Consider the following 285,359-nt stretch of genomic DNA (forward strand, 5'->3'; position numbering starts at 1 on the left):
TTTTCCTTCGATACAAGTGGCCAGTGACGCAATTTGGCATGTTGAGTTTTTTGAGTTGCGGATTGGTGTAGCAGGTTTGGCGATTTGAGTCACAGGCCTGTCCTTCGCCGAATCCATATCCTGTGAGGTAACAAAATATTTTTTATTAATTTTGGTCTCTTAAAATACTATATCAGTTCACCAAATACAATTTATTTCGTACACCATTAAGATGATTCTTTTTTGTCTGTAATTAGTACAAATAAAATTATATCAAAGAGATTCTTGATATCTATTGAGTCCTTTTATGAAATTAAATAGTGAAAGATCTTATTATCTTGTGTTATACAAATATATTTTTATTAAACAAAAATAATTATTTAGTCCCCCTATACTCATATTCTAGTTCCGCCTCTGGAAGGAAAAACGATACGTGGGCCTCCTGATGAGATTTGAGTGTTGTGTGAGTGTGGGACTGGCCCAATTCTAAAAGCTAGCTAAGAAGAAGTGTTTAGGGGCGAAACCAAGGGGGTGAGAGGGGGGGGCCAGGCACCCCCCATAAAATCAGGATGTTACTTATATATATAGTCTAAGCGCACATTTTCATATGATTTTTTACAGATGCATACCGATTGATACCCCCCAAATTCAAATCCTAAGTTGTTCTTTCGTCTTTCGGCGGCTCGCCCCCCCCCCCCCCCCCCCCCCCCCCCCCCAAATTCAAATCTTGGTTCCGCCCCTGGAAGTGTTAATAGGCGGAATGAAGAGGTGAGTATACGCCAGTGTAAAGATAGATAAGGATAAAGATTTTTTTTTCGTTATCATAACAGGTATGGATATGAAAATATCTCTATTTGATCCGTAGCATGCCACCCCTAACTCCAACTTAGCCAGCAAAGCAGAGCTCGCAATTAGAGAGAATCAATGCCAAGTCACAAGCCAAGTACGAGATTAGAAAATGGATTTTTAATCGTTGATAGTCCAAGAGAGAATCTATTATAATTATCTCTAGTGCTTTTTTTATATCTTTTATTAAATTCAATCATGCATTTCTTCGTAAATTGATGCTACTGTACGTAAATAAAGCAATGTGATACACACGGAAATAAATCTGTTGTGATCCCAATGAAATAACAGGTCTTGTTATTTCAATCTCAACCATTTAAAGTTTTTCGTACACAAATCTCAACAAAAAAACTTTTCATACACAAATCTCAACAAAACTAAATGGTTGGGACCAGAATAACAGGACCCTGTTATTCCATTGGAATCATAGCAGATTTATTTCCTGATACACACAATAGCCGTTACTTGTACCGAAACAATAAATTTTCAACCGAAAATAACTGATTTTGGCAAAATGCATATTATTTTTTAGTAGGGTAATTATAACTAACTTTTTATTTTAACTATAAATACTATTTCTAACAACCTTTATTTTTTTTCTCTTTCTATCTTCCTCTTCCACCTCTATCTTCCTTTTCCACCTCCATCTTCTTCTCCCACCTCCCTCTTCCACCTCCACCTCCGCCTCCCTCTCCCACCTCCACCTCCGCCTCCCTCTCCCACTTATGCCTCCGCCTTTCTCTCCCACGTCTGCCTCCGCCTCTACCTCCCCCTCCCACCTCTACCTCCGCCTCTGTTTTTCCATCGATAAGCTCTCTCTCTCTCTCTCTCCCACCTCCCACCCTCTTCCACCTCAAAATAGTAAATACGATAAGCTTCCTCCCTCTCATACCTCCACCTCCGCCTCCGCCTCCATTTTTTCCATCTATGCCGACAGCTCCCGCTCCAACGGACGTTCTGCCGGAGATCATCTGTCACTCCATCCCTATCAAACACGCCTCTGCCGGGTTTGAATACTTCAACATGTATGAATGAATACTTCAACGTGTATGAATGGATACTTGAGCACGTCTCTGTCGGGTCAGATCCACCACTGTCGGCCGTATCAAAATATTTTTGTATCTGTGGATGCAATTAATCTCTTTCATGTCTATGTTCTCTTTCCTCATAAAGTAGAGAGTTATTTGCAAAGAACAAAGCTTTATTAATGATGAATTAAGCCACTGTGTACTAAGAAATGATATATATATATTTTTTTTGAAAAAATAGAGGTATACGAATGAATACTTGATGTCTTAGAATGAATACTTCAATGTGTATGAATGAATACTTAATATCTTAGGTATGAATATTTGCGTAACAAGATATGAATACTTGTGCAACGAATAACTCGAAGGTATGTCATCATGTATCTCATTTGAAAGATAAAATTGTGTAGAAAACATTCGTGATTTTAGATTTGCAAAATTTATCACAAATTGTCAGAAATAAATTGAATAGAGAAGAAAAAATCATTTCTAAAAACGTGTAAAAAATGGATGAGTGATGTGTCCAGTTTTTGTATTTACACTTGCACGACGAGGATGAATACTTTCACGATGAGAGATGAATATTTGCGTGATGAGATATGAATACTTGTGCAATGGACAACTCGAAAGTATGTCATCATGGATCTCATTTGAAAGATAAAATTGTGTAAAAAACATTCGTGATTTTAAATTTGTAAAATTTATCACAGATCGTCAAAAAATTGGTTACATTGAACGGAGAAAAAAAAATCACCTCTAAAAACGTGTAAAATATGGATGAGTGATGTGTTAAGTTTTTATATTTGCACTTGCATAATTATGATGAATGCTTTCTCGATGAAGATGAATACTTATGCAACGGATAACTCGAAAGTATGTCATCATAGATCTCATTTGAAAGATAAAATTATGTAGAAAACATTCGTGGTTTTAGATTTGCAAAATTACTCACCGATCGTTAGAAATATTGAATACATTGAACGGAGAAAAAAAAACCACTTCTAAAAACGTGTCCATTTTTTTTTTTAAATACTTGATATCTTATGTATGAATACTTGATGTGTTATAGATGAATACTTAATGTGTTATAGATGAATACTTGCGCGCGCCAGTTGTAAAATCTTTCAAATATTATATGGTCCTCAAATAGTAAGTGGTTCCTCTAGATAGTTAGTAATTATTCAAGTAGTTAATGACTGAAGAATAAATAGAGAATTGTTAGGAGGGAATAGCTAAGTTCTCTCTTTTTAGTATCAGGGGTTATCCTCTTGCGGCACCTTATCCGTATATTTCAAATGGATTCTTTATTCAAATCAACTTGTTGCCTCCCTCCCGGCTTTGTCATAAAGGATTTTGCTAGGTTACTGGGTCGGGTTATGAAGTTATCGGGTCGGACTTGTATTAAAAATCAAGGCCCAATAGAAAAATATCCTCAACAGCCTGGTGCTTTTTTGGATAAAGCAGTTTTTGTCTTCTTTGTTGAGTTTCAAAACCAGAAAATATCAACGCTTTTCCGAGCAAGTCGAAAATATCTTCTCCAGTGCGTTATTTCGTCGTTTTCTAATGATCTAATCTACGCATACCGCGTATAATCTAATACTATATTGCGTACCTGTTTGTATCCGTTTAATTTATATTACCGTTAAATTATATGAATTTTGAATTTTTAAATGACTACCTAGCTCATTGCTGTTAAGCTCAGCGTCAAGATTTTCTACTATAACAACACACAAAACTTGACACTTATCTACTAAATATTTAATATAGAATTCTTCTGTACATAATACATTATATCCTCTGTTAATTATACTTATTTAAGCTGCTATATGCTAAGCATCTACGTTCCAGCAACTCAAATGAATTTCTAAATAACTGTTAACTACTTTTAAAAATTAAGGTCTTTAAAATTTCTAACTTTTACATCTCTAAAATTAATTTTAGAATTTTTATTAAACCACGTCAGTAATAAATTACGAATGAGAAATAATTTGAGCCAATTATTTGGCCAGTGTGGAGTTTATAAATAACTTATTAATTATTATAGAAACTTTCCTGCATAGTTTTTAAATAAGAAACGCTCTCACATTTCTGAAACTGAATTAAAAACTCTCATAGTGAGAAATGTAGATGCTCTAAACATTCCTTGAAAAAAATATATCTTCCCTCTTTGAAGCTTACAATGTGCAGAGAATTCAATTGAGCGAAGGGCTCGACCAAGAAAGAAAATCCATAATTGTACATGGGAATTAATTGCATATTGTATATTGAAATAGTTGAACATTTAAATTACACTTTTTTTTTTGTAAATTAACAACTTGACTAATCAAACTTGTAGTTCTGCTAAAATTCTTTAAAACCACCTTTCAAAAAAATAAAATTCTTTAAAACCACCGGTAACTAGTGTCTAGTTCTCTTTCTGTTGTTCCTGATGCTTAATTTTTTTGTTATTTTTTTAGTTCCTACAATTTTGTAGTGTCACAAGCTGTCATAATTTTTTTGTGCATGATAATACTAATTCAAAATTAAACTGACAGATTCTATTCTTGATATTAGATAAAATTAATTATTCTGAAAAAAAAAATCAAGACCAGCATGTGAAAATGAAAACTCAAACTTATTTATTTTCAAAAAAGTTTAAATATCATAATTTTTTTGTGCATGATAATACCAATTCAAAATTAAACTGACAGATTCTATTCTTGATATTAGATAAAATTAATTATTCTGAAAAAAAAATCAAGACCACCATGTGAAAATTAAAATTCAAACTTACTTATTTTCAAAAAAGTTTAAATATCATAATTTTTTGTGCATGATAATACTAATTCAAAATTAAACTGACAGATTCTACTCTTGATATTAGCGGCCATTTTTATTAATACCCCTCAAAAAAAGGAAATTTTAAAATTGCCCCCGTGTTTGGTTTTTTTTCAAAACTGCCTCTACCGCTGGGCCCACGGGCGGCCCAAAACACCAAGCAGACAGCCCCCTACAGGGGCGGGCCACACCCCTACCAGACCGCCCCCTGCATTGGCGGGCCACACCTCTAGCAGACCGCCCGGGCCAGTAGCAGTCCACTAGGGACCAGACCGCCTGTGGTCCGGGCGGTCCTCTTTTTTTTTTTTTTTTTTTTAGAGATTAATATTTTGAATTAAATAACTTTATGAAGAAAAAATTTCCTTGTTTAGAGTGTATGCCAAAAAATAAGACATTTGATAAAAAAAATACATATATATATTTTATGCAGTGATGTCGTAACTCTTTATAACTTTGATTTGGTTTGTCAGTTGACTATCACAAGTTTAAAGATAACACTAATTAAAAATTTGGCCTTGATTCAAAAATTTTCAAGCTCTGACAGCTTGTTCATCTTCTTCTCTTTATTTCTCGTACTAAAACAGTAGTTTAGAGCTATTAAAATATGAACAAACCTCAAATTAGATTTTTGTCCAGGCACAATGCACCATAAACTGAAATCTGGTATGGTACCAAGTCCAAACTCAGCAGCCAAGCACTAAACAAAAGCCACTAATATAGTGCAATGCACTAAAAACATCAAATTTGACATCTTCTGGTAAATCAGCAAGTCTGGACTGATACAAAAATCAAACTGCAAAAGTGATTATACCAGCATGTAGAGCATTAAAAAATACACAGAATTGACACAAATTTCAATTTATTTGGATTTTTCTACAATTAGTTATGAATTTCCAAAGTTCTACTTTTGAAAAAAATTTAAACAGCCATAACTTTGGTTAGGAAAGTCGGATTTGCGCGTATTACCACTTTTCGAAAAGGGGGGGACAAGATGGATCTGAATATCGCCCGGGAGGCCACCGCCGGACATCCGAAGCATCATAATTTAAAAAAAAAACGTAGTTTAGTGCCTCAAAAATTAAGTTTAAGTTTTTGTTCGACGGTAGGCATACAACGATCGGTATTTTGTTTAGTCAAAAGCCAAAGATTATTCAAGAATTATTCATATAATTATTTTAAAATATATTTACTATTTATTGTGTTCGTTTGCCTATCTCCGAGCAAATGGTATATGTTGACAATAATCAAATAATCCAATTATTCTCTAAAAAAAAGAAGAAGTTGACATCATTAAGACAATCTAACTATATTTCCTTATGAATATTTGAATAAAATAAATTATTAAGAATCAATTCATTAATAAATGTTATCTTTAGACTTGTGATATCCAACTGACAAACCAAATCAAAGTTATAAAGAGTTACGACATCACTGCATAAATATACCAAATGTCTTATTTTTTGGCATACACTCTAAACAAAGAAATTTTTTCTTCATAAAATTATTTAAATCAAAATATTAAGATCTCTCTTAAAAAAAAAAAAAAGGACTGCCTGGACCACAGGTGGTCTGGTCCCTAGTGGACCGCCACTGGCCCGGGCGATCTGCTAGAGGTGTGGCCCGCCCCTGCAGGGGGGCGGTCTGGTAGGGGTGTGGCCCGCCCCTGTAGGGGGGCAGTCTGCTTGGCTTTTTGGGCCGCCCGTGGGCTCAGCGGTCGGGGCAGTTCTGAAAAAAAAAAAAAACACAGAGACAATTTTAAAATTTCCTTTTTGGGGTATTAATAAAAATGGCTGTGATATTAGATAAAATTAATTATTCTGAAAATAAATGAAGACCAACATGTGAAAATGAAAATTCAAACTTATTTCTTTTCAAAAAAGTTTAAATATCATAATTTTTTTGTGCATGATAATTCTAATTCAAAATTAAACTGACAGATTCTATTCTTGATATTAGATCAAATTAATTATTCTGAAAAAAAAATTAAGACCAACATGTGAAAATGAAAATTCAAACTTATTTATTTTCAAAAAAACCAGAAATTAACCAACAAAAAGTGCTCATCTTAAGGCCACGTCTACTGCTTATTAACCTCAATGTGAAATTTGTTTTCCTTCTACCATATCAATTTTGCATTTTGATTCTGCAAATTGGAGGACCACTTTGGAGAAGATATTTCTTTCAAATAGAAAGCTCAAGTGGATACGGATTATCAAACCAAACCCGCCACAAGCGAAAAAGGTCTCTTCAGTCTATTTATCTTTCATTCCTCTCTCTCTCTTTCTCCATTGCATGCTTCTCCAACTCATTCATTTATCTATCTCATTATCTCTCCACCTCCTCTTTCATCTTCTCAATTTCCTTTCTCTTAAACGCTATGGAGTGGCATAAGAAAGAGGAGATGGAAATGGAGATGCTGCTCCAAGAGATTTCCTGTGGCCATTGCCATGGGTACGACCACGATGCTGGCATTTCTGACGGGTGGTCCTCGTTGTCTTCTGGTTCTATTTCTCCTTCCGATGGCAGTACAAGTGCAACTACACTAAGCTCCCCTGATTCATCTCAGAGCTTCTCGAGCTCTGATGGTGTCGCTTTGACAAACGCTCTCAGTGGCATGTGGGTCTCGGATGAACCCGAACCCGATTTTGAGAGAGACCCGTTAACAGAATTCAAAAATGAATTTGGTATGGGTGAATACTCTGCTTTCCCTCTTGAAGTTAACAACTCTCAATTTGATGCCTCAATTTCACAATTTAATCCATCGTGCAATACAAACACATTTGAACAATTTTCCAGGGAAAATTATGATGTACCAGTTTCAGTAAGTTACTACTGGAAACAAACAGAGGCTGTCAAGTGCAAGAGCATTGACACGAGAAATTATTATTTGAATTCTGAAAAGTTACAGGGTTTTAAAAGTAAAAAGCTGAATGAAAGATTAATTGCTGTAAAAGGTAATGTGTACTTATTTGCAAACGATCAAAATGGGTGTCGTTTTCTGCAAAAGAAACTTGAAGAGGGAAAGGAGTCTATTGACTTGATATTTAATGGGATACTAAGCCATATAATAGAGCTATCCGTTAACCCGTTTGGGAATTACTTGATGCAAAAGATGATTCAAAGGTGCAATGAGGAACAGAGGATGCATATTGTGGCTTTTCTGACTGGGGATCCAAGTGAACTTGTCAGAGTTTCTCTTAACATTCATGGGTAATTTTGCTATCAATTTTTATTTTTTTTTAGTTATTTTTTACTAGATACTCCTGCAAATTGACATGCAAAATACTTGATTCCTCTCAAATATTCATGGGCAAATTGAGAATTTATTTATAACAAAACTTTGGTGGGGTAAAGGCAATCTGCTAGTTGTATGTTTGGTTGCAAAATAAGAATAGTTAGAATAGCTAAATCAAGAATAGCTATTGTTTGTCTTATTAGAATAGTCAAATTTCAATTCTCTTAGGAATAGTCTATTCTAATAAGACAAAAAGTTTGAATTCCCTATTTTAGTTATTCTAATCCAACCAAACACATAATAGGCTATTCCGAATAGCCTAACTCCAAGAATAGCCTATTCTCAACCCAACCAAACATAGGATATTCACAGCTTGCATTTGAAAACATCAAGTTAAATTTAATGCTTTTCTTCAGGACTAGAACAGTACAAAAATTGGTCGAAACTATTAAAACAAAGGAAGAGATCAGTTTAGTCATCTCGGCACTTCAGGCTGGATTTTTGGATATTGTAAAGGATCTTAACGGAAATCATGTTATACAGCGGTGCCTGCAATCTTTCGATGGGGACGATAATAAGGTTAAAATTAATTATTCATGTTTCAAATCAGCATCTATACATATCAATTTGATATTGGTATCTTTATCCAACCAACTATCACACTGTTGTAAAAAACTATGAGGGTCAGTACTATGAGATACTGGTAGGCACCAGCTACAATTCATTTGGTCTTGTTGATCATTTTTTGAGAACAAAACAGAACATCCTAATTTGGATTTGAACCTTTTTGCATTGGTAACTTGATATTGATTATAACCACTCACAATTCAATCCATATAAGCATGATTTAGATAATGCAGTGTGTAACATTTCTGGTAAGCTCTGGAAATTTACCCTGAACTTTATCCAGCTGCTAATTACTGTGCCTATATAAAAGTACCATTGTGGAGATTTTGGATAAATTTGCAACCAGCCTCTCTAGTAATTTATAGCTCAAGTTCCTTTGTCTGTGAAGCAGTTCAAAGCTCAGGGTCAAAATAGCCAAATAGTCAAATATTTTATTGAAATATAATTAATTTGGATTTTTGTTAATTTTTTAAACCAATTTCTCTTTAGTTAATCTTTGATGCTGCCATTGAACACTGTGTCGAGATATCAACCCACCAACATGGCTGTTGCGTCATGCAGAAGTGCATCGCGCATTCTTCTGAGAAACAGCGAGAAAGATTGATTGATGTTATCTGTGCAAATGGCCTAGATCTTGCTAAAGATTCTTTTGGGTATATTTCAAGAACTTTTTTTTATCTATATAGTGTGGGTATAGGTACACATTCTGTTAACTTTGCACAAATATCAGTGCAAGCATTATTTATCTGACATGATAAAGGGTATGCCAATTGGATAATATATATATATATAGCTGTGTGAAACATAGTATATTTGATAGTGTATAGGTTCCCATACTTGACCTGGCAAGGACTAGCAAAGATGACCAGAAACATTACAGAACAGGCTGATTCTATGTACCAGTACTGATATTCATATGGGTACCAGTACCACACAAGACCAGCATAATTACTTGACCAGTACAACAACTAGCCAGCACGGTATTGCATAGAAGTACTGAAGTATGGAGCCAAAATGTTTGATATATGGTGTCAGGTGATCAATTTTGATAATAAAATTAAAAATATTTCAATTTGGGAAACTTGATTATTCTCTTCTTATGACGTCTCTCATGGGTCTTGTTTCTCAGGAACTATGTCGTGCAATATCTCCTAGAATCAAAACATTCTTCGGCACTAACGAAATTAGCGAACCAGTTTGAAGGGCGGTATCAACAGTTGTCAGCGCAAAAGTTCAGTAGCAACGTGGTAGAGAAGTGCCTGAAGGTTTTTACTGAGTCTGAGAAGGCTAAAATAATATTTGAGTTGTTGGCTGTACCTCAGTTTGAGCTCATGCTTCAGCATCCATATTCCAACTATGTTATTCAAGCTGCTCTTCAATATTCCAAGGTACAAATGTTAACTTTTTTTCCTCGTAAAGAATAATAAATTGGATAACAAGATAATTTATCATTGAAGTATTAATTAAGAAAATTACGCGTCGGAATTGGATTTTGTCCAAAGAGCTTTGGACAGAATCTCATCCAAAGCCGAGCCTTACCGTTTGATTTGCTTTAAGATTCGTACCAACATATTCTTTAAATGGCTATGTAAATCTAAACCATTCGTGTAAATTTTAACACAGTGTCGGATGGTTTACAATTGACTTTGGATGAGATTTATGTGTTAAAATTTCTATAATAAAACATAATTAAGAAAAGCTATTCAATAAACTTATGGGCAGTATGTATTTCCTTCCAGTTTTACCCCTCATGGATTCCCTTGCCAAACCTAATTTATTTTACATTTTAAGTGACAAATTTTATCTTCATTGCAGGGTTCTTCGAATGAGGCACTTGTGATTGCAATCAAACCACATGCTACAGCTCTTCGAACAAATACCTATTGTAAGAGAATCTTTAGACGAGCTCTGCTGAAGAAGTAAAGTTTTCGGTTCTGTTGTTAATTATTTTTGGTTTTGGTTTTTGATGTGTTGCCAGAGAGTAAATTAAGGCGTATATAATTGGAAAAAGAAGAAGCATCTTATTTGATTTTTTTTTTAAAAAAAAAAAAATCCTGTAACCTATGTATTTTTTTTCTTTTGTACACTATCTTGGACTCAAAGTTAGATGGTCAAAATTTGTTAGCAAATAATAATGTAAATTTAAGTTTCAAAAAAATTATTTTGCTAATTAATCACTTTAACAAAGTAAAGTACTGGGCTAGTCAAATGAAGATTTAATGGTGCCAATAAAGTCTAATCTAATGGTTCAATGGATTCGGTGGCAGATCTAGAAAGTAGGGGTGTTAATGATACCCTTTTATCCGTTTACCCGATTTGTATCGTATCCGAAAAAATAAATATGAGTAAGGATAATGATTTTTTTTGTTATCTTACCCGTTATCTTATAAGATAATTTTTAAAAATAAAATTATATATATAGATATATATTTGTACGAAGATAATACATAATACAATAAAGTTTTGTATTTTACTTAATTTCCTTAATACAAATTAGTTGTATTCATTATTTTTTTTATTTTTTTCTTGTTTTAAATAATATTTTATCAAAAGTACGAATTGAAATGTCAATGACACTTTTTTATCTGTTTACTTGATCCGTATAGTATTTGAAAAAACGAATAAAAGTAAAAAAAAAAAAAATTATTATCATATTAGATACAGATATAAAAATGTCTTTACCTGATTCATACAATACTTGTTAACACCCGGAAAGGCCACTTTTTTTTTATATATATATAAAAAAGGTTGCTTATCAAGAGTGCAATTGTGATGCTTTATTTCTTTATTCTCCGACAGTTCAGGGCCGTTTTTTCTTATTGGGCCCTTATTAAATCCATTAATACTCTTGAAAGAATGAGTGTGCTCCCACTTGTTATACACTGGTACGCGACAAAATGCAAAGGGAAAATATTAGGGGTGTAAACGGATCGGATATTATCCGATTTTGTCCGGATCCGAATTCAAAAAATGACTTAAATTCCGAGCTGTATTCATATTAAAAAATTATAACGGATAAAAATATAATAAGACTTTTTAACTATTTATATCCGACCATTTATATTTTTAAACCACAATAAATGTGCTATATGTTCTTAAATTGATTTATTAAATTACATATTGTACCAATAATTTATTGAATTGCATATATATATATTTTATGAACAATATAACACTATAACATAATTAATGTCTAATATTTTAATAATATAATAGATGTTTATTAAACCAACAAACTAATTATGAAAAATATCCGTATCCGTCCGATATCCAATCCGTATTTGTAACATTTAATATATCTGTATCCAAAAAATTATAACGGATACGGTAAGACCACTATCCGATCCGTCTGATCCATATCCGACCGTTTACCTGGATCCAAAGAGAAATATTTTTCGCTCAGAAGCCTACCGTGGGGTCCCACCGACAGACCCGTACACATACCTCACGCTGTCCCCAAATTTTTCTCTTCGGATTTATCAAGCGACCCCATTCCCCTTTTATGCCTTTGCTTTCGGACAAATTGAATCGGAAAACAAGAAGAAGCCAAATCTGAAGAATCATTCAGTCGAGAAGGAAGGGAGAATCGGCGTGACTCGGCCAGACGGTAAGTCTCTTCCGATTCAAGGGTTTTTCCGCTCAAAACGCCTTTGACCAGTCAGGTTTTGGAAATTGGCCGGATCGGATCGCTGGCTACCGATAGGTAGATTTTGCGAACAATGGGTTGAATATTGCTTGTTGTGGTAGGAAATTCCTAAGTAATGGTTACCATTTGAAGTTATCAAGCTCAAAGATTCAGATCTACTCCTCAGTGCTCTCTCTATAAAGAACATTAGGCATATATGAACAATTATTGTCTTCTTTTTTTCAGCTATAAACTAAGTTCTTTTATCAAATTAACCAAATTTGTTTTCAGTTAAGTTGATTTTATAATTACATAGAATCCTGCATTCGAAATGATAGAGAACTCTGCATATACTGACCTCAAATTAAGTTTCTGCGGAAAGGAACTTCCTTATAGATGAAGGTTTTGTATGCTGAAAATTACTCCAGAAGACAACAATCTTTGTCTCTGCTTCCATAAAAATATTCTTTGGGACTGGGGGTTATATTAATGTTCTTCGCAATTTTATATTCCTCTGGTTCTCTGGGTCTCCTCCTGAGTTGGTCAGAAAAGGAAAGAGAAGGGAAGGGAAGAAAATGAGGGAGAGGATTTAAGTCTGTTACCTTTCAAATTGGGAGGGAACAGATTTTTGAAGAACTGAATAGAGTGTCTCCCATATTCATCCACTCAGCTCCATTTTTTTCCGAAATTAAAACTCAGGAGCATTATCAACATGTTTTTTCTCCCCTCTAACCCTCCCTCCCCTTCCCTTTCTTCCAATTCACCTTGTTTTACAATCTCAGAACAGCTTCATTATGTGCCCTGATTAGAACCAAGTCCAAATCATTCAGAAGTTTCCGTTGCAAAATTCAATTTCCTTAATCTCAACCCAATTGCTAATTTTTTTTAAAATATGGCACTAACCCAATTGCTAAATCAAGCCTTAAAGCTCCCAATTTACCTTTGTTGCAGAATTAAGTACCAAATATTCAAATAGATAAAATGCCTCAAGTTCAGAAGATTACTATATTTGCCTTACAAGGTTTTGAATTACTCATTGGTTCTGATAGAAATTCTTATGTTTCCACTTTGCTTTTCCTACAACCAAACTCCTGAAAGAGCATAAAACAGACTCTCTGTATGTCTTAACTGGGACATAATTGCATCAATTCATGAAATAAATTTAGTATGATTGTTCGCACGATTATGGTCATTTAATGCTACTTTGGTCTAAATTTAACTGTGTTTTAATGACATCTAAGCGAGTGCGTACTCTGATTATATTTCATCACAAGCTAGTAATCCTCTTCAACTTCTCTCACTTCTACATTTTATATCACAGCTGCTGCTGCTGCTGCTGCCAAAACTTGACCAAAACCCAATAAACAAAATGGCGATGGTAGATGAACCACTATATCCAATTGCAGTGCTGATAGACGAGCTGAAGAATGAGGATATCCAACTGCGCCTCAACTCAATCCGCCGCCTCTCTACCATTGCACGTGCACTTGGTGAGGAGCGCACCCGCAAGGAGCTCATACCGTTCCTCAGTGAAAATAATGATGACGAGGATGAGGTGCTTCTCGCCATGGCTGAGGAGCTTGGAGTCTTCATCCCTTATGTTGGGGGTGTTGATCATATACACGTGTTGTTGCCCCCGCTCGAGACCCTGTGCACTGTTGAGGAGACATGCGTAAGGGACAAGGCGGTGGAATCACTTTGTCGGATAGGTGCACAAATGAAGGAGAGCGACATTGTTGATTGGTTCATACCTGTTGTCAAGGTGAGATTTTTTTTTTTTTTTAATAACTCTTGATTTGTAATTGTTTGGTTATATGATGTTAAAAGTTTGAGTGTGACATTTATTAAGTGTACAACTTGATGTCTGTTGTTTAGCAATTCCATCAAAAGACTCACAGAAAAATAGAACAGATAAAGATTCTTATTAGTTAAGTAAATCTATTTAGCATTTCTAACTATACTTGCAGTTAAAGACCTGTGCTTTGAGCATTTTTATTTGCTCCTGTTCGTATGATCTGTTACTCTGCAATAACTCGATAGACTAAATAGGAAGCGTTTTTCAATTATTGCTTGAGGGAAATATTTTTATTGTTTGCCTCAATTTGTTCAAATTCCTTTATGAAACCCAGTGCATGTTCAGGAAAAAAATAATGAAAGAAATTTTAAAGTTCTGGCAGTGTTTCAAAATATGTCCAATGACCTGCTTCCTTAAACACAAATAGGCTGAAGTTATATTATTTCATTTTTCATCTTTATTTTGCAGAGGCTAGCAGCCGGGGAATGGTTTACAGCGAGGGTCTCATCATGTGGCGTTTTCCACATAGCTTATCCAAGTGCTCCAGAGCAATTGAAGGCTGAGCTTAGAACCATCTATGGCCAACTTTGCCAAGATGATATGCCTATGGTCAGGAGGGCTGCAGCATCAAACCTTGGCAAATTTGCAGCCACGGTTGAGCCAACTTATCTTAAGACTGAAATTATGTCCATTTTTGATGATCTCACCCAGGATGGTACGTAGTTTGAAATCACATTCTTCTGTTCTGTTCCTTCTTTCTGTTAAGCAGTGATGCGATACCAACTCTTTATTTGTTGAATATCAAATTTCTAGCATATGAACAACCAGATCCATCAAAGTTCTATTTCTTATGCAGAATAGTCAAAATTTGGTTTCTTATGTGAGAAGGTCTATTAGAAAGCTTTGCTGTGGTCCTCTTTGGCCACTAATGAAGCCCCAAGTAATATTGCATAACGTCAATAGATCATCTACTGTTCAACCAGGCAAAACACGTTGTCCTTGCCAATTGCAAACTTTTTCTTGCTTCATTCCTATTGAGTTTTTGTAGGCTTTGAATTTTAGGTTTTATTTTTTTGGAAGAAAAATAAGTGATTAACACCATTGCTGCTGTTATACTATCTTTATGTGTGTAGACCAAGATTCGGTACGGTTGTTGGCTGTAGAGGGATGTGCAGCTCTTGGGAAGATACTTGAGCCGCAGGATTGTGTGGCCCACATTCTTCCTGTCATTGTCAGTTTTGCTCAGGTTAGAAAAAGAGCTTTGTCAATAGTACTCTCCGGCTTTTAAAATCCATGCTAGGCAGTATTGTTTTAAAGTAACACAGTGTAGCATGTACGTGGAATTATCTGAACATGGTGCTAAACTGGTGATGACTGATTGACAGGATAAATCATGGCGTGTGCGATACATGGTTGCAAACCAACTCTATGAGCTTTGTGAGGCTGTGGGACCTGAGGCTACCAGGTAGTTCTTGTAATTTACTTCAAGAAGTGCCTATGATCAATGATTAGGAAACCATCTACCACTGTCACCCATATTCTGAGTTGTACTTCGAACTTAATATTGTAATGCAAAAGCCAAGCCAAACAGTCACCATTGATTTTTCTTGTCTGGAATGTTGAATCTTTTGTTTGTTTTTTGAAGGAATGAACTTGTACCTGCTTATGTGCGCCTTCTCCGTGATAATGAGGCAGAGGTCCGCATTGCTGCTGCAGGGAAGGTTACTAAGTTCTGTCGCATTCTCAGTCCGGAACTTGCCATCCAACATATCCTTCCCTGTGTCAAGGTACCTTTCTGATCAATGGCTCCTTTGTGAATATTTTATTGTTAAATCTTGGCATTCAGAATCTTGTGTTTGTTGATAGCAGTATTTTCTGATTAACTGCTAATACCAGCTAGCTTCCTGGTTGGGTACATTGCAGGGTTCTCTTGTAAATAACTTGTTGAAGAACATTATGAATTTTCAACCTAGAGTAATAGATGAGCAATCATACTTTGCTTTGTTAGAATAAAATTATTGCATTTGGCATTTGGCATCAAGTAGGATAAAATTATTGCTAACTTTTTGTTGATTTGACTGTGGATTAATGGGAATCACAGGAGCTTTCCACTGATTCTTCCCAGCACGTTCGTTCAGCCTTAGCTTCTGTTATAATGGGAATGGCCCCTGTCTTAGGCAAGGTACAAGAAAAAAAGTTGCAAGATCTATTTTTTTTTTTTTTTAATGTCTGTCTTAAGTGATGACTACTAAATCTTTCTGAATATTTCTTTTGTTCTAGGATGCTACTATCGAGCAACTTCTTCCTATATTCCTCTCTTTGTTGAAGGATGAGTTTCCTGATGTTCGCCTCAATATTATAAGCAAGCTCGATCAAGTCAATCAGGTCTTTTTCATATCATGAAATGCAGCAATATTTGCTTGTACTAGAATACCTTTTCAACTATGTCTGTTGTTTCGTGTTAATAAAACTATTGCCATGTTCTCACCTTTTGAACTATTGCTTCAGGTAATTGGGATAGATTTATTGTCTCAATCTCTTCTCCCAGCAATTGTGGAGCTGGCAGAAGACAGGCACTGGAGGGTGCGTTTGGCCATCATAGAGTACATCCCACTCTTGGCTAGCCAGCTTGGCGTTGGCTTTTTTGATGACAAGTTGGGGGCTCTTTGCATGCAGTGGCTTGAAGATAAGGTAATGTATCTGTTTCCCATTGACAACCTTTTTAAATCATTTCAACTCCAAATTCCAAATTAAGTGGTAACTCTAAGAAGGATATGTTTTAAGGCCTCTACAGTTCTCAGTGCCTTGTGGATTGCAATACAAGAATTTAAAATTGCTCCAGTAGTACTTAAATCTTGGGGTTGGGGCAGGGTTGAGGACTTGTTTCTTACCTTGAGTTTAATTTTTCACATACCTACAGCATATGTAATCTTTTTTGGTTCCCTGTTTTTCTTTATATTTGTTTGCTTGGCTTCTGTGTAAGAAGTGGTAATGTTATTTGCTAGGACTGTATCATTGCAGACTCAACAATTTTCAAGAGCAATACGAGAAATACATACAGTTTATTTAGCCTTGTTTCTTTTTATTACCAGGTCTACTCAATTAGAGATGCAGCGGCAAACAACTTGAAGCGTCTTGCTGAAGAGTTTGGTCCTGAGTGGGCAATGCAGCATATTGTTCCTCAGGTACTTGCTCAATTTCATTTCATTGTTCTTTAGATTTAAATTTGTAGAATTCCATTGTTATGCAAAACTGAACATGCCCAGTATAGAAGTATTTACTACAGAAGTAACTAACCCGTTATCCAGTAGTTAAGTTAATGAAGTTGCTATAAGTTTTGTAAATTTATTAAATTGTAGTAACTAAACACAATAAGAAATAATGTGCTGTCCTTTTCTTTCTGAATTGCCAAGCAATTTAAATATTTACTTCTTGCAGGTGTTGGAGAAGATAAGCAATCCCCACTACTTGTACCGCATGACCATACTTCAAGCAATTTCCCTCCTTGCCCCTGTAATGGGTGCTGAAATCACTTCCCAGAAGCTACTCCCAGTTGTCATCACCTCTTCCAAGGACAGGTCAGAATTTACACTTGTTTGTATGCTTCCAGACATGGTTTGGTTCACTTTTGCAAGTGTACAACTTGGCCCCAATTCAGCCTTAACAAAACCTTGGTGTGTAATCAGACCTCAACATGATAAAGTACATGCACTTAATGTTGGTCCTTGTAATTTTACCTAGATTTTTCTTCCACAATTAAACAAAAGAAAGGCAAAATAATATAGAAACAATAGCCAAACTGGCTATGGGGCTTGAGTGCTACATGCTGTTTGACACCAGTATTATACATCAGTTTTATTATAAGGGCAAACAATGTCGATTGTAATTCTGCCATGCCAGCCACTGCATGCTTCTAAAGATAGTTACTATAAATGTCGCATTGATATCTAATAGCAAGTCCTGCAATGTTTTTCTTTTCTCTATTTGGCGTAAAAAATTATGTTTTGCTCATTTTAATGTGATTATTTATCATAATGTTATCAGGGTGCCTAACATAAAGTTCAACGTAGCAAAGGTTTTACAAGCTGTGATTCCCGTACTTGACAACTCGGTAAGCAAAGAGGCTCTTTTACAATCAGAGCAAACTTAACTCCATTGAACTTCCATTAGGGAGATAACATGTTAAATTTTACAATACAGGAGGCAGAGAAATTAGTTAAGCCATGCCTAGTGGAGCTGAGCGAGGACCCAGATGTCGATGTACGGTACTATGCTATTCAAGCCCTTCAGTCTTGTGATCAAGTCATGATGGCTAGTTAATCAATTATGAATTGAAACTTTTAACTTTTGGAGACTGGATTTAGATTTCTTTGATTTTACATCATTTTTGCTTGGCTGATGGATGTGCTGTACTACTGTACTGCTTTATTCATAGCTTTATTGAACATCAAGGCAAACTCTTGTTATTCTAATATCTAGGGTTTTGTTTTCTGTTCTTGTGCTGTTCCTGTTTATAGGTTTTGATGATGTTAATTAACGTTCATTTCATGCTTGTGGTTGTTTTAAGCGGAAATCATTTATTTTTATGTATCTAGGATTTTTGTATAGGGGAACTTCTCCTGTGCTTCTGCATTCTATGGTATATTGGTATTGGTTTTACAACTTTCCGCGTGGGAGTTATTAGGTTCAAAATATGAATGGATGTTCTTTAATCGGGGGCGGGCCCAGCATGTAACCGGGGTAGCCGCTCCTCCTGGATTTTGAGTTTTACCGGTGATCTATCGGTACTGATTTAAGATCGACTGTCTTTTTTGGAAATTTGTTTGTCCCCCTCTTGATATTTGATTTGTAATTTAGATTAAATTTAGTGTTAAAATCGAAATAAATTTCTTGAATTATGATTGATAATTAGAATTATAAGTTAAAGCATCAATATTGAAAAATATAAATCAAAGTATTGTTTTTTTTTATTTACCCAATTAGTTAATGCGTTTAAATTTAATTAGTTATTTAAATCTGATTTGATATTTTTTTTGTTCTCTATTGAAAATCCTGGATCCGTCTGTCTTTAATAGACAATTAAACATTAAAGCAATCGATCACCTACCTATTTTTTCTTCAGAGAGCTGGCATATTTTGATGCATGAAAAAAATGAATTCTTTCCAGTATTTTTATTTAATTAAAGGGTGAATCGGATACTATGAGATAAATTTTCTCCTTGACATCAGAGACTCAATATTAATGTTATGTCAGATACGATTAGCAACCATTAGCTAATTCAGTGTGTCAAACGGCTAGCTTTTGTAATTAATGCTAATGATTTTTAGAATTACTCAAAATTTGATGTATTAAGCTTATAAATATCCTTTCTACTTGATGGTTAGATAAATATAAGTAAATAATTGTTAAATTTTTATATTAGTCTTGCTGAATCTTTAATAATTTCTCTTATTTGTATTTTAAGAACAAGGTCCTAAATCTACACATTCATAAAGAAAATCCAGGCTAATTTCGGTCTAATATTTCAAATCCAAGGACAATTGATTAATCTCACGTATTCTTGATTGTAGGTGTTAACTAAGCTTTCGTTGATTTTTTCACTCGAATTGCCTTTTTTTTTTCTTTGGACAATGATTTTTAATACTTGGAACAATATTAATTTTAAATAAATTTTAAATAAAATATTGGAAATACGGCCAATGGATAATTCCGCCTTTCCTAAAACCTCTCTCTGGGTATCTGTCCAATTCGAGTTCGATCTCCTAAAGTAACTCAATTTTTGAGTTTAGATCCGGACCGTCAGATTAAAGAAATCCTGCGCTCTCTATCTGGACCGGATTGACCCAGATTCGAATCGGACAGTCCAGATCTAAACTCAAAATTTGGATTACTTTAGGGGATTCAGACCCGTCGAATTCTCTTCTCATTCGCCGCAATGAACTATTTTCACTCTCACTCTGGGGTTTTAGTCACCTAGATTAGAGATTAGAAGCCCAGGGAGTGGACTCACTGTCACTGACATCCCAATCTCTCTCTACAATGGTTAACGCCACTATGCGGACTTTGCAAATTTCTCCCTTCCCCTTCACCTCTTCCCATGGCGATTTCCTTACCTGTTTTCCTTCCCTTCGGGTAAAGACTACCTTAACACACAAGGTCCTCAAGCACGCTTCTCCGTCCAGGCCTCCACTCTGTAATAACTACTACCTATTTTCTGTTTTTCCATATGCCAAGGTTTAGGTAGGGTTTTTTTCGATAGGCTTTGAATATACAAAGTTCTCTGTCTTCTCTCAATTACTAAAGATAATGAGCTTTTTTTTCGGGTTACCTTGTCAGAATGCAATTTTTCCATAAATTGAAACTTTGATCCTATCTAATCGCAGAATTAATGTTAGTTTTGAAACTAGGAGAAAATTGATGTTAATTGATATTAAATTGTCTTCAAATAGGCATAATTGCAAAATTTAAGGTTCTAATAGGTTTCAATTGGTGAAGAAGTTCTTAACAAAAATGATATTTCTTACAGGCTGCTTGAATGCCAATGGCAGTGTTGCCAGTGCAGAGGCGGTCACTGAGCCCGAGGTTGCCAGAGGGTACACCATGACCGAACTGTGTGACAAGATGATAGACTTCTTTATGAACACAAAACCCAAGACCAAAGACTGGAGAAATCTTTTGTCACATAGAGATGACTGGAAGAAGTATAAAGACAACTTTTACAACAGATGCCGGGTTAGAATAGATACTGAAAATGACGCTTCATTCAAGCAAAAGCTGGTTTTGCTTGCACGAAAAGTCAAGAAGGTATAAAGATGAAACTTCATCTGAATACTTATTATACCAAGCCTGATCAGATATGGCAAGCTGGTCGAGCTCAAGTGCACATGTAGTGTTTTTACCCAATTTTATTTCAGTTATTCCTCAATCGTGCAATTCTTGTAAAACTGAATTGCACAATACAGCCCCACATTAAGCCAATTTTGCATATCTTACACTGGATTCTGCTATAGAGTTATAAGATGACTCAGTTGACCACTTTTAAGTTTTAACATTAAAAAATAAAAATGAGCATCAACTTATTTATATCATGCAATTGCAGTTAAGCCTCAATTTAACTCAAATTGGCCACAATGAACACCTCAATAGCACATAAGACTCATTTTAACGTTCTTATTAGCCTATTGCATTTGAATTAAATATTTTAGTTGATAACCAATTAACCATCAATTATGCAATTAAGCCTTAGTGTACCATCAGATTTTTCAATCAAACACCAAAGCATGAAAGGACCAAAATTGCCTGTATGGAGAGCCTTGGCTTTAAGTTGGTCAAACAAGTACCATTCCAAGCCTCTTCAGCACAGAACATTTGATACCTGCCTAAATCAGTACTGGATCCAGTTTGTTAACCTACAAGGCAGTGAGTGTGACTTTTTTTTATACCAAACTATTTGTTTAGATTGATGATGAGGTAGAAAAACACATGGATTTATTCAAAGAGGTGCAAGAAAACCCCCTTGACATAGATGCTGTTGTTGCAAGAAGAAGAAAGGATTTCACTGGTGATTTTTTCCAACATTTGAACATGCTTGCCGATACCCACCGCAGCCTTGAAAAACAAGATGGTGAAAGTTTATTCTGTAACTATTTGTTAATTATTTCTAGGTTCCCTCAGACTTCCTTATTGTTCCTTCAGTATTGTGAGATGTTGTGTGTGCTTGAAAAGGGTTACCATACACTAGTGGTTTTTTTAACCATTCTAGTAGCATCTAGTAGCAGAGAGATACACACGTGTGTTGAGATTATGTAGCTGAGAGACACAATTGAGTCCTCGATTGTTGTCCAAATTGGCCTGTCAATGATCTATAATATGTTTTGGTGACTGTATTGATGCTGTGTGTATGCCTCTGATGTCATCACTCCGAACACCTACTGGCACAATCTTAGGCATACACAATAAATATACATGAAAATAGTCTGTTCTTTATCTGTGTATAATGAAATTCCTTGTCTTACATAAATACTAACCTCCAAACCCAGCTTTCAAAATTTAGAAACTCTAAAAGTTATCTTGTCCAATCTGGTAAATGTGTCAGTCTTCTATTTCAAATGTAAAATCAATGTTACGATGTGATAGAAATATTCTCTCTGCGGGTGAAAATTTTGTCACATGTAAAAATACTCATATTTGAGTTGACAGTTTTTGGGATATGTAGAGGTTATCTATTCATCTTGCTTGATACATTTCTTTCAGTTCTATAATTGTTAAATTGTTGTTCTTATTAGTTTTCTTGTATCTTCCTTAAAAAGCAATAATCAGGCTAGGAGCCAAGTGCCTATCAGCTGTTCGAGCAGACGACTGTACACTGGAAAATCTTGACTCAATGGAGACAGCTCAGTCGAAATTTGACAGCATATTAAATTCAGCATCATTGGAGGAGGCTTGCTCGAAGATAACTAGTCTGGCAAAGTCAAAGGACCTCGACTCATCACTAATTCTCCTCATAAATCATGCTTGGGCTGCTGCCAAGGAATCTACTACCATGAAAAATGAGGTTTGTGTAAACATTACATACCTGTAAAACTGTTATGTTACATGGCTCTTGTACTGTATGGGGTAGCATCCTGACTCTAGGTTGGTCATATCTGGTGTGCGACTGTTCAACAATGTGTTATTTTAGCTTTCTGATTGAAATAGAAATCCTTGCTTGTACCCAAGGGTACTGGTAGTTCTTGTCTCGTCTAATAGTCACTTGAAACCATATTTTTTTACAATTATATTTCCATTCAATTGTCAGTTGTGATAAGCACCTGACCAAAACAGGGACCAACTTATAAAAGGTGACATGGATTTTTGCTGTCAGGTGAAGGAAATAATGTACCAGATATACAAGGCAACACAGAAGAGCCTGGGGATCATCTCTCCACCTGAGATACGGCTCCTCAAGCACTTGTTGAATATTGAGGACCCTGATGAACGTTTTGCTGCTCTAGCTAATTCTTTCACTCTAGAAGATGATGCCGAGCCTTCAAAAGACCCTTCAAAAGACACTGATGCCTTGTGCACGTAAGTTAGCTTAGGTGCTTGTTCCATGTTTAATCAGATGTTTCAGTAAGGGTTTTTGAACTGTGAGTTATACTTTGGTCCAAATAAATAACTTATTTGTCCTCCTTGTCCAATTATACACCAAGTGCCAAACAAATCAACAAACACAGTCAACACAGGCTAGTTTGGATCACAGACTGGTTACAGCCGTGAAATCCGTTATGTGGGCCTTCTGGTTATCATATACAAATTGAGTAATGTTTTTTCTTTTTTTCTTTTCAGGACACCGGAAAAGCTCCACAAATGGGTAAAGATAATGCTCGATGCTTACCATCTTAACAAAGAGGAGACAGACCTAATAGAGGCCCGAAAATTGGGTGATCCAATGATTATCCAGAGACTAATTATTCTCAAACAAACCCTAGAGGAAGACTACTTGAAAAGGCACGTAGACGAGGAGGGAGAAAAAGCAAACGAGGGAGAAGATGCAGAGGAGGGAGAAGAAACAGAGGAGTTATAATTTTTATGGCTTATTTGATGAAAATTACAAGAAAAGGGGTGCTTCAGTATTTTTTTCTTATAGTTGGAAATATGAGGGGAGAAGCCAGATAGTATTGTAGTACATTGTGGCGGTACCGGCATGGAGTAGCATGGCTAGGCGTTTGTATTAACTGCTTGTTCCTTTATTTTTGCCATTGCAGAAAGTTTCTATGAAGTACCTGTCTGTTTGTTGGTACTAGACTGCTTAGAACTACACAATAACAGTGGCATTAGGTATCCATAATTCCATATCATACATGGCAATATTACACTGTAACAAAGAGAAAGAAAAAGAAAGTGAAATACGCCAAAAGTTTGGAAGATAGATCCAAACAAATACAGATGATAACTTAAAGAAGTATAGAGAAGAAATAAGCTGACATAAGGTTAGGAATTTAGGAACAGCTAGAACAGACTATCACACACAAGTACACAACACATGCCTATCGATGCTGCAGTACTGCACGCTGCATGCACATTTACTGTTCGATATAGTACAGAAATGAATTAATTAGCATTGCTCCATCTCACAAAGAAACTTGAATGAAAATTATATAATTAAGATGTAATGTTGGACATTTATATTATTTCACTAAAATATTTTTTATTTCCATCCATTCACCTCATATTAAAAGAAAAAATGATTTTATTAATTATAATTATGCAAAGTTAAATCTTTCTTCTTTTATAATTTTATCAATCAAACACGATTTCATTGGAAAAAAAAAAATTCTTTTATTTTCATTCTCTCCGTTCCTCCACTCTTCATCCAAACAAGATGTAAAGGAACAGATTGGAGCTTTGTGTCACGTTTGAGGGTTGACACACAAAAAGATGTACTGCTCTAATTTTCGTTTTTAATTTGGTGGACCAAAAAAAATTGGTGAACCGGAAGTCCTGAATCCCTCTCTATCATATATAATGTAATTGACACTTAACAGGCAGACAAAGCAACTCTCTCAATGGTGGCACACTGGCATGCATATATAAAAGTTCGGTTTATTTGGTTATTTTAGTTATGAAAATTTCAAACTGAAATAGCAAACCAAATCGAACCATTAAATCGAAAAAATCGAATCATTTAGTCCAAATTAATTCGCTTTGGTTCAAAATCAATTAAACCGGACCCAATGAACACCTCTAGACATACATATGATAAATAAGTAAGCTTTTGTAGAGACTAGAGAGGAGTGAGAGGACTGGAATACATGAAGAAGCCTTTGTATCATTCCATTCCATGCTTTATTTAGTTGAAAGCCAATGGCGTTATTTCGTCGCTTTCCCTCCCAACCTCTCCTCCCTTCCCTCCTCTCTCTCTCTTCACTTACCACCACCACCACCACCATTCCACCTCTGCACTCTCCGAAACATCAATCCCCTCCAGTCCCCAATCCCTCTCCTCTCTCCATTTCCCCCAACCCCAACCCCCAATCCATGACAATCTCGTCCCTCTGCTCTCTCATCTCCTCCTCCTATTTAGACGGAGACCGGGTCCTCCACTACCTTCAAGTAAACATCACACCACAAGACGCCGTTTCTATCGTAGCTCTTCTCGCTGAGACCGAGGGATCCATGGTTGCATTGGCCTTCTTCTATTGGGCTGTTAATTCGCCTGAAATTAGACACTTTATGTTGTTTTATGTCACGGCAGCTAGCTCTTTGCTTGGTCGGGGAAGCTTCGAGAAGGCTCAGGAGGTCATGAGGTGTTTGATTGAATGCTTTGCTGAGGTTGATCGGTTGAAAGAAGCCGTGCATATGGTCTTTCAGATGAGAAATCAAGGGTTGGATCTGAGTGTGCATACCATGAATTGTGCTTTGAGGATGGCTGTGGAGTCAGGTGATTTGGGTTATGCAGAGAAATTGTTCGATGAAATGTCAATCAATCGTATTTGCCCTGATGCTGTTACCTTCAAAACATTGATTGTTGGTTTTTGTAGAGATGACCGAGTGGGAGCAGTAGAGAAAGTCTTGAGTGTCATGAAGGAGAGAGATTTGTGTCTTGACAATGTAACTTGCACTTTAATGGTACGTGTTTTTTGCAAAAGTGGGCGTTTTAAGTTTGTGTTTGATCTCTTCAAACTAATGCATGAAATTGGGTCACCTCCAAATGTTATAAATTACACTGCTTTGATTGATGGTTTATGCAAAAGAGGTAGTGTAAAACAAGCATTTCAGTTGTTAGAGGAAATGGCCAAAAGAGGTATAAAGCCAAATGTGTACACGCATACATGCTTGATATACGGCCTTTGTAAAATTGGCTGGACAGAAAGAGCCTTTCGTCTTTTTCTCAAGCTCATAAGAAGCAACTCATACAAACCAAATGTTCAGACCTACACTGTCATGATATGTGGGTATTGTAAAGAGGGGAAGCTTGGCCGAGCTGAGATGCTTCTAACGAGAATGCATGAACAAGATCTTGTACCGAATACCAAGACTTACACCACTCTCATAGATGGCTATTGCAAGTACGGAAATCTCAGTCAGGCTTTTAATATGTTGGAAACTATGAAAAGGGAAGGTTTTCCGCCTAATATTTACACCTACAATGCATTTATTGATAAACTATGCAAGAGAGGAAGTGTCGATGAGGCTTATAGGTTGCTTCAAATGGCCTTAAGAGATGGTGTGAAGCCTGATAAGGTGACCTATTCTATATTTATGAGTGAGAGTTGCAAAAGAGGTGACTTAAATTACGCCCAAGAGTTGTTTGATAAAATGATTAATGCTGGATTTGACCCAGATATTGAGATATATACCACATTGATTGCTGCACTTTGCAAGCAAGGTAAGTTGGAAGATGCCGAGGTAATCTTTGAGAAATGCCTTAATTTGGGGTTGATTCCCACAAAACAAACCTACACATCTCTGATAGGAGGCTATTGCAATATCAGGAAATCAAGCTCAGCGTTGAGAATTTTTGAAAAGATGGTTCGAAGTGGGTGCTTACCTGATTCAGTAACCTATGGTGCTCTAATAAGTGGTCTATGTAAAGAGTCGAGGTTAGAAGAGGCACGCAGTTTATACGAGGGAATGCTTGACAAAGGCTTGGTTCCATGTGAAGTTACAAGTATAGCCTTGGCATTTGAGTTGTGCAAGAGAGAAAAGAGCGGTGATGCCATGTCGTTGTTAGGGAGGCTAGAGAAGAAGCATTTGGCCCGCACTGTAAATATACTTGTCAGGAAACTTAGCTGCATAGGAAATATAGATGCAGCAAGTCTGTTTTTGAACAAGTTATTGGATGGAAGTTTTCTTGTTGATCGAGTAACCTATATTGGATTCATCAATGCATGTTACGAAAATAACAGAGACTATCTTGCTTCGAAATTGTCCCAAAGGATTTCAAAGGGAATTGGAATCTCAAATTCTGAAGAAAGCGATGTCGTCGCCTAATATTAGCTGGTATTCCTGAGACTTTATATGTAAACAGTCAAATCGGTTATGATCTTTGTTGTAATTTATTGAAACCTACTTCAGATAGATTTTAGGGCTGAAGAACTTGCTAGCATTAACAACCAACAGATTGCAATTACTAGGATTGCCAATGACCCTACACATGCAAAAATTAGTGGGGCGGGTAAATTATATATAAAAAGTTTGGAGTAGAACTCCTAAGTTCACCAAGTCTCATTGTGAACTTAATTCTAAAACCTACCGGATTGACTTTGAATGAAGAATCCGAACCATTAAAGCCCGTCTACCTTACGAGTGATGCATCTATATGCAAAAAAAATTAACTTTCGAATTAATTTGATATAGAGTCAAGTGGTCAAAAAACATTCAAAATATGAATATATTAAAATTAATTTGTAAACCTTCTAATTTTGGCCTTGACTTTATACTAAATTAATTTGAAAGTTTAAATTTTTTGCATGTAGACGCATCACTTGTAAGATAGACGAGTTTCAACGGTTCGGATTCATCATTTAAAGTTAATTTGATAGATTTTAAAATTGAGTTAACAATGAGGCTTGGTGAATAGTTATACTCTAAAAAGTTTTTCTTTTTTTAAGAGAGACGGAAGTGATTTTTAAAATTTTCCGAATTAGATAGACACAATACCTGGATTATAATTTATATCAGTAAAAATCAAATAATTTTATGTAGATACTTTATGGTAAATTTGCCCGTAGTTTTAAGTATTTAAGCACCAAATAAGCAGCTAAACAGAAGTTAACAAGTAAAAAAATGAAAATAATTAAATTGCGGTCAATTGTTTGCTTCAAACAGTACAGGAAAACAAAAAAATATATGTGCACCACTTTCTTGTGCTGTTCTTCGATCAGATAATATCAATAAAATAAGCTAAAAGACAATAGTTGGATAGTGTTCGACAAAGTGTGATTTACACGTTAAAGTTACATTGCTATTTTCATGCCCTCTAATGTTCTCCTCATAATTTGTCTATCAGAACTCAGCTAGAGGGAAAAAAAATAAAATGTTGCATAACCTACACAAAGATTGAATCTAGGAAAGTCTATCTTCCACCAGATAACTCCGTAGCACTTACAATATTGATAGATCCTTCTCCAAAATCTAACCTCCTTTGCATGATGTCATACTGTGTCCGCTTTGAGATCTCAGCATTTTGCCACTCCTGCCACCTCTGACCTAAGGCCTCCCCTTCTAACATCCGTACCACCTCTGACATAGCAGGACGTTCTTCTGGTGCCTGTTGCGTGCAGAGAAGCGCTATTTTTATTATCTTCTCCACCTCTTGGATGTCGTACTCATCTTTCAGGTTTGGATCCACAATGGCATCATATCGTCTTTCATTTAGCAGCTTCTTGACCTGTAAACACATTATTGGCAAGATTTAAATTCCAGTAAACTGTACAGAATTTTTCAGGCTTTTACTGTTTGTTAAACCAGGTACTGCTATATATCAACCGGCCTAATTATTAGTACTTGGTTGGTACAAACACAGCAATTTCACGATTTTAATTCCAAAATATTGAGTCCAATTCTCAAACAAAACACCCAAAACTGAAACTATTTAAACCCCAAGTGTATTAACAGCCCCTAGATACTTCATCTATTATCTTATAATAAAGTGCCAGCTACTCAGCCACACCCTAATGTTCACTTAAAATGGAGGACTTAACCCTAGTTTAGCAATTAATCAACCAATTAAGTAGTAATAATCCTTGTCAAGTACAAAATAAACTGACATGATCAAGCAACAAAACATCATCTTCCTCCTCCAGACGAAAATAACTAATGGCACGCTGTCCCGTGATGAGCTCAAGCAACATAATACCATAGCCAAACACATCCGTCTTTTCTGATGACCTTCCAGTTGACAAGTACTCAGGTGCAATGTGCCCCATTGTGCCTCTTACCTGTTACTAAGATGAAACTATAAGCCTGAGTCTTCTATTGGATGGGGCATCTTTTAAGCTAACTGGAACTTTAAACATAACTCGGGGGAATCCTTGGATACCTACTTTTTTTTTCTGGGTTTCCGCAAATTATGAATAAAATTATATTTGCTAGTAAAACATCCGTCTCTGCTGTGTAAGAAGTGAAGTAAAATTGAAATCACATATTTCTAGACCAGTTTACCCTGCCAAACAGGAGTGGAGTGAGGTGCTCCAATGTGGCCTTTAATTTGCTTCAATAAAGTTAAAGCAGTTCGATAGGTGCCTAAACATTTAGCACCAAATATCTAACTTTCAGACCAGTTTACCCTCACTAATTTACCTTTGTAACATAACACATTCAGGTATTTGGTATCCCAACACCATATTGCCAAACACTAAACACTATATGACCAACTTACACCTTCCTTATCAAGTTCAACTCAACCAAATCATTTTTTACTAGTTCATATAAACATGAAAGCCAACAAAAAAGTTTAATTGGCTTGATTTATGTGACGGGTTTATGCTCCTGAGCAAAATGAGGTTCATTAGGTGGAAGCTGTCAAAATTTGATATCTTCCCCTCTACTGTATGTGTTTGTCAGTAAACTTTTTTTTTTTTTTTTTTTTTTTTTGTGTGTACAGTTCAACATTAAGAAATGTTGGGTATATTTGCAATCTTGGAAAGTTACGAGGCTAATTTTTATTCCATCGATTTAGTCCTTGCGAGTGATTAGACGCCGAGAATTGAAACTAACAAAACCTATTATCAAGTCTTAGAGCAATTGGTCGATTAATATCACCTTGGTGGTGACCGAGGTCTTGTTCACATCGACCAATTTTGCAAGACCAAAATCCCCAACAACTGCCTCGAGATCCGCATTGAGAAGAACATTTGCAGCCTTGACATCTCGATGGATGATCTTTGGATTACAGTGCTCGTGCATGTATTCAATACCACGTGCTGTGCCTAGTGCCACTTGATGACGAGTAGGCCAATCTAGAGTCGTCTCATGTGACTTGAACTCTGCAATATCCAATAATAATGTAACAGATATAACTTTTCTTAGTACACTGAATCAGTTAGTTACCGGTAGCGTACCTCGTAATCTGTATGCAACACTGAGGTTCTCCATAAAGGGATAGACCAAAAGCCTCTCAGTGGAAGTCATACAAAAACCAATCAATTTCAGCAAATTTCTGTGTACTGCTACACTTATCAGGTCAACCTCTCGCAAGAAGGCTTCCTCTCCTCCTGGACCAAAATCAGTCAACCGCTTCACAGCTATTTTTGTGTTGTCAGGAAGAACCCCTTTGTATACTTTTCCAAAGCCTCCCTCGCCTAAAATATTTTTCTCACTGAAGTCGTCAGTTGCAAGCTGAAGCTCACGCCATGCAAACCGCTTCAGCTGCCCAAACCTGACCGTTCGGTCATATTCACCTGTTTAATTACAATTATATTATTTATTTTATAGATAGGGTTAGTGTAGAGTTAAGGTTGGTATCGATGTATTGAAAATCAGAAGAGGGTAAATTCAGATTGCCTCGACCTTCGGAATATCATTTTGACATATCTAATTACTAATATTGCCAACAAAGGACATCAATGAAGTAAGAAATCATGAACTAGACTTTTCATTACGTGCGATCCCATCATTATTATACTAAAGAAATTGATAGTTCATATTGTATCATGCCAGTTATAACAATGATTCTATGCCGGTAAACTCCTCAGCAATGTTTCTAATATGTTACCCTTGTAAGGACAAACTTTAAAAAAAAAAATAACCTTGAACATCATAAAAAGTTTCTCGGACGCGACGATTTCTTCTCCATAGAAGAAATAAAACTACAAATGCTGCAAAACTTACACCTCCAATTACAGCTCCAACTATAGCCCCGATTTTAGATTTGCTAACCCCTCCTGTTAAGGAGAATAAATTAAGTAAAATAGTAAAATTAGCCATTTCTTCAAATAGTATTTCATTTCATAATTTCTACATGTATGGCCAATACTGCTATGCATTGTCTTGTCCCTTTTTGTAACAAAAACAAAAAAACAGGAAACTTTTTTTTTGCTTCGTTTAGTTTCATTACTGAGGCAACCTTAAGCACCAAATTATAACCAAAAAAGAGAAAACTATAACTACTATATCTCTGTACTATTGTACATATTAGAGCAATTATCTAGTTAAAATATTAAATCAATGCTGGTACTTACCATGACCAGATGAACTTGATTCACAAGACTGCGAAAAATTACCACCGCAGTTTAGATTGTTATCTGAAAAACTGCACAAAAAGAAAGAAAAGGAGGAAATGCATTGTTAAATGTTCATGGATCACATGACTTCAATCTCCGATAGAAAAAGCTCACTTGTATTTGGTAACTTCATATAGCTTAGTTGGTACTTCCCCAGTAAGGTTGTTCGATGCTAGATTTCTGTAGATTCAAATTTTGGTAAGAATAGAAAGAAAAACATTATAAGATACATGAATTGATACACATTTATGCTCTTCAATAAATCTGCAAAAGATGGGAAATACACAAAACAACCTGTATGCAAATGAAACATCTTGCATAACCTATAGTGGAAATGTTTATACAGCAAGAAAAGCATTCTTAATTTACCTTGTTATATCTTACTATACAGGCACGTAAAAGATGTTTGATGCTTTAAAGGGTTTAATAATAACTTCTGCTTATTATTAAGAAAACAGTGTAGTTTCTAATAAGAAAACTTACATATCAGTTAGGCTTGAAAGGTCTGAAAAGGAATTAGGGATACTTCCGCTAAGGTTATTTTGGCTCAAATCCCTGCTCGCGTGTTACATCATAAGTTTAAACAGAAGGCATGTTGATAATTTCAATCTCAGTAAGATGATACCAAAATAGCCATTTAACTTACAAGATTTGGAGTTTCAAAAGATCGCCAAGTTTGTCAGGAATCTCTCCTGTTAATCGGTTATCTTTCAGATTTAAGCTTGTCAGATTTGACAGATTTCCAAATTGCGGTGGAATTGATCCATGTATATAGTTATCTTGCAATGACCTTAATAAAGGAATTAAATGAAAATCTATTTGCAGCAGTACCTACAGCTTTATCATATATTTTATTTCCCTAAATGAACTTACAGTTCTTGGAGATACTTGAGCTCTCCAATTCTTGGTGACAAGGTACCATTACATCCAAGAGATGGCAATTGTCTGTAATTTGAGAACCTTAATTAAAAAACCTACCCACATTTTTCAAATAGAAGATATAAAAAAGCTATCCATGACTCCCTTGTTGTCACAGTGCTATTTTGTTTTCTGTCTACTATTAAAGTTCCTGTTCAACTTCTGCTTGCATATTTTTCAGCCTTTTACGTTTGGTTTAACCATTCGGCCTTGTGAATATTAGATACGGCTACCAGGGGCGAAGCTAGACCTTTGAACTATGGGAGTCAAACACACAATGGGAGTTATTCATATAAAATTTTCATGCTAAAAATGGTGGTCAATTTTACAATATCATGATATTTTACTCTAAATTATATAGAAAATCACATATCACTACAAAATATATTTTAAAAGATGGGGCCAATTGACCCCATTCAATATGAATGAATCCGCTATTGACAGCTACCAGCTCTAACCAATACACTAAAAACTACGACTACAGCTTCCTCTTTCTTTTTTCTTTGGCGATAAAAGTTAAAGCCAAAAAATACACTGAAAAATACCAAACTACCATAGCAGAAAGTAGTCATTACTCATTACCAACATGATAACCACAGCCATAGGCCTGGCCTCTCTATAAATAAAATCAGGTTCAAAATCCCGCAAGAGGCATATAATAAAGCAATGAATGCCCAGGCCCTTATTTAAAGAAAAATTATAACCAGATATATATCCCAGCAAAGTGAGAACTATATCATGTCTCTTCCAGACACCCTTCTAAAACATTCATAGCATATCCCTTCAGTCAATGGATTATTAAAGGTACCAAAATATGCCTGATCTTCAATTCATTTGTATAGTGATAGGTAGCAAAGAAGGGAGGGGTACTTCGGTCACCTTTTGAAGTAGAAGGTTTATTTTAATGCCTTTTAGGGCATACTTGATAATGTGAGTACGATCTAGAGTTATAAATGGAATTTCTACTTGATAATGTGAGTACGATCTAGAGTCATACACTGAGACAACGTTATTGCCTTGACATGAGACACCATAGAATTGGCATGCGCTGACTTGATTCGCGCCCCAGTTTGATAGCTGATTTCCAGATGCATTCAGTTGCACCTTCATGTCATACAATGCTTCAACTGCTCCCAGCGAGTATTACATTTTCGAGCATAAGTTTATTGTTAGATGTGAGTTATTGGAGCTACAGAATGTGAGTTATTGGTGCTACAGACAAAAAATGCCGCACTTCTAGTACAGAAGCAAATGATATTTTACCAGGCTGGTTCATTACAAAACCGAGAATGTGTTCCAGTGCTTCTTTTAATTCTGGTTGAAATCCACAATTATGTTGAGAGGATGACAAGGTCAAGGGTATTTGGGTAATCCTCACCAAAGATTTTAGGAAATCTCTAATGGACTTAGCGTAAAATGCAAAATCTGGTACCAAGCTAATTAAGTGCAGCAATAGCCGACAGTGGAATTATCAATTAAAAATGTTCTATGGAAACATTCTTTTCCAGTCCTGACATACTGGTCTTGCCAGTTTGACATTTTTTTTTAACTTAGGCTAGTATGGTACCGGCAGCATAGTGGCCCTGAACCTGGTTGGTATCATATGCAAATCCAAGACTAATGTCATATGGCACAGAGGAAACTTATCTTGGGAAAACACTTACCCTGATAATCAGCAAAACCAAAAATCATTGATGGTGCCCAAATTAGAAGCACAAAAGCAATTATCAGCTTTTTTCGACAGTATTTATCTATCATAGCTGATATGCCAAGAAAGAGATAAATAAGCTTGAAACTGCAAAATTTATCACAAAAAAAGTAAGTTGGAAACCACGAATAACGAGGGAGTTCCGAAGCATCATTTCACGAACCCATTAATTAGTCACTAAACTTCGACCCGATTGCTACTCATCCATCACTTAATTGCCATACTGGTCCCTGAATTTTTAATTCCGTTAAGTCTAACTGTCATTTGTTGTCAGACAACATACATTGGTCTGAGGAACTGTCGTAATTTGTAATTTACAAAGTTTCAAGCAATGAAACTATCTTGTCTTTTTAGTGAAGATTCGGTAACTGAAACCTGAAATCTTCATCAAAATTTCATATCAAGCTTGCAACTTAAAGCAACCACAAGTTATTTGAACCAGGTTAAAGGCTCCCTTTACCAAACACTGAGAACTGGGCGTATAGCTTTGGTGCACTGTTGAGATAAACTAGGAAATTATATATTGCAAGTGTATAATTTGCACAGCTCGTAATTGAATTGAAACAAATAAAAGAAAAAAAAAAAAACAATTCCAACAGAAGAGGAATAAGTTCTCTGGAAGAGAGAAAACACACAACATAGTGAAAACTGAAAACCAACCTTTGAGCTGGTGAACGAAGAAAGATGAAGTTAATTATACATGAAAACGCTTCGATCGTCGCTTCATTTTCGGACAATTCCGGAATCGAAGCGAGCTGGAGCTCTGTTCTTTCTCACTTAACGGAATTTATCATTCTAGAAGGATTCTACAAACGATTCCAGAGGAACAAGGTCCAATGGGAGCGCGGCGGTCCAAATTGACTGCTTAAACTCTTCAACTTTTCCGTCAACGCCAATCAGATAAGAGAATTCACATCCCCTCAGGTTACCTGACTGAGGACAATTACAATCGGACGGTTGTCTTAGCCTGAAACCAATCTCAAAAAAGATCCTACGAACCGGATTGAGTTTGATCCGGATGGAATTAATCTGATCCGTCAGTTTTAATTTGTATGAGTCAGGTACCTTGGAGGATACGGATCCGAAGATAAGATGGTGGGCCAAAAGTGAAGAGCAACCAATCGTCAAACCCGTGTACTGAGACTGCGAATCCTCTGAGATACCTCATATTTTGCGTGACCAACGTGTCCGGTGCCTATTCGGTGTTAGCGCAGGGGCCAGTGTTATTTGTGCTTTGGGATTCGTGCAGAACATATTTAAACGGTTGAGATTTTCCATAAAACACGCAAAATATTAGATATCTCAGGAGATCTGAATTCGTTTACCGGTGGAATTCGGGTAACTCAAGTTTGACCTCAGATCCAAGAGTCCGCATCGTCTGCATTGACTCAAAAGAGCACCTTTTGAGTTAATACATTTGGATCGATCCTAACCGGATCTCATCTGGCTCCTGTCGGATCTAATTTGTATGAATTTTGAAGTTGATTGAACGGTCCAGATGCATTAACTCAAAAGATTATTTTTTATAATGCAGAGGATACGAATTCCAGATCCAAACTTCAGATCTATTTGAAGCCGTACATTTCATTTCGAAACGGATTGATTTGAGATCTGATCGGACGATTCGAATCTAAAATCAAAATTTGAGTTATAACTTGCAATTAATTTTATAATTATTTTTTATTATACGATGTGTATACAGTATATATTATATTTTATTTGTCAATAATCCCTTATCAATAAATTTATATTCCTAAAAACGTTAGCTAATAACAAACAACATGTGTTGCCTGACAGCTGGAAATAATTATCGATGCGCTATTCTTTAATGTGGTTTTGGAATATTGTTAACCACCAACAATTTTATGATGCTGATGTTAGCCTCAAAGAATACCAAGACATCTCATGCATCCAGAAGCCGATGGGTATTCATGGTCAAAGGTATTAATTTAATGCAAATGAATCAATTAGTTGATTTTATTTAGAAAATGGAAGAACCAAATCACTGCAATGAAATCTATCATGCTTGCATTTCGTCACGAACCAAATCATTTGCTTGGAGTAGAACAAGACAGCGCACTTTTCAGCCCGTCTTAGTCTCCACGGACCTTAGTCGTCTGATTAATATCAGACGGTTCACAATATACCCAAGTCATACATCCAGTTGAACAGTTCGAATATATTTCAGCCCGCATAGAAGCCTACGGGCCGCTCGGCCCGGCCCACTTTCTCCTCTTGTCGGCGTTGTCGTGGACACAGTAACCATACATACACTGATCACAACACAACACACTCCCACAGTCACACTTCCATCCTTCCGAACTTGCATTCGCACCTGTTCTCTTCTCTTCCCTTCCAATGGCGATCTCCTCTTCCTTTCCAATCCTTCTCCTCCTCCTCTCCATGTCTCTCCTTCTCTCTCCCATCTCCTCCCAAGCACCATCCACATCTCCCAAACCCTCTCCCAAACCGTCTCCACCAGTTCCTACCCCGATCTCGCAACATCCTGCCATCTCTCCAAGCACCTCTCCACCCCCATTCTTCCCTTCGCCTACAACCTCTCCTCCAGCTCCTCCCAGCTCCGATCTCGCTCCTTCATTCTCTCCCTCCGGAACCCTGGTACCTCCTTCTACCATATCCTCGCCACCTTCGGAGAGCCCCACTCCACCTCCCACTCCCGCCGGAGGAAATGGCGCCGCCATTATGTCCATCTCCGCCGCTGGATGCGCCGCTGCCATTGTGGTCACTGCTATCGCTTTTGGTTTCTAGGAGTTGCTTGGTCGGAGGATGACTGTTGTTTTAACTTGTGTTTTTGCGGTTATGCCCTCTGAAATGCTAGATTTCTATTATATTTGTACCTCTGAGGTCATTGTATGTTATTTGGGGTTTTCAAAGGTCACTTTTGAAAAATGGACCATTTAGATTCGTAGAATGTTTAATTTAGTTTCTCTCTTTTTTTTTTACTTTGTTTTGTTGTCATGTGGCTACTGGTTTCCTCAGTTTCGGTTTCAGGTTCGGTCTGAGTTTAGAACGCTGTAACATTGTTGTGCTGTTTTGTCTGAGTACTTTTTGCATTAATTTATTTACAGTTTTACCCTGAGAACTGAAACGACTTTTTTACTTTATGCTAAGGGTAGTATAGGGAGAAGGACGCGTGTAATTACGCGCGAGGAAACCGGAATTCGCATCCTCTGAGATATCTCAAAATTTGCGTGATTTTTTAGACAATCTCAACCGTTCAAATACTTCTGCACGAATCTCAAAGCTCAAATAATACTGGCCCTGCGCTATCCCCGAATAGGCACCGGACACGTCGGTCACGCAAAATACGAGATATCTCAGAGGACACGCACTCAGGAAACCGCGGGAATGCATGTGCTGGGCACTGTGTACTGTTATTAGTCGGGGGCCGCCTGTTCCTCCTTTTCTCGAACTTCTTTTTCTTTTTACTGGTTTTAGTGGTTACCGTACACTCAGTCACTCATGGTTTCTTTAAGGGAAGGCTCTGGAACTGTAAATCTGTAACTTTTGCATGGTTTCTTTCGGCTCAGTAAGAATGTTACTGAATCAGTAAAATCAGGGTACTCTTATCATTCCTCTTGTTTTCTAATGTTGAAAGCCTTATGGGCTGCTCAAACTCGGGTGTAAGTTAACTGTTTCAATGAAACGGGCTTCGGCCTTTTTAATTAAAAAGGCCTTATGGGCTCACTCACCGGTTCTTAAATTGATAGGTGTGGTTTATAAATGGGCCGTGTCTGAAAGGTTATTCCAATTTGTCTTTGGGGCCAGCATAAATTGTGGTTGTGTTTTTTCTGCTTTGGGTCTTGTAGGCACGAGGAACAACAAGAGAAGAGCTAATGTTCGAGGAAAACAAAAGCCGCAGCGTGTCGCCAGCCGCCAGGCCGTTCGTTAGTTGATACCATAATCACACAAGATTCGCGAATTATCTACAAATTAAATTCGAATGATTCATTTTTTTGATGATGTTGAACCAAACGCTAAATTATTCGGTTAACTTAACTTTGATCGAATTTGCTCTTGACATGCCTCTTGTTCCCACTGTTCCAGTGGTACCAATCCTTGTGGTCCCTTGATGCTATTGACATGATTTTTTATTGGCATGCATTCTGGAATTTGTAATAAATGGGTTATATCCCTCAGTTTTGTTGGTACTCTGTGTTAAGGTTTTTAATTTCAGATGCTTGTAGTAGGGAACTTTACTGGCATGCTCTTTCTGTTTTGCCGGCATGCTTATATTTGTTGGATATGAATATTAGGTTGGGTGTAATTGGATTTTGCCTAGGATCAAGGATGTAAGATTGACATGGCTAAAACCTTAATACTGCTCCTTCTAGAGTTCAGTATTTAGTTCAGGATGCCACCTGTGCTACTGAGGCCTCAGAAAGGCACTGGCTTTATCTTTTTAGTAGCTTTCCATTTTTCATTCTATTTTTTCATTTGGAACATTTGTATTTGACATTTTATATCTCAATGGAAGGGCTCTGTCTATTTTCCAAAAAAAAAAAATGATCGAATTAAATCAGAATAATTCGTGAATTTTACGAATTTTTTCCAAATTTTTTGTGAATTTTTCCCGAATTTTTTCTAAAACATTTTTATTTTTTTATATTTTTTTGCTCTCTTATAGGACTGAGATCTCTAATTCAGATAATTTCTGAATTATACCCGAATTATTTCCGAATCACGAATTATTTAATTCGCCAAGCCGAACCGGACACGAATAATTCATTTATCACTATGGTTGATACTGGATTTGAGGGAACACGTATTCTCTTAGGTGTGTAAGGTGTAACCCACTATTTGTGTCTTGAGATTTGTGCAAAGTTAAAAGAACGATTCGGATCCACTAATTTTAAAAGATTTCCTTTTATTACGGTACTGGGAGATGAATTCGATTGGAGGTAAGAGCATTCAAGTTCACCACAGCATCATGTCAAAAGTATCAAATGTACCATGCGAAACAAAGCAAATGATCTTTCGATAATTTAACAGGAGTAAACATAAGAAATATCAATTGAAGCCTACGAATAGAAAAATCATGTCTTTACAAAGTTAATCCCTTCCATACAATATGATAAGAAACCAAGCCAATAGAGACTATAGAGTGCATGTTCAACATGATAGCAAGTTGCTTCATTCAAATCAAATTCTTCAAAAGTCAAAACAGAATGGTTTCAATTCTTCAGCAAAATGCTTCTAAAATTGAATTCTCCAAAACAGAACCTCAGTCAGATAAGCCGTCATATTCAAAACAGGTCTACTAACACCAAATAATTTATTCATCAACACTAATTTATGTTACTAACACTTGCCACTAGAGACTAGACCAATAAGCAAGTCAAGTCACTGTATGTTGGTGTGAATAAAGATTAACTTTGCTCATCTAGTACCAAATCACCATCAGTCTCTTTTCAAACCTACTCATTTGGCTTCATCGTTAAGCTTCAGTTTCCCTCAATAAGAACAAAAACTTCATACAAGTTTTATATACTTGGATGGTAATTGTTCAGTAACTTTTTATGTATTTTTATATTCATTTTAAGTAATTGATGGTACCTTGCTTGATTTTTCATGTATATGTTTCCTCTACCCATTCAAAATGCCTCCTGAACCAGATACCGATATCTCAACCCATACTTGGATGGTAGTAAAATCTATCGATTCCGACTGACTTTGTCATTTTCTTAATTTTTTTTTTTTTTTTGCTCCTCTCTGAATTTTCGGTTTGTAATTCAGATTAAATTTAGATTTAAAATTAAAATAAATTTCTTGAATTATGATTAAAAGTTAGAATGATAAGTTAGAGCATCATAAATTATAAGTTAGAGTATTAAAATGTAGAAGTTAAAGCGTTATTTTTTTTATCGAGTATTCAATTAGCTTTTTTAAATCCAATTTGCTATTTTTTTGCTCCCCCTCCAACCAAAATTCTGGATCGAGTATGGTTTGATTTGGTTTATTCGAATTTTGGCCATAATACATTAGCTAGAAACTCAAGTTATAAAAGTTGTCCATAACAAGGTTGGCTGATATGTTGAGGATGCCATTTTATACGAACTTTCCGGCCATGATACATTCCGTTTCTGAAAAATTTAGAACTTCAAAGTTGTAATTTTTTTCGTGTACTTTATATGGAATTTTTATTTATGTCAATCGAAGTTAACACCAAAAAGTTATGGTAAAAAAACTGACATGAGCAGAACTGTCGTTGTCGAGCATGCATTCTAACTTCTGAGCGGGGAAATAAATCTACTGCAATCCTCCGTAAGTGAACAGTAATTCTAAAATCCTTGCTTTTCCGAATCTAGCTGTCAAATTTTTTTCAATAATGAATCTCAAAGCAACTCTTTTCAAGAATTTTTCTATACATGCATCTCGAAACATTTTAACAATTGGATTTAGAATAGTAGGGATTTTAGGGTTACTGTTGACTCACTAGGATCACAGCAAATTTGTATCCTCTGAGCGGAGCTGATGTCATCATAGTGTGGCCCCTGAGCAGAGTTGGCACCGTTAACACGAGACGTCTGAGCAGGACTAGCACCATCACGGTGTTGCGCTTGAGTGAGGTTGTAGACTACATGATATAAGCTAGAGCGAAGTAGTGGCCAACATGACGTGCACCAAAGCGAAATGACGACTGACGTAACGTGCACTAGAGCAGGACGAAGGCCGACATGGCTTGCACTAGAGTGGGACAACGACCGACATGATGTGCGCTAGAGCTGTGCGGCATTGCATCATGAACAAGCACCGGAATGGACAAAGAAAGCAAATGAGGGAGGACCATTAAATCTCGCTTAGGTCTAAAATAAAATTTGGAGGATCGTTGATCCAGAACCAGAATCTTTCGTTAAATTTAAATCTCAATCAAACTAAGAATCTGAAGTATGAGTTAATACTGACATATAAATATTAATGCAGTATATAAATATTAATATTCATTGGATCTAACTTTGGAAAAAATATACCAGTAATGGTATTGCCTGGCTTTACTACTGTACAGTAATTTTGATTCCGAATAGAAAATAAAATAAATGACAGTAAATTTAAGTCCAGTTCTCTTGCAAAAGACCCAACATAAATTATGTTCTTCTAGATTCCTTGTACCAGATACAAATTGGCTTAAGACCGCCGACATTCAGGGATCCGTATCCTCCTAGGTACCTGATTCAACACAATTGAAAAAGACGGCGCAGATTTAATTTCATCCGATTCTTGCTCGGAATGACTGAGGGGGCGGTATTATTTGTGCTTTAAGATTTGTGCCAAGATAAAAAGAACAATTTTGGACCATCCGATTCAATTGTATTCGGACCAACCTGAGAGGATGTGAATTGGACATTCAGTCCATCAGCTAGCATCCGGCCGATTAATTTGGAAAAAAAAAATATATTTACTGCAAACATTTTCCTCTAGCATCTGTTAACTTAATTGAGACAAGTATCTTTGAGTAGCAACTACTTATTAGAAAGCGCTATCAAACTAACTTGAAGTATCAACTGCCAACTGGTACAAAACTTCCCTAGTTTTTGGCTACTTAATTAGTAACAGAAGGTAGCTGAGGCCTAATCGCAGTGTTAAAAAAATAAAAACTCTTATGTAATATTGGGATTGTCATCCTTGAACGAAATATTCGACCTTAAATATCAATTATGTAATTGACATTAACATAAGTTGCATAATCGCTGCATCTTTGCAGAAGTTGAACAACTGTTCAGTTAAATGGCAACTGATCCAAACTGTTAACCAAAGCTCTGTTAAAAACTTAAAATGTAAGTATATTATGTATGCCATTGGAAGAACAAAGAGCAAAAGTATAAATTTCTTTAAGCTTTAATATTTACAGTTGTGATCATTTCCAAATTCAATCTCAATTATACTGATCTCTCTATAGTCTATACCAAAACTATCTACACCTTCATTAGGCATAATACTGAACTACATATACATTCAACAAAAAGAGAGAGAAAACAACAACAACAATAACAACATAGACAGAGACAATGAAAAGCTCATCAATATACCTTCTCATATGTATATGCGCGGGTTCCTCCCCCCAGTAGATGAATTGCAAATTTAACCCCGTCCATGCCTCGATAGAAAAAACCTATTTCCGCCACATGACCATGACCTAACCAATTCCACTTCAAAACCAAAACAAACCTTCAATTCTTTGCTATTTGATGCTGATCCTTCTTCAAAGTTATCTCCTTTACAAGCTAATGAGCCCATTGAGGCACTTCGTCGAACAGGTTGAGTGCATGAAGGTGATTCACCGTTTCCCCGTGCCCTGCCTTCTCCCAAATTCAATATCTCACTATCTGATGAATCACCCTCGGTATCAGAAGGTGAAGGAGACATGGAAAACCCACTTGGAGATGGGGCCACAACTGCCGCACGGCAAAGCGGACAGCTGGCATGGGCCCGGAGCCATGTGTCAATACATGACACGTGGAAGGCATGACCACACTTTGGTAGCAACCTAAGCAACTCACCTTCATTAAATTCCCCAAGACAAACAGTACATCCTGCCATGGTGGCCCCACTGCCGCCATCACCGGACTTGTAAGACCGAGCAGAGATGGCATGGATTGCAGAGTCATCCAATCCAACAGTACGTATATACCACACATAGTGCTGATCAGAATCTGGGGTGATATCAGGCGGATTGATATGAAACGGAAGAGGTGCCGGAGCAGTGATGAGAACACGACGGCGACGGCGGCAGTAAGCGAAGAAGAGACAAAGGAAGAGGAAGAGAAAGGAAAGGAAGACGAGAATAGCAGAGGGGACGAGGAGGGCGAGAAGGAGACGAGAGAAGTGGTGGAGGTGGATTGGCGTGGAGGGAGGCGGAGGGGGTAGGGGGGGAAGGGGAGGGAAGGGGGGGCAGAGGCTGTAGAAGAGGCAAGCAGGGGAGCAGGAGGTGAGGCATTCGGTTGTGTTGGATGGAAGAGGGTAGAGGAGTCTGGGATGGCCTGGGCGTGGTTGTGGTGGCATGGTGGAAAGGGGAAGGAGAAAGAGACTAGAGGGGAGAGGAGGGAAGTATCTGTGACTGTCTCTCTTCCGAGGAGAAGCAACGCGGGTATAGATCATTGGACGGGATGGGTTATTTTTTTTTTTTTTTTCATCTTTCCAGGAATCCCCTTGAAAATTTTATAATTTTAGATATTACAACCGGTTTTGGAGTCACTATATAATTTTCTGAGCAAAGCTGGAGTATGAGAGTTTGGTGAGCACAACTTCAAAAATTCATCAGATCGATTTTAAATGTCGAATTCAAACCGTTAAAATCCATGTACTTCATAAGTGATGTATGTACATGCAAAATTTTTAAAGTTTTGAGTTTATTTGCTACACAGTCAAGCGGTTAAACTCTCTTGATGAGCACATCACCCGATATATATTTCTTTGTAATATTATCTTGACGTATTAAGTAGTTCTTGTCTACTCGCTAATAACTAATAACTAATAAGTAAATATTATCTTGACTTATTAAATAGTTCTTGAATATGTAATATTATCTTGACAGTACATTAAAAAGACCTTAAACAGGGCCTACGGTAGAAGAAAGATTGGAAAGAAGTAGGGCTGTAAATGAGCTGAGTTTGAGCGAATTACTTTCAACTCATGCTCAGCTCATTTAGTAAATGAGCGAGTCAACTCTAGTCGGGATATCAATAATAAGCTGTAAAGCCAACTCGAGTTCAACTCATTACCATCTCGAGTTGGCTCACAACTCATTTATAATTCGTTTGACCAGTCAATTTTCTTAATTATAATTATATATATACTAGTAAGAGTTTATTTAAGCACAGACAATTTAAATGATTTAATAAGAATTTATCTAGACACAAACAATTCAAACATAAATAATAAGACAACTAACAAAATAAAAATTCAAACAACAACTTATGAGTCATTTAAAAGGACATGGGATTTATTGCTACGGATTTTGTGTAACTCGAGTTGTTAATGAGCGAGTTGGGGTATCCTCAAACTCAACTCATTTATTAAATGAGTCAGCCAACTCGAGTTGTAAATGAACGAATTAAAACGAGCAATTAGTGAGTGAGTTATGAGTGAATTACCAGTTTGAGCGATTTTCTATAGCCCTATCTTGACTTATTTAATAAGTCTTGAATATGTTTACTAGCTAATAAGTAATATTACCTCGACTTATTAAATAGTATCATTGCTTACTCACTAATAAGTTTATACTATTATCGTGCTCGTGCGTTACAATAATAAGAATATGTTATAAGAAAACAAAAAATATTCAAATAAAATAATATATTTTCATAAAAAATGATAAAAATATATTCTATAAATAACATATTAAATAACATCTAAATAAATAATATTTCTTAAATAGCATATTAAATAATACTTTTTTTATCTTTTTGACATATTTTCATAAAATAATCTCACGTAAATTAACATATTAAATGACAAATAATATTTTTTAAATGATATAAAAAATAAAAAGAAATAATGGTATGACCAATCAATATAAAATTCTTAAAATAGAGATAAATCATGACCAATAAAAAAAAATATATTTTTTTTTTATGTAACGAGCATGTGTCTAAATAAATTTAGACTTCAATCTAAAATTTCATCTTTTAATCAAAATTATTGGTAGATCATGACATCATCTACATGTTTAATATAAAAACGGAAATAACAATAACAAAAAATTTGTTGATGTTATTTGAAAGTTTTTGTAAGACTATGTACTCAGTAGTAAGTAATTTTATTTTGACTTGTTTAATAGTCTATGAATGCTAATTATTAAATGATAATAACAACCTTTTGTTGATGTTATTTGAAAGTTTCAAGTCATCTTTAGATATATTTTAACAAAGTGTAATATAATGGGCATACAAAAAATGGTGACATTAGTGTTCTTGTTTAACAAAAAAATTATGTCTTAATGAAAGTTTTGAACTAAGTCACCTATTGATTATATCTATTATGTATGTGAAGTTATTTGCCGTGAAGTTATTTGCTAGTGAATTAAAATTGATTGTCATTTATTGTAAAATTATATCAATATTGTTGTTGAGAGGAAATGAGAGAAAAAATAAAACTAGATTAGTTATACAGATAAAAATCACGCAATTTGTCTAATATGCTAATTATTTTTTAGAAGATATATTCAAAGCATATGATATGTTATAATGTTAGTATATAAATGCAAGTTAATTATAATGTTTCAAAATATTTCCACTTCGTACAAGGCAGAACACAGTGATGGATAACCACCCCCATAAATATAAATTTTATAGTTTGATCTATTAAATTTTATAGATATTAATACCTTTCGGCCTCTGTTATAAAATAAAATTACATTATATTTGATTTTTCAGCCTTTGACTTTGTATACATCAACGGCTTTGAATCTTGACATGTACATTGAGAAATTTTCATTTTTATTGAAAGTAGAGTTCAAAAAGAAAATTTTCTAATGTCTTTATTTTTTGTTTTTATAATACCTTTATTTTTCAACTTTTAATAATAATTTTTTTAAAATTTAAATGTCAAAATAAAACTGCTAAATGTGATATATATTATTTTATCTATATACACACAAAAAGTATTACTTTTCAAGTTTTACTTTATGTGAATCAATAAGTTAATAATTCAACGTCTAAAATTTATCTGCATCGGTGTATTTTTGCAAACTCTTGATACGAATTAAAATACATAATCTTTCAAATGTGCATAAAGAAAATAATATAGATCATGTCTAACGGTTTTATTTTGAATTTTAAGTTTTAATTTATTGTAATTTAAAAAAACAGAGATATAATATCGACACAAAAGTTAAAAATATTTCTTTTTAATGGTAAGGTGGCAATTGCCATCCTACTATTTTGCATTGATAAAAACTATTTACACAAAAGTTAAAGATATTTGAACTCTTCTTTTGGATTTTCAAACTAAAACACTAAAATTATTTTGGATTCGATCAGTGCATGCAGAAGAGAAGGCGGAGGCACATCAAGAAAATGGGGATCAATTGATTCTCATTTATTTTCAAAAAAATTGTATTTGTATACGATTTTGTATATAATTCAGAGTAAAATGCTATGAATACTGTAAATTGATCCCATTTCACATCACAAACAATTTATATAATTGATCTTCATTCATATCTGATCCCATAGTTTGAAAGTCTGACTCCGCCTCTGAGTACAAGTGATGTCCAAGTATACAAGTGATTTTTGACGATCGTACCTTAGCATTCGATCACCGTTATTTGTCAACTCTGCAAATAACTTTTTTTGGGAGGGGCTATTTGATAAAATCTGAAACTTTCACTTTGGGTCAATGAGGTAAACAAAGAGAGTGAGAGATTGATGTAGACGAGCTACTTAATTAAGTGACATTAATCCGTGCGTGCTACTGATACTACCTAAAGTTTACTAAAAATTAACTCGGTGTTTTCATTGGCTTGGAATAAATCCGAAGCTTGATGATCACCGACGTAAGTGGATGCCGTAAGTTCTCTAAGTGCGAATTTATTTTGGCAGGAATGCGGTTGGAAATCGCGACTGCTCACCCGAGGGAGAGAGAGAAGGACCTGTGGTGTCTTTCTCCATGACTTTATGTCATCCAAGGTTTGTTGAAACACAACAAATGTAGCCATCCATGTTGCTATTCTCTGTTAGATGAGTTTACTAACCAGATATTTAACCTGAAAAGCTAAGTGGAGAGCGACCGATTAAGATTTATTATTATCTTTTTAATTTGTTGTCGGCATCTTTACAGTAAGTATTTCCTTATTGTCTATGGTTAAAGTTGCTTGTTAGGTTGTGAGAGTTCTTAAGTTCAAATTTCATTTCTTACATTATATATTTTTATATTTTATTTTTCAATTATTTTTATCTAAATTTTCTAGTTTTGCCTCCGATTGTCAGCTCAATATGTCAGGTCTATTTAGCTTTGATGGGTCGTGATTCTAGGTCATATCCTACGAGGTACCGTAATATTTTGTTTAGATGAAGACCATTCCATTAGAATTCTGATCAATTATGTTCGAAGTGGAACGTACAGGGTCCTCTATTTGTACAGATTCTGATCAAATGGACCGGATCAAAATAGAAATATATTTTCCTCGGTTGTAATGAATTCTGATGGGTCGAGTCATGTCTGATATAATAAATAATTGAATATGGTTGTTTTAAATGATATTATGTAAAGTAGGATGAGTTTCGGATATATATTTCTTCTTTTTAATAAAAGTTATATTTTTACCAAACTATTTGATATTCATTAAAAAATAGAATCCTGGTAACAATCCCCGCAGCTTTATCTCCGCAAAAAATCCCGCACAAATTGTCAAAAAAATCATGGGGATCGCTCAATCATTAATAAGTTATTAGTAAAGTGTTAGTGTTTAATTTGAATAATTAAAATATTTATGTTGAATTTGCAAATATTAATCCCGATATAACGATCTCTATTTATGAAATAATAAATCAATCTATAAGTTATTCTCGCACATTTTTTTTACGTCACCGCACAACTGAAGACCATTAAATAAACAATTCCCTCACCCAATGATAAAAAACTTGACAGTTATCCCTGCACAATTTTTTTTTTGTATTATCCCCACACAACTGGAGACCATTAAATAAACAATCCTCTCATCTAATGATAAATACTTCTCAAACATAATGATAAATTTTTATGTTACATGGATAAATACTTTTCAGACATAACTACAACTTTCAGTAAAACATCAATGATAAATATTTTATGTTACATGGATAAATACTTCTCATACATAATTGCAACTTTCAGGAAAACATCTGTGACTTAATTAGATTAGATGAATATTTTATGTTACATGGATAAATACTCGACGATACAAAAATAAATACTTTGTTTTTGAACTTGTCAATAAGTAATATTTAATCAAATCAATGTATCATCATGTCAGTAACAATGATAAATACTTCTCAGGCATGATGATAAATACTTGTCATAAATAATTATAAATATTTTTTTGAACTTTATTTTTGGACTTATCAATAAGTAATGTTTAATCAAATAAATGTATCATCATGTCAGAGACAATGATAAATACTTCTCAAAAGCAATAATAAATACTTATCAGAAACAATGATAAATGTTTTCTTGAACTTTATTCTTGAACTTGTCAATAAGTAATGTTTAATCAAATCAAAGTATCATCATTCAGACACAATGATAAATACTTCTCAGACATTATGATAAATACTTGTCATGAACAATGATAAATATTTTCTTGAACATCAATAAATAGATAAACATTTATTAACAGGAAAGTATAATTAATGCGGAGATTGTTATTAAAAGACAACATAATTAATGCGGAGATGGTTATTAAAGGACAATATAATTTAATGCAGGGATAATGAAAATTATTAGCGGAATAAATGACTGTTAAGAAAATTAATATTGAGAGAGAGAGAGTGCGGGAATAAATGGGGGGCAGGAGTGAGGGAATTTCTATAATTATCTAAAAAATATTATTCAGACCTTAAATATGTTTTCACATAGAGAGTATTGTATTTGTTATTAAATTAAAAATTAATTATCAATTTATAATCTTTAAAATTATATTTTTTTTATCTTGAAAACTATATTTGACTATTAGCTATCTTAATTGGACCTGTCTAATATTATTAACATGTTAATTAAGTCGCTTAATTGTTGAATAATTTTGTCTTAAAACTCTTGTTCTTCATCTTGGAGAGGTGACAGGATTTGCCGAATTTTTAATATATCCTCAATTAAAAAATAATAAATAGAAAGTCATAAATGTGTGAGAATTCAAAACTCACCTGGACCACAATGTGAAATGACACCCCCATAAAGAATGAAGCCGCCATTTACCGTTGCGGCCCAAAAAAACGTAATTTTTACGCCTGTGAGGTTAATTTTAATATTTTTTAAAAATAGAAATAACAACTAATGATCTGAATATATTAAAAAGAACATCAAACAAAATAGATAAAACAATTTATAACTTAGATGTACTAGAAGGACTCCAAAATATTTTTCTGGCAGAATTTGTTCCAGTTGTAAAGAAATTAAACTATATCTTGGTGTGTCACTGAAAAAAAAAAATGTCTTGGAGTTTTTTTTCCAAAATAAATGGAGTATCTTACAATTTGAATGTACTACAAGGATCATGATAATTTATTTATTTACTATAAATAACTTTTGATCCTGGATCAGTAATTTAGATTCAAAATATTTTTATTTTTTTCCAGTAACATGCTAAGAAATAGTTTTTTTTTTTTACAGAGAAAAATTATGCTTGAAAAATTATGCTTGAAAAATTATAAGATATTTTATCTATTTTGTTTAATATTTTTCTAACATATTCAAATTATTAATTGTTCTTTCTATTTCTGAAAAATATTAAACAATTATATAAAATTTCAATGGATTGGTCAAACTTTGGTTTTCAAATGGGACCGCAACATGAAATGGTAGTCCCCAAAGAATGAGACTATTATTTCACGTTGCGCCCCGAGTAAATTTGAGATTCTCCCAAATCTATAATTTTTTAAAAAGAATTTATAAGGATATAATTTTAAAATTTCGGCAGAATTTGACATGACTTAGAAATTCTTTATACATCTCGATCAGTTCCTTAACTTTATATTTTGATTCATTTTCCAAAGACAGTAATTGTTCGTCTCCAATGGTAATACAATAATAATTTTTTTGAATTCGACAGATGAAAAGGACAACAAATATGATCGTTGAAATTTTCCACAAACTTGAGTCTCACTTCTAAATTTATGGCTGTAATTTTAAGTACGATTATACGTATGTGATAAGACTTTACCAAATTTCTTATTAGTCAGTTCAAAAGAATAAACTAAATGTTTGTGTTTCGAATAAATGGTGAATAGTGAAGATATGTTTTTTTTTTTTTTTTTTTTTTTTTTTTCTGTGTTTGAATTTCGTTTTCATTAATTGTATGAATGAATTCAGAGTGATACTATGCAGTGTTGTAAAAAACGTCCGTATAGGCTGATTAATCGGCATTGGCGGTTACTAAACTGTCATGAATTTTTCTGACTAATCGGCCGATTATTTTCAATTATGGCTAATTATGTTAGTGTAATAATCTAGAAGTCAATAATACGATAATTTATCATAAAGCTTTGTTCATGAATTGAATGATTAATATCATTTTGTTGCCTTGAGTATTATTGCATTTATGGATCATTTCGAGTTCATGACTGAAATTGTGAAACTCCATAATATAGATGATATATACTCTTAAAAGGTCACTGACCAAGGTAATTAGCAGGAACACTAATTACCGCTGTAAGGTTAGTATGTGGATTAAATGATGGCCAAGTTTTGATATATACTCTTAAAAGGTCACTGACCAAGGTAATTAGCAGGAACACTAATTACCGCTGTAAGGTTAGTATGTGGATTAAATGATGGTCAAGTTTTACAGACCATAGACAAGGAGTTGTCATTTTAATCACATAGATATATGTTCCAGGAACATGATATCTGACAGACCCCGAATGAAACATTATACGGAATTGTGTTCGTGTCATTAATGCTTTCATTCAGTGTTAAGTTCTAAAGTATGAGGTATTCATCTTTCCTACTAAGAAATGTATATGTGTGATTGTTATCAAACGCTGTCGGTAAAATGCAGTTATAACGGTAGCTCTTCGGTATACATGGCTTAGCTGAGGTAGTGATGGTTTACCAAAAGTACTATTGTCCCTCGTATCTCTATACGAGCTATAGCATCACTGGGCCCCTTGATAGAGTAAAATTATCAGCGCGCGGTATGATTACAAGAGTAATCATATTTGATAATCTACTCAAGATCAAGAAAAGATTAAGTTTACAAGGATGACACACTCCTACCTTGAAACTAATCTGATAGCTATGTGACAAAAGAACTGACACAAGTAAATTGTTTACTGGATCGTGATATTGTACTGTACAGCATCATCTGTGTAATTGGATGGTCATGATGTGTTGCCAGATGCCGCTCATGATTATAGAAGTTAAAACAGTTTTAACTCTATTTACCAACATAACACAGATCCTATTGGGTCACACCATATAGGAGTTAATCGGAGAATCTTATTGTGATTGATTATAAATTGGTTATGATCAATAGTAAGATGGTTATAATTAATTATACGTGTTATAATTAAATTATAAATGTTATGTAAAAATAACAAGCAAAAACATTGGTTAATTTATAAACGTGTGTGACACGTTGTATAAAAGTTAACCGGTTAATTTATAAATGTGCAGGACACGTTGTATAAATTACCGAAACAACAACTGCAAGAAAATATATATATAATTGTTCAGAATAATTATATGAATATTATTTGTATTCGGGCCGAGGGCATTCGGGTCTTTTCAGATTCGTCCTTATACGCATGACATGTCATCGATCCTATCCAGATGACACGTCATCGATACCGAAACAAACAACCACAGAAAAATATATATAATTGTTCAGAATAATTATATGAACATTATTTGTGTTCGGGCCGAGGGCATTCGGGTCTTTTCAGATTCGTGCTTATCCGCATGACGTGTCATCGATCCTATCCAGATGAGACGTCATCGATCTTATCCACATGTCATCATCCTTATCCATTCGATGACATATCTTGTAAATAGGCTGAACTTGGAGGGCATTTTGGTCTTTTGGCAACCGACCCTAAACCCTATAAATAGGGGTGGAGGGGTAGAGAGAAAAATCACTAATTCACTTGTATCGTTTCGTGCAGAATCGAATCAGTATTTTCTCTCTTTCTCGGTTTCTCTCCCAAATAGTGTTTCGGTTGAGAAAAGAAAGTTATACGTAGTTGGCGTATAATCTTGCGGGTTGTTGTGGAGAATATTTACGGGATCGATGAATAGTGTTTTACCGAATTTCGCGGTATGTTAGTTTTGCTCATTTGATGAAACTGAGTAACCGAAAATTCGTGTTTACGGGTTTTCATCTTTTTCCCTGTGAATAGTGTTTTTGCAGAATTTCGCGGTTTATAGTATTTCTGGCAAAAGAAATAAACCGCTCTCTGGTTAGTCCTGGTGGATAACCGATAGAGGTATCACACGTGTGATACTCCGAGTCAATTCATCACAAACTTGATCCAAAATTAACAAGTTTGAGCTAGACCTAACTCGCTTGCAAGCTAGCGAGCCAGCTCGGTACAAGTATGAATTTGTGTGAATTTAGTATGCATGAATTTATTTTATGAACTATGTTTATATGAATTTGGAGATTTAGTATATTAATATGTATAAATTTAGTTACAAACTTAACTCATGGTAGTTGACTTTATAACACATTATTTAATACATTTGGGTGTTTGGCACACGAGTTTTCTTGAGCTGACTTGGTTTGTTTGTTGTCAAAACAAGTGAGTCACGAGCTCACTTTTTTCAGCTGAGATCCGAATGTTGTCTCGTTCATGACTCGCCCGTTGATTTGGGTGCTACGATCGGACCGTTGCAGTAAGTTGTACAGAGCTTCATGAGATGCGTGATGTACAGTACATCCATCGATCAAACTCCCCCGCAAATCCAACGGTCGAAAGAGCGCTCAGCGAGGGGCAGCGCTGTAGACAATTCCGTATCACCCGATGGTGCGTCTCTGACCTTTCCGAAATCGCATCCTCTGAGATATCTCATATTTCGCGTGACTTACTAAAACATCTCAACCGTTCAAATACGCTATGCACGAATCTTAAATCTCATAATACTGCTGCCCCTGCACTGTCCCGGAATAGAGTTGGTATACAATCTTCTGCATTAATTCAAAAATGAATCTTTTGAGTTAATGCATCCGGACTGTCTGATGAGCTTCAATAAACGTGTAAATTAGATCCGCACTAATATTAAAGCCTCCCTATGTTTTAGGCGGGGGCCGGATGGGCTACTTTTACAATCGGACGGTCAATACGTATTAACTCAAAAGATGCTCTTTTGAGTTAATGCAGACGATGTGAAATCCCCATAATAGGCACCGACACGGCGTGCGTATCCTTTGAGATATCTCAACTTTTGCGTGACCGACGTGTCCGGTGCCTATTCGGGTGATGTAGGGGATCAGTATTATGTGTGCTTTGAGATTCGTGTAGAGCGTATTTAAACGGTTGGAATTTTTCATAAAGTCACGCAAAGTTTGAGATATCTCGGAGGATACGAATTCCCGGACACGTCGGTCACGCAAAATATGAGATATCTCAGAGGATACGCACTCGACCTTTTCCGATAAGCCCTCCATCCTCTCTAATCCCTGCACTTCACCGCCGCCGTTCTCCTCCACTCAACCACCTCCGCCGCATATCCCATCTCCAACCACAATGCTCACTCGAACTTGCCTCGGCGGAGGCGCCGCCGCTGCCTTATTATCGTTATCCCCGTCCATTCACCGCTCCTCCTTTATCTTCCGTTCCACCCAAACCCTAACTCTTCCTTTCTCTCGCCGATTCTTATCCTACAGAAGCTCTTCGTCTCTACGTCATTTCTCAGCTGCTGCGGCTGTGGCAACAGAAGAAGAGCAGAAAGGTACCTATGCTCCTCCTTTAATTGACCCTTTTCGGTTATTTAGTAGATAATATTATATCGTAGGGAATTTCTTATGACAAAGGTTTGCAAAGGGTATTAAAGCTCCTTTTTGTAGTTCAATTAAGTGCTGGCTTGATGCCGGGAAGCATTAGTTGTTTGTTAGACTGTCTTTACTTCCAATTGATTGTTCACAAGCTCAGATAAGCACTAACAATTCAGAAATAAATTCACAGATGGAAAGACAGCATTATAATGAACACCTTTCTTTTATTGATCAGTTATACTGCATAACATTGAAATCTGTGTTTTTCGGTTGTTCTGCTTTTTTCTCTTGAGAGTCTGTTTCCTTTTTGTAGCTGCATTTGCAGTAAAACCACCCCAGTGGAAAGCTGCCATAGATTTCAAATGGATAAGGGATAACAAAGACATGGTTGCGGCTAATATCAAAAACAGGAATTCTAATGCCAATCTGGAACTTGTCCTAGAGCTTTATGAGAAATTTCTCAATCTTAAAAAGGTCAGATCTTTGATCGTTTACATATTGTTTCAACTCATAATTAGTGTGCTTTTTTTGTTTCTGAATTAATTACACCATTTTGTATTTACATTACTTCTGATGGGTTTTAGTAGGTCTATCTCTTGTGAATATCAAGAGAACATGTGTTGATTAATCGTAGGATTCTCTGTCCTTAAGGTGTACCAGAATTAGTTTCACTTGTTCATTGTGACACTGTTACAAGAGAAATGAGATACAATAGGTTTTTGGTTCATCAATAGCAAAGTATGTAGAATGCCTTTAATATATTTCGATGTAAATATATCCTGAATGGCGAAAGTGCTACTTGTTTGAAGAAGATACGTACTTAAATTCTATGATTTGTTGATAATTTAACCTGATCCCCCAGTGAAGCACAGTAATAAGAAGAGTACAACAATGTCTAATTGTGTACAGATGGCAGGAGGTTGATCGGCTTCGAGCTGAAAGGAATGCTGTTGCTAACAAGATGAAAGGCAAACTTGAACCATCTGTTCGCCAAGCTCTTGTTGAAGAAGGTTATTCCTTCTTCTTTTCCTCCTCCATTCTGCACATTACCAAGGATTACTGTACTATATACCAAAAAAGCACTGTGAGCTCCAGTACAGGATAAAACCAGCTGGATACTGATTGATCCATTTTTTTTTTTTGCAGAAAAGGCAGTGTTAGACCCTACAATTGCTACAATAGAATATGAACTTATTACTGTACTGTCCTTTATTATGGTATCATTATGTACTGGTACTAGGCAGTATTGTTATCCCTTAGCTACCATTCATTTTCTGAAGAGCCTTTTACTTTTATAGCTTTCTCACCTTTTATTTTTCTTCCTTTCTCTACGGAAGAACTTTATGGTATGATATGTATAGATCATCCGTAAGATAACATTCATCTTTTGAAGAGCCTTTCACTTTTCTAGCTCTTACCTTTATTTTCCTTATTTCTCTAGGGAAGAACTTGAAAGAAGGACTTCTAACCCTAGAAGACGATTTATTACAACTGTCAGATCAGCTCCAGCTGGAAGCACAGTGCATACCCAATAGCACGCATCCAGACGTACCCCTTGGAGGCGAGGAGAGTTCAGTAGTGAGAAAGACGGTACTGTGCTTCTATATTATCTCCTTTTCCTACTCTTTCCTTTTTCTTTTTTATAATTTAGTTGATTTATCATGTTTATACTATTTTTCTGTTTGGAAATTGCTTAGGTAGGCAGTCCTAAGGAGTTTAGTTTTGCTGTAAAAGATCATCTCCAACTGGGGAAAGATCTTGATTTGTTTGATTTTGATGCTGCAGCTGAGGTAATTCTCTGACTGTATAAGCCTATTTATTTGTTTTGGTCTTGCGTGTGTTCAGTTGCACTGTTGAGGGTAAATCTAGCATAAATTGAGTCTGAGCTAGAGCATAAAAACTGGATTTAGTGTGTGCTGGATGTTTTTAGTTTCGGTTCTACTACAACTTTTTATCAAAATCATAGGTGATTGGACCTCAGGGGGTGCAGAAATATTGGATTAATTCAGGCTAATTATATTTCTTAGTGTCTTCATAATTGCAAGGCTTAGGTTAAGTAAGGTACAACTGGATGAAGTGAATCTCAATTCCACAGGTGAGATGTAATTGAGAAACTAACTGGACTAGTGGGTTTAATCCAGCTTAAAAGCAAAAGGCTGTAAACTGTTTTGTAAGAGCCGGATGAATTTGCAATTCTTCAGACCAACCCCACCAAGCTTCTTTTTTTATTTTATTTTTTGCGCCACTGTACTAAGACAACAAATGCCTTTTACCAGGTCAGTGGATCAAAGTTCTATTATTTGAAAAATGAAGCTGTGTTGTTGGAGATGGCGCTTGTCAACTGGGCTATTGCTCAAGTCTCAAAAAGGGGCTTCACGCCTCTTATTACACCAGAGATTGTCAGATCGTCGATTGTTGACAAATGTGGATTTCAACCTCGTGGCCAAACTACTCAGGTTAGGTTTCTAGCATCTCTTTTTTTTTCTCTTGTCTTTTTTTCTATTGTGATACTTAACTGAGATTTCAGCTAGAGGTGATTCAGAAAAGGAAAAGAGAAGAAACAAAAAAAAAAATTGGACAGGGATGAAGATCTTTTTTCAGGCTTAAATAATAGATGTAGTTGCAAAGGCAGCAAAAAATACAGAGCAATCTGTAAGGCACCATCTTGGCACGATGGTGATGGTGTTTATATCTGGAACTGGTAGCTCTTCCATCACCTTAATTGGTGTTAAAAAAATTCTTTTTTTTTTTTTTATAAAAGTTTGCTTTGCATAGATACTCCTTTTCTTGGAACAGTAAAACAAGTTTACATCTATAGGCCATGTTTGGTTGTGGAGTAAGAGGTGGAGTAAACCCCTTACTCTACGCTTAAGGAGCCAACGAGGAGTAACATAGGCGGTTTAAGATGGAGTAAGATTTGAGCTAAACCGGAGTAACTTACACCACCTAGAGAGGTGGTTTAGCTTACTCCACCAAACATGATTAACTTACTCCGGTTTAGCTTGGAGTAAGAAATTTAATCCGGTTTAACTTTACTCCACAACCAAACATGACCATAATTTGGAAACATGCTCATAAATTTTTTGATCAACTACAGATATATTCAATTGAAGGCAGTGACCAGTGCCTTATAGGAACAGCCGAGATACCTGTCGGTGGCATTCACATGGATTCAATTCTCTCTGAATCTGTTTTGCCTCTGAAATATGTTGCCTATTCTCATTGTTTCCGCACAGAAGCTGGTGCTGCTGGCACAGCTACACGGTGTGTGCCTCCTCTTGTTCTCTTTTGTATCGAGGAAAGATAAAAGAAAATATAGGAGATATTCTAATGGAATAGACAATTTTGTCTGCTCTACGGAACACAGATGATATCAGATCTAACCATGACAAGTTTGAGAACATCTTCTCTCCTTTCAAATTTAACTTAAATGATGTTAGCGGATTCCCGACATATATTTTCTCTCTCACTTTTTTGTACATAAATAATGAAGAAAGAGGAGTCCTTTTTTTGTGGGGTGATGAGGTATTCACATAGAAGATTGGATACTGAATAGAAAGGGTACAAAAAAATGAGTGGTATTTACCATGATATAGAGCAATAGGGGGCGTGGAGAACATTTGTGCTGGCTTGCATATGTGGAATTTGTCATTGCCCTTTATGTTTATGTAAGCAAAATTGCAATTTGTATGATCAGGGGCTTGTATCGAGTGCATCAATTTAGCAAGGTGGAGATGTTCGTCTTTTGCCGGCCAGAGGATAGTGATTCCTACCATGAAGAACTTATTGCGATTGAAGAGGAGCTATTTACCTCTCTGGGGCTTCATTTCAAGTACATATTGTTACTTAAGTTTATTACTAGTTAAGTTCTTTGAAAAGTTCGACTATAGGGCACCAATTTCTATTAATTCAACAGTCATGTAAGTTTATTTAAGGAGTTTTGGGTTTAGCCGCAAAAATCTGATACCCTCATATCACTGTGAAATAAGAAATATTTGATGATTGAATTGCTTGCTGTTTTCCAAAATGTTCCATTAGTCCCTTCTTTCTCAATGATTCACGGATGGTGGACATGAAGGAGGGTTAATTTGACCATTTTCAAGGATAGAGGCGAAGAAATGGGATGACAGATAATGCCCTTTTTGTAGGATTAAGCAGCACAAAAAAAGAAAAGCAAATACTTTGTTTCAAGCATTGATCATTCCGTATTGTTAAATATAACTGCCATTTTTGCCCCATTTTCATTATGTAGGACACTGGATATGGCAACAGGAGACTTGGGTGCACCAGCTTATAGGAAATTTGATGTGGAGGCTTGGATGCCTGGCTTAGGCCGGTATGGTGAGGTATGCTCTGTTGAACCAAGTACATGGAAAAAAAATTCTGAAGTAAAACTGCTTGTTGTCCTTTCATATGGATGTGGCAACAATTAGCTCATACTTCTCTATTATTTTGAAGTTTTTTGCTGTCTTGTTAAAATTGAAATGAAGATTTATACACACAAGTTGTTTGCAAGAAATATCATATACCCTGAACTTGACTGGTGTCAATGTTCATGTTTGTTGAGAACTGCCATATCAACTCATACATTCACTATCTGACCCAAGTGACATGGACATGGTACTATTAATGGTTTTGTGCTTTCATACCTGGAGACTGAATATATTAACTTACATTAAGGCCTTCCTCTGTACCAAAGTCGTAATCACACACACACACACACACAAATGAGGTCTGTCTAAATTTCAAAGTTTATGATGTCAGATTTCGAGCGCATCAAACTGCACCGACTATCAGAGCAGGAGGCTCGGTATTCGCTTCCGCCCCTCTTCACCTGAGGGTGTACCTAATTCAAAAAAGGGAAAAGGCGCTAGCTCCCCTCCAACCCGGTTTGTCCACACTCTCAATGCAACTGCTTGTGCAGTTCCACGAATGATGGTTTGTCTTTTAGAAAATTTTCAACAAGAGGATGGTTCAGTTGTTATACCAGAGCCTCTCAGGCCATACATGGGTGGCTTAGATATTATCTCACCAAAATAGAATTGACAGAACATATGGTGGCCGCACTATTAAATCAGCACTGCAGATAAAGTCTCCGAAAATTCAAAGCATGACAGTATTAAATCAGGAAAGTGCAACACTTCACTTCATGATACGCTTGAAGCAGTTTAATTTAAGTTTTTTTTTTATTTTTATTTTTTAAATAACGGTAGTTGCGAAATTTTCTTTTGATTTGATTCATCGGACTTCTATGGAAATAATTTTATTCTTAATTTTCTTGTTTGTTCTGGAACATGATCTGAAATATCGTTGATTATTTAGCTCGCCTAATAAGTCCTTTTTTATTATAAAAAAGAAAGTAGGATGCGTAAAAACCATGTACTCTGAAAAGAGAAGTCTACCTGACTATACTTAGAAGGCCCGTATGAATGTTCGTGGACTCGTAAAATGCATCTTATGGGCTAGTAAAGGTCATGTATGTTATTGACTCGTTTGAATTGATTAAATCACCCAAATTAGCTTTTATAATCCAAATGTAACCTATATCAAGTATATTTGAAAAGTATAAATATAAATTTACGCGTATAACCTCTAAATTAATTACGCGTAATGAAAATTATCAGGTGGGCTTGGGCCTCCATCACGTGCTGATTTTCTCTATAGGTTTGCTGCGTCGTGTCTTTGTACATTTCATCCACTACACGGTCTGTTACACAGTGACGCATGCTCAATAATCTGAGAGAAAATAAAACTAATTTGAACCACTGGATTGAGATTTGGCAAGATTAAAGACCGGTTCAGATCAATCCACGTCAATCGCCGCTCTTTCGCTTTAGCAAAAAAATTGGGGCATTCCGAGAATTGAACTCGGGACCTCTCGCACCCTAAGCGAGAATCATACCACTAGACCAAATGCCCTTGTTATGAAATTATTCTATTAAATTTAATTATATCCCTACTATAACAAAACAATATTGCTCTCCCCAAACCTCACCCGCTGAATATCTTTTACTTGCCTCCAAAACCTCACCCTGTCACCCATCAAAATAAACGAGAAAAAATGAAATTAGGTCACTTGCCTCACCCATCAAAATAAAACAAAAGGAATTTAATTGTTTTACTTTCTTAGCCATTTTTTGAAAAAAATAACTAATTCAATATGAATTTTAGAGTGATTCAAAGGAATTGAATTAGTTTTAAAATAGGTAATTTTTCATTTAGGGATACATGAATGAGGAATTCAAATCCAGTGCAATACTGACCAAATACAATATTTAGATATGAACCATCAATTTTAACTTGGCACGAATCTCAAAATGGACTCCTGTATTTACACAAACACCAAATTTCAATTGCTCCGTTGGAAGCTCATTGGAGCTCGTAAAAGTCCGGATTAAATGGTGCATTAGGAACTTTCTTCCTTTCCCTTTTATTTTATCTGTTTTTTTTTTTTTGTATCTACATCAATTTTTCCCGCCAAGAAACATTATTCATCGTAAAAAAAGTAATTTTGTTTGATTTGAGCTAATGAGACGCATTATTGCCAAATCCTCCTTTCACTTTTCCCTTTTTGAAATACACATTTATATTATCCCTTTTTGAAAAGCACATATCCTTTGACAATAGGATATGTGCCCCTATTTTTCTTTTTAGTCAAGCATCTCTTGTCAAGCAAAATATAGCTAATAATTTCATTTATGTTTACTTCCCAATCATGGGAAACAAAAAAACATAAATCATATCATGTATTTGCTTATTTTAGGGGGTATTTGATTGCAAGTCTATGATGGTTCCAACAAATTTCATGCAAAAAAAAAAAACATTCATATAGAGAGCTTTCCAATTCCATCTGCTACATCAACACTCAACAAACCGCGAATTTCATGCAAACAACTCTCTAGTCTATTTAAACTAGTGTATATACCATCTGCTGACCCACCTCCCGCTACAATCTCTATTTCTTTGCGTACCACACCAACTCCTTCAAACAAATTTTTCACATAGTCCTTCATTTGGGATGCATCTTGTGGAGGATAAGCACAAGCACCTAGGTCATTTATCCAATCTGAAATTTCTCTGCAACAAGAGAGTAATTTCTCCAATGAATCGACATTCTCCTCTCTGTTTTCTCTGGATCTAAGAAGACCAGTCAAAAATCTGATTATTTCCTTCAGGACTTCATATGTGTTTGATGCCACCGAAATAACTGATTTGGTAACAGCTTTCTGAAAAAAAAAGATAGGAAAAAGAATTAACGCAATGTTAGTGTGATTACGGTAAGCTGGTTTTGATAAATGATGCACCAAGTCACTACCAACATCCAAACATTATAATTACAGAAATTCAACTGAAGATTCTATATGTAACATATATTAAAATATGTTATAAAAAATTTGAAAAGATCGGTCTTAATAAAAAAAATAAAGAAGAATACATAAAGATACAATCTGAGATACGATTCAATCAATTTTTGAGTTTCATTTGAAAAAAAAATGAATAACTTGAAAAAAAGAAGAAGATAAATGTAGAACTCTCGATTATTTAATAATCAATGATAGAAAGACTGTTGAAAATCAATAATTAATTAATAAAATTATTTCTGACTAAATTAAACTAAAAAAAAATTAATACATGGAAAATAAATAATAATTATAGTAGGGAAATGGATAAAAATGAAAATTGCATTTTAGTCTTAAAAAAAGGAGAAACAAAAGGGGATATGGCGAAATTGGTATATGCTATGGACTTGCTAAGTGTTAACTTCAAAGGACCCACAACAATAAGATTTCCATTTTTGGTATTTCTAACAAAGCATTAGAGCTTCAGTCAGTATCGGTCCATGTCAAAGAACAGCCCGTGTCACAGGTAGCAGCACTGACCATCACAAGGAACCCAAATCAACAGAACTTAAAATACTGGACCCAAAATTCTCCAATAAAACATGCTCATATGCAATAATCCACAAAAAATAAACAAAATTCTCAAATTACAACCCCTGATTTGAATTTAGAACCATACCTCTTCAAGTGAGAGACCATCCTCATCATCACTAGCATCAGAAGGTGCTTCGTCGTCCTCCTCCTCCTCTTCCATCTCTCCTCCACCTTGATGAGCCAAGGGGTCACTTGATAGGAGCTCGTTCATTTCACGTATTATGTCTTTAATCATCACACCCAACTGGGTCATAGCACGGCCAATGGCGATGCAATTTGAGCTGGGGCACTTTTTCAGCGCTTCACATGCCTCCCAAATGGCTCCTGACAATTGCGGGATTGTTTCTTTTTTTCTGGCATCGCTAGTCTCTGTCAATACGAGAATAATCAAGTGTCAGCTTTTGTTGCTTCAAACGTAAACACATGAGTTCCTTTCCTCTTGGTAGAAACCCGTGATTTGGTATATGAATAAGTTAACTGCTTCTGATAAAAATTCAGGTACAGTGCATAATTTACCAAACAACAATTTCAGCCAACAAGTACCGACTTGTGAAGAGAAATGCTAATATCCATGACAGTTCTGTACCATAGAAGGAGATAGTTTCCTTGAACAGAGAGATGCTAGAATCCACAACTCGTTTTGAGGCACCATGGATTGACTTATGGAGAGTTGGACCCGCGCCAATAGTGCTACTATGGCAAAACAAAAGGAAGCCTTGAAGCACATTGAAGTATGCAGCAATGTTTTCCTTGAGTGCTTTCACGTCAGAAGTCTCCTCACACCAAAGCATTCCAGCTTTTCATCATATTAAAAATTACAAAAGTACAACAGTTACTTGTTAACGTCAGTCTATGTGCTGATATTGTACCAATAAGGTACCAAATAGAATTAAAGGCATCAACAGGAAGAAACAGAAGTTGAGTAAGTAGTAAACCAAACAGATTTAGAATTAGTCATGTTATTTTAAGATCTTTTCATCTTCTTTTTTTCTATATCCTGTTTTGTATTCAGTGACAATTCTTCATGAAAGAATCCGGACTTAACAGAGGCTAATGTATAGCCAAAATCCAAACCAGACCAATTGGGTACTGGATATATCTCAATTCTCTTCTTTTGGTCTCTTTGTATTGAAATAGTCTTTTGTGCAGGGATTGAGACTTAACTAAGAGTTTTGCATTGGACAAAACAGGGTTCATCTATCAGCTGTTGAATGATCGAATCTAAACACATCATTTTTGTTCCCCCCCCCCTTTTTTTTTCCTTTGTGGTTTATTTTTGTGTTTTTATGATATATGAGAGTTTGTATGGGGATGAGGTCTCGAGGCTACCGGCTAGCGAAAGGGTCAGGAACCAGTACAGTGCTGTACCAGTCAATGGCTGTTGGTTACAGAAGAGTTGTGAAAAATCGGCAACAAATGCCAAGAATTCACACTAATTACCTCCTCTACTAATTATACTCCTTTACTTACATTCCTGTCTGTTAATTTTAGTTCCTCAAGCCATATACTAGATCTCTGACCAATCGAGATCAACCATACTACTCCAACTGCACAAATTTGACAAAAAATTAATAATTGGAGATCACATGGAGAGATTAACACACCAACAGTTGCGAGTTTAGATATCTCCGCTCCATATTTTGACGCATCAGACCAATCTACCTTTGCTAGAGATGATGGTGCCGCCTTATCCAGAATCTACACATTGAAATAAGAGTTAGCCCTATAAAAAAAAAAAAAAAATGCTCAAAGTAAATATTTGCATCCTATAAAGCAACTCTACTAATATGTCATGCTCTATTTCCTAACTATTACATCAAATCTAGCTAAACTAAATATCACTACAAATTAGCAAAATTCTCTACAAATTTGTGAAAAAAAAACATCCAATTAGTATTTTGATTCAACATATGTCCATTTGAAGGATTTGACCCGCATACATGTAAATAAACAAAGACAAAGAGAAAGAGGGCTAAAATATATATACATCCGCATCAAATTACCTGAAAGGTATCCTTGATGCTTTGCACATAAGAATCTAGAAAGATCGATAGATCTTTCGCTTCTTTTCTTTTTTGTCGCGACATGTCGGAATTGGTTGATTTACAGGTTCAGTCTGGAATGGATAGGGGAGGAGGATAGAGAGAAGCTTAGATCCGAGTAGCTAGTAGCGAGCAAGGGAAAGGGAAAGTGCGGTGGGCTGATGTGGAGCTGGGTTTAGAACTCCGTCCGTTTAGGGTTTAGGTTGACTATAGACGTATGCGGTAGGGGATTTTTTTTTTTAAATAGCACTGAATTTCAGTATTTCAATGAAGCATTCACATTAGATTTAATATTTTTTGAAAAACAGCTCTTTGTATCGGTGAACGCACAAATATATTTGTTCCGCTAAACTTAGTGCATGTGTAGTAAATTGCCGGTGGAGCTTTTTAAAAAAAAAAAAAAAATCCAGCGTACTTATTTGATTGAAATATTTAAATTTGATTTTATTTAACAAAAAAATTACAATAGGGCTGCAAACGAATTAAACCAAATTGAACTCAACCTAGTTCTGAATTTGAGTTCGAACCAACTTCGAACTGAACTGGTTTGATTTGAATCTAGATTTCAAACTGGAAAGAAGATTTCAAGTTTGATTTTGATCAATTCAAACCAGTTTCGAACCGAACTGGTTTGAAATTGAAGCAGGGTTTTGAACTGAAAATAAGAATTTTGAATTAAACTTAACCCAGTTCGAGTTCGAATTCTAACTAATTTCAAACCGAACTGATTTGATTCGTTTTAGAACAAACTAATTTCGAACCGAATTAATTACAAACTTTTTTCGAATCGAACTCAAATCGAATTACGAAGTACAAACTTTTTCAGCCCTACATATGCCAATTAGATTTAGAACGGGTTAATTTATAATATTTTGATATTAATTATATAATTATTTCTAAAATTTAGATAATATTATGTGAAATTCTATTTGATGTTTTTAATATTATTTATGTTAATTTAAATTTAAAAAATACAAAATATTACTGTATATAATAAATAAAAATTGAGATATAGCATAAAATTGTGTGTGGTTTGTTGGTTTGTTTTGATAACTCTCATTCAAGAGAAATTCGTGAGGATTTTATTTTTATAAAAAGACTGCATTTTACATTGGCTCGTTATGCCTATCACAATTCTTATTTTTCTGGCTTGAAACAAGCTAAGTAAAAATTACACAGACGAAGTTATCAATTCAATTCATGGCAAAAACATTCTTCTTGTGCTCATAGAAGAAAACAATCAATTTAAAAACGTGCTATCAATCATAGTTACAAGACTCACGAGAAATTCACGTTTTATTCGGGTATTATTCATTTTTTTTAATTACCTAATCGAACTCCGAATTATACGCAAAAAAATAAGTATAATATGTTTTATTCGCGAATAAAACACAAGTAATGAATTATTCGCGAGAAAAATGCGAAAAAAAATGTCAAACTTTTTTTTTTTAAAAAAAATTTGGAGGGTTTTGGATTTTTTTTTTTTTGCTTCTTTATTGTACCGAATCATTCCCGAATTATATCCGAATCACAAATTTTTTACCCTGCTAAACTGAATCCGAACTATTTGTTTGTCACTATGCTATCAACCGAAATCAAACATTTTTTAGTGGTCAAATACTCTTTCATTCCACTGGAGACCATTTTATTACTGCTGGCATTGCCAGCGGTTCTTTCTCCGCTGATATTTTTTTAATTTTGAAAAAACGAGGGCACTTTGAAATTTCTTTGTTTAGGATATAAATAAAAATGGTTCAGTCGAAATTGTTTGATTGTGATTCGTTATGAGATTTGTGCAAAAATTTAAATTGGAATTTTTTTATAAATCTAAACAGACTGCGAATTCCGGTACAGAACTTGACATCGAGCTGCATGTATTATTGTTTATTGTTTTTCTATCTTTCTCTCTTCTTTGTAAAATTATTTTCTCTGTATTTTTTAACTGAAACTTACTATGCAAAAACTTACTCTCAATTGGCTGAAACCGAAGGCTACGAAAATATTCTGCAGCTTCCATTGTTTCACAATATTTTTGGGTAAATTCTTTAGCAAATTCAAGAGAAAATAATTTCACAAAGGTAAGCAAGAATGGCAGCAAAGAAGTCTGAGGCATCAAGCATCAAAACAGAAAGTTCTGTTCTGAAAATCCACATTACATTTGTAATGAACTGATGGAGATTCCCTGTTTGACTATTGATCCAAATACTCACGGCTAGTTTTGCAACTTGATAGCTAGCTTTCGAGCGAACATGTATGCAATTCAGAAGTTATGTTACAGCTTACATTATGGGCCTGTATGGCCGTATGAAGGGAACGGGAATGGAAAGTTTTGAATGGCCGAAATACTATGCGCGTGGGCTGATTTTCACAAAGTCTGAGTGAATTTTTTTTTCCCACGCGCACAGTAAACGACCGAACAGGCCCTACATTTATGTCATGTTGGTTAGCAACCCAAAATACATCTCAATACTTCCAAGAAAGGCATTATCTTGCACCAACAAAATAACGGTGCTGAGGTATCAGACCTTTTCAGGATGATCAGTTAATGCGTTGTCTCTGATTTCAACAGTGACTGTTACCTCAAGCATCTATGTAACAGGACCAAAGCACATTGCCGGAGCCGGAGACTAGTCTAAGGGAATTGGTTGGCTCTATCACTTTGAACATCTATGGTTGGACCCAGACAAATGAGTCCTCAGGTTTACTGACAATGTCTCAAGAATTACCCGTGTGATAAATTGTGGCAGGTTGGGCTCCATACTGTAAGAGAAGGCCTTGGATGCATACATCAAAGTGCTGAATGCTGTATACAGAGTTCATGAATAAATTGATTGGATTTTCACGAGCACAAATAAAACAGGGAGTTTCAAGCAGCATGTTTGTTGTAACTTTGATTGTTTTCATTTAAGATGCAGCATAGTGCTAATGCTATGCATCGAGTTCATATGTAACTTTTGGTTGGAATCTCATGAATAAATTGATTGTCTTTTTGTTTACAATGACAGTAAGTTTATTGTCAGACTAAGAGAAATAAGAAAAACTAAAACTAAAAACCAAAAAATAAGGGAAAAGAACAAAACAGAATGTCAACAGATCCCAATCCCTTGTAAAGCTCAAACCTGTTTCATACCCATTAGAATAACAAAAGCTCAAACCTCCTTTAATAACAAGTCATGTACTATATCTCCACAAAAATGTATCCCAAACTAAAGGGAAGCATGTATCACTTAGACCACATGCAGCTAATAAACCTAATATTAATCTAATTCTGGAAACAACCTTGCTACACATACAGTTGGATGAGCTCATCGCTGACAACAGATGGTGTCAGCACACCCAGATCAGTGAAAAGAAGAGTCAGATACTGAGGTGGAGTGTAGTCTCTGGCTGATGTTTCCACCTCAACACCAGAAGGTAATGGCACACCAAAATCAATTGGACGCAAAGCCGGTTCAAGGTCCTTTTGATCAAGTGGGTACAGTCGAGCAAACTGCCACAGTATGATAAAGTTTAAAAAAGAACATGGTTAAATTTCAACTAAGGCAAAAGAAAAACATTTTCATTTATTTCAAATGGAGCCATTTTTTTAATATTTTGTTTATTTCCCTCAAGATTGGCGCTTTTGAGCATCAGTCATGCAAGTATGACAATTGACGAGTAATTAAATTCAGTAAAGCTGTAATACTAAGGTACAGCAATTCTCAATTTGAAGCATGCGATCAATCAAGATACTCAAAAAGTATTACACTACAGAAATCAAAGATCTGTACAGAAGTATCATTGTGGTAAAACAACAGTTACCAGTAGGTAAAACTACTGATTACTCTACCATTAATCAACCAGAAATTCCTAAGATTAGCCATGTTTATTTATTGTAGAAGCACCAGTTTGAAGCAATTGACTTGTTGAAAATATGCTCAAGTTCCTTGATTGATCATACTATTTTTTATAATTATAACCTGAGACAATAAAAGTTCCTTGAGGAATATTACAAGTTGGAACCAATATCACAACACTCAATGGGATGGTACCTAATTAAATAATGTTCATATTGTACCTTATAGCTTTCTGCTGCGACATACAGCGGTTTATTCATGCTATGAGCCACCAAAGCAACCTGATAAGTCCCCATCATGTTAATTATTCCCCCACTTTCTACCACGCCATCAGCTCCAACAAAAACCATGTCGACGTCATCCATGGCATAGGCCACAGCTGAGTCAATTAAAAGCTTAACAGGTACACCCAGTGCAGCAAGTTCCTTTGAAACCCGCAGGCCCGTTCTATCTGGCCTTCCCTCTGAACATAACAAAAAGTTCATGTGCAAGAAGAAATTATTAATTAAATTTATCTTTCACTATTATGATCTTTAAGACTATTTGATCACTCAAGCCATGTGATATGGATGCTATAAGTGATCAAACAATATCATAAAATCAGAGTTAAAGAAGTTCACAGACAAACAACAAAGTAAATGTAATTTGCAAGTTTGCCAAAGTCTGCTATAGACAGATTGTAACAAAATATTGCGACAAACATGATACCTGTGCAAAGAACGCGGAAGAGCTTTCTATTAGAAGCTGCCATTTTCAGAACTTCTAGAACCACTCGCGAATAACCATGCACGAGAATGGTACAACCATCTGATATGAAGTCCTGGCTCAACATTGCAATTGTTTTACGTGCCTAAAACAATTGCACAGGGAAGTTTAATATGCATCTCAATATTACTTTCAGACATTTTCCTTTCAAACAGTTTTTTTTTAATTATACATAGCTAGTTACAATTATCAAAACTCCTTCATTAAGGAATCCTTTGGTTCAAGAAAAATTGCACTCTTGTACTGGTAATTGTTTGGTTTCCTATTTATGCGATGTCTTCTAGTTCAATTTTGCTTGTAACAGCCTATTCTACTCTTTCCTTGTATAATTCCATGGGGTTCTGGTACACATAAAGCTACATTAGCTGCGTGAAAGCTTTATTTTTGTCCAAACCGACCAGCATTTCCAACTCCCAATACCTAGAATGCTAATGAAGCACACAAACAATCTCTAAATATTCAAATATAAGGAAAACAAGAACCTTCAATGAGATCTCTCCAAACTTCTCGGCACGCTCGATGAGGCGGCGTTTCGCAGCATCGAAATCCTCGTACTCCAATGCAGAGGTTCGAGTTACATAGCGGATGAACAAGTCACAAGCAGCTGATAAAGATATGGAGGTCGTATCCCATGACTGACAATCACATTAGACACTCAGCAATTAGTTAGATTATATAAATAGGTTGAGTTGCCATAATCCCTTGCATAAATTGTGGACCTAACAGGGACTAGCCAAGGGTTTTTGGTACATCTTATTTAGTTTTACGGTGATTTCATTGTGAGTAAAGAAAAACCATAAGTATCTTAACTGATTTTTTTTTTATTGGCATACTCTTGGTTATGTCTGTGTGTACTTGGAGTTTTGGAGCTGAGCTGAAGCCCGATTTATTTATTGTTTGTGCAACAACCACTAAAGGTATTGGCTAATGCATACCAGCAAGTCTAGTAGTACCACTATTCATCCAGAAATTAAACAGACAGTTCAGAATTCAAGCATTGCTCATTCAGTTATCTCATGGCATGCGAAAATACGTATTAAGGAAACGGTATTGAAGTAAAGTAACATACCTTTAGAGTATTAGATGCCTTCTTGAGTTCTATATCAAGCTCAATCATGGTATTCGCCTCACTCGACTTAATCGCTGCACCCAGTGCCATTATTGCTGCCACAGCCTCTGCCAGGTCAGGCTTCTTCCTCCAGTAATTAAACTCCTCTATAACCCCCACTCCACGTACCTCCCCTTTGCTTCCTCCAGCGGTGCCTTCGCTCGAGACAGACACGTCTCCGGAGGCTGCCTCCGCGGCGGTCTGGGATTGCGCTAGCCAATCAGGCGTGACGACAGCATGGTGCTCGGCCCGGGTCTGGTAGTAGGCCGAGATGGGATTCGGATTCGCATTCGGATTCGGATTAGGGTTTATAGTTGCCATGGAAGCGGAGGTGTGATGGGATGGGGGGTCGTCCAGTGCGGAATGGAGGAGAGAGTAGGGTTTCGGGTTCGGGTTCGGGTTCGGATTCTGATTCTGTCTGTCGAGAATGAAAGAAGCTGATCTCCACCACATGGCGTTGCTTTTTGGGTTTTTCTTTGATGATGTTTTTGCTTTTTGAGACTTAGTTAGAGTTATTGACTTAATTATAAGCAAATTATAGGCAAACAAAGAAGTAAGAGTGACTCGGAATTTTTCATCAACAGACTCGTTTGGAAAATGATAGGAATGGTTATTGGATGAGTCATTCGAAAGAGTGAGTCATTGGTAATCAATATTATTTTATATTAGCATGATCAGTTATGGGTTATCTATGTGGTTGGGATTAGGGTGGCAACGAACTGACTTGTTATGAGCTGGATTCAGTTTGAACTCGTTACAAGTTGGTCCGTCTGAATTACGATTTAAAATCATCACGAGTTGATGAGCTGACTCACTGGGTCTGACTTGAAAATCTTGATATCAAAAGAGTGAGTCATTGGTAATTAATATTATTTATATCAGCATGATCAATTATGGGTTATTTATGTGGTTGGGATTAGGGTGGCAACAAGCTGGATTCAGCTTCAACTCGTTACGAGTTGGTTCGTCTAAATTACGATTTGAAATTATCACAAGCTGACGAACTGGTTCACTGGTTCTGATTTAAAAATCTTAATATCGAAAGAGTGAGTCATTGGTAATCAATATTATTTATATCAGCGTGATCAATTATGGGTTATCTATGTGGTTGGGAATATTATTCACTTGCATTGCATTTGAATATTTATACACTGTGGGTGAAAAAAAAAAATTTAATTGACGGAAAAAGTGAAATTATAAAATGATATAAGATGAGGGATCCACTTACATTCTTCTTTTTCTTTTTTTTTTTGTGACACCATAGTACATTCTATATTTTCAAAGTTCAAACAGTCGATTCAAATTGTTCAACACGATAGATAAATTAAAATGTGCTTGCAGATCAAATTTTACATTTTTTTTGAATATTTTTACTATTTATTAAGATAGGTACAAAAATTCAATGGTTTGAAAATAACGATTTTGTAAAATACTTAATAAATAGTAAAAAAATTAAAAAATATATAAAATTTGATATGCAAACACATTTTAATATATTCATCATGTTAAACGATTTAGATCGACTGTTTGGACTTTGAAAATTTTGAAAAATATAGAATGTAATCTGGTGTCACAAAAAAAAGTAAATGGATCCCTTCTCGTGATATAATTCTATCAATAAATTTGAAATGTAATGAATTTATAAATAAAATACTTATTTTTTCAAATTATTAAAAATATTGTGTAATGAAGAACTACACAGTTAACTATGCAAGGACTTCTACAAAATAAAGTATTGTATCGCTTTAAAATTATCATTATAAGTTGAGGAGGGTTCAAATGCCTCCATTTTTTGTGCCTCCACCATGCCTCCATTTTTTAAAACTTTAATAATTCAAAATTTAAAACTTAAAAATCAAAATAAAACCGTTGGATATGATCTACATCATTTTATCTATGCACATGTAAAAAATTATGACATTTCAATTTTATTTTGATTGTCATCAAGAGCTTGTAAAAAATGCACTAATTTGGATGATTTCTAGACGTTGATTTTTGGACTTGTTGATTCACATAAAAACAAAATTGAAATGTGATAATTTTTTACAAGCACGTAGAGAAAATAACATAGATCACATCTAACGGTTTTATTTTGACTTTTAAGTTTTAAATCTTGAGTTATTAAAGTTTTAAAAAATGGAGGCATGATGGAGGCACAAAAAATGGAGGCATTTGAACCCTCCTCTTATAAGTTAGTCACATGAGACTCACATCAAACTCACCATTAGATGAGGAAAGAAGTGAAAAACATGAGCCGTTCGATCGAATCAATAAATAAAAAATACAAATCGAATGGTTGACAGTAGAGCTGATATGACATACTAATAAGCTTTCAAATCCAATTATTATATATTATGAAGTATAGATTATCTATCAGACTTTACGTTATTATTTGTTGGCTAATTTCTTAGTTTTTTTCAACTAATTTTATTTATATGCATTATTAGGCGGATCCATGTAGTTCCGCGGGTAACTGCTCCTCCTGGATTTTGAGTTTTAGTGGAGACCGGGTCGTTTCGATTGATTTCGCTCTCCCTGAAATTTGTTTGCCCCTCTCTGGATATTTAATTTTTAATTTGGATTAAATTTAGAATTAAAATAATTTTTTTGAATTATAATTAGTAATTAGAATTATAAATTAGAAAATAAAAAATTACAAGTAAGAGTATTGGATATGTTATGTGTTACTCTTTATAATTAACATGCAAGTTCACATGAAGTACCTTTTTTATTGGATATAAATATTCTGTTATTTCAAAGGATTACAGAACCCTGTTATTTCTAATCCAACCGTTCAAAGTTTCTGATGTGTGAATCTCAAGAAAAAAAAAATTTGTGCCTGAATCTCAACAATGATTAACGGCTAGAATCGGAATAACAGAGTCAATTATGTGATCCCTTTGGAATAACAGCAGATTTATTTCGCTTTCTATTAGACAATAGTTATAAAATATTTCAAATACTCGCGCACAAAAAAAAAATGTATTGCTGAAACATGAGTTAAAAAATGCGCTGAAAAAACGTAAAACTTTGAACCCAATAGGTATAGAAAACCCGAAATTTTTATAAATACTCAAAAATAAAACAAAATTACGAAATCTACTCAATTTTTGGAAGAATCTTGAAAAATACCCAATCCGCTTTCTAAACAACCGGATTTTCAATTTCTTCCAGGTGACTCAATTCCTGGAAATGAGAAAAATGTCCGGTTACTTGGTAACCAAAAATACGGAGAGTGTTCGGTTATCCAATAACTGGACTCACTATTTTAATTGCAAAGCATATGCAATTTTTGAAAGCTGTGCCTGTGCCGGTTATTAAAAAGCTACAATTTTTGACGCGTTTTTTTTTTTTTTTTTACAAAACAGAAATTTTTTCAATTTTTTTATTTTTTGTATTGAAATATTAGAAATGTTGAATATATTTCTTTAAAAATAGATGGAATGCAATATAGTTTGATTTATTAGAAAGACTGCAACAAATAATCCGGATCAACATTTTTCAGGGCGGATTTTTTGCGGTTGTAAGAAAAATTAATATATTTCTTTATGTGTTATTGGAAAAAAAAATATGCTTTGAATGTGAGTTATTGATCCCGGTTCAAAAGTCATTTCTAAGGAAATACAGAAAATATTGTCATCCATCTAGTACATTTAATTTCTAAAAAAGTTGTATCTATTTTTTAAATTGTTTTTGAATAACAATCATTAAATAATTTTGAGTTTTTGTTTTCTTTTTCAAAAATAGATACAACTTTTTAGAAATTAAATGTACTAGAAGGATGACAATATTTTTTGTATTTACCTAGAAGTGACTTTTGAACCGGGATCAATAACTCACATTCAAAGCATATTTATTTTTTTGCCAATAACACGTAAAAAAATATATTAATTTTTTTTACAGCCGCAAAAAATCCGATTTGAAAAATGTTGATCCGAATTATTTGTTGCAGTCTTTCTAATAATCAAACTATATTGTATTCCATCTATTTTTAAAGAAATATATTAAACATTTCTAATATTCAATACAAAAATAAAAAAAATTAAATTTTTTCTGTTTTGTAAAAAAAAAATATGCGTCGAAAATTGCAGCTTTTTAATAACCGGCACAGGCGCAGCTTTCAAAAATTGCATATGCTTTGCAATTAAAATAGTGAGTCCGGCTGTTGGATAACCGGACACTCTCCATATTTCTGGTTACCAAGTAACCGGACATTTTTCTCATTTCCGGGAATTAGATCACTGGAAAGAAATTGAAAATCCAGTTGTTTAGTAAGCGGATTGGATATTTTTCGAGATTCTTTCAAAAATTGAGTAGATTTCGTAATTTTATTTTATTTTTGGGTATTTATAAAAATTTCGGATAGAAAACAGTATCGAATAAAATAAATAAATAAACTACTCCGATATTGAAATAGTAAGAATACAAAATATAAACAAATTAGGGAAAGATTCTTTGATCGAACAGCTAAATAAGAACTACACCGTATTCTTTCTAATAAAATATAAAAGATATTTGCTTGATACTTCCATGTTAAAATTAAAAGCATCTCTGGACAGGAGCGGAGTCAGACTTTTTGATTACGGGAGTCAGTCTTTAATGGAGTCATTTATATCAAGTTTTCATCCTGCGAATAGAGATCAATTTATAATAACAATAATATTTTACTTTAAATTATATAAAAAATTATATAAAAATATAACAATTTTGAAAAAAAAAAAATTAATTGACCCCATTCCTTCTTACTACCTCCGTCTCTGTCTCTGGAGCTATATATATAACATCACTTGAAAGTACTTCTTTTTGTTTGATGCTTCAAAGCATAATTTAAATTATCCATAGCTTTGCTTGCCAAGCGCATATCGAGTTCCTAATTTTTCTTTTCTAAAAAAAAAATAAAAAAATTCTAATTCCCATTCACCGAGGAAGCATCTGACTTCTGACAGCGAATAACCTTTCATCTGTTAAAAAGTTTGAAACCTCGATTTCTATGGAAATAAATATGCTGCGATTCTTTGAAATCGCAAGGACCCTGCCTTTTCAAATCAAATCATCAACTTTTTGGAATGTACAGATCTCAAAAACAGTTGGTTTTAAAAAAGAATCTCAAAACAAATAGATGATTTAATTTGGAAAAACAGGGTCCCTACGATTCCAAAGAATCACAACAGATTTATTTTTCGATTTCTATTCCTGTTAATATATTGATCACCATAAATTGACTAGAGAATTTTACGCCAATTCTCTGATTTTTCTAATTTTAAAAATCGCACCTTAATAATAGAAATGCACACAATGAAAGCAGCTATAACTAAAACAATTACAAATACAATCAGACAAAACTTATTGAAGGAGAGGTGGTGTTCGGGTTATTTGAAGGAGAGACGGGAGAGAAGAAGAGAGGTGAGGTGGGTGAAGGAGGCAGAAAAATCGGATTCAGGTTTGAGTGAGAGGAGGAAAACGGGTTTCGCTTTGAATCCAACTCCTACCATTAAATCCGACAAGTTATACGCAAAACGGTCATAACCTTTCAAAAGTTTAGAAAAATAGAAAACTTTTCTTGTTTTTATCTCAAGAACCTATTATAAATACGGGGGAATGAGTCCGCATCGTCTGCATTAACTCAAAAGATCATCTTTCGAGTTAACACTTTTCGATCGTCTGATTTTAAATGAAACTAATCCGGTCACAATCTATAATTCAGAGTTCTTTTAATATTAGTGTGGATCTAGTCTGCATAAATCTTAAAGCAAATTGAACGGTTCAAGTACATTAACTCAAAAGATTCTTTTTTGAGTTAATGCAGAGGACACGAATTCGGCATGAGGAGGCGAAAGAGATAACAAGTATATCTACTAAAAATAAAATAAAAAATAACTATGTATAAGTATAAAAACGGATCTACACCCCGAGTATATACCAACGAGCGATAATTCAAAAGCAATGAAGTTGAACTGTGACTGAAACGTGGACCCACCTTCTCTCGTGTATCAGGATTTTCAAGTTTGGGCTATGTTCTTAAATAGGTTCCTGTTGTGCAATACTGAAATGGAGCCCACCTCACGTCTCAAGTTATAAGGTCATATCTGACTACTGTCAGTGACTTGTTACACATTATTCTATACCATCATAATGAATCAGACCGCCAAATTTTTCGCGAGATATCTCATATTTTGCGTGACCGGCGTGTCCGGTTCCTATTCGGGGATGGGGCAGGGGCCAGTATTATTTGAGCTTTGAGATTCGTGCAGAATATATTTGAACGTTTGAGATTTTCCAGAAAGTCACGCAAAATATGAGATATCTCAGAGGATGCGAGTTCCCCCGAATCTGACAATAAAAAAAAGAAAGGGAATTCCAATTTTAAACGAAGGGGAAATAAATCCTTTCTCATCGCAGAACTATTTTCTTTTCTCACCATCTCTCTCATCAATGGTGCTCGCTAAACCAAATCGTAACCCTAAAACCCTTTTTTAAGTCTCCCTCGAGGCAATAAACAAGCGACCAACCTCTCAATTCTAACGGTGTTCCTAATCTAACCCTAACCCTAATGGAGAAAGCACCCTTAAAAAGGTCGCTGCTCAGGCCACGCCAACGCGTCACAGCGAAGCAGAGGGGACTGGTCGGTTTGAACGGTGGTGGGGCCCACAATGCTCTCAGGAAGCGGCGGAACCGGGAGTTGCTCCTTAACTCTGTGCGAAAGCTTTATTGCCGCGAACTTGGTGTGCGCACACGTGGCGCCCGTTGGTCTCCTTCTAGTGGGCCGGAGCGCTTTCGCAATATACAGCTGCAGGTATCCTCGCAAAATAGCGAAATGCAACTTTTATTTGGATTTCGGTATTATTCGGTATTAAGCGTGTAGATATGGCATCATATTATTATGTTTATTGTTTTCTTTCTGAGATCATATTGTCCCTGTATAGCATTCCCCATACCCCCCGAATCCGTATCACCCCAGGTACCTGAGGTGAAAGTGGTGAATCTGGACTGTTCATTCACTTGGCACGAATCTTAAAGCAGACCCCCTACAGCCTCAACAGCCACCGGATTGAGTTTGGCCTGAATAAAATTAATCTGGGCCGTCCATTTGTTTCAATTGCACCTCAGGTACCTGGGGGGACACGGACTCCATCACCCCCTCTCCCTTATTTTTAGTTTTAGCGGTTTTAAATTTAGACTTTTTTGTTTTTCACAATTTAAGTAGGCACTAATGCTAAACACTTTATACACAGGAGGAGTTTGATACATACGACCAAAACGTTCATCTCTTTTTGCAATTACAATTTCTGAGGAAACGATCAAAAATTATAGAGATTGTTGCAGCTAAGGATATCATATTTGCGCTTGCTCAGTCAGGCCTATGTGCTGCTTTTAGCCGGAGTAAGCATTTGATTTCTTCTTAGTTTTTCATTCCCAACAGACTAGATATTTTTCTTTTCTATGCTGGCAATTTGGTAATGATATACTCGTGATTTATCAGCTTACTTTAACTTGGTACACAATGCTATTAGCATCTAACAGACCGCACCCACAGTATGAACCGAGTTCTCCTTATTTTATTCTGGTTAGTTTAAAGCGTATGTGTTGAGTGCCAATAGTTTACCAAGCTCTGTCCCATATTTGCACGTCCTTTAGCAAATATTCCATATTTGGAATCCCTTTTATTGTCTCTGATGCTGGTTGCATTGACACATCATGTATCTTTGTATTCCAGCGACGAACCAGCGTCTATGTTTCTTGAATTTGAGCCCTGATGAGGTGATTAGAAGCCTTTTTTACAACAAAAACAATGATTCGCTCATCACCGTCTCTGTTTATGCATCGGACCACTTCAGCTCTTTGAAGTGCCGCACTACCTCCATAGAGTAATTTTTTTTATTATATTCCCAGTTTTGAATTAGAGGCTTTATAAAAATAAAATAAAATCTTCTGATTTTTAATATTGTTCTGTTAGATTGTCACAGTATGTACGGAACAGTGTTATTCCTGTGCTGTAGCTCAACTCCTGATTGCATGTCTATCCAAGCTCTTATTTATATACGTCTTTCAGATATATCAGAAGGAACAAGCTGGATGCGGGAATCCCTCTTTTTGAAACAGAGTCACTAAAATGGCCTGGATTTGTTGAATTTGATGATGTCAATGGAAAAGTGCTCACCTACTCTGCTCAGGATGGGTAAAGCCCTCTTAATTCTTATCACTTTTTATGATTTTGCACTTTACAGCTAAGATTTTACTGTTATTTCGAAGAGAGTGGTGCATCATAGTTGCAATTAACTGCTAACATCTTTGCAGCTTGTTTACTTGAGTAACCCCACCCTTGAAGTCAACATTAAGTTCATAGAAATTACCCAACTTTTCCTTGGCTTGTATTTTAGTTAGTCAAAAGTTGTATAAACGGTTATGATTGTTTAAAACATGTTGGATTTTGTTGAACGACTTTAGAAATTGCCCAACTTTTCTTTGGCTTTTCCATCTCACTGAACAAGTGTTGGATTTTATTTAGTGGAATATATCAATGGGTTTTGACTGTTTAAAACATGGAGAGTGTTGGGTAATATGTGCAATAGTGGTTTGTAATCTACAACAGTGCTATTCTAGTTTGTTTGCCAACCTTTGTGTCAATGATGACATGTCAAAACGGAAAACTCATTTGTAACAGTCTTGGTGCTTCAATGTGGGATGTACCAGACTAATTATGTTTCCGGTATATATTTTTGTTATTTTCTTATCTTCTATATGCCTGACTGGATGTTTCATGTAGGATTTAGGCTTTAATTTTGTGTTCAAGCTGCAATTGTTGTTCCTTGAGATTTGTTCTGATCACTCAATTTGATCAACAAGCTAAAAATTTCTTCTCTTTTTGGATGTTGGCAGCATATACAAGGTGTTTGATTTGAAGAATTACAACTTTTTGTATCAGATCTCTGACAAGAATGTCCAAGAGATCAAGATCAGGTTTACTTCCATTTCTTTTATTTTGTAATGCATTTGACTAGTTTAAAATCAATGTTTAGCAAAATTTGGAATTAGCTAGAGAACCAACCTCTGGGCTAGTGGCAAAATGCAATGCTGTCCATGTGGGATTAGCTTTATTTTTTGGCTATGCATTTTGGGGTCAAATGAAGAGCAGGGTTGTCACTTGAATATTTATTCTCTATAACTTCCAGTTGTTGCTTGTGTCAGTAATGTGTGTTTTTTCTTTTGCAAATGCCATCGCCCATCAATTGTGAGTACTATCAGAAAGTAATATTTCCTGGTTTTCCAGGGGTGGTGCCATCCTGTACATTACCTTGTCATTTGTGTTGTATTACTTAAAAACTCCAAGCTCAATTCTACATCTTCTCAGCATCTATTTTTTATTGGCTAAAAGATAGTGCCTATACAACAGTGTCATCCTAAATTTATGTTCTATTACATGCAGCCCGGGAATAATGTTGCTGATTTTTGAGCGAACGCCCAGCTATGTACCACTACAGATATTGTCGATAGAGGATGGCAATATACTGAAAACATTCAAGCACCTCCTGCACAAAAATAAGAAAGTTGACTTCATCGAGCAGTTCAATGAGAAGTTGTTGGTCAAGCAAGAGAATGAAAACCTTCAGATACTTGATGTAAGCATGCTATCTGACTATTTCTTACGTCCTTTTTTATTATGTTTATGATCCTTTTTAAATGTCTTAAGAGAGAATATGATCGCTGGAGTCCATAGTTTGAAGTGTTTGAACACTTGGTACTTAATTAACAACAGGCTAAGTATTTATTAGAGTTCTAGTGTGAATGGCACGGTTTCTCTTGTGGTATAGAAAGCACCTTCACTATAACAAAGTTTCTTACTGGAGCCTCTGAAATTTTTAAAGTTTGAAAGGGATCTGCAGGGCAGCTTAGTGTATTGTACACCATACCAAAAGTTTATGTTATTTACCTTTCAGAGGCAAGAGTTTGTGTGAGAACCCAGAGGATTCACTGCCACCAATGAACGCAAGGTTGGGGGATTGGGGGCAGGGGGGCAGTATAGAAACCTAGTTATCTCTTTTAGTGTTGTGAATAAGAGAGGTTAACTGGTTTGGTACTTTTGACTATAATGTTGACCAAAACTTCAAGTGATATGTGGTGTTTATTGAAGTAGTTTTATTTGGTGGAAGCAGACAAATAACCACACTGTTTATTTTAGTCCTTGGAAAAAGTTCACATTTCTGCACCTGTAAAGTTTTGGGTCCTATCTTTAGCATTCACTAAATGATGGATAAGCATGTTGAGGTGAGTGAAGAAGTTGATTTTATTTGATACGTGATGAAACATATCAGTACATAATATGATGGATGATGATGTCAGCACTATGTCATCTGCAATGCTTATGTAGTCGTTGACACTTGGACAGGGATGATGATGTCAGCACTATGTCATCTGCAATGCTTATGTAGTCGTTGACACTTGACAGGGATGATGTCAATACCACCTACTACATTGACATGAAACATTCACTAAAAGCACCCTTTAATATCTTACATGTAATTTTCAATCGGTATTAATAGGACCTTTATTTTTCCAAAGAAAGTTTGTAAAGACCAACAAGGGAAATGACTGATACAATTGTGAACCATTTATGCGTTCACTAAAACACCCATTTGTTAATTTAGTTTTGTTAACTTAACACAGGTCAGGAGCTCCGAGCTGACAGAGGTGAGCAGCACGGACTTTTTGACACCATCAGCATTTATATTTCTGTATGAGAACAACCTGTTCCTGACGTTTAGGAACAGGACAGTTGCGGTGTGGAACTTCAAAGGGGAGTTGGTGACATCGTTCGAGGACCACCTGCTGTGGCACCCCGACTGCAGCACCAACAACATCTACATTACCAGTGAGCAGGACCTCATTATCTCCTACTGCAAGGCTGATGAGCCCTCCCCCTCTCTTTCTGACGAGCCCCCTGGTGATGCTGCTGTTGGCTCCATCAACACGAGCAACATACTCACTGGTGATTCAACTGTTGGCTCCATCAACACTGGCAACATACTCACTGGTGATGCTACTGTTGGCTCCATCAACATGAGCAACATACTCACTGGTAAGTGCATTGCTAAGATATCGGCCAATGATCCTGAGCTTCGAATTTGCCCCGGCCGGAGAGGTGAGAATGGCCACTCCTCTATCAGGAGCACAGTTAGGGAAGCGCTTGAGGATGTCACGGCATTGTTCTATGATGAAGATAGGAATGAGATATACACCGGAAACAAGTATGGTCTGGTGCATGTGTGGTCCAACTAGAGTGCTGTTGCTTTTTGTAATATAATTTGCTTTCTAATTCTAAATAGTTAGGGTGCTGGATGTCAGATTTAGCTCTCCTATGTTAGGGCTTATATGTAAGATAAAGGTCTCTTTTGTCTAAACAGTAGCTATTGCTCTCATGTTTTATTTACGCTAGTTGAGCACTCATGCGCGCCTTAGTTACGACTTGCATTTCGGAATCGTTTTTTCTCACCCATGCCTCCGCAGCTCTGAAGCACCGCTGGGATTAATACACATTGGGGACTAGAAACAGCGTGAGAGGTTTGCCATCTTGGTTAAATTCAGTCAATCTTATCAGCAAGAACTTAGTACTGTTTGCTTAGCATATTGTTGAACAAAATATCAAAGCACACAACAGAGAAACAAGAAAACGAATGAAGGTGTGACACAGCAATCCTTGGGTCATCATTAGTACATTCATCAGATCACTACAAATCTTACTCAAAACATAGAAAGGTGCCGTACATCCCAAGTTAAATATGTAACAATGGTACTCTCAACAGAAGAAAAAAAATCTGAAAAGCAAGGAAAAAAAAGAAGAAAAAAAGATAAAAGACAGAAAACAGTCATCTCACAACTCCCAGTCTCCTAAAGTAATTCTATAATAGGAGGTATAGGGAGAGCAATCTCACAATGGAACCTTAAAAACTTATCAAACTTAGTAATACATAAGCTGCTGAGCCGCTGTGACATTCTGGAATCCACCGTCATAAATGGCCTGGCTGGCACCAGCACCCATGCCCATAGCAGCTTGCTTCAGAGCATGCTGTCCCATCAGGGCCTGGTTTGAGGCTTGCATCTTTGATATTGCCAGGGACCGCTCGTAGGCTAGGAGGTCAGTTGCAGAGAGGCCGCCAGCTGGGAATTGGGCTGCTGGGACTGGAGGTGGGAGTGGGGTTGAAGCTGTGCCAGGAGGTGTCGGCTTGCTTCCCCAGGAACACTGTTGAGATGAACAATATGTAAATATACATGTAATTCATGTGCACAGGCTAGTATCACACTTGACTTGGAATGTATGCATACTTCTAATTACGAACGTATACTAATCAAAAGTTTACTTTAAAGCAGTTCCGACATCATAGCCCCACTATCTTTGCAAGTTGTGATATAGCAATTTGTTTTGTTGTGAAAAAAGTACAATATCAAGAACTACAAAACAATTGTAATGATACTGCTTGGTAAAAGGTGTGAGTTCACCTTAATCGGCTTTCCACAAAGAATCTGGCCATTGCCCATTTGGATGGCAAGGGCAGCTTCAGCATGGCTACTGTACCTCACAAATCCAAATCCCTTATCACGCTGGGTACGCACATCTTCTATCACTCCAGCATTCAGTGTGTGAAATAGGCGGTGGAGATCTACTTGTGTGACCTGAGCACATTCAACAGGAGCTTATTAGAAACAACACACAAGCCATGCGCCTCTATATGAGAGAGATATGAAGGGTACCTCATGGGCGAGATTGCCCACATAAACAGTTGTGTACTGGGGATTGTTCTCTGGAGCTTCCTCATTGGTGGCCTCCTGAGTGCCTTCTGTTGAGGTCAAGTTTTAAATGTTCAAGTCAAACTAATCATACTTGGTTACATCACAGGAAATATAACTAAAAGAATGAGAATGACAATTTACACACCAAATCCAGGCTCATGCACACCTGATGTCCCGGCTGTCAGTTCAACAACGCTCTTTGAATCAGAGCTTTGTTTCTCGTCACCATTATTTGCACCCTTTGTTGCCCAGTTGCAACGGATCTGGCGGCTACCAAGCCACTTACCTGTTATTAAGTCCCAAATATTTAGTAATAGAAACCCCCTACGATGAAGAGATCAATATGTCTGCTTATCTCATGTTTGACTACTGTATCCTTGTACTCATCAGTTTCAGAACAGGTACATTATTAGCAGTTCAATGTCTTAATAAGAATAAAAATAAGAAAAACAAATTACCATTCAAGTCATTAATGGCGCTTTGAGCATCCTGCAAAAGAAGCAATTAATCAGATTGTATTATAATAAAAACAAATCTGGTAAAATTGTGATAGTGAAATGACATAAAATCAGATCTGCCTGTAATGCAGAAGTGAACAGACCTGTTGAGTCCTGAAGGAAACAAAACCAAATCCTCGAGAACGCCCAGTCTTCTGGTCCCACATAACTCTAGCATCCCTATATAGAAAAAAACAAATTCAAATGACAACTCACCAATATGAGCTTTTGTTCCCTTCTGTTTAGACAGCAATGTTTATATTCTTGTTAAGTTTTACAATGTATGCTACACATTAGGCAGTCGCTTTTATGCAGACTCGTAAAAACAAGGATAAGAAAGAAAAAAGAATAAAATTCAATACTTACGAGCAGCTGGTGTAAACCGAGAAGCATGCAAAAAGGGTGGCATCAGTGACCTCTGGGCTGAGATCGCCGACAAAAATATTGAAGTGTCCTGCTAAAGCAAAAAATAATCAAATCAGCTTCTAACTGATGCTGCATAACTAAACAACGAAATACAGATGAGAGACGCTACAACATAAAAGCAAAAGAAAAGGAACAGAAGAGTTAACCTGAGGTGTCTTCCCTCTGACCACTAGCGTAAGCCCAGTTAACCTTGATAGGTTGTCCAAACCTGCCAATACACCATACAGATTTATATGATACAGCTTTTGGAAACATATAGAACAGAATGAAAAAAAAGTAGATGTATCCAAGTAAAAGTGTAAACTTACAGCTGTCGGCCATTGAGAGTCACAATTGCAAGTGCAGCTGATCTACGATCATAATAGTCAACAAATCCAAATGACGACTGAAATAGCGAACTCAAACATTAGTAATAATATCGGAAATTGTTGTACAAAGACACTTTCATCATGCAAAAGAACTTGCAACTATATGCATCACCTAAAGAGATTATAAATTTACAACTGTGATTAAGATAACCTTTTCCTTCCTGATAAGTTTACATCCTTCGACAGGGCCAACACTCTGAAAGACCTCTTGCAATAGAGCTTCAGTTACTTGAAGATGAACATTCCCAACATACCTACGAAAACATAATCATCTCAAATAGGATTCCTGCTTTCTTATAGACCACAAGCTTTTGTTTAAAATGATTTTTCACAGGTATTCCTATGTCTTAATGAATTTGTTTTAATGAAAAAAGGTGAAGAAATGTAGACACCTGAGGTTTTAACCAAATATTTTAACAAAGATCTTTGCACCTCTCCCAGAACCAAAAATAAAAATAAAAAATAAAAAAATATTCCTAGCAACACTCACACACTGCGGCAAGTACTTGGATCAAAACCCGGAGGCAGATTTCCACTTAGTATTGGCTCTATCTGCAAAATAAAAGTGTAAAGAAACAAAAAAAAATAACAAAAAATAAACCCTAAAAAAACCCTAATAAAAATGGGTACTAACAAAATCACGCCCGATCTACACCTAGTCCAGACTTTTTACAATGCAACTTCAGGAAGAAACGGAAAGTTTACAAGAAATACAAACGATTTCAACATATTAATAACCAAACTGCAAATAACATGATACCACAGGAATCATCACCCATATGACTATGTCACCTTTTGAATCACAAGTATAAACTGCATTCAAGGAATAAAAGACAGATGGCGACAGAAAGATTATACTGAGCTGAGCAACCCTGATTTTAAAGCAAACTGAAACATGATCTCCCCCAATTATTCTGACACAAGACTAACAACACTTCACAGCAAGGAGAAATGAAACACAGATGAACTACCACAAACAAAGGCGTTGCTCGAAGCAAAATCCCTTAATTTCTTAAGGATAAAGCTATCACCCGAACTGAGCTTTAAAGTTCTTAGCATCAAACCCTCCCAAACAAAATTATTTACCGAGATAGAGACAAATCAACAAATCCAAACAAACTCTAACCAATAATGCTAGAAATCTAAAGACGAAACCCTAGTTCTGAGCAGATTGAGAACCTGAGGAGCGGCCAGGAGACCAGGGTGGTGAGGGTACAACGACTGTTGCTGTTGCTGAAGGAGCATAGCTTGTTGCATCAGGGCAGCGTTTTGTTGTTGCTTCAGCCTTTGTTGCTGTTGCATCGTCGCGCGAGCTAGGGTTAGGGTTAAGTTTTCCTCCGATCAGATCGGATGGAAAAAAGATAGACAGAGATTCAGAGAGAAGGAAGTTCAAAAAAAGGGCGAAAAAAGAAAATGAAAAAAAGAAATAAAAAACCCTCGAAATCGAGGGGAAAAAGGGGAAAAATGGTGACAGGGAAGAGGGAGAGAGAAGAAGGCGAAAGGAGAAAACGAAGGCTCTGGAGACACGATATTTGTTAGATTAATTGAGAGAGGGTTACCTTGTATATCAATTTGGCTAGACAAGGTGCATTATTCGTATACTGGTACACCACTCCAGTCCTCAAAACACCAAGCACGTATTCCTCAAATCAAGTAAACCGGTTTTATGTGAAACAGTAGAAATATGCAAACATCCCGCCGTTTTTTCGTTTTTTTTACAGCTTTATCTACAGTAACAAAATGATCGTAAAAAATTCATAAATAATAATAAAACAGCAGATTGAAATGCAAAATATTCTGAAGAAAAAATATTAGCTTATTAATTTTAAATGTTAGTTTTGCCTTAGATATTGTTTTCTCGTAGCAGAACTTTCGATGATCTATTTTTAGAACAAATGTGATTTTAAAAAACTGTGACCGAAGAAAAGTTGTCTTTATAGATAGAGATTAAAGATTATTTAAGAAAAAAGTTTGTTGCTAAAAAAAAAACGAAGTTGATCTAGGGGGAGGAACTGGAGAAGAGGTCAATAAAAGAATTCATTCGATGGACTTGGTGTGGTGAACCGTGAGGTGATGGTAAGAGTCAAAGTTGGGCGTTTGCTGGACCTTGTTGTACGGTCCAATAAAATCAGGGGATGGTGGATTAGATCGAATTAAATGTCTGATCTTGTGTGAAATAATAAATGTTGCTGAATATGTATCTCGTTAATCACATAATCTCTCCAATAGTAACATTGTTTGCGATATATTCGCAAATAATTCGCATTTTATTTGAATTTTTAATGTTTTCAAACCAAACATCAAATAAAATGTGAATTACAAATTATTTGTAAAACTGAACTCGAGCTATTCATTTGTCACTTTGATCTTTGCTGCTCCTTTGTTTAAGTAGTCTCAATATAGAAACCAAACGTTCAATGTCTTAACAGTTCTAAGATAGATTAAATCAATCTAATACTAAGCCGAGCTTCTGTTGCCAGAGTTCATATTTCAGAGGCCACCTGAAGTTTCGCTCTTCAAGCTCATGTTTAAAATATCCTCGATTAAATTCTAAACCAATTAAAATTCGGTTTAATTCACTATCGTGTAACATTTATGACAAGTAAGTTTTTGTGAGACAACATAACACGTTCGACGCTTTGGCCGAGTGGTTAAGGCGTGTGCCTGCTAAGTACATGGGGTTTCCCCGCGAGAGTTCGAATCTCTCAGGCGTCGATATTTTTTCCTCCTAATTTTATGCTGGAAAGAAATTCATATTATATATTTATATATATATATATATATTTTGTAAGAAGCAGGTTGAAATCCTGTCGATTCCATTTATTTACGAAAATCCAGAAATATAGTATTAAATATTATGATCCATAACAAATACTAAAAAAAATCATCAAGTTATACTAGTTTAAATTGACTCAGACCAACCTATCGTAACAACCCCATAACTCAATATACCAAAAATTAAAGCTCATGCCACTTTATACCAAAAAATATATAATAATAACCAGAATTGTGACTTGTTAGACCTCCCAAGCATCGGTTGTTCATCCTCAAGATATACCCAGTGCCAGTGTAATAAAATGCAGCATATGCTTATTCAGTTGTAATTCGTATAGAAATTTGTAAGCAGTCAATGTATGCGGTCCCGCATATTCAATCGCATATTTGGCTGGATATTACTACTGCATATTCAGCCGCATATTACCACACACTTGCTTGTATGATATCAAATATTATCGCATATCACCGTATACTATCGCATATTGCCGCATACTTGTTTATATATATATATATATATATATATAAATTCTCATTTTAAAATCCGCATATGCAGCTGTATACTGCACATGCGATATGTGATGGCCTTCCGCATACCGCATAGAAACCGCATTTAACAACATTGCCCAGTTCTGACAATAGAAATGCTCATCAGCTCGACATCACTTTTAGTACATGTCCACGCATATAAAATAGAATGCTAACATAAATTACTATCAGATGGACCGCCAACAGTCTGAATTTCTTTTATTTTAACAGTTTCAGCCTTTTAGGCAACCCAACAAACAACATATATCAATATTTGAACAAATAAACGATCCACAAAAGCAAGTGATAAATTGCTATTCCACATATCGTCAAATGAAAGATAATATAAGAGTGAAATCCTTAGTGTTGTAATTATTAAAAAAAATTCAAAAGAAAAAATATTTTGGGACAGAAAACCGATAGATGATCAAGAGATTCTACAGTTAACAATTTAACTGAACTTCCCAATCCTCTCCTTCGCATATTATTCCTAGCTTGATATTGATTCTATTTGTAAGTGCCGACCAAACAATTATCTTCGCTTTTAGAGCGAATGTATAATTTCCATACAGCTCAGAAAAAAAAAATTAGATTCATGTAAAGTATTTAAATACTGTCTCCTTGGTGAAAAATTCTCTCATATAAATATATTATTTCTAATTTATATAAGATTCTCCATTGTTTTTTTTATTATTTTATCCTCTTTTTCTTTGTCTTTCATTTGAATACCTAATAATAGAAATGAAAATACATTATTTATTATTTTTTAATACAGTACTTTCATCTTAAATATCACGCAGCTATTTCCTGAATTTGTATCCTCTGCATTAACTAAAAAAAATCTATTGAGTTAATGTATCTGAACCATTCGAATAGCTTTAAGATTCATGCAGATTAGATCCACACTGATATTAAAAACTATCTACATTAGAGGAGGATTCAAATGTCTTTATTTTTTGTGTCTCCATTATGCCTCCATTTTTAAAAACTTCAATAACTCAAAATTTAAATTATAAATATTAAAATAAAACCGTTAGATGTGATCTATGTTATTTTCTGTATATGCTCATAAAATATTATCACATTTCAATTTTATTTTTATGTGAATTAATAAGTTGAAAAATCAACATTTAGAAATTATCCACATTATTATATTTTTTTACAATCTCTTGATGACAATTAAAACAAAGTTGAAATGTTGTAATATTTTATATGTGCATAGATAGAATGATATAGATCATATCTAACGGTTTTATTTTAACTTTAAAATTTTAAATTTTGAGTTATTAAAGTTTTAAAAAATAGAGACATTTGAACCCTCCTCTCTATATTATAGACATATCTATAAGACAAATGGACTCTATTTATAATTAGACAACCGAGACGATGCGGACTCCTATTTCCCGTTCATGTGGAGAAATGCTCGAAATGATAAAATGTTAGTGCGCTCAGAATAAGATTCTAGAACCGCAGAAAAGAAAGAAAATTGATTCTCATACTTCCTTTCTTATGGAGATAAGATGATATATCAATATATAATATTATCTATACTACTATTACACAGATTAGAAAAAATGGATTTCATATTAGCTGCTTTTGCATTAAAAATGCTATCAAGCCGTTTAATTCCTGACTAAATCTGATGTAGTAAACAGGTGTACAGAGCCCACCCAAGCAGGAGCATCACAAGTTCACCCCAGGGGAATATCTAAGAAACAAATGCACTGGTCACTCGCTCTAACACTTTTTTTTTTTTTTTAATCGCTCCACTGAAAGTTTAGATCCGTTATAAATTCAAAGTGCAGAAGCAGAATTATAGAGGAGGAGAAGGAGGTGGTCCTTGATGACATCGAGAGGTATCGTGCAGTGGACGTGAAGGCCTAAGTAAGACGGAGCAGATGATCTATTGGTTACCGAAGCTTGTCAAGTTGTTTCTCGCTCTCTTTTATCGTGTGACTTGAATCGAGTGGAGACTCTGCACAGTTGGACCCAGCAAAAGTGTCTGACAAATCTTTGTAACTATTCAATTTTCTAAGGTAACTAAAAAATTGAGTTTAAATCCGAACTCGTCTGATATAAATTAGCATGGGTCTTAAAGGTGTTCATTTTTATCAAAATTGTCATGTAAAATTTTGAATCAAACCTGTTTTCTCTGTCCGACCCGATTTTGAGCAAACTAAAAACTTGAATTACCTTAAGAATCCGAACTCCAAGAATCGAGGGTTGGCCCCATGTTTCAACTCGGAAGAAATGGAATGTGGGTTTATGAAAAACACATCCAAAATCTCTGTTTGAATCAATCATACAACCACACGCCAAACTAGGTTCTGAAATTCTCTCACAATACCTTTGAAAACAACAACCAAATTTTATTCCATAAGACAGTAACCGGTACCACACACTTTATTACAGGTATTATACTTTACATAGGTTATAGTCCTCAGCTCATAACTGAAGAGAAAGACCAAAGCAAAAGCTTTGTTTTATTTAAAAATCCCACACTAGAAAAGAGTAAAACCTTTGCTTCCTTCAAGCAGTATTATCCTCCCTTGCACCAACATGATTACCACAGCCGCCACCACACCCTCCTCCACAGCCACCACAACCACCACCATCCCCACGACTTGAGGTTTTCACCGGTTCAGAATCACTCGCCATGAAACCATTACCGCACCCTCCCCCACAGCCTCCCCCGCAACCCCCTCCTGAGGTGTTTACAGGTACAGACTCACTTACTGTAAGTGCCATGCCACAACCTCCACCACAGCCACCACCACATCCACCACCACAGCCACCCCCTGCAGTTTTAAGAGGTACAGACTCACTCGGCACAACTACATTACCGCACCCACCACCACAGCCGCTGCCACAACCACCTCCTGAGGTTTTTACAGGTACAGACTCACTAGCTGTAAGTGCCATGCCACAACCTCCACCACAGCCACCACCACATCCACCACCACATCCACCACCTGCGGTTTTTACAGGTACAGACTCACTAGCTGTAAGTGCCATGCCACAACCTCCGCCACAGCCACCACCACATCCACCACCACAGCCACCCCCTGCGGTTTTAAGAGGTACAGACTTACTCGGCACAAGTACATTACCGCATCCACCACCACAGCCCCCACCACAACCACCCCCACAGCCGCCGCTTGAGGTTTTCACTGGCACAGTTTCTGATGCAATAAGGGGATTTGTCACTTTGTGTTCTGTAATTGATTCCTTCATGGTACCTTTCTCGAGTGACTGAGTGGAATTGATATCTTTTTCAAATATGTCCATGAATATGAATGATAAGGTTATCCATGGTAAAAGAAACCATTCTTCATTAACCTGATACAAATAAAGATATCAGAAAAACATTACAAAGAAATTTTGTTTAGACTGCTTAACAAATAGGTGTTAACTGGCAAAGGATGGCACTTTTTGGATAGAAATGGCTGATACCTCAATTGTTGCAATGCAGTATTAGTACAGGATCTAGATGATGTACTGGTCTAGTTTACTATTGGTGAGATTACTGTAATTGGCTATATACCAGATCTCAGATTTTCTTGTTCTTTTTACCCTTCTAATTAACTACTTTTTTATCCTTCTGGTAGCCTTTTAGTTTTGATGCTTTAGGCAGGGAGCTCATAGAGTTACTTGCAACCAAAACAGCTTACCTTTATCAGTATCAAGCTGGACTAGGTACCGTGTCTGTAGGTCTCATAGGTATATGCCAGTTCATATGTATTTCTAATAGACATAATATATAAAAACAAATGATTTGTCACAATCCTATGATTCCTATCAATATATTTGCACAGAAAAAGATTTTGATCTTGTCGAAAGACAACAGTACCTTAATAAGTTTAGATTTCATATCGAGTAGTGCAATTGCTTTTCCATAAGGGTACTCATTAGAGAATTCAACAGCCGTAATGAAGGCACCATACTCATTGTGACCTTTGCAACATTTCTGTTCAAAATCCAGTCTTTTTCCCCAATAAATTTTTATCTGCCCATTTAAAAAAATACCTGTAAGTATATAAAGGAAATGCAACTGTACATAATGCAAACCCTACTAAAAATTCTGGAGTTAGACACAAATACGAGCAAAATATTAGAGAAAACTATGGATTGTAACCCTGTAGCAACCTTCCAGAGACAAGAAAAAATAACGTTACTGGTGCCAGTACCTATTGACCAGGTCTCCTTCTCTTCCATTTTTAATCTGTTATCGTGTGTTTGTTTTGGTTGGTCAGATGTTAGTTTCTTAAAACAAGTTTGATTTGAAGTTTAGATATGTATTATGTGCTTACCATTTGGTCAGATTTTAGCTCACATATGTAGGTGCCATCTTGGCTTGTCTTAATTTCAGCTGTACCCGAGAAATTACAACTTTCACTAAATGACCATTTGTTATCAATGCCTTCTGCAAGCACAGTGGTTCGTCTAAATAGTTCTGTTACACCAACGACCTCCCTCTTTGAGTGCAGATTGTCCTTTTGGATATTATCTCTGCAAAATGAAAGAAAAAGAAGTCAAACAAAAGAGTATACATTCTAATTTTTTGGTTTTTTTTTTTGTTTCTATTTGTGTTTATAGCTTCTTATATTTGGATTAAGCCATGTATGGTAATTTTTCTGTCAGTGAAATCGGATGGGCACTCTATATAATTAACAATTCTTACAGATCTTTTATATCTTTCTCGCAACTGGCTTCCAAATTGTCATTTGGACTCTTTACTAATTGGAAAATACTGCTTGCTTTGAGGTCTAAATGAGGTTTAAATCATGGAGGTACTAAACTGCATCGTACAACAGCAGTCATGTCAGATACTTTACCTCATTTGAACCCGCACTGCTTCATTGCCATAACCATCGATAAAGTTTGTCCAGTAATTTGCATTTGCTTCCTTCCCATAAAGGGAGAGAAAAAATGAATGGACATACGACTCTTCTGACCTAACCATATTAAACACTCGTGGAGCCTCAAATGGCACAGAACATGAGGCAGCAACACGCAAGTAAACCGAAGTTGAGTTGACAATCCAATGTTTTGATTTCAATTGAAACCACCTCTCGATTGACAACTTTGACTTGGGATCTGTCAATTCATCAAGTGAAATTGAGGTCGTGCCCAGAACCCTCTCCAAATTTGAATTTGCCTTTGACTTGGCCGTTAGGATTAGAATAAGATCCCCACTGGGTTCGCATTCAAATCCGGCAACATTTTTATCTCCAGTTAGAGATAAAATACTCAATGTGCCGCATTCACTAAAAAACATATCAGGTTGTTTCTTGGTAAAAGATACATTTAAAGTTTCTGATTCATTGACCACTGCATCTTTTACATCAACAATTTCCAATAAGACCTGAAAATCAGAGTACATTAGTAAGGCTATCTGTTTGTAAATGCACCATTAACAACGAACTTATTTGCATAAATGCCCTTGCTTTAGATTCAATGCAAGGAATTGTACAAGTAAAACAAGGCAATGCGCAAACAATAGAGTGTTACATATTTAAGTACCTCTACAACTTTTGTAGAAGGAAGAGACAGCAAATCCTGACGATGTTTCGCAGAAATCCCTCTTTTTTCACTCCCAGAAAATGAAACTGGTACATCTGTCAATGGAGTTGGTATCTTTCCACGATACATGACTCCAGCTCTCCAATACCTCAACCCAAATGTGTCCTCAAACTGTTTAGTTGTATCCGTAAAACCCGTATCAAGTTTCTTCCCTTTAGATCTGTCAGAGTCAGTGTCATCATGTTCTAGTACCTTCCCAAGAAGTGACATTAGGTCATTGCAATATGAAACGGGAGAGAGCTGGTGTGAATGCCACATTATGTCTACATCATAAGTCGGTACGCAAAATCGTTTCAGTGATTTGTCTTGGTTGGTTTTTATCAGGTGGAGGAATCCCTTGTACCGTGCCAGGGCCTCAGTAAGGAAGAGAGGGTCCCGTGTGAAGGGCCTTGATACCTGTTTAGAGAAAGGACAGAGATCAGTCCACGCAGTATCCTAGCACCTAATTGCCCAAGAGATTTTTTGTTTAGACTCATTTTATTCGCTTTTAGAAATAGATCCTTAGCATGTTTATTTGCCTTGTTTTTATTCTATTGTATTCTTCTTCGGTAGGGCATAGTGTGGGGGAATAGGTCAAGTAGTCATCGCTCGAGCTTATGTTTGTAATTCCTACTAACATTAAAGAAACTAAAATAGATAAATTGAGTACCAGGTACAAAGCAATACAATTCAAGTCATTACCTGTTACTTCATACAGGGAGGTACCAGTGTTTAGGACTTCAAATATAAGTAACTCTTTATCTATTTATTTATATCTAGAATGTTATTGATGTCAGCTCAGCAATGTACTACTTAACTTACCTGGTAGTAAAATGTACACTGTCTATTAGCAGCAGAAACCAAATCATATGTGATATTTCCAGCAGCTCCAGCATTGACGTCTACAATTTTCTGAGATGACATTGTTCTACTATCAAGTTCAAAGGGCTCATCTGGATAAAACTGAGCCCACATTTCCTCTGATTTTCTTTGGGACTTGGCTCGAATTGATGACTCCACATTTTTGGAATCCAAGATTTTGCCATACACTCTCTCACAGTCATTTTTGTATTGCACCTGCCGTCCAATGACACAAATGAGTTAGTCAAGTGCAAACCTCAAAGTTTTTGAAAGAAAAAAGGTATTGTCATAATGCTTGCTAAGTCCGGGTTTCAATCCATAATATGTAGGCTGTGAGGTAAAAGGATGCCGGACAAGCAGAACTGGTTCACTCTAGTGTAAACTAATAAATTCTTGTTTACAGTACAAATTAATTTAGTACTGAAGTTAGTACCGGATTGAGACGGTGGCAGTGCCATATCCACTCACAATCAATAGGGACAACCAAAGGCTCTTGTAAATCTCCATTTTCAGTGTATTTGGCCAGAAGTGGAAGCCAGCATGCTTTGTACCTATGCAAAATGCATCCATTTACATTTATAAGTAAGCCAATACAGTTTGACTACAACGAAAGATCCCCGTGTTGCCATTCAACATTCAACAGTTATCAGATCTTGGGTGAATTTACAAATGCTTTTATTTGAAATTGATTTGTTTGAAATTCTCTTTTAGGTGGGCAGGCAATATCAGCCCCTTCACCTTCTAAAAACAGAAACATTCAGCTTTTTATCGGGACTTCCAGTAAAAGGAGAATATTTTTTACTAATTCAGAGGTACTATTTAACAGGTGAATTAAAGTATTATTAGACACACTTGTTTGGTAATATTAAAAACGATACAGTAAGGAACTTTTGGATTATTTAAATAGATATCTCGCGAACTTATAAAATTATTATCTTACTGATGAATTAGACTTGATCTTAGCCAAAAGGCTGAGAAAGATACTATATTGCTGAATTAGACACACTTGTTTTGTATTATCATAAAAGATAAAATAATCAAGATACATCTTCTGCTGTTAGGATGCATAATTCATAATTCAATTTAATCTGTGCGGGTTCCACTTTTCAGTTCTATCAAGGGGAACATGTAAAATTAAGTGTGTAGTATTTGTGAAAAGTGCAAAAGTAGAAAGGACCTTTCTGAAATTTATTATGTACTGAGGGTTCGTTTGCAACGATTCTAAAAAATCGCTATTTGATCGCTGAATCGGAGGGGAGATGAAGTGCTTTTGCGATTTTGCGAATTAGTTGATCAGATAATGACGAACAGTAACTAGAATACCTGTAAATGGCACGCTCCAGTCCGGGCGAATCGTACAGCCACCTCAGGCGATCCACTGCGGCCAGAAACTCCAGTTGCCTCTGTGCGGCTAAAACCAGATCTTCTCCTATTGAGATCCTTTGTGCCTCCAGCCATTGCGCTTCCTGTTTCTCGCTCATTTTATCTTCTTCCTATTTCAACAAGTGCTGAGACATAAAATCAAAAATAGAAAAAAGAAGGTAGGAAGGAAGGAAAAATAGTAGTTGAAAAGGCTCCTAAGATTAAACGGAGAATACGGAGCCTTGTTTGACTCGATTACTTCTCCAATCGCCTATATTATATCTTCAAAATTGACTTCAAATATAGATTTTTAAATTCAAACGATGCCTCAATTTTTAAAAAATCGTACTAATTAAACGTGGATCCTGAAAAATTAATTCTCAGTAGTCAGAACTGATCGTGAAGTAAAACGAAAACCTATTTAAAAAGCATGGAAGTTTTCCAGTATTTTGTTTATGAGTGAAAGAAATTTAGGAAGAGAAAGAGTGCAAGGAAGAGAAAGAAATTTTACCTGAAAGCGAAAGAGTGCAAGGAAGTGGAGAGATCGCAAAGCAGGTGGCTTTTATAGACCAGAAGAGAAGAAAGAAAACCCGCGCCCGAATCCGAATCCGTTGAAAAGTCAACGCGGAGTGATTGGATAAAATATTGTTGGGACTTCGCTCCAGAAATAAATTTACGTATTACGGAAAGAATTTAATTTTAGAATTTAGACAAATTGTTAGCAAATAGAATGCAATATCAAAAGAAAATAGAAATTTAAATATATGACCACACAAAAAAATTATTTATTTTGTACATTGATTGGGTATATTTTAGCGATATGATTAAAATTTAAAATAAATAATTAATGCTTGATTTAATAATTGAATATACTTGATGCCTTGTTTAAGAAGCCTTAAAGCTCAGCCAATAAAATAAAACTCAAGTTGTGTAGAATTTAATATACAACTAACTTATAAAACTAACCATATATATGAATATTTTCTATATTTTAATCTTTTAAATTTAATTTTTTAAAATACAATATTAAAAAAAATGATGTAATAACATTTTTTTAAGGTTAATAATAACACTTTTATATATATATATATTAAACAATCTTCTAAGCGAAACGAGAGAAGTGGATGTTTCATGTTTAGTCAATTCAAAATTTTCACAGTTCAAACAATTAATCCAAATCAATCAACATGATAAATATATTAAAATGTGCTGGCAGATCAAATTTTTATATTTTTTTTAATTTATTTACTATTTATTAAGTATTTTACAAAATCGTTGTTTACAGACCATTAAAATTTTTGTACCGATCTTAATAAATAGTGAAAAAATTCAAAAAAAAAATGTAAAATTTGATCTGCAAGCACATTTAAAATATCCATCATATTGAACGGTTTGGATTAACTGTTTGAAATTTGAAAATATCACAAAAAATAAATGTAAGTGGATCCCTTGTCTTTTAATTAAGTGTACTGAAACAGTATATCAAAATTATCAAAGATATCCCCAATCCCAACCCTTTTGTAAATCCAACACATAGCATTTGAAAACTGTACAGGCCACTCTTTGTCGGTTCTTAGTCTGATCTTATCACTTTTGTTTGTTATAACTTAAAAGGGGTTCTCCGCAAAAAAAAAACTTAAAAGGGTTAGATGATTGACAATGATTTTGTACTTCCTTGCAGTACAAAACTGTACAATATTTCCAACCAGAACAACACCAAAAACAAAGCCAGGGATCTTCTGTGGCAAGTCTTAATAATATGCAGTCATAGTCTCAAGATTCGCAAATTAAATCCGAATTAAATCCAAATAATTTGTTTTTTTGGTAATGCCGAACCGAATTCCGAATTATTCAGTTGACCAAACTTTGACCGAATTACACCTGAATAATTCGTGAATTTTTCCCGAATTTTTTCCATAATTTTTTTTTGCTCTATTATAGGACCGAGATCTTTGATCTGGATACTTCCGAATCATTCCCGAATTATTTCCGAATCACGAATTTTTGACATCGCTGCCGTAGCGAACCCAAATAATTCATTTGTCACTATGATATGCACCGATCACATAAGTTTTATATATTTAGGTACAAAAACCTTACTATAAGTTGTAATAGTTGCGTACAATATATCACGAACACGGTGATGAGGATGGAGTCAGATTGTTAAACTATGAAGGTTAGACGTGAATGAGATCAATCACATAAAAATTTTATGCTGAGAATAGAGATCAATTTTACAGTACTCATAACATTTTACTCTAATTTATATTAATAATTATGTATAATTACAAAATATTTTAAAAAATAATGGAGTCAATTGACCTCATTTACCGTGTATGCCTCCGCTTGCTCCTGATGGTGATAACATTAATATTAACACTTATTGGATTTTTACCATAATTTATTTTCATTATGACACTGAAATGATTATCATACATTTAATACGCCTATTAATATTAATAGTTCTATGCATTTTCTAAGAAAATACTCACCAACACATCAAATTTATCAAACTGTTAGACAATAAATTCTTACAAATGACTATTCATTTCTAAATGATTTTTAATATCTTTATAAAATATGTAGTCATACAAGGACGAAGGTAAGTTCAGAGAGTGGGGATTAATTAATCTTCATTTGATTTTTTTTTTTATTTATACCAGATTTTCTATACAGTTTAGAGTAAAATGCAATGAATATTGTAAAATTGATCACCATTTATAACATGAAAATTTTATATAATTGACTCGTATTCATATTTGACCTTCATAATATGAAAGTCTGGCTCCACTTCTGTGATCATTCATATTAAGTTTGCAAATTTAACAAAATATTAATGATTTTTTAGGTGTATATTTCCTGACTAAGACTATTATATTTCAAGAACAAAGCATTATTTTGTATAAAACGGACGCACTTAAGTCAATAAACAACAAGTATAATTTTACTAGAATGCAGTGATCATTATATAAAGAATATACTCGGTCTCAATTTCCTTTTAATGTGGTACATATCTCTATACACAGAGAATCCAGACATTGGAAAGTTAGTACGATTGCCTACAATACCGGTAGACAGTACTCACAGTAGTGCAGTTGACTGCAGTACCAAAAAAGAGGAACCTCTATTATCACCGAAATTATTAATTTTATTAATAGAAAATTAATTAAATAAATATCGGAGAATGAATCTGAGTTTTTTCGAGATATAGGAAAAACATGATAGATTATCACATCTGTTGGACGTTATAAACTATCACGGTCAGAATTAGCGATAAACTAATTATTGCACTTATTAATTTACTAAAAAGAAAATTAATGGAGGTGATTGTTAATCACGTTTAGCCACTACATGAACCTCGCTTCCAATAAATTTAAATGGAGCAATGCATGTCTGGACGTGATTAACAATCATGTCCAATAATTTATTTATTTATTTTTTGCTTTTTTAGTTAATTAGCGGAGAGTTACGGTTAATTCTAGTCGTGATAGTCTATAACGTCCAGTGGACGTGATAATCTATCACGTTTTCCTTACATCTCAAAAAAATTCAGATTCGTTCTCTATTATCGATATTTATTTAATTAATTTCCTATTAATAAAAATTTCGGCAATTATCATCGATAATGTTTTTTTTTTCTGTTTATCCAGCTTTCTTTAATGGAAGTTAATAATATCGATCTTCAAATTTTTGACAAACAAGAATAAGTTTCAACAGTCAATTTTGAACCGTTTAATATGAACTCCATATAAAAATATACCTGCAGACTAAATTATATATTTTTTTAAATATTTTTACATTTTTTTTAGATAGGGTCTAACTTTGAAATTAAATGTACTTTGTAGGAAACTCTAACTGAACTTTGATGGAAATAAAAGCCTTAAGAGCATGAAAGTTTGCATAAAAAAATACTACTTTTGAATACTCCAGAATTTTTATATCAAGTGATTAACCAATTTAGTAAAAATTGTAAAAAAAAGAATCTAAAAAATATAAAATTTGATCTACAAGCAGATGTGGATTTAGCTTGAAGATTTTTTTTTTTAAATTTGTATTATTTTCTATATAATTTAGAGTAAAATATTACGTTACGGTAAAATAAATCCCATTTTTTGCAAGAATATTTATATTATTGACTTTCATATGTGCTTGATCTTCACATTTCAAAAACTTTGTCTCTGTTTAAAAATTTGTATTATTTTCTATATAATTTAGAGTAAAATGTTACGGTACTGTAAACTAAATCTCATTTTTCGCAAGAATATTTATATTATTGACTTTCATATGTGCGTGATCTACATAGTTCAAAAGTCTGACTTTGTCTCTGTTTATAATTACATTTTCATATAAAAATTATGTTGAATGGTTTAAATTGATTGTTTAAACTTTAAAAATAAAAATATTGATTTATAGTACAGATCAATATGTGCTACGGCCAATCCCAAAAGAATGTTATATTGCTAGAGTTGGACTATCTAGCAAGGCATAAAAGTACAAAAAACAGAGTAAAATACTAATGAAACTATTTGAGGTATCTAATTGTAATTTATCAGCAATCCTCATAATTTAACATCGTTCTCTCTTGTCAGTACAAAAGAAAAATGGGGAGAAAGAAAAACAAAACAAATCAAACTCGAGAGAATTCTGTCCTTGCATACACAAATATTCATCTTATAGCCAATAAATTTAAAAGAGCATTTAGTTTCGGGATGAAGATTGAAAGATGAACAATGCAACCAGACCAATGACAAGTGCCGTCACAAAGAACGCCAGCGAATATTGTGGTGTTGCGAGCCCGATATTCTGAGCAAAGCATTATGATCAGTTACCAGTAAACTTATAAAACAAAATACATCCATCAAGTCAGGGCTCTTTTCCCATCTCTTAATTCCTTTATTTTTCAGAGTTTATCGGAGGCTACTTATACAAATTATGCTTAACTCGGGGCTTAAGTATTAAGTTCTGACCAGTCATGATATCATTAATCCTATTTGAGCAAAATAAATAAAAGGAAAAAAAGAGAGAGAGAAGACAAGAGTACCTCTAGGAGACCTTTACCAGTAGAGATTTCAATGGTAATGGCAGTTGCAAAACTGACCATGGCAAGGCGGCCAAGCCATACAATGGCTCCTTGGCTCTCATTTGCACTTTGCTCGCACCTTATGGTCAAGGACATTGTGCGGGGTCGAACCTTCCTTTTATGTGCATTAATATTGTATGCTGTAAATATTAGTTCATTTGTTTATTAGTACACTGTAGTATTATAATTAGGGTCAGAGTAACACTGAAAGCACACCACATAAAAAAAAAAAATTGAAAACACAATTTCATCGGTACAATTTTGAATAGTTCCAATAGTATTATTTTGAATTGAAGATTTGATGAAACTTAGTGTCAGGTTCTGAATACGCCAGCTCAGTGATACAATGATAAAAATTGATTGTAGGTAAAAATTTACTGATTTCAAACTTAATTAGTATACGTGTTCAGCACTTGAACACAATCTGACCTGCCTCCTGAACCCAGCCAGCCAGCAAAATCATCCAATTTTGATGAAAAATAATAATAATCTATTGCAATTCACAGTGAAATTCACTGGGATGAAAGCTCAAACTAAATTGACCAAACACCCGACCAAGCCCAAACTAAAAGACCTGAAATCCAAAATTACCATCACCTGACAATTGCACAACAACCTGATGCAAAAGTTGCCAAAACTTGAAATAAACACAGACGTTTCCCTATTGTAATCTTTCAGATTACATTTAGAAGTCAGAACAAAGTTGAGAATAGCTAACATACAAGGGAATTATTTAGTTCAGTTAGCCGATTACCATGGCAAGAACCTTGGGTAAAGGAAGAAGCAAGAGACAATGGGCGCTTGAGAACCCCAAATTTCCTCACTTTTGTACATCCAACAGAGCTATCTGAAATAATAGTCACAAAATTATATTAAATTTAAGAAACTATTCAAACTCTCTAGTATGTGCGCGCGCGTATGTTTGTGTGTGTTTGTTTAGAAGGAGAGAGGAGAAAGACTTAGTAGAGAAGCAGGCGCCAGAAGAGCTTGTGCCATGACAGAGTGTGTTTAGCCTCCTTCCCTCTCCTTTCTTCCTAATTTTCCCTTTTTTCCTTCCTTCTATATTTTTTCAGATGGTATCCGTCTTATATCCAAGCTATCTTATATTCTTATCTCTGTGTTCTCTCTCCCGTCCAGAGAAACGAGAACCGACCGATATACGTGGAACAGCAGAACTTCTAGCATTGTATATTTGTATTGGTATTTGGTAGGTGATGCAAAGAGTAAACTTTTGGGCCCATGCGTTACTGGGCTGAAGGGGCGGAAGAGTGAGTATTCTCTGAGATATCTCATATTTTGCGTGAACGACGTGTCCGGTTCCTATTCGGGGATACCGTAGGGGCCAGTATTATTTGAGCTTCGAGATTCGCGCAGAACGTATTTGAACGGTTGAGATTTTCCAAAAAATAACGCAAAATATGAGATATCTCAGAGGATGTGAATTCGGGGCTGAAGGGGTTTAGTAGAATGCACAGCGTCTCTAAAATTCGGCGTTTTATAGATCGGACGGTTAAGATCTGAGTTAACCTAGGTGATATGGATGATGCTGTCCGTCCGATCCGTTTTTTTTTTTCCACGAGAAAGTAGAAACAGTGAACGGAAACGAATCCGGAGACAACCGGACATGGACGCGGTACTATCCCGATAGAATTTCTCCACGTCAGCTGCTGCTTCTCTTTCTCTTCTCTATCTCTTCATTTCCCAATTCGGTTTACTGAGCCGGAGGCCTCAATCTCCACTCAGATCCGCTCCAACGCAGCGGTATTTCCATCAGCTCATCTCACGACAGATCCGACGTCGCGAGTACTGTCACTTTAGTGCCATTTCAGTCGTCTTCTCTTCTCACCCTGCTTCTCTCCTCTTCTTTCCGAGAAAAAGGTGAAACAAATTTAACCTTTTGATAGAAGTGGCGTGGATTTGTTTTGCGAGATTTTTGTGCGGTCTAGGTGTCCAAATAAAGTGAATAATAGGTTATGTTTGAGTGTCAGATTAATAGTTAGGGTTATTTAATTTAAATATTTTTTAAGTTCGGCTACTTTTCTACTCCTGTGGTAGTTTCCATGGTTCTTTTTTAAAGATTTCAGTTACTACATTTATAGCTCATTTTTTTTTTTACTGGTATCTGCTTTGTAGCTTGTCTTGACAATGTATAGCATTAATCTGCAGTTACCATCTAACATCTATAACTTAATCTGGATAAGTGTGTTTCTGAATTTGTTCTTTTTTTTTTAAAGGAGAAGGATACAATTGATTCATTCTTTCCTTTTATGACACTGTAAATCTTTCCTCCATCTGCACCCCCCCTTTGTCTATTTTCTCCTAGCTCAGGTAGGCTAAACTGGACTAATTGCTGTTTCTGTCTTCTTATTTATTTATTTTTTTTGTTGAGAAAAAGGCCTAAGCCCAGTTTCATTAAACGAAATAGTTAAATTATAACAAACTGTTCTTGTTGAGGTCATCATCTGTTAACACAAGGATAGTATTCAACTCTCACCCATCATATAATTGTCAAGTACCACATCACTCAGTTTGATTTTCCAAAAAAACAGCAACAAGCTGTTGACATTTACTACTACTAAACTATGCAAAAGACCTACATACTTCAGCCGTCACCTAAGCAACTATATACACTACTATAGTGATATAACTAATGTTGCTCCTGGTTAGCCACTTGTCCCTCCTTATACCCCTTGATAAAGCACTCTGTCTCTTGGGTCCCGCACTCTCAGTGGGATATCTTCTAGAGTTTCTGGCATCCATTTCTGAGTAGCCTCCTTGTTCTTTGCCTTGGTATTACCTGTCCAATATGTAACAAGGGAGATAGTTAGCAGTATAATTGATCTTGCAGTTGTAGGTTGAGTAGATTGAAAGCAAATATCATTTCTGTGCTTCCATATTGTCCAACAAATGGCACTAAACACTAATAGGAATACTGTTCTATTATATTTAGATAGTTGTATAGCAAATTGCAATATATTATCCATAGTGTACCATCTCTGAAAATATTCTTTTGACTCATTCCCATCCAGAACAAGACCTGTTGAGCAAGTGTGCAATTTAAAAACAAATGATTGATGGTTTTTGTTTGTTGACAGAATTGACATCTAGGTTTCCTACCCACCCTCTTTTCTGAAGGTCATCTTTTGTGAGAATTCTGTTTTTTTAGTACCAACCAAATGAATATTCTAACTTTGGGTGTGATAAGAAGTTTCCACCACATCAATGGTTTATTCTTTGTAATTCCTCTAAAATTAAGCACTTTATATAGAGATTTATCAGTAATAGAACCAGATCGTTCCCATCTCCAAGCTATCCTATCTTGTTGGTGAGTGAAGGAGACCTTACTGATAATATATAGTACTTCAGCCCAATCTGAACTAAGTGTCCCAAAAAGGTTTCTTCTAAATTTAATAACCCTCCCTTGTGTGAATATAACATCTGATATCAGGACCTCCTTACAAGTACAAATCTCAAACAAGTGAGGGTAATTATTTTTTGTTTGTAACTTGAGAGAGAATGAAATATAAGGGTAGAAACTAAAAAGAGATGGATACAAGGATGGAGATATAGGGCCTTTCCATGTTCTAGCAAATTTATGCTATTTCAGGCGCTTCGTACAACGTTCCTATACATTGAAATTGCAAAATAGCCCATAATGTGTAGAGTACTCTCTCATTTCACCGTAAAAAGTTGAAATCTACAAGTATTCTTAAGAGAGCAATGTTCTGAATCTGATGTTTGTTTCTCAATTCTCATGCATTGCAAGTATTAAATGTAGTTTTGTGATTTGTACTTTCTCATTGTCAGTATGATGTTAATTTACTTTCTTTTGGGATAGGGCTGCTTGAAAAAGTGGGGCTGCTGTCATTGCAATGGGGCGTTCATCTGAGGTGTTTTTTTTTTTATTCATGGCTATCATAATAATAATAATAATAATTTTGAAGGCTTAACAGAAGTATACTGTGTATTTCTTTAACTACAGAATGTTAATTTAGACAACTTTGAAGATTTTGGTGATGAGGTGTACCCCACTTTTGACTCGCCTTTAGGTGAATCCGATCAAAATGTTCAGAAGTTAGATAACAAACGTGCTCATGATGCAAGGTCTATATTTTATTTTAATTGATACATTATACTCTCTCTCTCTTTTTCTTTTTCTTTCTTCTTCTTTTTTTTTTTTTTGGTTGGGGGGGGATATCACTAGAGATAGCTCTGTTCTAAATTATTCACCAAGCTAAGTTGTCTCACAGTCTTACGATACACATTATGTTTTGCTGGTTCAAAAATATATCCCCCTATCAGTAACCCATCCAAAGAATAGATGGAAATCGTATGGGAATTACAGATTATTTATGTACTGAAATTGTATACACATGATGATATTTATGGGGAGTTAAATTTTTTTAGATGCTTCAGAACTCTGTTCCATACAAGTGCCTTCCCATGCTTCAAAACCCTATAGCCTGTTCCTAGAGACTGTTTCTTATAAACTACTTTGGATTGTGAGTTTAGTGTTGATTCTGTTGGGGAGAAGTAAATGCAAACAATTTTAAAGTACACATAATACAAAAACAGATTAGTAGGGATGAGCAGTAATAGCTGTTAGTTTGCATTTTGCTGTAGTTTTGCCCTATACAGTATTGATGTGTAATTGTGTTTTTCACATAATGTTATAATCCCTGTACTTCTATATATTTTTTTTTATGTATTTTGACAGCAAGTTTTTTTGAATTTCTGAAATGTATTGATTCTGATTGGTTTAGAGAGATGCTTTAGCAGAGAGGTTTTATTAGAAAGGAAAGGGGATGAGTGGGTCCTAGTTTTTTTTTTTTTTTTTTGCTTTGTTGTTCAATTTCGGCAAAAATTGAAGAGAAGTCCCCGAGTGAGTCTAGAATGAGAAAATGATACTCTACATAGGTCTTCTGTTGTTTATATTTGATCACAAACAGAAAATCTAGTTGACATCAGATTTCCGAATGTTCTTTCGATGGGAGACAAATGAGAAACTTAGTTGGACACAGTCAAAGTTTGCTTAGGTGGGAGAAACTGGAGTTGAGCATCCAAAAACAGTGGTTATCATTTATTGCCCTCTGTTGTAATCGGGGATATCTGTTATAGTTGGGATAATTGTTTGTTTATTTTATTACTGTTATCATTACCATCATTCTGGTCTCCATAGGCACTAATTAACCCTCAAATGTGCAAGTATGAAAACTTCCATCTAAGCACTGGGCTATCCAACATATAATGGGGCAATACTGAAATTGGGAGCTGGACTCCTGTTGTAGCTCTGTCTTATCTTGGTTTTTGTTTATGATTGATTAAATGACATGCTAATTATCTTGTTGAAACTAAGTTCTATATTCATTTAGTTTATCATTGCCAAATCTGTGGCCATGACTTGTAAGCTCAAATATATCTATGACTAGGTATCATCACACTAACGATGGAAGTGACCTTAGCGATGCTATATCCAAAGGTCGCGATTTTTATCTTTCTCTTTATATGTGGTTTGAGGCATCAGTATTTCTTTTATTTCAATCTTTTGTGCCCCTACAAAGTAAAATTCATGTGCTTACCTTCAGAATAAGAAATATCTCATAACCTGTCTGAAACATGGAAAGTGTTGTACTCTCCTAATTTCATATAAAATCCTCTTATTAATCAAAGAGGACCTTTTGGTCATCTTTTTGCTATTCTCGGTTGCATCTTTTATTTATGTTGGCTAGTTGTATTTTTTTGGTCCGTAATGGTTTTCTTTTTTATTTTCCAGAGTATAATTGCCTCTATTTAATTCTGTCATGTTCCATTAATTTTGGGTAGAAATTGTGGGGGAGAACTGTAAAGATGCAAGTGATCCAGAAGAAGAAAATAGAAAGGAGAGCAAAACAAGGACCAAGAGCGAAGAATATAAGAAGTCTAGCGAGTACGCTCTTCATTAAGATTTTTGTTCTGCCGTTTTCTGGAATTCTTTTAAAAAATACAAACATTCGGTACATGCAAATGAAGGATTACTGTACTGCTCCATACTCACCAGTATGCTATACTTGGTTGGATGATTTCTCTGTTTAGAAGACGAGACTAGTAGACAAAAGGATTACCTATACCGGCTAGTGTACTTGTACCAACTAATCTATTTAAGTACTGCTCTTAAATGGCCAACCTGTTTGTTAGCCAAAAAACATTGGAATCTCATGTATAGTTCTTTAAAAATCAATATATGCCACATATAACCCCCATAATACATGCAAAATGTTCCTCTTGATCCTCCTTTGTCAATATCATTGAAAATACCAAAACTGTCAGCCTTCACTCATCGTATATGGAAACTATATAGAAGTTTGGTTTTGAAGAACCTGAGAAGCGAGAATATGGAGAATAGTTTCATCCTAATTCCTATTTACCTTTTTCTTGGGCAATGCATGTTGTGTTTATCATTTTTTCTTCATTTACTATTTGTACACCATGATAAATTATGTCTGTCCTTTTTAGAAAATGTTCCTGAAAATATTTGCCTTTTGAATTTGCATAATTGTGATTGTGTAGCGGAGTCACCAAGTGTCCTTCAGCCATGTTCAACACGGATATACCAACTGAGTTGAGGTGTCTTTTGTGTAAGGAAATTTTTAAGGATGCAGTGATGATACCTTGTTGCCAGCACAGTTTTTGTGACAGATGTAAGTTCCCCTTCTTTTTTTCCTGTTCCATTATTATTTTGTTTTATTTATGTCAAACATGTATTATCTTATGGTCAATTGGAATTAGCGTCAAACTAGGGATTTCTCAATAAACTGAAATGTATGGTGGGCCTACTGGGCCTAATTATAACTCCAGGCCTATTGGCTCCATTTTGTTTATCTCAGTGTGCCAGTTCAATTCATTCTGTTCCATCCTTTCTTTCATCATTCTGATTGAAAGTATAATAATCATAGGCGATCGATCTATTCTTGTTTTCCGTTTAAGCAATAGGTCCGCTGTCTCTCTCTTGAAACCTTGGCAGAGGCTGCCATTTCTCTCTCTCACACACACGCACACGCGTGCACACGGGAAGCAGCAACAAGTTAAAAACCCGAAGCCCCTTTTTTTTCTTTTAGGGTTTGTTTACTGTTCTTGTTTGTTGCCTGCTTTGGCAGATAATTTATTGGGTAAAATTTAATTCTATTGTAGGTTTTTCTAATATTACTCTGTGGTATAGTTGCACACCAGAATTCTGCAAGATCGAACTGGTGTTTGTGTTTACACAATACCTAACCACAATCTTGTTCATAATGCCTTAGTTAAAGAAAGTTTAAGATGGTGTTGAAAGTCTCTTTGCTCTTATTTCACAAATCTCTTTGTTCATAACGGTCTAATTCGGTCGATAATTAAGATCCGAGCAGACTTCCATGTTTAGCAGAAGGCCCTCCAGAATATTTATCCTATTTTGATTTGTACATTTGAAAGGAGAAATATGAGAATTTTGTTTCTTGTGATCTTATTCCAAATATCAAGCTTTCAGTTTCACTGATGAAAAGCTTTTAATTCTTAGGTCTTGCATGGGTAGGAAGAATTCGTTGTAAGAGTATCACTGTTTTTTGTATTATTCTCTGTAGATTAGGAATTTCTTAATTGAACTAGTTTTCATATCTTGTGGGGACTACAGTTTTGGGAAGAAGGTTATTTAGAGAATCTTTATTGATCCATACCAAAAATGTTGACTACTGCCTGAGTCTTGGTGTCAGAAGAAGTTGCAGCTATGGTTGCTTTTGGGATATTATGCAAACTCAAGCTTACATTCATATAAGAAAACAAACAAATATGCTAGTTGGGTGCATGTGCTAAGTTTATTAATGTGAAAGGCAAATGTGTAATACTATTTTTGTAGGTATTCGTTCCACTCTTACTGAGACGAGAAGATGCCCCAAATGCTCCTCTGTTAAATGCGCAGTTGATGACTTGTTACCAAATCTCTCACTGAGGCAAGCGATTGAGCGATTTATTGAGGCACAAGCATCCATTGGCGGCATGGATAACTTGTTACCTAAAGATGCACCGGGTTAGGACCATTCTCTAAAATTAGTCAATAGAAATTCCTTAAGGAAATTTCTGGTGTTATGAAGAATTTGCATAGGAACCAACAGATCTATCCTCTTTAGTTTTATTATATATGACCATTTTTTCATGTATGGAGTAGATGTGCTGTGCAAGATTAGTGGTCAAGCTAATGTGTACTGGTACTGGTATTAGCTAGTCAGGCTAGGTAATATGACTGGTGCATTAACTGTACTTGAGCACACCATAATGTATTGATTTCTCATCCCATGCTTGCATTGCAGAACACATGAATGTATGCACTAGTTATTACCTAGTAATATATTTTGCACTTTGATTTTGCACCCTATTGCTTTTGGCACTCACTGAATATGATTACGCCATGTAAATCAAAGTTTGATTCTCAGCATTTAGTCTTAATAATAGTTTCTTAATTGTGCTCAATTTGGTTAATCTTAGATGGGGAATCAGGAATTCAAGCAATCGAACAATCATGTGCTGTCTCAATCCGTCAGCAGAATTTCAATTCTCCATCAGGAAACGGGAAGGGATCTAACATGGCCGCTTCAGAATCTGCAAGAGAGAATAAGAGGAATAGTGGAATAAAGATAAGGCTGGATGATAAGCCCCTGAAGGTGGCTGGTTCTACCCAGGTCAGCACTACTCCTACTAATGTTGGATCAGCGAGTCATGATAAAGCAGCTCTGTCTGAGGCAGCAAAACACAAGGGCGAGTTACATGTTGGTACTAGTGAGCCGAACTTGCATCGTAACCTACAAGAGAACACTGAAGGTACTCTCAAAAAAATGCCTGCTTGTACTATGTAACAACTAATCAAACTGAGTATGTGTTTTGTGTGTGTGGGGGGGGGGGGGGGGGGAGGAGGTATGGTTTGAATTGGGTTGACAAACAGTAAGGACTCTGATTTGGCATGATTTTCATTAATTTATCTTTTCTTGGTGCGGCATAACTAATTTGGAGTTGACTTCAGTTTTAGTTGAAGACTTCTCTGGCCATCTTAGATTGGGGTTGTGCCAGCTACAGGCTTCAAATCAGCCGGGATTTGAATTGATTTTACTTTTTCTTTTAATCCATTCAGTGGTTTTATTTCTGGTTTTGACCAGGTTAGATGTTGTTGCATGTCAGTTGGGTTTTGGGCTGGAGGTAGAAATTTTTGTTAGTGTTCAATTGAAAATTTCTGGCAGAGAAGTGTGATTTTCAGTCAATGCATACATGTTGTGACAAGTACTCCTACAATTCTCCGACCATTAATAACTGAGTGCGGTAATCCTTGGTTAGTAATAAGTGAAATCATGCAAATAAAAGGCTTTTTAATATTTTTTACATTAAAGAGAAAACAATTCTACAGTGGAGTTCTTAGTTTCTTGTCTTTAGCTTCACTTGTACAAGCCAAGGATTACCACACTCAATTAGCTTCAATTGAGTGCGGTAAATTCTACAGAGTACTGAAGCATTACTTTTTCATCAAATTACAAATGAAATACCATGTGTCACCCAATTTGGAACTCTACCCATTTTCTTATTTAACAAAAATATACATCGAACTCAAGTTTACCACATTGCATCTCAAACTAGAGCTTCAACTAATTGTGTTTCCATTCTAATATAAGGCGGAAATCACTACAACCATGCATTTGAATTTAATAAACTAGAGCTTCTACTAAGTGTGTTAAATTGACATCCACAGCAAACAATAAATAATTTAATAAATATGTATACAAATGACTACACTAGCAAGAGATTCTTCTTCTTGATTAGCTATAGGATTATGGGGTTCAGCACACTAGATAAAAATCTAGGTGTTCAATGTCGGACATCCTTTCTTATATAATAGCAACAAAATAACTTGTGTAGAATCTTCATATCTAACATCAGTTGAGCTGATAGTTAAAATCTGTCCTTGCTGCTGATTACCAGTTGATTTGTATTCCCGTCAGGTCAGGTTTAGGTTCAGGTTCAGATCATTGATTTCTCAAAGCCAATTAAATTATAATGATAAATTGATAGATATTAAAATAGGTACCCTACTGGTATGTGTAACTGCTGGCTGTATCAACTGGTATGGGCAACTCCTGGCTTCTGCCACTCAAAAAGTTGTTGAAACCTGATACCCCAATTTCTTTGTTTTTCGATATTTCATTCAAATATTTCACTTTTATTTTATTTTTTCACGTTAATCAGGTAACATGCCAATGCAGAGAAGAAATGACCTTGCTTTCAATAATCAAGGTACATCTAATTTGTGTGTTTATATTTTTAAAATGCAAATTATCCATTTTTTATTATTTATTTTAAGCTGATATTTTCTTATTTAATATATTTTGTTTTTGTTTATGCTTTTAGATGGACCTGGGTTTTATCCACAGCAGCAACACAAGTTTAACAGAAGGGTTTGTGAATATTTATCACAAGTATATCAAACAATTGAATGTAATTTAACTGTGTACAGAAGCTACAAATAATGATATATTTATATTGCAGGGAGATCGTACTTGTTACTTCTGCGGTTCTCCAAGTCATTTTATTAGAGATTGCCCAAACAAATTTTCTGGTAAGCTGTATGCATATTTTCACTACAAGTTTTTGTCTAATTCAGTGCTGATTATGTTTTTATTCTAGTTTCTACTAATTTAGTATATCTTTTGGATGCATTTCTTTCTTTTTAGTTAGAGTTTAACCAGCCATCCTTTGTACTTGGGATAACTTAATGATCATGGCTATTATTGCCTTGCCTGTAGATACGGTGGTACAGGACAACGGTATGTTTATTATATTGTACTTCCATTCTTACCAACGTATATTCCTTCTTTTGTTACTGAAGGAGATGCTGGATTTCAAGGCGGGCCATCTGGATATGGCCCACAAGTTGATTGGGCAGGACCTGCATTCAACCAATACCGACCTGCATTCAACATGTATGGAAACCCTGGGGCTGTTCCTTTTGATACCAGCGCTTATCCTGTTATGCCCTTTCAAATGCCTTCTTATGTTCCACCGTTCTACCCTGGGATGTCTGATCCCTAGTAAGTAATTTCTAAACTTTCAGATTTTGAGATCATCTCTCTTTTACCCTTATGATAAGGCATATCTCATTGTCCTAATAAATTTTAGTCTTTTAACATCGTGTTATATTTCATCGCACTCAAATAACTTGCTTAGCACTAATTTTGTTTTTGTAGATTTTATAAGCATTTGCTTCTGATAGATATATGAACGATACTAAAAACAAAATAAAAGAGCTGTTGGGTTCATTTGTGAAACTGTGGTAGCAGAAAACTGAAGAGAAATGAACTCTTCAAATACTCAAAATAGAATCCTAAAAGCTACAAGAAATAGGGGGAAATCATAATTCGTTTCAGTGTACCAATAATAGTCCTGGTTGGTGGAGAATTTAATTTGGCTCTCACATTGGTGCATCAAAGCATTCCATTATTTATTCTTGCTAGTTACCTACTTTACTGTAACATGTTTCTCTTTTATTCAAGGCGCTCTTTCTCTTACTGACATTCTACCACTATGCAATTTTGTAATTAATATAGTGGATATATGAGGATGGGAGGTATGGGCCCTACCATGCCTGCTGGTGTAGAGAGACCATTTGTTCGTCCTGACTATATGGATCCTCGTGCTGGTTGGTACAGAAACAAAAATTTTAGTGATCATCCTGAGAGGTAATGCCATCACGTTTTGAATAAACATAACAAACGATGCATTTGCAGATGTATATTAATAGAAATTATGTTGGATCTTTGTGCAATTTCAACTTATAGTGAGAAATGATTTTGATAAAGGCTAACAAAATATTGAATAACTGCCTGCCTACTTTCCGTCTATAGTATACCAGAGTTCACACGTTTTGTCTTACAATGTACTGTCATTTATATTTCCTTTGTTTCAATATTATATATTTCTGATATCAATATTATCCTGCATAATTTGTTTGTGTATAATTGCAACTTTTCAGAAATACAAGGACACTACAAAACATTTTTAAGTAATAGTAATGAACTAAGTCCTGTTCAGTTCATATGCTTTGTTTGCTGATATTGTTTTCTACCCTTACTGTTGGTTTTATTGTTTATTAACATGTTATTGTTCTTTCAGAGATGATTATGAGGATAGAACAGATGAGTATCGGTATACTGAAAACCCACGCAAGCCGCCACAGAGACGGGCTCACGAATCAGATTCAGATAGCCTTGAAGAACCCCGCTCAGGACACAAAAGGCAAAGTCGCGACAAGTACTACTCTTCAGATGAAGAGCCCCGCTTCAACAGGAAGCAACCCGAGAAGGTTTCGTACCCAGAAAGAGAGAAAGACAGGAGGTCGCATCACTCAGAGAAATCCATATCTGAGGCATCTTCAGACCGGTTCAGTGGCAGACCACACAAGGGGCATCAGCAACGTACCAGTAATAGTAGGCACCATGAAGAGTCTACATTGGAATCCCGGTCGGTAAGGGAGAGGCAAGGTGGAGGTAGCAAGGGTAAGGGGGTTAGTGAGAGGAAAGTGGGTTCTAGTTCGAGGGATCACGGGTCAGAGGCTGATAGGTGGGAGATGGGTGATGGGTCTGACAATGATTATAGGAGAGACAGAGAGAGGCACCCGCACCGCCAGAGAAGGCGGCGGGAGCATTGAGAGGTTTCTCTGGACTTGGCTCTTTGTGGACCAGTCGATGAATGTATATACTCAATGCCTAATAAATTATGCCTTTTTTTGTTTTAGGGATATTCTGATATTTTGGTACTGATGTTCTGTTTCTTAGAATGTAGGAGTCTTGTGCGGACTGCAACCAAGTGATTTGTATCTCTGTAATAAGGAGAGTTAAAATAAAAATCTTGTCTTATTATCAATCTTTTATTTCCAGTTTTGTGGGAGTATTATTCATTGTTTTAGCTAAACAAAGTAAAAAACTTTGCCAAGTTGTGCTTCCCAATTACAATGCAACCAAAAGAGGGGTTATATTTCTGAAGAATTGCATCTCTTTAGGTATCTTTACATTTGCGAGAAAATATAGTGGTTGATCCATCAATCATCTATTAAGTGTTACAGATAATACAAAAGATAATATTATCCATGCCAGGAAGAAGTAACCAACAAGCCTTGTTGGACCTACATCCTCAGGTTCCTGCACATTCCATCAAGCGCTCATGAATTACCAGTTTATGACAAATCCAATTCCAGACAATTCAACATGAGAAAAATGAAACTACCTCAGGTGGTGGTTCCTCTCGGCTTTGTGTCGAATCATCATCGACTTCAAATGGCCACACATATCTATCTGGCTGTGCACTTCTTGCCAAGCTCCAGTCGTATAATCTCCTCTCTTCTTTGGTCGAGAGTATAGTGTAAGATTCCTTTCATATCATATGACAATCAGGAAACACAAAATATCAGTACTTATAACAGTTCTGTTCTTAATTTGACAATTTGTGCAATTTTCATGGTTATTAGCAAATAACCTATAAAATATTTTATATATCCATGTAATTTGAGGAATGTATTTGAGACTGAAATAAACCCCTATAAATATTACATTTTCCTAACCTATCAGAAAACCTTTTCTAAGGTTGAGGAGGCACTCAAATCTTTAAAACAAACCTTAAGTAGGTCTAGCTCCTTTTTGACATCCTCTTCCTCCAAGCCTTCTTTGTTCTTTAGTTCTTCACACTTGCTTTGGTAGGCAAGTTGTATCTGATAATTAAGTCAATTTTCACATCTTTGTCATTCCAAGGTGAATTGCAATAATATTTAACCAAACTGTATTTCTACAGCAATTATCATACCAGTGAATTGTCATTCCATTTCTCAATTTCATTTTCTATTTTATGATTAAAAGTGTTGGAACTCATAATAACCCTTCTTCCAACTAAAAAAAGTGAGCATTAGCTATTTTACTGATACGACTAGCGGGTTGCGGATTATCGTAAATTAACCAATTCAGTCCGTGAGTTGTCCAAGATAGGCAACAACCCGATTATATAAATATGGTTGCCTACACCTAATAAAACAAAAGATAGACAGTTGCCTACACCTGGTAAAATCAGAGATAGCCCACGCCTGATAAAACAAATATATGAATTTTCTCTAATAAATATGGTAGTACAGTAGAATAACTCGTAATATATAAAAACTTGAATGGTAATAAGGTATTATAAGTGGGCAAGAAAGCATACTTGATCAGAAGATGCTGTCCTTGGGACACCGAGATTCCCATAGTGATCAACATCAGTTATTGCTGCCATCCCAGAACAAATTAAATTTTAATTAGACGGGAAAAGTAAGAGCTAGAGAAATATATCTAGAGGGATCTAATATCTCATGCTTTCCATACCTCATTATACCTCATATTTTATATCATCATTTTTAAAGTCCAAATTGTTGCGAACAGCTCAACATGATATTCAAACTAAAATATACTTGGGGATGAAATTTTATTATTTCTGAAATTTTTTTACTATTTTTTAAGATAGGTACAAAATGACTGTTTTTTGTACCGTTCATAAACAATGATTTTCTCCCTATCTAAAAAATAGTAAAAAATTTTCAAAAATTATAAAATTTTATCTCCAAGCATATTTTAGTGCAAATATCATGTTAAACGGTTCGGATCGACAATTTAGATTTTGAAAATAAAAATATAAAATATGAGCTATCATGAAGTATAAAAGGCATGAGGTATTAGAATCCTCGTCCATAAAAATATTCCCTTCTGCAAGGTAATTCACATTTTATTTTCTTAGCATACTGAAATTTCGCCTTAAATATTTGTCAAATTTTCATACTAATTCATGACATTTTGCTTATTTTATGTTTTTGTAATTCACATTTCTTCAACTAAATATCTCACCAAGGGGGAAAAAAAAAGTAAAATAAAAATAAAAATAACTAAAGAATGAGAATACTAACGAAGTCCACGGATAGCTTTCTGTACATTTGCCGTGGAAATAATCGATGGTCGGCCAAGGCTGCGATCGCCATCACCATCCGAAGAGGAGGTGGTGATCTCATCCGTGACAGGAACCGCCTCAGCAGAGCATTTGATGCGAAAGAGGAGTCTGCATTTGGAAGGAGAGGTGAAGAAGACAGAGCGGTGATGCGAAGCAGCAGCGAGCTTGATCGATGGTGAAGGAATCCCCACCACTGCCATGGAAAGTTAGATAGCAGATGTTTACTGGTTTGGAATTTTCTCTTTAATTCTGTGTTTTTTTTTTCAAGTTCAATTTTGTTAGAAGGTTGAGGTGAGTATTGTGTGGTTGATAAAGAGAGAAAATGATAAGGCGGGAATTTGCTCATGGGAGATGCTGTCAGAGAGTGTTTTTTTTTCCTTTTTCTTTTTGAAAATTACAACTGTTTCCTGAATTTTTTTTATAAACCATAATTAAAAAAAAAATTATGAAACCAACGTGATTACTTTTTTTTTTTTTTTACAAAAATTATAAGAATTGAAATGTCATTTTGGTCCCGAATTTTTTTTTTTTGGATCAAAATGGCATTTCGGTCCCATCTATTTTTACAATTTTTCACCTTATTTTTTGTCGAAATATGTGAAAACGGATGGGACTAAAATGGCAATTCGGTCCAAAAAAAAAAACGAACCGAAATGACATCTCGGTTCTTATGGTTTTTACAACAAAAAAAAGGAATCAAGTTGGTTTGATAAATTTTTTATTTTTATTTATGGTTTCTAAAAAAATTTCATGTCTCCTTGCATCTTCATCGTGATTTTTATTATCCCGTTCGCTACATTAATAAATAAAAATATTTACAAGAGTTATTCACAAGTTTTTTTGTTTTTGGCTCCAATGCTCCATGTATGCATTGTTGCTAGACTCCACTGAGGACCACTAATCCCTCATCTCTTGCGTTGGGAAAGACAATAAATGATACAAATTATTATGAATTAGCTTAGCATTTTTTATTTGGTGTTTGAATTTTATCTTATGCATCTATTTTCTTTGGGTGGACAAGGGATTTAATATCCCGCTTCCAGTTAATGTAATTCACAATTCTTATCCCGAATATTGTATTAATAAGATTAAAAAATAAAAATTACAGAAAATGACACTAGTTTTTGGGAAATTCCGGAAACAATATTTTCGTTGGATAATCTAGCGGAAATTGATTTTTTTATTTTTGATAAATTCATTTTTTTATATTATATTGTTTGATGTTTAAACATAAAAAAAAATCAAATAATCTAACATTTTCCGCTGAATTATCCAACGAAGTTGTGCCTATGTTCATTGGATTATCGAGCGGAAATAGGATTTCCATTTCCGTTGAATAGTCTAACAGAATTGGCCATACATTCCGCTGGATTATCCAACAAAAACGTTATTTCTGAAATTTCCAAGAAACTGATGTTATTTTCTGTAATTTTTTGTGTTTTTAATGTTACCTAATAAAAATTTCAGATTATTATCTACACACTGTAGTTCCATCTACTAATCCAATCTGCCCCTAAAAGAGCATGCCATTCTCAATTATTTGATTCTCCTTTCAAATTCTTATCCAGGGATAGATGACTCACCACACTCAATCTCGAGACCCAACGGATCCCTTTCTCAGTTCCTCTGCTCTGGATCCCCTAAAGTAACTATTAAGTTTGAATTTAGATTCAAACCGTTTGATCAGAATCCGGACAATCCGGGTAAAATTCAAGTGCGTATCCTCTGAGATATTGTGTGACCGACGCGCACGATGTCTATTCAGGGATAACGCAGGGGCAGTATTATTTGTGCTTTGAGATTCGTGTAGAACATATTTGAACGGTTGAGATTTTCCATAAAAACACTCAAATTTTGATATATCTCAGAGGAAGCGAGTTCGTAAAATTCATGGAGCCTCGTTAATACCGTGCAAATTCTGATCAAACAGTCCAGATTCAAACTCGAAACTTTTTTAGGGTATCCATTCCAGTCCCTCGCTCTTACAAACTGTAGAGCACCGTCTATATTCTTTTGATCAAGTGCTTTGGAGCACTAGAATGTAATTATTGTATATATTATTATGATGAAGAATCAATTGTTACAGCCTTCGGCATCACATTTAAACTTTAGTGGATCAAATATTTACGACACTGATCTTACATTTCCTGAAACAATTGCCAAATTGCACAATATGAAGCATTATAGAGTGTAAAATAACCATCAAACAAGCATTTTTAGAATCAAAATTATACAAATTGAACCTACCTGCCTGCCTGAAAATCAAGATCGGAGGTAATCAAGTCGGCTCAAATTGTAAATCCAGAACCATTTTCACAACAAATATTGTCCAATAACAACACCCATCAAAACCTAAAAATTGTACAAGGTGCTTGCTATTAAAAGATTGTGAACAAAATCATAATACGGAACTAAAACAATTCTGCCAGTGTGGTTTCTCTTATCAGCAACCCTATAACGCCGCCACATCATAAAGTTGTTCGGGCCACTTCGGATAGATCCTTTTGTATAGACTCATGCACACTGTGTCGTGCTGTTGTACTACACTGTTAAATACACATTTCATGGCCCCTACAAAAGAAAAAGAAATTTCAAGTCACAATTAAAACTAAATCGGAGATAAACCTAATGCAGAACAAATTCACCATTAAATTTGTTTAGCAAAGTTAGCCATTTGGTAAACCTACAATGGAAGTTGCACATGTTCACATCAATACAGTCACAATAAATTCAGTATGCCTAATGCAAAATGAACTGTCTTATTACATTTAATTAGGCTCATCTACTCTGAGCACTGGTTCTCAGCACTCTGGCAATAAGCGCAAAAGTTGAATTCAAATAAGAGTTATAAAATTCATATATATATACATATGTATTCATAGTGAAATATATAAAAATGGATAGGTTTCCTTTGGAAAAAAGAAAATAAAGAAGCTGACAGCAAAAGCCATTGGAATCGATATTTTCTATATTTATATATTAGAATAATCTGTTTTTTTATTTATTGACTCTAATCAATTCAAAATATCTTTTATCTATAAAGGACCCGAAATACCTTATAAATACATCAGTTAAGAAGAGGCAATACAAAAGTATTGTAAACTGTAGAAAAAAAGAGATTGGCTGACACTAGCACCTCTACTCTTCTTTATTTGGTTCAATCAAATCACGTATATATTGGACGCAAGAGCTTACCACACCAATTTCAAAAAAATTAAATGCAACCCTGAAAGAGTAGAATTGTGTATTTTGAATTTAAAAAGTTATACCATGAGTACCGACAGGTTCCTTGATACGGCCATGGCGACCATGCTTGGTCCATACATCCACCGGCTATATAAAATGATGAGAAAAGATTGTTAAGTTTGCACATCAAAATGAGTCATTCACATTATGGTACCAACCCGGTAGTAGATTTACCATGCCATCTTTAATTTCAAGAAGCCACGGGTTTTTTTCAAGTCAATCTTAACATATAATTTTTTTGTCTATAAAAAATGATTCAAAACATCTAAAGAAACAAAGGATTTCTGAACAAAAAATGAACAACAATTAACTTGCCTTGAACCATCTAACATCATCTGGACTGTGAAACATATATCTTACTGTGGCTTTAAGCTTAGATACTCTCTGAGGGTATCTGCAAATAAAACAAGGAATTGGATCAGATTATAAAATTTATATGAAAAGAACAAGTGCAGAAGTATATGAACTGGACTAAGGAAAACAAAGCAGTTCAACAATACCCTGTCAAAATTATTTTCTTAAGAATTATTCGATCAGGATCAACACTCTTTAGAGACCCAGTTGCTGCAACTACTGGTAGCTCTCCATCTCTCTTCTTCCAAACAATTAAGGGCAGGGGCGGGAAACATATAGGTGCATATACTGATGCCACTGAAAATCGACCTGGGTGCAAAAACCTCTCCAACTTGTGCTTGTCGGAGTTTATGTTGTCACCGGAAAACAATGGCCTGTACCCGCAAAAAGGAAAATGGTATAAATTATCAAGAATTCAGTCCTATTCATAATCACATAACCTAAAACCTAAATCATACATAAAAAAAAAACAACCAAGGTGATAGAGAAAAGCAAACTTGAACCCATAAAGCATTTATTAATGGGATACATTATAGTGACAGCAAACTTATTTGACAACCATGCAACTGATCAAATAATTATCAAAATTAAGAAAAAAAAAAAGTAAAATTAAAAATATGTTGTATATAGCTTTAAAAAGATTGTGTATCAAATTTGGTGCAGTTTAAATATCAACTGATCATCCATTGAACAAATTGAAAAACTAACATTCAGTTTTATCAGCACTTGATCAGTAACCAACAATTTCCAATTTATAACAAATTTGATACACGGTCTATCTAAACTACAGAGAACATTTTCAGAATTTAACTTTTCCAAATTAATTAATCATTCATTAGTTGCTGTGGTTGTCATGTAAATATTGTTGTCAATATATTTTTTTTCTTTATAACTAAAACTCAACAAATTGCTACATTAGGAAGAGATTAGGTGACATCTTACATATATGAGCATTCTTCATAGAGTTTCTTTGGAAAAAAATAAAAAATTAAAAAATTAAGCATAGAGGATTTCTATATATAGAGTCTGGTACGGCCTGATAAAAGCATACAACTACTGGGGCAGAGATAAAAAGGAAAAATAAACAAATAAACCAAATAAAATACAAGGGACAGTACCTTGCCACAAATTGCCGAAATCCAACATTAAATATCAAGGTCTCTTTAGATTTAATAGGCGCATCATACGAGTCATTCTTCTTTACACTGCAAGCCAAAATGAACACAAATCAGTACCAAACTACAAAATTTATACTTTTGGACTGCAGTGCTGAAGGACAAACCCAAACTGTTGATCAAGTTCAAAACCACAAGCAATGCATAACTGTTGAAACTATAAAATTTTCCGTTTCTTGATTAATCAAAACATGTGTTATAAACATCACTCTTTTCAATAAGAAGATGACCCAGAGATCAACAGCTTCACTGTAATTTAGCATGCATATTTTTTTTGGGTGATATCACACCAATGTAAACAAGTATACTAAAAATAGAACGGTAAGGCACTGACATCAGGACCTTACCACTACACTAATTAGGTATAAAATAGTTCAAACCAGCATCAAGTTTACCAGTGACAAACAGAAGGTCGCTATAAACTATGAAATAAAGAAACAGCATACCTGAAGTGGAGAACAGACATCTTGGATTCATGCTGGAGAAGCCCAGATGTCACCACAGGAATAGTTTTGGATGCCTGAGAAACCCTGGATGCAACATCAATAGGTACATTCTTTACATGAATCCTCACAAAAGAGCCGACTTGGGCACAAGTTGTTGAGCTTCCTTCATCCACCTCACGCAATGTTTTGAGAACATACTTTTGGGTTCGTGAGAAATTGTCAAACGCAAAAATTCGAGCATAGTCTGCCGGTAAAGATTCCTATAATTTGCCAAAAAAAAGAGAGAAATAATATATTACATAGAACTTCTATATGTGTATGCATACAGATATTTTGCTTAAATGTTTAGCTTTGTATGAGTGAATAACTTCCAAATCATAACTTGGTGGTGCAAGCTATTTCAAAATTATGTGAGGTTATGTAAGATGCAAAAATAATAATTTACCAGTGAAAATGCATCAAAAAAAAAAAAGTAGAACACCAACCTTGGGATCCCAAGGAGAAGTGCGAAATGACTTTACACTGCGGTATTTGGCGAATCTTTTCTTTGCAGGCACATCTAATGGCGTTTCCACTTCATCTGGGAATTCTGAAAAAATTTAGATATGCCCCGTTAAAAATCTTCATCAGACGAAAACAGAGACCAATTTGGGTTGTTTTCACAACCCAGAGTTAATGGGTCAACTCTTAGTTGCATAATTGGGCATTAATAAGTGTAGCTGGCGCACAAATATATACAAGGTATCAGAGGAGCCAGGTATACTATCAATCTGGCACAAGTGAAGGCCAGGTTCAGCAGTATGTAATATCCAAGATAGCGCTTTACACAAACCTTCATCTTCAGCATTTGCATCTTTAATCCTCTTTATATCAGCTTCTATTTGCTCTCTAGTCATGTGCTCATCATCCTGTAAATATAAACCAATTAAAAAATGACAATATCACCGGGAACTAAAAAATTCTGCTTTGTGTATCTTCAACCTTTTCATTTTATGTATCTACATTACGCAATTTACAATTTAACAAGAAAACCAATAGGGATTGACTGGATCTGAAGCATCAAATCCTATCTGACAAAAACCAACCCTAATATATTAATTATTTAATCAACCAGTATCATATAGACTAACAAGTTTAATTTTATGTAAATAATTAGAACTCAGTGTCAGATATGATTAATTTTTGTTTGCTAGGTCTTGCTGATTAAAAGCTTCTGCTCTCTAATTTCAATAGTAACTTATCAAATCACAAGGTAGCTATTTTGAAAAAAAAATAGTTACACATTCCTTGTGAAATGAAAGATGAAATTTAGCTTATTAGTTCTACTAGATGATCCCAGTAAACTATTTCACAATTCAAAAAAGAAGAGGGACTCACTTCCATTTCAGTATCAGCGCATGTTCCTTCTTCATCAAACTTTTCCGTGAAACGAGAGGTAGTATCTTCATCCTTTTCTGGATCATTATTATTTTCCAATTCTTCATCAAGAACCATACCGTTACCTTCCTCCTCTGATTCAATGTCTGAATTGTCATTCTCGGAATCTGTGCCCTCAACAATCCAGGCAGCCTGAATGTAAAGATGTGAGACTATGTAAAGATGTGAGACTATGTAAAGATGTGAGACTTGTGAATATGGTTCCACCAAACTTAGCAAAATTAGCACCTTTTCATACACTGCTAATATATCCTGAGGTCCTACACTTATATCATGCTAAAATCAAAACTTAAGCCCCACTGAGCACTTCAGTTTTGCAATTTGTCCACAATATGATCCAATTCTGGCTTTATTAACCCTTACAAGCTCTATCAGACACAAAAGAGAACATACTAAAATCATAACCTGACTCAATTAACCAACAATTCCTGCAAGCCACAATATAACACATTTCATGACAAAGCCACTAAAAATAATGCCATTGACACCTAAATTGGGTAGAATAAAAGAAACCAAGAGAGGCAATAAACAAAACTGGCCAAGAGAGGTAAGAAAAAAGGCCTCATCCACATGGTACACAAATCAATACCTGATAGTCTGAGGTGCCACGAGGAAGTTTTCTCTTTCTAATTTTTCTTTCTTTGTTGTTCATATCTGCTTCCGCCATTTCAGCCTCGGTAGGCCAAGTCTATATTAAATATATTGAACTTCAGAATTTCCCAGGAAACAAAAATATTCACAGACATTTCAATTTTGCATGCAAGGAATCATTGATCAAGCTGAATAAATCTCAAACATAAGAAACTACTGCCCCTTCTCTAACATTAAGAATTAAAAATTCACCCTAATGCCCATCGTTCTGTGTGATGTGATGGATTAGAAAAAAGGGGACAACATTTTAGGGGAAAAAATTTAGTACAAGGAAATTTTTTCCAAAAATTGCAGTGCCATCTGAACTATCCAACAAAATGTATAAAGATAACTATTTTAAGAAAAAAAATCTAGTCTTACGAGTATATCATTAACACAGAGAGTACAAAAAATAAAAACAAAGTACACAATCTATAAAATATTTAAAGAAAAAATTAAAATATCAAAGATAGAGAGAAAATGTTTTACCTGTTCCCCTGCAAGTGGATCCAGGGTATTCTCTACTAGCAAAGGCTCCTGAGCTGAGGTATCTGGAATTAATGTCTGACATATCTGCACTTAACAATAGCAGCAGTCAGAACCAAAGAAGTATAAACAATTTACAAACCAACAATAAATAGGCATGTACAAAAATTTACTTTGTTCAACTTCAACGCATGTATTCATATTAAAATGCATTTTCCGACAATCATATAGAAAACAGTGGAAAATAGGAATTTAATTGGGCACTTCCAAAGCAAATATGGGATCTTTTAAATTTTCAAGAGCTTATACAAAAGTTTGAGCTATGAGAATCTTCTACCTAAGAGAAAGGATGTAAGTAGCATTACCTGGGACGTATTATCCTCAGATTCCATCAAATTATGTCCTCTCCTTTCATTTAGAGGAAATGGATCTTTAAGAATATCAACCTTGCTTAACTGAAAATCCCCTGCACCTGTCACGTGGACCTGCAAAATGGGTTGAAATAAAAAATATGCTAATAAAAGAATTGTAGATTAAATTTTCAATATCACCCACATTCCTATTATTGTTGGGCAAGAACCATCAAAACATATTAAACACCTGAATATTATTGTGACAATAATGCAAAGAACATAACATTGAATTCAATATAATAAAAATGATAACTTGAATTTTGGCACAAAGATGATAACAAAAAATTATAACTGTAATAATAATGATATCTGTAGTTCAGGTTTTTCTTCTATCCATTCTCAAGTAGTAAGCACAAAAAATGAAACTCACAAGCTGATTTGGAGATAGATTGTGCGCTCGCAAATAGCCTGAGAGAACCAGAGTGCAAGTTCCTGAAATACTGTTCTCGGGTTCTATATGTACCTAACAAAAGGTTTTCAAATTCTGTCAAACTCGAGAGTACAATTCTTAACCTGCCATACAAAAATAACTTGAAGGAAGAACAAGACAAATAATGATTTAGATGTAACTAAGACAAACCTCATTAGACATAATATATGGTCTCTGGCTTCTCCAATGTGGAAATGACAGGTGTTGCTCCTTGAAGAGCCACATGAACTATAATACAAGAAAATCAGATCAACTACATTTTCTAATAAAACAAGAGAGGAATATCTTAACTATTCAAATTGCCAGGGGAATAAGTAAGAGAATGTGTTCTTTATTCATCAATGATGTATAACAAAGCTAATGATATCTTGTTAACGTACATACAATTTCGATCTCTTCAGGGCATAAGCACAAAACTAAATGAAGATTATCGTACCTTGTGCAGTTCCTCCTTGGTATCTGCAGCATAATACTTGCAATCCTCTGACATCTCAGAAGATAGAGAGGAGATACTTATCTTCTTGGCCTCACTCTTACTTTTTAGATCTTGAGGTAGATCCTATGAAAATCAATAACTCCTAGGTTAACTCCATGAGGAGATGCTTATGACTTTATTTTGTTCCCAAAAATTGTGATTGAGCACTTAGTTTAACCCAATAAACTCCTCAATAATGCATAACCAGCATAAACAAACCCTCTATTAAGCAACTCACAACCAATAAATATCAATCAAAAATAAAATATTTATTACGAGAATTTCTAAAGTTTAAACACAGCTGTTTTTACTGGATCAAGCCCGTACAGACCTCAGCATTTGCCCCGACCAGTATAACATCATTCCCTGAACTTGTCCATCTGATTGTTATTTAACTAAAGTAATCTCCAGTTGTGACATTAAGTGTCAATTGGACATAAATTTAATGTGCATAGCACAACTGGCACAAAATAACAGCAACTGTCTCCAATTTAAACCAAGCTGGAAAAATGTGATGCTCACCCTAATCAACACAGAAGTGCTTGATAAGCCGATGGCTCGCAAAAGAGAAAGACACTGAGCTCCAATTGGGTCGATAAGGCCGTCAGATCCATTATCATATAAAGAATTAGCTGATACTACAAAGGCTATAAGGTCGGCAACCTATGTAAAGGAAAAATTACCATCTCATAATGAAGAGTTAATATGCAAGAAGAGAAAATCTTAGCTAACAAAAGACAAATCTGTACCTTTGCCATTTCCATACATGCCACAAGATCACCATATGGAGCTTCAAGCACCTGTAGAGTATAATTTGGTCATGTTAGAACGTTCAGCAAGCATAATGGTGAAGCCTCATTACCAACAGTGAAACCATTACAACACTCTAAAACTAAACAAAAATAAATTAAAACCTACAACTTATCTGACTAGGATCTAGAACAAGCACCCATGGTACAACCCAAAATACTTGAACACATAATCAAGTATTGCAAACTTGTTAAAAACATTTCGACCATATTGAAAAGAATTATCTGTAACAAACTAATGGGCACATGAAACTAACAGTTGTTCGAAGTTTGTATGCTGAAGAAGCGATGGTGTCAGATGTGGGTTTCCCATCATCACCTGACAAGAGTTGTAACAGATCCTTTTTGACTGAGGTTGCATTTGCATGGGAAGAGAGACCAAAGAGTACCTGAAAAAAAACAAAAAAACTAATGTTTGTGGCCCAAATGCTCACTAGAGTCTTTCTGGAGTGGATTTTAGAGGTTATAATCTCGCAATTGTTAAATAAAACTAGTGACGGCAAATGCTGACTTCACCTGAACCAACCTGTATCCTAAACCAAACTGGTATAGTAATTTGCAAAAACAAAATTGACTCGAACTTAACCCCATCCGAACCCAAGACCAAGACGACTTGTAACCAAAAGAGACCCAATCCTGCCCCAAAACCCGGAAAAAGCCTGAACCCGAGATAACCCAAACCTCAGAGAACCTGAAAATGACCAAACGCAAATCAACTCAGCCTTCGCCCAATCTTGAATCGAACAGAACCTGATCCTTACTCAAGCATAAACCTAGTACTGACCCATATAATTGACAATAACTCGAACCAAATCAACCCGATCTCCAACCAATCATTACCGTATATATAAAACCAAACCGAACACATTGACCCAATAGGCTGAGAATCCTGGCAGATTATAAATTATTAAACCCAATTGGTTGACATTAATTGGTCCCATCAGCTGGAAATGTCAAAATAAAGGAACACAATTTTTTTTGATGAAAAAATCCATACAAACCAGTAATGTATTCGGTGGTAAAACATCTTGCAGTGAGTTGCTAAACTAAGATCAAGGAGACCAACTATATAATAGAAACAGAGTGACTTAATGAATACTTACAACTACACGAGGAGGAGCGCTGACAGAAGATCTCTTCTCCTTTAACAATGCAGCACGTTTGTGGTCTCGTATCTAAATCAAAATATCCACAATGGAATTACCATCGTGGCGAAAAAACCAAATTTAGCATATTTAAGAATCAGCCTACCATCAGTAATACCAGACTCAATTGAATTCGATTAGGCAGAATTCTGCGCACAATGGAAATTAGAGTAATGTCTCAAACAACAACAACAACAACAATAACAAAAGTTGGTGAAGAAATATTCATACCGCTTTGCTCTTTTGTACACGTGCAGCTCGGGAGCCCTTCCCTGCTGCACGATGCCCACCTTCTGACTTGCCAATCTTCGCCTTGGCTGAAGAACAAAACACCTCTGTAATTCGTACCAAAAAATATTCTCAAAAAAGAACCAGAAAAACAAATGAAATTTCCGATCACCTGAGAGAGAGGCGGTGCGGTGTGCGTGGCGTGACGACTTGGAAGCATAACGCGTCTTGTGAGACTTGTTCACCTGCGAGCGAGCACCCCCCGCCATGGTTGCAATCAATCTATGTTGAGGTTTAGGGTTTTTGAATGGGGCACGACTCAAGCGACGTTTGAGAGGTGCAGAGAGGTCAGCGCGCAGCGAGGAACAATGCGCCGCACTCGCGTCGGTTGAAGGAGGAAGAGAGCGCCGCACTCGCGTGTTGAGGGAGGGAGAAGCAAAGGCGCCGCACTCACGTGGGTTCAGATTTTCTGTCTAAAAAAAACGAAGGCTCAGGTCCTTGTTATTTTGAGTAGGGGACTAGGGGTGTCCAAATGGTTCGATTTATTTGGTTTCGAACCGAATCGGAGAATTTCGGTTCGAATGGTTGGCTTTGGTTTATTTTATGAAGTAATTCGGTTTAACTGGTTCAGTTCGGTTTCAATTTCTCAAAATTGAACAAACTGAACCGACTGATTATATAATAATTCAAGTATTATTTTGGTTCTTTTATTTATTTTGGACTTAAAAATCAAGAATAATATTAATCTGAAAATTTGGATATTTTAGAACATCAATATATTTGTATAAAATCGAACTATATGTGTAATGGTATCTTAATTTTCATTTCTATAAAATTATGAATGTATTGGCTTATGTATTGAGTTTTGATTTTGTGAGATTGAATTTCTCTATTCGGTTCAACCGAACAAACCGAAGTTTAGTTCGGTATAATCGGTCGGTTTTAGTTCGGTTTGACATTTTAATTCGGTCGGTTCGGTTGAGTTTTTAAAAACTGAAAAAAAAAATTGATTTGACAAATTTAGTTCGGTTTAAATCAGACAAACCGTTTGAACACCCCTAATTTGAATTAGGTCATGATTTATATTATTCAGAGCATAGAAAAATTTCCCTTTTAATGTGGATGGCCTTTTAATAAATACTTTCTAATCTTTGCTTCTAATTAAGTCCTTGCTATTAATAGAGAATGTCAATGAACCTAGTAACTCTATTATGCAATGTTATCAGAACCGAACCGGACATCGACCCGTTAAAGCTCCGGTTCAACGGTTCACTGGTCGCACCGGTGGGTCAACCGGTTCAATTGCTGGTCTTTTAAAACAATTACAACTTATAACCTGAAATTCCAGCAATGTCATTTACTTTTACATTAAAGTCCTTACAAGAATGAATGTCATATGTTACAAAATAACCATACTAAGTTCAGAACATTTGTATACAGGCTCTTATAATCACAATAGGATACCAGTACACGTCAGTAACATTGCCGAGAAAATTACTGGTTTTTAATGAGATACAACTAAAACTATTCTTATGCCTGAAACGTCAGATTTCTAATGAAACTATATGTTCAAAATTGAATCAATCAAAGTCCCTCATGTGTTGATTAATGAGAAGGTAGTTAATAGCTATAAAGAATGTCGACAAGTATTTTCTCAGTACAAAACTCCGGTAATTTTTTTTTCCATCCAATACGAAAAATCCATGACCCACCAAGAGCCTGCATTAACTCCTGTCTGACTATGCATTGTCTTTAGAAATTTAACAATTCCACTCCTGATTAGTTTGCTTTCTTTTTAATTTGTAAACATAGATTTCGGTAAACCTAACACCAAAGTATGAGAATTCAACTTTCGGCATGAACGCCCAACTGGTATAAGAATTTATACTTACAGAAAAACACTTTAGTTTGAGCATTTCATCAAACACCTTAAATGCATTGATTTATTCAATAAAATCAACTCAAATATTAAATTTTCAAGTGGTCTATCAATTTGATTACATGAGATTACTTACATTATTCGATCTTGATAGATTCTTTTGTGATTTCGATTCAAAATTATGCCTTGAGAACGTGCAGCCTTGAGGGGTTGAGGTTGAGCCCTGCAATGGCTGAGTGCAGTGGAGATTAGAGAATTGAGAAAAAATAGTAAGAAATCGAACCAATCTTGTTATATAATCCAGCACGATTCGTGTTGCTTCCACGTTGACGGTACCAGTGAAGAAAAGGAAAGATAGTCGAAGAAGGAAAGAGAAATGTACAATGAATATGCTTTGAACCGTTTTCTTGAACGGTCTGGTCTGTTGGGTTTTTATTAAAACCGGACCGGTTCAACCAATTTTGAGCGGTCCAAAAGCAGAAACGATCCTTTCAAAGAACCGAACCGGACAGATGACCGGGTCCGGTTTTTTCCGGTTAAACCATCGGTCCGGTCTGGTTCTGATAACACTGCTATGTAAGATGAGAAGAGTTCAAATACCTCCATTTTTTGTATCTCCATCATGCCTCTATTTTTAAAAACTTTAATAACTCGAAATTTAAAATTTAAAAGTCAAAATAAAACCGTTAGATGTAATCCATATTGTTTTCTCTATGTACTCATAAAAATTATCACATTTCAATTTTGTTTTTATGTGAATCAATAAGTTGAAAAATCAACATCTAAAAATTATCCACATTAGTATTTTTTTAGAAGCTCCTGGTGACAACTAAACCAAAATTGAAATGTCATTATTTTTTATACGTGCATAGATAAAATAATGCAGATCATATCCAACGGTTTTATTTTAACTTCTAAGTTTTAAATTTTGAGTTATTAAAGTTTAAAAAAATAAAGACATGGTGGAGACACTTGAACCCTATTTCACGTGTGCCCTTATTTACCTTTTTAAAAATATGAGAATTTTCCTACTTATATTTCAGATTTCCATTTTCCGTTTCTTCAGCAATAATTAATTTATTGAGGTTTACCTGTTAGTAAATTATAATAAGCATTCGGATTAAGAAATTAAAATTGACACATGTATATTTTAGTCAGAATCAAAATCCTCTAAGTAGCAAACAAACTAAGTGAATTAAAATCAGGGACGGACCTACATGGTCCCGGGGAGGGGGGAACCGCCCCCTCTTGATTTTGAATTTTAGTGGTGATTTATTGATCCCGATCGACTATTACAAACAAGCATTAATATATGCTTGTAGGGGACATATGTACTGGATTTTTCTCATGTGTGGTGATTCTGCTTTGAGATCATGATTTTGGCTCGTACCAATATTTATTAAATTGCACCCGGTATTTGATTAAACCAGTTAAATCCAGTTAAACCAGTTCGGGGACGGGCTCGGGTTTGGTGGCTCGGGGTACAGGAACATTTCTCATAGTTTTATTCAATTTTTTTTTTGTTTGTTTCCCAGAGGATTTAGATTTGGCTAATTTATACTTCCGTTCTGATTTATTAATCTAGATGGTTATTATGATTCAATAACAGAGAATTCAATAAATTAAAAATTGCTAAGAAACAAGAGAATGAAAAATTTGAGTGTGGACACACACAAAAAAAATCTCATATTTCTAAATAAGTAAATAAAGCAACATCTCAATTAATAACAATGATTTAATTAGAAACAAAAATAGGCATGTGTTTATTAAGAGCAAAACCAATATTAAAATAAAAGAATTGTTTTAGCGCTGAATATTTAAAATTACGATCTTAAAATAGCACGGCATGTTATAAATTACTATCTTAATATGGATTAAATTAAAAAATAACCGGATCTCTAATAGCCATAGATAATGATCAGATACCTATTTATTTTTATTTTTTTTAATATGAATTCGAAATATATACTGATTGACTATCAAACGAATACGAATGCAAATATATCAAAATAAAATTATTGCATATTGCAAACAAAATAGTGAAATACACACATTATATAATAATGTACATTCGTAGAAACTATTAACATAATATTTCTGTAACAAATTTGTTGCTTAATAAATTACATTTCAATTGATAAAATGGACAACATAATAATTTTTAAGAATATTTGTCAAAAACCAACCGACGATTTTATTGACAATTTTTCTTTTAAATATTACACTCGCTTTGGGAGATTAAATTAAAATACAACAAAAATATAGCCTCCCATCCAGACCAAATCAAGATAGACAAACCACAGTTTTATCTGGTTTTCAAAAATCAAACTACACCGAACAAATCGAAGTAAATCTCGGTTTGTTCAGTTTAATCAAAATAGGGTATTAATTATAAAAATAAATTTTATTTGTTAATTTTTTAATTTTTTTAATGATGAATTTTAAAAAATTATGGTTAAGTTTAATCAGTTTTTAAAACTAAATCAAACAATTTACATTATGTTGTATTTTTTTTAAATGTTTGGTTCGGATGGGAGTTGGGTTTAAAAAATTTGGTCGATTTGGTTTAATCAGTTTTAAAATTCTAAATCAAAATAAACTGAACTATTAGATATGTTTAACAAATAAACCAAATTAATTTATTTAACCGGAAAAATCGAACTGTTTAAACTCAACTCTTTTGATTCGGTTTAAAACCCCGATTAAATCATATCCGATGAACACCCCTACTCCCATCAATACGAGCAAGCGACGTAATGAATCTAGCATTCTAATAAATCCATCGTGGAGCAGATGCTTGTTTTGAGGGAAAATTATTGATGCTTCTATGGACATAAGGACCTATTTGTAAAATGAACATATTTTTATTTTCAAAGTTCAAACAGTCGATCCGAACCGTTCATCTTGTTCTCCATATTAATATGTGCTCGGAGACCAAATTTTATATTTTTCTGAATTTTTTACTATTTATTAAGATGGGTACAAAATTCAATGGTCTGAATTTGATATTTTTTGTACCCATCTTAATAAATAGTAAAAAAATTCAGAAAAATGTAAAATTTGGTCTCCGAGCACATATTAATATGGAGAACAAGATGAACGGTTCGGATCGACTGTTTGAACTTTGAAAATAAAAATATGTTCATTTTACAAATAGGTCCTTGTGTCCATAGAAACCTTTGCCTATTATATAAATTGTATTTCTTTATCTCTCCACAAACTTTTCAAATAAGAATACGTTGAAGGTATTAATGCTTTGCATGTATTATATCAATTGTATTTGTTTATATACACACTTGCATACAAATCTCATTAACGTAATCTCATATCACTTAAATTCAATTTTCAAATTACGAAATAATGTTTTTAATTATCAAAAATCATAATAATTTTTGCCATCGTATTACGAGCGAGGCTACGATACCTTGCAAACGTTAATTGGCTAGCATGTACTAAGAATTTGTATCTCTATTTTTAAAGTTGAAACAGTCAATCTGAACTCCTCAACATGATCTTCATATAAAATTAGTCGGAAACCAAAATATACTATTTTGTTAAAAAAATGTACTATTTTTTTTTTTAATGAAAATCACGTCGAACAATTCAAAATATCATTGCCTTACTCTTATTTTGATATCATTAATATAATCTACATGGATAACTAAGGAGGATAAAATTTCTTTTATCATAGTTATACAATTTAAATGTTATATCTTCCTAACTTTTATTATATACTAATTAACAAGTTTTAGATTATTAAAATTGATAAAATACATCAATAATTATTATTCAGAAAATATTATTGATAATACATATTTTTAAAAACTAAATACAATTGCTTGTAAGCATTTTGATAAATTATAATTTTTCACAACTATACCAAAAGTTCACTTACCATATATTTAGTTCACGGGTTCCAGTACCTCATACCTTTCATACCTCATCATATCTCATATTTTATATATTCGTTTTTAAAGTCCAAATTGTTGATCCAAACCGCTCAACATAATATTTATACTAAAATATGCATGGAGATGAAGTTTTATATTTTTTGTATTTTTTTTACTATTTTTTAAGATAGGTACAAAATCATTGTTTTTGGACTGTTAAAAAAACAGTGATTTTCTACCCATCTTAAAAAATAGTAAAAAAATTTCAAAAATTATAAAATTTCAACCCTGATCATATTTTAGAATGGATATCATATTGAATGGTTCGGATCGACAATTTAGACCTTGAAAACAAAGATATAAAATATGATGTATGATGAGATATGAAAAGCATGAGGTATTGAACCCTCCTCTTAGTTCACACAAAGGTGAAAATAAATGAGATGAATAGCAAGAATTTGATTCATCTTGTTTATCTCCATTACACTTCACTTCTAAAATTAACAAAATATAAATCATACAAAGTTAAAACAAATTAAAAAATCAACATTCATTTATCTCACTCTCTTATTAAACACCTAACTAAATAAGAATTAGTCGAGAACGGAGTAGGTCCCATGAACATTAGATCTACTTTTGAATCTGATGGGTTCAAGAACCGTCCACTTCGCTTTAAAAGTTGTGCACATAAAAATTAACACGAGTGTGCACGACTATTACAGTGAATGGATCTTACAAGCATAGAGCATCTCCAATCCAGCAATTGAAATTAATTGCTAAATTAGCAATTATGAAAATTTTAAAAATTAAGCAATTCACTCTTATATTGGTGCAATCAACCAAACAATTGAGAATTAAATATTTGGCCAACTCATCTTTAGAAAATGATTTCTTATTATTAAGCAATTCTTTTCAACAATTGCTAAATAAGCAATAGCCATACAACCCAGTAATTACAAAAATAATTGACACATCAGCATAAACAATTACGGTTGGAGATGCTCTTAGAAGATCCTGAAATTTATAAGACCTACTCCGTAGTCAATTAGTCACAAGATTTTCTTTTCCGAATCCGTATCAGCTCAGGTATCTGAGATCTGAGATGTCATTTATATAAACGAACGGTCCAGATTAATTCCAGCCGGGCCGAACTCATTCAGGTGCCTATAAAAAGTTAAAAACTATAGGGTGTCAGTTTTGAGATTCGTGCCAGGTTAAATAAACGGTCCAGATTTAAAAATTGCAGGGATCCGAATTCGTCTTTTCCTTCCTCTCCTCTCCTGCTCAGCTCTCCATCCAAACAAGCAAATTACACGGGACAAAATCTAGGGTTTTTCGAGTTAGTCGTTCCCGCTTAGCCAAAAACCCTACTCTCTTCTCCTCCTTCACGAAAGAACATGAGTCGGTCTGGGCAGCCGCCGGATCTAAAAAAGTGAGTTCTCCATTACTTCCCATATGCAACTTTTGATCATGATCCGAGTAACTGATTTGTTTTCTTTTTTGGTTTGTTCTCAGGTACATGGACAAGAAGCTCCAGAGTAAGTTATTTCCCATGAATACAGCAAATAATTTCACACATGAACCTTAATTGAACTTGTTACCAGCTTGAATTTCCTGTAATTGAAGTTGGACCAGTTGCAGAACCATTTCAATTAACAGTTTAAAATGATTCAGAATGGTTTGTGTCTAGTCTGTAGCAGTGCTTGTTGATTCATGCTGTGTACCTTGCGGTACATATTAAGACAAGATTTTACTACTTCATTGCCGGCTACCACATGCTATTCTCTCGTTAGTTATCCAATACCAGTATCAGATGGTTAATGCCTATTTGGTTTTAGTCAGTATTTGACTGGTACAGAGTTGCTATCAGGCTTGACTCGCACAGTGCTGCGATTGATTAGTCCATAAAGCTGTACTTTTCATGTCCAATATATTGTTAACTGCTCATTTTGTTCTTGATTGTCTGCTCTGAAGTTATAACATTTACCATTTTTATTTTCCAGTCAAGCTGAATGCAAATCGGGTTGTAGTTGGAACTCTACGTGGATTTGACCAATTTATGAACTTGGTGGTTGATAATACTGTTGAGGTTAATGGCAACGAAAAGAATGACATCGGCATGGTGGTACGTCTTATTAATTTAATTTTTTCTTTGAGCTCATTTACTTTTTCTGTTTACCCCTGTGAAATACTCACCTTTTTGCACACCAAAACAAGGTCAAATCCGAACTAAAATGAAGGGGATTTACTGGTCATTTACCTTTTTAATCTGTGCTTAAGGGTCAGCTTAAAAACTTTTATCTCTTGATTCTGGCAAAGTTTGTCTTAAAGTTTTCATGAAAATAACAAGTTCGAAAGTTCGGACTGCTTTCTAAGCAAAGGTTAAATGATGATGGTTGGAGTACTTGTTAACAAAGTAACTGTGTTAGTCCAAGGTGACAAGTAATAATTAATGCATAATATTGATAGTTATGATGACTATAATGGTTCAATGTAATTATCAATTTAGTGAAACTAGGGAATTTTGTTTTAACTGAAGTGATACAGGTGTGTTGTGTTTTGCTTGTAATTAATATGACAATATTATGGTTTCAATCATTATCGCAAGTTACTGCACTGATTTGATATAAATCTATATAACTTAATTCTTCACCAGGTGATCAGAGGAAACAGTGTGGTCATGATTGAAGCACTGGAACCGGTGAAGACGGCCTGAAGTCCAATTGTGCCCTTCATCTTTAATTGACTTTCCATATAGTGTTGTATTTCATATGCCTTTTCTAGTTTCAGTCAATGTACTTGTTTCTGTTTTGAGTACTTAAGATCTATGAAACGGTGAGTTCTGGTACGTTGGTGAGCATTTGTAATGGATGTTTAATGATTTGTAAACTGTCCCCCCCCCCCCAACTCTCTCTTGCACATCGAGACACTTCATAAAGAGCTCATGATGCTGGTTTCTTGGCTGGCAGCCTTAGTATGGCATTATTGTGTTTTTAGAATTTTTTTTTGCTGTTTACCTACCTACCAGAGCACAACTAAACAGGAGGATTACATCAATAAGTCGGATATTAGAGCTGAAAAAAAGAGAGCCTGATGTGTATTTGTATGATTGTATCCTTTTTTTTTTTTTTCTTTTTTGTTTGCAAGTTTAGTTATTCCAGTTTTGTTCTAATTAAGTACTAATAGGAGCGCCGTCATATTGAGAGATAGAAAACGAGCTTGACTAACGTCTTTCAGATGTAGCCTTATGGCCAGAGCTCATAATTGAACTTGTTTGCACGGTATAATTTTAATTGCTCAAAACTCCATCGGAATTGCAAACCAAGCAGTGCAACAATTAGTGCTGTTAAGAAAGTCAGCAACGACATGCGACGGCATCTGATTGGAATTGTTGTTTGCGGATATAATTACCACCATACAAATACAGCCCATTTGACACAATGACATTAACCTTGGCTAAGAATTCCATCAAATTCTTAGTGTGTACTTTCTATATAGCTCTCTTGCCAATGAAGAACTGTTAAGAACTATATTTTTGTTTCTTTTAGCAAGCAGCAACCCAGAACAATCTCTGTGATGCTGTAGTTGCCTCAACTTCAGATCAGCGGCAATAGGGAAACCAGGCTTCAGAGACTTACAGGTTCAGAACTTGTAGAAGACATGTACATACATACTATGGGATGGAAGAAAAAAAAGGTATACCGAGAATTAATTTGGAACTGGTACATGCGTATTTTTGAAAGAAAGACTTGAGTTTCTCACTGAAATTGGATGACAGTTGAAATAATAGCACAAGTTAGTTAAGGCCTTCCCCATCAAAAAGGAATTCGCATCCAGTGAGATATCTCATATTTTGCGTGACTTTTTGGAGAATCTCAACCGTTCAAATACATTCTGCACGAATCTCAAAGCTCAAATAATACTAGCCCCTGCGCTATCCCCGAATAGGCACCAGACACGTCGGTCACACAAAATATGAGATATCTCAGAGGATACGCACTCATCAGAAAGGAGGCCGTGCCATCGAAGCCGAGTATCAATTGGCTATAATTAATACTTCCAGACGCATGACAAATACTTATTATTTTTACCAGTATTACCTAAAACTAAAATTGTGATTAACTCGTGATCCTTCACTTGATTGTTTAATGTTAGTTTATCGATATTACCTCAAAATTTATCTCAGTAACCTAACCAGAAAAATGGTACACAAATGAGTCATACACAAATAATCCACGAGATGGCATTTCAATCAAGTTCAACAGCAATGCAAAAAAATATAAACTATACGTTCAAGTTACAGACTCATACAGATACAACTTAACAAACACAAATAACATCGACTTAGGTTCGCTTAACGGGGTCGAAGTTGGCAACAGCGATGACAGCACCGAAGATGACACCGAGCACAACACCTCCTGACACGATGCTGAGCAAGAAGTTTTTCAGTGATGGCGACAACCCGGATTGCGCTGCCTCTGCTACCTCTGGTACCATCATAGCTGCTGCTAGAGCTGCTGCCGTAGCCCCGGTCAAGGCCTTCTCCTTCAGGGAGGCTTTGACCACAACACGGGCTGCCCGTGCCTTCACGGGCCTAACGGGACCCACTAGTGGAGCGAAAGCACCGGTGCCGAGCCTTCTTTGGGCAACGGCAGGTGCGGCCAATGTAGGCGCGAAAGCTGAAGCACATGCCATGGTAGCTGTGAGATGGCTAGGTGCTTGATTTGTGGAGAGATGAGAGAGAGATGAAGTCTTGGGTGTTTGCTTATGATTAGATGCAGAAAGCCAGGTGAAAAAAGAGGGTGAGATAGAGGACGTAGGAAGAGGTGCCATGTCAGCAGCTTGGGGGCTGACGTGGAGGATTTGGGGATAATGGTTTGTGGGATTGTAGGATAAGGTTATCTTTATCTTGCGGATGAGAGAAACAGCAAACAGGTACGTAGGTGTGTAAAAATCTCTTGAAGTGATTGGTTGGGCCTATAATAGTCCAATCAAATTAAGTTTAATAATTCCGTATTAAATTTATGGACCGCATTAACTCGTCTCAATAAAAAGACAAGTAATTCACTAATTCCATCAGATATCATATAATTGAATTGAAGCCATTTCATAATACATTAATAACTAGCGTGATAACTGACACAACTAACTAACAGTGATTTACGGTTTTCTCACGATAACGGCTTACAATATAGGCCTTAAAAGAAGCCCAATTAACGATATTCAGGTTTTGTAGCCCGCTAAACAAAGCCCATTTATTTAACAAATGACCCTCTAATTTCGGCCTGTAATAAGCCCTCAAAATAACTTAAAATAATAATTACGCGGAATCCAAACCCAACCAACCCGACCATGTCCCCCGAGGTACAATTTATAATATTGGACGGTCCAGATTAATCTCAGCTAGATCAAACTTAATCCAGAGGCAGTTGGGACTGTGGGTATGCTTTGAGATTCGTTCCATATGAAAAGAACGGTTTAGATTTATAAATTGCCCCTCAGGTACCTGGGGTGAACGAATTCATCCAATCCAGCAACATTTTTGCCTGATTCGTCTCTTTCCTCCCCCCCACCTCCTCTCTCCTGAGTCCTGACAAGTGACAATGTCTCCCGCCATCGCCCCTCCATCTCGCGCTCTGTACTATGCTTTGCTCTCCCGCATTTTCCTCATGTCACTAATCGGTACGTGTCGCCTCCTCTTCCGACCGTACGACACCTCCGCCTCTCTCAACCCACCTTGCCTTTCTTCCTCCTCCAACCAATCACAGCCGTCAGATCAGATCCTCTGGCCTCGTGTTGCATCCGCGATCGAATCCAGCGTCGTATGGGACGGTGTGTACTTCGTTAGAATTGCTGAGTGTGGGTATGAGTATGAACAGACCTATGCATTTCTACCGCTACTTCCAGTTGCTATTTCTCTTCTCTCTCGATCTGGTGAGTGAAGCATGTTAAAATTCCTTCTTAGTGCACAATTTCCACCAATATGGAATTATTAAACTTGAAGTGCTTTTAATAGTTGCTTAATTGTAGTTTGGTATTTGTAGTTTTTGCTCCACTGGTTCCATTAATTGGGTACCGAGCAGTGCTGGCATTGTCTGGTTATATGCTGAGTAATACTGCTTTCGTACTTGCGACATTGTACTTGTACAGGTAATGCAACGGTTTTGTAACTTCACTTGTAAGGATTAGCATTAACTATGAACTTGTGTATGTTGGATGTATACTGGTACCAGATCCAAAAGGTACATTTGGTTTTGACCAGAAATATTTAAGCCTCAATTAAGTTTGTCTTCTTCCTAAATTTTAAGTTCAGGAGTAAATTAGGGTTGCATGATGTACCTGTTCTGGTTGGGATGTTTTGACCAACTGTGAGCTTGTTGGTTAGAATCTGATCTTTCAATTTTTGTTGTGAACAAAAATTATACGCTTCAGTGTTTCAGTTAAAGGGAAAATAATGTCAAACCAACAAAGTTTGCAATAAAGTAATGCTGAGCCAAGAGATCTATAGACCCAGTAATTCAGTCAGGTTCGTGTCAATAGTACTAGATGTTTTGGCGAGCCAGGTTGTATCTGTTCTAACTTTAATTAAAGGATACCAACAGGAAGTTGAACCCAACCATTATAAGATATGTTTACTTGGTTTGAGTGGCATGTGAAACCAGAGTGACAGCAAACCTTTTGTAACTTTTCGTACATCTCCTTGTAAACTTTTTTTAATTTTTGTTGGGTTAATTTTTATTCTAAATCATCTTCTGTGCCATTTCAGACTCTCAAATTTGATATTGAAGGACTCAGCAGCTGCCTTGCGATCTTCCGTCCTCTTCTGTTTAAACCCAGCTTCCATATTCTATTCATCTATGTACAAATCTCGTATATTTTTTTACCCATTTGAATACAAGTTTACGTGTAGTCCATATGCATATAGAAGGGGAATTTTTATAATTTCTGGCCTTTACCCTTTAAAGCTTGGCAATGTCTTGGATCCCCGCCCTATAAAAATTTGCCCAAGTTAGCCTACATTTAATGTGAAAATTAAGAAAGGTGCTGTGTAGTTTTTCTTTGAGGGAAATTCTATGAAAACTTTTAAGAAAATATTGATACACATATGTGCTTCTGCAAATTGAATAGTGCCATCCCTATCCATGCAAAACATTAAGTTATTCTTGCATTTGGGATTCAAAGTCGAAGAGAAGTATGTACTAAATCAAATTAAAGCTTTGCTGCTTAGTAGCAGTGATGTAAGCAGATGTAGTATTGATTAAAAAGCTCAAATTATCATTATGTACTATGTTACCAAGTAAAGTAGTAAGGGTAAAAGGTGTAAAAAGTTAGAGAGTTGGTGTTTGAGTTCAATGCACTTGTGAGACGCTTTATAATACTCGGCCTTAAATCACCTCCATTAAAGCCTTTTCAAACACTTAAAATTACCACTGCCTCACTTGCCAAATTCACATTAAGATATTTATCCATTGAGAACAAGAAAATTTTGGAACCTACTCCCCTTTCATTCTGAATATTATTGGAATTATATTCAACTACCTCTGCTCTCTCATTGTTATTCCAACTAAACAAACAAAGAACAGATGTCAATTTGGATGTTTATAGAAGTTAGGAGCGGACGGGCCTATGAAATTTCTATCAATGTTTGGAGGGAATATGAGAAACTTCTTTTGTAGGCTGCATTATAGTTCGCATTTTATAATATATCAATGACTTGTCCCTTTTCAAGCGTGATGAAAATACATTTTCCATTTCATTGCAGATATTCTGAGAGCCTATATGCTTTATTCTCATTTGGTGGCCTGTTCCACCTATTCTCAGGTTCTAGCACTTTGGCTATGATAATGCTTGCCTTATCTGGTTCGGCTAGATCAAATGGGGCAGTTAATGCTGGTTATTTCTGTTTTATGGCATCGATGCAAGCAATTAGTGCTGTTATACAGAAGAAGAGGCCATTTGTAAGCATTTTTCTTTTATTTCTGTTTTGAAGTGTGTAGTTAAGTACCGAATATTAGGGTACCATTCATTGTAACCATTGACCCGTGGCTGACTAGCTGGTGGAAATAGACCAAAACACCAAACTACCATGACCAATGACCCAGTTTTACCGCAGATACTAGAAATGAGAAAATGAACATGAAAAAAAGAAAAGGAAAGACACTCTTCTAAGAATCCTTTTCAAGAGATATTAATTAATTATCTGTGATTTGCAATTTTGCACTATTTATAAAGTTGGCAGTTGGTGCTCTGCTTGTTGGATTTTTGCGATCGGTGTTTATATTTGCACCTTTTCTTGCATTTCAAGTATATGCATATTTGAACATTTGCCAAAGTGGCAACTCTGAAAAACCAAGACCATGGTGCCGGGCAAAAGTTCCTCTGCTATATGGATTTATTCAAAACCATTACTGGTACATTTTCTCAGTGTTTCTTTGGACATTTTGATCAATAAAATTTATTTCTTTATTCTTACGCCACTCATAATTACATGATCGAGAAAGAGTTTAGACCTTTCCAGCCCCTCTCCATAGAGAGAGAAAGAGAGTAAGATTTTTTTTTTTAATAATGACATGAAAATAAAGTACAATAAGAAAAATGGGCTTGGGATTTGTGAGTGCCCTTTGTTCTCTCCCAAATGGTAACTCTAGCAGGCATATTTTATTGAAGAAAAGGTATGGAGACCAAAGATTGGGATACAATTTTTTTTTATTAGTAGATGAAAATTAATAATTTGTGTTAAATATATGGTATGGAGACCAAAGATTGGGATACGATTTTTCTTATATAAAAGACATATACTATTATTGAAAATTACTTTTCTGTCCTTTAAGAATTATTCTGGATGTACATATGCTAAGACACGATGATGTACACAAAAAATTGAATGCGTGCTAAAATGACCATTTTCAAACAAAGAAGAAAATAGAGGCTGAGAGGGATGGTTGTAAAGCTGAATAAATTCAATCCATTTTTCTCTATTTGTATGAAGATATTCAACATTTTATTTCTTTTTGAGTTAGGGGAGTTGGGTTCTTGAGATATTTCCAAATAAAGCAGCTGCCGAATTTTCTCCTAGCTTCCCCCACAATCTCTCTTGCCCTCGGCTCAATTATGTATTATACAAGACTTCTCCATGACAATCTCATACCGTCATCTCTGCTTAACTTCAAGGAAAGAAAGAGAAGTTCTCATTCCATTAGCACTTCAGACAGCACAGTTTCTTCTAAAGGTTACCTCCTTCTCGTGTGCCCTTACAACTTATTTGATCATGTTAGCAAGCATTGAATTATAATATGAATGGTGCTTCTTTATGAAAAATTGGAAGTATCTTTTTTTGCAAATCCAACCTTAATTATCTTAAAATCCCTTAATTTGGAAAAGCATTACCTTTGAAGCAAAACATCACAATTTTTACCCAAAACAACCGAAGTACCTTCTCTTTTCTTCCTCATTCATACGGTGATGAGAAACAAGGAGGGGCAATATGGGCACATTGTTGTTGGAGTATGTCTAACTTTTTTTTTTCCCCTTACGTTCTGGGATACATTCTAGTATAATGATATTTCCTAATTTTGTTAGAATGCATGGTGTTGTCACATCCAGCATCCATGCTGATCGAATTGCATCCTCTTTTTACTCGAATTGACTTATGGTACTAATTTAGGCCATTGCTATAATTAACTAGGGAACAAAATGCTCAGACAGAGGAGATCTGAAAGAGTATTAGAAGAATCTGAGCCCACAATGCAAATTTCCAATCAAAAGGAAGGATCTCACGAAAATGTCATACTGTTCCTTCCTTTTATTCTACACCTTGCATTTATGACATTCACCGCCTTTTTCGTCATGCATGTTCAGGTCAGACTTTTTAACTGTACCATATTACCCATAGTGATCTTGTACTGGAGCCAACTGCTATGTTGTTGTTTTGGTTTTTATAAGACCCTCGGTTGAATATAAAAGGCCAGAAAGGTGAAGAAGATCGTAAAGAAAGGTTCTGGTTAAAGCTAAGAGTGGAGTTTGACCCTGCACAGCATACATTTGGTGCTGTATTGATATTGGTACATATCTGGTACATTATGATATAGTCCGAGAACATCGTACAGTTGTACATATGAGACATCAGATCGGCAATGCATAAAATGGCAAAATGAGACATCTTTGTCATTCAAAGGCATGGTCAATGTCAACAGACTCTCTTCTATTACTTTCAAAAATAAAAAAAATAAAAAAAAACGTCTGTCTTTTTTTTTTCTTCCTTGTTTTTTCTAGAGATGGCAATGAGGATGAAGGGACATGTTGGGCATCTAGTTTATCCTATCATATATTTTTTTTAGTTGATATCCTATCATATATGAGTATATTATAGTTACTATGTTTCCTTTGCTTGAAGTATGTCCCATAATGATCTAACGATCTGCATGGCATTTATGTATTTGCCCGTTATTACTTCTGTCCAAATTAAAGTCTATGAGTTAGTTTCATACAGTGATAATTTTGGTTATGGTCTTACAGGTTTCAACACGATTTCTTTCTGCCAGCCCACCAATTTACTGGTTTGGATCACATGTACTTGCCTCTCAAAACAGTAGTTCCAGGAAATGGGGGTACTTGATCATGGTGTATTTTGTCATGTACATTCTTTTAGGCAGCTTGCTCTTCTCAAATTTCTACCCCTTCACATAACAAGACAAGTAAGACTATTTTCACAACCACTATTTGTTCTCCCTTTTCAGAGGTGAGCTTGTTGCTAAAGAAACAAAAGATCTAGGAATTTCAAAAGTTAAAAGGGGAACAATTTTTTTGTAACATTAGCGAATTGAATAGAATAGTTTGATGATGCAAGTTAGCCAAGTTTATGACATTTTCATCCTTTTACACAGTTCTCCACAACCAAAGTTGCACTAAAGCCATCTTGCCCCCCTAATGGATTTGAGTTCTTTGTAATTTTTCTTTTTCTTTTTTCTTGACAAAGGACCTTCTAGAGGCATCCTGATGTTGTATGATTTGGCATTCCTGGTACTATAGATGCAACTTTTTTATTGCAGAAATCTCAATACTAGCATTTGGGGGTTCAATGTTGATTTCCAAATTATTGTATATAGAGGAATCTTGGTGGTGTAACTTCAAACAAACAGAAAAGATTACTTGTAGTTTTTCGTCTTTCATTTCTATTACTTTGTGGGAGCCAATGAGTAATGAGCAGAGTACATCACACCAGCTGAGCAAATTCAAATTAACACTTCACTGGTTATAATATGAATGCAGCGCGAGGTATCTATAAATTCTTCTGTTTTTTTGGACTTTACTCCAAAAGAAGTCAATATGTTAGTTAGAACTACCAAATCAATCCTTGCATAATCATTTATTGTGGGAAATATGCGGAAGAAAAATCTACCAAGGATGATACATACTGACATATTCACTATTGCCCTGTATATATGTTGACATTAAAACTATAGTTGTTGTGACTTAGACGGTCAGATTTTACTTAGGTTAACACTGTATACTTAGGTTATCATTAATCTGTATAGTTTAATAATTAAAAAATAAATAAAAAATAGCTTATTAATTTAGGCTGCGTTGTCCTTTTTTATTTGTTTGGTGAATTGATTTTTTCACAGTTGGCTGTTAAGTTTGGGACCGTTCAATTTCAAATTGGGTTTAGTTGCTGAGATATAACATGTTGAATTATATTTTGCGTGTAGTTATTTGTCATTTACCTTCTACAGTGATCGAAATTGTTTCACAGCCCAACAAAACATCACAATTGGAACATTTAAAACAATACCATAACAGGTAAACAATCATCATCTCATTTGTTATACATCATTTTTCTGGGTTATATTATATACACAAATGACGTCTTTAGTACGCAACTATTTAAATGCTTAATATACAATACAAGGACAATACAACAATTAAGTACCGCAAATGATGCTAAGATATACATTTTATTGGGAATTATAATATTATATTGCGAAGATATAATTGATAATTCAGGAGCAAAGTCAAAATTTAGTACTTATTATTTTCCGAATGAATAGGTTTTGTGTTTAACCGTTATATAATTGTAAGAGGGTTTAAAATACTTGGCACTAGGGGTGGTAAAAAAGTTCATAGTTTGTGGTTGAATCGTGGCTCACATCTGACTCATTTGCACTGGGCGGAGTTGTTAACAAGCTAGCTCGCTACTAGTTCAGTCCAAAATTAACGAGTTCAAACTGGGCCTTACCAGCTCGCGAGCTAGCTCAGCTAGGCATCAATTTGTGAATTTGAATGAATGTGTGTGCATTTTATATTGTTCAGCTCGGTTCAGCTCGGTCTAGCTGGATCCAAAAAGTTTGCAGAACTTATTTTCTTCATAAAACAAGATCCAGCCAAATCCAGCGAGCCATCTCGTCAACTCGCGAGTTAGCTTGATCCAGCTTGTGACGATTTCAAACTGAGAATTCAGCTCACTTGTGACTCGGATGAGCCAACTCGTAACGAGTTCAAGCTGGACTGAGCTTGTGACGGGCAAGCTCGTTGCCACCCTTACTTGACACGCATCTCAAGTTGTAGAAAGCAATTCTAATCTATGTTGGGTTAGTTTTTGAAAAACGACGACTACATCGTTAAATCAGATTATCAAATCCCTCTTGTTCAAATTATATAAAATAAATGATATTTGGATGATTAACCAGACTAAGCGTTAAGAAAATAGCTTTATTTTTAAAAAGTTATTATTTATGATTTTTCAACGCCATTCATGATTAAATAGTACATTTCATGTCCGACATTTTTCTTATAAATGATTTCTACTACGTAAAATATATCGGTATCATATTTATGAATGTGCAGTTTTATTCTGCTTAATCGTTTAATCATAAAATGATAAACTCCGTCTATAAATGTCATTAAATATTTTTGAAAACTTGATTTTGAATAACTAGATTTATGATATAACAGTTGAAGTGTTGATATTAGTAATTGATTTATCCGTTAAAGTTTGACAATCAAGGAAAGTATTCAATATTTTTGTAGTGGAGAAAAATATAATTTCATAAAAATCAATTCAAGGCCAGCCTATTTAGTATTTTTTTTTTTAAATTATAATTCAAGACCATCCAGTTTATAAGAATTCGTATCCTCTGCATTAACTAAAAAAAAATATTTTGAGTTAATCCATCTGGATCGTCCGATCCGCTTTCAAATCCGTGTGGACTAGATCCACATTAATATTAAAGGGCCCCTGAATTATAGTCTGTTGTCTGATTTACTTTGTTTAAAATCAGACGGTTGAGATGAGTTAACTCAAGAAATGCTCTTTTGAGTTAATGCAGATGACGCGGACTCATTTATGATCTCCTAAAGTAATCCAAATTTTGGGTTTTGAATCTGGACTGTCCGATTCGAATTGTCGCAAGAAATCATCTCAGAATTCGAATTCGTTATTCGGAATGTGTGCACTTCACTTTGAATGGATTGCCGTGAATTCGAATCGGACAATCCCGATCTAAAACTCAAAAAATTGAGATACTTGACTGGATCTGAATTCCTCCGAATTCGTATCATCTAATTCGATCCTGACTTCGAGATGAGATGCATTAAACTCAAAAGGCCCCCGAGTGATATATCGTATGCAACTATTTCTTGCAAGAAACAACGGTGGCAATGAAATAGACAAATTAACCTAACCAGCTAATTTTTAATTGGATGAAGGGACAGGATGTCAAACAGTATTACGTTGTGCGCGTGGGATTGAAGGCGATACTTCAGGTTCAGTGTCAATTGTCAAAGAATAAATAAGATTCCGTGAGGGATATAAACATGGGACCCCCGTGTGGCGTACTACTAATAAACATCAGCCACAAGCATAGTAACAATATACGGGTATAATTCGCAAATAATTTGCGTTTTATTCATTTTTTACGTTTTCAAATCAAACTATGAATAAACGTATAATACGTTTTATTTGAGAATAAAATGCAAAAAGAACAGCAATTTTTTTATTTTAAAAAAGAAATTTGGAGGGGTTTTTTAGGTTTTTTTTTTTTTTGCTTCCTTGTTGTATCGAATCATTTCCGAATTATACCCAAATCACGAATTTTTAACCCCGCTGAACCAAACCAATACTATTCGTTTGTCACTATGCCCACAACTCCACAAGTAATATCTCAAAATACGAGTAGAACATGGGTGTTCTTAAGTTCATCAAGTCTCTTTGTGAACTCAATTCTAAAATCTATCGGATTAGCTTCAACTGATGAATTTGAACCATTGAAACCCGTCTACCTTATGAGTGATGCGTATACATGTGAAAATTTAAAATTTTTCGAATTAATTTTGTATAGAGTCAAGTGGTTGAAAATCGTTCAAAAAATAAATGCATTAAAATTAATTTATAAATCTTCTAATTTTAACTGCTTGACTTTATACTAAATAATTCCAAAGTTTTAAAAGTTTTACATGTAAACGCATCACTCGTAAGGTAGACAGATTTCAACTGTTCAAATTCATTATTTGAAGTCAATTTGATAAATTTTAGAGTTGAGCTCACAGAGAAATTTGATGAACTTAGGAACACCCTAGTTCTACTCCTCAAAATACATATTCTATTGAGCATATAGATGACATTGAGTACTGTTTATACAAAATACAGTCTGTATATATACACACACATGCATATATGCATGTGTGGATATATATAGAGAGATATACTACACAGAAAAAGCAGCTAAGGGGGCTCTAAGGAAGTAAATTCACTAAGAATGGGGTGAATTTCGACTTAATCATTTTTAATCCAGCTGAACATGTATTAGTAAGGAGAAGTTTAATCCAGTCAAAGAAACACATGTTCAACTGGATTAAAAATGATTAAGGCTAAAGAAAGACCAAGGAGGTAGTGCAAAACATGTATTAGTAAATTTCAATTTTGAAGGTTTTAAAAAAATTTCAACATAGAAAATTGTCAAATAATCCTCTTAAATAGTATTATTGTAAGTTGCATATTATCTTCGATGCAAGTGACTGACTGTATTTTAAAGACGAGTTTGTATCTGCTACTCTTTTAAAAGAAAAGTTAAGACTATTATTTCAATTTAGACCATGCAATTTAATTGTGATCTAATTTAAACAGGTGGTCAATTTTTAAGAGAATCTACTTTGTTTGATTTTTATCATATGATCTAGAAGGAAAAGTAAGTGACACCAACTATTTTAAAGACACCCACTCCAAGAATTAAGAGTTACTAAGTTTGCATGTCAATGGAAAGGGAAATTTTTTTTGGGTAGAAATTAATAAAAATGTAGAGAGAGAAACAGAAAGAGTACAAGGGTTTTAATATTAATAGAAAGACCGGTACAATTTCTATTGATTCTAAAATTCAAAAGAGTTTAAATAGACAAGAATTTCACCGGTCTTAGCATACATTTTTTCTATTTTATAAAAGATCATTGGATTTTAGAACGGTATAAATCTAAAGTATATTTATTTTTTTAGAGTTTAGATAGATAGAATTCTTATCTATCTAAACTTTTTTTATTGTTTAGATCGATAAAATTTGTACTGTTCTTTCTACCAATATTAAAATATCTATACTCTTTTTGTTTCTCTCTCTACCTTTTTATTAACTTTCTATCAAAAACAAAAACAAATCCAGTGAAAAGCCACACCAAGTGTCAGATAATACCTGCCACAGAGATTCTGCACCTCAGAAATTCACTCACCAACTCCTACACGTTATCTTCGCTCAGCATGGTAACGAAAGTTTGCACGCCTTGAAAAATGGCCTCTCTAGTAAAATATGTTTAGAGAAGAAACCTCTCAAAAGTTCGACTTGTGGCTTTAATTATGTGATTTGTTGACGGTGTCAGAGCGCTGTTGTATAAGACAGCTCATTCGTCTCATCACTCTGTCTTCCCTTTTCATACTTTTCTTTGTTTCAGTAACACTCCACAGGCAACAGCCATGGCAGAGAAGGTTAGATTTCTTTAGTCTTCCTATTTCAAATGATATATTTTTTCGATAGTTTCCAAGTCATGAGAAATTATTTTGAACTATATATTTCGGGTATATAGAATGCAGTTGGTACATGTAAAGCAAAAAAATATAGAACAGCATGCGTATCTTTTTTTAATACCGAAGGATATTCTTTATTGAAATTATTTTGTTAATTTTGTACAGTATACTCTTGAATATGAGCAAACTTTTATGATGAACTAAAAAAATATATTTTCCTTTTTAATTAGTTTGGTTTCAAAATTTTAAAATATTACTTTCCTGGTCTTTTTATACATTATGTCAATATGTATTTTATGCTGCAGCCTATTGATTTTTTACATGTCAGTAGGTAGGGGTGCAAACGGGGGTCGGATATTATCGGACCGTATCTGCACCCGTATCCGAAAATTAGATACGGATGTCCGATATCCGAAAATATATGTGAGGATACGGATACATATATTATTTTAAATTTTAATTATTCGTATTCAAATAATAAATATATGCCATATAGTTTACCATAAATTATGAAAATATTTATGTATATATCTACGAATATCTGATATCCGATCTGTATCTGTATGTATCCATCTAATATCCGATCTGTATCCGTATCCGAAAATTAAAAGCAGATACAGATATGATTTTATCACTGTCCGATCCGTTTGCACCCGTATCGGCAAGTGTCTACCATTACAAATTAGTGACTTATATATCACTAATTTTTTACTTTTGTAATTTTCCTGACACAGAATTCCACACTAATCCTAAAAGTTGACCTTGAGTGCAGCCGCTGTCGCAAAGAGATCGGCAGGGTTCTATTCAAGCTCCAAGGTACTTCAAATTTCCATTTTTTCAAACTTTTTTTTTTTTTTAGAATTGCTTTTGGATGCTAAAAAGAGACCACCAAGTTTCATCTTTTGCAATTTCTACAATTCAATTGTTTCAATTTATTTATTTTTTCCACATTTTATAGGTAAAGAAAACATCAAAACGACCTCCTATGACGAAAAGAACAACACTGTGACAATCTCAGGCCCGTTCGACCCTCAAAGGCTATCGACCAAGCTAACATGCCGAGCCGGAAGAGTGATAAAAGACATCAAAATCAAAGAACAAGAAAAACCCAAAGAAACCAAACCGACCCAATCCGCTCCAGCTGAAAAGGAAAAACCTAAAAAGGAAGAAAAACCGACCGAACAGCCCAAAAAGGAAGAAAAACCAGCCGAAAAGGAAAAGAAACCCGATAAACCTGCCGAGAAAAAACCTGAAAAAGAAGAAAAACCATCTAAGAGTGAACCGGTTCAAGCTCATCAACCTACATGTTGTCCTGCACCTTACTATGAAGGATCCTACGGTGGATGCCGATGTTGGATGTGCGGCCATGTATTTGATTACACGGTGGCACCGCCACGTGGGCCTTACTATGCACAACCATATGATGGGTACCGGGTTTACCATATATCGTCTGAAGAGGATCCATCAACATGTACCATCATGTGATTGTGACACAAGCGTACCTCAGCTGAATTTAGATCCAGTAAAGTAACATAATTGTTGGTTTTTAGATTGGGAATGTTCGATTCGAATCCGTGACAATCCATTCGAAGTGCACATATTCCGAACAACGAATCCGAATTCCAAAGCAATCTCGAACAATGGATTCGAATCGGATGGTCTCGATCTAAAACCCAAAAGTTGAGTTACTTTATGGGATCCGGACCCGTTTGTTAGTAGGCATTATTAAATTTCTATATAGGGCGAAACTTCATTTGATTCTCTTGGTTCCTTGGTTTTGTATATTTAAATACAGTATAATTGAATGAAATTTGCACCGTTCGGTGTATATTATTTTGGAGACTTCATGCGATGACAGAACGTGAAAATTTCATTTCACAATTTCTCACCTGAAATATCCTATTCAACTTCAAACAGCCAATATTTAAGCCAGTTATTAGAAAAATAAACATCATTTCTTTCAGCCAATATTTAAGCCAGTTATTAGAAAAATAAACATAATTTCTTTCTCTTTTCCGGGTATGTGGTAAGTGCACGTCAGTTGAGTTGAGATCCAGTGAAGTAATTCAACTTTTGGATTTTGAATTCAGACCGTCTGATTCTAATTCATGATAATCCATCCAAAGTGGAGCGCACACATTCCAAGTAACGAATCCGAATTCCAAAGTGATCACAATCAACGGATTCAAATCAGACAGTTCTGATCCAAAACCCAAAAGCTGGGTTACTTTAGGGATCCGGACCCCCCCTGGATCGGGAAAGACTTCTCATTCTTTATGATTTATTTGACGTTGTTTCTCACTCGAAATACAAAAAAGAAAAGAAAAAAAGAAGAAGAATTTCGTATTTCTAATTGTTTCCACTGACCGCAAGATAACAAAGTTAAACAATCCTAATGTAACGGTGAAAAAAATCATATAGCCCCACTAATTCACAAATACAGCAACGCTCCAATCCTTATTGCAGAACAAATATCTCAAGTAAAAAGAAATGAAGCTCTAAATGGAACGAAATGCTCATACTAACCTCCTGTAATACAAAAGCTATATTACAGTTGTATTGGAGAACCAACATTTGGTCTGATAGCAAAGATGCATGTCTCTTTATGTGAGAGGTTATGAGTTTGAAATCTAGATGAGCAAAAATCTTTGCAAAGGTTGAAACAAAGGGCGTTGGGTGGCTTGACCCCTACCACTCATTTCAAAAAACAGTTGTATTGCTTATGACATCAATCATGAATCCAAAAATAAGGTGGGAGGGGGGAAGAAAGATAACAAGGTGTTCTCCTGAAAAATGTAAATAAAAGTTAAAGATTCAACTGGAACTTCTCAATAATGAGAGCTGTACCGATGGGCCCTGCAAAGTCTCCAATTGTGCAACCTGCAAATTGAGTTCAAACCAGGCGTGAGTTTACAGGTATGACCTAATACTGTATCATAATTACCAACAAAATAAAATGCATATTTAAGCCTAAAAGAAGATGCATCTCTGGTTGCAACAGACATACTGGTAAGCAGTTGTACTTTGCCAATAGTCCAACATCATGTATTGAAATCCTTGAATTGAACAAAGGAATTGCCAATACTACCAGATAGATGCAGCAATATACGAGACAAGCCTGATGACAGTAATAATATGACCTGATACTTAATTTTTTTAAAACACCCCATTTATGATGAAATTAAGACTCAATGATCTAAGAGACTGCCCAATATTCAAATTAGTTATTTAATCTCCATTGCACAATTTTCTCACAGAGCAGCACTCAATTGTGCAAGTCCACAAAGGATTATGAAAACTAAAGGTAGAACCGTAGAAGAGTGGTTAAGCAGGTACAAGGACCAGAAAAACAGGTACAATCAGGTCCGTGAATTTGCAAAAGAGAGTACAAGCTGACCAACCAAAACACTTACCGGTAAAAAAAAATGATTCAGGTTCTAGCGGTACAGAATACTGTACCATATTGGCCTGTACATGCTGATGAGTTTGGCTAGTATAACATCAGTGTCATTTCAGCCTATATAACACTAACTCTAAAATCTATCAAATCGACTTCAAACGACTAATCCAAACCGATTTACATTATGAGTGATGCGTTTATATACAAATTTTTTATATTTTCGAGTTATTTTAGTATCAAATCAAGCGGTAAAAATATTGAAAAATTAATGTATTAAAATTAACTTAAAAACTCACACATTTGACCGCTTGACTTAGTACTAAATAAATTTGAAAAGTTATAAATTTTGCATATAAACGCACAACTAATGAAGTAGATCGGTTTGAACGGTTTGGATTCACCGTTTAAAGTCGATTTGATAGGTTTTAGAATTAGTGTTATATAGGTTGAAATGACACTGATGCTATACCAACCAAACTCCATGCTGATATGAGTATCAACAACAATAAAGCAGTCCAAATTTCTTTGAGTGCTACTGACACAATACAATGAATAAAACACAACTCAGCCAAAAAAATAATAAATAAATGAATAAAATAACTTACCAATCCACTGTCCGTGAGAAGGGTGGATAAGGGCACCCACTCCAGCTCCGACGGAAGCCAAAACCAAAGAGGCCCCACATTTCAGAGTTGTGGTGTGCATTTTCGTCCTGAACTGCCTAAACTTTTCTTTCAATTCCAACTCTTCAATTTCATCATCAGACTTACGGATGAAGCACCTGTAAACATCTATTATTGCCTGGACTACCCATGAAGCAGTCACCCCTAATAGTTGCACTGTTACAACACCAACATATGGATAGATACAAGTTAACAGTGGATACTTGGAAATACCAAAATCACCAGCCTTAAAGAATGTAAACCAAATGGTTACAAATTTAACAAAGAAAAGTCATAATTTCAAATTAAATAACTTTTTTCCATTAGTTCCATCCACGTGCGTGTATGTCCAAATATGGTTTGAAGAATTGAATATAAATTCAAATTTTATTGAAACTGCTACAGTTATGCACAAATAGAGACTATTTAAAATTTATCTGAGCACTCAAATTTCAAGCTTGGAAGGGAGAAAAAAAAATCAAAAGTTAAGTGTTTCAAATTATTTGACCACTCATTTAGATTGTGGGTAAAGAGAGAATTTTAGAATGTTCTAATGGAAAAATTCCTGTCAATACATTATTCTTCTAAAAGTTCACACAGCTTTTGTAATAACCCAATAACTTCTTCAAAAAAGAAATATCTAGGCTTTATGCAAAATGTAAGAAAACAAGAATGCTAACTAGAGGTTGCTTATAATGAAACATAACAAGTGTCACCATTGTAATATAAACACTTAAAACAAGTAATCAAGAATGTCTAGTATACACATAAGAGAAAAAAATGTTTTTGCATATATGTATAAAGAGTAGGAGAACTTTCACATATATGACATATACCTTTGATAGTTGTTTTGCCAACGCTGTAAACATACAAAATAGTTGGCATCCCCCTTGCAGCTTTTCGCCTGGCTGATCTAGAAGCGTCTGAAAAAAATTTAAGCAAATATGGTGAAATCATCAGAGAATTCAGATATTTGGGAAAAATTACAACAACAAAGTATAGTTGTACTAACTCCGCCTGTAGTTTCTATGCAGCCTGTCCCAAGCCAGAATTTGGGACAGGAAAAAGGAGGAGGGTTGTGATAAGGCGTGGCGAGCCAACGTAAAAAACCATAGCCTCTTTATGGAAATGAAACCCTACCGTAGACTCCGGTTGGGCTTCATTTCTAGCCTACCCAACTTTGGACTAAAGGCTTGGTTGTTGTTGTTTGTTGTTGAAGTATAGTGGGTACTACCAGAATCATTCTGGTAGGAATTTAGAAATCATAAAAAAAAAAAAATTGAGATCAACCGGTCCTGATATTACCTTTGAGAAGCTTCCATGCAGTTCTACGTGAAACATAATGAACGGCAACTCTTTCCAAAACTCGTCTAGTGGTCACAACAGCAGTCTATGAACATATTTTAAAAAAAAATGAAGTTGAAGTAGTTACTACACCCATTTTTACAATGATAAAAGATAAAATTTGATCTCATCAGCTACAGAAGTTCAGTGAATTTCTTTGGTTACAAACTGGTTGACTACCCTATACCATTGTTAGTTCATCATCTCTTCAACTGCACTGTTGAAGCATAATGGAGGACAGATTAGGTGAGTTGGAACATTGTTGCACTTTTTGCAGGTCAATTAATGAAAGACTATATTCAATTAAAGCTCAAGTGCAGAACTATAGCAAAATGTAGTCATTGTAAGAAAAGAAAAGAAAAGAAAAGAAAAACAAATCTGGGAATAATACCTGTTCAGCAATTAAAGAGTTTTTAAGATAGGCATATGTAGAAAACTCAGTATATCAATATGCCGTACAACAATATTGAAAAAAAGATATCAAAAAAAAAAAAAATGTAAATAGTTAACAGAACTAACTTCTCTCAAGATTTGTTTGATTGAATTTTGAAAAGGAGTCACCAAGTCAACTGGTCTCTCTGGCTCCGCTGGTGCTACATCATCCTCTTCCTCAGAAGGTGCACGAGGTTCCAAGAGAGGCAAATAAAACACTAGAAAAGACCTGAGAGAGGTCATGGCCAGGTTTTTCGGTTTAAAGGCTGAAAATAGAGGTTTCACATCCAAGATGTATTCCTTGGTAGTGACACCAAGGGAGTCTTTGTGGGTCGAAGATTGGAGACCATTAGTGCGGTCCCATACAGCTGTTGCACCCGCATCGCAATAAGCAACAGTGAAGCCCCCATCCCTGAATATAAGGGTGTGCAATTTCAGATAATTAAAAAACTGTAATAAACAAGCGATCTTCTCAACTAACAGAAACCGTGTTTAGTTTTTTGGAAACAATGGTAAGTTAGTTCATTTACTACTGTTGTTTCTGCAATAAGCATAGTTTCATGATACACTATGCTAATCATGAGATGAACGAAAAAGTTTGTCAAATGCATTATCAAATGTAGATTAATTAGATAACAGATACTTTCTTTCAGGTTAGAAGGAGCCTATTTCTCCAATGGAGCCTTAACATATAGTATTACGAAAGTGTGTCTTCAATTCATTTTCTGTTTTTGAGTTGTGGGTCAAGACTTTATTCATCCTAGCAGATTTTTTAACAAACTTATCAAATTATCAATAATTGTTCCAATGCTGTAAAAACTAATTCAAGTTTCTACTAATGATTTGTCTGCTGGATTCAATTGCAGAGTATACCAAATTTGTTAGTTCGATCATGGACAGATGATTTCTCAATCGGATTCAATTGCCCAGTGCATCAATGTGCAATCACGTTGAGTTTCGTCACATAACAAAAAGTTCAAGCGGAAAACTAACCCGAAGAGAAAACGGGAGGATAGGGGGAGACCGGCGGTGTAGGACACTGCCGCGGCGGACGCCGCGGCGGCGGCCGAGATGAGGGTGTGCGCATGGATAGACTTGGCTGAGGAAGAGAGACTAGGGTTTCTCTTGGCCAGATCCAATAGAAGTGCTATCCCCGCCATTGGTGCACCACTCTTTTCTCAAATTTAGAGAGATCCAAGGAGGATGCAAAATTTCGCAATTTCTCTCTCCTTGGTTGAATGAAAAAGAAGGCGCCTTATTAGCCCGTCGAAATTGCTTTCAGAATGGGTGCTGAGGGTTGTTTTTCCTCGACTAGAAAGTGTGACTTACTGTGTAGCGAGTGGAATTACACAGTTCTGAAAGTCTGTTACACTGAATCTCCATTAAGAGTGATTATGAGAAGATCACTAAACTTTGTTTCTTTCTGAGTGCGAGCGGAGCCTCTGTAACAAAATTGGAAGTACCTGGAGTAGGGAACGTTGTTACTAAAGCACCGTTGCCTTCAATTTGACAGGAAGAACTTTGAACACCGGTGCACGAGGCGAATTGTGCCTGGTGTAGTCGATTAAGTAGGATGCATCGTTCTTATCAAAGGAACTATAGTTGACTAGAGACGGTTTACAGACACCAGACAGCGCCTTTCTTTCTGGGTGAACAAACCTCAATGCGTTGATCCTGTGATCCTGTTTCATCCTATAAGAAAGAATCTAGCTGACTTGTGATCATATTATTTTTGTTAAATATTTCTATCGTCTTTAATTGTCAAAAATTGTGATCAAGGCCCAGCCTGTAACCGATTACCAAATGCAACCCTGAAATGTGCAGAGGTCAAGACATGGCCCAATGGCCTGCTCATATATAGGCCCGCTTTTCTACTCGGCCCAAGATTATATGTGAAAAATGTTGATTACAAATTCGCTAGTTACCGATCTACAATGGTATCATTGAAGTACCCATTAAATATTGGGAGAGGGGGGTTTCCGATGGGCATCGGACACAAATAGGGTTCGATGAGGGGTTTAAACCGTCGGATCTGCTTTAGGATTCGTGTGTACGGATTTTAAAGCAGACGCGAAATTGCGAGTGCGAATCTTAAAGCAGATCCGACGGTTTAAACCCCTCATCGAACCCTATTTGGTCCGATGCCCATCGGACACCCCCCTCACTCTTAAATATTAGGGAAAATTAGATTCATGCCACTCCAAAATGCTGAATTTAGAAAAATATCATTTCAAAATTTTGATTTTGTTAAATGACATCCCAAATCTCATTTATTAAGAAAAATGCCACCCTTACCATATTAATGTATAACTCTAAATTAATAATTTACATAAAAGGGGATATTACTTGAATAACCCTGATCCATTCTCCTTAGAAACACCCTGCTCCATTAACGTAGATGAACATAATTCCAAATTAACGCCAACCCTAAACACCCTACTCGTCTCCTCTCCGTTCGCCTCCAGCCCATCTCCTCTCTGCCTTCCTCTCCACTCCGCCTTACTAATATTGGGTGTGGATTCTGATTTCCTAATTACCTGCATCTATCTGAATTTGTATTTTTTTTTTTTTAGAGAAAAGGCTCTTATGCGTTATATTAATCAATATAGAGTAAAGATTACATACTGGAGCAACATTCTAATAAACTGAAATCTACTTATCTAATTAAAATCAAAAACCAGCATGGTAAACATTATACTGGTAAAAAACTGAAAATTCGCAATTTGCCTAATTTAAAGAACATTATACTGGTATATACTGGAATTGAGATTTAATCGAGGCATAATTACACACTTAAAGAATAGTTCCAGACTTGTTTAGTGCAGCTTTCCATCTCAATTTGCCCAATTTCAAACCAAAATTCGCAATACCCAAGAAATTGAGATTAGAACACGGTACCATTTTATTAGCCAAGCATTTGTAGAGACGGAAGAGAGGAGAGGCTCGACTGGGAAGAGAGGGTGGCTGCGACTGGGAATAGAGGAGACGGAAGAGAGGAGACGGGTGAGAAATGAAAGGATCGGACCCATTAAGGGTGTAGAAATGAAAGGGTGAGGGTATTTTTGGAATATACGAAAATACTACTCAAAATACAATATATTTTGTTTATTTTTTATTACAAATGTATAATAATTTGTTAAGGGTGACATTTTTCTTAATAAATGAGATTTGGGGTGGCATTTAACAAAATCAAAATTTTATGGTGGCATTTTGGAGTGGCATGGATCTAATTTCCCCTAAATATTAACTATTACCATTTACGAGTAAAATAAAATGCCTTATTTTAAGAAAATACTGAAAAGTTTCTTGACAAATTAAGATGTCAAACTAAGTTTTTGTCGATGAGTCTGGATCCACTGTTAATATCTTAATTTGTGTACATTTATCAAAGATAAAATAATAAATAATAAATTCAGACTTAAAATTCAGTAATAAAACGAAGAGATGTGTATATGAATTAAAATTGACAAATGATATATTCATAAGGAGCAGCAGTCAATTGAATGAAAGAAATTGGTAAAGGTCAAAAATAACAAAACAAAGGGGGGATTTCATGTATGCCCCTAAAACCTTTAAAATTACGTATTTTATCCACTAAAATTCATAATATCATATATATATATGGCAAAGGCTTCTATGGACCAAGGACCTATTTGTAAAATGAATATCCTTTTTATTTTCAAAGTTCAAAAAGTCGATCCGAACCGTTCATCTTGTTCTCCATATTAATATGTGCTTGGAGACCAAATTTTACATTTTTCTGAATTTTTTTACTATTTATTAAGATGGGTACAAAATTCAGACCATTGAATTTTGTACCCATCTTAATAAATAGTAAAAAAATTCAGAAAAATGTAAAATTTGGTCTCCAAGCACATATTAATATGGAGAACAAGATGAACGGTTCGGATCGACTTTTTGAGCTTTGGAAATAAAAAGGGTATTCATTTTACAAATAGGTCCTTGGTCCATAGAAGCATCACTCTATATATATATCCCTCCAAATTTCAAAAACCCGTAAATTTATCCAAATTACTGTTTTTTCTACTATAACTCATTTTAAATTAATAAAATACCAATTTTACTTTTGATTGAAAAAAAATTATGTAACATGTTTAACAAAATTGTTCAGTCTTTCTAATTTATTGAACTAAATTGGTAAACATGAAATCCCCCCTTTAAATTAGCCTTTCATTTTCAAATATGCAATAATTTAGAGAAGGGATTATACATGAAATTTCCCAAATAATTTAAACAAGAAAGAGTTGTGAAATGGCCTGAGAATATGAGATTGATGATTAGATCATCCATTTGGATGCAATCTCAGAAATAGCAAGAATAATGCTAATTTCAAATTAGCTATTGAATTGCAGAGTCTATGCCTCTGGCATACTGGTAACCACTACTAGATTCATAAAAAAAAAAAAAACCCTCTAGATTAGTTAATATCTATCGTTTGAACGGGTTATAAAAAACATTGCTAACTTCAAGAATAATTCTATTCTTTATCAATTCAAGCGTAGAATAGAGAAAAAGAATAATGCACTAATCTCAAATCAGTACTAACCTCATGCTATTCTTGACGATCCAAATGCACTGTTAACTAAAAGCTTTGTCACCTCATTGTAGAGAGATTTCCAGCATATGCGGCAATGGAGACACCAACACCACCACACCGGTGATGGGTCCGGATCCCCTAAAGTAACTTAATTTTTGGATTTTGGATCGATACTGTCTGATTCGAATCCATCGCTCGAGATCGCCTCAGAATTCGGATTCATTGCTCGAATGTGTGCAATCCACTTGAGATTGCATTTCATTTTCAAATATGCAATAGAAATATAGAATGGATACTTGTACATGGCACTTGTTCAATGGATAAAATTCATCTATACGGATCACTTATAATTTGTGATATTTTTACATGATGATACGTGTGACAATATTTATGCCTATTGCAACCGACGGTGTTGATGATTTTAATAAATTTTCTTTAATGCACTGTAAACGTTACAGTTTGCCTGATAACCGTTCATATTATCGTATAATTAATTAGGGATTGGGTTTTGTGGCTTTGAAGCTTAAATTTCCGATTTGTATTTGGAATCGTGCAAACATATTTAAAATTTAAATGGCTCATTGAATCTAAATATTTGTACGAATTTTGATGCAAATCAGACGGTTTAGGTCCGGCTTTGGGTGAGACTTTGTCCAAAACCGTTTGGACAAAATCCCATCCAATTAATTAACCACATAATGTTTCAGATTCACACGAGTAACTTGATTATCTAGTGCCAACTATTGTTGTAAAAAATGTCCGTTTACACCGATTAATCAGCCAATGAGCAGCCGATTAGTCATCGTCAGTGACCAAAATATTAAGGATTTTCCCGACTAATTAATAATATGATACTTTTAACAAAATTACTAAGATCACAACTTGCAAGTGATGGAGATGTCCTTAAATATTTTTTTTTCAGAAAGACTAAAACAATTTTTTTTTTTTTTTTTTTTTTTTTTTTGGGAAAAATCAACAACTGGTTGGTGACTTGGTGTCGACATGACAACGTCAACGCACTTCCAAACGGGCACACTAAAAAGTAATCATGATGCAGGGATTTTGGTGCATTTTTTCGCTGCTTGGCAGTTTCAATAATTTAATTATATATGTTAAGTTGGTGAACGAAAAACAAGGAAAATTTGTTTCCTTAATGGGAAACATTTGCATAATTACAACAAGTTGGTGGCTCTTCGCTCCATATCATCCACTGCCGTTGCATTGCCCTCAACCAAAGAAAACAAAAAATAGTTGTTCAAATTATCTTGGAACAAAATATATTTGGAAAATATAGAATTCAATAACCATAACTCGTTCTCATGTTTGGTAGCAATGAGAATAAGCTATTTTTGAGAACAAGCTATTCGGTGTTTGGTTGAGTTAGAATAGTTATGATAAAGAACAAGCTATTCTCACAACAAAGTTGAAACAAGTTATTCTAATAAGACAAATATCAATTTTGCTATTCTAGTTATTCTAATATTGCAACCAAATATACCCTAATAGCACAAATTCAGAAACTTTCACGAAAAAATATTAGATTTTATAAAATAATAATAAAATTCACGAATTATTCATTTCTTACACATTTTTTTCAGAAATTTTTATTTATAGCAAAAAAATAAAAATAAATCAAAACACCTAAGATTTGGGGATTTCCACAGTTACCCGGGCCGCAAAACCAATCTACAGCCCATATATGGGGGACTGCAGATTGACTTAGAAGTCCCCAAAAGCACAAAAAATGCACTGTCATATTGAATATATTTAAGTTTTGAGGGACCTTTAAGCCAATCTACGGCCCTCCATAAATGGATTGCATATTGGCTTTGCAGCCCAAATAAATGTAAAAATTCCTCAAATCTAGGTTTTTTTTAAAGGGTATTAATAAAAATTTCGGCATTTGTTCAGTAGATGAATTATTTGTGATTTCATGAGTAATTCGGATAATTTAGTCCCTGATTATTCATAGAATTTGTATTTTTTTTGAAAATTTAAGAATATTGATATATTTATACGCATTGTGAAAAATAAACTACATTCGTTTTATATCTATACTTTATTAAATTATTTCAAATTTCAGAACAATCAATGTGTTCATAGCCAGTTTGATTTGATCTATGTTACCCGATAATTCATATATGACTCCACATCCATATCTGATATACATCGGATACTGTATCGATATACGTGTCCATATAGCTGTATCGTATTGAAAATTTCCGTATCGTCGTATCTATATCGTACCCAATACAATACAACATAGAATTTGACTCTAGTTATAACTCACTGGACACCTCCATTGATGTTGACAATGGAGCGAAACGACGTACGTTGATCACGGAATCATTTCCCAACATTATAATGTGGTCCCTCCGTTCATGTCCTTTAATAAAAAAAAATATATATATATATATATATATATATATCCGCGCACAAACCACAACACTGATTTTAAGTCATTAATTAAATCACAAATAGATAAATATTATTGGAGCAAATTGTTTAGTTTTAAAAAAAATTAAAATTGATACTTTCTCATGTGACAACTCACATGACAAGAATGAATGCACATTTTACGAAATATATATAATACCATTGTATTCATCCAATTCTTACCAATAATTACATACTATGTAGTATGTACTAATAAGAGGATGCATGCCTAACCTTTTGGGTTTGTATTAATTTACTGTTCATAGCTTGTATTGGAAGCAATAAACATCATGTTTACATTTATATAAGTGTTGTAAAAACAGACTGATTAGTCGTTGGCAGTAGTTAAACCGTCACATATTTTTTTGATTTATCGGCCGATTATTTCAGATTATTCCTGATTAATCACTTGGTGGTACTCTGTCAGTCCAATAACCATATACCGTTATTTACAACAGTGATTTATATGCAACATAATTATAATTTTCCCGTTAAGTCAGTTATACTAATTGAAGCCGTCAGATGTTATCACATGTACCCAATTAAATTTAATGATAAATAACATAAACAAATTTTATAATTAGTTGCAAATTATATATCTAATTTTTTGAATATCTCTATTTTTGGAAAATAAAATATATAGATAGATAATTGTCACCGTCTTTAGCTGCTTTTAGAATCTAAAATCATACATACACTCGGTTACAGCGCACATTCATCTGTACTAAGAATTTATATCTTTATTTTTAAAGTTAAAATAGTTGATTTGAATTGCATGATCTTCGTATGAAATCGTATTTGACGATCAAACTTTATATTTTTTTGAAACTTTTTTACTATTTTTGTAAATAAGTAGAAAATCACAAAAAATTAAAAATTCTGAATCATTCAAGACTAACGATTTTCTTTCAACCTATCTAAAAAATAGTAAAAAAAAATCCAAAAAAAAAAAAACTAAAATTATGTCTCTAACTACATTTTCATGCAAAGATCATATTGAGTTGTTCGGATCGACTATTTATGAAGTACATAGATATAAATGCATAGTACGTGTCGATCTACACTTTACAAAGTATCATAGCTTCACGCCTTCACCTAATAAATAATATCTGATATGTATTAACTTACAGTAAGTTGATGATTACTGAAATAAATAGAAGGCATTGATGCCAATTTGAACAAGAGGAGGGTTCAAATGCCTCCATTTTTTGTGCCTCCATTATGCTTCTATTTTTTAAAATTTAAATAACTCAAAGTTTACAACTTAAACGTCGAAATAAAACCGTTAGATGTGATCTATGTTATTTTCTCTATGTGTCCATAAAAAATTATCACATTTTGATTTAGCTTTTATATGAATCAATAAGTTAAAAAATCAACGTCTAGAAATTATCCATATTTGTATACATTTTTACAAGCTCAAGATGACAATCAAAACAAAGTTGACATGCCATAATTTTTTATATGTGCATAGATAAAATGATATAGTTCATATCCAACGGTTTTTTATTTTATTTTAAGATTTAAATTTGAGTGAGTCTATGGTACTATGCATATTACGATTTGACACCGTGCTACGGCTCTATATTCAAGTTTTTCAAATCCTAAGGGTCGATCCGAACCATTCATCTTATTCTCCATATTAATATGTGTTTGGAGACCAAATTTTACATTTTTTTGAATTTTTTTTACTATTTTTTTAGATTTATTGAAAATCACTGTTTTTGGATGGTCCAGAATTTTCAGATCAAGTGATTTTCTAAATATCTAAAAAAATAGTAAAAAAATTTCAAAAAATGTAAAATTTGGTCTCCAAACACATATTAATATGGAGAACAAGATGAACGGTTCGGATCGACCGTTAGGATTTGAAAACTCAAATATAGAGCTGTAGCACGGTAACAACCCGTGATATGCATAGTACCATAGACTCACTCTTTAAATTTTGAGTTATTAAAATTTTTAAAAATAGAAGCATAATGAGATATAAAAAATGAAGGCATTTGAACCCTCCTCTGTGAACAAAGATGCTCCTCTTTACGAGAAAAACAATATACTATAAAAATAGATTGCATGAACAATGAGTTGCGGGATCCACAAAAGTAAAGCAAACAAGTGGAAGATAGAATCATAAAAGCAACCAGTTCATGCGCCAAATAATTGGATTGTATTTATTTCTTTCTTTCTAAAACGATCAAGGAACTTTTGTCTTAAATAGAATGTAATCATTAGAACTCGTACACCAAAAGAGATCAATTAATGATTTTTTTTTAAATTAAATAAAATTGTAAAAAAATAAAGTAAATAACAAGAGATGGAGAGAATAATGACAGAATTTCATTCTCTATTATTTGTGTGTCTTTTCTATATCTACAAAGCATTTATTTACCGACTAAAAATTATACATGAAGAGTTATTACAATAATAAATGAGAAAATGAATACTAATAGTAGTGAAGTTGTTGAATAGTGAATTGAGGATTAATATTAAGAGTTCATCTTTTCCTTGGATGTTCATCTTTCATTATACGCTATTAATATGATACTTCAGGATCAATATTAACATAATACTTCAGGACCATGTATACTGCCTCATTAGAAACCTTATCAAGAAAAATTCATTAGGATAAAAACTTGGTTAAGGGAAAAGAGTACAACACGTATAACGCTTCCTCTCATTTTGATATTATTAAATATTCTTCAATCGATGTTGATCTATCTTCTTTGTAATTTATTCAAAAACCCTTGTCGGTAAAGATTTTGTGTGACTTATTAGAAACATGAGATTTATTGCATCCACTACAGGTGAATACATTTCTTCATAATCGACTTCAGGTATTTGTGTAAAACCTTGCGCCACTAGCCTTACTTTATATCTCACAATCTCATTTTTTTTATTTCTTTTTATAACAAATATTCATTTGTAATCTACAAGTTAACATCTTTGGGTGTTTGGATTACATGTCCAAATACTTGCCATTTGTCTAGTGAACTTAATTATTCTTGTACGACTTTTTTTCCATTTAGGTCAATTATTTATGTATCTACTCTCTTCCATAGTTTTTGACACAATATCTTCTTTGTTTATAACATCGCTTGTTATAGCGAATGCAAAGATTTCATCAACCTCTTCTGGGATTTTATCGACTTCTTTAGGAGTTTTATCGTTAATCTCTTCTGGATTTTTATCGACTTTTTCAGTAGTTTTATCATTAACCTCTTTTGAGGTTGTACCAACTGCTTTATTTTGTTATTTCCCTTTACGTGGATTTACATTCTTAGAATCAAGTGGTCGTCCACGTTATCTATGCACATTATATTCATTGGACATTTTTGTAATGTCAATTCGAACATGTGCATTTATAGCTGGAATATGTGCTTTAGTAGCTATATTTGTATCTGTGAATGCATCAAGCAATTCATTTGCAATTCTTTGCAAATTTATAATCTTTTGAACTTTAGGTTCGCATTGACTACTTTGGGGATTAAGATAAGATAACGATGAATTATAAGTTACTTGGTTATCAAACTCTTGTTTTTCTTAGCATAAATTTGAGAATAATGATTCATTAAAATAACAATCAGTAATTCTTGCTATAAAAATATCTCATGTTAATGATTCTAAATATTTAATAATAAAAGAAGAGTTAAAACCAATATAAATTACCAACATTCTTTGAGGTTTTATTTTTTGTACATTGTGGATGAGAAATTGGGACATATATTGCATAATTAAGTACCTTTAGATGGGACAAATATGGTTCTCTTCTGGTGCCAATTGTAACGGGGAATACTTATAACCTGTAGTTGGTCTTAATCTAATTAGTGCAAAATCATGTAATATGTCATGTCCCCATGTATAAGACTGTAAACTAGACTTCATAAGTAATAGTTTAGTAATTAATTGTAACATTTTAATCAACGATTCTGCTAGATCGTTTTGTGTATGAAAATGAACCACTGGATGTTTTACCGTAATTTTAATAAACATGCAATAATCATTAAAAAGTTTGAAAAGTAAATTCTCATGCATTATCAAGCCGGATTTTTTTAATTTGATAATCCAGAAAATTGACTTTTAATTGGATAATTTGTGTTAATGATCTAGCAAATGCAACATTTCTTGTTACCAAGAAACTCACATTGGACCAAGGTGTTGATGCATTAATTAATACTATAAAATATCTAATTGGTCCACACAGAGGTGTAATAAATTCATATATGTCTCATTGAATTCTTTCTAAAAATGAATGAGCTTCAGATCCAACTTCATTTGAAGATGGCATAGTAATTAGTTTTCCAAGAGAGCATGTTTTGTATGTGATTTATGTTGATAATGGGATTTTCAAGTCTTTTAGGGAATGCCCATTTACATTTTTAATTATTCTTCTCATCATTATATTTTTTGGATGACTTAATATATCATGCCACAATGTGAATAATTTTGGATCAAATAACTTTTGGTTACTAACCATATTTGATTGTATTGTACTTATATAAGTACTATATAGTCCAGAAGACAATGCTTGCATCTTTTCCATTATTATTTTTCTGGCTATTTTTAATAGACGTGATATAAAGATATTCATAATTTCTCTCATTCACAATTTCAATACAATAATCATTCTTTCGAATATCTTTAAAGCTTAGTAGATTTTTTCTTGATCTACTCGAATATAATGCATCATGTATCATTAATTTTGTTCCTTCAAGTAACAAAATACAAGCTCTTTCAAAGTCTTCTATTAAATTACTTGTGCCATATATAGTATGGATATTAGTCTCGCTAAGATACAATTGTGAAAAATATTTTTTACTTTTCAATATGGTATTAGTTATTCCACTGTCTACTAGACATGAATCTTCTTTACTTATCATTGTGTGAGTCATTTTTCTTTTAAATAAAACAATACAAGACTTCTGATTGTTCATTAACTTTATTTGCATACAATTCATATTGAAATGTAAACTAAACTTTACATGAACATAAACTTTTATGTTTCATATCTATCATATGAATTCAGATTTAAAATGATCGGATTTTTTTAACTCAATTTCGCATCATGGTAAAAAAAAGTGATTCTAAAAAACATGGTATATATATCATCAATTAGTTAAACATGAACTAAATTTCCTTTTACAAGGGGTGTAAATGAAAACAACCAAAAAGTCAAGTCAAAATCTCTGGGTGCTTTTCAGTTTTTAATCAGATGGGATTTGGACAATAGCGGATTAGTGGAGACCAACAGACCGTGGAACTTGGTGTGTTTTTATTTTTTATTTTTTATTTTTTACTTCTTTTGGTTTTTTTTACTAGGGATTAGAAATTTAGAATTGATATAACAATACCGATAATACCGCAGGAAATTTACACACAGATAACAGATTCCGGTAATCAATGATTGATCCATATTTATGCATTTTAAGTAGGGGTGTCAACGGGTATGATACGAGTAGGATGGAGGCATTTTTATACGTGTACTTGTTATGATAACATAATTTTTTTTTATCTTTATTCGTATTTTCGAATACAGTACGGGTAGGATAAACAGATAAAAAAATGTCATTAACATCTTGATTTGTGTTCTCGATATAATATTTTTCAAAAAATAAAGAATAATTAATACAACTAATTTGTATTATAAACATTTAATAAAATATAAATTTTTATTGTATCATGTATCATCTTCATACAGATATATATCTATATATATTATTTTTTTTTGTAAAATTATCTTATATGATAACAGGTAAAATAACAAAAAAAAATCGTTATCCTTACCCATACCCGCTAATGATAAGAAAATTTTATCCTTATCCATATTTTCAGATACGATATGAGTCAGGTAAACGAATAAAAGAGTGCCATTGACACCCCTTATTTGAAGGGAACGAGTGTTTTTTTAGTTGATAGAACATTTTACTATTGCGCAACAAGCATAATAATATAGTTTTATTATTTATTATTGATTATATTTTGTGATTTTTTTTATTAAAAGGCTTCGATACACCTATGTATATTTTAGATAATTAGAAGTTATTTTTGAAAAATTGGACTTACGTACGTCTTCCAAAAAGAAACAAGGGCTCATACTACTGTATTAAGTCTGCAATTATTTTTATCATTGATTATAAATACGATTTTTGAAATAAAATAATTTATTGACTAATTTTTTTCTTAAACATGTATTATAATATTCTTTTTAGTATGTAATATTTGCCTTGTTTGTAGGTATGATTGGACATTTGGACAATATTTGTCATATCTCGCATATTTATCTCTATTTTGGAAGTTTAAATAGTTGATTCGAACAGCTCGATATAATTTCTTTATTCTATTTTGAAAGTTTAAATAGTTTATGCGAACAACTCAATATGATTTCTTTATTCTATTAAAATGTGTCTGAAGACCAAATTTTATTTTATTTTTGAATTTTTACACTTTTTTAGCGGTTTAAACTTTAAAAACATAAACAAGCATGTGATGCATTAATTGAGACACAGAAATAATAAAATATTTAATCCTACTTTTATTTTATTTGATCCCACGATATGAAAAATATTTTTCTCCTACGTACATCTTTGTCACAGTGAGCCACTTCTTGTTTGAATGATCTATTATTTCTTGTTGAATTATGGGTTTTAAAACACTGAATTAAAAGTAGAATAAATTAAATTCAACAAATAAAAAGAATAAGTAAGAAAAAGTTCCTTTGAAAAAAACAAGCAGAATTTTTTTTAGACGATGAAAGAGTTCTAGTAGTAAAATTCATTATTTATTTGAGATAGTGAAGTCTTCAAATGTCTCTATATCTTTCATGCTTCATTAGTATTTTATATTATTATTGTCGTTTTATAAATTTAAATAGTTGATATATATAAAATTTGGTTTCCAAGCATATTAATATGGAGATCATATTGAGTTCGGATTGATTATTAAGACTTTGAAAAGAAAATACAAATGTATAGCATAAAAAAAACAAAAACTAAATCACCTCAGTTTGGTCAAAATTCGGAAAATACCCAAGTCACACAGACGATCCGCAGATCAAAATACCAGAGTCCGCACAGACAATCTGCGGCTCCAAAATGGAGGCTGTAGATCACCTCTGACCTCTGTGGTCCCAATTTTTTTTTTTTTTTAAAGTAAATTAATTAATAAGAAACAAAAACATTGATTCGATTTCTGTGCTTTGGTTCGATTTCCGTGCATTGGTTCGTATATGGATTTAGATCGAATAAAAACCAATGTGCATTCGTATATGTTTTTGCACTGGTTCGATTTATGTGACACAAAAACATGAGTGAGTCTATCGTACTATGCATATTACGGTTTGTTACTGTGTTACGGTTTTATATTTGAGTTTTCAAATTCTAACGGTCGATTCGAACCGTTCATCTTGTTCTCCATATTAATATATGTTTGGAGATCAAATTTTACATTTTTTGAAATTTTTTTACTATTTTTTTAGATTTATTGAAAATCACTGTTTTTGGATGGTCCAGAATTTTCAGATCAAGTGATTTTCTAAATATCTAAAAAAATAGTAAAAAATTTTAAAAAATGTAAAATTTGGTATCCAAACACATATTAATATGGAGAACAATATGAACGGTTCGGATCGACCGTTAGGATTTGAAAACTCGAATATAGAGCCGTAGCACGGTAACAACCCGTCATATGCATAGTACCATAGACTCACTCCAAAAACATTGTATTTAAAAAAAAACAAAAAGAAAAGTTGGGGTGCAGATCATCTGTGCGAATTTCAGTATTTGAGTCCGTAGATTGTCTGTACGATTTGGATATTTTTCAATTTATTTCAAAACCAAAGTAATTTGGTTTATTTTTTTTAATGCTATAAATAAAAATTTCGGCATATGAGACATGAAAGACATGCATTTGAGCTCTCTTCTTTGAGAAATCAAAAGTAAAAGTAATTTGTCGAAATAAACCTTTAAATTTAAAAGGGTAGTTTTACAATACACAATTTTAATGGTAAATCTGCGATGTCTCAGAAGTTCAATAAAAACATAAAACAAAGTCCATGAAAAAAGTTGACGGCGCTGATTCAATTTTAACATAATAATATTCAAAATAATTTTTTTTATTGTTTGTAGGGGTTATAAACTTATAATAGAAGGAATAACTTTTCATCTGTGTTGTTATTTTTTTTATGACCTAGATTACACAAATATTGTTGCTTATTATTCTTCAATTGGCGAGTTATATATATTTAAGGTTCTAAACAGATATTATAGCGCTATAGCTTTTAAGTTCTGAAAAAGCTATAGCGCAGTCATAGCTAGCTATTTATAATCATTATATATATAAAAAAAAATGGTTAATAGCGTTATAGATTTTGAGGTTAAAAAAAGTTTTAATGCAGCTATTGCATAACTATAGTTAGCTAATATTTAGAATCTTAATCTGATTCGATAAAAAAAAAAATGAACAAGACTACTGATGTCTCTTATTCAGAATTTTTATAGACAAATTTGGAGAATATAAATGTAGACAAAAATAATTATAAAGTTACATGTCATCTAAAATAATTATAGCCTTAATTTTGTGTAGCCATGAGCCATTTGTTCAGAGTTCATTTTTCAAACTTTTTTTATGAGAAAAAAACAAAATTTCTCAGCGACCTCGAAATTGGTGAAAACTGACAGAAAATCATGCAAAAATGCAGGTGATCTGTTTTCAAAATGAAGAGGTGTATATATATATATATTTCCCTCTATTTTTCAAATGATTTGGGACCACAAATCATAATACACTTTGGTTAGTGCCATGTGGACTGTGGTTATGTTAACACTTTGCACATGTTACCTTCTGATTTCTGAACTATGGAGATTAAAATTTATAGTTTTATACAGTAAAAGCAAAAGTAGAGGTGATATCATCTGTGAATTTTTTTTTTTAAATATAATTTTTTTATAAAATAATAGAAGAAAAAAAATAAAAAGTATCTCAAAAGTTTCATGCATAGATAGATCAGAGATTTTTTTTCAGCTCCAAATTTTAGACCAGAAAAATGTCTTCCGATTCAAAAGTGTTAAAGTTTGTGCCAAAGAAGATCTAACAGAGGAAGTACAGCAATTAGAGGTGTTCATTGGGTCCGGTTTAGTCAGTTTTGAACCAAACCAAATTAGTTTGGATCAAACAATTTTGTTTTTCGGTTTAATGGTTCGGTTCGGTTTGTTTTTTAAAACCGAATTATAACTTCGATTCAGTTCAGATTGAAAATTTTTCAAAACCGAAATAATCGAACCGACCGAACTTATATATATTATGAATTTGATCCAGACCGCCCCGGTTTATTTCTTAATCAATTGCTTTAAATACTTCGGTTTATTTCTTAATATCTCAGTTTATTTCTTAATATAATTCGGTTGATTATAAATCAATTGCTTTAAATAAAAAATTAATATATTTCGGTTTGAACCGAACAAACCGAAATAAAACTTTGGTTCGGTTGCAATGCTAAATTGTTTCGGTTCGGTTCTATTTTTAAAACTGAATTATAAATTTGATTTGATTTCAACCAAACTGAACCGATGAACACCCCTAAAAGCAATTGGGTCAAAAAGATTGCAAGTGAAAAGTTTGATCCGTAAAGTTATTTCTGGTTCAAAGTTTGAATAAAAAAAAAAAAAAAACTTTACCTGACTATTTATAACATCTAAAATTTAAGGTTCTCCCTCTTTCTCTCTATTATTTTACAATATTTTATAACAATAAAAAGAAATGCTCACCATTCGTTGCTATTTTCTTTCTTTGCATCGGATACCAGAACTGGGAACTGGTCGTCGGTGTAATGTCCACTACAACATTACTGCATGTGAGGTTAAAATTTAATTGTTCAAACTTTAAGAAAATAAAAATTCAATGATAATTTTTTTTAAAAATATAGAGTAACTTAATGCTTCTAAACTAAGTGTAGATCCGTCTGTGTGTGTTAGAAGAATGTCTTGATTTGCTTCCAAGTAAGCTCAGATTTCGACCGCACCACAAATTAAAGTCTTGGCTTCAATGTCAAGAGGATTTGGTCTCCTGATGGAAGATCCCAATTAAGGAACTCATGATCCATTGGTTTCTGTAGATTACTATATATTGTGGATAACATGTGAACAAATTAAATTATTGCCAAAGCAACGGGGTCATGTTCAGCGACGAAGCTTAGAGTGTTGCAGCTTAAGAGTTCAAACTATGCTAAGGAGGAGATGTTCGGCTAACAATGGCTTAGAGTAATGAAGCTTAAAGTATATAAAGGTGCTAAGGAGGAGCTCTAAGGAGGCACTTTTCCCTAAGCCTGGGTTTTTGTTGGCTTAAGAATTTGCTATAAGAAAACTTAAAAAAGGTGCTCTAAGTTTGTCTAAGGAATTGTTGTTCGGCTAGCTTAAGCAACTAAGGAAACTAAAGCCACTCTAAGGAGGCTAAAGCCTTGTTGCCGAACATGACCTGAGAGATTAAGAGGATTTTTTTTTTTATAAACCATATTTAAAAAAACAAGATTTTTATGAAACCAACATGATTTTTTTTTTTTACAAAAATATAAGAACTAAAATGCTATTTTGGTCCAAATTTTTATTTTTTTGGAACCGGAATGACAATTCGGTCCGAGATATTTTCACAATTTTTTAACATATTTTTTTTCTCGCAATCTATGAAAATGGCTAGACTGAAATGGCAATTCGGTCAAAAAAAAAAAAAATAGAGACCGAAATGGTATATCGGTTCTTATGGTTTTTGTAAAAAAAACAAAGCAATCAAGTTAATTTGATAAAATCTATTTTTTTATTTATGGCTTCTAAAAAAATTCGATGAAGAACCAAAGAGGGCAGTGATCAAGAAATTTTTAGTGTTCGACAACAAAATAATATTAATATTCGTATTTGAGAATTACAATTTACAATTGGAAATTATAAAAAAAAAAATTTATTGAAAGTTTGATCACGAAGGAACGAATCAAATTTTCAATTGTAGCAGACAAAAATTGTTCAGCAATCTGTGTCGTCCATTTTAATCTGTATGAATCTTAAATATTTTGTGTATCTATGATTGGTCTGAAAAAATATTGCTCGGCTGAAAGCCTGAAATAGTGCAAGAATAGAACTAATTTAAAATTGAGAATAGTAGCTAACATAGTCACAAGATTTGCGAATTAAATCCGAATAATTAGTTTTTTGGTGATGCCGAACCGAACGTCGAATTATTTGGTTGACCAGAATTTGACCGAATTAAACCCGAATAATTCGCGAATTTCCCAAATTTTTCCTATAAATTCTTTTTGTTTTTTTTTTTCTCTTGCAGGACTGAGATCCATGATCCGAATAATTCTGAATTATTCCCGAATTATACCCGAATTATTTCCGAATCACAAATTTTTGACATTGCCGAACCGAATCCGAATAATTTATTTGTCACTGTGGTAGCTAACCCAATATTTTTATTGGATTAGTAAAATATTGAGAAAACCCAAAAAAAAACAAACAAATAATAATTCATATGTGCTAATTCAAACACACTCAAACAAAAAATAGTAGCTCAAAATAGTACCTGAGTCAGTGACTGTTCTTCACCCATCCAAAAAATATGTTTCCCAACAATGATAGGTGCCATATTTTCAAAGTTCACTCGATCTCTTCTTGACCGGACTTTTCAAATACGATCTTTCTTGCTTTCAAACTGTACTATCGAAAAACTTTACAATTAAAACTATTTTTACAAAATATTGTGTGATAAGTATTTTTCATATGATAATGAAATTGAAAATCGATATTGGCTTAAAAAATATATATTTTTCCATATGTTTCTACCTCAACTTACTGTTTAATATGAATATATCAAAATGAGGAGGAATCCAATTACACTTTTTTTTGGTGACATCGGATTACACCATATATTTTTAAAGTCCAAATAATTGATCTAAACCGTTCAACATGATGGATATATTAAAATGTGCTTCCAGATCAAATTTTACATTTTTTTGAATTTTTTTACTATTTATTAATATGAGTACAAAAATTCATTGGTCTGAATATAACGATTTTGTTAAATACTTAATAAATAGTAAAAAAATTCGAAAAAAATGTAAAATTTGATCTGCAAGCATATTTTATTATATCCATTATGTTGAACGGTTTGGATCGACTATTTGAACTTTAAAAACTTTGTAAATGAAGAGTGTAATTCAGTGTCACAAAAAAAGGATGTGATTGGATCCTCTAGAGTTCACTCAAAGAAAAATTCTACTTAAAAAGGTTAAATTTTTTAAAAGACTAAGACGGTTTAATGATAATTTTTCAAAATGCTAAAGACATTAAAAATAAATAATACCATTAATCATTGACAATGTATGCAGAAAAATAGAAAAAAAAAATATATTTCTTTAAAGTTACATTGCATCTTTGGTTAAAAATACATTTTTGTTTTAAATTGAGCCTACTACTAATTCATAAATTGCAATGTAGATCTACTTTGTAGTATCCCTAGGTCTGTTACTCTGTTCTGGTCAATTTGTTTAATCACTCTTTCCAAGTTGTTTTAGAATATTTAAAAAAATAAAATCCTTTATTAGCTCTCTGCCTTGAAAGTTAATCTTACTTATTATCTCTAACACTGCCTTTCTTGGAGGCTGGAGCAGATCCTTTTCAGATTCTCTTTCTTTCCCCCCATTCATTCCTCTACTGGTTAATTTGGAACAAGTGTAAAGGCAGAGAATCAACACTTTCTCCCTCCCTCTCTCTCTTTCTCTCTCTCTCACCTTGTGAAATATTCATTCCTCAAGCCATTTGATTGCCAAATGGGTCACTCTAGAGTGACCCTTGTACTCTCTGTCATATTCATTTTTTGTGGCTTTTACATTACTCTGTACTCTCTACCATTCCTTGGTTTCTTGGCCTTCCTTTTCTCCAGCTCATTTTCTTTCTTCCAGAAAAGCAGACACTCAATGGATTCTAAAGAGAATGTTTCTTTACACAATGAGATAGCAATGAAGAAAGAAGAAACCCAAGAAGAAAAGAGAGCGGAAGAGCGAGACACGATGTCGGATTGCTCGGCAGTGGAAAGTGACTTACCGCAAATTGAGTTACCGGAGTTCTCTTCTGAGTGCTCGACAGAGTCGATTTCAGATGATGAGAGCCTGATTGAGATCAATTTACCAGATGGGAACCATGTTGAAGATTATACAGAGCCTATTTTCCAGGAAGAATCGAAAGGAGAATTTCTTTGGGATTTTTTGCCCGAGTCGGTTTTCAAGCAAACGGGTCTAATGGAGCTTCTTTCAGAGATCAATGAAGAAGATAACATGATTGAGATAGATATTGCAAGGGGTTCTATAAAATGTTCAAGTTTAGGCATCATGGCATGACCAAGGTTGAACAATTAATTTTCCTTTTTTTTTTTTTTTTTTTTTTGGATTCCAAGATGACATGACCATTTGCTGGAGAAATAAAGTTGCTTTGTAAAATTTTAGAATTTTGTTCAACTTGATTCAAAATCTCAAATTAATTTTGGGCTCTTTTGGGACTTTTCCAAAAATAATTTGGTTAAAGAAGGATAGTAAATTGTTGGATGGGGTTGCTTTTGTAAAGGGAAAGGCTGCATAGAGCCTTTTAGGTTACATAAATTATTTGTTTAGTTTTACTGAGGACTTTCTCATAATTTTAAATTAGACTTTAGTGCCTCAAATTATGCACTGTTAACATTTCTTTGATCAACTAAACCTTAAGCACTAGTTTTATAAATTGAAAATTTCATGATGAGTGATTAAAAGTTTACCAGAAATAGAAATAATACCAATTTCAACCTTGCTACTATCGTAATTGTGCATGCATCAAGTCTTCTAATGGTATTTGAAAAGGAGTAGAACTAGGGTGCTCTTAAGCTCACGAAAGTTTTGGTGAGCTTAACTCTAAAACTCATCAAATCGATTTCAAATGACAAATCCGAACCGTTGAAGCCCGCCTACCTTACGTGTGATGCATCTACATGTGAAATTTTTAAATATTCGAATTAATTTAGTATAAAGTCAAGCAGTCAAAATTAAAAGGTTAATAAATTAATTTTAGTGCATTCATTTTTTGAACGTTTTTGACCACTTGATTTTATACTAAATTAATTTGAATGTTTAAAAATTTCACATTTACATGCATCACGCGTAAGGTAGACGGGTTTCAACGGTTCGGATTCGTCATTTGAAATTAATTTGATGAGTTTTAGAGTTAAGCTCACCAAAACTTTGGTAAGCTTAAGAGCACCCTAGTTCTACTCTTTGAAAAGATCCTGATATAGTTAATCTCAGTTTCTTTGATAAAATTGACTTTATAATAGAATGATAATGGAGCCGTCCAGTGAAGGCAACACTGGACCAAATTAGTGACTAGTTGAAACACTACATTAGTATTAGTTGAGAGGAGCAATTACTATAACAAACATTAGTTATGTTAGCACTAATATGTTGTAATAACCTTTCTGTTAGCCTTCTGTTATAGTGTGTACCACCAGTTGTTAGCATTAGGATTAGAGGTTAATCATACTCTATAAATAGGTAATTGTACATGTAATCCATATACAACAATCAATACAATACCATTTCTACTTTCTCTCTTCTATTATCAAAGTTAATACTTTAACTAGTATGATGCTGGATGCTAGGGATTTAATAGAACCAGCTGAGTACATACTGGTACCCCGCCCGTACCGGTAACGCAGGTGTAGCATCAACATGCACATATCAATGCTTACTGGTACAAATCAGACGAGAAAAACTATTGTTTGAGCTAAAATGAGAGCATGAGAAACAAACCAATACTAAATAACAAACAATCCATTCATAAAAATGGCATCTCATAAAGATTACCATTTACATAGATACAGTGAAAACCAAAATATAAGATACGAAATTACACAACCGTCTTCCTCGGATGAAAACTAAACAAGCCATTCCCACGCTTGACCCTAATTACGGGACCATCCCTCTCGAGATTTGTGCTGAGCATCCGCGGGCCCCGCCTGGCAGCTGCCCGGAAGCAACCGAAGGCGCATAGATACACGATCACCACCACAGGAATTGCAACAGAAAAGACGTCGGACAGAGAGGCCGAATTACCAAAAGAGAAGAGATTTTGCAACTGGTTGATTAGGTTTGAGTAGAGAGTCGAGAGGAGGTGGAGAAATTCCTTGAGTCTTTCCAGTACTATTTCCCACGGTATTAGATCCGGGTCACTCGGGTCGGAGAGGAGTAGCTTGTTCATAATTTAAGAGTAATGTATGTAGTAGAGAGCTCAAGAGAACTAGAGAAGATGGATTGGGGAAGAAGACGAGCTCAAGAGAACTAGAGAAGATGGATTGGGGAAGAAGACGAGCTCAGTTTGACAAAATTCGTATCCTCTGCATTAACTCAAAAGGAAATCTTTTGAGTTAATGAATTTTAACCATCCGATCTGTTTAAGGCTCGTGCGAACTAGATTCACACTAATATTAAAGGACCTCCTATGTTATAGGCAAGGACCGGATTGACTCCGTTTAAAATCAGACGGTTCATATTCATTAGTTCAAAAGGTTCCTTTTGAGTTAATGCAGAGGATACGTTTTTACATGACGTGTATTTTTATTTATTAATTTAAAAAAAATAATATTTAGTTTTGTCGTTTTGTCATCGTTGCCGACAAATTCGCATTCTCTGAGATATCTCAAACTTTGAGTGTTTCTTGGAATATCTCAATCGTTCAAATACGTACTACACGAATCTGGAAGCATAAATAATACTGGCCCCCGCATTTCCCCGATTAGGCACCGTACACGTGAGTCAGGCAAAAGTTGAGATATCTCAGAGTATACGCACTCGTGCCGACTAGTTTCTAGTTTCTAACCTTTGACTGTTATATTGGGCTGGAATAAGCCCAATGGGCTTGTCGGCCTAAAATATTTGGGCTAGTTTGGGTTGGAATCAGTACTTTTTTTAGCAGTTGAATGGGGAACTTACGTACACAAAGGGAAGGGAAAAAATAGGGCTATAATTTTATTTTTGTAAGAAACTTTGGAACTACAAAAAAGTGCAAGTCATAAAAACATGTTCATGTTGTGCTGTGTAACACAAACTGATGCGCTTCCTCTCCTTTATTCCATTATTCACAAAAAATCCAAACCAAAACCTATTAATAGAAACTAAATCTATAATCTCCACATCAAATAAATCAAATCAAAACCAATTAGAACGCATGCACAAAACTCATATATAAAATCTATATATTATACCACACATTTCTTTTAAGTTTCTTTTCCAAAATCAAGCCAAGAGCCAAAAATCCTTTAATCTTTTAGTAGTGATAAGATACCCGCCGCCTTGGTTGCTCTTCCTCCTTACCGCGAGAGCCATGCATGTCGCATTTTTCACGCAGTACTCTGCGGCATCACCTATCGACTTCCCACCAGCAGTCCATATCTTTAGTAACCTCAATGTGATCGATCGTTTCTTCTGGCCTATTACAAGAAGCGATATTCCATGCCTTTTTGCTGCCTCCACTATTGCCGGACCACGCTCTTTACCTTCTACTAAGGAAAGTTCAACATGAACCTATTCAAGTACAAAAGGTGCTTGCTGATATATTATTTGAGAATGAAAAATTATGTACATTTTAATAGTAAATTAGAGTACAGGTCACTTGATCAGAGCCAAGGTGTGTTGTGTATGTATGATCTTGAATAAAATGTCATGATGATCGCAAATTTAGCGCGCACATAAATTTCTTAATTAAACGATTAATTTCCTTATTACCAACTTCAAGAATTTTGATACTGGTACATTACCTCTGGTCTTTTTGCTTGGCAAATGCTCTTCATAGCATGTAGAAGCAGGTTTTCTTCAGTACCCCTGCTTTTTTCTGATATTTCACCTACAGTGATAAACCCCAAAAAACAGATTAATAACAAAGTCATATAAAATTCTGACTTTTGATTAGTACATACATAGACAGATAATTCAGAGGTAATGTGCCAGTAAAAATGTACAGCAAATGAGAAGTACCAATTGTTGAAGGCTTTACAACATCAAGAAGAACTACAGTATCGTCAGGTTGTACCGCATGTGAAAGTGCCCAGTGCAGCGCAGTCTTTGCCTCTTGACTCGAGTCGATTACAACCATCACCTTTCTTCTTGTTTCTTGTTTCTTGTTGGTTAATTCATAGCACGCTGTTACTTCAGTTTTATCAATCCTCCCGGTACGGATCCTAGGCAACTCCGGTTTGTTGAGTTTTCGGGATCTAAAGCGGATGCGGGTCCCAATCAGATTTGGGCAGAGGTTAATTGGCAACCTTGAAATGCCTCTGGCCATGGCCCTGGAGTGATCAGAAAGTTCTCTAAAGTAGTGATAAAGTGGTGCTGATTGTTGTTGGAGAGGGAGACATGAGAAAAGAAGGTTTAAAGTAGAGTGGCACAACTGGAATGTGGCTCCACACAAATGACCTTTGTTGTGACAACGGTTGTTTAGGCTTTGCTATGTTAGCCTCCATTTTGGTGTAAAATTTATAATTTATATGCAGACAGACAGCATATATATATACATGGTTCTGTAAAGTAACTTTCGTATGTTTTTAGTGTGTTTTGAAAGAGTAAAAGAAAGGTATACTAGATACGTGACCTGACTAATCACGCCGGTTGCGTATCGTGCCGTGATTAAATTCAGGAGACGATTATGACACATGAGTGATACGTGACCTGACTAATCACGCCGGTTGCGTATCGTGCCGTGATTAAATTCAGGAGACGATTATGACACATGAGTCACACTGTAATTAATCACGTTTGGTCGTCTTAAACTATTTTTTTAATACTATAAGTTGAGTAAAGCTAGCGTGTGACATGCTCACCAAGAAAGTTTGGTGAGTATAACTCCAAAAGTATATCGGATCGACGTTAAATGTCAAATCCAAACCGTTGAAATCCATGTACTTCATGAGTGATGCATATACATGCAAAATTTTGAAAGTTTCGAGTTTATTTGCTACACGGTCAAGTGGTCAAAGAAATAATAAAAATTGAATATATAAAATAACTTATAATAAAATGTTCATTTCTTTGACCACTTGACCCTGTAGCAAATAAACTCGAAACTTTCAAAATTTTGCATATATATGCATCACTCATGAAGTACATGGATTTCAACGGTTTGGATTTGGCATTTGACGTCGATCCAATATACTTTTGGAGTTATGCTCACCAAACTTTCTTAGTGAGCATGTCACACGCTAGCTTTACTCCTATAAGTTAGTTTATTCAAGATCTAAGGATACTAATCACGTGTGACTCGTGTGACCACTTAACGTGCTGTGATCAGATCTTTCTTGTGTTGTGTCATGTCAAGTTTTCAAAAGATAATTACGCCACGTGAATAATCACGACACAAAACACGTGAATCACGTATCTATGACTGTAACTTACCTTACCTTGACGTATCTATGACTGTAACTTTTTATGTCTCCATCAGCAAGGAGGGTGGGAAGAATTTATCTCAGAATATAAATACATACTAAAATGATAATGAACTTTTTTTAATTATTATGCATATTTTTAGTGGAGTAAAATAACCTCATTCAGTCTAAATATATAGCTCCATAATGTCAGGGGCGGATTCAGCATAGAACTAGGGGGCAGCCGCCCCTTTTTGGATTTCAAGTTTTAGTGGTGATTTATTGGTACCGATCGACTTTGCTCCTTCCTGTAAATATTTTTGCCCCCTTCTAGATGTTTGATTTGTAATTCGGGTTAAATTTAATGTTAAAACCAAAATAAATTTCTTGAATTATAAGTTAAAACATCAAAAATTATAAGTCAGGGCATTGAAAAATATAAGTCAAAGCGTTGATTTTCTATCGAGTACCCAATTAGTTAATGGGTTTAAATCCAATAAACTATTTAAACCTAATTCAAATTTTTTTGTTTCATGACGAAAATCCTGTGTCTGTCCCTGCATATCGCCATATGTCATAGAGAGTGGATAATATGTTGGACAAGACATGTAGCAATGTGAAAATGTGACATGATGGAGGTATTTAATTGAATATTGGTGGTAATTTGATAGTACTAATTTTAGTATGAAGGGTACGCACTTGAACTTCTCATCAAGGGTTGGTCTCCATTAGCTACAAAAATGGAGAAAGGCAAGAGAACTGGAGGGTTCTTTAGGTCAAGTTGCTCGTGACATGCTCTCACTTTTTTTTTTTTATTGGAGGGTCCACATGTATCTAATGCCCACGCATGGCCGGGAAAAAAGGGTTTTGGCTCCTCTCCAATTGCAAGGAATTTATTGGATAACTAGGCGGATCTAAACCGTTTGTTTTATATATTAATTGCTCCAAATTTTATTTAAACTAGATTTAATAACCATAGTCACAACATTCGCGAATTATTCATGGATTAAACCCGAATAATTTATTTTTTTGGTGATGCCGAACCAAATGCCGAATTATTCGGTTGACCGAACTTTGACCGAATTAAATCCGAATAATTCATGAATTTGATGATTTTTTCTCGAATTTTAAGAATTATTTCCGATTTTTTGCCGAATTGTTTCCATAACATTTTTTTTTTGCTCTCTTGCAGGACTGAGATCTCTGATCCAGATAATTCCGAATTATTCCCGAATCACGAATGTTTGACCTCGCCGAACCAAATCCGAATAATTCATTTGTCACTATGTTAATAACTAAGATAATGTTTGATGTATGGAAAATTGTAGGTTTCCAAACTTAAGTGTCACTATGTTAGTCATTTTGCTCAAAATAGAAATTTTGATTTAAACGAATAATTACGCAACAACTATTATAACATTGTTTAATTTTAATATATACTATCTATTTAAATTTGAAATAGACGACTCAAATCTAATGAATTCAGAGTCAGGATATATCGGATTTTAAGTTATAGCTATCATCCCCATAAATTAGAAATAAAAATTGTCTTTATGTTTCGTAATTTGTATAAGTGTTAGTACTTTTTAGTTATCTTCAGAAAAAGTCCATAAAATGAAATATAGAAGCTCACGTTTGACAACTAGTACATTATAAAACTTTTATTTAATTTGATGTTATCTGAACTAGGATGATTCTACAATTAAGTATGTTTTTTAGAAGCTTCTCGTGTCACATAAAGGATTCTCTTCTTTTTTTTGATAGAATCAATTTTAATTATTTTAATATCAGTGAGGGAGAATTTAAATTTTATTTAAAAAAATCTGAATTAGTTATTTCTACTTATTTCTCTCTCCACTAATTTTTAGATCGATGGAGATGTTTTTTTTTTTATAAAAATCAACTCTATAGTACTTGTTCTATTAAAATTATTAAAATTGATTCTACTTAAAAAAAATCCATATAAAGTAAAGCTCTTAATATCAATCAAAAAAACGTTTTCATGAAAAAAAATCACAATATTTTACAACTCTGAAAATCAATCAACAAAAAAAAAAATCAATATAACAAGTATCAAGAAACATATCTTTCTAGTACCTACTAGTGTTGTAAATAACGCTAAGCAATTAATCGGGAATAATCGAAAAAAATCGGCTGATCAATCGAAAAAATATGTAACGATTTGATTGTCATCAATAACTAATCGACCGATTAATCAACCTAAACAAACGTTTTTTACAACACTGGTACCTATACCAACCATTGGCAAGGAGCCAAGGCTTCTTTAAGCAATCAAACGGCCGAGATCAACGCACGGATGTCTCCATTTTTTCACAGGAAAAGAGACGTCCTTTTAGGCCAATCCAAAAGTGCAACAAGCTAGCCAACAACCAATTCCGCTTACTTTGCAAAATAAAAAAAATTAAAGAAAATAGATATATATTCCGCTTGGTCATTTTGATTTATTTTCTCAATCGGACAGGTCTAAATGGACTTCATGATTCTATTACATTAAATTAAATCTCTAGAAAAATAATAAATAAATATCGAGAATTGAAACGGACATAATTCAAAATCCCATTTTATAATCATTTTCTACTAGCAGCAAGCAAAAGGAAAACAAACGGAAACAATTTTCTGTTCCTAAATCTTGAATTTAGAAGGGTATGATGTATTCACCAAGATATTTTGATGAGCACACCTCCAAAAGACTATCGGATTGACTTCGAATTATGAATTCTAACCGTTGAAATTCAAGTATTTCGTAAGTGATGCATATACATGTAAAAATTTTAGAATTTCGAATTCATTTAGTACATGGTCAAGTGGTCAAAAAATGATAAAAAATTAATACATAAAATAATTAAAAAAATACCTTATAAAATGTTCATTATTTTGACTGCTTGACTATGTACTAAATAAATTCGAAGCTTTAAATTCTTTGCATGTACTTGCATCACTCACGAAGTACTTGAATTTCAACGGTTTGAATTCGTAGTTCAAAGTCAATCTGATAATTTTTTGAAAGTGTGCTCACCAAGGGAGAGGGGGGCGTCCGACGCCCATCGGACCACTTTTGTGTTCGATGGGTTCTCTTCACCGTCGGATTTGTTTTAGGATTCGCGTCCGCAATTTCGCATCTGCTTTAAAATCCGTACACACAAATCCTAAAGCAGATATGACAGTGAGAAAACCCATCGAACACAAAAGTGGTCCGATCGCCATCGGACAGTCCCCTCTTCCGCTCACCAAACCCTCTTAGTGAGCATATCACACCCCAATTTTACTCTCTTTTTTTTTTTCTTTTGTTTTCATAATGCAACATTTTAATTTTCTTGATGTCTCATTATCGAGGGAGCACGAGGTTACACTAGTACTTGAGGCTGGCCGACTACAAAGGACAGAGACATCCCACTAAACACACCGCCATTTTAGATAGTTCTATCTTTCTCTTTCTCTCTTTCTATAGACTTTATTTTTGTACACATACTAATACTATTCTATATTTTTATCATTAGTTTGTTAGTTGCATCAAATGTTTTCATTATTTCTTTCCCAACTATGTCATATTATAATAAATTTCAAACCTAAATTATTTCAGCAAAATTTAAACAAACCAAGTAAAATAGTAACAACCAATCAACTTAACGCAGATTCGTTGCAATCAAAAGGCTTGTTCGGCTGTCAAGCGAGAACGGAAATGGGTTTGAGTTCAAATTTAATTTGAATAGCCGAAATACTGTACGCGTGAAAAATTATTATTTTTTTTTTCCCATGAAAATAATTTCGTGCTGAAAAAGCCAAAAATATTGCTCTAAAATGGTAACAAAAATAAAATATGGTAACATCTCATGTAGCTGTGTCAGAGAAAAGGGTTAGGAATCGGAAAATATATGGGTGCCCATTTTTACAGCACCAATTCTTTGGTATACAGCACAATATAAATTTTGGGACGAAAATACCCCTGCACCAAGTCTTTGGTTTTTCGACAGGTCTGTGCTGTGAAAATAAGGTCCAGGGTATTTTCGTTCCAAAATTTATATTGTGCTGTATATCAAGGAATTGGTGCTGTAAAAATGGCCATCCCAAGCATATTCCCTTCTCTCTATGTCTATGTCTATGTCATGATGATATATATTTGTTACCATTTAATTATTTAATATTGAATTTAATTTTTTGTAAAATGTTGCGATGTCGGCTGTTCAGATTGATTTTGAACAAAACAGCACAATCCGACCCGCTATTTTTCCGGGTCGGGTAACATTTAACCATCCTAAAGTAGCGTGAATGCCAGAACGAGATTATCCAAAACCCATTCCAAACTCCAAAGAATATAATACTAAAGTGTTTAGTTGAAGATCTTTGTTTTTCTAGGTTGACGCTATGTTGCATTTGGTATTGTTTTGGATATAAAATTTCCAACCCAGTACGCGTAGGCTCTTACAATAAGTCTGACTCTGACATGTTGACGCGCTCAATCTAATATTATCTAATACGAGTCCTTATCCACTTCAACTATTTTCCTACCAGGCATTTCTTCAATCTAACCAATTTTGACCGTTCGATTACATCACGATTCATACTTACCCCCATCGTAAAGCAAATTAACGGACTGGATTCTTCTAGGAGACATCAGGCTCGTGAGAGGATCCAAGGTCGAACTAAAACCCATTACTCGGTCAGATACCGTCAATTGCTAATAAAACCAGTATCTGGTTTGAATCATTGATCACATCGGAGAATCTGGAAAGGAAGCAAAAGAAAGGAAAAAGACAGAGATTTTCGCTCAATCGTTCTAGAAAAGATTGTCGGACCGAGGTACGCTAGATCGAATCAAGTGCTTTCCCAAACCTGGCCATTGATTGTTTGAACTTCTCTCTTTCCTTGTCCTTTTTGTTTTCTATTGTGTTTTCGTGAGTAGCAAGCTGGTTTGTTTTAGTGGTCAATGGAAAGGATAAAAACGGGATTCTTCTTCTCGGGTTTTTGTTGGGATTCTCGTTGAAAAGGTCCCATTTGTTGTTTTATTTTGTTTTCTGGTCTGAATGAGGTTTTGGGAAATTTAATTTTAATCTTCCAAATTCCACTTTTCCTTGATATTTTGTTCAAGGTTTGTTATTTTGAACTCCGTTCGGATAACGCTGTTATTTAAAAATTCTCTACAAATTCGTTACATATTAGTTAATGAACGAATTTCTCTAGAAATATGGTTATATGAAATAAATGACTAAGTGCTTATTTAATTTGACATTGGGTTATTTTTGCATTTGTGTTTCATTTAAAAATTAGGGAGGCTATGGTAATAATTTTTTTTTTTCTAAAAATAGAAGTCTTGTTTTAGATTAGCTTAGGTTTGATCCTGGTGCACTGAACCGATTATGCCTTTTGAGAATTTGCGGAAAAGAACTTCTAATAGAATCTTATATATATGTCTTCATTGTATTTTTTTCAGATTTGAGGTAACTTAATTCCAGCCTCCATCGACTGGTACCATAGCCAAGCTTGTGTCTCTGTATAACAGTAATTTGTGCAAAGTGGGTTATTGGTTGAATCAATCAATTTGTTAAGGAATTGCTTTGTGCCATTGGAGAAGGCGTGATCAAAATTAAGCTATTACAAGTGCAGAATTTATCTAATTGAAGCTTGATTGGGTGCAGAATTTATCTAATTTGTTAAGGAATTGCTTTGTGCCTTGAAGTAATGGGGTTGGTTTCTTCATGCTTGCAGACAGATTGTTTGTATGGATACATACAATCTATCGATTCCATATGTGGACAATGTGTTTGTTTGAGATGCTTTACGCAACATTTGATTCAAGCGGTATATTTTTGTTCTTCTTCTAATTTTTGTTATTTTTAATTTATTTCTTTGTTGAATTTTTAGATGTACCTACAATTGAATTTCGCAGGAAAGAACATGTATAGACAAAATTAGAAATATTATGGAGATCTCATTCCTGACCTAGTACCAGTATATCAATTTCCTTATGTCTTGTTCTTAAAAAGAGGTAATAATAATTAATATTGCTGTTGTAAAATCCCAAATAAACAGGACTAGTACCAAAATATAATCAACTTTCACAGAAATAATTGAATCTATTCATGTAAGCAAATACAACTAATACTGCCTGTTTTACTGTAACCTGGTAACATCCAAAAGTTTCTGGTATTAAGATACTGGTAACTAGAATAACACATGCTTTCCAAAAAAAAAAGAGTAACACATGCTAAATTTACTTTTATATTTTTTCTTATATTTATATATATTTTTTCTTGTTTGTGTAGTACACCTTGATGTTCCAAAATGGGGGATTGCAAGCAATTCCACCACAACCAGTAGAAGAATCTACTGCAACTTCAATGGAAAGCCCCACATGCGATACCTACCGATCTCCCCCGAGACCATTGCCATACGATGACCCAAGATTTGCTGTCAGAATGAGGCGCGACAAGTCATCTAGCCATCTCAATGAAGAGTCGGAGCTGCTCAGAGAGAACGGGGAAACAACTGAATTGCCAAAATCTCTGGACAATTGGGGTCAATCTGTCTGTGATGGAAAGTCAAAGGGCTGTTTTACAGATTATCACTTGAATGCCAAACCAAAGGAGTTATCAAAGGCTTCGTACTGCTTTGGCTCGGCTGAAGACGAGGAAGTGTGCCCTACTTGTCTTGATGGTTCGTCAGATGACCCTCTTTTTCCTTTCTTTCACTAGTTAATCAGATATAGATTGACATAAACTTGCTCATTTGAATTTTGAGCACCAGTTGAACTGAACTGACAAAATCGAAATAGAAATTACCTGAACTTGAGCTGGACGAAGAATGTTCCAAATATACTCGATAATACTCATGAGCATACCCAACTGCCAATAGGCCTTGTTTCCAACTTTTGTACCAACTATTTGTCCGTTCCCTGCCCACTAGCTTAACTACTTGAAAGCTCTCCATTTTATTTAGGTATCGGAAACCTGTCCATTCCTATTCTCCATCCCCAAAATAAATGGACATGAGCTTATCTATTTCTTTGTGTATCTTTTTTGTTATGATACCGTTAAAATGATAATTATTATTATTTTGTGATGTAGAGTACTCGCCAGACAATCCAAAGATCATAATGCAATGCTCACATGATTTCCACCTTGGATGTATATATGAGTGGATGGAAAGAAGTGAAGCTTGTCCTGTTTGTGGAAAGGTAGGCATGCTGCCTAAATTTTTGTTACTTAAAAAACCAAAACCTGTTCTATCTATCGGCCTCTATTTGGTTATTTACTCTTGCTTTACAGGCATTATGCACATTGTAGCCTAGCTTAATTGTTACCCTAGATAAAGTACGGTTTGATTTAATTATTGAAATTTAGCATCTTGATTGTTTATGATTTATTTTTTTGTTGTAAACAGAAAATGGTATTTAGCGAAACAACATGACTGACGACGACTAACAAGCTTGGTGGATATATCCAGAAGGGTATACCGGTACTTTTCAAACCCTGTATATAATTCGGTGGAGCACTGAAACTACCATGTGCCACGTTCCGTTGTATGTGTATATATAAAGTAAAAAAGAAAGAGAAATTCAACTATTAAAGGGCATTGTACAACCAGTTATTTTTTTTCTGGCCCTAATTATACCCTGGCAAATCATCAAGCCTGAGGCAGTATGTTTGTTACAGATTTGATTGTGTAAAGTTTCGGGTTTCATGGTCTCATGGTGGATGTGCCACAAAAGGAAAAGAATACAAATTCACTATCAGCTGATTTCTTTTCTATTGGGTTTTCTGGTATAAACAATTTGACAGAGCACGCTTTTAATTCATGCGGCACACAAGTCATGAATTAACACTCGTTTTCTGGTTGCTTTTTATGGATCTTTTTTCTGGAACGAAAATTCTCTTTTATGTTCTTCGACTTTTAATTAGAATGAAGCTATAAAGGGAAAAAAAAACAGGAAATGTATCTTGTGGTCTAGGGTTGTAAATGAGCCGAGTTTGAACGAGTTACCTCTAACTCGTGCTCAGCTCATTTAGTAAATGAGCGAGTCAACTCGAGTTGGAATGTCAATAACAAGTTGTAAAGCCAACTCAAGTTTAACTCATTACTAATTCTAGTTGGCTCACAACTCATTTATAATTCGTTTAACAAGTCAATTTTCTTAGTTATAGTTGTATACTAAGAATTTATCTAAATACAAACAATTCAAATGATTTAGTAACAATTTGTCCAAGTACAAACAATTCAAACATAATTAACAAGAACTAACAAAATAGAAAAAATTCAAACAACAACTTAGAAGTCATTTAGAAGAACATGAGATTTATTGTAACGAATTTTGTATAATTCGAGTTGTTAATGAGTGAGTTGGGGTATGCTCAAACTCAGCTCATTTATTAAATGAGTCACCTAACTCAAGTTGTAAATGAGCAAATTAAAGCGAGCAATTATGACCGAGTTACGAGTTTGAGCGATTTTGTACAGCCCTACCTTGTGCATATTTCATAATAAAGAATGTTCATCTTAGCATTCAGACAAATAGTAACCCAAAAATAAAAGCAACAATACATAATTTGCACCTCAATCACATCATATCATTACACAGTACTTCATCCTTGTAGATTTACACATGGTGTCTGTTTTAACTTTTAAGTGGTGATAGCGTCAAACTAACAGAAATCACAATATGTTGAACACAAAGACACAAGTTCATAAGGCAAAGACACAATAACAAGGCACAAATACAGGACCTCCTGTGCTGGCCCTCCATGTCATCCACCATTATGACAGTGGGGTCCATACATATCAGTAGACTACTAGACTCCACTCGATACAGGTGGTGGGTGGCATATGGGGAGACAAAACAAGAGGCACTATATATATATATTTTTTTTTCCCAAATAGCTGAGGTCTCACTGCATACTTCCTCATCTTGCAAATTGTAATTAGGAAGAACCCTACTTATACATTGTACAGTTTGCTTTCAATTAGACCCTATTTAATTAGCCGGTTGCTGCTGGCATCATCCATGTAGGCATAGTAATGCTGTAAGTCTGTGTATGCTGTTCTTCGGCTTCTGGCTCTTCCATCACATTTCTCAAATTATATGCCACACTGTAAGAGGGAATTATAACATTAGTTGTTTTCTAAAGAAAGATCATGGACAATAAAAATGATATTGCTAGACAAACATGATTCAGATTCTCAACTTAGCCATGAATCAAGACATTTACATGTAGGGTCTTCAATAGTGTAAAATGAAATGGTTTAATCCTTAAATATGAAAAGTATTTACTATTTCAATAGTGTAAAATGAAAGGGTTCAAATGTCTCCATTTTTGGTGCCTCCATTATGCCTCCATTTTTATATAAAGATTAGAGTAGAACTAGGGTGTTCTTAAGTTTATCAAGCCCTTATGTAAACTCAACTCTAAAACCTATCGGATTGGCTTCAAATGATGAATTCAAACCATTGAAGTCCTTCTATCTTACGAGTTATGCGTCTACATGCGGAAATTTTAAAATTTTGAATTAATTTTGTATAGAGTCAAGTGGTCAAAATTAGAAAGTTTATAATTAATTTTAATGCATTCATTGTTTGGATGCCTTTTGACCCTCTATCAACTTTAAGCATTTGCTTTGGTGCTGTCAGTCCCTCTATCAACTTTTTAAGACGAAATAAAGGCAGAATGCACTAAAAATTAATTAAAGAAAAGAGTACCTGTTGTTTAGGTTAGGGAGAAAGAGGTGGGCTGAAGAGGAGTTGCTTAGAGATTGGCATGCAGCATCTTTTTTGTTATTTTCCTTCATTTCCACAAATTGCTGCAAATTATCAAGCAAAAATAGTTCAGTTACCTTACAAATTAACCTAATCCCATTTTTTTTTAAAACAAGTTTAAAACAAATGGGAGGAACTGAGTAAGAGGCACATGGAATGAATTCTACTAGGCTCTGATACATACTAAAATTATCCTAGATATTGAGCCTTTTTAATGTGGAGGATCTTTGAGAGAGATGAGAGTTCAAATTCACCAAACATCACAGAAAATAAATTTTTAAAGTTGGACTGTGGAGGTATATATCTTCCTTCATGTATTAAAAATTTTGACCGGTAAAATCCAATAAGATTTTTTTAAATTAAAAAGTTTATGACGTGATTAAAAAAAAGTGGTATTCTAATGTGCTAGGCTCATCGAGAGGGCTTGGTGAGGTTAACAAAATCTATCTGATTGACTTCAAAAAAAAGAATCCAAAATATTGAAATAGACCTACATCACGAATTATGTTCTAAAATTTTGAATTCATTTAGTAGAAAGCCACTTGGTCAACAAATGATAAAAATGAATGTATGTACTAAATGAATTTGAAATTTCAATATTTTACATGTATACACGCATATATAATTCGTTAAGTAGATTGGTTTCAATGGAATTTCAACCAAAATGAATGTTATTTTATTAGAGAGCCTCTTGGGCTTAGGGGTGTCAACGAGCTGGCTCGGTCCGAGCTAGGTCCTAGCTCAGCTCGTTAATTCTGAACCGAGCTACAGCTGAGCGAGTTGGACCTAGGGCATCCGAGCTAAAATCTCAGCTTAAACTCGTGACAAGCCAGCCCGAGCTAGCTCGCGAGCTGGATCTGGTTGAATTTTGTTTTAAGAAGAAACTAAATTCTACATACTTTTTGAATCGAGCTAAACCGAGCTAGACAGTATAAAATGCACACAAATTCATGCAAATTCACAAATTGATGCCTAGCCGAGCTAGCTCGCGAGTTGGCGAGCAAGCCAGGCCTATATTCTGCCTCACGACATCGCCACTACTGACTGCTTTTTGCTCTTTCATGAGACAAAATTGCCCCCTACAAACATACAATAACACGATGTGGACCTCCTATCATCAACACAACTCACCCAGTCAGAATCGCAATAGCCCTCAATGTCAACATGACCATTCTTTCAGAAAATCAATCCCTTTCCTGGTGCACTCTTCAGATACCTCAGAATCTGGTACACTGCGTCCATGTGGCCCTTCCTAGGGTCATGCATGTAGCAGCTCACCACGTTCACTGCAAATGATATGTCGGGACGAGTGTGACTCCTATATATCAACCTACCTACCAGTCTCTAGTATCTCTCACGATCAACTGGCTCTTCGTCCTTTGCACTCAACTTGAACTTCGGGTCAATTGGAGATACAGCAGGCTTGCATCCAACATCCCGGTTTCTATGAGAAGGCCTAGCACGTACTTCCTCTGGGATAGGACTATCCCCTCTGCTCCATGAGCTATCTCTATCCTAAGGAAGTATCGAAGCAAGCCTAGATCCTTCACCTCGAACTCTTTTCCCAACTTCTCTTCAATTGAGCAATCTCTTTTTCATCATCACCTGTAATGATCATGTCATCCACATACACAGCAAGCATCGTGATGTGACCTCCATGTCGCCTAAAGAACACTGTATGGTCTGCATTGATCTGCTGAGATCCCATGCCTACCATAGCTCTCCTGAACCTGTCAAACCAGGCCCAAGGAACCCATAAAGCGACTTCTTGAGCCTGCACACCTTACCCACTGTCTGGTTTGTGCCGAATCCCGGTGATACCTCCATGTACACCTCCTCCAATAAATCACCATGAAGAAAGACATTCTTTACGTCGAATTGATGTAACTACCACCCACCGTTCACTGCCAGGGAAACCAGCGTCCTCACTGTGCTCAATTTCGCCACGGGTGCAAAGGTGATCTTCCAAGTGCTGGTACATTTCACAGTACCCTTACAAGCCACAGGCTGGGCCGTACCATCGGCAGTCTGAATATTCTCTGTGACTGCTAGGTGAGTATAGGAAGAGAACTCTCCAGCAATACCAGTCACATGTCGAGATGCACCAGAATCGGCTATCCATTCTGATGATCTACTGGTGGGTATAGAGGCAAGAGCATGTGTGTCAGGAGTACCTATGGCTGAATGAGCGGATAAAACAAAGTTATCTTTGGATAAAGATGAGGTGGATGCATCATCTCTCACACCCTTCCCATTACTTGCTGGATTTTGCCGCCTCCTGAGTATTTGAGAATAGACCTTCAAATTGTTTGATCATCCTCCGTAAGATCCGCACACGTTTCTTCATCCTCCTCTGCAACCATTAGATTTGCTCGGTTGCCTCCTCTTCCATCTCTTTAGCCCCCCGACCATGTCCACTGTTCCCAGACTGCCCCTATCACCTGCATCTCTCTCCTTTGGTGACTTAGGGCAAGCCTTAATCAGATGACCTGTTTTCTCGCAGTTGTAGCACCTGCGAGTCTCCCCCTGGGCACCTGTCATACCTAAGTTCGGGGCGGTCAAAATTGATCGCGCACCTGGAGGTCCACACAGCTCAGCATGTAACCTAAGACACACTAGGGACTTATAACTCAAGACACAAATTATTCTAGTTTAGAACCAAATTATTCTAGTTTCTGCCAAGAATAACTCTAAGACACACTAGAAACTTATAACTTAGATTAAAAGTTTAAAAATGCCTTATTCAACCCCTTTTAAGTGCCTTTGGGACAAACACTCTCCTCCTGCATCATTGCAGCAATGACTTCATCCAATAAAGAGATCTTTGTCTGGGCTAAGAGAACTGATCTCCTCTGATCAAAGGTCGGGTTTAGATGAGCTAGAAACTACATAGTTCTCATATGTGCAAGAAGCTCCCCTTTCTTGCAGCTCAGATCACTACAGCTCGACACATGTGAGAAGTGATCAAGATCTGCCCACAGCCTCTCCAGATCTATGGAGTACTCCTAAATTGATCTATCACCTGCACCACAGCCTCTATCTCTCGCTAAATCTGAAACACCCTCATGTGGTTCTCAAAAGGATCCAAGTCTAGATCACACACGACTTCCTTCCCTTTCTAGATCCACTCCATTTTAATTCTCTTCTTCCCTTTTTCAATCCAATCTTGATCTATCTCATCAAGAATCAAGATCCAAATCCGATACAAACCTCCCTCGGGTATCGTGGGGTATAGGCCCCCCACGCCAGCCTAATCAACACACAAAAAACAACCTTAGTAGTGGTGGCCGGCCGAGAGAAAGAGAAAGGGCCGACCTAGAGAGAGAGAGAGAACCGACCAAGAGAGAGAAAGGGCCGACCTAGAGAGAGGAGGCTCAGCAGAGAAAGGGAGAGAGAGCGGCGGCTGGCTGGAATTACTGTAGCTGAGTTATTGTAGTGGCGACACTATATGTTATTTTATTAGAGAGCCTCTTGGGCTTATATAGAGCTTACAACTTATAACCAAGTCCCTAGACTTCTCTATAATGTCCTTTTATCACAAGGATCCTAACAAAGCTACTAATATGTAAACATACAAATACCAATAGTTTCAACAGTTCAAACTTGTCATTTGAAGTCAATAAGATAGATTTTGGAGTCATCTTTCTGGATTGTACAATTGAAACAACAAACAGCCAACAGGAGGAAAATGTACATGCAAGAATTTAAGCCAATTGGAAGTTAAAGTGGTATGCTCCATGTAGCAGTGCCACACAATTAGCAGACCAAGTTGTGACATTAGCAACGTACCCAGCAGCATGGCTTTAGGGTAAATTAGAAAAATCATACCAAAAAAAAAATACCTTCTCCAGTGTGCTGTTGTCCTCCATCAATGACTTCTTCTGCAAGGGAAAAAAACAACCAAGAGGAGGTAATTAGTCTCTCCACAAATTCATCTTCACATAATCTCTAATTGACCCCCCCTCCCTATAGGGAGGAATTTGTCAATTAAAGATCACATATGGTTCCATTCAACACAGGGCTTGACTAGCATGGAATCCAAGTTGGGAACCGAAATGAAATAGTAGGGTATACATTACTTGCCTTTGCTTGGAGCTCAGAAATTGTTTGAAGCATTGCTTCAAACTGCAGGAAAAAATCAAAATTAGAACAATAACACAAAAAATTAGAAAAACAGAACAAAATTAGAACAATGATGTGTGAAATTAAGGGTGTACAAAGTCCCTTATTGTTATATAATGAAGAATTCAAATCCAGATAACTGAATACTTTCTTCCTCGTTATTGATCAAAGATAATGTGTGAAATTAAGGGTGTACAAAGTCCCTTTAATTTTAAAGTCTGTCTATATATTAAGTGCATTTTTTTTCAGTGTTCATCCAGTATTTACTATTTAGAAAGTTGTGTGTGTAATTGTTCGTGTTGAAAATCTGATTAAGAAATTATATACGCCTCTCTGATTTCCTAAAAAACAGGAAAATTTCTATGATAAGTATACACAAACTTATTGTTTTTACAACATATAAATAATATATAAACTATCAACTTGGAAGAGTACACCACCTTTCGTGATCTTATACGCCGCAAGGAGTTGTCAAGTTGTTGTTCCAGTTGCTGAAGCTCTTTAAGAGGAAGAGACTCGAGTTGTTCCCCCATGAGATGCCTAACAAAAAAAAAAAATTCATGCAAGGATTCTCTGAGATTGTATAACAAATTAAAAAAATATTAACAGGATACAAGTTTCGCCATATGCTTGAGGTCCACCCAAAATCGGGCTGAACTTCTTATAATTAAGGTGTAGGCTGAAATTGAGACTAAAAAATGAGTGAGGCTATGGTAATATGCATATCACTGATCAACTCGTGCTATGGATCCATATCTCTAATTTCAAAGTTCAAATAGTCGATCCGAACCGTTAAACATGATTTCTATATGAAAATGTACTTGGAGATAAAAATTTACATTTTTTAGATTTCTTTTTACTATTTTTTCGATAGCTAGAAAATCAGGAAAGCATAGTCCACAATTTTTAGATTGAGTGATTTTCTACCTATCTAAAAAATAGTAAAATAATTCTAAAACATCTAAAATTTGATCTCCAAGTATATTTTCATATGGAGATCCTATTTAATAGTTCGGATCGACTATTTATTGAAAATGAAGATATGGATCCATAGCACGGGTCGTCTGTAATATGCATGTTATCATAAGCCCCACTCCTAAAAGATGGTCCAACTCAGTGAATTAATCAGACAAGCCTGTTCTGAGTCAAATCCCTTGAGCTCGATATGAGAGCATGTGCTTGTAGATTTCATTTTAAAAATTTGATTGTCTCTGTTTTGGTTTAGTTAAAACTCAGTACTACAACGATGAGCTACATACATGGAGAACTGTCTTTCTATCCCTTTTACAATATGAATTTATCTTAAGTCATTAATATTTCATCATGTACTTCAATGCATTAATGTACTTAGCAAACAACATGAGATCAATGGAACTTGCTACATACTGTGATCAATATAAATTCATCTCAGAATTAAATATCTAGAGTAGAATTAACTACGGTGTTCTTAAGCTCACCAAGCCTCTTAGTGAGCTTAACTCCAATATCTATCAGATTAGCTTAACTCCAATGTCAATTCGATAGATTTTAGAGTTAACTCACCAAAAGGCTTGGTGAGCTTAAGATCACCTTGCTAGTTCTACTCTAATTATCTATGTAGAAAATGAATTGATACCTATTAGTTCGGTTCAGAGATTCAACCTTGTTCTTCAGTTTGACATAGTCATGGCTCCAGTTTTCCTAATTTAAAGGTTCGAGCATGTAATGCATAAACTTATTCAGAATGCACTTAAATTGAAAGGTACATAGAAAATACATTTTTACAAATGAAATTTGAACTTTGTATTCATGATTCTACCTCTGGTGCAGGATGACCCTCTGAAACAGCTTTTTCTGCAATTGCGCAACACTCATAGCGGTCCAAAATCTTATCCATGCTGCATAAAAACCCAAGATTTTAGACAAACTATGTTTAGTTGTTAGTGCAATAGGCACTTCAATTTTTTAATCTGTAAGTAGCAGTAGTCTTCTAGATTTAATGTATTTTCATCTGTTGTTGCCCATGCCGTGAATTTGTGATGGCATGATGATGCCTTTATGATATCCACACTGCCTGTATTATAATAAACACGGTGTACTTCTTTTTATTTGAGTCGAACCAACCAATTTTTTTCTGATCCAATAAGGTACCAGCATGCCGTCACAGTAATGACAGTGGATGCAACACTACTGTATCGAAAGAAACATTAAAATCCTCGGAAGAAAAGAGGGATCTTCTTTGCAGCTTATAAAGCAAAGAATATTTTTAGTGCTGGTCTTTAATTAGACAGGTATATTTAACTATTAATGTACACATGAAGCATCAAGGGGAGCTAAAGTTTTATATTTTTAATAAAAAAAAATCAGCATATTTTTTAATATGAAGTGTCCACATCATATAAAAAAGAGTATTGATCTACACAGAAGGAAAGTTGCATACATGCCCAATATCTCATCTAGCAATAACATTGTACAGTACTCTATCCAAAGAAACATTGAATTCCTCAAAAGAAAAAGGATTTTCTTAATTTGCAGCTTATAAAGCAAAGAATATATATATATATTTTTTTTTTTTTGAAAACCAGCAAAGAATATTTTTATTGTTGGTCTCTAGACAGGTATTTATAGCTATTAATGTTACACATGGAGGAGCATCAAGGGGAGCTAAAGTTTTATATATTCAATAAAAAAAAAATTCATCGTATTTTTGACTATGAAGAGTGTCCACAGCATATTGAAAAGAATCTTGTTCTACACAGAAGGAAAGTTGCATGCATGCCCAATATCTTTTTTTTTTTTTTGCACATTAATATCTCATCTAGCAATAACATGACAGTTAAACAAGGAAAGTTTTTTTTTTTTGCACATTAATATCTCATCTAGCAATAACATGACAGTTAAACAAGGAAAAGTTTTTTTTTTCTTTTCAATTGGGCCTCTCTTTTTTCTTTTCAATTGGGCCTCTTGTTCAGATTAATGTTTTTTTTTTTTTTTTTTCCTACAATGGAAGGGGTAAAATAAGGAGGTAGTGCAAAGAGAGAGAATGACCAGATAGTTTGGATATATATACTACAAGGCTTAGCTTACAATAATATCGCATGAAAACTTAAAAAGAAAAATAAATATATGTACAAAAAAAAAGGACATATAATGAATAAAATATCTTTTTTTTTTTTTTAAATAAGGACATATAATGAATAGAATATCTTTCAGTTTGCTTTAAAAAATGCTACGAATCTACTAAAAAACTTAATTAAATTTTGTAAAAAAACACTGTAGGTATGATTACGTACTGTATCACAAAACAGTAACATATTTATTATAGTCGGACCAAGACATGAATATGTAGAAACAAAGAAACATCCTTAACAGTTAACACATAGATTATTTATAATCTATGCAAAAGCAAACCAAATTTTTGGACATATTAACACAGATTATTTACAATCTATGCAAAAGCAAACCAAATTTTGACATGTACAAAATCTAAACTGAAGCAACTAAATGCCTCAAGCTCAATTCCAAATCAGATTAGATCTGGTAGAATATACTGGCATATATCTGGCTGCACATTTGAGGTTTTTTTTTCCTTTTTCAAAATTACACAGGTGTGTTACTGTTTGCATGAACTGTAAACTTTTGAATCAAATCAAGTCAAAAAATCTACATAAACTACGTTAATACATACATGAAAACCTAAATATCAATAGAAAATGATGGAGAAATGAAAGATGAAATGTTACCTCTGGTCGGTGGAGTACTCATAGAGTTTGCCTTTGGTAGAGAAAATGATGACAGCCACATCGGCATCACACAAGACAGAGATTTCGTTTGCTTTCTTGAGGAGACCACCGCGTCGCTTGGAGAAGGTAACCTGACGATTGATCTTGTTCTCTATCCTCCTCAGTTGCACTCTTCCCCTTCCCATAGTGGTCTTGGTTTGGTTTGCGAGGTATGAGAGGAAGTGAAAAATGTTTCTTCCAATGGTGTTGGGAGAGAGAGAATAGGGATGGAAATTTGTAGCTGGACTTGGGATAATGGTTGTTGGTATTTGGTCCACCATTTATTCATTTTGTGGACTCACCGACTGAGACAATCAAAACCGACTATTGACTAATTAATATTAGAGTACAAATTTAGAAAGTTACTTTACCGAATTAAGAAATTTTAAATTTATAGTCAATATTTTTTACTGAAGAATATGTTAATAGAAAAAAAATGCTTGACATGAAATTGTTTATTATTATTATCTTATTAATTATTTTGAAAAATGTTATTTCAGAGGTTGTATATATATCAAGATGTAATTATTTAATTACTTTGTTCGTCAATTGTATTTATTCTTTATATATTTATATATTTTAATAAGAAAAATGTATGACTATTTTTTTAATATAAAGTAAATTTAGAACTTGTTGTAAATAACCATTCTGATAAATTTTAATTTTTACAAGTATAGTGTGTGCCGATGCTCGAAATTAAATGATAAAATTACTATGCGGCTCAATTCATATATATTAGATTTACAAATAATATAACGTTTTAAAGTATAGTTTTTCAAGAATTGTTTCTGTTAAAAAAAAAAAAAAAATCAGAATGGTGTTCGCATTTAATATACGGGAGTTCCATCTAAATGCCCCTTACAGTTAAAAGCGGTATCAGATCAGAGAAAACCCCTTATGGAAAATAAGCGGTATTGTGACGATGCGTTGTCAAATTTTAGATGGGTATCGGGAAGTATGCCATGATCTGTTTAAATTCTATTGGATTGAGAAAGAATTCAAATCCTCTGAGATACCTCAAACTTTGAGTATGTTTTTGGAAAATATCAACCGTTCAGATCTGCGCTACCTCCGAGTAGACACCGTACATATCGGTAACTGAGAATTTGAGGTACCTCAGAGGATTTTCACTCGAATAGAGGTGGGGACATTTGGTTCCGGTCCTATCGCGCGCAGTTTAACGACCGTAAAATATTGTCGTACGTCAGCAGTGGAATCGTACGGTCCAAAATCCCTGCCCCTGCCCCGGACCCATGATTCCTTCTGGTGCGAAGTTATTAGCGAGAACTTTTTAAACTGGCACTGGCAGGCTGGGGTAAAAGATTTTAACAGAGAAGGTTTTGCTTCATGCAGCACATAAATCATATGCAGCGGTGTTTCGAGAAAACAGTCCATGCACTGTATGAAGCCAAAACAGCTCTGTTAAAATATTTACCCCAGCCTGGTAGTGCCTAAGAAGGGAACGCCAGGATTTTCCAAATTAAGAAAATAGCCAAGGTTGTCACTTGTCAATGATCCGTTCCGTTTCGTGCCGAAAACGGAACGGATGTTTTACATTCCGTTCCGGCTAAAATTTGAAACTTTTTCTTTTCCTTTTTTTAACTGTATGTTCATGTTGAAAATACTTTACCTGCTTTTCAAAATGCATGTTTTGGCATCAATGAGATGTTTTTATATTGAAATTATTCATGTCGGTTTCAATCGTGCCTTGTACGAAGAGTATATAGCACTTTATAGCCAACTAGCCTAAGCATTCTTTCCCATCAGAAATTTCATTGGACCGTAGATTTTAATCTTAGAAAATTCCTTTTGAAAAAAATCACAGCAAAGCTCTTACTTCTAATATTACTTTAATCATGATATTTGTACTAATTAAGTCCGTTGCTAGTACAAATATCATAGGAGTATTTAAGTGTAGCTTATCTATCAAAAATTTTATTGTGGCGCTTAATTGTAGCTAGATATGTTTTCAAGAAAAATTCATACAACTGATTTTAAAATCTTCATTGTATTATTTACCTCATATAACAACTACATTCATTACTTTTAGACAGTGATGTAAATAACGGTATACGCTCGTCGGACAGACAAGGTACCGTCAAGTGATTAATTAAAAATAATCGGGAATAATCGACTATAATCGAAAATAATCGGCCGATTAGTCGAAAAAATCTATAACAGTTTGATCACCGCCAATGACTAATTGGTCAATTAATCGACCTAAATGGCCATTTTTTAAACACTGGTTTTAGATCGGGGCAAAAATTAGAATTTTTTTTTTCGAATTAACCAAAAGATATCTCATGAATTTCACATTTATAACTAAGTTAGGCCGGTCTAACTTATTAATTAGTATTAATTTTTATGATCCAAAAATGCTATAGCAACGCTATAGTGTGCTATTGAGAACTCTGATCTCATGAATAAGTTAGACTGTTAAACAAGCAACTTAACTCATAATGGGCGGGATGTTTTTTTTTTCAAATTAACAAAAATGACTCATGTACATTTCACAATTTAATTTGAATATGAATACATGCATAATATATATGCATAAGCTACATGAAATTACTTAAAATAAATATATATTAGTATATTATAAAGAATACTAGTGAAAACAAAAATACATTAGATAAAAAAAATAAAACCTTAATTTATTTTCAATCATACATAAACACACCAAAAAAATATACACATAATGATATACTAGCTAGTATCGCGCGTGCATGAGCGTTGCAACGGGACATATTATAAGAATACAAAAAGATATCATACAAAATGACATATTTTCATAACGAAAATTAAACTAAATGACAAATAATATTTTTTAAATGACATCTACACGTAAATAACATTCCTTAAAAAAACATATTAAATAACATATTAAATTACGAGTAAGGCTTGGGTGCTATGGATAACATAAGGTCATCCCGTGCTACGGCCTCAAAAACCTATCGTATAACCTTCAAACTTTGATTTAAATAGCTCAATAAATTCGTTATATAATAAACTTGTAGAATACTAATTTTTACTATTTTTGAAATTTTTTTACTATTTATTATGATTTATGAAAGATGTTAAAAAATGAATAGGAAAATAAAAGAAAATTTAGTACGTAACGAATTTCAAAAATCATAATAAATAGTATTCTACAAGTTTATTATATAACGAATTTATTGAGCTATTTAAATCGAAGTTTGAAGGTTATACAATAGATTTTTGAGGCCGCAGCACGGGATGGCCTTATGCTATCCATAGCACCCAAGCCTTACTCTTAAATTACATACATTTTTTTTTTTTTATCTTTTTGACATTTTCATAAAAAAATTTGTACAAATGATATGTTAAATGACAAATAATGTAGCTGATATTTAACCCCGCAACTCCCACCCCGCACAAAATGCCAAAAAACTCCAGCTGTCATTTTTTTTCATAAGGTATTAATACTTACGTACAGAAGTATTTATCCCTAAGAACGAAAGTATTTATCCCTAAGCACGAAAGTATTTAGGGGACCATGCACGTTTTTTTCATGGAGGGTGGGGGGAATCTCAAATCACATGAGGGACCATGCACGTTTTTAGAAGTGGGTTTTTTTTATCTCATTTCAATCTCGTCCACATTTCTCACGATCTATGAGAAATTTTGCGAATCTAAAACCATGAACGTTTTCTACGTAATTTTCTCTTTCAAATGAGATCCATGATGACATACTTTCAGGCAAGTCGTTACAGAAGTATTTATCCCTCATCGTGCAAGTATTTATACCTATACTTGAAAGTATTTTTTTGCATATAATACTTATAATACTTGATATTAATACTTTCATATGTCAGTATAAATACTTATAATACATGATATTAATACTTTTATATATCAGTATAAATACTTATAATACTTGATATTAATACTTTCATATATCAGTATAAATACTTATAATAATTGATAGTAATACTTTCATATGTCTGTATAGGTATAAATATTTGCACAATGAGGGATAAATACTTCTGTAACGACTTGTTCGAAAGTATGTCATCATGGATCTCATTTGAAAAAGAAAATTACGTAGAAAATGTTCGTGATTTTAGATTCGCAAAATTTCTCATAGATCGTGAGATATGTAAACGAGATTGAAATGAGATAAAAATAATTTGGAGAGAGATAGAGTGGGGGATGGTGCGGGGATGGAATGGGGGGGAGTAATATAATTGTTCTTTTTTAAATTATATTATAAAAAATAGAAAGAATGAAGATATGACTAATCAATTCAAAAATTCTTTAAATGACATTTAAAAAATAGAAAGAAATCCGGACCAATTAGAAAGATGATACAATTTGCATATGACGAGTACGTGTCTAAATAATTTTAGACTTCTACATGTAAACAAAATAAAAAAGATACATAGAATCAAAATATGTGATAATTAAGAGTGCTGATATTTAATATGAAATTTCAATTTTTAATCAAAATTGTTGGCTGATCAGGACATCTACGTGCTTAATATAAGAATGGAGATACTATAGCTAGGTCAGGCTGCTAAGTAGGCATTTCCCCCAAATTTGATGAGTTGAGATAACCTAACTTTTGGGTTTTGGATCTGAACCGTTTGATTCAAATCCGTGATAATCCATCCGAAGTGGAGAGTACATGCACATCCCAAGTAACGAATCTGAATCCCGAAGTGATCTTGAGCGATGAATTCGAATCAGACAATCCTGATCCAAAATCCAAAAGTTGAGTTACTTTAGGGGATCCGGACCCAAATTTGAGCACCCCCTTAGGTCTAGCAATTAGCTTATTGTTGCATCGAGAAGGCCAGCTGGCCAACCGATCGAGGCGTGGGTGTTTTGCCATCTATATATAATTATATATAGAGTCGACTGCAACCCGGCCCTCGAATGTTTGTAATCTATCAAGATTGTGAAAGGTAAAAATGATCGGACCGGTTCTTAATTATTACATTCAGAGCATGAATCACTTGTATATATGTTAGAATTTCCATTATTTTGTTTATTGTTATTATATATATATATATATATAATACTAAGTTGCATACCATTTTTATTAATTGTTTCATTGTGAGCTAGACAAAACCTGTACGCGCGTATATATATATATATATATATATAGGTCTTGTATTATATTTTACAAAAGTTCTTTTGAATTGTACTAGAAAAAATTAAAAGACAATCTTGGTTTAAACTTTAAAGGTTGGATTTTGTTGGCATGTGAAATTTGGAAGGTCACAGGAATGTGATGAAAACACTATGTTCAATATATTGAGATCTGCTACTTTCATTTTATTTGTTTGCAAATTTGTTCAAGTGGATATAAAGAATAATCATTTTTTTTTTTTTTTGTATTTTCATCATATCTTTGCTTTTGAATTCTTAATAACAAAAGTTTTAAATCTTAATAATGAAAGGAAAGAACTAAAAGTGACATATAAAAACTTCATCTACATGTATATAAGAAAGTTAATTTATAATTTCGACTTCATTTAGATTTGATGAGAACCGCAAACTTGCTAAATCAACTTTTAGTAATCGTTTTGTTCACATGATGATCAGTAAATTTTTACAAGGAACTGAAGCCAATACAAATGAAGTAAAAAAATTCTTACTTTTACAAACATACAAAGTATCTATATCATATATATATATATATATGCACTCTTTTTTTGGTAATCAGTAACTTTTGATATGTTAATTAACCTCAAAAGAAAAACATAATTGAGACATAAATGCATTTAAACCTTCCCCATTAAGCAATTTCATGACTTAACTAAATGTCTAAAGTTCATGTTTATTTACTAATTTATTTGTAAGCATAAGATGACGATTAAAACTCTGTGGAATTAATCGATCCCTTCTAGTCTAGCCTTCTAGTCTTCTACTAACATGTACTTATCTAATCTAAAATGAAATAAAGAGCTAGAATATGCATGTTGAGAATCCCTTTGTTCGAGGAAATAGCTAGTGAGCATATCTCGAGTGTCCTAGATATTGACGTCCCGGGTGGTATAGGAAGTACGGTCAGGTGTGGGACCCATGCTCACTGTACTACAAGATATTTGACTCTATGGGCCAGCTGCCTTCTAAGATCTTTGATCTTTTTCCTCAAAGAAAATAGATATTTGATCCGACGATACAGCTGCCAGCTTCAGAGACAGCACCCAATAAGGAGTTGCCAATGAAAGGACCTATGTTTGCCTCACACCGGTCACCGCTGAATCTGAATCCCCTCACGTTACCTCAGGATATAATTACCAAAATCTAATGCTTACCTAACTATATATAACACGAATCTCAAAAGAGACGTTCTATTTAGTCTTTGACTACTGAACCATGCTCCAGAGTCCAGACCCCTTACGAGCCATACACTTCATTCCCCTTACGGAACTTTGATTCCTTTTAGGGAACTTTCGTTAGTGGGTTACCTACATTTAGTTCCTAATGTGTTGGAAGGGAAAAACTTTCTTATATCTACAACAGAAATTGGAATATATATATATTTTTTACATGACTCGAACTAAATCCAGACTGTTTTTTTTCAACTTCAACAGTGACGTAGTCATAATTTGAATATTAAAAGTTATAACACATATTTTTTCATATAAAGAAATACACATAATACTGAGAATAAAAATATGAATTAACAATTAAATAATAATATGAACAAAAAAAAAAAAAACAAAATTCAATTTCAGAGATGAGCAACTCATTGGCTCCGCCTATGAGCCTCGAGTATATGAGGGAACAGTGGCAGTGACGGATGGAAGCTCAAGGAATGGAGGTCAACTAACTCTCATTTATTTTCAAAAATTTTGTCCTTCAACACGATTTTCTATATAATTTAGAGTAAAATACTATATATATATGATAAAATTGACCCCATTCATAGCATGCAAATTTAATATGATAGACCTCTATTCATGTTTGATCCCCATAGTTTATAAGTCTGGCTCCGCCCTTAAATAGTGGCTAGAGTGGGAAAAATGGCACGACACGTTTGTCCGATACGTGTCGTGAATCGTATATCCCGTGCTATGATCATTCACATGCCGTGACCATCCCTTGATATTATAGTTACAGCAGGTCACGTGAAAGATCTAGTCACGGCACGGCACGTAGTCACGCGTAATTAAGACAATTAGATATTGATTAAATGGTGAATGTTGAATAAACTAACTTAAATTATGATTAAATGGTTACGCGAGTCACGCGAGGCATGTTTGGTCACGGCACGTTTAGACACGGCGTGACTCTCGTGTCGTGACCATTCGCGTGCCGTGACCATCTCTTAATATTTTAGTCAATAGTCACGGCACGGCACGTGAAAAATTAACTTGGTCACGACACAGTATGGCACAAGACCAAAGTCACAGTGTATTAGTCACGGCACGACACGTTTTTTCCACTCTAATAGTGGCATACAGATCCCCAATAGATACACACATGACTAAGATCTTTTTTTTTATTTTCATATTTTTATTATTATATACTTTGACAAAATTATTGTGTACTTTGATATTATTTGTTTTTCTATTTTTATCTTTTTATATTAGTTTACTTATTGTTAGTTTATTTTGATATTGTTATTGTTTGTCGTTGTTGTTATTATTCATTGTGATATAATAGTAAATTTATGTATATAAAATAGTCTCATTATCTCCCTTGTAAAAAGTCATTTTTGGTTCTGTTTTTTATTTACAACCAACTACAAATACTTTTATTGTATTCTGTATTTATTTTTACAACAGATGCAAAAGTTTCCATAAAATTTATACTAATTAACTATGTGTTTGTGTGATTCTTTCCCTACCAATCTAGCTTTCTACATCGTATCGCTCCATTGAATAATTGATATTCTATATTATCTGGTAAGCTCATTTACTTCCTACGAGTTGTTTTATCTGAAGCAATTTTACTATTGTTCAAATTTCATCACTATTCTAGCTCTTAGCTCTTTTTGCTTCATAACGGATTTGCAATTGCTTCTTGGCAATTGGATGGTTCGTTTTGGTTCAATATATAACTTAGATATGAACAAAAAAATAGGGGAAATATTACTATACATGACAAACAATTTTATATTAGATAAACATTTTATATAATATGTAACAAAACTATTTAACCTCTGAGTAGAGTGGAAAAAACGTGCCGTGTCGTGTTGTATCATAACTAACATATCGTGATTTTGTTCTCGTGCCTTGTCGTGTTGTGACTAAGTTAATTTTTCACGTGCCGTGCCGTACCGTACCGTGACTAAAATATCAAGGGGTGGTTACAGCATGGGCGGACCAAAGATTTTCGTCAGAGAGGGAAAAACAATATCGAATCGGATTTAAATAGCTTATTGGATTTAAACTCACTAACTAATTGGGTACTCAATAAAAAAATATGCTTTGACTTGTATTTTTCAATGCTCTAACTTAAAATTTCCGATGCTTTAACTTACAATTCTAATTACCAATTATAATTCAAGAAATTTATTTTGATTTTAACTCTAAATTTAACCCGAATTACAAATCAAACATCCACAGTTTGGCAAAAAAATTTATAGGGAGGAGCAAAGTCGATCGGTACCGATATATCACCACTAAAACTCGAAATCCAGGGGGTCGGCTACCCCCATGTTCTACTTTGGGTCCGCCCCTGGGTCACGGCACGCGAATGGTCATGCCACGTGAGTTACACCGTGCCCAAACGTGCCGTGACCAAACGAGTCTCGCGTGACGCACGTGACCATTTAATCATAATTTAAGTTAGTTTATCCAAGATTCACCATTTAATTAATATCTAATGGTCCTAATTACACGTGACTCGCTTGATTAAGTGTCGTGTCATGTCGTGACTAGATTTTTCACATGACGTGCCGTGCCAAAGTTTTAAAATATAGTCATGGCACACGAATGGTCATAGCACGGGACACACAAATCACGGCAAGTAACTGACACACGTAGCGTGTCATTCCGTACCGTAACTGTGCCGTTTTGTAATGGAGTCGGCTCCGCCGTGCTATTTTTCCCAATCTACCTTTGAGGAACTCTAATGAAACAAACTTACCCTCCTAATATGTTAGAATTTATAATGTCATCTCGAATTAGCATGTTTTTATCTTGATCTTCATTTATTCACTTTGAGAGATTCTTAGGTACCTATCCCATTGTTTATAACCTCTTCCAACAAGGTTAGTTGTGACCTAAGTCGTTCTAAATAATTTCAATTTTGTATTTGATATTTTTTATGTTTTTAAATAAAAGTTCATTTAAAAAAAATAGCATTAATTCTTACATATGTATATTCCTCAATGTTTGGATCATATATAACACATACACATTCTTTTTGGGATGAGTATCCACGAAATATTCATTTAGTTGCATGTTTGTCTAATTTGTCTCTAAACTTACTTTGAATATCCTCCCTACTAAATAGCACGTTGAAAAATTTGGATCCCAAACACCTATTCACCCACATCAAATCTCAGCCACTGATCAAAAGTATATCAAAATCTCAGCCGTTAGTCACAAATTTAGATATTATGTATTTGTTTCATGTTATCAACCGTGTAAAAATTGAAATTTAGTTTAAAACATACTCGCCACATGAAAAGATACATAAAAATTATTTCATTTAGAACCAAGAGAAGACGCGTTTTTCTCTCTGTTGTTGTGCGCGCTTCTTCCCGAGGCTTGAGATGTTGTGGGTATGGTGTAGAATGAGCCGTGAGGCTGTCCTGCAAGTGGTCTTTCATGAGCCGCGTTTAAAGGGAGAGAGCTTGAGTCGCTGGGAGGTGGGAGCTAGTGGATTGATTTTACCCCAGTCGGGTATACCCGCCCGTACCCGCCGCCCGGGGTACCCGTGCCAGAGCTCGGGTATGGGTCGGGTACTCGAGTAAGCGGGCACGGGCAAAAACCGGACCGGACCTGTTATTTTGGACCAATATCCGACCATACTCTACCCGAGTTTACCCGTACCCGTACCCTTATACCAGAGTTACTGTTCATCCATTTCAAAATTCAAAAATTCTGATTTTTCCCCCCCAAATAAATCAGAAAAAACCAGAAAAAAACCAACAAAAAAACAAAAACCAGAAAAACCAGAAAAAAAACAGCAAAAAAAAAAAAAACAAAAAAAAAAAGCAGCAAAAAAAAAAAAAAAATACCCGTACCCGCCTTACCCGTCAAGGGTACACGGGTAAGGGTATAGGACGGGTAGGGTATGGATTTTGAAAATTATACCCGCCATACCCGTACCCGAATACCCTTGTACCCGAGTATACCCGTACCCGAGACGCACCCGTACCCGAGACGGGTATACCCGGGGTACCCGTACCCGCCCGAGTTGCAAACCACTACTGGGAGCATATCATTCAAATTCAGCGATATTTGATTTGAGCTGAATGCTGGTTGGTTGAAGGGACGTGGGGGCCTCACGTCAGTTTGAATGAGAGCTTCATTTCAATTTTATTTTCTGCGTTAGTCACAGGCCAGCCCAATTCTTTGCTTTGGTTTGGCATGGGCTATTAGTTTATTTTGTCCAAATTCACCTCCTTTAATTAGAACTAGGTTGCCGTGATTTTTTCTTTCTTTCATTGTTATTCACTTCGGCTCATGTAGCAATTGTTATTCACTTCGGCTCATGTAGCAATTTTAATTTGGCTGATCCAATCTTTTGTATTTGGTTTGATTTAGGCGGCAATCAATTCCATTTGATTTAGGCCATCAAATTTACATGGATTTAGCCCATTTCATCTTCTTTTTTTAATTTTGTTTCTCACCTCATTTAGAAACCGTGCATCATTTTTTGTTTCTTTTTTTAATATTTCGATCTCCGTTGCAACGCACGGGCACTTGACTAGTATATTTTAAACATGTACAACAAATTATTTGAATTTATGAAACTATATTTAAGGCTTTTAAGAGTGATTTATTTTATAAATTAATCTAAAAAAATATTTGTTAAATATGTCGCGGACTCGCGGTGAGCACCACTTCAGAACAAAAATATTTAGGAATATTATTTTGAAACATTAACGACTTAGTTACTCCTAGAAAATGTCTATTTTGTCTCTCAGCAACTCCATTTTATTATGTTGTCCCAATAAATGTGATTAGATATAAAGTATCAAGCTTTCAAGAAACATATGAAAAAAAAAAATCTTTGTTTACATATTTAGTTTCATTATCTGTATGTAATGTTTTAAGAGCAAAACTAGAGTGTGATGTGCTCGCTAAGAGGAGTTGATGATCACACATTCAAAAGATTATCAGATTGACTTTGAACTACGAATCCAAATCATTGAAATTCAAGTACTTCATGAGTGATGCATGTACATACAAAAATTTTAAAGTTTTGAATTCATTAGTACTTGGTCAAGGTTAAAAAATTGATGAAAAATTAATACATAAAACAATTAAAAACATAACTTATAAAATGTTCATTGTTTAACCGCTAGCTTGATCATATGCTAAATAAATTCAAAACTTCAAAAATTTTGCATGTACATGCATCACTCACGAAGTATATGGATTTGAAAGATTTGAATTCGTAGTTCAAAGTCAATTCAATAGCCTTTTGGAAGTGTGCTCACCAATCCCTCTTGGTGAGCACATCACATCCTAGTTTTGCTCGTGTTTTAATTTTAGTATTGTATTGTATTGATTAGAAACCAAATTTATAAATTCTTAAAGATGTAGAAAATATTACTTCCGAATTTTGATATTTTGGTTAATAGTGCGGATTTTGTATCATCCGTAATTTGATTAAATTGAATGATCAGTTTTAATCTCTGTCGAATAATTATTCATGTTGAAACAATACAATCACAGTTATGTATGTAATTTACAATAGAATTACTAGCTGTTACAGTTAAATCTAAAAATGAAGTAAAGTATTGATAGGGGTGTAAACAGAGCGGATAATGCTAATACCATATCCGTATCCGTTTTTCAATGAGCGAATACGGATACGAATAGTAAACAGATATCAAAATTTAAAATCAAATCCACCTTAAACGGATACAGATACGAAGCGAATAATCTATGAATATGGATACGAAATGAATAATTGTCAGATAATTGAGTTATACACTTTAAGATACAAAATAGTGTCTTGTTATTGTCTTGAAACAATGGCTAAAACTAATTTAACAAAAACTAAAAGCATAGTACATTCACGGGCTAAGGTCTTGAATGAAAAAAAAATGAAAAGTGAAGAAATGCAGGTAAAAAGGAAAGAAAATAGCGCTATTGTAGCACTATCACCAGTTAAAAAGAGATTAAATTAGAAACCAGATCGTATTATCATTTATCGCACAACCAAGACTGAAATGAATATAATATAATGGCTAAAACTAATTTAACAAAAACTAAAAGCATAGTACATTCACGGGCTAAAGTCTTGAATGAAAAAGAATAAAAAAGTGAAGAAATGCAGGTAAAAAGGAAAGAAAATAGCGCTATTGTAGCACTATCACCAGTTAAAAAGAGATTAAATTAGAAACCAGATCGTATTATCATTTATCGCACAACCAAGACTGAAATGAATATAAGATAATTATATAACAATTTCTATCTATAGCAGTAAAGTCAGAGCCAGTTGGAAGCAATTTCGGATCCGGATACGGATATTCACTTAATTTCATGAAATTATACGCATCCGTATCCGCCATTATTTCACTATATGCAAAAAATATCCGTATCCATTTAATCCGGGTTCAAATAATCTCTGGATACGAAGTGAATATGGAGCAGATTATCCGTATCCATTTACACCATTAAGTATTGATGCATGTTTTCCTATTTTTGTTTGCTTAGAAACTACAACTTTGCAAAAATGAGAAAAAGAAGCAGCAGGGTTGAATCGGCAAATTTCCCATATGCTATTATGCTAAGTTCCACCCATTGGTGCATCTCCCACTAACACCTTGTTTGGATGGAGAGTAGAGGAAGGGAGGGAATGGAAAGAAACAAAAACTTTCCGTTGAATCATGTTTGGTTGATAAAATTATGTCGGAGGTAAAGGGTACAGGAGGTGAATGGTTTAACCTTGTATTATTATAATTAATAGAATTGGTTTTCCTCCCAAATTGGAGTGTAACATATGGAAAGAAATTTTGTTACAAATATTTTTAGAAAAAATGACACAAATGTCTAACTCTATATCTTTCTCATACAAGAATTTTTCCTTAAACCTACAACAGTTATCAAATTTCTTATTAACCTGCTAAAATTTAATCAACTAAACAAAAAATAAGACGAAAATGAAAGTTAAATTTATTTTCTCTCATTAATCATTCAAACACGAAAAGTTTAAATATGTTAATCTTCCTTTTTATTCCTTTCCATTCCCTTCTATTCTTTACCTCCCATTCCTTCCTCTACTCTCCATCCAAACAGGGTGTAAGGTAGAATTGCTATGCATCTTCAACCATATTCAACAGCCTGAATGCATTATTCTTGAGTTAGTATCAGCTATCAGCTTGTACTGGTCATTGTATATATGTAATATTTGTTTGAGGCAGTAAACCACAAACCATGTCTGGCTTCTGTCATTTGGGCTGGGTTTGGGCCTTTGCGGGTAATTTGGGCTTTTGATAATTCAGGTCTTGGGTCATTTGTGTTCTAGTTGGGTTGGATTTGGGTCACATTCATTTTTGTTTATCATTCCACATATTTATTTTTAGTTGTTGATTTATTTGTGTTCTAGTTGGGTTTGTTTCAGATTTTGGATCCAAAACTAATCTCATTTTGAATTCCACATAATCTCATTTTGAATTCGCCTAAATATATTCATATGTGAATTTCAAAAAAATATAAAATAGATTATTGGATCCGCATATAAATTTTTAAACGATCCATCATATTTATAGATTTGTATTTGAATCTTGTATTTTTTTTTTTTAAATAAGAATCACCAATTGCTAACAAATCAACAAGTAACATTATTCTAAACACACTAAATATGTTGAAAGTTGTTTCAAATCTATAAATCAAAATAAATAAAAAATCATATCAATTAATTTAATTAAGTTGTTGTTTTTAATTCTTACTTCTATAATATAAGATAATATTATCCACTCAGTTACATTTTAGTTTAAATATTCATGCAGAGTCAGATCTGAAATTCACTAGAATTAATATGCATTTAAGTCCTTATCTAAACATGGATCCATATATAAATCTCATAAAATCTTAATAATTTTTAAAACTATGGTCATTACAAACCTTACAATTAATTTAAGCCAATGGATAATTGGATATATCCAGGCAATACACACCTCAAGCAACCAAAAATAGAAACATGTAGTTGTTTAGCATTACTATATTACAAGTTTACAACCCTTAAAAATCATTAATACTTCACCCTGAAATCAGCATATACAACTGAAGAAGCAAAAAAAAATTGAAGAACTACACAGCAGAATGCACTCCAGAATCAAAAGATGACACTGAATCCAGAATCAAAAGATGTCATTTTAAGTCTCACTAACAGTTTGGTCAAAGCAAGCACACACAAAAGCACACAACCTTGAGACAAGTGTATCTATATATATATATATGCCACATCAATAAGTACAAATTAAACCAGATAACTTTTTATCAGATATACAGCGACCAATCTTCGTTACGAATCCCCCAAATTAAGGTCATTTGCTCTCAGCCCCACTGCCACCAAAAAGGTAACCAAGGGAAGAACCACCTCCTGGAGCAGCATGCACCTTAGTCGAAGGACGATCCTGTATATTTATTTTACAAAGTATAAGAATCTTTTTTGTAATAATAAAGTTCCAATAATCAAGAAAACAAAAGAACATTTGCAAGGCCAGGTACCATATCCAACAACGGTCTACTTTTGCTTGTTATTATCCTTCTTATACTATATTCTTATCCATTTAGGAGGGATCATTTGACAACGGTTATTTTTGACAATCTCGACAACTAATTTTGCAAAATATCTAAAAAAATTAAAATTTGAAAAGTAAATATATGGGTATTTTATTGGGCATATAGATAGCTTAACAATCATATCTCATGCAATTTAATTATTGTTTGATGATGCATCAAGGACCATCGAAATTTAATTCACTTGTTGATATATAGTGCAACATACATCAAATCTCATAATTTTTTTTATAGACATGATAAATCACGCCTATAATGTTGGATTTCAAATTTAGAACTTCATTTTTAAATATTTTCAAGATTGCCAAAATAAAATGTTGTCAAGTGATCCTCCCTCTTATCCATTTATGCTCAGATCAAGTTTAAGCCAAGATTCCTTCATTAAAAAAACAACAACTAAACACCAAAACTAGTAACAGAGAACAAAAAACTTGGTGAATTATAAACATACAGTGAGGAAGTTGCCACAATTCTGGCCTTCGGATCGGAAATAGTTGTTGGTCATGGAACCGCCACCTTGGACGCCAGCTGGGGCTTGCTTTGTCTTGTCAGCAGGCAATGATGGGACCTGCTCTAACGGCTCAGATTTCTCTGCTGCCGGTTTCGGTGCCTCTCCGTTGCTGCCAAAGAGATAGCCAAGCGAACTCTGCCCTCCTCCAGCGCTCACACCACGACCCATCCTCTCTCTCTCTCTTTCTATTTACTGTTTCAGCATCAAAATGAACCATGAGTATGTGTTACGTACTAAATTGAAGGACAAGATGGTAAAATCAATTGATGATAAGATTGTTGCGTGAAAATTCCCCCCTCCCTCTATAGCCTCTGAAAATACAAAATGCACACCAACCACCTAGAATTATGTATACATGCATCCAATAACAACAGAAGTTCAGAACTGAAATGTTAATTTGGTTGAAATAACATCATGGAAATATACTAAATTGGTTGAAATAACAACTTACAAGCTCAATATTCTAGCTCTAATTAAAGAACCCAACATTATTTTTTTTGCAGCCAAAATCTACATAAACCATAATCACATAAGAGATCTAGTTATTAATTTAGGGGTGTCAATATAAGGGGCTGAAAAAGGATAAAAAAACAAAAAGTAACTAAAATTGAGAATATTTGCATGCAAAAAGCAATTAATTTGCAGATTCGGTCAGAGATCTACAGGCATAACAACACAAGTGTTCAACAAAATTGGAAAAAGGTGGTTCTTAAGTGATATTGCCATGAGAAAAATTAAAACAACAACCATTGATTTTTAATCAAAAATTAGGATGCTGGATTGGATCTAGGGTTAAAGATTAGTACCTTGGGATAGGATCGAAGAGGGGAAGAGATCAGAAGTGGAACAAGAAACCGAGATAAAACACTAAAATGCTGCTCTATATTTGGAATTTGTGTTGCAAGCCAGGGAATAATAAAGAAAGGGACTTTTACACATATGACCATAAAACTACCATATTTAATATTTGTACGGTTCTCGGACTTGTGTTTGCGCACTCTGTTCTCAATTTCTGAAACATTCAACATGTGACAGACAAGTAACTACTACATCACTATAAAGCGGTGTTGTAAATAACGGTATGCGATCGTCAGATGAACATGTACCGCCAAGTGATTAATTGGAAATAATCGGCTATAATTGAAAATAAGCGGCTGATTTGTTGGAAAAATTTATGACGGTTTGGTCACTGTCAACGACTAATCGATCGATGAATCAGCTTAAACGGACGTTTTTTACAGCACTGCTATAAAGTATAAAGTGTAGAATTTTTAAATAAATTTTATTTGATTTTATCTTGGATTGTCATCAAAATTGAATATTTTTTGCTTGTTGAGATTTTATATTCTTTCTACCAAATGAAATGGAGAACCGCATCAATTTTTAAAAATAATGACAATCTAACATCTTTTTTAAGTTGGAGCCAATATAATTTCATTATTGGCACAAAAGTTTAGGCAATATTTTAGTAAAGAGAGTAAAAAAAAAGCAACTTCTGCACATATAGTAACAAAAAAAAATTGCAGTTTGATCATGATATCGACAATTTTTTTTTTTTTTTTTACTTTTAAGCAGAATATGTGTATCAGTATAGTTTTTATTCATATAAGAAAAAGGGTCATCATTGTACAAATTTAGTCCATAAATATCAAATTTGCGTGCTAATGAAGTGTTTGTGAATTATATATGCAAATAATTTATTAATAAGAATAAAGTTAGTGTGTGTTGTGGAGGGACTGTAACTTTAAAAATATATTATATTGGCTTTAAATGATGAATCTAGATCATCGAAACCCTTCTATTTTACGAGTGATTCATATACATGCAAAATATTAAAATTTTTAAATTCATTTAGTACAAAGTCAAGCGGTAAAAAAAATGATGAAAAATTAATGCATAAAATAACTTATAAAAATTCATTTTGTTTACTGCCTGACTTGGTACTAAATGAATTTGAAACTTTCAAAATTTTGCATATACATGAATAAATCACAAAGTAGATGGGTTTCAATGATTTAAATTCGTAGTTTGAAACCAATTCGATAGATTTTTGAAGTTATGCTCACCAAATCCTCGTGATGAACACAACACATGCTGGCTTTGCTCATTAATTAATACAAATAAAGTATGAACCAAAATCACAAGTTAGAACAAAAGTGCGATCCCCATACCAGTGAGTGCGAATAGTGTGAATCATGTATCAACAAATGCAAATAAAGTACAAATCATGGGTGAACACGAAAAATGTTAAGTGTAATTTTCACAATCAGAAGGACTACAGTGAAAAAAGGTCAAGATGGTTATTTTTATTTTGCGTATCAGTTGCTTATTTTATTCCGGAAACACGAGATTATTTAAATACAGAGGACTTAAAAAGAAAAAAAAAAGGTCAATTTTAGATAATGCACAAAGACTGCTGCTTCAAAAAAAAAATGTCAACCACGGTTAATGCAAAGTTAAATTGGATAAAATTAATTATATGTACGGAAACGTGTCAAATAATTTAATTATTGTAACAAATGAATCCAAAGTAACAGAGAATTTATTATTTTTGCTTCAATTCATATTTTCGGTTAAGTAATCTCTGATTCACAATCGTCAATCCTACATTCCCACTTGTTATAAAATCCAAATTATACTCGTACAATTCATTTTTGTTGTTTTATTGCAGGATTGAGATATCTGATCCGAATAATTCCGAATCATTTCCGAATTATATCCGAATCACAAATTTTTGACCTCGCCGAACCGAATCCGAATAATTCATTTGTCACTATGCCCTCCGAAATATTTAGAATTGCATAACTAGTCGAATGATCATTGACATCAACAGTAAATTCAGAAGTAAACAGTTGTCTACTCACAACAAGAATGAGACATTTTTCGCAAGGATAAAAAAGTGATTTTTTGCGACGGACTACTTTTATTGTTTAGCTTTTTCTTTTTGCGACGGACGATCGTCATAAAAGCGTTTTTTCTCTCGCAAAAAAATGTATACTTTGTTGCAGTGACTCCTGATTTAATGTGGCTTCGCCACTACGCGTGCGTGTAATATTTGATCAACTAAACGAAGGCAAGCTTTTTCGATCAATAGATGGTGGTTGGTAGCTTACTACTACCTCTTTTAGTTGTTGTGACTTGTATAATTGTTTGATCAAACAAAAAGCGAGGCCTTAATTTCTTTGCTATGTCAATGTTGTACTGTACACACATAAACCAAGGACAATGCAACTTTTTGAGAAAGGAACAGTATAACAGCTTATGATATGATCAGTTATCACTTCCTGCGCTCTCATTTTAATTTTCAATGCTGATTTCATATAATACCTAACTTGCTTATTACATAATGTACCACTTGCATAGTTGCATTGCCAATTTGCCATAGAGAGAGAGAGAGAGAGAGAGAGAGAGAGAGAGGGAGAAACAAAGAAGGAAAAGGAAAACAGACAACTAAATAAATTTAGATTAGATTGTTTATAATTCTCTCAAGATTTTTCTGGTATAGATGGAGACATGGCAACCATAGATGCCAGAACCTAATTTCTGTATGAGAACGGAGTTACTATTTGCGTGCCTACCAAAGGGCCCATTTTTTTCCTTTTTTTTTTTCCTTTTCAGTTTAACTAGGGATGGAGCTAGATTTTTGAACAATGAGGTCAAATATATATGAGATTGATCATATAAAATATTCAAAACTATGACGATCAAGTCTATATAAATTTTATGCGGAGAATGGAGGTCAATTTTACCGTACTATGACTTACGCTAAATTATATAAAAAGTTAAATATAACTACAATTTTTTTAAAATTAAATAGAGATCAATTCACCATTTGATCCCATTGGATCTTCATAGCCCCGCCTCTGATTTTAACCATTATAAAGTTTTGTACAAATCATGTGAAAGAGCCCCAATTTTTTTTATTTGTTTAACTTAATAAATTAAAAATGAGAAGGTTCGAATAACTTTATTTTTAATGTTTTCATCATTCTTCTATATTTTAAATATTAACTTTTTAACTTCTGAACGGCATTAAAATAAAATTATTAGAGTTGATCTATATTATTTTTCTATGTACATATAAAAGATTATGGTATTTTGATTTTGTTTGATCAGTATCAAGAGATTGCAAAAATACATAGATATGGATAGATTCTGGATGTTAAATTTCCAACTTATTATTTCATATAAAAAAAACCGAAAAGTAATTAATTTTTTTTGCATTAGAGGAAATAATATAGAACCTATTTAACAGTTTTATTTTGACATATAAATTTAAATTTTTTGTTATTAGAAAATAAAAAAAATGGAGGTATGATAACCCTCATTAAAAAATCATTTATAACAAGAAAATAAAGTCTTATATTTTTTATTGTGTTTATTTATTTGTTTCTTTTATGTATAAGAATCGGGTACCTCTAGTCACAATATTATTTTAGATCCTATATTAAAAGTGTATATTTCAACACAATGTTTTTAAATGCGACTTCTATGCGGTATGCGGAAGACCATTGCATACCGCATATATGGTATGCGATATGTGAAAGGCCACTCGTATACTACATATACGGTATGCAGTCGCATATGCGGAATTTTATGCAAATTTTAAAATGAAAATTCATATATATATATATATATATATATATATATATAAACAAGTATGCAGTAATATACGATAATATGCGGTATTCGGTAATATACAGTAATATTCTGTATCATAAAAATAAGTATGCGGTAATATGCAGTAAAAATATGCAGCCGAATATGCGGTCAAATATGCGGTCAAATATGCGGCCGCACATCCAGAACCACATATATTGACTGTACATAAATTTCTATACGAATTACAACCGAATACACATATACGGTCACATAGACCGTATTTAAGTACACTATTCCAGGGTTGCTAATATGCGGATACGTTCAATTCTAATTAACCTAAAAAAAAAACGAATTGATACTTCTTGTATCTTGTATCTTGATTAATGAAACATAGAGATCTCTAGTTTTCTTCTTCAAAAAATATTCAGAAAAAGAAACCGTTCAATTCTAATTACCTAAGTATGAGTAGAGGTAACTTTAGGAATTTAATTAAATGATGCACTTAGTTCCATCCTGGATAACATGCTATTTTATGATTTTTGAGGTGTTTAAAAGTTTCTTTTTTTTTAAAGAACTTTTAGATAAATTTGGTATGATGTTTAGAGAACAGAGAGGACCATGTGTTGGTGAAGCGCAAGGTAAAGTCTCAGCTACCTCATAATATTGTTGAGCAACGCATGAAAGGGCTCTCTTCTTAATTTATTTCAAAACAATTTCAATTCTGAATCAATAATTGTATATCACTCTTGTAGTCTTGCTTCTTCCATAATTTTTAATTATTTTCCATTTTATGCACAGATGTTTTTAGTTACTAATTTTGAAAAATTGGAAAAAAAAAATCAATTATAGTCGGTACGCAGATATTATCTAAAAAAAATGTTTTTATGCATGCATGAAATAAAAATAAATTTCAATGGAATTCTAACACATAAATTATCATTATTTGCAAAGAATCATGTCTAACACAATTAGCTCAGATAATGTCTTTCATGGAAGGTCATATTTCAATTTTTTTAAGAAAGAGCCTAAGCCCCTTTTTTTTACTAAAAAGAAAATAATGCTTCACTTTTGAGATTTTCTATACCATTTCTATGCTAAGTGAACCCAATTATCTTGTTATATGGTTTGCAATATAAACTTAAATTGTTCTGCTCTGTAATCCATGCATACCATATGTTTCTTTTTGTAATGAAATTTCTCCATTGAATTCTTTTGCCTCTGATTCAAAACGAAAACAAAGGAAATATAATCGGAAATGAAATTCACGGCGAGAAGCTGATTGGAAGCGGAGAAGCGACGGGAATTGCGTGGCCAAATCGATGGTGTTTGAAGAGAATCGTACGGGTAAAGCAAGGCTAGATTGCGAAGTAAAATCGCCGAGAGGAGAAGCAACCTCTTCCAAGTTCGAACACCCTTTTATTTTTATATATATTTCTTTATTTTCCTTTTTTGTTGAAATAAAAAAACCTTAGCTGATGATATTGATAGTAAATTTAAAGACTATTTTTGAATATTATTAAATAAATTCTTCTGATAAAGTACATGAATATTTTGTACCAGGAGGCCGTATGTATGGTTTTCTGAGTTCTGACCACACTATACGGCCTGGTTCGCATGATGCATGATTGTAATGGGCTTTAAATAACGAGGTTTAAATGGGCTTAAAATGGTCCAAGAGCGAAACTAATTTAATGTTCAGGCCCAAGAAATCCTGGTTTTAAGTTTTAACGGGGCTTAAAAAGAACACAGAAATCTAAAAAAATGTATATATCTCTATCCATAGATGGCTTTAGATTTTTTTTTTTTTGGTTAAATTGCTGATACGTCCGTTCAAACTTCTAAAATTATTTGTTTTCATATTAAAATTTCATAATTATTTGTTTTCATATTAAAATTTCATAATTTTTTATTTTCTCATCAAAACTCAAATTCAACTCAAATTTATTTAGAACATCTTTATTCCACTTACAAAAAAGTTATAAATTAAGACGTGACAATCATATTTTTAATTGCAGATAAATTAGTATATTGATACACATCATCAATTCATCTTGTAATTAGTTTACAATTGACAACTCAAAATATGAGAAATAAATCTACTGTTATTCCCAATAACAAGAACCTGTTATTTCGATCTCAATCATTCAAACTTTTCCATGCACGCATCTCAAAGAAGTAACTTTTTAATGTGCAAATCTCAACGAAAACCAATGGTTGGGATCAAAATAACAGGGAATAACATCAAATTTATTTCCCAAAAAATGTAAGACTTAAAATTATAAAATTATGGATATAAATGAATGTACAATTAATTGTATGGATGTAAATGATATGAAATTAATTGAGATTTAATTGTAAATATTTTTGATGTGGTAAAAAAAAAATCATCTTTACAATTTTAAGGATGAAGATGTTCTTAATTCTTTATTAGTCTTTTATGGAATATCAAAATTATAATTTTACCCTCAGCGCTCTAATAAGTAAATAATTAATTGTTGTCTCAAGTTCTCGAATTACAAAATATATAAAAATTAAATCATGATTTTAAGCGTCTGATTTTTGAATTTTTTTTTGGTTTTCGAATTCCAAAACCAAAATCGAAAATTTATTCTTTGGTTTTGGAATTTGAAAATTTACTTTTCGGTTTTGGAATTCAAAAATTGAGAAATAAATCTTCGGTAATTTGGTCTAAAATCAGAAAATAAATCTGCGGTTTGGACAGTTTTCCAAATCTTATCAAACATGATGTTGATTTTGAAATTTAATAATTTTTTGAATATTAATAAAAATTTCGGTATTTCCAGCATTGGAGACAGCTGTGAGAGGAATATAATAATTTTACCTTGACAAATAGTAAATAACAATGTTCTAAATAGCACGCTATAGCGTTTTTGGACCCTAAACGCTAAGCTATGGCATCAAAACACACTATTTGAGCTACTGACACTATAGCAGTAATAGCGGTCCGCTATAGCGGCGCTATGCAACATAAGCTGTTTTTTTTTTCTTTTCAATTTATATGGGCTTTAAATAAAGGCTCAGATTAGATTTTAACCGTGATTTTTTTTTTGGCAATTGACATATTAAGCTTTATATTAAACTATTAATTATTAAATGAGAGATCCATCAAATGAAATAAAAAAAGGAAGCTACAGCGAGCTATGCAACATGAGCTGTTTTTTTTTTCAATTTATATGGGCTTTAAATAAATGCTCAGATTGAATATATTAAGATATTTCTTGATATAACAAAATGATACTTACTTTATGGTAGTTTTAATATTTTGAATAGATTAAGATAGTTAATTATGTCATGATGTCTATGTTATTTTGAAATTTAAATAGAAAATAGGTAGATTATGTTATGATGCTGAATATATTTTGAATAGAAAAAGATCGATAGTTTATGATATTAATTACTATGGATATTTTGAGTTGCAATTTGGAATTTGTATTGGTTCAATATGAATATTATAATTTTTTAATCAATTTGATGTTATTTATTGTTCTATGAGACTTAGATAATGTTAATATTTAGTACAAATATATGATATAATTTATATATAAAAAAAAACGCTATGTAGCATAGCTTTCACTATAGTGACACTATCCACTATAACTTTTTTGAGGAGGGTTCAAATGCATCCAAATGCATCCTATTCTTTTTCTCCATTTTTAAAGTCCGAATAGTCAATCCGAACCGTTAGATGCGATATATATATTAAGATATGCTTGGAGACCAAATTTTACATTTTTTGGAATTTTTTTACTATTTATTAAGCCACTTTGAAAAATCGCTCATCCAATGGTCCAGAAAATGTAAAATCAGCGATTTTCAAAGTGGCTTAATAAATAGTAAAAAAATTCAAAAAAATGTAAAATTTGGTCTCCAATTAAGTACATCTTAATATATAGATTGCATCTAACGGTTCGGATTGACTATTCGGACTTTGAAAACGAAGAAAAATTATTTGAAAGATATGGTGCATTTGGGTGCATTTGAACTCTCCTCATCTTTTTTTGTAGGCTTCTCACTATGACGGGATAAACGCTATTTAGAATCTTGACAAATAATAATTAATTATGAAAAATAGAGGGGTAATTTTTTTTTTAATCCAATCCAAGAGAATCTCTGGATACATATTGGTGGCTACTAAAAGACAAAACAGAGACAATTGAGCATGAAACAAATTAGCTAAAAATTAAACAAATAGAATTTGACCCAGAAGGCTAGAAAGGTTTAACGATTAGTTTGCTTTTCACACTGGATATATATAATAATCCAGTTAAAGAATCCATGTACCATTTAGATTTCAAATTTTTAACACATGGTTTTAAGTTTTTTTTTTTTAAAGTAAAATTAAAGTTCAAGTCACTCAATTAGTAAAATTATATTTATATTCGTATTTATTTTTTGAATACAGATATGAATCATATATTAAACGGATAAGAAAACGGGTTAGATATTAAACATTTACATATAAGAAAACGGATCATATATTAAACAAATATGAGTACAAATCAGATATAAACGGATACAAATACAAATACAGATATAATTTAGATATCTAATTCGATATCCGTATAACAAGATTAATATATTTGTCAACAATTTATTATATTCCATTTAGAGTGCTGGAAGTATATTTCACAGTCAAAATTCTCATAATAGTCATACACCGAATTTAGACCTTGTTTTTGATCTAAACTTTTCAAATAAATAACTCTTAGCTACCTTTTAGAAATTAAGATCTTTAAAGTTTCTAACTATTATATTTCTGAAATTAATTTTAAAATTTTCACGTCAGCAACAGATTAAAAAATGATAAATAATTTGAGCCAAATTTTTAGTCAGCGTAGAATTTATAAACAGTTTCTTAATAAGAATAAGAAACTCTCTCATATATCTAAAACTGCTACATCAGAATATAATATAAACTCTTATAATAGAGATATAAATACTCTGAAGCATTGAATATTTGAAACTCATCTGCAATTGTCATTTTTTATGATAGACTTGGTCTTGAATCTCACTAAGAGAGGTAAGAAAAATAATTTAATAAAAATAGTTAAAATATAGTGAGGCGAGAATAAGAGTCAAAATCAAATCACTATGTGTATCTTAGCAAGAGAATTTTGATCAATTATGGTGGTGACAGAATTTCGCCAAGAAACACCATTCAACGCTCTGATAATTTTGAAAGTTTCGCCAAATTCAATGAGTGAAGAAATCGAACCGTCCAAGCAGTGAGAATTGGAATTGAGAGAAGAAGAGGATGAGATCCGTAGAAAACCTTTAACGTGTACTAACGGATATCCGTTAAATTAAAATTTACGTATACAGATTGATAGGGCCATGTTCCCAAGACCCTTTTAGCTTCAATCTAAGTCACAAACAAGGTTGAGATTCGAATCTCATTTTGAGGCCAGTTCGGAATGAACATGCAAAACTTACGATTGAAGCCCATGATAATTAAAGCCCAAAATAGGCCGACATAAATGGGTCGTGATAATATTACAATGTGTTAAAGCTTTGAAGTCGCCCTACTGGCGACACAACCATCCACGACGTTGGTTAATACATAACCGACCATGACGTCGGTTATTGCATAACCGTCCACGATGTTGGTTATTGCGTAACCGTTCACGACACTGGTTACTGTATAACTATCGATAAGGGTGGTTATAACGTGATCATTATCACACGATCTCATAACTGACCACGACCTGGCGTACGCGCAAGGCGGTTCAAGGGTTAGAGGTCAGACTATATAAATCCATTCCTTTGACAGGACAAGGGCGAATACCAAACAATACACGTTTACACACTCACGCATCTCGGAAATAACACAGGTCAGAGTTCTATATTTCTGAGATCTTCCCAAGTTTCTTAAGTCCTCTTCCGACTTTGGAGATTCGAGATCGTCTCCCGATCTCACAAACAACCTTTCTCGACCTACGATCTCTAGTAGGATGAGCCCAACATAAGCCCATTTAGCATACAGCCTGTTGTCCGAGATAGCCCGTATAACAGATAATTATCCATATTTGTATTTATTTCCGATACCAAAATTCTATATGCAAACTATCTGTATCTGAATATCTGAGTATGTAAAAATTTGAATATTGTTCCGAATCCAAATCCGGACAGATAATATCTAATTCGTTTGCACCTCACCCAATTATTTTAGTATCTACAAAAAAATTCTTCATCTAAATTTTAAACTTACAATCTTTCCAAACGGGAATTTTTTTTTTCTCAACATATCTATCAACGTATTGTTGATTTCCGCTGAACCGTTGATTCCCGCTGATGAATTATGTTCGCTGATGATTTAAAAGTTAAAACATAAGGCCACCCAGTCATAAATCATAACTCATAAGTCGGAATCCTCGCTCTCAGTTCTAAAATTCTAGACAACTTTCACCTCTCGCTTTCAGTAACTATAATTACTCTTCTTTGTCGTAAAAAAATTTGCAAAAAATTTGAAATTGAATTCATAAAAAATTCGATTCGAAATTAATTCAAACCAAACTTAAACTGAATAAGTTCGATTCGTTTGCAGCCCTCATTGTCAATGTATCGTTTTAAAAACCGACGGTGTAGTTGAGAAAGTGAAAGAAAGTAGAAAAGGGGGATTCCAATTTAGTCATGATGTCTGATTTACCTTTTTTATTTTTTTATTTGTGCTGTCTGACTTTCTGACCTAGCCCAGTAAATTTGATTAGAAGTTTACTTAGTCTATAAAGAAATTTTATTATGATTTTTATCAACTATTATTTTCGTTTAATAATTTATTTAATAAGCAAATTATTATTGAAATGAGAAAACATTTCCTTTTCATACAGTGAGGTACTGTAAAAGAATTTTTTTTCAATACTTTTTTTTTTTATGACAAATCCCTTTCGTAATTTAATTTCTAAATGCTTATTACAATATCTTGTTTTATGCATCATTTTTTTTGCCGATCTATCAATTTCGCAAAGTATATTAATTTTTAATTTTAAGTCTAATTATTCAATTGTGCCTGCTTATATTGCATTTTTCATTAAAAAATAAATCGTTTTTTTTTTGCCACATTTTGCAATTTTTGTAAAATACGTGATAATTTTTTTTAAAAAAAAACTGATGATATTTGTATATGTATTTTTATCATTTATATTTATTAAATATTTGGTTCTTATTCATATTAAATTATTAATTAAATATTTAATTCATATATGTATCTGAAACTATCTGTATCTAAATTCATATTTAAAAATAAAAAAAATGTACGGATACAATTTAGCTATTAATGTTGGTTTCCGATCTGTTTATATCCTACTTGAATACTATATAATTAATAATTATATACAAGCCGTAGGTTACATGTTTACTCAATTTAATTCGATTGGGATAACGTAAATATTTGATCATTGACTCAGGTCAAAGATGATTAAAGCAATTGTACAATGTAATGTAACAAAAAATTGCATCGGACTCGGTCAAAATTTTGAAATTTTGTGTCGGAATCAAAAACTTTAATATGAGAATGAGAATTTTAATTTGTCAAAATCAAATTAATTTAATTTATTGAAAATTAAAATATAGGTGTTTGGTAAATGCATGAGAAATTTATAAAAATGTTGTTTTTTCTTTTCTTTTTATAGAATATGTAATACTAAAATTAAACTATATTAAGTGTATTGATACTAATTACTGATTCTGATTAATATAATTGTACATATTATATTCTAAAAAAAATAATTGAGTGAATTGATTACACACTGCTAAGTGATATAAGAATGAACTGACTACACAATGTAAAGTGATAAATGAGAAAATTGCTAGACTAATGTGGCAAGATTATGTTAATCGTTAAAATAGAAACTTAACTTAAAAATACTATCTTGTGTTTTATTCAATTAAAATTTCTTGTACTTTTATATATTTTTAGTTTTGTATTTGATAAATTATTATTGTACTGTTGAAATGCTATTTGAAGTTATTATTAGTCTTGTGTTTCAATTTTTATATTTATGTATTTTAAACTAGTTTAGCTAAATCACAATTTAATGAATTTAATAAATGGAACAAATGAGTACTTTGATTAATGAACAGTAAGAATAGAATAGGAACAAATTATTGTTCCATTTGCGTTTAATCACAAATGAGAAAATAATTATTGTTTGCATCTTTGGCTCCATTGTTTTTTTGATTAATTTATTATTCCACGAAGAGATCAAAATTTGGAAAAAAAAATAAATAAAAAAATAAACAGAGATGGAGGTTCATTTTTTTTCCTCATAAATAACAAGGCAAGACATAGGTTTTAGACAGAGAAATAAAACCACAGAAGGTCAAGGGCCTATTCAGCTTCATGTGAAAATAATTTATCTTTGTTGTATTACAATAACACATGAAACTATTTGCATTTTTTAATAGAATAATTCAACACATTCTATGTTGTAGCTTCATGTGTTATTGATATTGTAAATAAAATTATTTTTTATTTTATTCTTGTACAACCATAGGATTTTTTTTTTTTTGCCAAAAATGAAAATACTATCCCATACATCTTTTGAGATATCTAAAATTAAATAGTCACCATACATTTTTTGACACGTGTCAAAATTAAAATGATGTAGGACATGTATAGTGAATTCATACAATTGGAGAGGATCCGAACCCGTTTAACATTTATTGGGAGGTGTTTGGACCACGGTTGCAATTTGAATTTCATTTGGTATTTAATGTAATTTAACAAAAGGACATGTGCATATGGTGATGTTCATTTTTAGTAATGTTCAAATTTCTATACTTTTTCTGGCTGTTTGCATTGTTAAGTTAGTTCAAATTTCTGACATTAGCAAATAAAATTTCACACTTAAATTTTAATTTTAAATCATTTATACACATAAAAAATAAAGTTATTCAAACTTTAAATAAAATTACAACTGTATATTTTACATAAGCAAAAAATAGATGAGAGTAAATAGAAAGAATGAAGAGGGAGAGAAATAGAGAGAACAAGTGGGGTCCACAAGAACATTTTGTTAAGAATTTTGGAAGGATAATATTTTATTTTATATTTTGAAACAGAAGGGCACTTTGTAAAATTTCCCTTGCAAACTTTTGAGTTATTTTTCTGATATGTATTAATTACCTGTATTGATTTTCCTAAATGAATTTAGCTAATGATCAACTTACAAAAATAAAATAAAATAAAATAACCGATAGAACCATGCTACAGTAAAATAACTATGTTAAAAATTGTGTTGTATTGTATTACTATTTCACATCTGTAAAAAAAACCAAAAAAAAAAAAAAATCCCGGACACACAAAATAACACTAGAAGTGGACCAAAAACATTTCTTTTGGATTTTGCTAAATTGGTGCTCATACATTTCCTGTGCTCAACTAGAAAAGAAACCTTCTGTATAGCATGTAGTAATATATATATATATATATATATATATATATATATATATAAGGGAAAAAGCTGTAATCCATTAGAGAACCAAATCTGTGAACTCTGAGAGCAAGAAAAAAAAATATACCAGAGAACTTTTAAAAATGAACAAAAATAAATAAAAATAAATAAAGTTTTAAGAAGCCTTCCCTCATTACTTGTTATCTTTGATAATTTTTTATTGTAGGAGAAGAGGGTAGCTGGAACAAGTGGTTCAGAATATCAGACTGATGACAATAGTTCACTGGTAGTTCATTCAGCAATTTCTGACATTTAGCTTGATATTATTGGTGTTATTTCGTCTGTGTTGATAATTGATGGTTTTGTGTTGCAAACGATTTTCTATTCAGATTGTAGTAGGATATGTGATTTACTTTGATGTACCGGTTACTTTGTAATAGAATATGTACACAAATATCAAAGATTTGATATCACGTCTAATAAAAACTTTGTAGTAGAATTTGCAGACAGATACCAAAAATTTGATATCATGTTTGATAAAAACTTTGTAGATTTTATTTCTTAATGAAATCGATATTATATACCATTTTTATCAAAAAAAAAAAAAAACCTTCCTCCAATTTTTCCCCAATCAGAACTCGTAACAATCATTAAAATAATAAAGGAAAGAACAGCAAGATCAATTTACAGTAATTAATTAATAAAACATTTATAGTTGCTTGTTTGAGCTTATAACAAATGACGTAATTAATAAATTAATTATCGTGCCTTTTTAAGGTCTCATTGTCAGACCAACATTTATACCTATGTTTACCCACTATAGTATTATTTAAATTTTAAAATTGTTTTCCTTGCCAGGTGGTCAGCAGATTTTGATTTTGAAAATAGTAAACAGGTCAAATCAGCTTTGACCAGTATCTGATAGAGGCATGGATTAGACATGATCACACACAAGCTTCCTTTCTCTTTTAGAGAGAGAGAGAGAGGAGTTTAGGTGGAAACTGGTTGCCTATTAATGAGAGTTGTTCTGGAAACACAAATCGCTCAACTACCAACGTCCACATACACTCCAGATTTAAATATTTCTACTACACTATTTTAACAGAGTGTTTTTGACTTCATACAGCCTACAAACCATATGCACCTCTCATTTGATTCTATAGTCATTACGCTGCATGAAGCGAAAACTGCTCTGTTAATATATTATTCTAAGTTACCATCATATTTTGTACACCACACTCTATAAATTCCATTCCCCCTCAAGCTTCTTCTCTCATAATCCCTTCCATCACCTCCAAAAAAAAAGAAAAAAGAAAAAAAAAAAAGAACCAATTCCCCTTCTTCCTCTGTATCTCTCAGAAAATTCTCTGTATACAATATCTCATATATATCAACAATGGAGAAAGTTCCTGAACAACCATTGGTCATGGATCAGGAGCGACTAACGGCTGAGATGGATTTCAAGGATTCATCAAGCATAGTGATCAAGATACGTCGGCGATTGCCTGACTTCTTGCACTCGGTGAATCTCAAGTATGTGAAATTAGGGTTACGAAACACGGCTAACCCGACTTTTTACATCCTCCTCCCTTTGTTTCTCTTAGCTGCGGCCGTGTTTCTTCGTATCATCATGCCTTCCGAGTTCTCAATCGATCCAGTCACTGCGGTCGCATCGGCTTCAGTAATGCTCATATTACTCACCATTTACTACTTCAAGAAACCTCGACCTGTTTATCTGGTCGAATTCGCATGCTACAAGCCAGTGGATGAGAGCAAGATATCAAAATCTCAGTTTTTGGACATGACTGAGTCTACCGGTGTGTTCAACAAACAATCGCTTGATTTTCAAACAAAAATCACAGTGCGGTCGGGTCTTGGAGACGAGACATACCTTCCACCGGGAATTCAAGCACGGCCGCCCCGTCTTTGCATGGAGGAGGCACGCCTAGAGGCTGAGGAGGTCATGTTTGGTTGTTTGGATGCACTTTTCGAATCAACTGGGATCAACCCGAGTCGGGATGTTGGAATCCTCGTTGTGAATTGCAGTTTGTTCAACCCAACACCATCTCTTTCATCCATGATTATCAACCATTACAAGATGAGACAGGATATCAAGAGCTTTAATCTCGGTGGGATGGGGTGTAGCGCCGGCCTTATTTCGATCGACCTTGTGAAGGACCTTCTTCAAACAAACCCGAATTCCTACGCAGTTGTGCTTAGCACAGAGAACATAACCCTAAATTGGTAAGCCTCATGCCTCATTCCTTGTGTGACTCAACTACATATATTTATTTATATAGATGTATGGATAATGGATTAACTAAATAAGTGACTAAGATAGAAGAACTGCATTTTGTAGGTACTTTGGCAACGATCGCTCGATGCTGCTGTCAAATTGCATCTTTCGTATGGGTGGCGCCGCCATCTTGTTATCCAACAAGAGGTCAGATGCATCACGGGCCAAGTATCGGCTCGACCACACGGTTCGGACCCACAAAGGGGCCAATGACAACTGCTTCAACTGCGTGTATCAGCGCGAAGACAACAGTGGATCTGTGGGTGTTTCGCTTGCAAGAGAACTCATGGCAGTGGCCGGAGACGCATTGAAAACTAACATCACTACCCTGGGCCCACTTGTCCTGCCACTTAAGGAGCAGTTCAAATTTGCAAAGTCACTTATGCAACGCAAGGTAAAATGCCACCTTATCTAGGCTATTAATTCATTCATATTATATTATATGACAATTTGTTTATATAACAGTAATTAATTTGGGTGTTCTTTCAGGTTTTAAGGATGAAAGAGGTCCGTCCATACATTCCGAACTTTAAAAAGGCGTTCGAGCACTTCTGTGTACATGCCGGAGGACGCGCGGTTTTGGAGGAGCTTCAAAAGAATTTGGGTCTCCTTGAGATAGACATGGAACCATCTAAGAGTGCATTGCATCGGTTTGGTAACACTAGCAGCAGCTCCTTGTGGTACGAGTTAGCCTACGCTGAGGCGAAAGGACGGGTTGCGAAAGGCAACCGGGTCTGGCAAATTGGTTTCGGGTCGGGATTCAAGTGCAATAGTGCAGTCTGGCATGCATTGCAAGACATTCCACCGATCTCGGTCTCTGCTCGAAAAGCCGGTGGTCGACCGCAATGTAATCCTTGGGTTGATTCTATAAACAACTATCCTATCAAGAGTTAAAGAAAGATATACGCAAATTAATTTGTTTTCTCTACAAATTTAAAAACAACAGAAGAGATCCGATCACCTATAGTTCCAGTTATAGGGTTTGTTCTCCTCAAGTTGTAACTAGAACTAAATGGTGGAATTGTATGTGATCCGATCAAGGAAAAAAATATATAATTTTTAAAATTGTTTTCTCAAACTGTTCATGTTTTTTCTAGAATTGTAAATGTGTCGTTTTGTTTCATTGTTTATGTTTTTTCTAGATTGTAAATGTGTCGTTTTGTTTCATTGTTTACAGCTCGTTATGGTTTGGAAAGGCAGGCTCATATTTAAGATGTACATTAAATTCATACTGTTATTGGTTGTGCTACTTTTGGTTGTTAGTTTAATTGCTTGCTCAACTTGAATGGAATAATAAATTAATAATACTAGCTATAGCTATCTGACATGACCAGCTGGGGAGCAAATAGTGACGAAGCAACTTAATTAATTTTAACTAAAATAATAGATTAAACTTTGCAAACAAAAATATATATATATCAAAAATAATTTTGTATCCTTCACAAGGAGGGAATATTTATTCAAATTTATATACCACCTACAAAATTTCCCTATTATATAATTCTAATTAAGGTCAACCTTTACATTTCATTCAAAAAAATCAACCTTAATTTACATTTTAAACACAAACTATTTAACATTGCTAAAATTGCAACTTTAAATTCCCTTAATTAAACTATCAAGTAAAAACCTATAAATAAATTTATATTATAATAATGTACTAATAATAAGTATTGTTAAATTTGTATAAAATATCAACCGTGCAGCATGAAGAGTAATTTATATATATATTACAAATTATTAATTATAATATGGTAATTTTGTGAAATTGATTGTGCAATTATTCAGCAATAGTGTTAAAATTTGAATAATAACTTTAAAAATATTACTCCGATGCAAATGTAAATGATTAAATTTCTTCCTAGTCTCTATTAATGCATATGTTAGCATTTTGACTTCGGTACTATTAATTATAGCTTAACCACTCTGCCTACTGGCAATAAAATATTAACATTTTCAATCTCAAAATCCCTGTCTTTGATAATTCTTATATATGTATATTATAAATAAATGAACAGTGATTCTGAATTATATATAATTTTTTTCACCATTGGCGCGTTCCATGCATGTTACTTACTTTATATTAAAGTTTCTAATATTTTCAAATGTATGTACGTGCCATCATAATTTTTTTTTTTTTTTTTTTTTATAACTTCATAGCTGCTACCAATACTGTACGTATTAATAAATTTAATTACAACATCTGGCCTGGTCCTAACTCCTAATTATATTTATTACAAAAGTGCTATGTTATTGCATCAACATGACCTGCACTTGATCCCCTCATCTCTTTTTCCTTGTCTGATTCACTACTACTCCTGTTGACAACTTAACCTCTAGAAATTAAGATACCTTCATTTATTTGTCTTCATAATGACCACAGAACTGCCATGAATGTAGTACTAGTGGTCCATTGTTACCATCAAAATTTATTTGATGTACCATAACATTACCTTAATTGATATCATTCTGACACAATAATATCTCCTCTCTCTTGGCTCTACTTCCTTCAACAGAGAGGAGAATGAGGAAGTGGAGAGGGACCAGAGTCGAGAGCGCAGTATCATCAGAGCTTGGAGAGCACAATCTTTACCCCCTTCACTACTACAGAATAAGTGATTATACACGGACATAAACAAGCGAGCTACACGGATTTCCCGCCGCGTAGGCTGTCACGGTTTAGAAATCCTTGTATATATACACACGGATATTTACCGCGTACAATTACCGAATAGCTACACGGATTATTACATACACAGCCGTTTACAAATACTTGACACTGGCGCTCTCCATAACCGAGCTTCACGGATTATTACATAAAAAACCGTGTACAATTAGATTTCTACACGGTTATTTATCTAAATATCCGTGTAGCTCTCTTATTTTTTAATTTTGTTTAATATTGAAATATCTTTCTACACGGATGTATAAATAAATATCCGTGTAGATCTCTTATTTTTTAATATTTTTTTAATATATAATTTTATGTATTAATTTTCTTCTTTATTTTTTTAATGTGGAAACACCTTTCTACACGGATGTATAATTAAATATCCGTGTACCTCTCTTATTTTTTAATATTTTTTAATATTGAATGACCTTTCTACACGGATGTATAATTAAATATCCGTGTAGCTCTCTTATTTTTTAATATTTTTTTAATATATAATTTTATGTATTAATTTTCTTCTTTATTTTTTTAATGTGGAAACACCTTTCTACACGGATGTATAATTAAATATCCATGTACCTCTCTTATTTTTTAATATTTTTTAATATTGAATGACCTTTCTACACGGATGTATAATTAAATATCCGTGTAGCTCTCTTATTTTTTAATATTTTTTTAATATATAATTTTATGTATTAATTTTCTTCTTTATTTTTTTAATGTGGAAACACCTTTCTACACGGATGTATAATTAAATATCAGTGTACCTCTCTTATTTTTTAATATTTTTTAATATTGAATGACCTTTCTACACGGATGTATAATTAAATATCAGTGTACCTCTCTTATTTTTTAATATTTTTTAATATTGAATGACCTTTCTACACGGATGTATAATTAAATATCCGTGTAGCTCTCTTATTTTTTAATATTTTTTAAATATATTATTTTATGTATTAATTTTCTTCTTTTTTTTTTTAATGTGGAAACACCTTTCTACACGGATGTATAATTAAATATCCGTGTAGCTCTCTTATTTTTTAATATTTTTTAAATATATTATTTTATGTATTAATTTTCTTCTTTATTTTTTTAATGTGGAAACACCTTTCTACACGGATGTATAATTAAAATCCGTGTACCCCTCTTATTTTTTAATATTTTTTTATATTGAATGATCTTTGTACATGGATGTATAATTAAATATCCGTGTAGCTCTCTTATTTTTTAATATTTTTTTAATATATAATTTTATGTATTAATTTTCTTCTTTATTTTTTTAATTTGGAAAAACCTTTGTACACGGATAAATTTTAAAATGTCCGTGTATAATTGAACTACTTTTTTTTAAAAAAATTTTGCTTTTTTTTGGCTAGCCTCCAGTTTTGCCAGCCATTTAAAATCAGATCAATTCCAGAACAGAGAATTTCCAAAATAAGAATACCAAAACCGGTAAATTTTCGAAATTTCCAAATTATATAAAAAATTAATACAAAATTCATGTACACTGAATTATACAAAGATCATACAAATCCATATTCTGGTTTACAAAATTCTTTTATAAAAAAATCTGCCCACATACATCTAAAGTGATCTAACTGCTCCTTGGAGTAACTCTTTGAATCTGGTGAATACTACAAAAAATTCGAAACATGCAAGTTACAAAAATACGGCAACTACATCTCTGTTTTGCTTTATAGAAATAAATTATTGCAATTATAACAATGCAACTAATAAAACAAGTTTAGAGGAAATCAATATTAATTGTATGGACAAGTCAAGGCAAAACATATGAATTACATACCGGATATGCTGGCCATTTGAATTGTATGCTCTCAACAAAGTGAAACATAAAAATCATCGTGTAATAACCGCACTCCCAACCGCCAATCTGTTGCGGGCACTGATATTTACATTCAGCAGCCTATGTCAGAATGACAATAAATTTTTGAACCCAAAAATATGAAATTATAAAATTATAGTGTGCTCACCTCCTTCCAGAGCCCATTCATTTTATTTCTGCTCTTACCCGTGCTCTGCACTCCACCCTCTTTAAGATATTGCCGAAAAGCCCTTACAAAATTGAGTGACTGTAATTAGCAATTCCACAATTATAAAAAAAAAATCAAACCAAGTGATATTTAGATAACTTACTTAATTATAACAGTCATGACTCTTTTAGACTGCTGAGTGGTGATGGATTTGTCGGGCCGCCTTGAATCCATGACATAAATCGTATTTTCAAGTGGCACAATCACCAACAAACACCAGTGGGAGCTGTGGGGGGAGAAGAATTGTAGTACTTTAGCATAAAATTAGTGACATATATATTTCAGCATGTAATGGTGACACAACTGTTTGCTATGGTTCATTGTGTAATTGTTTAACTGAAAATATAAACAATTAAGGGTTACAAGTAACCTACTTTTGGTGGTATGGCAGGAGAAGAAATTTCTTTTGATCCCCACGAGCATGATGCATCGCTTTACGCAAGTAGTCGACACAATCATCCTCATACCATTCCAACATGTTTCCATTAATTCTGCCGGGGTCCAAAAGTGCACACAAGTTCACCTTACCTTTCGATGCGGTCTCACGGCATTTCTGGACTAGGAACCTGAAAAATCATCATTTTACATTAGAGTATATATATTTGAGTGCTATACACATGATATAAATAATTGATTGGTCACTAACATGAGGAAAACGGTGATGACTCCCACATCGAGCCATTTATCGCTTGACGAGGCGCCCTGTAGAAAGTCGTTGAATTCTGTGAAAGGCAGCACGACCTCCCTGCCATCGTGTAGAAACATACCGGGGGGGACACTGAAGGTAACAGCCGTCATGTCCTTGGGTGCCTTGATCAAGTGGGCGTGGAGAGTCTGCAACTGACCAGGCAAACGGCTAACCTCTTCTGCTGTGAGCCCCGTACGGTCTAGTGGCGCATCCACTGGCGCATCCACTGGCGCATCAGGCACTTCTGGCGCAACAGACACCAAGTATAATTCCATGTCCCGTACCGGTGACAACGCTTCATCCTCATTGATTGTCTCACCTCTTCGTATCTGTATCAAATTTTGTATATGTCTTTTTCAAGTATTTGAAAAGAATGATTTGAATAAGATATCCCATTAATTTGGAGTTTACGTACATTGTCCAAAATAATTTGATTTTTCGGCCATTGGACTGTCGAATAGCGGGCATCATCAAGCACCACCATTTCATCGACAGGGACAGGAAGAGGTATTCTCACAGCCCAATCCTGCGTGATCTTCTCAATCGCTACGCGGAGATAGTTGGGCCTCAACTGATCACCGGCTGCAGGAGGATATACAGTGCCCTTAGCAATGGTCAGAGGAGTAGTACCGAAATACATGACGAGGTCGCATGCTGTGGCCTCCTGCAATAATTATCAGCAATTAGTTGTCTTTAGAATGAAATAATATTGTCTAGCGAATTAACCGCGAGAATCAACAATACCTTTCGATTATGAACAAGTAGTGGTTACCTTTAGATTGTCCAAGCCGCCTATCACTTCGGTCCCGGATGCCTGACTGCTTCGCCGAATTCCCGGAGAAACGGGAGGTCGGTCCTCGGATGGCTGCCTAATTTGGTGCATTTGGTTCACCATCCTTGATTCCAGCTCAGCCAGCTTCTGGTTGTACTCCATTGAAAGCTCCTCGCGTACCTCCTGGCGCACTTGCGCCAACCTTGATTCCATCTCGTCTTTGTTGACCTTGGCACGAGGTCTTCTCCGGGGTTTTGCTCCATTGAATTCCTCCTTCCAGCCCGTGTAGACCCCTCTGCCCCTAACTTGACCGGTGTGTTCTGGATTCGGGAGCGCCAAGGACAAGGAATCTTCTTGACTTGCGACAGTCCGGGCACCAGAATTGACCTCCTCCTCCACCTCCAACTGTTAATTAAAAAATTGGTTATAACAAAACACTAAGTAATGTACACAGAGTTATGATTTTGTTTGAATGACACAGTTATAACAAAAGGCTCTTACCATTTTATGAGCAACGGGCTCCACGTCTTTTGGGAGTACTATCCGCCCCTCAAGGGTTACCTCAGATCTTCCCATGAGCCAATCTTGGCCCCTAGGATTTTTTATCTTAACCACGGGTGAGTCAGACTGTTGGTTTTTCAAAATAACTTTTGCCCATTCTTTCGACTTACCCTCGTAACCACCTGACCCTAATTTGTGCGGGTACTTGTTCATTTTGGCGATCTTCCTGCCCTTCTCACTTTTTTTCATCGAACATCAAAGTAAATCCATTACTTAAGGAAGATGGGTACAGATTGAGAAAGAACAAAAACTAAGAGCATCTCCAATCCAGCAATTGAAATTAATTGCTAATTTGTGCGGTTATGAAATTAATTCCAACAATTGCTAAATAAGCAATAGCCGTACAACCCAACAATTACAGAAACAATTGACGCATCAGCATAAGCAATCCATAAGCAATCACTGTTGGAGATGCTCTAATGAGTTACCTAAATTTACATACCTTGAATTCTTCTGTTTTCTTCAAAGCTTGGAACTCCTCCCACACCTCTTGTGTCAGCCAAGGATACACTGGCAACGGATCTTTCCCTTGATCCATGTAAAGTGTTTTCAACCTGCTCTTGAATTGCTTCCAAGCTTCATTCATTATCTTCAAAGACACTCCCTTTATCTTGTCTTTTGGGTCGTCCACGATGTTCCACTGGTCCTGATTGACAACGAAACTACTGCATGTAAGTTCATCTACTCCAAAAAAAAAAAATAGAATTGTTAGGTACTTTACCTTCACAATGTTCCACCATTGGTCCTTGTCCTTCTTTTGATCAAACTGATCCCAGCGCTCGACCAGGATAGATGCATGTTTCTTCACCGTGGAGGCGCAAAAATTTGAGTACTTTGCCCGATTATCAACCGTCGCACAGCCGTTCTTGTGGAATTCGATTGGCAATATTTCCTTCTGCTCAGTGATCTTCTTGCACATTGTCGGACCTCTTTTCCTTTTTTCAGGCCGAGCCTGCGATACCTCTTCTTCCATGATAGCTACATTCTCTCCTTCTACATTATCCATCACAGCTACATTCTCTACATTATCCTCACCTGAATGTGTCATCGTTCTTTCTACAATCTACCGAGCGAGCGAGAGGAGCTTAGAGGTTCACCAACTACAGGAGGACAGAGCGAAACACCAACAGTGGCAGCACCAAGAGAGAGGAACCACGGAAAGAGAGAGGAGGAGACGCGTGGGTTTAGGGTTTAGAGGAGACGAAGGGATTTTGAAAATAAAGTGACCAGGCCGACCCAGCGCGCATTTTATTTCGCGCAAATCATTTATACACGGATATTTAATTAAACATCCGTGAAGGAAGACATTTCTAGACGGTTATTTCATTAATAATCCGTGTATAAATTCTATGCGTTCGCGGAAACAAATTCGCGCCTTGGGAAGTTCGAAATGTAAAGACATATTTTTATGTTTTTTTATATTTTTAAACTTAATTTGCATCTAAACTCAAATATTTATAAATAATAAAATTTTAGAGTTTGAAGCGACGTCGTTCCGACTTCGATTAGATAATTATCTAAAAAGCACATTTTCAGTTTAAATAGGGCAACTTTCTACACGGATGTTTAAGTAAAAAACCGTTTACAAATGATAGAGAATGTCTCCACGGATATTTTATTAAACGTCCGTGTGCAAATATTTGTTAATTTAAAATTCTTAGAAGACGAAACGGCTCTTCAAAATTCTATATAAAACTAGTTCGATCAAGATATTTATATAAATTTTATTTGCAAGTAGAAATGGCCGAAGTCCCTCCGGCCGGCAGTGCTCACCCCTCAAATGTGCCGTGGCCATTGCCCTCTGGCTACGTCCCGCCCGAAGAGGTTGATGTTAATTTTGAACTCCCCCCCGGTTTCGAAGTCCCTCCCGGCTATCTCAGGCCTCCTCCCAACTACAGGAGGACATGGCCGTGGCCGCCTTCAAATGTGCCACGCCGAAGTCGAAGGGAGCACCCACCACCAAAGCCGTACATAAGGAGGGGCGATCGCTGGATCAGGCCAAAGAGCCCCTGGATTAGGAGGAGGCCGGGGTCGCGCCAGGGCCTTTATGAAGGCATGTTTCATTAATTTAGCTAGCTTTTTTTGTTTTCTTCTTCTGTATTTTGTTTAATCAGTTTTTTTGTGTTATATGATGTATTAGCCAAGATCCTTTTTGATGTAATATATTTGCTTTAATTTAATCAACATTTTGTTTTCTATAATTTTTTATTTTTTGTTAAATAAATGATGCTATGTAAATAATTAATAATGTTATAGATATAAATTAACGTGTTAAATTAAAGTGTTAAAATACCTTTCTACACGGATATTTAATTAAAGTGTTAAAATACCTTTATACACGGATTTTTAATTAAAAAACCGTGTATAAAAGTATTCTACACGGATGTTTAATTAAAGGTCCGCATACGAACCCATCGAAAAAGTGCCTCTTTATTTTTTATATTTTTAAATAATCTGATATTTAAATTAGTATTTTTAAACAATCTCTACAAGGACACAAGATGTCGTTATCCTTTGTCTTCGCTCTATAACTCTCGGCACATTTTATGAACTCATCAACGCGAGCCAAATATTCTGCAGTATCACGTCGCAATTCGTACATCCAACTTCGATCCATCTGTAAATTAAATTAAAATAATGATTCCAATTAGTCATGGTGGTCGAGCAACATACATTGTTACAAATTCTTGGCTTACAAACGGCCCGGTTTACAATCGTAACCCACTCCTTGAATATTATGCCTCATATGTGAACACATTAATTAGCGGGATTTAATTAGTGTTTAAGAAAAATTCGACAGCATTTCCCCTTAACTCCCCAAGTATGCGTAAACCATATACTCGTAGGAGCAATAAGGAGAAATGATGACGAATTTTTCTCAAACACTAATTAAATCCCGCTAATTAATGTGTTCACATCCTAAATGAGACACAATATTCAAAGAGCAGTCCCAAACGGGGGACTATCCAAAATTAATCCCTATTAGATTAATTTTGAACGGGCATGGACCTAAAAGCATCAATAGGTCGGTTATTGGACCACAATACACTAATTATTTACATTACCTTAACAGATCAAGCATGCATGCATTAATAAATAATTGACCTAAATAATTAAGCAATAATAAGTACCAGAAAATTAGCGAGAGAAAAGAGGAAGACTAACCCTAGCAAGATAGAGAGGAGAAATGCAAATTAACTTCAAAGATCTCAGCTTCGGTCTCGATCCTTCTGCGCAGAAATCAGACCAACAGAGAGAGAGAGAGAGTAATTGATCAAAACGGCGCTGGAAGAAGGCCTTTTTGTAACCCTAAACCTTTCTACACGGACATTTATCTATAAAGCCGAGAGAGCTACACGGACTTTTATATAAACAGCCGTGTATAATTATTTTTTAACTCTTTTTAATTAAAAGAAACAACCTTTTTTAATTCTACCTTTCTACACGGCTCTTTATTAAATGTCCGTTTAGCATTGTATTTTTTTTTGGTTTTTTTTTTTATGTTTTTCAGATAGCAAAACAAACAATTTCCAAAAAAGAGGAAGACATTTAAAATCCTGAATTCCAAAACATATATAGCAATTTGAACAAAAAATTCATGTACATTAATTTATACAAAAATTACAAATTCTTATTGAGCATTAATTACAAAAGTTAAATCCATATAAACTAAAAAATTCTATCAAGGACTGGAAGAGGTGGATATATGAAGGACCCTCAGAATCGGATGGAGAGTCAGATGAAGACGATCTCGTCCGACTCCCCACCCGGCTCTGGTCCTTCATCCGACTATCCGGCTCTGAAATTATCCTCCAAAAAAACTTTAGCGCACAAATCAGACCAATTAATTGGGGAAATGAAGCAATTCGCATGGGAATTCGAGATGTAGGTTATCAATTATATCGGACTGGTCATCTTATGAGCTCCAAAAACAGTAGCTCATCTTTATAGATTTGCGATCCGAAATAATTGATAAACCTAAATTTCCGCCCAATTGTTAACTGCGAGAGGGAGAGTACAGATTGATCAATATGTTCTAATAAAGAAAGAGTTCAATAAAGATTCATATGTAAACTAAAATTTTCATTAAGGACTGGAAGAGGGGATCCCCTCTTCCAGTCGTTAATGGATATTTTTAGTTTACAAGTGGGTGATTCTTTCCTTTTGGTGCCAGTAGGGTTTAGAGAGGGTAATATGAAGATACATATTTTAATAAAGAAAGAGCTAGCTGAAAATAAAAAGTTGGATGAAGGACCTTCAAAAAAAAGAGAAGAGGTGGATGAACAACCTTCAGAGTCGGATGAAGAGTCGAATGAAGAGTCGTCCGACTCTTCATTGGACTCTTCATCTGACACTTCGTCTGGCTCTGAAGGTCATTCATCCCTCCTCTTCCATTTTTTTTGAAGGTCTTCATCCCAACTCTTTATTCGATCAGCTCTTTCTTTATTAAAACATGATCTTCATATTACCCCCTCTGTAAATAATCAGATTACAGAGAGAGAGAGAATTGATCAAAACGGCGCTGGAAGGAGAAGGCCTTTTATATAACCAACTTGGTGCTCGAAAAGGCGCGCCCTTACCAAAACCCTAAAATAACCTTTCTACACGGCTTTTTATTAAACGTCCGTGCAGCTCTCTCAAGCTTTCTACACTGTTATTTAAACAAACATCCGTGTACAAGTTGGACATTTCTTCACGGTTCTTTAATTAAATATCCGTGTAGCTCTCTCAAGCTTTGTACACTGTTATTTAAACAGACATCCGTGTACAAGTTGGTCATTTCTTCACGGTTCTTTAATTAAATATCCGTGTAGCTCTATCAAGGCTTTCTACACTGTTATTTAGACAATAAGCCGTGTACATTCCCTAATAAACGTCCGTGTAGCTCTCTCAAGGCTTTCTACACCGATTCTTTAATAAAAAACCGTGTAGAGATTTCACAGATATTCCGGGCACCCAAAAAATTACAATTTCTCCACGGTTTTTACGTAAAATTGTCAAATCCGTGTACAATGTGCAGTGTACAATGACCATTTTTGTAGTAGTGCTTGCGATCGGAGTGTGGCGGCGGTCGAGAAAAAACTAATTCGGTCGTGGAGAGAAATAGAGACTAAGGTAATAGAATTATTAAGAGTGTGTATATATATGTAGAATTAAAAGATTATAGTAGTTTAGAGGAATTCGTGATAATAAAAGTGTAGATTTAGGATTTATGGTCCTTGGACTCATTGTAAATATATATTTTTTTATCTATAAAATTGTTAGTAGATATTTAAAACCACTAACTTAAAAATTATATATCATTTCCGGTTTCTTCAAAAGATGGATCTATACACAAAAAATCTTCTATCCCAATAACAAAAAAAAACCTGACTTAAATGCAAATTTCCTATCCTGATTTGCCCTCACAATTTTTGGGCCAACATTTAACAAAAAAAATTAATAGGCAATTGGTCATTTAATTGTATTCAAACAATAATTTATTTTTGTTTAGATGAGTATCTATTTTAGGATAATTGTTCATTTAGGATGATTTAGTCTTAATTAGACAAATTATAAATGACAAGTGTCTATTTTGAGTCAGACAAATTGTCATTTTGGTTCAGATGATCAGCACTTCATTTATGTACTTTAACAATTTTTTACCTTGGTCAAATGAATAATAGTTGTCAACAAAGTACAACTTCAAATTGAGATAACTTATAAGTGAATGTTTAATTATTTTAATTCAAACAATGATATATTCTAAAATAGTTTATTGTACAATTATTCTGATCTGTAATATTATGATGAGGAGGGTTCAAATGCCTCTATGTTTTTGTGTCTCCATCTCTCTCCATCATTTTCAAAGTTCAAACAGTCGATCCGAACCGCTCAATCTAACCTCCATACTAAAATATTTTTGGAGACCAAATTTTATATTTTTAGGAATTTTTTTACTATTTTTTTAGATAGGTACAAAAATACTGTTTTTAGATGGTTCAGATTTACTGATTTTGTACCTATCTAAAAAAATAGTAAAAAAATTCCTAAAATTATAAAATTTGGTCTCCAAACATATTTTAATATGGAGGTTAGATTGAGCGGTTCGGATCGACTGTTTGAACTTTGAAAATAATGGAGAGAGATGAAGGCACGATGGAGACACAAAAACATAGAGGCATTTGAACCCCCCTCTATTGTGATTACATCAACTTTGTTAAAAGATGCTATAGAAAAGTAGTCTTGAAATGTAAGACACAAGTTCCATAAAAAATTCCGTATACGGAATAATAATATTATATATTAAGTGATGCTGACATTTCAGAGCCGCAAAAAAATTAGCTAAAGCTAAGTTTGGCCAAATTTAAAAGCAACCTTACATAGTCAAAACTAGCCATAACACGAAAAAAATCTTGGACCAAATTACAATCCATGAGCTTAATACAATTAAATCGCTATAACAAGTTATAAAACTAAAAATCAATCATGCATATATATGTATATATCACTTTCTGTATAACCCCTTGGATTATATATAGTCTAATTGAATTGCCAAGTCAAAAATTCAACCAGCTCCATATGCATGCCAGTTTTGGAAACCAAAATCTGCTCATTTTCTTAAGAAAATGAGCACCCCCATTTTTTTGCAATCTGAACTATTCAAAATTTATCATATGATTTCAATTACTTTTTTTTTTCTTTTATATCAATCTAATATATTGAAACGATTCAAATGCAATTGAAGCCGTGTGATTTTTAAATGGTTCACATGAAATAAAATAAGGGTGCTCCTTTTTAGGGGTGTCAATGGATACGCGCGATACGGGTAGGGTGAAAGCATTTTCATACCCATACCCACTAAGAATGATCTTACTCATATCCTACCCTTACCCATTAAAATTTTACCTTACCCTACCCTACCCTTACCCGTTAAAATTATCGGGTAATGAAACAGTAGCAGGTGAATAACGAATAATACGACTATAATAATTAGTTTTATTATATTTTACAAATAGAACATCAAAACTCATTTATTTCGCACATATACAATGATATTACTAATAAAAATAAGACTAAAAATAATTGTGCAATCAATTTCAACTAAATTATATTTTTTTTATAAAACAAGAAAATTCAAAAACAAAAATATATCTTTCGAAAAAATTAATTATTTAATTAAAGAACAAAACATATAAATAAAAATAATGTTTAACATTTTTCTTACAAAACAATAATACACTAAATAATAAAAAATACTCACTAATTATTGCTCAAATATTATCATATTATTATATTTTATATAATTACCTATAGGGTAACGGGTACGAAATAGCCTTTACCCGTACCCTTATCCATTTAGATAACGAAAAAAAAATTCTTACCCATTTTCATATCCAATAAGCTAACGAAAAAAAAACCTTATCCATACCCGCCTTATCGAATACGGTACGGGTCAGGTAAACGGCTAAAAGGGTATCATTGACACCTCTACTCCTATTTCTTAACAGATTTGGATTCAGCTTTTGGGAGAATTTTTTTCTGAAGGGATGGTCCAAAGAAGTAACTAAAAGTTAAAAGGGTAAAGATCCTTACTAATACATTATGTGGTAAAATTTCAAATTATGTACTTCCAATTAGTTCAGAAAATCTTAAAAAAAGAAGAAGTTCTGGACTATGTTATTGATCATATAATTCTAGCTTAATTCAACTGCTTTCAACTTTTATTAATAGATGTTGAAAAGTTCAAATTAATTATTCGATGGACAATATAAAACATTTGAAAATATCATTTTTCATGCTATCATTATCTGTATGAAAAACTATATAGTCAATGTAGACTATTATTCTCAAAATATTCAATTTTAAATTAAAATATTAAATATGGTGGATGTAAATTATTTCACTATTATTAAGCAACGCACGGACTATATGCAATACCATTTTGATTCTATAATTTGTGCGTTGCATTAAGTTAAAATTACTCTATTAAAATCTTTATTTTTTCTTGAGAATCTAGGTATATATGCAGGTTGCATATGCATATGCAGTCTGCGCGGATTTTTGCTAGTTGTCCCAAAATTCTCTGTGTTGGGAGAGAATCAAGCCCATAACTTATGAGAAGTCCAGCTAGTATAATATCGATGTCATATAACACTAATTTTAAAATTGATTGAATAGACTTCAAACGACTAATTCAAACTGTTCAAACTGATTTTCTTTATGAGTGATGCGTTTAGATATAATTTTTTTTTTATATTTTCGAGTTATTTTAGTATCAAATCAAGCGATAAAAATGTTGAAAAATGAATGTATTAAAATTAACTTAAAAACTCACACATTTGACCGCTTGACTTGATACTAAATAAATTCGAAAAATTATAAATTTTAATGTAAACACATAACTAATGAAGTAGATCGGTTTGAACGGTTTGGATTTACCATTTGAAGTCAATTCAATAGGTTTTGGAGTTGGTGTTATATGGGCTGAAATGACACTGATGTTATACTAGCCAGACTCACTTATGAGAGTGACAAAGAGCACGAAACACTAAGCTAGAACAATCTTGTTATAAATTAGTTTTATTATATGTATATTCTTTTAACAACTCATAGTAAAATTGTATACGTACTTATGCATGTATGAACAAAACTGCATTTAAAATACTAGTTATATATATAAAATCACAATTCAAATAGATTGGAAAAGAAAAAAAAAAACAAATTTCAGAAACTTTATAGACCATTAAGGTCTTTATTTAAAGAAGCTTAGACTTTACCAAAAGTAACATACACAAACTATAGTCTATACAGCGGACTTAATGCCTTTGGATGTTCATATCTATGGTAATTAGTAAGGTGTGTGTGTGTGTGTATACACAAAAAACTAAAATTAATATTTTGCTTCATGATTTGTAGCCTGATAAAATAATAATTAATGCCCATAAAGTATAAATAAGTAATTAAATGCATGGTAACATAAATTTCCAAACAATATTTTTGTCATAATGAACAATTAACCTACAATATTACTAAAATTATCTAATATCCTGCAAAAAAATGAAAAATGATAAGTTAATAACTTTGTTCTCAATATATATAGATCAAAATCGAAATGCCAGCAATATATATACTTTAAAATTTTAAAATGTCTAAAAAAAACATGTTTTCATAACTAAATTTTCTTACCGTTTGACCAAGAACATGGAAATAGTTGAAAATCGTATATAACTTATAGTGGAATAATGAAGGGATTCTTCCGCAATTAGAGATTAAGAGTGAAGTATTAATAACTTAAGAAGTGTTAAGGAATCAATATTTGATTGTTTTCATTTGTGAGTGAAATTAAGCTAAGGAATTTAAAAGGAGTAGAGATGCTTTAAGATTTGTGCAGATGATTAAGATCTGGACACAAAGAGGTTAAAAGGGATGATCTTAATCCACGCTAAGGAACCGGTATTCGACAGAATTAAGTGGCTAAGGAAGCTAAAGGAAGCGAACTAACCCTTAAAGAAGCTTAATTGCTTGTTGCTAAACGACCCCGAATGTTTACTATCGTATCAATAAACGAGAAAAAAATATTTTAATTACATGAGCGCAAAGTAGGCTCGATGGGCATTTTAGACCTACTTTTAAGTTTGATGGGCACCAGAGCTATCCGGTATATTTTAAAATTTATATACACAAATGTCAAAGCAGAGATCGCACAAATCTTAAAGCGAATCGGATAACTCTCGTACCCATCAAATCCAAAAAGAGATCCATAACCCATCAAACCTACACTTTTCTCATTTTACATGAACAGTATTGAAGACCAATTAATTTTTAACTTTTTTTTATTTAGACATAATTTTAATATATAGTTTAGAGTAAATATTATTAATACTGTAAAAATTTATATTTATATTTTTTGTGAAAATTTAGATGGTTGACTTCATTTATATTTATATTTATATTTATATTTGATCTCTATAACTTAAAAATCTGACTCATTCTAATAATTTTTGTCAATAATTGAATGTTATCTAATAAAATATGTAGTTCATTCAGAAGTGGATGAAAAAATCATCAAAATGGTCATAAAGTACATCAATATTCACATCAATATTGAATTTATTCTGCTTTGAAATATAAAACACGTACTAATAAAAACAAAATTTACCCAACCCAAAATTCACCTAAAAAAATAGCTAGCTATTCTTTTTTTTCACCTAAAAAATTCAATCCGGTTTATTTCACCTCAATCTATTCCATGATTTCATTAAAGGATTGGAGTTCGATCAGTTCGATCCAACCGGTATTATAAATCAAACGACAAAACAAGTAAACCGAATTAAATAATAAAAAAAACTGAACCGATCTTTTTAAATAAAAAACCGAACCGTTAAATTCAAACATTTTTCATTCCGTTTAAAAATAATTAAACCAGGTCCAGTTAACCCTAGAGATGTCAAGGGATATGGTAAAGATCGGGTAGAAGCATTTTCATACCCGTAACCGTTACAAATTGTTCTTACCTGTATCCTATCCTTACTCGCTACGAATAACCTTATTTGTACCCTACCCTTATCCATTATAGTCGTCGGATAACGAAACAGTAGCAGATAAATAATAAATAATAAATAATGCTATTATAATAAAATAATATTATTTACTAAATAATGCATTAAAATACATTCATTTCACAAATATATACACGTACTTTAAAGGTTTAAATTTTATTTGGAATTGAGCGTAACACAGCTATCAAGAATAGTTGTAGAATTAATATTCATTGCTTATTAATATATATAATATATAATTTTTCTTTTTGTAATTATCCAATCAGGTAATGGATACATAATAAACTTTATTACCTGTTTTGATAAAAAAAAAAAAATTTTATCCGTACTCATATTCGATAAACTTACAAAGAAAAATCTTACCAATATTCATTTTATTGAATACGATACGGATAAACAAATAAAAAATGTCACTAACAACCCTAATTAACACCTGGGTCACATTCTTTGTCCGATGGCCAATATCGATCATACGATGGCGTACGTAAACATCTTATGGTCTAATAAACGTGTTTAGATCCAATAATGTAACTCAATTGTTGGGTTTTAGATCGGAACCGTCCGATTCTGAGCAAAGAATCCGAATTTCGAAACAATCTTGAGCGATGAATTTGAATCGAACAGTCTTGATCCAAACTCAAAAGTTGAATTACTTTAGGGGATTCGGACCCCTAATAAACCGAATTCATATCCTCAGAGATATCTCAAACTTTGCGTGATTTTATGGAAAATCCCAACCGTTTAAGGACGTTCTACACGAATCTCAAAGCACACAAAATACGGACTCCCACATCACCCCCGAATAGGCACCGGACACGTAGGTCACGCAAAAGTAGAGATATCTCAGAGGATACGCACTCTAATAAACCACATAGGTTTCCTTAAAAAAAAAAAAAAAAAAAAAAAAAAAAAAAAAAACCACATAGGGTAAAATTCTGATTCGTACGGACAGCGTGGACCCTACCCACATGAGGCAAAGCCGTGTTCGTCATGGGTCAACTGCGGCAGCTTGAAATGTTATTATTTACATTGTGTTACTATGTTGCTCGAAAAGAGATCAAATATTATAATCTAAAAAATGAGATACGGGTAAGAAGAAAAATAAATAATTTGTATATTTTCATAAAAAAAAAAAGTTGTGAAAAATTTGACAGATAAGTAATATGCAATTAACTTTTTATGAATATAGGCTTCATATTGTGTAATCATGTATTTTTTTCCCTTTATTTTGGCATGTTTTATGCATGTATTAATTATAAGGCAACATCATCATGTTTAAGTCAATTTCAAGTTTTCAACTAGCAAAAAAGCACGCCGATTTGAAAGTCGCTTTTGCATGATGTCATACTGATACTGGCATAGTATTATATCTCAGTCAATTAGTAGTGTACTTTCACAAATGACAGAAAAAAAAAAAATTAAGAGAAGTGCCTAAGATTAAGAACTTTTAAGCGTTTTTTTTTTATTTTTGCAATCAATTAGAATGGTTATTATGGATTCGAATCTGCTGTTATTCAAATGGAATAACATGACTCTGTTATTCCAAATTCGATTTGGAATTACAGGTTTCCACTATTCCATTCGGATAATAGCAGAAATTCAACTATTATATATGAAAAACATAACCAAGTTTGGTCATTATGACACCGGTATTATTTTAATTGTAGCGGCACTGACTTCAAAATTTATCAAATAAATTTCGAATAACCAATTCAAGCCGTTCAAACCGATCTACCTTACGAGTGATGCATTTACATGCAAAATTTATAAATTCATTTAGTAGGAAGTCAAGCGGTAAAAAATGAAGGTTTCTAAGTTAATTTTTATGCATCCATTTTAGGTCAAAAAATAATGGCAAAATAAATGTATTAAAATTAACTTAGAAATCTTCATTTTGGACTGCTTGATTTCGTGCAAAATGAATTTAAAAATTTATAATCTTTTTTATGTAAATACATCAATTATAAGATAAATTGATTTGAACAGTTTAAATTTATTATTTAAAATCTATTTGATAAATTTTGAAATCAGCGTCATTACGATTGATATAAAACCAATGTGACAGCATTCAAGACTCCCAATTAAACTATATATTTTCCAGCTTACATATAATGATGACAAAATTAAGCTTAAATATCATGGCTTTTGATGTTACATATATATATATATATATATATATATGAGGAGGGATCAAGTTACAACACTTGAAAGTTACAACAAAGTTACAACATCATTTTTTTTCATTTTCAAAGTCCAAATCGTCGATCCAAACCGTTAGATATTTAATCTATATTAAAATGTGCTTGCAGACCAAATTTTACATTTTTTGAAATTTTTTTGCTATTTATTAAGATGGGTACAGAATTGCTGTTTTTATTAAAATTCTGCACCATTAAAAAACAGCAATTTTGTACCCATCTTAATAAATAGCAAAAAAATTTCAAAAAATGTAAAATTTGGTCTGTAAGCACATTTTAATATAGATTGAATATCTAACGGTTTGGATCGACGATTTGGACTTTGAAAATGAAAAAAAATGATGTTGTAACTTTGTTGTAACTTTCAAGTGTTGTAACTTGATCCCTCCTCATATATATATATATATATATATATGTTAGACCAACAACTATACATATGCTTGTAATTAGTAGTTAAGAAAAATGCACAAGTCTAATCTGCTTTGACTACAATATGCTCATCAGCTCAACAGTTTATAAGACTAATTGGATTAGGCTAGAGTCAAAATTACACAGTTCCTTCTAGTCTTTTAATGAAAGAGAAAGAGAGAGAAAGAGAGACATTAGGTGGGGACTGGTTGTCTATTAATGAAAGTAGTTCATAGTTGCACAAATTGATCAACCACCAACCTTCCTATAATGCCAAATAAAATCAAAATCAAGTCATACTAAACTTTTGATTTTTAATGATTTTTAATAATGCCAAATAACAACAAGTTGTAGGGGCGAAACTAAAATATTTATATTGAAAGACTGATTTTTAATTGTATGCCAAATAATAACAAGTTGTAGGGGCGAAACTAAAAGATTTATATTGAAAGACTGAAACGTAAAATGTATAATTGTATATGATTATTGATTACTGTAATTTGAATTTAAATTTCTACAACCACAAAATAAAATTTTAAGGTGTCTAGATCCGTCCCTAATAAGTTCAGGGGCGGATCTAATTAAGATTTAGCCAAAGGTGGCTAAGTCACCCTATGATTTGAAAATTTTAATTATACATATAAGAATTTAATTGAATTTTTTTTTAACTTTTAATATAGTTTAGCCACTCTCAATAATTGATAAATGTTTAATTGTAATTGTGCATTTTAATTTTCAGCCGTCTTTACTAAAATTTTCTAGTTCCACCCCTGAATAAGTTGTCAATATCCTAAGGTATGAACTTCCTCTTAATTTAGTTTACATTTCTTGCATAAATAATAGTCAAAATTGATATTTATCAAGTACTTTGATCTTCTCCTTTTTTTTTGGAGGGAGGGGGTAGTTTAATTAATTCCATTTTACAAAATAGCAATTAGCAAGGCGTGCAAATGGAGAGACCAAACAAAAAAAAAAAAAAAAATCCTTATAGCGATTTTAGAAATTAGTCCACATAAAATATATTTTTATATTAATTACATTTTTGTTTTCTGTTGTGTTGCATTTAAGAGCTCTAGCTTAGGTGCATGCATCTTGTTATTTAATAGTATATAATGGCTGGCGTGAGGCTCCATGCATGATTACATGTTAGTAAATCCAACAAAACCAGACAGGCCAACAGTCCATTTATGATCAGACGCCTACTGGTATCTGTCTGGTCAGGCACATTTCAGTACTGTTGTTTAATGGAGCTATATATTAATGGTGACATCCTGGTACCGTGTCACTGGTACGTATACCCCTCCAATATCACAAGTTTGCTGTCTTGTTTTCAAAGAACACAGCAACAACTAATGCGTTATATATTATATGGGACCATATATAGAGAGGGATTGGCTGAGATCAAAATGGTAGTTTCTTAGTTTTTGTGCTATATATCAATTTGCTTTTACGGTTTTCAAAGTTCAAATAGTTAAGTGCTCAACGTGTTCTCTATATTAAAATATGTTGGATCAAATTATACATTTTTAAAACTTTTTTTTATTATTTTTTATGAATTTTTAAAAACCACTGTTTTTCAGATTTTTTTTTTTTTTTATTATTCAAAACAATGATTTTAAAAAATCCTTCAAAAATAGTAAAAAAAATATTGAAAAAACAATGTAAAATTGGGTTTCCAAGTGCATTTTATATGAAGAACAAGTTGAACATTTCAAATTAGCTATTTAAATACTTTCAAAAACTTTATTTTCCTCAAGCAATGTTTTTTATAAATTAAATTGGATAATTCTAACAAACATTCAAATTTTATTTATCTAATATTTTAGTGCATATTTGAATGACAGTAATTAAAATTTGAAAGGCAAAAAGTATAATATACAATAATAATATAAATTAAATATCTTTTATATAAGAAAAATGATATGGCGATCTGTAATTCAATCTCCAGATTATAAAATGTAAAATGATTTTAAAAAATCCGAACAAAATAGTAAAAACTTTCCAAAAAATGTAAAATATCATCTCCAAGAACATTTTAATATGGAGAACGCGTTGAGCACTTCAAATTGATTATTTGAACTTTGAAATTGCAAAAATCACTTCATATAACGAAATGCTACATAACAATGTTAATATATTAGCCAACCCCCCCCCCCCCCCCCCCCCCCCCCCCATGCTTTCGAAATCTCTGTTTTTTATGGTCCATAATCCATCAAAAAATAATAGTTTTCTAGCTATTTAAAAAAATAGTAAAAATATTTCAAAAAATGTAAAATTTTGTCTTTTAATATAAATATCATATTGAGCGGTTCTTATCGGATCTTTGAAAACGGAAATATGAGTATGAAATAAAATAAAATTATTACTTCGCAACTCACCGTAATCCATATCTCTCTCTGTATATATACGGTGCCTCTTAATTCATCTTCATGTTTTACCTATCATAGATGATGTGTGGGACTAACTGTTGTGTGGAGGCCCACAATCATAGATGATGGATAAAGCTGAGGGTAAATGAAGGTACACTGTATCAACACAGTTAATGCAAATCATGTCTTACCAGTTACCAGTTACCACCCACTAGTTAAGTAAACTGAAAAATGACTTTTATTCTTTAAATAAAAATGTAAAAAACTAAATGTTTCAACTTTATAAGACCTGATATATAAACATAAAAGTTTGAATGTGCCGTTGAGTTAATTAAATTATTCTTCATACACTTGTTTAACGTAATTTGTATATGTTTGTTAGTAAAATTAGATGCATATTTAGGCACCCATCTTGTTATATTTTTGTGGTCTTTCAAAATATAAATGTCAAAATAAAATTAATAGATATGTTTTATATCATTTTTTCTATGAACACGTAAAAATATGACATTTTACTTTTATTTTGATTAGTATTAAAAGCTTATAAAAATACAGCGATATGGATAAATTTGAGCCATTGCCTTTTCAATTTATTGATTCATATAAAACTAAATTTAAAAATAATAATTTTTTATTTGTGTGTAGAGAAAATAATATAGAACACATCTAAACACTTTACTTTGACATAATAATTTTAGAATTTTTGTTATTAAAAAATTAAAAAATGGAGGAAAATAATTTGAGACATTTGAAATTTTCTCTTGTTAGATAAGTTGTAATGTTTTCTTTAAAGGGGGAATTTCACGTATACCCCTCAAAAACTTCAAAATTACGTACCTTACGTCTAAATTTTAAAATTACGTATTCTCCCCTCTAAACTTCAAAATCTCACAAATTTACTCACTTTATTGTCTTTTATATTAAAACTTATTGTAAAATTTTAAAGTACCATTATACCCTTTATTAAAAGCATATAAAACCTATCAGACTCAATTTTAAATCTGAAAGGTTCCTCTATCGTTCAATCCGCGCGCATTGCATTAAGATCTATGCACATCACTTCAATAGTGCTGGTCTAGAAAGCAGGGATCTTAAAGCAATTTTGATCGATGCGCAATGCATTAAGATATGTGCATGTCGCTTAAATATGTGTGTGTGTGTTCGCATCAAGATTTGTGCCGATCTTGCGTGCACAAATCTAAAAACAGTTTGGATAGTAGATGAACCGTTTAGATTAAAATTTGAGTCTCATGGGATTTATATATATTTTTAATAAAGGGTAAAATGGGTATTTTATAAATTTAGAATGATTTTTAAACTTTTAGTATAAAAGACAATAAAATAGATAAATTTGTGAGTATTTGAAGTAGAGATACATTTACACAATACCAACAAGTGCAATTGTGTAAATGTGTGTTATATGGCTTAAAGTTTGGATTACTTAAGAATAAGGGTTTATACAGTGTTTATCGCGTTATAACGGAACAACTAAAAAATAGCACTATGTCCATATTACGCCACTGTAGTACACTATAGCGCACCATAGCACCAATAATGTCATATATTTTATGGTCCAAAAATACTATAGCGGTAGTATAGCACCGCTATAACACGCTATTTAGAACCCTGCTTAAGAAGTTTTCTAAGAAAAAAAATGAAACTCATGAAATTAAAGCTATATGCCTTACGAGAACTGTACCTAAGAGAATTAACTGGTTACAAACACAATCTTTCGTCAAACTTGACATAGATCCGAATAAACGGGAACGACACGAGTTCTCGTCATTTTTCAAATAGGTACATAGTTAATTTTCAATAATAACATCTAAAAATTATTAGAGTATATTGAAACTCTTTAATAAAATAAAACCTAACGTAAATTCAAAACTCAACTTGGGTATAATAAAGAGAAAAAAAAAAACCATTGAGTCCATTACTATATATAACAAAAATCAATTTAATTACATCATCCAAGAAGAATCAATTTTTAATTTAGTGACAAAAAATAATATTTTCAGCACAGGAGGTCTTGAGTTCACAAACCGAATAAAAACACTTTATGACAAAAAATCAATTTAATTACATCATTTCACATGAAGAATCAATTTTTAATTTAATGACAAAAAATAACATTTTCAGTATAAGAAGTCTCACAACCGAATAAAAATACTTTATGAATACTAAAATTAACTTATGTCCAAACAAAAAAAAAAAAAAATCATCCCACATAAATAAGATCACTGACGGCACGGCAATAACTTAATTGCGTAGGTTAAGATGTCAAAATCCAGCTTTTGAGAGGGGCAATATGCAAAAGAAAGCCATCGCAATATATATATTAAATAGTATTTAAAGGGTAACAGTTGGGGGACAAATGCATTTACCTGTGAGCTTCCTCCAAGAAAATAACGCACGTTGCGTTCTTCTATTTAAGCAGATTCATTCATTCGCTATCTATCAATCTATTCTATCCTCATCAAATCCCCAATTGGAGAAGCTATTGACTTGTCACCATTCTTTCAATGCAGAAATGTTCATATTCAAATCAATTATGACCAGCTTGTCAACCATAAATTAGATTTTGTCTAAGAAGAATTTAATGTGAAGATTAATTAATTCTTTCAACTACAAATTCGTTACAAGCATCTATCTTTCAACTTTCAGGCTGAAACCAAATACTTTTTAACGGCCAGAGTTTAATTATTTTTTGACAAGTCACTGGATTTAAACATCTATTAGCGAATTCATTGATAAAAAAAAAACATATTTATGAGTTAAATGACCATAAATTTTAGATTTGCGTACTCTTTTATTTTTACGAAATCATTTAAACTACTTAAATTCTCTAATCCTACTTATATATATACACTCTTAGATTTACGTACTCTTTTATTTTTACGAAATCATTTAAACTACTGTAAACTACTTAAATTCTCTAATCCTACTTATATATATACACTCTTAATTACTTTATTTTCTTAATCTCCATCTCTCTTCACGACCAGATCCATTCTTCTTCGACCGCTACAATACTTCAATAGTCATATTTGCTCCTCGTTGAGTTCCGATCGAGATGAAAGTAGAAGTTCTACACTTGGAGCTCTGATTATGCCGTCCTCTCGGCAGCTCCGGTCCCTCCCCTCTCCCTCATTCTTCTCTTCGCTCGAGGAGATAGACTCGAGAGAGAGAGGAAGGTGTTGTGTCTGAGGTGAAACCTAGAAAGGGTGAACTGGAGGGGGCAAAGAGAAGGAGAGGTGGGCCACTAGGATTTTGAAATCGCAAAAAATCACTTATCATAAGCTCAAAACTCATAACACTCTTTTAATTTTCACAAGACTTTAAGTAAGACGTGAAAGGGTATAGAACGAGTTCAGTTTTAACATATGTAATTATAGTGTAGTGCAAAAGCATCTGAAATTAAATCCGAAAGTCTCGAGTTTGAATTCCATTTACAATATTTCATAATCATTTTTTAGCAATATATATAAATTAAATAGTATTTAAAAGGTAACGGTTGGGGGACAAATGTATTTATCAATCTATTCTATCCTAATAAAATCCCCAACTGGAGAAGCTATTGCCTTGTTGTCACCATTCTTTCAATGCAAAAATGTTCATATTCAAATCAATTATGACCAGCTTGTCAACCACAAATTAGATTTTGTCGAACAAGAATTTAATGTGAAGATTAATTCTTTCAACTACAAATCGTTGCAGAGGAGGTAATGAGATCATTAATTACACGTAATTTATTTACCGACTTGTTTATCTATAAATCAGAAATAATAATAAATTTAGCATATAACATTATTTTTGGAAAATTTCAAGAAATGCCACAACCGTTGATAAAATTAGTGGGTTGCATGAAAATGACCCGCTAATTAATTTAGCGGGTGACTTTCAGACTGAAATCAAATACTTTTTAACGGTCGAGTTTAATTTTTTTTATAATTAGTGGATTTAAACGTTTATTAATGAATTCATTGATAAAAAAAAAACATATTTATTAGTTAAATGGCCATAAATTCTAGATCTACTATTTTATTTTTACGAAATTCTTCAAACTACTCAAATTATCTAATCGTACTTATATACACTCTTAATTACTTTATTTTCTTAATCTCCATCTCTCTTCACGGCAAGATTCATTCTTCTTCGACTGCTGCAATACTTCGACAGCCAGATCTACTCCCCGCCACGTTCCGATCGAGATGAAAGTAGAGACTCTACACTTCGAGCTCTGATTATGCCGCTCTTTCAGCAACTCTGATCCCTCCCCTTTCTTTCATTCCTCTCTCCACTCGAGGAGATAGAGTCAAGAGAGAGGGTGGACTGGAGAGGACAAAGAAGTGAGGGGGGGCTACTAGGGTTTTGAAATCGCCAAAAAAACATTTATTAGAACGCTCTTTTGATTTTCACAAGACTTTAAAGAGATGAAAGGTTATAGGACGAGTTCAGTTTTAACATATGTAATTATAGTGTAGTGGAAGAGCATCTAAAATTGAATTCGAAAGTCTCGAGTTTGAATTCCATTTGCAATGTTTTAGCTAACTCGCGGGCTGATGAGCAAGCTAGGCTCTAGCTTAAACTCGTTAATTCTAAACCGAACTAGTGGCGAGCTGATTCATTAACAACTCGGTTCAACAACAAGTGAGTTGTTAATAAGCGAGTCACAATCGAGTCACAAGCTATGAGCTTTTTTGTCCCCCTTGATCATGCATTGAAGCACCTAAATTTACCCATAGCTTATTAGTAAAATAAATAAATAAATCGATAGATAGATAAAAATAAAATAAAAAACATATGGATGGAATTAATAGTCTATTAAGACACGTGTTGTTTACCAGCATCTTTCTGAATGGATGGACGATTTAAACATATCTTCGAAAATTTCACAAAATTTGTGAATTATTTCTGAATTTTGTTCGAACTATAACCAACTTATTCTTGAATTATTCGTTTTTATTTATTTTATTTGTTAAAGCTACATAATTTTGATATTTCTCTATGCATTTCTATTTTAGAATTATATCACTATTATACTTAAATTACGAGTGTAGATCTCATCAAATTATTTATTTGTCACTGTGTTTCATATTAGCAACCAATATATTATTCTTTTAACATCTACCAAATAAATTTGAAAATTCGATTGCCAAACAAGGGTGGCGGCCTAGTATTAAAATTAATATTTTAAATTAAATTTCCATTAGAAAAGAAGTTTGCGTTTTTCTCTAGTATTAAAATATATTTATTTTTGAAATAAAGATGAAAATCATGCATTTCAACTTTAATTAAATATCCGAAATTTTTCTGTCAAAATTTTTAAATATGCATTTAATTATCACGAAAATAGGATAGAAACAACTTTATCAAAATAGGATATAATCACGTGGTTTGTTGGAATTTTTTTTTAAGATTTAATCTCTATTAACTTGGATCATGTAGAAAGAATTTGAAGCTGCCTAACGAGAATTTTCATATTTTTCGGCTGAAGAAAGGATTCAGAATTGCGTATATTAGGGGTGGCAAAAAAGCTCGTAGCTCATGGCTTGATCGTGATTCGCACTTGACTTGCTCATTAATAACTCACTTGTTACTGGACCGAGCTGTTAACGAGCCAGCTCGCCACTAGTTTGGTTCAGAATTAATGAGTTCAAGCTGTGACCTAACTTGCTCGCCAGCTCGGATAGGCATCAATTTGTGAATTTGTATGAACTTGTGTATATTTTATACTATCTAGCTCGGTCCATCTCAGTTCAGTTTGATCTAAAAAGTATATAAAATTTATTTTCTTCTTAAAACAAGATCCACCCAGACCCAGCGAGCCAGCTCGTCAGCTCGCGAGCTAGTTCGGACTAACTTGTCACAATTTCAAGCTGAGATTTTAACTCGGATGTCTAAGTCCAGCTCACTAGGCTATAGCTCGATTCAGAATTAAAATGCTTAGATAGTACCTAGCTCAAACCGAGCCAGTTTGTTGCCACCTACGTGTGTATGTATATATATAGATAGACTATAAAGTATAAACCAAATCTAAGCCGACACTGCAACAACATAGCAAATTAATGCACGCGCATTGTATATATAATATATGAATTAATAAATTAGTTCTTCAATGCAGGCAGCTGAGCTATGAATTAAGGCATGCATCGATTTAATTATTTTAATAAATGATGAAGAAATCAATTTTGATTTGGACTTGGTATCTTTAATTTCACTTCCCGACGGTCTCATGCCTAAAACGAGGGTCTTATTAGATCCTCTTTTTCCCTTTTTTTTTTTTTTTTTTTTAATATTTGAACGAGTTTCATATATACCTGCAGCTAGACGTTTGCTAAACCCCTAACGGGTTCAGCCCGTTTTGCCCGGTCCGTACCCGTTACCCGAGCTACCCGTACCCGTTGCCCGGGTACAAACAGGTAGACGGGTAGACGGGTACGGGTAATAAACGGACCGGACAACCTAATTTGAAAAAAAACCCGTTATACCCGTACCCGTCTACCCGCCTACCCGTACCCGCCTACCCGTACCCATCTACCCGCATACCCGTACCCGCCTACCCGTACCCATCTACCCGCATACCCGTACCCGTTACCCGTACCCGACCCGTTTCACTTCAAAAAAATTTGAATTTTTTGAAAAAAACAGAAAAAAAAGGGAAAAAACAGAAAAAAAAAAACCGGGCGGACCGGACCCGTACCCGGATCCGTACCCGCGGTATCCGTACCCGTCAACCCGCAACGGGTACGGGTAATAAACGGACCGGATAGAGGTTTTGGAAAAATTACCCGTCTACCCGTTACGGGTTTTACCCGTACCCGACCTACCCCTTTACCCGTCCTACCCGTTACCCCTAACGGGTAACCCGGAACGGGTCACGGGTAACCCGTTAGCAAATGTCTACCTGCAGCTTACGTGTAGTTTGGTCATAAAGAAACCGCGTATAAATGAAAAGAAAAGAAAAGAAAAGAAAAGAAAAGGAGGAGATTACAACAGAGTTCTTAATCTCATGAAGTTTGTTGGGCCATGTTTTCCTTATTAGAGATTTGGTGAATTTAATTTTAAAATCTATTCAATTAATTTCACATGGCAAATTAATTCCTACACCTTAAACTCTAAGTACGTTTGGATGAAATAATAAATAGAGCAAGAATAAAATTAATCTCAAATTTGATAATAGTAGCTAATTTAACTTTTGGTTGGATTAGTATAATAGTGAACTAACACATATAAGACAAACAAAGAATAATGGGTTAGTACTATTCTTGCTCCATCCAAATATCGAATAGCTCAAAAGAATAGTGTTATTCTCGGATTAGTGCTATTCTTACTCCATCCAAATGCACCATAAATCTGTTACAACCGATCTACTTCACGAGCAATGTTTTTACATGCAAATTTTTTTTAATTTTGAATTGATTTAGTACAAAATTAAGCTGTCAAAATTAGAAAGTTTATAAATTAAATTTTAATGTATTCATTTTTTTAATATTTATTTATTGCTTGTTTAGATACTAAATTTAATTAAAAAATTATAAACTTTGTATGCAAACTCATCACTTGTGAAGTAGATTGATTTCAATAGTTTGGATTCGTTATTTGAAACCTATTTGATAGAACTCATTTTAATATTTTTGGTTCTGAAATCAATAATGTATTTCGGTCAGGACTAATTACCAGTGTTGTAAATAACGGTATACGGTCGTTGGACGGACAAGATATTGCTAAACGATTAATCTGATTAATCAGTAAAATTCATAATGATTTGATCATCGTCAACGACTAATTGATCGATTAATCGACCTCCTTGTTATATATTTGTGCTCCTTATGATCTTTTATTATTTTTATTAAGAAAAATATCATTTTATTATTTTCAGTTTGAATATTTGATTTTCACAAGAGAGTATTGTTATAAATATGATTAAACTATTAAATCGGACAATCTTAATTGAAGAAAATCTTAGTTTTCTAGATGATAATAACAGCAAAGATTAATGAAGCCAAGAGATTCGTAAGTGCAAATTAAGATGAGATAGGATAAAACATAATATTATAATTATTTGATAATATGTAAATAATTTTTTTCTTTGACAAAAGTATATAAAAACATCTTTATATTTTTTTTTTGGGGGACTAGATATGACCTGTACCATCTCCTGAGCTAGCATGGCTTTAGGCTATAATAGTATATCCAACTACTATGATTCAAATTGTTGTGTATGCTTCTCATCTCATTATTTATTTTTATCGGACTTGATTTAACATAAATACATAATGTCAGAAATAGTAAGTTATATTTGGTAAGCTATATTAAGAGAAATTTTTTAATATTTATTATAAAATATTTTAGGAGATGTCATTTATAGATTTCTCTTTTTAGAAATTTATGTTGTTATAAATATATCTTATTTGTACTCTATCTAATTATAAAACCAGAAATACAATTAAGTTTTCTCATAAAATTCTCTCTTGTTTCTGATCTCTTCTTGAAAAACCTAACACAAACAAGCAAAGAAACATAAATACAACTCATTTTTAACTACACTTCATTCCAAGCCTGGTTCCCATGGATATTAAATTATTCCTTTTGGATTGACTTATACAACATTCTCAAAATATAGTTATGTGTATATTCCCTATCAAGTAAAGCATATTAGACTTAGTAAGCACTTTTACCAGCTCTACATTGACATGATAGCCACTATCAGTGTTTTCAAAAAAAAAAAAAAAGGTTCGGATTCATCATTTAAAGTTGATTTGATGGATTTTAGACTTGAGTTCATCAAAGAGTTTGGTGAACTTAAAAACACCCTAGTTCTACTCGAAACACAACATATATAACTTCGAAGCCCGACAATCTAAAACCGACCCGCTAAGTTATATGAATTCAAATCCTCTCCGGTACCATAATAGAAAATCTTTTACAATTAGTGAATCTGGACCGTTCTTTTTAACTTGGTACGAATCTCAAAGCTCAATAATACTGACCCCTATGCTAGCTCAAATATCAAAACAGCTAAAAATTAATCTCAAACCGTAAAGTGAGGAGAATCTTTTACAGTACCTTACTTTTCCTAAGTTATATTGCCTCTTTTCACCAGAAAAAAATAGACTTAGCAAATTGTTCTGATGAAAAGCATAATTTGACAGTCCAACGATAATTTCCTTTTCACAAATAAAATATAGCATCTTTTTTTTTACTTGAAGCAGTGAGTAAAAATATGTTACGGCGACTAAGTATTCATCGAAACTTAACAATCATAAGATCATCTCCATTTATCACCACAAATGATCGACAGAACAAATCTGTACATATGATCTTTCATATGTTATATTCAGGGGCTGATTTATGTTATGTCAGAGATGGACAACTGCTTTATTTTGAATTTTTAAAAACAGTTTTTAGAAATTTTAAATTTTATGTTATCATCAAGTTTTAGAAAATTAAATGCCCAACTTTGTTGAGGCCCACAATTTTCAACAACTCACACTCCAACTATTTTTTTGTTTTGTTTTATTTTTAAATTTGATGCACAACCCATAACGCTCGTTGCATTTAAAAAAAAAATTGTTGATTGCTGAGGTAAGCTTAGATTTTTTATGAGTCCATAAAACTCGCTGATCGCCTATAATATAACCGCTTTGTTTTTTCTTTCCTTTTTTTTCAAAATTCTATCCCTGAGTTCTCTACTGATATGTCAATAGAAAAAAAAAGAAAAAAAAAAAGAGAGAGAGAGAAAACACTCCGCTCCTCCTTTTCTCAAATAAAAGAAAAACAACAATTAACTAATGAGTTTGATCTCATTTAGTTATTTAAATCCAATTAGCTATTTTTTGTTGACAGAAATTTTGAATTTGTTTTAAAGGTATGTACAGTTGACATTTTCTTAAGAGGTACAACATATTTGCATTTTCGAGACCAAATCTCTTGTACTTCTGGGGGTAGGAAATTCCTGCTCCTAGAGTCACTGCTGATGGGTTCAAGATGAGTCCCAGATCAAATATTTAAATTTTAAAAGTAACCCCAGTCTCATCCAGCAGTGACTCTAGGAGCAGAAATTTCTTGCACCCAGGAGCAGATGATCTCGTTCCCTGCATTTCCTAATAAATTGGAGATGAAATGGCGTTGAACCGTTCCAAATACAACTGCGTCAAATCGTGTCAATTCCGTCAACGGGCATTGAGATCGATGTCGCAATCAGCTGCATTTATATATATTTTTCTTTCTTTGGTCCCAGGTAGATATATACTTGACATTTGCTTCAATACATTAATTGATTTCAATTGGTGGGCGTTGTAGCTTGCACAGATTAAATCTAGACTTTATGAGACCGATGAGATGGAGAAGCAAGAGATTTAAGTACACAAAATATAGAAGGGAGTTGAGGTTTCTACAGAGCGACAAAGACCTATCAGATACTAATAGCCAAATTTATTAGATTCTAACTGTGCTATATTCCCAACCACATGCCGATATTGGTTTTAATGATCACTATTGTAAATAATGGTATGCAGTTGTCGGATGGATTGGATACTGTTAAGCGATTAATCAGAAATAATCGGCTGATTAATCAGAAAAATCCGTGATGATTTAGTTATCTTTAATGATTAATCGATCGGCTGATTAATCGACTTACACAGACGTTTTTTACAACACTAATTTTAACAAGTAATAAAAAGAACTTTTCAAAATGTAATAGATATAGTGCTAAAAAAATACTTACGAATGCTTGCAATTATATTTATTTATTTTTTATTTCATTCATTATTATGTACGTGTTTTCCGAAACAGACACAATTTTAAGGATTTTTTGTTAGTTATTTTATTTTATTTTGGTGAAAATATCTCTAAATTAGCGTGGACCGGAATAACTCTCTTCTATAAAATTAAAAAAAAAAATTCCATCTTTCTAGTTCATGAAAAAAATCTATTACTTTTCTAAAAAAAAATTAGAGAGAAGATAGTTTATTCTATCTTTCATGCAATTTAGTTATATAAACCTATTTTATATATATAATCTTTTGCACTGTTCATTGCAGTGCTTGCTCTTTGGCATTCGTTTAATTTGAATCAGATGGTTCTCAGCCATCAACATTTGTTTTCTCCTTGCGCGTTGTGGACATCTGTTTCACGCCTTCCTCGTCACTTTGCTGCTAAACTCTTCTAAACCCTCCATCGGTGTTTCTTGTCCGATTACAATCTCTCTCACCTAACCTCCCTTCTTACTCTTCGTCTCTTTCAAAAACTTTAACCCCACCTCTCTCTCTCCTTTCAACCACGCTCCTTCGAAGCGGCTGATGGCACCGCCGCTGAAGTCGTCAATTACGCGCACTCCTCTTGGACGCCATGAAAGATCGGAGCGCCTCTGTTTCTCCTCCCTCCACAGCTACTTTCTCATCTCTTCTCCTTCTAAGCTTTCAATATCAAATTATGCTCAATCAAATTTAAGATATATATAACTTAATTAATCCTCTTTGATCTGGTTCTGACATGTTTATTTATCTGCAATACTACCAGTATTTCTCTTAGAGCCATTTAAACAAATCATTTGAAGACCAAACAACGAGACATGGATCGGAATAACTCCATTCTATGGAATTAAAAAAAAAATCATCTTTCTAGTTCATTAAAAAATCTATTACTTTTCTAAAAATAAATTTTTGGGGAGAAGATAGTTTATTCCATCTTTCATGCAATTTAGTTGTATAAACCTATTTTATATGTATAATCTTTTGCACTGTTCATTGCAGTGTTGGCTCTTTATTATTCATTTAATTTGGATCAGACAGTTCTCAGCCATCAACATTTACTCTCTCCTCATGCGCTGTGGACATCTGTCTCACACCTTCCTCATAGCTTTGCTGCTAAACTCTTCTAAACCTTGGTCAACGTTTCTTGTCCGATTATAATTTCTCTCACCCAACCTCCATTCCTACTCTCTGTCTCTTTCAAAAACTTTATTAAGTGAATCATGACGTGTTGCTCAAGCATGAATATATTGTATTTCATATACTTCTATGTATATTTATTGCTTACCTTGCTGTCTTCATTCCATGTCAAAGTAGCCTCCAAATTATGTTTTATTTTTATGTTTTTTACTCTACTGTACGTACTCTGCGTAAAGCCAAAACAACACTTTAATATACGAGGGATCCAATTACACAAATTTTTGGTGACACCGGATTACACCCTTATTTTAAGTTTTAACTCCTTATTAATATTTTCTAGTTCCACCCCTGACTTTATATACATTTTTTTTTGGACTTCTTTATAGTTTATATAAATATGCCTATTATATTTTGTGAGTCCGTTCTTACTAAAGAAGCCTAATATATATTGTAATATTTACTAAAGAAAACTGCAAGTAGAATAGGATATATTTTATCTGATATCCCTTGATGCCAAATTTTTTTTTATTTTTTTTATTTTGTACTATAAGGTGGGGAGAGTCCGAGAGACGAAGTTTGTGATAAATATATTTTTTGAATTTATTGTCAGTTTATAATTTCCATATAAATTTTTTTTTGTGATAAATATTTCCATATAAATTCTGACCTAAATAATGAGAATATAATTAAGCATATTCTTTCCATATAAATTTTGTCTATTATATCTAAAATACTAAGCAGCCAGAGAGTGCCAGCCCGGTAAGAGAAAGACCTCTCTGATCTTGTATCTTGGGCCTTGGCCCAAAACGCTGGGTTCTAAGAACACAAGCAAGTGATCTGAGAATAAAAAAAGGTATATCTGGGCCTAATTTGGGCTGAAGAGACATTTGCCGGATGTTTCGCTCTTTGTTATTACTGCTATTAGAGAGAGAACATATTATTTAAATTGATTAGAGTCAATAAAAAAAATAACAGATTACTGTAATATAATATCAATTTCAAATGAAATATCGATTCTAACGATTTTGCTGTCAGCTTCTTATTTCAAAAATATTTTATATTTTTCCAAAGGAAGGGATCCATGTACATATATATGTATATATGTGAATTTTATAACTCTTATTTGAATCCATTCATTTCAAGGAATTCGGTGGTATGTTACAACAACAAAAAATAATTAATAAATACAAAATTGAGAAATAAAAGATGGTATATAATAATAAATGAAATAAAGAAAGCATAGAACAGAAGATATTCTTGGAACAATTCTTATTCATGGTAGCTTAAGAAAATCCTAGTCTACTAGGGTGGTTCTCATAAAATAACTGAGAACAGTTTCAGGAATTTTGCTTTGTTCAAATTTTGGTTACTACTATAAAATTCAACACCAGACAAAATATGGGGAGAAAGATTTCCCAACTTTTGGTGCCAAATGCAAATATTTTCCAACTGTTACATGATGTTTGGAACTCACAACTGCCTTTTTTTCTCAAGGCCCTTGCATAAAAATAAAAATGAAAAATTTTCAACAAAGGGCACGAGTGTAAGTTTCTTTAAGGTATTTTTACCAGAATAATTTATAATAAGGCAACTACTGAAGCTATAATTACTGATTCACTGTACTGAAGGTATTGCCAATAAAAACTGCTTAGTTGCAATGCACAGTTGGGTATCAATAGTCAGAAAAACAATCAAAATACAGCCTAACCTCCCACCTATCCCATTAAAAAAAAATCAGAAAAGCAATCAAAATACAGCTTAACCTCCCACCTACCCTATTGAAAGCCAGAGCCATCAGAAAACTGAAAGGCCAATTTTTTTACCAGGAACTGATTTTATATCATATTAAAACTCTAATTTCAAACTGAAAGGCCAATTTGTCTCATTGATGCATGTCTAAAGAAGTTTCTGCTCATCTCAAATGATACAAAAAAAGGGTTCCCAAAAGAAACTTAGAATATAGAAGAAGCAAGTTGATATCCCCTAAAGTACATGCATTCAGATTTGTGTTAGTGCAAATGTCAATTACCAGTTGGTCAGGTACAAGAGAGGATCCAAGTTGAATGCAATTCACAATACCTATACATATATGGGATTATACTGGTATAGTCTTCAGAAGGGTAAGGTACACCATAGCAGAAACATTTTCTCTTCTAGCATTTAATTGAAACAGAACCACATATGTACATGAATAAAAATAAGTTCAACCTTATAATAACAAATAAAAATTATAGAAAGCTTAGGGAGCCATAGTACAACAAATAAATAGTAGAAGAAACAATGTTTCTGATACAAATGGAATCATGCACCAGTTCCCCCTGAATCTTTCCTACTTAGTGTTTGAATTATAGCTTCTAAAACTTTTATTTCACTATTCTTCTTAGAGATCTCCTCTTGTTGAGCTCGCAACTCTTCCATGTGTAACTTGAAAACCTCTGTGTAGAAAATACAGAGCATTTAAAGATTTTTTTCAACTGTCTTGTTATTTTTGGCTACTTTAACTATACAGTTAATTGACTAAGGCTTAATTGAGAGTAAAATATTTGAGCTGTACAAAACTGAATTGGTACCAGATTATGTTTTGTGTGACCAAAACTTGATGAATAATGCTCAATTATGCAAGTAGGTCGAATAAATGCCACGAAAGAACATGCAACTGCTAGTGTACAGTACTGGATTTACATGGTACTGGTATATTGCATCTAGCTGAGTACCAGTATGAAACACAAACCACATGCCCAAGATACTAATTTCCTAACCAGCAGAGATTCAGTACCTTAACTGATAAAGTAGTGTACCAGTATCAATGAAGTAGGACACCAGAAAAGAAAGTGCACCGATACTAATTCGGTACCAGTACACCACTTGACCTAACTTGTCAAGTACTGTAACAACACCTATAAAGGTGATCCTTGGCACTAGAGTACCAGACCATGAGGTACCATTGTACTAAAACTTTTGCATGATATTATTGCCATACTTGAAGTATTCTCAAGCTCCTTGGTTATTTCCTGCGTCCGTAACTCTGCAGCCTTCTGTGCAGCTTCTGCTTGTCGCTTATCATTTCGAGCTCGAGCTGCAGCAGAAATTGCAGCATCTAGCTCTCTCTCTAATATCTCTACCCTCTGTTCCAATGTCTGAAAAAATTTCTATTGTTGAGACAAATATGCAAGAACGCATCATAGAATACTGCATTTTGGTTGGATCTGAGACCCAGCATGTACCAGTACCGGGTCAGGAACTAAGTTCCCCACAACTTCACGCAATTAGAAAGAATAACACAATAGGAAAGCTCGATCGTTGTAGAACTTTTCAAATTTGATACCTTGATAGATCGCGCTTGTTCAGAGGCGAGAGAAGCGCGCGAGAAGGTTTCTTCGTCGACAAAGACTGCCTTTTTAGAGAGAAACTTCTGCAGAGAATCGAGATTGGAACCTATCTCCGTCAAGTTCCCCATCGCCGCCTGCCATCTATCCCCTCCGCCGCCGACGACTTTCTCTCTGTCCGTCATCAGCTGGGATGGTTCGGGTTGTTGAATTTCGAGCGGGTTTTCGGGTCGGGTTGAAACAAGTAGCACTGTACTATGGTCTATAATAGGAGCGTAATAATTTCAAGGGGGAATTTCATGTATACCCCTCAAAAATTTTGAATTATGTAATTGTCCATCTAAAATTCATTATATCATATTTACCCTTCTAAATTTTAACTCATTTTAAATTTGACAAGTACCCATTTACCCTTTGTTAAGAAAAATAAAAAGTATGTAGCATGTTTAAAAAAAAATTCAATTTTCTATTTGGTTGGTTTTTTTATGGTAAATAGATTTTTATTATTATTATTGACGCATACACAATGACATTTACGTCTATCTTATGTAAGTATCAAAAGTAGAGAAATGAACAATTTGTCCTTTGCTAGCTCCTTAGGCAAAGGAAGGTGAATTCAGAGAAACTGACCAATTAGAAGACGAAGATATTTTTCATAAACATCTTGGATATTTTTATTTTTTAATAAAAGTTAAAATGGGTAATTGGTACATTCAAAATGAGTTTTAATAGAAAAGATAAAAAAAATATCAATTTTTGAGTTTTTAATTATAGCAGGGTAAAAATGATGTTATGAATTTTAGATGAGGAAAATATGTAATTTCGAAGTTTTTGAGGGGTATACATAAATTGCTCCTAATTTCAAATATAACTTTTCATTGAAAAATAAGTTAAATTTATAATAAAGAGGAGGGTTCAAATGCACCATCATTTTGGTGCTCTAATATGCTCCACATAGACTGTATTATCTATCTCCATTTTCAAAATCCGAACAGTCGATCTGAACTGCTCAACATGATCTTCATAATAAAATATGCTTGGAGACCAAATTTTATATTTTTTAGAATTTATTTACTATTTTTTAAGATAGATACAAAATCATTTTCAAGGAGATTCTGGATCATCTGATAAAGTTATTTTGTACCTATCTTAAAACATAATAAAATAAATTCTAAAATATATAAAATTTGGTTTCCAAACATATTTTATTATGAAGATCATGTTGAGCGGTTCCGATCGACTGTTCGGACTTTGAAAATGAAGATAAATTAAGGACATGAAGCATATTGGAGCATCAAAATGATGGTGCATTTAAACCCTCCTCTGTAATAAAATCATTAAATTAAATATATACAATTTTTTAATCCTCATATTCCCACGAGAGAAAGAATTAATATTTGCCGAAAACTAAAATTCTCTGAATCTCTATGAAAACGCAATTTATATTAAGCTTGTTCCTTTAAAAATCCAAAATCATGAAGCTTAGAAAATGTCACCCAAAAATCACAGCAACACAATTTGTAGAAAAGGTTGCTGCATGGTAGGGGTGTAAATGGAGCTGGATTATCCGCTCCAAATCCGCTTATAATTTGGATTCGGATATTTTCGGATTCGAATACGAATTTTTAATAAATGAGAGAAGGACATCTGGATTCAGATACGAATAATTTATTCAATTTCTAAACGGATCGGATATCCGAACGAAACTTGCTTCAAATTCTCCTGTCCTACTCTCCTTTCTCCTCTGCTCTTCATAGGACTCGTCAATATTATCCGCTCCTTTATATATTCTTTATTTCAACCAGTGTTCTAAATAGCGCGTTATAGCGTTTTCGGACCTTGAACGCTATGCTATGGGATAAAAGTGCGCTATTTCAGCTACGACTGCTATAGCGGTAATAGCTACGCTATGTAGGATAGTTTTTGCTATAGCTACGCTATTCGCAATATAAAATATATTCGTATATTTTTTTAAACAAAAAACACTATGTAAAATAGATTTCGCTATAGTTATGCTATTCGCAATAGCTTTTTCCGCTATGACGCGGTAATAACTATTTAAAACCTTGATTTCAACCTATAAATTATGTTGTGGGACTAACCTTAATAGTTAGGATACAGTTCCTTTCTTTTCCGCTTCAGTATGCATTTGTTTGACACATATTCTAGACAAACTACTCTCAAGTTTATTGTGGCGCATATTTTATAAAAACTACACTATCCATGTAAGATTACATTCATTTTTTATTAAATTATTAAATTACTTAAAACAGATCTTTTTTTTTCATTTTCTAATTTATTTTTGAATTTTGTTAATTAATATTTGTATCTTAAAGTTTATATAACTCAATTATTCAATAATTATTCATTTCACATCCATATTTGAATCCATATTCGTGGATAATCTGCTTCGTATCTGTATCCATATTTGTTTAAAATAGATTTGGTTTTACATTTTAATATCCATTTACTATTTGTATTCGTATCCACTCACTGTAATATATTATGAAGAGTGAGTCTATGGTACTATGCATATTACGATTTGTTATCGTGCTACGGTTCTATATTCGAGTTTTCAAATCCTAACGGTCGATCCGAACCGTTCATCTTGTTTTCCATATTAATATGTGTTTGGAGACCAAATTTTATTTTTTTTGAAATTTTTTTACTATTTTTTTAGATTTATTGAAAATCACTGTTTTTGGATGGTCCACAATTTTCAGATCAAGTGATTTTCTAAATATCTAAAAAAATAGTAAATTTTTTTCAAAAAATGTAAAATTTGGTCTCCAAACACATATTAATATGGAGAACAAGATGGATGGTTCGGATTTGAAAACTCGAATATAGAGCCGTAGCACGGTAACAACCCGTGATATGCATAGTACCATAGACTCACTCTATTATGAATATAGATTTGGTATTACCATTATCCGCTCCAAATTCACTCAGTTTACACCCCTAGAATGGACGTTCACAAATTAGATTTCATTATTTAAAATATCTAAATTTTTTAATTAATTCACTAAAAATCCGGAATGTGCGAATTTTTAAAGCACAAATATTAAAAACTACGCTTTTCAGCGCAGCATCAAAACGGTTCTTGTTGTTTTGCAATTCCCCTTAAAAGTATCTTTTAATATAAATACAAACGAACCTACGTATCCAATTCTTATTCCCAAACTGTAGTACATTAATATATTAGAATGGCTGTAGGTTTAGTGCACTGCAATTCCACATAAGACAGGAAAGCTTGATATTTTGGTTTTTTTGTGGGTATACCAGTATAATTACCAATATCCACAGCTGCAATTCAAGTGAATCCAAAAAAGAAAATAAAAAAAAGGCAAATTTGCACACTTGCTCACTTGCTCAGTGGCTAAAACACATGCACAATCAAGACGCGCAAGTTGATTCTTGCAACTTCTCCCTTCCAGATTAGCAAACAGCGCGAGGTCTGGAAATGCTTATTTTTTTTGCCTAAACAAACAACTAATAACAAGCTGAATGGTAGCTATTGTAGTCTATGGCAAATTGTTGACTAGCTCCTTGAAATTAAAGACAATCCAATCGGCCTCCCTAGCAACTGCCTCACGCATCTGAACCCCGGCATAACAGATAAACAAGTCGGCCCCACCTGGTTTCCTTGCCTGTAAAAAAAGTAAATTATTCAAATATATCAATAATATTCAACAGTTAACATATCCACAAAGCAAAGAGCAGCACAATTACAGCTCAGTTTCAGCCAGTACAGGTGGACATGCAACAAATTATCATATAAAGTCAGAAAATAAAGAAAAATAAATCTCAAAGCGGAAATAAAGAAGCAACAAAAAATAAACAAATAAACGGAAGCCAGAAATACATTGCCCTAGCATAACCTATTTTTGGCTTCAAAATCTAGTGCTTGAAATCGCAAGCAAATGATTAGAACACTGTTCCGGCCGGATGTAGAAACAATTGCGGTTGCCAGTGAGGAAAGCTACCAGGAGAATAAGCAACCAAATAAACAGAAACATGGTGTCATGTAATGTGCAGAGAGATTATTACCTCAAGGTCAGTTGCACCATCACCAATCATTACTAGTGTTTTGTAATGATGTGCCTACAATTCAAATGTCAGTTATGGGTCAAAACCACAAGATCTGATATTTTTAAAGAGAACATTAGTTCTCTTTTGAAAGGAAAAGAAAAAAACACTAACTTCTCTTATTTGTTGCACTGCCAATGCTTTGCCTCCACTCCTTGAGGTAGGCTCAGAGGCATCAAAACCAAGGAACTCTCCAGAATCTCCAAATAACAAATTATTTGCAAATATATTCTCAAAAGGGATTCCGAGTGTTGATGCTACTGGCTACATGTAAAAATAGAATGCAGGTTAGAATATGGAACTCCACTTTTCTTCCAAGTAACATATCGCTAAAGTGTCACAGCTTCAAGGCAAATTTACTTGTTCGAGGACATGAAATGAGAATTGGACAAGTTATGCCTCAAACATAGTGATAGAATTATTTCTTTACTGTTTATTTATCTGATGAATATACAAGTCACCAGCTATTCCTTTCTGGAGGTTTAACATACAAGAAAAAGATAAATTAGCATGAAAGATAAGCATATCTTACAAATTCTGCTATAAGAAAATAGTGATTGCTTATCTTTCACCTGATAAGCATGAAAGATAAGCATATCTTACAAGCAATCACTGTGTCCCTAGAAACCTTAAATATTTTATGAGTGAGGTATACTTTCACCTGATATAAATTGGTCTTGCTCTCAATCAAGTAAAAATTTCTGTTATAAGAAAACAGTGATTGCTTTTTTTGTCCCTAAAAACCTTAAATATCATATATACCCTTACAAAACAAAACATATCTTACAGGAATACAGGATCAACCTTTTGCAAGTTTGTCTCCCCTCATTATAATTTATTTAGAGAGATGCAGTATAAGAAGTACCAGTGCAAGCTCATATTAGGATGTATGAAATTCTTAAGTTTACACAAGTTACATCAATTCACTAACATGAAGTGTAATGCGACATAAATATTGGCAGGATTTTATGTTTACACTTTCAAAAACGATGTTTGAGATTCCAAATCACAAATATAATATTTGTCCTTTAAAAACTCAAAAGTCAAAACATCATACTTATCGGTCCAAAATTTGATAACATAAATTTGCTCAAAACACAATTTTTTTGGGTAAGACAGACAAAAACTCAACGACAATGCTTAGATTAAATCATGTTAGACAAAAGTACCCTTACTCCCACACCTCATAATCATAAACCACAGCCATTCCACAGAAACAAGCACCTCTCACATGACAAATTTAAGTGGTTGAATTAGGAAAAAAAAAAAAATTAACCTAATAACAATTCTGTAGTGTGTTATTAGGGACTAACATTGGCTTTCTAGGCCAGTTTGTGAAATTTCTTTTTAAATACCAGAGAGAACACATGGAGGGATGGAATAGAGTCTAATGATTTCAGGGTAAAAAGGTGACCATGTAAGTGAGGTGTTGGCTTAAGCCAAGAAATGATGCATCAGTGCATCAAACAAGATCGGGGCCTTTTAAATTCTGGAAGAATAAATATAATGTTTTTCATTTCTCAGAGGATTAATATCAAAGTTTGGGCTTTCTTATTGTACAATGAAATCCTGCACTTCTTCCCAAACTTTTGTTTGAAAATTTGATTTTTGTACCCAAGGCTCAAAATCTCATTAATATACAGAAGCGAACCATAAGCAGCCCTGATTAAACATGATAAATATCAACAAAAGGGGCAGTGAGAAAAGTAGTGGGCATATTTCAGAGAAAAGGAGAAGTGAGGTGCATAGAGGATATTTCATGATTCTTACAGGAATCTGTATTCTGTGATATTTCTCAGGTGCTTAAGTCACGGTAGTTAATTCTCATTTTGCATGATACACTTGAGTTGTGATAGTCAAAAAGTCTGCAGAAAAAAAAAGTTACTCTAACAAGCACTAGCGTACCTCAATCATTTGTCGAAAGCCTCCGGACACCAAGTATACATCAGTACCATTTTCTTTTAGTTTCGTAATCAACACAGCAATTCCAGGAGAAATCCTACAGTTCCAAACCACAATTATTTAGGGGCAAACGTTATCTTAAAAAAAAGAGAGGAGTAGATTAAGTTTCTCCCTTCTTTTTAACGACAAATCATTTTCCAGCAAAAATGAAAATAGTACTAACACAGCAATTAAGCAACTACTAACCTAGGTGGTCTTTTCTCCAGGAAATCATGTACCTGGGAGAGAGAAGGTTTAAACAAAGAGAGACGAGCAGCCAAAGCTTCTTCAAAAGGAATTGCACCATTCATTGCTCTATTAATCAAAAGGCAAACAGAAAGAATAAAAAAATTCTGCTTGAAAGAACTTGTCTTTGGTCTAGTGGCAAAGGCACATAGCTCCCATGTAGGAGGTCATGGGTTCGAAACCCACAAGTGGGGAAATCTTCTATAATATACATAGGAGTTTGAAAGTGTGTTGAGTGGCTTGACTCCCAACCCATGATTTCAAAAAAAAAAAAAAAATTCTGCTTAAACAAATTATTTTATCTTTGCACTTCACACCAGTCTTTTAGCCGTTTTTGTAGGTGTCGTACCAGTATGGTACTGACAAGGAATAAAAACTCTGTTTAAATGAAACTTAATGATAATGTCAGCACTGAATCAGTATAATTTAGCCATATTGTCATATTTGCTTAAATAAACCTCATTTTTTTTAAAAACAAACCCTCAGCTGGGCATTGCCATGAAGATAGCACGGTTTGATGTAGATTCAATCCAATCTAGCATTCAATAACCCAAAACTTGCAACCAAACATGGCAAATCTAAATAAAACAATCACATCAGCCTGGTTTTCTTCTCAGCAGTGGATTCGCCACATAATCCCAACTGCACAAGCAAGCATAAAACAAATCCAATTTTGCTGTGCAATTATACACCAATTAGGTTAAATTTCATTGAGTTAGCTTCAGTTGCTCAATTTTGCAATCAAGTTTATCTCCTATTGTGGTCTTACTATGATCCTGTTCACTTGGTGACACCTTTGCCAAATCCAACCCTAGGAATAAAGCTTCAACAAATCCATTTACCATAAAATGCTCAGTTTTGCCAATGTCCTCAAACAATACTCAGCTGAGCCAACCTTTCACTCAATTCTATCCCAGTTCACCCTCATTTGGCTTTTTCTGTAGAACAGTAGTTGCCCAACAGTCAGGCCCAATTGTTCTAGAAAGCTTTCACTGAATCTAGTTTTGAGTAACTAACCTGCAGTTAAGGCACAAAATAGCCAAATAAAAAACACAAATTCTAACCTAGTTGTCCACTCAGCCACAGCCTGCCCAGCTCCACAAAAATCAGCAAGCTCATCAATGCCTTCATCTAAGCACACTGTGCTATCCACATCAAAACAAACTGCATCTGCACTTCGCCATACATTGAGCACATCTATGAAAATAAAATATAAAATCAGAAATAGAAGAAACACTAAAAACAAACAAACAAACAAGACTAAAAGCAAGTAAGATAACCATTTGATTTGCACAGCAAAAGTTTGCATTCCTTTTTGAATCCACGAAAAGATTAAAACCAGCGCAATTCCAAAGCAAATTAAAAGCTTTTGATTAAATCTTTATGTTAATGTTGTTTGTCAACATGGCATCCATGGCTTTTTCTGGATATCAATCAATTTGAAAAATGAATGTAAAAATTCAATTATATTTTATAGGGCCAAGGTATATATGGTATCAATCAATAGTAAATATTTTCCATTACATTGTCTATTAACATATGTGCATAAAAAATGAGTATCAGATCCCATATTTTGGTGAAAAGCAGAGAAACCCAATTGACAATGCTTCTTGATATTCTGAAGCTGATATTTAGGTACATTGCTTTGAAAGCATAGTTTTTAAAGCCACTCAAGTAGACTTATCATTATTTTTCATCAAACTGTTTATGAGCAATATTATTTGTGAGTGTTATATAAAAGTACTTTTCTATTTTGTTTTAAAAATTAGTTTTCCAGATGATCATGCAACTGATGACAAGTGACAAATATATGTTACTTACCAGTGTTCAGCGCGTGATATTTTTGGAAAAGAAAAAAGTAAAACATACATAAAAAGCTGGAAAGGTACTTCTGAAATAAAATAAAAAATACATCTCGCTCAAATACACACAAACTGTCTTTTTCCTTTTCTTTTTGCAATACATCAAGTCAATCGAAGAAAATGGAAAACTAAAGAAAAATTTACAATAAAAACATAATGGACAGATACTTGTAGGTACCAACTACAACTAGTTAATCAAACCAATTATCAGCATTAAAAAGAAGAAGCTTGCATGTTGGTTACCATTTTATACAGATACTGGTATGATATTACCAGATTATTTACTGATGGTGCACACCCAAGATACTGTTAGAAAATAAATTTACAAAAATACTCTCTTTTTTGTTCAGTAATTTACCTCCTGAAGGTAAAGAAGTGTCCATACTGGAGACCTCCAGGGCAGCTGGTACCAACAGAAGAGGCTTCTTCAATGGTCCAATACCAGTAAAAGAAGGTATAGGATACTTGATGTTACACGGTGAAAAGACATGTAAGGTGTGAAAAGCTTGCCGAGAAGGAACTCGACATGTAAGGTTCAGGTTAGCACGCAAACTAATCAAGCCAGCCATAAACCTGTCATTTTAACAAACAAGAGATTTTTTTAAGAGTAAAGGATCCAATTTAGGTTCAAACAGTTAATTAAAAGTCACAACAAAATCCAGAAGAAAGTTAATCAAGCTACACTAGCACCAATCATGGAGTCAGTGCTGGTAGCCTGACACAGTACACGTTGGCAATTTTGTTGGTGTATGAGAGCTTTTTCCAGGGGCAGATTTAAGAGGGGCTAAGCCCCCAATAGTTAATTTGTTTTTTTAATATCATGTATAATTTTCCTATGTATAACAACGTATGCTTATACTGGTATGCTTGCATTGATAAACAACTTTACCATGGACCGTTTGTAAATTAGATTTTTTTTTTTTTTTTAAAAGTAGCAAATTACAAAAGCTTAAACCTAACACAAAAGTATAACCTACAAAATGGATAATTCATAGTAACAAGCAGCTTCTAAAGAGATCAAAATTTTTTGCTGGGAAAACAGGAATGATTAATCCCTGGAGACTTAAGCGTTACTATTCCCTAATTTCTATTAAATCCAAAATTTACAATTAACTTAAGGAGATCTGTATTTTAGATTTTACACATCCTTCCCGATGAAGAATGTGGCAATACCTAACCTAGGCTTTTGCAAATCAAGTAAAAGAAATTTTAATTACCACAATACAACGCCAATTTGCCGAAATTCGAGATCCGAACTCACGTCTTCTCCTCTCTCTCCCTCTCTCTCTCTCTCTCTCTCTGAAAGCTTGGAAGCGGCTTTCAAGTCTTAACTATCGCTGGCACGGTCGCTGAGAATAGAGAAGCTTCGCCCGCTATTTTAGTTCTCTGCGTCTGTTTCTGTTTCTCTCGCTTTCAAATAAGGAACATGTCGCTATATCTCCGCTAGTTCTCCACCTACTGCCAAGAGTTACTATCAAAGAGAAGAATAGAATTCACATCCCCTCAGGTTACCAGACTGAGTACAATTGAATCAGACGGTCCAAAATTGTTCTATTTAACATGGCACGAATCTCAAAGCACAAATAATACCCTCTGTCATCCGAATCCCGACCGGATGATAGTAAATCTGAGCCGTCCATTTCAATTGTGATGAGTCAGGTACCTGGGAGGATACGGATCCATTAGAATAGGCCTCCTCTCACAAATGAGACATTTTTTAATTAATGAAAATTAATATCATATAATGAGAACAGTTTGGGTCCGATGGCCATTGGACTCAAAGTGGTTTCAATGGGTTCGCTCACCATCGGATCTGCTTTAGGATTCGCACCCACACTTTTGCGTATGCTTTAAAATTCATGTGCACGAATCCTGAAACAGATCCGATCGTGAGCGAACCCATTGGAACCACTTTGGATCCAATGGCCATCGGACCCAAGCTGAAGTCCAGATAATATAGAGAACAGAAAGACTGGCTGGGATTTTCGATGGTGTAGATGGATCAAAATAAAATCGATTCCAAAATTTAGAGGCGAATTTTTTTTTTCCTATTAGCCACAACGTTGTCTTTTTGGTGATGGCAAACCGAATGTCGAATTATTCAGTTGACCGAACTTTGACCAAATTATTCGCGAATAATTCGCAAATTTTATAATTTTTTTCCGCATTATACGAATTATTTCCATACTTTTTCTGAATTTTTCCATAATATTTTTTTATTTTTGCTCCCTTGTGGTTGTGGGACTGAAATCTTTGATATAGATAATGCCGAATCATTTTTAAATTATATCCGAATTATTTTCAAATCACAAATTTTCTACTCCACCAAAATGAACCCGAATTATTCAATTGCCACTATGGCGACAACATACACAGATAGCCACACTGGAAATATTTTGAAGCTAATTTTTTTTTTTTCGGATCCAAAGTTTTCCATTTGACAAAAATCACAGCAAAAGTTGGTCATTTCTAATTTTTTTTTTTTTTTGATGTCATATTTGATTCGTTGAATGAAATTAACAAAAAAAGAATGTTAAAAATATATATTTGTAATCACTATAAATTAATTTATAACAGTTAACTAATTTATTGACAATTATTTTTTTGTAATAATCAATAAATTAATTTGCAATCCGAAAAAATCTAACAAAAATATAAAGAAAGTTCAAATTTTAACCCGGAAGTCGTCTGGTTTCAAGTTAAAAATATATTATCTGATATCTCAAAAATACATGTATATATACAAATTATTCAAATTATTAACAATACTATACAAGAACATTAATAAAAGTAACAATAATTATTTAGCTAAAATAATTTATTTTACAATTTATTTATATGAGAAGGATTCAAATGCCTCATATTTTTCATGCTTCATCATGATTTACATTTTTTATCTCTATTTTCAAAATTCAAACAATTGATCTAAACTACTCAACATGATATCCATATTAAAATAAACTAGGAGACCAAATTTTATATTTTAGATAGGTAAAAATTATTGTTTTTGGATAAGAGGAGGGTTCAAATAATGCTTCCATTTTTTGTGGCTCCACCATACCTTCATTTTTTATAACGTTAATAGCTCAAAATTTATAACATAAACATCAAAATAAAAACCGTTGGATGTGATCTATGCCATTTTCTCTATGTCCTCATAAAAAAAAATATCACATTTTGATTTTGTTTTTATATGAATCAATAAGTTGAAAAATCAACGTCTAGAAATTATCTACATATGTATATTTTTACAAGCTATTGATGACAACTAAAATAAAGTTCAAATGTTATAATTTTTTATAAGTGCATTGATAAAATGATTAGATCACATCCAACAGTTTTATTTTAATTTTTAAAATTTAAATTTTGAATTATTAAAGTTTTTAAAAATAGAGACATGATGGAGGTAAAAATAAAGAAGGCATTTGAACTCTCCTCTTTGGATGAGAAATCATGAAACATAATATGGTTGATATTACAGGATAATAAATTTGTAAAGTTCCACTTAAATACTTAGGCTTACCAATTCATTAAATATATATATATAATCATATTGGAACGAGGTGATTGATAATTTGATACGATTAAAAAAAAAATTGCGAAAAATGGAGAAGTCATATGATAATTTGTTTCAGCTAAACCATTTTTTTTTGTTGGAATTGCCTTTGGCAAATTCCATTTGTTGTTTTAAATATCACAGACTTTCTTAATGAAACTATGTTACTAACATAGTTTATACTTTTCCTCATCCAACAAAATTATATTATCATATAGAAAAGGAAAACATTAATAATCTAGCTTAGAATAATATAATATATAGCATTAATGTTTACATTTTCCCTCTTCTCTAATATCATCAACCTAGCAGTACTGTTCCTAATTAACCTCCATTTCTCTTACACCACATGAACCCTAGCTTCTTCTTCCCCTAACCTCAGGTCAGAACCATATATATATGTTCTTTGCCAAGCTGCTTTAATTTACATCTTGACTTGATTTAATTCACCTTTCAAATTAACATCTAATGTGTTATGTAGTAACAGGTTCAGTTAATATAATTGGCATGCACTGGTTTTCCTTGGAAACATTTCACTCTAGTTATACTTGATTGAAAAAGGAACATTATTATTCCCAATAACAACAAGAAATGACACTGTTACTTAATTTGACTATATATTGAGGTTCATGATAAATTAAATTAACCCTTATAAATGAGGGCTTTCTTACTCAAATAGAAATGCTTAAAAATCTATTGAATAAAACCAGAGCTGAATTTTTATATATGTTCACAAGCCTTAATTTCAAAAGCATTCGAAAACATAGAATCACAATACAAGGCTTTAAAATTAATTGTACCACAATTAAATTTATAGAAGGATATTAGAGCAAATGTCACGTCCAGGATCCAAACCAGTGTTAATTAAAATTAAATTTTGGTAATATTTGTTAGTTTAGAAAAAATATAATTATTGGTGTGAACAAAAACAAAAAACATGACACTGTAGATTTACATTATAAAACATAACAAAAGCGTGATAACCAGGCATCCTGTTCACCAATTAATTGTCCCAAATAAATAACATTGGCATGAAAAGAAGCTTGTTTTTTTCATGAGTAATGATCATCGGCGTGGTTATAAAAAGAGATATTCAATGCACATATTATAATGTTTACAATTTTTTTAATGACAAATAATTGAACATATATATTAGTTCATATGGCACTTATATCTGAGAACTTGAGACTTCCTAACTTTTCTTCTATTGACACAAAGCAAATAGACTAATTAATAGGGAATATGATTTTCTTCATTATTATAACGATACATAACATCAAGTACATCCAATCATTTGAAATATTATTTAAGTAATATGCGCTATTTTAATTTTTCAATCCAATCATTTGAGACATTAGAGGAGACCAAATCGATACATAACATCAAATATATAACGTACAACGGTCCGAACAAAGCCGCAGATTCCCTTCTTCTCCAATACGCTCTATTGCCTCCTTTTTCTCTCTCTATTCCATTTATCTCCGTCAATGTAACCTCCCATCAATGTTCTTGAGAAAATCTAATGTAATATCTTGTGACTGTAGCAAAAGAGTTAACAGTGTATAAAAAAACCATTGCTATGAGAGATATCAAAAAAATCCTCCTCATCATCTGATGCATCAATGGGAGAAAATCCAAGATCAAAGCAAAATTCAGAAAAATATTTTTTTTATCATTATTTATAATTTGGATTTAGAACGATTATATTTTTAATATCATTTATAGTTATTATTGAAATTTTTTTTATTAGTCTATTTTTATTAAAATATATTATTTTTGTATGGAAATATTTTTTTTCTCTTATAATAGCCCCATTGCAACGTACGGGCAATATACTAGTTAGTATATATATAATAGTATCAGGCCCATGCGTTGCAACGAAAATATATTATAAGATTAATCAGGCCTGTGCGTTGCAACGGAACTATATTATAAGATTGGATATTAAAATAAAAAAAGAGATGAATATTAAATAATATTAAAAGAAACAACAACATATGACCGCTTTAGTTCAATAACCTTCTATAAATATCATTTACTACAGATCCTAACAAAAAATAATAATATAAGTTTGTTTCCTTGAAAAATATACATCAATTAGTGATAGTGCAAACAAATATACATTTAAAAAAAAAAACTTAATGTTATTGGTGTAGTTACATAAGAATTAAATGACTAAATAAAAAAATGAGCAGATATAAAGGGGTGAGGAATGAGAGATGCGCCTCCTCAAAAGATTTTTTTATATTAAATTTGAAATGGATATGAATAAAAATAAATTTGGCATTTACCATTTATCACATTGAAATATTATTTATTTGTAGCCATTATCAAATTAAAGTATAAATAACTTGTTTATAATATTTCATAATAACTTATGGTAAATGGCATGTGTGTGAAGAAATCAGAGGAATTCCTAAATGGAATTAGATGCAACAAATTAATGATTCAAAGAATAAAAAAAAAAAAAATAAAGATGGCCAATTCAATAATTTAGGAAATAAAAATCATTAACGATTTTATTTGCCTATTTTTATAAAAGTGATATAATTTTCAAAAAATATGTTATTATATTATTAAAAAAATTGTAAGCATAGATAATTATAAATTATTTTTTCAGAATTTTAAGTGATAATGTAAGTAATAAATAAGTTAATAATCTAAGTGTCAGTCTATGAATCCACAATGAATAAATTTTGTAACATTTTGGTTCAGACATTTCATCGAACATAAAATAACATTAATATATAGATTGTTCAATAACGTGAAGCAAATATAGTTTTTCAACCAAATAATAAGAGATAATAAGAGATCGAGAGACAAAGAATTAAGAATTACAAAGTTAATTTGAAAAGCAAACTCTTGATTCTTGATTTTCTCCGAACCGTCTGTATAGAAATAAAATTAAAAAATAAGAAAACAAAATGGGGTGATCTGTATTGCATGAAATTGGAAAATATATTCCAGGTTTCCACGATAATCAAACAAAAAACAAACAAAAAACAAACAAAAAATCGAATGAAATCCATTCTGCCATTAGATGATATGTATAGAAACGAAAGAGAAGTAAGGAAAATAAGAACTAAGAAAAAAAAGAAAGATATCACTATATTTTCGAAGTATGTTCAATTTTAATTGTAATGTATTATGTGTTATTACGTAAGGTAAGTATGTTTTTAATTAAATTTAGATTTTTACACATTATTTAGATACATTTAATTGAAAGAAGACAGATGATGTAATTGGATGGTTGAGATTAAATTTGAAATTTCATCTTTCAATCGTAGCCGTTGATGGATCGGACACCCAACGTGCTTAATAATGGAATGGAGATACATGGTTAATTTCTTCAATTAAGTTATTGTATATGCACGATTGAAATTAACTTATTTTCGATTTGGTGCTCAAATTGAGAGGTCTTTGCAAAATTTTACAACAAATTATTTTAGATGGGCATGATCAAATCAATCCATTCTCATCATTACTTAACAAATCACAATGTATTAGAAATTGGAAAAAAAAAAAAAGAGTCAACAAATGAATTAAAAAAATGCAGTAATTGTTGCTTTAAATTCCTTGCATCTCGTTATAGTCTGAAAGTTCGATGTAATTAACTAGGATAATAAATAATTTTTTAAATATAACAATACGATGAAAAATTAAGACGTATTAGGTCCAGAGATAAGCCGAATTATAAATCCTACACTATTGATACGAAAATAAAACAACAAATTAATTGAAATATTGAATTAAACTTCTCTATTTAGATTATTCATAAAATTAAATGAAATACAAATTATTTGGCATATTGAGAAGTTGAGAAATTTATTATAAAAATACAAACACTAATTAAGTGATTTAATTATTGGGGTTATAGATAAATATTTAGTGATTTAATTAAGTGATTTAGTGGGGTTATAGATAAAGATGTGAATTTTTAAAGAAATCGAGGACATCTAACCGTCCATATCAGTGTAGTAAAAAACATATGTTAAGGCCGATTAATCGTCCGATTAGTTGTTGGCAGTGACCAAACCGTCATGAAATTTTCTGACTAATCAGCTGATTATTCTCGATTAATCACTTGGTGGTACCCTATCCGTCCGACGACCGCATACCGTTATTTACAACACTGGTCCATATACATTATGCATGAATCTTGACGCCAATAATTAAAGTAAACAAATTATTCTATCTTTGCACAAGTTATTGAATAAAACCAGAGCTGAATTTTTATATATGTTCACAAGCCTTAATTTCAAAAGCATTCGAAAACATAGAATCACAATACAAGGCTTTAAAATTAATTGTACCACAATTCAATTTATAGAAGGATATTAGAGCAGATGTCACGTCCAGGATCCAAAACCAGTGTTAATTAAAATTAAATTTTGGTAATATTTGTTAGTTTAAAAAAATATAATTATTGGTGTGAACAAAAACAAAAGACGTCCAGGATCCAAAACCAGTGTTAATTAAAATTAAATTTTGGTAATATTTGTTAGTTTAAAAAAATATAATTATTGGTGTGAACAAAAACAAAAGACATGACACTGTAGATTTACATTATAAAACATAACAAAAGCGTGATAACCAGGCACCCTGTTCACCAATTAATTGTCCCAAATAAATAACATTGGCATGAAAAGAAGCTTGTTTTTTTCATGATCATCACCAATTAATTGTCCCAAATAAATAACATTGGCATGAAAAGAAGCTTGTTTTTTTCATGAGTAATGATCATTGGTGTAGTTATAAAAAGAGATATTCAATGCACATATTAATGTTTACAATTTTTTTAATGGTAAATAATTGAACATATTAGTTCATATGGCACTTATATCTGAGAACTCGAGACTTCCTGACTTTTCTTCTATTCACACAAGCAAACAAACTAATTAATAGGGAATATGATTTTCTTCATTATTATAACGATACATAACATCAAGTACATCCAATCATTTGAAATATTATTTAAGTTATATGCGCTATCTTAATTTTTCAATCCAATCATTTGAGACATTAGAGGAGACCAAATCGATACATAACATCAAATACAAAGACCCACTTGCCCTTGTCATAACCTGGCCTATACAGTATTTCTATATACAAAAACAAGCAGCCCAATATTGTTTAACAATAGCAGGAAATTATTCTACTATCCTGGAGAACTTCAAATGGCATTCATCTACAAGGCCCACTTGCTTCCTTTTCCTGGAGAAGAATTTGAAACTGCTACTTTCATCCACAAATTGAGCTGCAGTTCTCTCTCTCAGTTCTCCAAAGTTTCATCTCTTTTTGCTCTTTCAATGACCTAACAAAAAAATACATATATAAATATATATTGTATATGAAGTAACAAATGTAAGTTAATATAGTTCTGGAAATTACTCCAGAAATGAAATTCATTGCTCAACTGGTATCTTGTACCTTTTTTTTTCAATACATTTACAGATAAAACCCAAAAATAAGATTCACAAATTTAAAAAGTTTTATCCTGTTAAACATTTCATGTACTTGCTACCATCTTAATTGAAAAAGTAAAAAAACTTTCTTCCTCAAGCTAGAATTGAACTAAAAGTTAGCATAAGAATAATACGAAGTATATGGAAATCTCAACTCTACTAAGCTTCTCTCACCAATATAAAAAAGAATGGTCAGTTTTAACATAATCTCCAAAAACTTTATGGAAATCTCAACTCTACCAGGCTTCTCTCATCGATATAAAAAAGAGGGAAAAACTGAAAATTGACAACAGTTCGATCATGCCTAGGGGCATTTTATATTTATCTTTATTTATTTTACTTTTAACAGTAAATTTAAAAGCATGGTTTTATTTGCAATTGACCCAAAAAGATCTCCGTGATTGAGATAGTAAAACATTTTGCAAATGCCCAACAATAATACTGAAGGTCTGGAGTGAAGGGATGAAATACCAAACGTCGGCCATAGAGATGAGTATTGGATAGAGATTGCATGGCATTTTGGGCTTCTTGTTTTGTGATATAATACACAAATGCAAATCCCCGGTGGATCCCAATTTTTCTTGGCAATGTAACATGCTTTATCTGAGGAAAAAAAAATATGAATTTTTGTCAACAAAGGGTTCCAGTACTAGAAAAGAACTAAATAACTAGGAAAATGAAAAACCAAAAGTCCTCAAAGGGCTGCATTTAATGACAAGATCTATTTGAATAAATGTCAACTGCAAGGGTTTCATGATGGTTTACTACAATGTATTTGTTCATTCTTTTAGGTTAGATTGGGTAACACAGAGAAGACAAGTTCATTTTTTTTAACAGATTTTCAGACACACTTTTATTATGAGTAATTGACATGCTGATATACCTTACTCTACATTATGGTCCATTTCTTTAATTACTTTATTTTTTTGTGTTGAAAATAATAAAGAATTGGAAGATTAATCTCAGTCGTTCATCATCAATCAAGCGGTCTAGGATCAACCAAGAATAAAATATTTGTTCTTTTTATTAGTTTTAGAAATAGATATAAAGTAGATGAATAGTACTGTTGGTACAGTAAATAAGAATAGTACCGTTGGTAACGTTGGTGCAGAAACGGCTAGTTGAATCTTGTATGCTATAAATACTACATAAATCATTGTAACAAAAAAAATATACATCAATATAGAAATGCATTTTTACCATAGACCATTCTCTCTGTCTCTTCTCTATTTTCCTCTAAAATTCAACATGGTATCAGAGCCAGGTTAAAATCCTGACTCAAAACTGAAAATCAAAATCACAGACAAGGACTGTGATTTGAAAAAAACTGAACATCTGTTCAGCAAATCTGCAACAGCACCAGCACCAGCAGCTGAAAACCAAAAAAATCACCAATACAGAATTCTGCAAAACCTACTTTGGTAACCTGTTTCAAAGAAAAAAAATCAGACCACCAAAGAGCGGTACAGCTAACAAAGAACTGTACCAGTCACCCAAACCGACAAATCCCCTCGTACCAGTAAATTGGTACAACAAAGGAAAAAAGGGAAAGAGAAATGGTTTGGTGTAGCAGCCAAAACAAAACCTGCTCTAACCAGAGCTGAAGAAGGCTTTCAGCCATAAAATCAAAGAAATCAAGAAAAGAAAGGCTGACCTCAAGATTTCAAATCTTAGCCTCGCCTCTAGATGGGAGAAGCCCAGTGACAGAGAGCAAGAGCCAGAGAAGAAAGGTGAAGTGCAAACGAGGGGGAGAAAATTCAAACCCGCAACACAACACCAATCTGGTACAAGAGGCAAGAAAAGGGGTCAACCCTCAGTCAAGGTAAAACGAAAAAAAGGCAGATAAGTAATATTTTCCTTGTCTGTTCAAACCAACAAAATCAATCAAATACTATAAAAAAAAAAAAAAGGAAACCAGCCAAGTACCACCCAAACTAGCAAAGCTAGTCAGTACTTGAGAAACCCAAGAGCCGTAAAGGCCCTCCAAACAAACAAAACCCCAACCGCTGAGAAAACAGAATACAGTTTCTTGGTATTGATTATTGGCTCAAAGTGGATGTAGAACCCAGTTAAAAAACCAAGTGCCAAGAAGGCCAGCAAGTGCTGAGTACACTGTTCCAGCCATCCAAAATCAATACAACAACAAAAGGCCGATCAGGCCACCAAGTACTACGCATAGCGTTTGTCACCCAGAAATCAAATTTACCAGCAAAAAGAAAACCCTCTTACTGATATCTGTCTTATCAGTACCAAAAACAAAAACAAAAACCAGAATTAGCAGAGACTGAATTATACCAGAAAATCAAGAAAAAAATTCCAAATAAAGAATCAACACAAAAGTATTTCGGATCTCTTAAAAAGAAGTAGGAAGAGTTAAAAGTGTACCTACCTCACACACCTCGAGCTTGATGCGGGGTAAGATCACAAATTCCTCTCACAACCGAACTACCACCATATCTCTCAGCCGTATCCGCTATGATTCAACCAGAAGAGCCACGATGCAGAGCCATGGGTGATCCATAAGTCCGCTGAGGCAAGGGACACGAAACCCAGGCCTTTGCGGTAGAAAACCTTGCTCCCGTCAAACCCTAGCTCCAAAATTGAGACCGATAAGTGCACAAATAAAAAATGAAGGGCATGTGGTTGATCGGCGTTGGTTCCTCTATTCCCATCTCCGGCCAAAGAGAG

At 33.9% G+C, this 285,359-nt stretch overlaps 28 protein-coding genes, 1 long non-coding RNA gene and 2 other non-coding genes across 55 annotated transcripts; 13 read left to right on the plus strand and 18 right to left on the minus strand.

Moving 5' to 3' along the window:
• The first annotated feature begins 6,955 nt into the window (after window positions 1-6,955).
• Window positions 6,956-10,619, plus strand: LOC144566731 (putative pumilio homolog 7, chloroplastic). 2 transcript variants are annotated; one of them, XM_078316752.1, is made up of 6 exons: window positions 6,957-6,974; window positions 7,008-7,880; window positions 8,322-8,484; window positions 9,022-9,185; window positions 9,662-9,920; window positions 10,348-10,619. In XM_078316752.1, exons 2-6 carry the CDS (start codon window positions 7,048-7,050, stop codon window positions 10,453-10,455), a joined length of 1,527 nt encoding a protein of 508 aa, XP_078172878.1. In that variant the 5' UTR covers window positions 6,957-6,974; window positions 7,008-7,047; the 3' UTR covers window positions 10,456-10,619. The 2 variants fall into 2 exon arrangements, with proteins under 2 accessions (XP_078172877.1, XP_078172878.1); XM_078316751.1 differs by having other exon boundaries at window positions 6,956-7,880.
• A 1,352-nt stretch (window positions 10,620-11,971) lies between these two features.
• LOC144566170 (uncharacterized) lies at window positions 11,972-18,525 on the plus strand. Its single transcript, XM_078316086.1, has 13 exons — window positions 11,972-12,139; window positions 13,479-13,919; window positions 14,421-14,667; window positions 15,086-15,198; window positions 15,338-15,417; window positions 15,598-15,739; window positions 16,054-16,134; window positions 16,233-16,337; window positions 16,461-16,643; window positions 17,045-17,137; window positions 17,391-17,530; window positions 17,997-18,063; window positions 18,153-18,525. The coding sequence occupies exons 2-13, from the start codon at window positions 13,527-13,529 to the stop codon at window positions 18,270-18,272; spliced, it is 1,764 nt and encodes a 587-aa protein (XP_078172212.1). The 5' UTR covers window positions 11,972-12,139; window positions 13,479-13,526; the 3' UTR covers window positions 18,273-18,525.
• A 1,337-nt stretch (window positions 18,526-19,862) lies between these two features.
• LOC144566425 (endoribonuclease E-like protein) lies at window positions 19,863-23,851 on the plus strand. Its single transcript, XM_078316439.1, has 6 exons — window positions 19,863-20,146; window positions 20,480-20,757; window positions 21,412-21,577; window positions 22,263-22,507; window positions 22,817-23,019; window positions 23,281-23,851. The coding sequence occupies exons 1-6, from the start codon at window positions 19,993-19,995 to the stop codon at window positions 23,516-23,518; spliced, it is 1,284 nt and encodes a 427-aa protein (XP_078172565.1). The 5' UTR covers window positions 19,863-19,992; the 3' UTR covers window positions 23,519-23,851.
• Window positions 23,852-24,704: 853 nt separating this feature from the next.
• Window positions 24,705-27,067, plus strand: LOC144566865 (Pentatricopeptide repeat (PPR-like) superfamily protein). Its single transcript, XM_078316901.1, has one exon. The coding sequence runs from the start codon at window positions 24,799-24,801 to the stop codon at window positions 26,926-26,928; it is 2,130 nt and encodes a 709-aa protein (XP_078173027.1). The 5' UTR covers window positions 24,705-24,798; the 3' UTR covers window positions 26,929-27,067.
• A 651-nt stretch (window positions 27,068-27,718) lies between these two features.
• Window positions 27,719-34,630, minus strand: LOC144566169 (LRR receptor kinase SERK2-like). 6 transcript variants are annotated; one of them, XM_078316083.1, is made up of 14 exons: window positions 34,447-34,630; window positions 33,743-33,873; window positions 33,076-33,205; window positions 32,034-32,105; window positions 31,807-31,950; window positions 31,644-31,715; window positions 31,275-31,340; window positions 31,119-31,189; window positions 30,687-30,821; window positions 30,000-30,338; window positions 29,701-29,924; window positions 28,707-28,877; window positions 27,986-28,327; window positions 27,719-27,840 (listed from the first exon to the last, which is right to left on the minus strand). In XM_078316083.1, exons 2-13 carry the CDS (start codon window positions 33,834-33,836, stop codon window positions 28,013-28,015), a joined length of 1,833 nt encoding a protein of 610 aa, XP_078172209.1. In that variant the 5' UTR covers window positions 33,837-33,873; window positions 34,447-34,630; the 3' UTR covers window positions 27,719-27,840; window positions 27,986-28,012. The 6 variants fall into 6 exon arrangements, with proteins under 6 accessions (XP_078172209.1, XP_078172207.1, XP_078172206.1 ...); XM_078316081.1 differs by lacking the exon at window positions 27,719-27,840 and adding an exon at window positions 27,850-27,939; XM_078316080.1 differs by lacking the exon at window positions 27,719-27,840 and adding an exon at window positions 27,850-27,953.
• A 6,980-nt stretch (window positions 34,631-41,610) lies between these two features.
• Window positions 41,611-42,888, minus strand: LOC144566783 (uncharacterized). Its single transcript, XM_078316808.1, has one exon. The coding sequence runs from the start codon at window positions 42,805-42,807 to the stop codon at window positions 41,887-41,889; it is 921 nt and encodes a 306-aa protein (XP_078172934.1). The 5' UTR covers window positions 42,808-42,888; the 3' UTR covers window positions 41,611-41,886.
• Window positions 42,889-53,035: 10,147 nt separating this feature from the next.
• SRS (Seryl-tRNA synthetase) lies at window positions 53,036-58,750 on the plus strand. Of its 4 annotated transcripts, XR_013515150.1 has the most exons (11): window positions 53,040-53,388; window positions 53,745-53,905; window positions 54,348-54,441; window positions 54,873-55,021; window positions 55,129-55,221; window positions 55,708-55,887; window positions 56,529-56,695; window positions 57,129-57,263; window positions 57,684-57,777; window positions 58,196-58,522; window positions 58,565-58,750. XR_013515150.1 is itself a non-coding variant. In XM_078316087.1 (10 exons), the coding sequence occupies exons 1-10, from the start codon at window positions 53,184-53,186 to the stop codon at window positions 58,469-58,471; spliced, it is 1,554 nt and encodes a 517-aa protein (XP_078172213.1). In that variant the 5' UTR covers window positions 53,040-53,183; the 3' UTR covers window positions 58,472-58,750. The 4 variants fall into 4 exon arrangements, 3 of the variants coding, with proteins under 3 accessions (XP_078172214.1, XP_078172213.1, XP_078172215.1); XM_078316087.1 differs by having other exon boundaries at window positions 58,196-58,750; XM_078316089.1 differs by having other exon boundaries at window positions 53,072-53,388; window positions 54,341-54,441; window positions 58,196-58,750.
• Window positions 58,751-59,278: 528 nt separating this feature from the next.
• Window positions 59,279-59,350, minus strand: TRNAP-AGG (transfer RNA proline (anticodon AGG)). Its single transcript has one exon. It is a non-coding gene; the product is annotated as a tRNA-Pro (tRNA).
• Window positions 59,351-60,241: 891 nt separating this feature from the next.
• On the minus strand, window positions 60,242-63,619 carry LOC144566174 (uncharacterized). 2 transcript variants are annotated; one of them, XM_078316091.1, is made up of 5 exons: window positions 63,369-63,619; window positions 62,970-63,063; window positions 61,952-62,161; window positions 61,451-61,734; window positions 60,242-60,657 (listed from the first exon to the last, which is right to left on the minus strand). In XM_078316091.1, the coding sequence occupies exons 1-5, from the start codon at window positions 63,450-63,452 to the stop codon at window positions 60,256-60,258; spliced, it is 1,074 nt and encodes a 357-aa protein (XP_078172217.1). In that variant the 5' UTR covers window positions 63,453-63,619; the 3' UTR covers window positions 60,242-60,255. The 2 variants fall into 2 exon arrangements, with proteins under 2 accessions (XP_078172217.1, XP_078172218.1); XM_078316092.1 differs by lacking the exons at window positions 62,970-63,063; window positions 63,369-63,619 and adding an exon at window positions 62,806-62,932.
• Window positions 63,620-66,516: 2,897 nt separating this feature from the next.
• Window positions 66,517-69,612, minus strand: LOC144566172 (uncharacterized). Its single transcript, XM_078316090.1, has 5 exons — window positions 69,078-69,612; window positions 68,491-68,643; window positions 67,952-68,093; window positions 67,465-67,706; window positions 66,517-66,897 (listed from the first exon to the last, which is right to left on the minus strand). The coding sequence occupies exons 1-5, from the start codon at window positions 69,567-69,569 to the stop codon at window positions 66,691-66,693; spliced, it is 1,236 nt and encodes a 411-aa protein (XP_078172216.1). The 5' UTR covers window positions 69,570-69,612; the 3' UTR covers window positions 66,517-66,690.
• Window positions 69,613-75,474: 5,862 nt separating this feature from the next.
• On the plus strand, window positions 75,475-80,569 carry LOC144566176 (uncharacterized). Of its 2 annotated transcripts, none has more exons than XM_078316095.1 (7): window positions 75,475-75,909; window positions 76,349-76,496; window positions 76,831-76,981; window positions 77,167-77,292; window positions 77,994-78,074; window positions 78,541-78,733; window positions 79,779-80,569. In XM_078316095.1, the coding sequence occupies exons 1-7, from the start codon at window positions 75,667-75,669 to the stop codon at window positions 80,388-80,390; spliced, it is 1,554 nt and encodes a 517-aa protein (XP_078172221.1). In that variant the 5' UTR covers window positions 75,475-75,666; the 3' UTR covers window positions 80,391-80,569. The 2 variants fall into 2 exon arrangements, with proteins under 2 accessions (XP_078172221.1, XP_078172222.1); XM_078316096.1 differs by having other exon boundaries at window positions 75,528-75,909; window positions 76,352-76,496.
• Window positions 80,570-80,827: 258 nt separating this feature from the next.
• On the minus strand, window positions 80,828-84,732 carry LOC144566177 (oligouridylate-binding protein 1B-like). 4 transcript variants are annotated; one of them, XM_078316100.1, is made up of 12 exons: window positions 84,370-84,732; window positions 83,681-83,742; window positions 83,342-83,444; window positions 83,131-83,207; window positions 82,969-83,030; window positions 82,763-82,850; window positions 82,501-82,576; window positions 82,358-82,388; window positions 82,066-82,185; window positions 81,861-81,946; window positions 81,609-81,782; window positions 80,828-81,351 (listed from the first exon to the last, which is right to left on the minus strand). In XM_078316100.1, the coding sequence occupies exons 1-12, from the start codon at window positions 84,490-84,492 to the stop codon at window positions 81,070-81,072; spliced, it is 1,284 nt and encodes a 427-aa protein (XP_078172226.1). In that variant the 5' UTR covers window positions 84,493-84,732; the 3' UTR covers window positions 80,828-81,069. The 4 variants fall into 4 exon arrangements, with proteins under 4 accessions (XP_078172226.1, XP_078172224.1, XP_078172225.1 ...); XM_078316098.1 differs by having other exon boundaries at window positions 82,045-82,185; window positions 84,370-84,718; XM_078316099.1 differs by having other exon boundaries at window positions 82,763-82,853; window positions 84,370-84,713.
• Window positions 84,733-85,823: 1,091 nt separating this feature from the next.
• TRNAS-GCU (transfer RNA serine (anticodon GCU)) lies at window positions 85,824-85,905 on the plus strand. The gene has a single exon. It is a non-coding gene; the product is annotated as a tRNA-Ser (tRNA).
• A 2,936-nt stretch (window positions 85,906-88,841) lies between these two features.
• Window positions 88,842-94,885, minus strand: LOC144566178 (glycine-rich domain-containing protein 2-like). 2 transcript variants are annotated; one of them, XM_078316102.1, is made up of 10 exons: window positions 94,790-94,882; window positions 94,240-94,424; window positions 93,350-93,467; window positions 92,878-93,132; window positions 92,017-92,472; window positions 91,329-91,858; window positions 90,804-91,002; window positions 90,344-90,499; window positions 89,451-89,832; window positions 88,842-89,195 (listed from the first exon to the last, which is right to left on the minus strand). In XM_078316102.1, the coding sequence occupies exons 2-10, from the start codon at window positions 94,395-94,397 to the stop codon at window positions 89,023-89,025; spliced, it is 2,427 nt and encodes an 808-aa protein (XP_078172228.1). In that variant the 5' UTR covers window positions 94,398-94,424; window positions 94,790-94,882; the 3' UTR covers window positions 88,842-89,022. The 2 variants fall into 2 exon arrangements, with proteins under 2 accessions (XP_078172228.1, XP_078172227.1); XM_078316101.1 differs by having other exon boundaries at window positions 88,842-89,832; window positions 94,790-94,885.
• A 3,916-nt stretch (window positions 94,886-98,801) lies between these two features.
• LOC144566182 (stress enhanced protein 1, chloroplastic-like) lies at window positions 98,802-100,483 on the minus strand. The gene is made up of 4 exons (XM_078316115.1): window positions 100,318-100,483; window positions 100,113-100,205; window positions 99,320-99,498; window positions 98,802-99,081 (listed from the first exon to the last, which is right to left on the minus strand). Exons 1-4 carry the CDS (start codon window positions 100,352-100,354, stop codon window positions 98,977-98,979), a joined length of 414 nt encoding a protein of 137 aa, XP_078172241.1. The 5' UTR covers window positions 100,355-100,483; the 3' UTR covers window positions 98,802-98,976.
• Window positions 100,484-100,968: 485 nt separating this feature from the next.
• Window positions 100,969-112,254, plus strand: LOC144566180 (uncharacterized). Of its 8 annotated transcripts, none has more exons than XM_078316105.1 (14): window positions 100,969-101,236; window positions 103,197-103,248; window positions 103,341-103,462; window positions 104,788-104,837; window positions 105,182-105,284; window positions 105,905-106,035; window positions 107,223-107,393; window positions 107,849-108,181; window positions 109,592-109,639; window positions 109,754-109,800; window positions 109,892-109,961; window positions 110,232-110,433; window positions 110,950-111,081; window positions 111,515-112,254. In XM_078316105.1, the coding sequence occupies exons 2-14, from the start codon at window positions 103,231-103,233 to the stop codon at window positions 112,047-112,049; spliced, it is 1,962 nt and encodes a 653-aa protein (XP_078172231.1). In that variant the 5' UTR covers window positions 100,969-101,236; window positions 103,197-103,230; the 3' UTR covers window positions 112,050-112,254. The 8 variants fall into 8 exon arrangements, with proteins under 8 accessions (XP_078172231.1, XP_078172233.1, XP_078172236.1 ...); XM_078316107.1 differs by having other exon boundaries at window positions 101,002-101,236; window positions 110,235-110,433; XM_078316106.1 differs by having other exon boundaries at window positions 101,159-101,235; window positions 103,190-103,248.
• A 93-nt stretch (window positions 112,255-112,347) lies between these two features.
• On the minus strand, window positions 112,348-114,674 carry NDHU (Chaperone DnaJ-domain superfamily protein). Its single transcript, XM_078316113.1, has 5 exons — window positions 114,321-114,674; window positions 113,588-113,649; window positions 113,013-113,105; window positions 112,625-112,768; window positions 112,348-112,539 (listed from the first exon to the last, which is right to left on the minus strand). Exons 1-5 carry the CDS (start codon window positions 114,559-114,561, stop codon window positions 112,444-112,446), a joined length of 636 nt encoding a protein of 211 aa, XP_078172239.1. The 5' UTR covers window positions 114,562-114,674; the 3' UTR covers window positions 112,348-112,443.
• A 1,868-nt stretch (window positions 114,675-116,542) lies between these two features.
• LOC144566179 (pre-rRNA-processing TSR1-like protein) lies at window positions 116,543-126,136 on the minus strand. The gene is made up of 21 exons (XM_078316103.1): window positions 125,808-126,136; window positions 125,639-125,724; window positions 125,366-125,437; window positions 124,520-124,651; window positions 124,203-124,253; window positions 123,976-124,116; window positions 123,415-123,537; window positions 123,129-123,206; window positions 122,919-123,011; window positions 122,501-122,620; window positions 122,139-122,222; window positions 121,609-121,707; window positions 120,960-121,151; window positions 120,415-120,490; window positions 120,068-120,171; window positions 119,583-119,842; window positions 119,080-119,166; window positions 118,108-118,335; window positions 117,923-118,001; window positions 117,631-117,694; window positions 116,543-116,932 (listed from the first exon to the last, which is right to left on the minus strand). Exons 1-21 carry the CDS (start codon window positions 125,902-125,904, stop codon window positions 116,814-116,816), a joined length of 2,385 nt encoding a protein of 794 aa, XP_078172229.1. The 5' UTR covers window positions 125,905-126,136; the 3' UTR covers window positions 116,543-116,813.
• A 6,545-nt stretch (window positions 126,137-132,681) lies between these two features.
• On the plus strand, window positions 132,682-134,295 carry LOC144566377 (putative small nuclear ribonucleoprotein G). Its single transcript, XM_078316395.1, has 4 exons — window positions 132,682-132,836; window positions 132,920-132,942; window positions 133,408-133,529; window positions 134,061-134,295. Exons 1-4 carry the CDS (start codon window positions 132,802-132,804, stop codon window positions 134,118-134,120), a joined length of 240 nt encoding a protein of 79 aa, XP_078172521.1. The 5' UTR covers window positions 132,682-132,801; the 3' UTR covers window positions 134,121-134,295.
• A 1,330-nt stretch (window positions 134,296-135,625) lies between these two features.
• PSBX (photosystem II subunit X) lies at window positions 135,626-136,310 on the minus strand. Its single transcript, XM_078316044.1, has one exon. It carries the CDS (start codon window positions 136,235-136,237, stop codon window positions 135,749-135,751), a length of 489 nt encoding a protein of 162 aa, XP_078172170.1. The 5' UTR covers window positions 136,238-136,310; the 3' UTR covers window positions 135,626-135,748.
• A 634-nt stretch (window positions 136,311-136,944) lies between these two features.
• Window positions 136,945-142,661, plus strand: LOC144566183 (transferases, transferring hexosyl groups). The gene is made up of 8 exons (XM_078316116.1): window positions 136,945-137,338; window positions 137,449-137,554; window positions 138,171-138,263; window positions 139,167-139,362; window positions 139,637-139,815; window positions 140,425-140,633; window positions 141,090-141,262; window positions 141,920-142,661. The coding sequence occupies exons 1-8, from the start codon at window positions 137,008-137,010 to the stop codon at window positions 142,088-142,090; spliced, it is 1,458 nt and encodes a 485-aa protein (XP_078172242.1). The 5' UTR covers window positions 136,945-137,007; the 3' UTR covers window positions 142,091-142,661.
• Window positions 142,662-147,214: 4,553 nt separating this feature from the next.
• On the plus strand, window positions 147,215-149,037 carry LOC144566891 (uncharacterized). The gene is made up of 3 exons (XM_078316931.1): window positions 147,215-147,368; window positions 148,142-148,223; window positions 148,366-149,037. The coding sequence occupies exons 1-3, from the start codon at window positions 147,357-147,359 to the stop codon at window positions 148,890-148,892; spliced, it is 621 nt and encodes a 206-aa protein (XP_078173057.1). The 5' UTR covers window positions 147,215-147,356; the 3' UTR covers window positions 148,893-149,037.
• Window positions 149,038-149,805: 768 nt separating this feature from the next.
• LOC144566312 (isopentenyl-diphosphate delta-isomerase) lies at window positions 149,806-154,493 on the minus strand. The gene is made up of 6 exons (XM_078316309.1): window positions 154,239-154,493; window positions 153,333-153,657; window positions 152,775-152,859; window positions 152,306-152,392; window positions 151,413-151,646; window positions 149,806-150,287 (listed from the first exon to the last, which is right to left on the minus strand). The coding sequence occupies exons 1-6, from the start codon at window positions 154,403-154,405 to the stop codon at window positions 150,214-150,216; spliced, it is 972 nt and encodes a 323-aa protein (XP_078172435.1). The 5' UTR covers window positions 154,406-154,493; the 3' UTR covers window positions 149,806-150,213.
• Window positions 154,494-176,359: 21,866 nt separating this feature from the next.
• Window positions 176,360-177,689, minus strand: LOC144566698 (universal stress protein PHOS32-like). Its single transcript, XM_078316722.1, has 3 exons — window positions 177,272-177,689; window positions 177,055-177,140; window positions 176,360-176,821 (listed from the first exon to the last, which is right to left on the minus strand). The coding sequence occupies exons 1-3, from the start codon at window positions 177,576-177,578 to the stop codon at window positions 176,534-176,536; spliced, it is 681 nt and encodes a 226-aa protein (XP_078172848.1). The 5' UTR covers window positions 177,579-177,689; the 3' UTR covers window positions 176,360-176,533.
• Window positions 177,690-183,563: 5,874 nt separating this feature from the next.
• LOC144566270 (E3 ubiquitin-protein ligase At3g02290-like) lies at window positions 183,564-186,359 on the plus strand. Of its 3 annotated transcripts, none has more exons than XM_078316254.1 (5): window positions 183,564-183,689; window positions 184,103-184,470; window positions 184,935-185,325; window positions 185,736-185,845; window positions 186,052-186,359. In XM_078316254.1, exons 2-5 carry the CDS (start codon window positions 184,351-184,353, stop codon window positions 186,076-186,078), a joined length of 648 nt encoding a protein of 215 aa, XP_078172380.1. In that variant the 5' UTR covers window positions 183,564-183,689; window positions 184,103-184,350; the 3' UTR covers window positions 186,079-186,359. The 3 variants fall into 3 exon arrangements, with proteins under 3 accessions (XP_078172380.1, XP_078172381.1, XP_078172379.1); XM_078316255.1 differs by lacking the exon at window positions 183,564-183,689 and adding an exon at window positions 183,742-183,760; XM_078316253.1 differs by lacking the exon at window positions 183,564-183,689 and having other exon boundaries at window positions 183,952-184,470.
• An 849-nt stretch (window positions 186,360-187,208) lies between these two features.
• Window positions 187,209-196,534, minus strand: LOC144566272 (MADS-box transcription factor 14-like). Its single transcript, XM_078316256.1, has 8 exons — window positions 196,264-196,534; window positions 194,340-194,418; window positions 194,157-194,221; window positions 192,982-193,081; window positions 192,503-192,544; window positions 192,262-192,300; window positions 188,363-188,463; window positions 187,209-187,755 (listed from the first exon to the last, which is right to left on the minus strand). Exons 1-8 carry the CDS (start codon window positions 196,446-196,448, stop codon window positions 187,644-187,646), a joined length of 723 nt encoding a protein of 240 aa, XP_078172382.1. The 5' UTR covers window positions 196,449-196,534; the 3' UTR covers window positions 187,209-187,643.
• A 14,224-nt stretch (window positions 196,535-210,758) lies between these two features.
• Window positions 210,759-212,664, minus strand: LOC144566824 (protein SPIRAL1-like 3). The gene is made up of 3 exons (XM_078316853.1): window positions 212,529-212,664; window positions 211,663-211,914; window positions 210,759-211,045 (listed from the first exon to the last, which is right to left on the minus strand). The coding sequence occupies exons 2-3, from the start codon at window positions 211,888-211,890 to the stop codon at window positions 210,956-210,958; spliced, it is 318 nt and encodes a 105-aa protein (XP_078172979.1). The 5' UTR covers window positions 211,891-211,914; window positions 212,529-212,664; the 3' UTR covers window positions 210,759-210,955.
• Window positions 212,665-226,783: 14,119 nt separating this feature from the next.
• Window positions 226,784-229,111, plus strand: LOC144566462 (3-ketoacyl-CoA synthase 1-like). The gene is made up of 3 exons (XM_078316485.1): window positions 226,784-227,981; window positions 228,097-228,427; window positions 228,523-229,111. The coding sequence occupies exons 1-3, from the start codon at window positions 227,134-227,136 to the stop codon at window positions 228,925-228,927; spliced, it is 1,584 nt and encodes a 527-aa protein (XP_078172611.1). The 5' UTR covers window positions 226,784-227,133; the 3' UTR covers window positions 228,928-229,111.
• A 35,255-nt stretch (window positions 229,112-264,366) lies between these two features.
• On the minus strand, window positions 264,367-265,748 carry LOC144566794 (tropomyosin). The gene is made up of 3 exons (XM_078316816.1): window positions 265,512-265,748; window positions 265,167-265,323; window positions 264,367-264,621 (listed from the first exon to the last, which is right to left on the minus strand). The coding sequence occupies exons 1-3, from the start codon at window positions 265,695-265,697 to the stop codon at window positions 264,488-264,490; spliced, it is 477 nt and encodes a 158-aa protein (XP_078172942.1). The 5' UTR covers window positions 265,698-265,748; the 3' UTR covers window positions 264,367-264,487.
• Window positions 265,749-268,748: 3,000 nt separating this feature from the next.
• PSP (3-phosphoserine phosphatase) lies at window positions 268,749-275,116 on the minus strand. Its single transcript, XM_078315758.1, has 8 exons — window positions 274,868-275,116; window positions 274,009-274,223; window positions 272,853-272,985; window positions 271,750-271,857; window positions 271,507-271,600; window positions 269,716-269,865; window positions 269,563-269,616; window positions 268,749-269,162 (listed from the first exon to the last, which is right to left on the minus strand). The coding sequence occupies exons 2-8, from the start codon at window positions 274,217-274,219 to the stop codon at window positions 269,037-269,039; spliced, it is 876 nt and encodes a 291-aa protein (XP_078171884.1). The 5' UTR covers window positions 274,220-274,223; window positions 274,868-275,116; the 3' UTR covers window positions 268,749-269,036.
• Window positions 275,117-282,278: 7,162 nt separating this feature from the next.
• On the minus strand, window positions 282,279-283,278 carry LOC144566833 (uncharacterized). The gene is made up of 2 exons (XR_013515292.1): window positions 283,143-283,278; window positions 282,279-282,520 (listed from the first exon to the last, which is right to left on the minus strand). It is a non-coding gene; the product is annotated as an uncharacterized LOC144566833 (long non-coding RNA).
• Between the last annotated feature and the right edge of the window lie 2,081 nt (window positions 283,279-285,359).

The sequence above is a fragment of the Carex rostrata genome, chromosome 15 (genome assembly GCF_964058835.1).
Source record: "Carex rostrata chromosome 15, lpCarRost1.2, whole genome shotgun sequence".
Lineage (NCBI taxonomy): Eukaryota > Viridiplantae > Streptophyta > Magnoliopsida > Poales > Cyperaceae > Carex > Carex rostrata.

Excerpts from the sequence above, each read along its gene's own strand:
- LOC144566179 (XM_078316103.1), bottom strand. The coding sequence starts at position 125,904 with ATGGCGGGGGGTGCTCGCTCGCAGGTGAACAAGTCTCACAAGACGCGT. Across the intron at positions 124,117-124,202 it reads CATGTATGGAAATGGCAAAG|GTTGCCGACCTTATAGCCTT; the intron begins GTACAGATTTGT and ends TCCTTTACATAG. Across the intron at positions 121,152-121,608 it reads GTGGCACCTCAGACTATCAG|GCTGCCTGGATTGTTGAGGG; the intron begins GTATTGATTTGT and ends CTTTACATTCAG.
- LOC144566177 (XM_078316097.1), bottom strand. The coding sequence starts at position 84,492 with ATGCAACAGCAACAAAGGCTGAAGCAACAACAAAACGCTGCCCTGATG. Across the intron at positions 82,577-82,762 it reads TCGGTTTACACCAGCTGCTC|GGATGCTAGAGTTATGTGGG; the intron begins GTAAGTATTGAA and ends TTTTCTATATAG. Across the intron at positions 81,783-81,860 it reads TGGGCAATCTCGCCCATGAG|GTCACACAAGTAGATCTCCA; the intron begins GTACCCTTCATA and ends GAATGTGCTCAG.
- LOC144566183 (XM_078316116.1), top strand. The coding sequence starts at position 137,008 with ATGTCTCCCGCCATCGCCCCTCCATCTCGCGCTCTGTACTATGCTTTG. Across the intron at positions 137,555-138,170 it reads GCGACATTGTACTTGTACAG|ACTCTCAAATTTGATATTGA; the intron begins GTAATGCAACGG and ends GTGCCATTTCAG. Across the intron at positions 138,264-139,166 it reads TCCATATTCTATTCATCTAT|ATATTCTGAGAGCCTATATG; the intron begins GTACAAATCTCG and ends ATTTCATTGCAG.
- LOC144566783 (XM_078316808.1), bottom strand. The coding sequence starts at position 42,807 with ATGCCACCACAACCACGCCCAGGCCATCCCAGACTCCTCTACCCTCTT.
- SRS (XM_078316087.1), top strand. The coding sequence starts at position 53,184 with ATGCTCACTCGAACTTGCCTCGGCGGAGGCGCCGCCGCTGCCTTATTA. Across the intron at positions 54,442-54,872 it reads CCAAGCTCTTGTTGAAGAAG|GGAAGAACTTGAAAGAAGGA; the intron begins GTTATTCCTTCT and ends TTATTTCTCTAG. Across the intron at positions 55,022-55,128 it reads GTTCAGTAGTGAGAAAGACG|GTAGGCAGTCCTAAGGAGTT; the intron begins GTACTGTGCTTC and ends GAAATTGCTTAG.
- LOC144566865 (XM_078316901.1), top strand. The coding sequence starts at position 24,799 with ATGGCGTTATTTCGTCGCTTTCCCTCCCAACCTCTCCTCCCTTCCCTC.
- LOC144566312 (XM_078316309.1), bottom strand. The coding sequence starts at position 154,405 with ATGGCGGGGATAGCACTTCTATTGGATCTGGCCAAGAGAAACCCTAGT. Across the intron at positions 152,860-153,332 it reads TCAAACAAATCTTGAGAGAA|ACTGCTGTTGTGACCACTAG; the intron begins GTTAGTTCTGTT and ends ATATGTTCATAG. Across the intron at positions 150,288-151,412 it reads TTCTCACGGACAGTGGATTG|GTTGCACAATTGGAGACTTT; the intron begins GTAAGTTATTTT and ends CTCAATTTGCAG.
- LOC144566178 (XM_078316101.1), bottom strand. The coding sequence starts at position 94,397 with ATGAGCGAGAAACAGGAAGCGCAATGGCTGGAGGCACAAAGGATCTCA. Across the intron at positions 92,473-92,877 it reads AGTGTACATTTTACTACCAG|GTATCAAGGCCCTTCACACG; the intron begins GTAAGTTAAGTA and ends TTCTCTAAACAG. Across the intron at positions 89,833-90,343 it reads TGAAATCTAAACTTATTAAG|GTTAATGAAGAATGGTTTCT; the intron begins GTACTGTTGTCT and ends TATTTGTATCAG.
- LOC144566824 (XM_078316853.1), bottom strand. The coding sequence starts at position 211,890 with ATGGGTCGTGGTGTGAGCGCTGGAGGAGGGCAGAGTTCGCTTGGCTAT. Across the intron at positions 211,046-211,662 it reads ATTGTGGCAACTTCCTCACT|GATCGTCCTTCGACTAAGGT; the intron begins GTATGTTTATAA and ends ATAAATATACAG.
- LOC144566462 (XM_078316485.1), top strand. The coding sequence starts at position 227,134 with ATGGAGAAAGTTCCTGAACAACCATTGGTCATGGATCAGGAGCGACTA. Across the intron at positions 227,982-228,096 it reads GAGAACATAACCCTAAATTG|GTACTTTGGCAACGATCGCT; the intron begins GTAAGCCTCATG and ends TGCATTTTGTAG. Across the intron at positions 228,428-228,522 it reads AGTCACTTATGCAACGCAAG|GTTTTAAGGATGAAAGAGGT; the intron begins GTAAAATGCCAC and ends GTGTTCTTTCAG.
- LOC144566180 (XM_078316105.1), top strand. Across the intron at positions 103,463-104,787 it reads AAACGTGCTCATGATGCAAG|GTATCATCACACTAACGATG; the intron begins GTCTATATTTTA and ends ATCTATGACTAG. Across the intron at positions 106,036-107,222 it reads GCACAGTTTTTGTGACAGAT|GTATTCGTTCCACTCTTACT; the intron begins GTAAGTTCCCCT and ends CTATTTTTGTAG.
- LOC144566731 (XM_078316751.1), top strand. The coding sequence starts at position 7,048 with ATGGAGTGGCATAAGAAAGAGGAGATGGAAATGGAGATGCTGCTCCAA. Across the intron at positions 7,881-8,321 it reads GTTTCTCTTAACATTCATGG|GACTAGAACAGTACAAAAAT; the intron begins GTAATTTTGCTA and ends GCTTTTCTTCAG. Across the intron at positions 8,485-9,021 it reads TCGATGGGGACGATAATAAG|TTAATCTTTGATGCTGCCAT; the intron begins GTTAAAATTAAT and ends ATTTCTCTTTAG.
- PSBX (XM_078316044.1), bottom strand. The coding sequence starts at position 136,237 with ATGGCACCTCTTCCTACGTCCTCTATCTCACCCTCTTTTTTCACCTGG.
- LOC144566174 (XM_078316091.1), bottom strand. The coding sequence starts at position 63,452 with ATGTCGCGACAAAAAAGAAAAGAAGCGAAAGATCTATCGATCTTTCTA. Across the intron at positions 63,064-63,368 it reads GCATCAAGGATACCTTTCAG|ATTCTGGATAAGGCGGCACC; the intron begins GTAATTTGATGC and ends TTCAATGTGTAG. Across the intron at positions 62,162-62,969 it reads ATCTAAACTCGCAACTGTTG|CTGGAATGCTTTGGTGTGAG; the intron begins GTGTGTTAATCT and ends TATGATGAAAAG.
- LOC144566172 (XM_078316090.1), bottom strand. The coding sequence starts at position 69,569 with ATGTGGTGGAGATCAGCTTCTTTCATTCTCGACAGACAGAATCAGAAT. Across the intron at positions 68,094-68,490 it reads TTGGAGAGATCTCATTGAAG|GCACGTAAAACAATTGCAAT; the intron begins GTTCTTGTTTTC and ends CAATTGTTTTAG. Across the intron at positions 66,898-67,464 it reads TCGCAGCAGAAAGCTATAAG|TTTGCTCGACTGTACCCACT; the intron begins GTACAATATGAA and ends ATACTGTGGCAG.
- PSP (XM_078315758.1), bottom strand. The coding sequence starts at position 274,219 with ATGGCTGGCTTGATTAGTTTGCGTGCTAACCTGAACCTTACATGTCGA. Across the intron at positions 269,866-271,506 it reads GCTTTCGACAAATGATTGAG|CCAGTAGCATCAACACTCGG; the intron begins GTACGCTAGTGC and ends TTTTACATGTAG. Across the intron at positions 269,617-269,715 it reads CAGTGCAACAAATAAGAGAA|GCACATCATTACAAAACACT; the intron begins GTTAGTGTTTTT and ends TTTGAATTGTAG.
- NDHU (XM_078316113.1), bottom strand. The coding sequence starts at position 114,561 with ATGGCAGTGGTGGGGATTCCTTCACCATCGATCAAGCTCGCTGCTGCT. Across the intron at positions 113,106-113,587 it reads GGACAGCATCTTCTGATCAA|ATACAACTTGCCTACCAAAG; the intron begins GTATGCTTTCTT and ends CTTAATTATCAG. Across the intron at positions 112,769-113,012 it reads AGGAGCTAGACCTACTTAAG|GAATCTTACACTATACTCTC; the intron begins GTTTGTTTTAAA and ends ATGATATGAAAG.
- LOC144566891 (XM_078316931.1), top strand. Across the intron at positions 148,224-148,365 it reads GGTTCTATTCAAGCTCCAAG|GTAAAGAAAACATCAAAACG; the intron begins GTACTTCAAATT and ends CACATTTTATAG.
- LOC144566176 (XM_078316095.1), top strand. The coding sequence starts at position 75,667 with ATGGAGAAAGCACCCTTAAAAAGGTCGCTGCTCAGGCCACGCCAACGC. Across the intron at positions 77,293-77,993 it reads ACCTACTCTGCTCAGGATGG|CATATACAAGGTGTTTGATT; the intron begins GTAAAGCCCTCT and ends GGATGTTGGCAG. Across the intron at positions 78,075-78,540 it reads GTCCAAGAGATCAAGATCAG|CCCGGGAATAATGTTGCTGA; the intron begins GTTTACTTCCAT and ends TATTACATGCAG.
- LOC144566272 (XM_078316256.1), bottom strand. The coding sequence starts at position 196,448 with ATGGGAAGGGGAAGAGTGCAACTGAGGAGGATAGAGAACAAGATCAAT. Across the intron at positions 194,419-196,263 it reads GAGTACTCCACCGACCAGAG|CATGGATAAGATTTTGGACC; the intron begins GTAACATTTCAT and ends GTTTTTATGCAG. Across the intron at positions 194,222-194,339 it reads AGGGTCATCCTGCACCAGAG|GAAAACTGGAGCCATGACTA; the intron begins GTAGAATCATGA and ends CCTTTAAATTAG.
- LOC144566169 (XM_078316083.1), bottom strand. The coding sequence starts at position 33,836 with ATGATAGATAAATACTGTCGAAAAAAGCTGATAATTGCTTTTGTGCTT. Across the intron at positions 31,951-32,033 it reads CTCAAGTATCTCCAAGAACT|GTCATTGCAAGATAACTATA; the intron begins GTAAGTTCATTT and ends TCCTTTATTAAG. Across the intron at positions 30,339-30,686 it reads AACTTTTTATGATGTTCAAG|GTGAATATGACCGAACGGTC; the intron begins GTTATTTTTTTT and ends GTAATTAAACAG.
- LOC144566182 (XM_078316115.1), bottom strand. The coding sequence starts at position 100,354 with ATGGCACAAGCTCTTCTGGCGCCTGCTTCTCTACTAA. Across the intron at positions 99,499-100,112 it reads TACCCAAGGTTCTTGCCATG|CATACAATATTAATGCACAT; the intron begins GTAATCGGCTAA and ends TAATATTTACAG. Across the intron at positions 99,082-99,319 it reads CTGGTAAAGGTCTCCTAGAG|AATATCGGGCTCGCAACACC; the intron begins GTACTCTTGTCT and ends TGCTTTGCTCAG.
- LOC144566794 (XM_078316816.1), bottom strand. The coding sequence starts at position 265,697 with ATGACGGACAGAGAGAAAGTCGTCGGCGGCGGAGGGGATAGATGGCAG. Across the intron at positions 265,324-265,511 it reads AACAAGCGCGATCTATCAAG|ACATTGGAACAGAGGGTAGA; the intron begins GTATCAAATTTG and ends AAATTTTTTCAG. Across the intron at positions 264,622-265,166 it reads GGAGCTTGAGAATACTTCAA|AGGTTTTCAAGTTACACATG; the intron begins GTATGGCAATAA and ends TTTTCTACACAG.
- LOC144566170 (XM_078316086.1), top strand. The coding sequence starts at position 13,527 with ATGGCGATGGTAGATGAACCACTATATCCAATTGCAGTGCTGATAGAC. Across the intron at positions 15,418-15,597 it reads GTGGGACCTGAGGCTACCAG|GAATGAACTTGTACCTGCTT; the intron begins GTAGTTCTTGTA and ends TGTTTTTTGAAG. Across the intron at positions 15,740-16,053 it reads ATATCCTTCCCTGTGTCAAG|GAGCTTTCCACTGATTCTTC; the intron begins GTACCTTTCTGA and ends TGGGAATCACAG.
- LOC144566425 (XM_078316439.1), top strand. The coding sequence starts at position 19,993 with ATGGTTAACGCCACTATGCGGACTTTGCAAATTTCTCCCTTCCCCTTC. Across the intron at positions 20,758-21,411 it reads TTGCACGAAAAGTCAAGAAG|ATTGATGATGAGGTAGAAAA; the intron begins GTATAAAGATGA and ends CTATTTGTTTAG. Across the intron at positions 23,020-23,280 it reads GACACTGATGCCTTGTGCAC|GACACCGGAAAAGCTCCACA; the intron begins GTAAGTTAGCTT and ends TTTTCTTTTCAG.
- LOC144566270 (XM_078316254.1), top strand. The coding sequence starts at position 184,351 with ATGGGGTTGGTTTCTTCATGCTTGCAGACAGATTGTTTGTATGGATAC. Across the intron at positions 184,471-184,934 it reads CGCAACATTTGATTCAAGCG|TACACCTTGATGTTCCAAAA; the intron begins GTATATTTTTGT and ends TTGTTTGTGTAG. Across the intron at positions 185,846-186,051 it reads CTTGTCCTGTTTGTGGAAAG|AAAATGGTATTTAGCGAAAC; the intron begins GTAGGCATGCTG and ends TGTTGTAAACAG.
- LOC144566377 (XM_078316395.1), top strand. The coding sequence starts at position 132,802 with ATGAGTCGGTCTGGGCAGCCGCCGGATCTAAAAAA. Across the intron at positions 132,837-132,919 it reads CAGCCGCCGGATCTAAAAAA|GTACATGGACAAGAAGCTCC; the intron begins GTGAGTTCTCCA and ends GTTTGTTCTCAG. Across the intron at positions 133,530-134,060 it reads AGAATGACATCGGCATGGTG|GTGATCAGAGGAAACAGTGT; the intron begins GTACGTCTTATT and ends ATTCTTCACCAG.
- LOC144566698 (XM_078316722.1), bottom strand. The coding sequence starts at position 177,578 with ATGGCCAGAGGCATTTCAAGGTTGCCAATTAACCTCTGCCCAAATCTG. Across the intron at positions 177,141-177,271 it reads TGTAAAGCCTTCAACAATTG|GTGAAATATCAGAAAAAAGC; the intron begins GTACTTCTCATT and ends TTATCACTGTAG. Across the intron at positions 176,822-177,054 it reads GCCAAGCAAAAAGACCAGAG|GTTCATGTTGAACTTTCCTT; the intron begins GTAATGTACCAG and ends GTACTTGAATAG.